Source organism: Lutra lutra, chromosome 15 (genome assembly GCF_902655055.1).
Source record: "Lutra lutra chromosome 15, mLutLut1.2, whole genome shotgun sequence".
Classification (NCBI taxonomy): Eukaryota; Metazoa; Chordata; class Mammalia; order Carnivora; family Mustelidae; genus Lutra; species Lutra lutra.
This window is the reverse complement of record NC_062292.1, coordinates 33,528,562-33,730,833: the sequence shown is the minus strand read 5'-3', so window position 1 is coordinate 33,730,833 and position 202,272 is coordinate 33,528,562. Positions and strand designations below refer to the sequence as shown.

Here is a 202,272-nt window from a genome sequence, read left to right as displayed (position 1 = left end):
TGCTGTAACCAGCTTTTAGCACAGTGCCTGGTTCAATAGATATTCACTGAACTAATGAAAATGATAAAGAATGAATGTCTATTGAACATAAGCTGTGACTGAGGGAGAGATTATATAAAAGCAATGGAAGACAGTTTCTGCTCTAGATTTACAGTCCAACCTCACTTACATAAGTGCAAAATCTTGTCTTCTTTGTGTCATCCCCAATATAGCTAGGGGACCTAGCATGCACTAGGAGTTAGCATTTTATCTGCATGGTAGAATCACTAACTCCCGTTCCTCAGTGTTGGTGATTATCCGGATCCTCAGAGTTACCAAAGAAGTTGTGAGTTGGGTAAATGGTTGAGTGTTTCAGGTACCTCAGTCAAAATCAAGGGGCCAGTTGTTGCTGTGTTCCAAGGTGGCCTGTGACTATTCATGACACCCACAGGTTCACAAATTTAAAATCTGTCAAAACATGTCTGGTCCCTACTTTTGTATAGCCTCAAATGTGTGTTCATAATGGGTAGATACAACTCACATTTCCAAGGGGGAAAACTAAGCTCAGGGTGGTGACAAGTTTTGTCAGGAATTTGTGTGAATGTGTGCACAAACATTTATGTGTTTACCATAGATATCTATGAGATGTAGGTAAAATATGTATAGTGCCAAAGATATGCCCCCCTAGAGAGAGAAAGTGAGAGTGAGGGAGGGAGAGCGAGACAGAGACTAAGAGAGAGAAACGGAAGCTGCTGTCCTTAGGATGCCTTTCTCCTGTTTGGTTTTTGCCAACTAGCTATCTCTTCACCACACAGAGAGATTTGAGGCGAATACTTGGCTGACTCAGGCAAAGCAAAACAAAACCTAAACAGACCTTCAGATCACCGAAATAAGGAGTCACTGAGTGGGAATCCCTGAACCCAGTCTTCAAGCGAGGAGACCTGTCCATGGTCCTGACCACATCTTTTCCACTACTCGCCTCCTTCGTCGACTACGGATGCTGCCAGCACCCGAGGAGCGGACGCCTCCGCCGTAGTCCAGGGCCCCGGGAAGCCCCGGCCGAGCAGGTCAGAGCCGCCCGCACATGCTCAGTGCGCCCTCTCTCAATCGCCGGTACCCCGGCTCCCCGGACTGGGCACCTGTTTTGAATCCCGGCGCGAGGCTCTGTGGGGGTGGCGAGGTGGGGGCGGGGCGGCGTCACGTGCTGGCGACAGCGGCGGCGGCCGGGGAAGGTTCCATTTCTTCCGCGGCCAGCAGTCGGGCGCACGGGGGACCCCTCCTCCGCCCCGCCCCAGCCCGCCCCGCCCTCGGCTCCCCTCCGGGCCGCGCAACCGGGCGTTTGCGGGGCCGGCCCCGCCCCTCTGGCTGGCGGACTCGGCGCGTCCTCCGCCCGCACGCCCGCTCGCCGCCCCCGCCATCCAGTTGGTGCGGTCCATGGCGAGCACATCATGGCGATTGAAGGTAAGTGGAGGCCGGCCGCGGTGTGGGAGGAGGGGGAACGCCCAGAGAGCCAGGTTCCCAGGCGCCCAGGAGGCCGTGGCGCGAGTGGGGCACTCGCCTGCGGGCGGGGAGCGGGCGGCGGAGGCGCAGGGGTCTCGACCGCGTCTCGGGAGACGGGTGGGCGGAGCGGCGCCGCGGCTCCGCCGGCTCGCTCGCTCCCGCCCCGGCGGTACTGTCGGCCTCAGCCCTTGCCCCGGCGCGGGGAGGAGCCGGTCCGCCTGACAGGTGCCGTGCCTGGCGGCACCGAGTGCAGCTCCGGTGCGGCCCTGCGAAGCCCGCGGGACGGGCCGGGGGACTTAGGGACTGCGGGGCGTTCCCTCTCCTCTGAGCTCCCTTCCCCGCACCTCTGCTCCCGCGGTACCCCCCTTGCTACCAAACTGGGAGTCCAGTTTTGCTGTCCCAGTCGTAACCCTTCTTAGTCCCTTCTCTGGAGCTGACGCTGGGTTGCACTCTCCGTCCTTACCCTTCTGTTTGCTGTTGTAGGGGGCCAGGAAATTTGAGATGAGGTTAATTTCCTCAAGCGTCCCTCCCCCCGCCCAGCACTCAAAACTGCTTTTTTTTTTTTCCCCCTAAGAGAAGTAGATACATCTGAAATAACAAACGCACACTTAGAATGTTATAGTGTCAACAATACTCAGTATTTTCAAGAAGTAGCTTAGTATTTACTGCCCAGCCAGAGAAGGTAGTTGGCATCAGAGTGTATTTTCCTCTTGTGCCAAAAACATCTATCTGGGATGAAGTATCTATATTTTGCTTTGTTTTTAAGGAGGATATTGTGAAAATTAACATCACACGTCTAGGATATTTATGTGAAAGACTGCAGCATCTTCCAGCCCCTGTGAGACTCTTAGCTTAACTCAGTGAAAGTAGTTTGTAATATTTACCTGTATGGGCGCACGTGTGTACAGATTCACATCATCTCGTACCTCTGGTATATCATCATTAGCTTAAATTTTATGTGTCTTCCTCCTAAGTAAAACTTTAAAGAGGACTTCCCCTCTTGATGACTGGCTAATCACCAGTAGCATGTATCTCTGGGGGTCCTTTTTGTCAGATGGTGTGGTCTTCAAAATAACTTGAGCTGTGTGTTTATTTTTATTTTGTTACCTTAAGGGATTGATTACCTGTTATATGCAAGACACACATTCAGACACATTTCAGATAACTGCTTTAGCTAACCTGGTGGAAAGCACTTGGGAGCAAGATCTACTTATAATCTTTGATATTCCTGTTATCCATAGTGGTACTTTCAAACTCTCTTCCTTACTGTGCTTTTAACTAGAGGTTAAAAATACAGAAACCATATCCACTGATTAATGTTTTGTATTTTATTTCTACAACCGATTTGTTGTAGTATTTCTTCATGATGTGGTAAAGCTAAAAAGTTTATGCAGAAAGTGAGGAAGAATTAGCCAGATAGCATCTGGATCTAGCCCTGTAACTTTTAATTTCTTGAAATATTTTTCATTTTTTTTTCTCTTTTTCTCAGTCCTCTCCTCCCTCTCTGCCCCGCGCAGTTAAATGGGATCATTTATGTCATTATGTCAGCCCGTGGCCCTGCTGATGATATGTGATCATTTATTTATGTCAACTGATGGCTTTTTGCTCTGCCTACTACTACTTACACGTTTAAAGAACAAGATTTTTGAAATTTTCTCATATTCTAGAGATTCTTCTGTGTTTCAGATATTCACATCAATAACGCAAGCATTCGTTGAAGTTTTCATTAATAAAAAGAAGTTGTATTATATGTTTTCTAGTTTGGTAAAGAGACTAAAGTTAATATTAGCATTTCAGATAAAGATATTGGATCAGGTTAATCTAACTGTGCTGTTTTTCACATATCAGAGCCCATTCTTTATACATACCATTCCCTGGCTGTGTTATGAAGTGAAATGAGCTCTGGATGAGGACTTAGTACTAGGCATATCTTAGAATTTTAGGGGCCCAAGGGGGCATCGCATTCAAACTTCTTCCCAGTGAAGTGGCTCATAAAGCATTCAGCCCCTTTCCCCTGTTAGTTCAGCAGCCTTATTAAGCACTAGCTGTATTTAGTGTTCTGTGCAATTCTGTGGGACCATAATGATGCCTAAGACCATACTCCTTCCCTCAAGGCGCACATGTTCTAGTAGGGGAGACCGATAATTTTAGCCGTTCAATTATAATATAGTGTGAACAACAAAAGATGAATCATCTTTTGTATAAAAACATTCAATGGCATATGAATTCAGTGAAAATCTGCCATTCAGTAACTTCTATCTACTTATCCTGGGTCTGCCTTCTGGAGCAATAAATTAGAAGTCCACTCTTCCCTGTGTGTATGACATCCCTTCTACCATTTGAAGACGGTGCTTGAACATTTTCTGTTGTAGACAAAATATCCAATTCTTCCTCTGGATGGTGTGTAGTTGTATGTTTTAAAGTTTGAAATATGGTAGTGAGCCATTTCATTCCAAATGTATTGTCGAGTAACATAGCCTTTTTGGAACTGCATGTTGGCTCAAGATGAAGTTGAAATCAACCAAAACCATGGAATCTCTTCCAGCTGGACTACTTTAAAATCAGGTGTCTTCAATCCCTTGCATAGCAGATCAATCAGAGCAAATCATTTGTATCTGTTAGGCATGTTCTCATCAGCTGTAGCCCAACATTTTACCCCCTGAGTTTAGATTTTTAAGTACTAAGGGTTACTTTTATTTCCTCCTCTATGTAAAACCCATATTTTACATAAAAGTAATCGTTCGTTTCCTCCTTTAATCAGACAGGTAACTGCTAATCAGGACTTCAGACAAATATAAGATGGTCGTGTTATCACATTGATCTAATCTAATTCCAGTTAGAGCTGAAGAAGTTAGCCTATCTTAGGTTAAGTTACAATTTTGAGAAAGCATTTTGGAATATTGAGTAGTTTACAGAGTACCCTAGAGGTCCAATGATAACCAGGTTGGGAATCATTGCTCTACCAAGCCTGTCAAGACCTATAGTTGACATCCAGTGTATTAACTCTTTTAATGTTGGCCTCCATCAATCAGACATTGTTAACCATTTCTTGTTTTCTTTTGTTTTGTTTTTGAAATTTTCTCCTCCTCTCTTGATTACCTACTTCTTAGTCTTCTTTTCATCTACATTGCCTAATGTTCTTTGTGTTTCCATTCTTAACCCTGTTCTCATCCTCTTTACATACTGCTGTTATTGCACACGTTGAGTAATCTTATAATCGCTTGTTTGTAATTTGTCTTCCCTGTCAATTCCTGGAGAGTAATGTTTTATTTTTTTACTCCTTATATTTTGTGCAGTATCTAAATATAGTATGTGCCCAACAAATATTTTTTGAATTGTTATAATGGAATTCTCTACATTAGCTACATTGATTGCATCCATTCCCCAGGTATATTTGACCAAAAACCTTCCATTCAGTAACTTCTATCTATCTGCTCACCTCAGTTCTGCTTTCTGGAGCCAATAAATTAAAAATGCAGTATTTTTTAAAAAAGATTTATTATTTTAGAGAGAGGGAAAGAGTGTGCGCACACATGGGGGGCGGTGGTCAGAGGGAGAGAGAAGATCTCAAGTGGAATCCCTGCCAAGCACAGAGCCTGACTCAGGGGCTCAATCTCACAACCCTGAGACCATGGCCTGAGCCAAAATCCAGAGTCAGACACTCAACCGACTGAGCCACCCTAGACCCCCAAATGTGTGCTATTAACACTTATAATGAGAACCAAGTGTTGTATGGAAGTGTTGAATCGCTGTATTATATACCCAAAACTAATATTACACTTTATGTTAACAAACTGAAATTTAAATAAAAACTGGAAAAAAATAAAAGTGCACTACGAATATAAGTACACAGAATTTTCGTAATTTTCAGACAGTAGCTAGATATCTTGTATGTTCCACAGAAATCCAAAGTATTTAGGTTGGGACATTCAGAGTGTCACAAACTGAAGTTGTCACCCCAGCCACCAAATCCAGTTTCTGTACTCCCCACTCCATGCAGATTTAGTGAGTGGTATTTTTAAATAACCAGGTATCTGAGCTAGAAATCTGGAAATCAGCCCTGTCTTAAACGCACTCCCCCTTGTTGATCAGTAAGTCCTGCCAAGTCTGCATCTCAATGATGCTTAGGGCTTCCACTTAAGTTTTTTCCCTCTCATTAATAGGCTTATATTAGTTTTCTAAGGTAATCTTGTTTTGTTAGCACTAGTTTTAGGGTTCCTTCCAACCCATTTTCTGAATTCTTGCTAGTTTTCTTTGTAAAATGCAAAACTAGCATTTAAATCCTCAGGATAGAGATCTTTAATGATCTGCTCTGTGCTTTTCCTTGATTCAGTCTGTGTCTTTCTGACCCTTCCGTAAGAACATCAGAACACTCTTTGCAAAACTTTCTTGCTGAAGTAAAAAGAATCCACCTTTATTGTTATTGTGCTGTATATTTGACTATTTAATCTCTCTGAGTAGTATTTTTTTAAAGTTGTAAAAGAAGACTATATTAGAAGGAATGTGTGTGTAAATACGTGTGTGTACATATTTTTATTCATAAAGGCATTTTGTAATTTATCACATACTTCCACATACGTATTTTTTTAATCAGTACAGTTCTGAGGTGCTCTTGAAGACTTGGGACTCTAAGATTTCCAAGGCAGAATTTGGACTTTTGAAATATTGAATTAAAAACCCAGTGCAAACTTATCCCATTCCTAGTGCTGAGGGAGAACATCACACTCCTTTCCTGCTTTCCCTGTTACTGTTGGAAAGAGATCATTGGGACGTAAGGGAGGATGATAGGATGAGAAAGGCTGGCCTGTCCACAGTCTGTGGTAGACAGAGGCGATTCATTGAACACTTTTTTTTTTTTTTTTGAGGATTTACAGTTCAGTTCAACCCATAATATCCCTAAAAAGGACATTTTGACTTTCAGCAGGAATAAAATTTCTAACGCTTTGCAGAGATTTTGCACAAAGTTAGGTAAGCAGTATATTTGTTCAGAGACCCCTCTGTAAGTACTTTGGAGGACTTTATCTACTTTTGGGTCATCTCCTAATTCGCTAAACAAAATTAGGAGAAAGGAGGGAACAGTAGAGAAACATTTGAACTAAGAAACATTTCGGTTTTTGTTGTTTTAGGTAATATTAGAATGTGACAATGCCTGCCATTGTAAAAAGCAAGAGAACCGCATGTTGACTTATTTCTTTGTTGAGTAATGCTGTTTGCATTATTGCTTTCTTTAAAGTGATTATAATGTTTGTCCATAGCATATGTGTAGTAGCGTAGTAGAGTGTCTTCCTGGATTTGATTTCCATTTAGCTGACTTCATTCTTTCCCCCCTCTCCTCAATCCTGCCTCGTTTATACCTAACATGAAAGGGCCTGCACAGGGAAAACCTCGGATCGAACAAACTGCTATCATTAAAACATTTGAAACTTTTGAGTAAGGTAATTATATGTATATTTGGTATGTCTGTGCAGTAAAATCTTATCTGAAACCTAACAATTTGGGATCCTTGATTTACCTTTTTTAAGGAGGAAATAGTGACAATACAGTAAACTCTCATCAGGAATTTATTTAAAAACAAACTTCTAGGATTCATATGTGCATTCAGAACATTTTCTTTCACACTTTAGAGCTGTAGTAGAATTGATATTCACAGTAATATTCTGAATCATCAGGAGACAGTATTTTAATGAAAAATTATCTTCAGTATTCTGAACTTACTAATGTAATAATGCATATTAATAGCTTTAACAAATTATCTGGTGCAGCAGTCAAAACAAAAGGTGTTCTCATTTAACTAGAAAATTAAATTAAGTAGAATACCTTTTTATGAGCATATATTTATTCAGAGTTTTAGGGTATTATCTTAATGAGCTTCTAAACAGTCCAAAACATAATTAACTCAAAAACCAAATTAAAAGTTGCTCAGAAGAAGGGAAATGGATTATGTTTATGAACAGTAAGTTTACTTTTATAAGATAAAATTTGCACCTTTTGGAAAAAGTTGTTGAATAAATTCATAGGAATTTATATGGATCAAAAGCTAATACCGTGTTTAGCACATGGTTTGCAGATTATAAAGTACTCTAAGATATTGTTATGAAAAGAGATATAATTGGTTATTCTGTGTGATGCCAGAGTGGTGGCAAGTATGTTTCTCAAAATTCAGGCTATTGTATAGGCATAGTATACATAAAATGAGCTTGTAAGAGTAAGTACAGAAAGGACTTATTCAGATTAACTCTAGTAATTACACAGCAACAACTAAAAAGTAAAGGAATTCTAATTTGGAAAGTTAACTCCCAGGTGACTGGAGGCCTAAAAGATTTTTTTTTTTTTTTTTTTTTTTTAAGAAAAATTCTCAAAAGGGGCACCTTGGTGGCTCAGTCAGTTAAATGTTGGCCTTTCAGCTCAGGTCATGTCCCAGAGTCCTGGGATCAAGCTCCGCATTGGGATTCCTGCTCAACAGGGAGTCTACTTCTCCCTCTCCTTCTGCCCCCCTGTTCATGCTCTCTCTCCCTCTCAAATACATAAAAACAAAACAAAACAAAACAAAAAAACAAAAAAAAAAAACTTAGAAAAAGAAAAATTCAAAAAGAGCACAAATTGAGGACTATAAGAAGATTGACTTTTATTTAGGAATATTTTCATAGGAGAGTGTTTGAAATTAACTGACAAGTAATACTGTAGAAGAGAAGAAAACATACACAATCTTTTCTGTCTCTAGGCATAAGTCCAAGTTTTCTTTGAATTTCATGTCTACTTGTGAGGAATGCAAAGGGAATTAACATTTTTTGGGTGCTCATCATGGGCCAGGCATCATCTATCCATCATCTTAGTCATGGAGAGCAGATGCATGGCGAAGCTTCTTCTCTTGACTACAGCAGACATCTGTTTTGTTAAAGTATCTTTTCCATATCTCTTCCCTACCCCATGTGGACTTGGTTTTAGCATTCCTCTCGACATTGCCTTCCACCCCCATTCCAGCAGCTGCTTTTCTTTTTTTTAATTTTTATTTATTTATTTTTTAATTTCTTTTCAGTGTTCCGGAATTCATTGTTTATGCACCACACCCAGTGCTCCATGCAGTACGTGCCCTCCTTAATATCCACTACCAGGCTCACCCAACCGTCCACCCCCTCTCCCCTCCAAAACCCTCAGTTTGTTTCTCAGAGTCCACAGTCTCTCATGGTTCATCTCCCCCTCCGATTTCCCCCAACTCACTTCTCTCCATCTCCCCATGTCCTCTGTGTTATTCCTTATGCTCCACAAGTAAGTGAAACCATATGATAATTGACTCTCTGTTTATTTATTTCACTCAGCATAATCTCTTCCAGTCCTGTTCATGTTGATACAAAAGTTGGGTATTCATCCTTTCTGATGGAGGCATAATACTCCATAGGATATATGGACATATTTTCCTTATCCATTCGTCCGTTGAAGGACATCTTGGCTCTTTCCACAGTCTGGCAACTGTGGCCATTGCTACTACGAACATTGGGGTACAGATGGCCCTTCTTTTAACTACATCTGTATCTTTGGGGTAAATACCCAGTAATGCAATTGCAGGGTCATAGGGTAGCTCTATTTTTAATTTCTTAAGGAATCTCCACATTGTTTTCCAAAGTGGCTGGCTACTTTTAATCCCTGAAACAGGTATACTAAAATGAAAGCTATTTTCCATCTGGGGTTACTATTATTACTACTCAAGTGAATTGAGCTACTTTTCTTTTTTCTTCTAAGTACAAGTTTCACAAAGAAAATACTAGGTGATACTGTCTTTAAAATTGAAGCTTGGGGGCGCCTGGGTGGCTCAGTTGGTTAACCATCTGATTTCAGCTCAGGTTATGATCTCAAGGTCCTGCTCAGCAGGAAGTTTGCTTGTCCCTCTCCCTATATACGTCTGTACCCTTACCCCATTGATGCCCTTGCTCTCTCTCTCTCTCAAATAAGTAAATAAAATCCTAAAAAGAATTGAAGACTGGCTCAGTTCAGAAACCATGATCTTTCCATAACACTCTGCTTTCAGAGATTATTCCAGGGTGTCTGGGTGGCTCAGTGGGTTAAAGCCTCTGCATTCTGCTTAAGTCATGATCCCAGAATCCCCACGTTGGGCTCCCTGCTGAGCTGGGAGGCTGCTTCCCTTCCTCTCTCTCTGCCTGCCTCTCTGCTTACCTTTGATCTCTGTCAAATAAATAAATAAAAATCTTTTTAAAAAATTGAGATTATTCCTTGAATGACTTAATTAGGGTCAAAACTGAAAGGTATCTAGAGATTAGTGACTGTGGTCTAAATGGGTTAAATTGATTGTGGGAGGAGAGTTGGCAACATTAATAGGAAACATTTACTATTCATGCCTATTATAGCATAGATGTCTGCTTAAGAATTAACTATAACAGAGTTATAAGTATAAGTGACACAATTTAATTTTTGACCACTTTAATGCATATGTTTCAGTGACATCTTTAGATAAGGTAGAATTTAAGGTTTTTTTTTTTTTAAGATTTATTTATTTTTTTAGAGAGACAGAGTATGAGTGGGGGGAAGGGGAAGAGAGAGAGACAGACAGACAAGACTGAGGGAAACAGACTCCCCACAGAGCTAGGACCCTGAAGCAGAGCTTGATCCCATAGCCCTGAGATCATGACCTGAACCGAAGTCATGAGTTGGGCGCTTAACCCACTGAGCTACCCACGTGCCCCAAATTTAAGGTATTTTTAAAGTAGCCTTGTGGTGTTTGAGAAGAAATTAATAGAGCCTGTAAATTGTAGTGATTTCATTTATTGGTCAAAATTTACATGGTAGAAAAAATAAAGTCAATTTTAAAAAGGACTCCTAGTTCCATTTTAAATAAACTAAGTCTTTAGGTTTTATTCCATTTTTGTATAATTGGGCATATTTTGTTGGGACTGTAACAACACTGGCCATTTCCTTTTGTAGGCATATGGAAAAGTACATACGTTATAAATCCCTATGACCAACCCCCCTCAACCCCTGCTTAAAAAGAAAGTCCTGTTTCCCAGGTACACTCTCGGTCATGTGCATCCATACACACATGCACACATTCGTAGCATGTCTGCGTGTGCCCACACACATTTATTTCCTCTTAAACTGTGTACTTAACGCCAATTGTAGAAGATTCTGCTGGTTTACATTATGCTCCTACATGGGTTTGCCTGAGGGAAAAGATGGTAACTGTGACTAAGCTTGTCATTTTCTATTTCTCATTTCCATGTTACTGAGATGATTATTTCAAGAGCAAGGCTGGTATTATCTCTAAGAATAGTTTTGAGAAACTGACTTTTATTTAAATTACCTTAAAGGATTAGAAAACTATTTTATAATTTTTACTTTTTTCATAAAATGAAGAAAAGTCTATTTTTAAATTCCTTACTATAACAGCCCTAGGGTCCTAATTATTTTTTCTGACAATAAACTAGTGATCCTGGGCAACTTAGTGTTTAGTGCCTCAGTTTGTTTATTCTAATGAACTAAACAACTTTATTTCCGACTTCTGATTGCTTTTTATATTCTGTCATTCTCTTATGGTCTCCCAAGTTTTCATTAGTGTTAATATGTTTGCAGTAAATTTGATGTGTGAAAAATTGTATTTATATAAGTGTTCATTTGAGGATGATTATTCATTTTAGTAGAAGACTTCGCTCTTTCTAAAGAGACTGACTAATTTATTACTTTAAATAATCATTCCCCTAAATTGGTTCAGCTACTGTGGAAACCAGTATGGTGGTTTCTTAAAAAATTAAAAATAGAACACCATAAGATGCAGCAGTCCCCCAGCTGGGTACATAGCTAAAAGAAATGAAAAAAATATATTGAAGAGATATCTGTGCTTCCATGTTTATTGCAGTGTTATTCACAACAGCCAAGACGCAAGCCAAGTGTCCGTCAGCGGAGGAATGGGTAGAAAGGTGGTATATGTATATACAATGGAATATTATTCAACCCTAAAAAGATGGAATTCCTGCCATTTGTGACAACATGGATGAACTTTGAGGGCATTATGCTAAGTGAAATAAGTCAGACATGAGTGACAGTATATGGTATCACTTAAATGTGGAATCTAAAAAAAGCTGAACTTGTAAAAACAGAGAGTGGAATGGTGATTACCAGGGTCTGGGGGATCTGGGGGAATTGGGAAAATGTTAAGAGTGAAAACTTGCAACCCGTAGATAAGTAAGTCCTGGCAAGCTAATGCGCAGTTCAGTGGTTATAGACAACGATACTATGTTATCAACTTAGAAGTTGCTAAGAGACTGGATCTTAATTGTGACATCACACACAAGAAATGATAATTATGTGATGCCGTAGAGGTGTTAGCTAAGGCTATGGTGGTAATCATATCGAGATATATAAATATCAAATCAACGTGTATACCTTAAACTTACACAGTGTTCAAGACAATTCTAACTCAATAAAAATGATCAATAATCATTTTTCTATGCATTTGATTTGCATATTTGTTATATACTTATATCAAACTATCACAGTGTGCGCTTTAAATATCTTACAATTTTATATGTTCAGCTATACCTCAATAAAGCTGAAATTTTAAAAAATAATAATTCCCCTGTGCATTATACTCTTAAAATCAGTAAGCCATTTTCTGAATTGCCACCATTTCTAAGTCAGGATATGCCTACCATGACTTGCCTTTTGTTTACAAATTTGACTCATTTGGAAACTTTTCAGACTTATTTTTAGAGATTTTAGAACAAGGCATGAAGTTTGTACAAAGTTCACTGTATCTCTGATTGAAAAATTATTTAAGCCTTTTGACTCCCAAACATATTCATTAAAACCTATACATTTAACATATAGAATGCATATTTTTTCCTTAACACTCTTAACTGGTCTCTGAAAGGATTGAGGACAAAAGGAATATTGATTTCAATGTCCAGTAATAAAGTTTATTTAACTTTCTGTGTTTTTTTTTTTGTACTTTTAAAAGGAAGGTTTTTTTCCTAAATTTCATTTTATTGCCTGGCATTTATTTTTTTAAGATTTTATTTATTTATTTGACAGAGAGTGGGCACAAGCAGGCAGAGTGGGAGGCAGAGGGAGAGGGAGAATCAGGCTCCCTGCTGAGCAGGGAGCCCAATGTGGGACTTGATCTTAGGACCCTGGGATCATGACCTGAGCCAAAGGCAGACTTTTAACCAACTGAGCCCCCCGGATGTCACTGCCTGGCATTTATTTATCCTTAATATTCCTTTTCATTTCAGTAATGATCGTGATTGTTCATGATTTCCACGTACATCATCAGAATCTCACTTGGTTAGAATTTTGCTAACAGATGCTAGGAAGAGTAGAGCTCGATCTCTTTTTTTCTAGTTATGTGATTTTTGTGCGTACTTTGACAAATTTGACAATTATAAATTGACTCTATAAATTTAAAAATATAGTAATTCCTTGACTTAGCTTTTTATTTATGAAGTTCTTTCATTTGATATAGATAAATTGAATACTTTTAAAAGTGGGAGTTAGGGGATGCCTGGGTGGCTCAGTTGGTTGGACGACTGCCTTCGGCTCAGGTCATGATCCTGGAGTCCCGGGATCGAGTCCCGCATCGGGCTCCCAGCTCCACGGGGAGTCTGCTTCTCTCTCTGACCTTCTCCTAGCTCATGCTCTCTCTCACTGTCTCTCTCTCAAATAAATAAATAAAATCTTAAAAAAAAAAAAAGTGGGAGTTAGCTTTCATGGTCATTTTGTAGTTTTGAGAAAAATCTTATATAATATTTTTATTGTTACTATTAATACTAAGCCTGCAAAAAACCGTGCACTTATATTTAAGATTATTAGTGTATGCCAAGACCTAACCAACTTACATTAAATATAGGGAAAGTCTAGATTTAATTACAGGCTTTAAAAAGTACAGTCTTACTAACATAAATTAAGTACATGAGGCAAACTGCGTTATACTACAAGTGTTATCTTCTGGAGAATAGGCCTTAAAGACCATATAAGAAATATTTTTATGTGGCCTCTGAAAACATCAGTGATGGCATTAGTGTATGTTATAGTTATGTTATTGTTAATTTTATGATTCTTCCAAATTTCTTGAAAATAGTTTCTTCTGTAATCTGGTAAATTTCCTCTTTCTGGTTTTTTATTAGGTTCTTCTTTTTTACTTTAATTTTTTTATTTTTTTTTCAGCATAACAGTATTCATTATTTTTGCACCACACCCAGTGCTCCATGCAATCCGTGCCCTCTACAATACCCACCACCTGGTGCCCCCAACCTCCCACCCCCCACCCCTTCAAAATTCTCAGATCGTTTTTCAGAGTCCATAGTCTCTCATGGTTCACCTCCCCTTCCAATTTCCCTCAACTCCCTTCTCCTCTCCATCTCCCCTTGTCCTCCATGCTATTTGTTATGCTCCACAAATAAGTGAAACCATATGATAATTGACTCTCTCTGCTTGACTTATTTCACTCAGCATAATCTCTTCCAGTCCCGTCCATGTTGCTACAAAACTTGGGGATTCATCCTTTCATTCTTTCTTTTTTTTTTTTTTTTTTACAGCTTTATAAACATATATTTTTATCCCCAGGGGTACAGGTCTGCGAATCGCCAGGTTTACACACTTCACAACACTCACCATAGCACATACCCTCCCCGATATCCATAACCCCACCCCCTCTCCCAACCCCCTCCCCCCATTAACCCTCAGTTTGTTTTGTGAGATTAAGAGTCACTTATGGTTTGTCTCCCTCCCAATCCCATCTTGTTTCATTTACTCTTCTCCTACCCCCTCGACCCCCCATGTTGCATCTCCTCTCCCTCATATCAGGGAGATCATATGATAGTTGTCTTTCTCCGATTGACTTATTTCGCTAAGCATGATACCCTCTAGTTCCATCCACGTCGTCGCAAATGGCAAGATTTCATTTCTTTTGATGGCTGCATAGTATTCCATTGTGTATATATACCACATCTTCTTTATCCATTCGTCTATAGATGGACATCTAGGTTCTTTCCATAGTTTGGCTATTGTAGACATTGCTGCTATAAACATTCGGGTGCACGTGCCCCTTCGGATCACTATGTTTGTATCTTTAGGGTAAATACCCAGCAGTGCAATTGCAGGGTCATAGGGTAGTTCTATTTTCAACATTTTGAGGAACCTCCATGCTGTTTTCCAGAGTGGTTGCACCAGCTTGCATTCCCACCAACAGTGTAGGAGGGTTCCCCTTTCTCCGCATCCTCGCCAGCATCTGTCATTTCCTGACTTGTTAATTTTAGCCATTCTGACTGGTGTGAGGTGATATCTCATGGTGGTTTTGATTTGTATTTCCCTGATGCCGAGTGATATGGAGCACTTTTTCATGTGTCTGTTGGCCATCTGGATGTCTTCTTTGCAGAAATGTCTGTTCATGTCCTCTGCCCATTTCTTGATTGGATTATTTGTTCTTTGGGTGTTGAGTTTGCTAAGTTCTTTATAGATTTTGGACACTAGCCCTTTATCCGATATGTCATTTGCAAATATCTTCTCCCATTCTGTCAGTTGTCTTTTGGTTTTTTTAACTGTTTCCTTTGCTGTGCAAAAGCTTTTGATCTTGATAAAATCCCCAAAGTTCATTTTTGCCCTTGCTTCCCTTGCCTTTGGTGATGTTCCTAGGAAGATGTTGCTGCGGCTGACGTCGAAGAGGTTGCTGCCTGTGTTCTCCTCGAGGATTTTGATGGATTCCTTTCTCACATTGAGATCCTTCATCCATTTTGAGTCTATTTTCGTGTGTGGTGTAAGGAAATGATCCAATTTCATTTTTCTGCATGTGGCTGTCCAATTTTCCCAACACCATTTATTGAAGAGGCTGTCTTTGTTCCATTGGACATTCTTTCCTGCTTTGTCGAAGATGAGTTGACCATAGAGTTGAGGGTCCATTTCTGGGCTCTCTATTCTGTTCCATTGATCTATGTGTCTGTTTTTGTGCCAGTACCATGCTGTCTTGATGATGACAGCTTTGTTTATTAGGTTCTTCTCAGTATTAAAGCTATATAGTGTATAGTTGTAGCTCATTCTTGCCCTTCAGCAAGTGATCAGTGGTTGCCCATTGGTAATATTCCAGTTAGTAAGGTCTCAGTACATTTACACGGAGGTTTGCTGAATGATGGTTATTTCATAATCATCGTTTTAGGTTAGGTATTTCTTCTTGCTAAGTCTATCTTCCTGATAACCAGTGATTAGTTTGTTGTGTTGATAATAATCACAAACCTGGCATTGTTACAACCAAGTTGGAATACAGATCTAACCTACTTTAGTGATAGAAATACTGTTTTATAGTTTTTTAGCTTGCTTCTCAGATGACCTACTTTTTTAAGTGGATATCATGGCTTTTACCTCTCATGTTACAGCTATAAGCTATTTCTATTTTTTATAAGTGTTATAAGATATACACTTAACTGTTCATAACTGTTCATAACCTGTAATGAGTAAGATTAAATTATTTAATATTTCTATTATGCAAAGTTTAAACATAATTCACAGCGTAATTATAAGGTCATGCATATATAGAACACTACAGAGTTTCATTTAGTTTGCATTCATATAAAACAGTGGCATTATGTTTCAGAGTGAAGGAAATGCCTATTTGTATAGAGACTAGTATTATTTTTATTTACTTTTTTCTTTTATGATAGAGTAATTTTTGTCATTGTGGTTAAATTTGTTTTTATCATCCTATTTATAAAGTGTTTTTTTACAGATTTATAAGAGTGGATATTCTTTTTTTCTTTTTTAAAGATTTTATAATTTGACAGAGAAAGAGACATTGAGAGAGGGAACACAAGCAGGGGGTGTGGAAGAGGGAGAAGCAGGGTTTCCACTAAACAGAGAGCCCAGTGTGGAGCTCAATCCCAGGACCCTGGAATCATGAGCTGAGCCAAAGGCAGACGCTTAACAACTGAGGCACCCAGGCGCCCCAAGAGTGGGTATTCTTTAGCTACCCAGGGAAAAGATTACATTTCATTTTATACCATATGAGTATATATGTGATAAAATATAAATAGGGCCTTTACAGGGTTGACCTTTCCATATTAACTTACCTGTGTATATTAAACCTCAGATACAAAAGTGGCTTCTCTCCTGCAGTGGTTCCTTCTAGATGATTTGAAGAGGTCCTTAGGAAATGGTGGTATGATATCTGCTCTTGAGAAGATTGCCATTAAAATAACAGGCTTGGCTTGGATGAAGTCTTTATTCCGAGACTTTATAAGATCTTAGTTTATGGGTTCAAGGAAATTCTGGACAGCAAGTTATCATATAGTTGAACTTAAGGAAGATTAGGAAACTCTTTCTCCTGAGATCATTGGTAAAAGCTAATTTATTTATTTATTTATTTTTTTTTTAAAAGATTTTTTTTTTAAAATTTATTTGACAGACAGATCACAAGTAGGCAGAGAGGCAGGCAGAGAGAGAGAGAGAGAGAGGAAGAGGAGGCAGGCTCCCTGCTGAGCAGAGAGCCCAATGTGGGACTCGATCCCAGGACCCTGGGATCATGACCTGAGCCGAAGGCAGAGGCTTTAACCACTGAGCCACCCAGGCACCCCGGTAAAAGCTAATTTAAAACAGTTCTTTATAATAGTCAAACTCACATTATTTCCTCTTTTTTAACTTCTAACAAATCTTTTTAACAGGTGGAGAAAGAACCTGTGGAGTACATGAACTTATTTGTATTCGAAAAGGTAAGTCAGTGCTCTGCATGGATATTTTGATACAAAACGAATATTTCACATCATATGTTAAATTTTAGTAAGATGGCAGGTAATTTGCACTTAGAATAAAATGTAATAAGTACTAATATTTCTTATTTGTATTATAGACTTAAGTATCCATAAAGTATGTATTGTTTATTATGTGGTTACTGAGAGTTGTTACTTTATATTTAGTTTTGTTGGGCTGATAAAGCCTGGTTTCTAGCATATTGGTTATTAGACATGGTGAAGAGGCACAGAATGGAGGGTTTGATTTTTGTTCCCTTTCAGAATCTGGAATCTGAGTGCATGCTGATCTCCCATTGACTTCTGTTCTATTACTGTACCCCATCAGAGAGATGTGAGGAATTGGTTGAAATTCAGATCGGGACCATGTCCAAAGACCACAGCATCCTTTGACACCAACAACTGTCTATGCTTCCTTAGAAGGAGCCACCTGGCAACCGGGTGGTTCAACAAGGTGGCCCCAGGAAAGGTAATTCAGTTATTAGGTGGGAGGCAAGGAATCAGATCTTCTCTAGATTTGCAATAATCAGGAGAACCTTGGGAGTCCCCACATTCACGAGTAACGAGAAATCGGTGAAATGGTGTGAAGAAAGGAAAAGATACGTCTGGGGAGGTCAGGGGAGGAAATCTTCATAAATTTAGTACTCTTTTCTCTTTTTAAACTTGGGAGACTTTGTTTTTCTTGCATCTCTCTTGAAAACTGACTTGGTCCTCCTGAGCGGCCAGCGAGCAGCAATTCTGTCCCCACTATTTCACCCTAAGGAGGTTTGAGGCAGCATCGTATTTGTGATACCTGTTGGTGGGCCAGGGAAATGTCAGCATATATTCAGTTAAGTCTTCAGCAGGTCTGAAAAGCTTCAGCTGCTTTAGAGTTGAAAAAATTTCTGATCCTTCTACGGTGAATTTGTGTGACCATTAATAACATGGTCATATTACAGTTTATATGTCACTACGTGTGACGGCTGTACATTTAAAAACACCCTGCTTCCTTGATTAAAGTGTTGTTTATATACCTTTCCTCTGGCAACATAGAGGAGAAAATTGAGGTCCATTTCCCAAAATCTCAAATTTTTTATTATGATTTTCATGCTATAATCATTGTCAATTGTTCTTCTTATCTAATATGGGGGGGACAGATGTATACATTGTTTTTTTCCTTGATGTAAACATTTTTAAAACTTCTATAATATGTTAATCTGGAATTACTAAAAATGTTTTAAATAATTTTACAGTTATTAGCTTTTCCCACCAAAACTTTTTAAAACACAGAATTTATTTGGTGGGATAGAAGACACTGTACAAATCACTTGGAATCAAAAGTTGTGAAAGCTGTGGTTAGGTGAATGAGAAGACAAGAGCAGAGACTGCTAGAATGGAAGACAGTAAATGTGCAGAGGCTCTTTTGTGGCTACGATGGGAACATAAAGCTACAGCAGAGAAAATAGTATAGACAGGGATCAGTGATGATCTGAACACACCTTTTTAGTATGGGTCTTCTTGTTGTTCTGTATTGCTGTCTTAATTCCAGTCCAGGTAGTTCACAGATAATGCTTTGCCCAGATTTCTATTAGTCCAGCCTTTTCACTTCTTTCTGCTTTTCTGTAGAATTTTAAATGTGTGATTAAAATTTTAAAAAATGATCATACTGTAGCCGTCTCGTGGAAAATTTCTGAATCTTTGTGTGTGCCCTCAGCATTTAGTTCAGTGTCCTCTTCTAGGGGATTGATGTTCCATAAGTATTTAAATATTTCAAAATTAATGCTCAAAGCTAAAGCTTTTGCATGGTAAGCTGGACTTTGATAGCTGAGAGCATTTGAAGGTTATATGAAGCCAAATAATTGTAATTAGTATCAGGGATTCTGGTAAAATGGCATCTCTGACGACATATCCGGCTTCTTTTTACCTGTTTGGCTGTTCCTTCTCTTTCTCCTTTCCTGGCTTCTCTCTTCTGTCAGAACTCAAATACTGGAATGTATCAGAGTTTGGTGCTGGACTTGCTTCATTTTTCCATCTTTTCCCTCTGTTTGGTTTTATTCAGTTCTCTCTTAAATGCCACACAAATTTGTAAATCCAGCTCTGAGCTGTCCTCGAGCTGCCTGTTCTTCTATCCTGTATTTACTTAATCTTTTTATCTGGATGTCTCCCGCAAACAACTTGGCATGTCTAAAATGCAAGTCTTGGTTTTCTCACATGAGCCTGTACCTTCCTCAGTCTTCCCCGTCTCCGCTAATAAAAAGCCCAGTCTATCCAGTTTCTCAAGTCCGACCTTAAGAGTAACTGTTATTTCACTCCTTCTGTCTTTCCATTTAATATATTAACCGGTTCTGCCACGTCTACCTTCAAAATAGATTTTGAAGCCATCCTCTTTTTTCCATCCTGCTGTTATCCTTGTAGCCTGCATTCCTGTCTTCTCTTGCCTACACAACTCTAATAATTTTCTAACTAGTTTCCCTACTTCCACAATTCTCTCCTTTAATATGTACCAGTGAGCCTTTTTTTTTTTTTAAATCCAGTGATCTTTCAAAATATGAATCAGGTTTACATGCATTAAATGTGTATCAGATTTTAAATATATGTCCACTCCTGTGAATTCCCATTATACCTGGAATAAAATCAAAAAGCCTTACCCTGGTCTATAAAGCCTTACATTGTAGCATCAACTCCAAGTCCAAAACATCATCTAAATATCATCTACTCCTCATCTAAAATCATTTATATTAGGTGTGGGTGAAACTCTGGGTATGACCCATCATGGGTCAAAATTCCTTTCCTATCTCTAGACCTGTGAAACTAGAAAACAAATTACCTGCTTTCCAGATACAGTGATGGAGGAGGCATGGGATAACAGAGACTTTTCCACCCCAAAAGGGAGGAAATGGAAGGAAGAAAGGAGTCACTGGTACTTAGCGATTTTAAAATTTGAAACTGGGAAAAAGCTCTCGGTTTCAAGGTCTGGGAATCACATTGTCTAGCTCTTGACCCTGAGGTCTGAAGCTCCAACCCTCTGGGTTTAAGACTCCACCCTTGGAGTCATCTTTCCTTTTTCATGAAAGGTAGTGTGTGTTTGCACCACTTTTCTGCCTCTAGGATTTTGGTAGTCCATCAGTCTTCTTGTATTTCGTCTTCTTGACCCTTTCAGTTCCAGCTGGCAGGGTTTATATATAATATTCTCAGAAACCCCGTGAGTCTTTTCTGTATGTCATCAGGATTTGTTCCGGTAGACAAGGTGCTTCTCCACAGGTCTTTCCTGGGTTATTCCACCTCTTTCTTTGGCTTTTGCTCAGATGAGGGTGGGAAAGACCCAAGAGTAGTAGGTTTAATCCCTTCAGAGAACTCTCTGTGTCACTGAGTTGTGTTCAGTTTGAGACACTGACAAAAAGTTGTCTAGCTATACCTTTGGCTCCAGAGCCTGCTTTCTTTACGTTGAATCCCTAATTTTAGCGTAATTCACAATCTGGATAGGCTGAAAATTTTCCAAATCATGAAGTCCTCCTGCCTTTTTACTTAAAAGTTTTTCCCTTGATTTATCTGTTTCCTCCCAAGGTTTACTAAAAACAGCATGAATAAACCCAGCCACCCTTTCAGCAGATTGCTTGGAAATCTCCTTAGCTAAATATCCAAGTTCACTGTAATTTCCATATAACTGTAGGACATAGTTTAGCCAGGCCCCCTGCCACTGGGTCACAAGGATCTCCTTTCTCGAGTTTCCAGCTTCCTGCTCTTCCTTTCTTTCTGACGTCTCACCAGCAGCACCTTTAAGTTTCTGTTTCCACAGTGATCCCTTTGCCTGTTTAGGTCTTGTAAATCTAAGACCTATATAAGGTTTTTTTCCTACCACGTGTTTCATTTTTCTCCCTCAGTCCTGACTAGCAGAATCATTAATACCTATGTTTCTCCTAAAAGGCAATAAATATTTCTCAAGGCACTTTAGGCTTCTTCTGTCATGCTCCCCAGAATTCTTCAGATTTCTCCCCAGTACCTAATTGCAAAGCCACTTCCCTATGTTAGGTATCTGTTACAGCAGCTCCCCACTTTCAGTTACTAAACTCTGTATTCGTTTACTACGGCTGTGGTAATAAATGACCACAGCTTTGCTGGCTTAAAACAACACAAGCTTATTCTCTTATAGTTCTGGAGACCAGAAGTCCAAAGTCCGTTTCACTGGGCTTAAGTTCAAGCTTTTCTTCAGGACGTTGGAGGGGAGGCTCTGCTTCCTTATCTTTTCCATCTAGAGGCCACCTGTGTTCTGTGGCTTGTGGTCCTTTCCTCCCATCTTCAAAGCCTGTCACTCCACAAACTCTGCTTCTGATGTTCTGTTTGTTTTTTTCTCCTACTCATTCTGACTGCCTCCCTCCCTCTTCTAAGAACTCTGGGGATTACATCAGGCCTACTAGTAGGATAATCCGCTGTAATCTTGCCATCTCAAGATCCTTAACACAACAAAATATGCAAAATCCCTCTTGCCATTTCGGGTGATACATACTGGCTCTGGGGATTGGGACATGACGTCTTTGAGAGGCCATTACTCAGCCTGACACACTTACATGGCTTGAGCCCTGCCCACTTCATGCTTTTTGTTTTATGCATACTATCTTTTACTCACTATGCCTCAGCCACATTGGTTTTATTTTTCTTCATTAAATGTCCAGGCTTGTTTCTGGCTAAAGATTTTATTACAGGCTATTTTCTCTGCCTGTAATACTCTCCCCTAGCAGCTCTTGGAATGACTGATTCAACTAATCCTTTAGGACTCATTCCAAGTGTTACTTTCTCAATCACACATTTCCTACTGACCATAGCTAAAGTAGCTCCTTCTATTCTTTAATCTTAATGCTATCATCCTATCCATTTAGAAACGTCTATCTTAATTGGCACTTATCACTTATATAGTTAATTACTGTTTTGCAGAAGAACTCTATGCCCCTCCATCAAATATAAGATCTAATTGGGTCGGAGCTTTGGTGGATTTGTTTACCGCAGTATTGCCAGTGTTGAGAATTACATAGGACATATGGTAGATATTTAATAAATGTTTGAATTAATGAATGAGTGAATTGGATTTAGCTGAATTAATTTTGAATAATTGTATTCGCTGTTTACCACTTAGGAGGCATTTATAGTACTCTCTCTATGCAAATACAATTCTAAATGTAATGATGGTGAAGATTTCTTTTTTCAGTAATGATTTAAACTAGATAATATAAAATTTTCTGCACTAAAACACCTAACAACACTGGAGAAAATATTAGCACATATACCTTTCAATTTTTTTTTTTTTTTAGATTTTATTTATTTATTTGAGACAGAGATCACAAGCAGGCAGAGAGGCAGGCAGAGAGAGAGGAGGAAGCAGGCTCTCCGCAGAGCAGAGAGCCCGATGCGGGGCTCGATCCCAGGACCCTGGGATCATGACCTGAGCCAAAGGCAGAGGCTTTAACTCATTGAGCCACCCAGGTGCCCCTCAATGTATTTTTAAGCCCAGAGAAAAGTTAGGGAACCCTCAGAGTTAAAAAATATGGAGGCTCATCAGGGAAGGACAAATCCAAACCATCTTGAGATAACATCCCACTCGCACTAGGATGGCTAAAATAAAAGGGACAATAACCAGTGTTGATGAAGAAGTGGAGAAACTGGAACCTCACACATTACTGGTGGGGTCATAAAGTGCTGCAGCCACTTTGCAAAACAGCTTGCCATTTCCTCAGCAAGTGAAACATAGAGTTACCATATGACCCAGAAGTTTTATTCCTAGGTATATAACCAAGAAAATTGAAAACTTATGTTCACACAAAAGCCTGTATTGTAATAGTCATAGCATTACTATTCATAATAACCAAAGTGGAGAAAACCTAAATGCCCATGAAGTGATGGCTGAATAAACAAAATGTGGTCTATCCACACAATGGAGTATTAGTCAGCAATAAAAAGGAATGAGGTATTGATACGAGATACAATATGGAGAAACTGTGAAAACGTTGCCTTTAGTGAAAGAAGGAAGACCTAAAAGGCCACATAATGTATGGTTCTATTTCTATGAAATGTCCAGAACCAGCAAATCTGTAGATTAGTGCTTTTCAGGAGCTGGGGGAAAGAGGGAATGGAGAGTGGCTGCTGATGGGTACAAAGTTTCTTTTTGGGATGATGAAAATGCTCTGAAATGAGACCGTGGTAATGGTCACACATCTCTGTGAATATACTAAAAACCACTGAATTACACTTTAAAGGATGGAATATTTGGTGAATGGTACGACAATAAAGCTGTTTTGTTGTTTTTTTTTTTAACCAAGAAGTAAAACTAGAGCTGTAGATTCACAGCCATAGACTTCTCATATGGTGGCCAGTATTCTAACATAAGATAGATACTGTGTGACTTATTAATCTACCCTTAGAAGGAGGCACATGGTATTACTTCTGCTCTGCTGTATTGGCACAAGCACTTGCAAGCCTGCTTAGGTTCAAAAGGAGGAGGTTCTTAATGGGAGTGGTACAAAGAATTTGTAACCATTAAAAAAAAAAGTCAGTATCCTATATGCTTATGTTAGAAGAGAACGAAATTTATGACACAGGCATTCAGGGTAAGAAGTTAGAACTATCTTCTCATAAGCTCAGAGTAAGTAGAAAGAAGGAAAGACTAAAGATAACAAAAAATTAATCAAATAGAAGCAAAGATACAATAAAGATAAACAGAACCAAAATGCCACTGCTTTGCAAAGTCTTATGAAATAGTTAGATCTCTAGTATCACTAATTAAAAACACAATATAGAAACCACAAGTAAATAATGTTAGCGTTGTAAAAGGGGTATAATTGCACTTATAAGTGAGCTTTCAAAAATCCTAAAAGCTTTAATGACTTCTTCTTATTTTTTTTTTATTTAATGACTTCTTGATAGTAAATTTGAAGTTGTAGATGAAATGGACAATTTCAGAGAAAAATAGAATTTAAACTGATAGTAAATTTTAATTGACTAATTAATTAATCGCAAGTGGTTTTTTTTTTTTTTAGGCAACTTGTCATTCAGTCTTCAAAGAAAAAATGACCCAACCTTATGAAAACTGTTCTAGAGACTAAAAGAAATGGAACATTATCCCAAATTACTTCATAAGACTGGAATATAACCTTGATAGTAATCCAGAGTAATACAGTCTGAGAGAGGGAAATATATGCTGATCTAACTTAGGAACATGGATATAAGAATTAGCAAAACAAATCCTGCAATGGTTTGAGGAAAACATACAAACGTATGACAAACTGAATCATTACAAGAATGTTGCATTAGAGTCTATTCAAAAGGTATACTATGTTGATCATGTGAGCATCTCAACAGAAGCATTTGATAAAATTTATCATTCATTTATAATATTAGCTCTTTTTTAAAAAAAACGTTTTATTTTTTTTAAAGATTTTATGTATTTACTTATTTGAGAGAGAGAGAGAGTGAGAGAGAGCATGAAGAGGGGAGAAGGTCAGAGGGAGAAGCAGACTCCCTGCAGAGCTAGGAGCCTGATGCAGGACTCGATCCCAGGACTCTGGGATCATGACCTGAGCTGAAGGGAGTCGCTTAACCAACTGAGCCACCCAAGCACCCTATAATAATAGCTCTTACACTAAGAATACAAAGAAACTTCTGTAACCTAAAAATGGTATCTGTCAAAAATAAGAAACTACTAAATGGTGAAATATTAGAAGCATGAATGTTGCTATTCAGCATCATATTGGACAGTTTAGCCAGTAGTAAGCCACAACAGAGAAATTCAAAAATAAATGGATAATGCTAATATTATTTATAGCTGATGTTGATTATCTACATAGAAAATCCAAGAGACTTTATAAACAAATTAATAGAACAAGGGAGTTCAGTAAATTTGATTAATGCAAGATCACTATGTAAAAATAAGGTAGATTTTTATATGTAATAGGCAACAAACAATTAGAAAATGCAATAAAAATCTCTTTTAGAGTATTGTGATATCCATAATATACCCAGGAACAAATTGAACAAAAGATGTGTATGACTTTTATGGAGAAAATGAAAAACCTTTATATACAGACAACAAAGAAAACATGTAAATGAAGAGATAAATAATTTTTATGAGTAGAGATATGCAGTATGTTTAAATTGGCAGTACTCCCCCAAATTAATCTATAAATTTAATAGAATTCTAATCTAAATACCAGCAAGAATTTTCAGGGAATGTGCAAGTTATTTCTTAAATGTATATGGCAGAGCAAACAGCAAAGAATAAGTAAGATAGCTTTTAAGTAAAGAAATGTAGTAGGGGGGTGGGTATGTATTAATTAAAATATTCATTTAGTTGCTTTATCAGAGATTAAGTGACTGAACAAGAAAGGTTTATTTCTCTCTTAAGGTAGAAGTCTAAGCTGATAGGCAGGATGGAGTTTGCTGATTCCACTTAATGAGTTTCTTCTGTCTTGCTCTGATACGCCTAGGATGTTGTCTTCCTTGGCATGTTGAAAGTTACCACGTCCACATTCCAGCTGCCGGAAAGGGAAATGGAGAAGGCAGCTCTTTTTAAGGCTGTGATCCAGAATTGCAAGCATGTGACTTCTACTTGCATGTCATTGGCCAGAATTTAGTTACATGGTCATACATGGCCAAGGGAAGCGGAGACCAGTTCTGCCAGGTGGCCGTTCACGCTGAATCCGGGAAGTTGAGTCCGTAACTAAACAGAAAGAATTGACATTGGGCGGCTGTTAGTCGTCTCTGCTTCAGGGATTTGCCCTGTTGATATCCAGAGCTTCTTGTAAAGTTACAGTAATTAAAATAGAACGGAATTGGGCCAGATACAGGGAAATAGTCTAATGAGACACGTTAAAGAGAACAGAAGCAGTCTCTTACACAGGGAAGCTTAGTTTACGTCAGAGGTGGTACCACAATTCAGTGGAATAAAGATGGACTACTTAGTAAATGATGCTGAGAAAATTGGTTATCCATGTGAAAAAAAGTAAAAGTGGGTCTGTGTTTCATGCTGTGAACTGAAATAGTGTTTGGATTAACTTTAAAACTTTTTTTTTTAAAGATTTTATTTATTTATTTGACAGAGAGAGATCACAAGTAGACAGAGAGGCAGGCAGAGAGAGGGAGGGAAGCAGGCTCCCTGCTGAGCAGAGAGCCCGATGCGGGACTCGATCCCAGGAGCCTGAGATCATGACCTGAGCCGAAGGCAGCGGCCTAACCCACTGAGCCACCCAGGAGCCCTAACTTTAAAACTTTTAAGAGAATATTTAAAATCACTCTGATGTCAATGTGGGAAACAAGTTTTCGAGGCACAGAAAGCACAGCCTCTGAAGGAAAAGATTGATAAATTTCAGCATTTTTGAATTTAAAACTTCTGTACAAGAAAAGCTACTAGAAGCAGGGTACACAGGACAAGTCACAAAATGGCAAGTGCTGTTTGCGTTGTGTACAGTCAGTGAAAGTTAGGGTCACAGTACATAATGACCCCCGCTGTATTCTTTTTTTTTTTTTTTAATATTTTATTTATTTGACAGAGAGATCACAAGCAGGCAGAGAAGTAGGCAGAGAGAGAGGGGGAAGCAGACTCCCTGCTGAGCAGAGAGCTGGATGGGGGGGCTGCATCCCAGGACCCTGAGATCATGACCTGAGCTGAAGACAGAGGCTTTAACTTACTGAGCCACCCAGCCCCCACCCCCCGCTCCGGTGTATTCTTAAAGTCTCCTGATGTATATGTGCACAGCCCCATTCAAGGTGCTGGGAGTAGAATAGGCAGAAATGGCTGCCCGCATGGAGCTTACCTTCTAGAGGAGGGAGACTGATGATAAATAAGGAGAGTGTTTGTAAGTAAAACATATACTGTACTAGAAAGTGATAAGTGATATGGAGAAAGATGAATCATGGAAAAGGAAATAGGGCTTGCAGCTTACCTCTTCAGCAGTTTAGGGTGGCAAGGGAAGACGTGTTTGAGAAAATGAAAATGAATAGTGATTGGAGTGAAGGGAGTAAGCCAGGCCAATCTATTAGGGAAGAACATTCCAGGAAGAAGGAACAAGTGTGAAGACCCTGAGGTGGGAATGATCTTGGCTGGCCTGAAGAACAGAAAGGTCAGTGGGTGGCTGGAGCAGAGTGACAGGGAAAGGAACAAAGGCAGACAAGTAATAGAAGACTAGATTGTATAGGGTCTTGCGAGTCCTGAAAGTGTTTTGACACTTTGTAAGTGAAATGGAAGCCATTGAAGGGTATTAATATATCTTGAATTATATTTCTCTTTCATTAAGTATGACAAATATCCAATATATAGAAAAGAGGTTAGAGTAGTTAACCCACATGGACTCCCCACCTAAATTCAAAAATTATATTCATTTTCTGTGTTTGCTTCAGTTATGTATACTTTTAACCTAGATTCTAGAATGTTTCAGTTAGCATTTGTTTATGTATAATATAGAAAGATATATAACATATATATTAAAAGGTATATGTAAACATATATAAAAAGTATATATAAGAACTATATGGTGTATAAATAAGAATTATGTATATTTCTCCTTTCTACAAAAGGTTCAATACTATATATGTTTTGTGTTTGCCTTTTTTTTCCTTTAAACTAATTATGTGCATCAGAGTGAAATTCAAATTAGAATGCGGGGATCTCTCGGTCTTTTTTTTTCCAGCTGCATTGTACTTCATTATGTGACCATACCATAAATCATTCAACTGATTGCTTGAAAATGGAAATAGCTTGTTTAAAATTTTTGCTATTAAAATAGTGTTACGTGAATAACTTGGTGCATGTGTTACTGCTTATTAGTGGCCTGTTTTTAGGTTTAGATTTAGATTTTAGATTTAGATTCTAAAAAGTGGGATTTCTGAGTCAAAGAGTAATTCTTACTTAATTGTACTACAAATTGCAGAAATCCTATCCTTATGCATTGTATTTGTTGACTTTGAGATACTTGTTTATTAAAGATATCAGGAAGGCAGCTTGTTGGTTACCCAAATTTGGAATTTAGGGGAAAGGTCAGGATAGGAGACATAAATTTAGGGGTATATAGTATTTAAAGCCATGAGATTATTTGAGATTACCCATGATGTGAGCTTAGGTAGAAAACAGAAGATGACTGACCAAGTATAACATTAATATGAATATAGACTTACATGTGAAAATTAAAGGATATTTATGTTGTACTTGTTGAACATGATTAGTAATTTATCTTAATGTTTTATCTTTGGAATTAATTTAAAAAGATAATAGTTTTCTTGCATTCTAGTAGGGATAATTGTTTGATTTTTGGATAATTGTTTGACTTTCTCACTTTCTCACTTAAAAGCATCTTGCAGGAATAAATGAATGTTCTCAGTTAATCTTAACATAGTGGTTCTTTTAGAGATTTTGACATTTGAGTAGGCAAAGTAAGAAGCTATATTCTATATAGGAAGAGAATATAATAGTATAGTTGAATACACCTTAAAGTTTTCTATTACACAAGGAATTTGTGTTAGTTTGCATTCGATCCACTTTTAAAGTCCGGACTCATGCAAAATTATGATGTATGTAATATGTGTCTTAATTATTTCTTTTCTTTAAAAGTGAGAGCCCTGATTTTTAAATCAAAGTAATACTTTTTACACAGTTACTAAGCTTTCCCCTAGCCCTTCTGTCCTTCGTACTAGTCCCACTCCACAGAGGCAAAAGACTTTCAGCCCTTGAGCTGTCTTTTTTTCCTGCTTACCTTGATATTCTAAATAACATTTCTCTGCTATTTCTTGATTTTGAAAATATTTGGACATCTGTTGTTTTTCTGCTATGGTAGGTAAAGAGTTTTAGCAGATCAGTGTAATGGTTAGGTATGTGGTTCTTGATTCAAGAATTGGGTTCTAATAATATCTTTCTACCACTGATTAACTTTGTGACCTTGGGCAGGTTACTGAACCCTTGTGTATGTCCCTGTTCTCATCTATAAAACAGGATAACAGTATTTTTTAAATTAACATATAATGTATTATTTGCCCCAGGGGTATAGGTCTGTGAATCATCGAGCTTACACATTTCACAGTACTCACCATAGCACATACCCTCCCCGATTTCCATAACCCAGCCACCTTATCCCTCCTCCCACCACCCCCCAGCAACCTTTAGTTTGTTTCCTGAGATTAAGAGTCTCTTACGGTTTGTCTCCCTCCCCAGTCCCATCTTGTTTCATTTTTTCCCTCCCTACCCCCACTACCTCCCGCCCTGCCTCTCAGATTCCTCATACAGGATAGCAGTATTGACTTCGTCAGAGAGAATGTGTACATTTGTTGACTAAAACTAAATTATAATAAAATTTAATCATTGTAATCATAACAAAAGTAATACAATATTACTTCATCTTCCTCATTCGTCTACATCATCCACATCCCTTTTCTCTAGTATAATTGTATTTGTTTTAAATCAGTTTTCAGAATTTACATTTTTATGATCAGTATTGTTTGCAGTAAAGCCTTGTTATATACCAATTCTATTTTCTTCTTTGTACAATTTTCACCTTTCTTCTTAAAATACCCTCTCTCTTGTCCACTTTTAGGCACCTACTTCATTAACCCATTTCTCATTAACCAATTTCAAATCCATGGGGATTTCTCTGTCATTCAGGTTTGATTTGTTATCACCCTTCCTCCCATGTTGACATATACCTCTTCTCTATCAGAGGTCATTGAAGTTTTTCTGCTTCCCTAGGAGCTAATTAGCCAGTGTATTACTTAGACTGCTGTTAGCTGCTATACCAAGCAAACTCCAAACAAATAATGACTTGAACAGGATAGAGGTTCATTTTTCACTTGTGTGAAGTCTAAATCAGGTATATCAAATGGCCACTTGGCACTCCTTTGAACTCCTTTGAGCCAGGGATCCAGGTTCCTTCTCTCTTGGGGCTGTGGCACCTTCATAGTGTGGTTTCAGAGGTTGCTGGATTCATCTGTGTCAGCAGAGGGTGGAGGAGAGGGACTGGGAAATGAGAATTGTGCCTCAGAGGTTGTTATGGGCTAAGCCTGGAAGCAGTGCACATTCCCTAGGACTCATATCCCGTGTCAGTAATTCAGTCATGGGGCTGCATCTGACTTCAGAACAGCCTGGGAGGTAGTAATGAGCCAGCGAAACTGAGAAGTACAGAAAGTACATTCTCTCATTTATCAGTTAATCTACCTTAGTGTATATTATATGTTCCTAGGCTTACATGTTCTGTTTATGTTAATGATAACCATCTGGAAAAATTCCCTCTAGATGTAGTTGTATAACCACAAGATGTGATTTCAGTGGAAGAATTTCAGGCTAAGTAGAAGAGGTTGATGTGGAAAGATAAGAGTAAAGTTTTTGCTGTATTTTGTTCTGGCCTGGAGGGATTGCGTATCCTCTGATTTTGTGATTCTCTTGTCTTGCTGTACTCTTCCATTTTCTTTTCCCCTTCGCTACCCAGTTGCCTGAAAGCCTTCTCTCTCTGCATTTTTTTCTCCTCCAGAACTATAAGATACAAAGACTGTCCCTTTAAATCATGCTTGCTCCTTTAACTCACATGCACTTCGAAGTTCTTTCCCTGTGCTATAATCTACTCAATTACTTACTTATTTTTTAATGTTTTCAGATTTAGGATAAACTTATCTTTCTGTCAGTAGTTTTAGATCAAGCTTTGTTCTCCTTGCTGTCTTCTTTTTTCTGTCTTCTCAGCAGTTTTTCTGTCTTCCTTGTGCTCACAACAAGACCTTTTAGTGGGGTTGGAGTGGGTGGGAGCATGAGAGATTATGCACTACAATTTGGTTAAATTTTGTATTTTTACTATCAGTTATTTTGAAGTTTCAGTGTTCTTTGTATTCAGGTTATTCTGAGGACATAAGGTTTTTTTTTGTCTTTGTTTTGTTTTTTAAAAAATTCTGTTACATTAGTCACCATACAGTACATCATTAGTTTTTGATGTAGTGTTCCATGATTCATTGTTTGCATATAACACCAGTGTTCTATGTAATCTGTGCCCTCCTTAATACCCATCACCAGGCTCACCCATCCCTCCACCCTCCTCCCTTCTAAAACTCTCCATTTGTTTCCCCAGAATCCATAGTCTCTCATGGCTTCAAAATAGGTTATTACGTAGATTACTTTTCCCTTCTTTTGCATAGTTTAGGGAGGAGAAATTAGGAGGTATGGACCAGGTGGCTTCCATTTTCTTTGGATACTCAGAAGTATCTATGGTGTTTTGATGAATAAAAGTGTAAATTTAGTCTGACTTCTAAATACATTCTTTGGTTTCTTTTCATTCTTTTCTTCCTCTCTTTTCTTTTCTCCTGTCTCTTTCTCTCTAACACTCTTTTAGACTTTTTGAAGGAAATTCTATATTATTTTAAAAGTTTAAAATATCGCCTTAAGACTTAAAGTTCATATTTAAATTATTGATCTATCTGGGATTAATTTTTTATGTGGTTGAAATAAGAACCCAGTTTCACTTTTTCTTTATGGATAACCAGTAGTTCCAATACAATTTACTAAATATTCCAAATATTTCTCACTGATTGGCAGTGCTACCTTTGTTATGTGTCAGGTTTCTATTTATGTATGGGTCTATTTCTCTGCTTCTTTTTTTTTTTTTTTTTTAAAGATTTTATTTATTTGACAGAGAGAAATCACAAGTAAGCAGAGAGGCAGGCAGAGAGAGAGGAGGAAGCAGGCTCCCCGCTGAGCAGTAAGCCCGATGTGGGGCTCGAACCCAGGACCTGGGATCATGACCTGAGCCGAAGGCAGCGGCTTAACCCACTGAGCCACCCAGGCGCCCCAACTGCTCCTTCTTTTTGTTCCATTAATCAACACTTACCTATTCCTTAACTGTACCTCCCTATTCTAAATGGAGCTTTTTTGATTCTGACTGTCTATTAGGGCAGATTCTCCTTCTTTTTCTTCTTCAGAGATGTCATGATTTTTTCTGGGCCTTTGTTTTTCTGTATAAATTTTAGAATCAGTTTGGTTTCTCAAAAAGATCTTTTGAAATTTTAATGGGATTTACGTTGAGTTTTTACATTAGTGTAGAGTTAATATTGCTATAGTACCAAAACTTCTTGTTCTTGAATATGGTGTATCTTTGTACTTGTTTAATGCTTTTCAATAACGTTTAAAGATTTTTCTCTATAAAGATATTGCATGTCTTTTATTAGATTTCTATATAAGATATATATTTTTTGCTATTGTAAATGAAATTCTATAGAGATCCAATTAATTTTTGTATATTGATTTACATCTAGCCATATTGCTGAATTATTTATTTATTTATTTATTATTATTATTATTTTTTAATTTATTTGACAGAGAGAGATCACAAGTGGGCAGAGAGGCAGGCAGAGAGAGAGAGAGAGGAGGAAGCAGGCTCCCTGCAGAGCAGAGAGCCCCATGTGGGACTCGATCCCAGGATCCTGAGATCATGACCTGAGCTGAAGGCAGAGGCTTAAGCACTGAGCCACCCAGGTGCCCCCGCTGAATTATTTAAATATTTCTATAGATATGCTGGGTTTTCTTTGTAGACAGTCATGTCATCTGCAAATAATGACATATTTACTCCTTTCCAGTTGTACTTTTTATTTCTTTGGCAGCTTCTAGGGAAAAACATAATAGAACTCAAAGGACACACTATAGTCCTCTTCCAAATGCTTGATTAAAGATGTTGTAAAAATTGATAATAACAAGTGTTGGTGAGGATATAAGAAAATACAAATTCTTATGTATTGTTGATGGAAATGTAGAATGGTGCAGGCCCTTTACAAAACAGTTTGACAGTTCTTAAAAAAGTTAAAAGTAGAATTACCAAATGACCCAGCAATTGTACTCCTAGGTGTATGTATATACAAGAGAATTGAAAACTTACGTTCATATAAAACTTTCATATGAATGTCCATAGCATCATTTTTCATAAGAACTAAAAAGCAGAAACAGTGCAAATAGCAATTAGCTGATGATTGGATTTAACAAAATGTGGTATATCTATATAATGGAATATTATCCATCATAAAAAGGATTGAAATATTTATACAGGCTACAACATGGACAGATCTCAAAAACATTATGCCAAGTGAAAGAAGCCAGACACAAAAGGCCATGTATTGTATGACTTGTTCCATATGAAATGTCCAGAATGGACAAATTCATAGAGACAAGGTAGGTTAGTGCTTGCCAGGGCTGGGAGCTGAAAAGAAGGGAGAGGTATTGCTCATGGGTATGGGGTTTTCTTGAGGAATGGTTAAAATGTTCTGGAATTAGGTAGTGGTAATGTTTGCACAATTCTGTTAATATACAAAATCCAATAATTGTGTACTTTAAAATGGTGAGTTTTATGGTATATGTATTTTATCTCAATTTTAAAAATACAGTGTAATTTTAGTCTTGGAAGCTACTCTTTTTACGCAAAAAATTTTATCATCTGAAATTCTGGTTCTTTGATGTGTATTACTTCAGATATTTTATGTCTTTATGAGCCCCTAATTAAAATAATGACATGCCTGTCATAGGTGAATATAGATGTGAATATGTGTTAATATGTCCAAGTCCTATTAACCTGGAAGGTGATGTCTAGTTTTATGATGCAGAACTCTCTGGGTGGTCCCGTATGTAGTATTTTCTATATATCGAAGATGTCTTTATGGCATTATTGAATTAAGTGTACAAAATCAACATATAATATCCTAGTAAAAATTACAGTCTGTTTGGGAAATTATAGGAAAAAATTATTGTAGTGGTTAGAGAATAGGAGATCAGTGGTAAACCTTTTTTTTCTTAACCTTTAAAAATGAAAATGCATTTATTGAGTCCGTAGAGAAGATGTGTAGATATGTGAATTTATTACCTGCATATTTTTTTGACTAGATGAAAATCATTTATTTAAACCAGTAAATTATGAATACCTGGTCATACTTGAAAAATTGTAGCAGAGATAGCTTACTAATCTTTTATCTTGTTTGAACCAGACTGTCTTGAAGCTATGTGGTCACCTGTCATTTCTTGTGTCACGCTCATTACTGGTCTAGGTGGCCTTCATGATTTCCTACAAGTACAACCATAAATAATAATTTAACCAATTAGCATCTTAGGGGGAGGAGTCATCACCTATCTTATATGTTCTTTGACAGAAGATTGTGCTTATTAGTGCTAGGTTTACAAATTATGGGCCTGGCTTACAAAACATCTTGAATCTGTTCAATTCTGATAGTTTCTTATCCTAATACAATTTTAAAGAGAGTGAAAGCCATAAGAAATTAGAATTTGGAGATGATAGCTAGAATGCTTATAGTTTAATAGAGCTAGTTGGGGAAGCTGAGCTTGGTGCTACTTTCCCCAGTTTATGACAATTAAAGGAGGGTTTCTGAATGTGTTACTTTTCTTCCTCTGAGGTGGGTGGCTGCTCTTGCTTTGTGTGCGTTGAATGATAATTCACTTGTTTTCGTCTTTTTTTTTTTTGCCTGTGGCCTCAGAGTCTCTCTTTCAGCTGGGAAGACAGATTTATTCTCTTTCTTTCTCTTCCGCCTTCAGTTCATCCTGTGGGATTTACCCTCTTTTGGTGGTGTTTTTTTTTTTTTTTTAATTTATTTTATTTTTAAGATTTTATTTATTTATTTGACAGACTGAGATCACAAGTAGGCAGAGAGGCAGGCAGAGAGAGAGGTGGAGGCAGGCTCCCCGCTGAGCAGAGCCTGACATGGGGCTCGATCCCAGGACCCTGGGATCATGACCTGAGCCGAAGGCAGAGGCTTAACCCACTGAGCCACCCAGGCGCCCCTTTTGGTGGTGTTTTTAGCATCTCTTTTTTGGGGGGGAACATGAGATAAGTATCTGATAATGTAAATGATAATTTTGTATATGTGCTGCCAAAGTGAGCACTAAATGATAATTTTGAATATAGAATTTGCACTCCCCCAAACTATGATATATATAAATACAGGGAGTGAACTATATTTTGCCTTTTGAGGGGCAGGTGTAGGGTAGGAATTTTTTGGTTAGTGATCAGACTTGACTTTCAAATCTTTTCTGGTTCTAACGATCCAGAGTAGAAAAATAATAAAGTACTTTTTCTTATTTCTGTTATTTGACAGAGCTAGTATTTATTTAGAATCAGGAAATTTGGCCGAAGTTTCCCAGTTTGCTCCATCTAGGTGGGGCAACTGAGTAAGTCACTAAATACTTGGAGTCTCAATTTCCTTATATATAAAGTGGAGATAGAATACTAATCTCACAAGAATTATGAAGACTGATGAAATCAAAGTATATGAAAGCCTTTGTAGCAAGTAAACTGGTATATACATATTATCTTACTGATAGAGGTAGGGACGCTGCTGGAATGTGTAGAGATGGGCTAGATATATTCTGTACAGATCTGGAAAGTATGTTCTGATTGTTCCTATTGCTTGTTCTGTCAGTGGTATGAGATTTAGGATTTGGGGTTTTAAGTTTTTGTTTTTTTTTTTTTTTTTTTTTAGGATTTTGAACATGTGAGATTTATTAGTGAGTTGTAACATGAGTCTTCCAAACTGTTCCAATAATTCATGTTTGATGTTAATGAATTGATGTTAATTCATGTTAATGAATGTTGGCATGTAAGCAGACCTCTATATTCAATTTCTATGCAAATCCAATAAAATTATTATTCTTTTATTGTTAGATCAACACTCAAATGTGAAATAACTAGAAATCATGTAAAAACCATAAATTTTTTCCTCAAATTTACTTTTGTTGTGATTACATAGTATGTTATAAATAATGTGCTCTTTTTCTAAGTATTTAATTTAGTTTGAATTTGTTTTTTAAAAATGCCTAGAGTTGTAATAGTTCTTCCCATTTATTCTGTGTGAGGTGAACTGAGGAGACCCTGGGCCCTAGGGCCACAATCCAACCCATCCCAAAGATGTCACCGAAGGTCCCTGGTCTAATCATGAGAAGAATTCAAGGACAGACACAGCATAGCGAAGGAGAGACACAAGTGGGGAACGTTTATTAAAGTGAAAGTACATTTTTGAGATGTGAGAATGGTGAGCTAGAGAGAGAGAGAGAGAGAGAGAAAACACATGCTGTGTGCCCTGGGGTTTGGGTTTCTATCTTTTAGTGACAGTTTTTATTAGGGGGTGGAATATTCATTACTTGAGGTGGGATTTTCTTGGAAGCAGGGTGCCTTGCCTTTTCTTCCTTATTTGGTGAGGGGTTTCCTGTCATGGCACCCACCATCTTGGACATGTCTGGTTTGATATGGCTTCTTGTGGAGTGCTGCTGGGACAGGCCTCTCAGACTTTCCTAATAGCTGGCCATGACTTCCTCTTTGCTAGCTGGCTTCCAGGTATCCTGTTAAACCTAACTTAACTGCCTGCTCTAATAATAACTATTTTCAGTTTTCCTTCTTAGGATAGCTATCTTTCCCTTTGACATATAGCTCAGTGACTTCTAGAAAGTGCTAGTAAGAGATAGTCTTGAACTGAGGAGACCAGATTTTTGTAGCTGCTCTGTTAGAATACATTTTAAGTGTTTTGTTTTTTTTGTTTCTGGCTCAAGAATTTTCAATTAGGTTGTGAATTTATAGAGCCTTGCTGGTAACAAAGAATAGGGCGTTTGCTACTATAATTACAATGACACTTTCATTTACAATTTAATAGAAGGTGGAAATCATGGCACTATATTTTCTTTGATTCATTCTCAGCTTCCTTGAACTTCTTAATGAGAGGTTTATGTGCACCCAGAGGGAAAAGAGCCTACCGCATTGACTGCATTGACTCATACTTGGTATTTTTAGTTTTGTATCCAAATTGAGGCTGCTGTACGTTAGTATCAGCATTAAGTAAGTAAGGCAGACCCTCAGTGTTGGAAGGGTGGCGTGTCTGAATTTCAGATGACAAAGGGAGAGAATACATTGTGAAGGTCACAGGAGTACAGGAACCTAGAGTAATCATCATAAAAATGGAGAGCAAAGTCCTGATGAAGACCATGGGAGAGCCAGTCCTATACCTCACCAAGTCCTACCTTCCTCTGAAATACTTCTGTCTACATTTTCTCTCTTCTCCCCTCATTTCTTTTTCTAAAGCCTATATTAGTTGGAGTCCTGTGAGTGTAAAACTGAAGTATTTGAAGAATGACATCTGTGGACCAACTTCTGAAAGCCAAAACCCATTTTAGTTCTTCCTAGCCTGTAAGCATTATTCAGCTGTGTTCTATGCTCTTTAATAACTGACACTGAGGAGGGAAAACAAATTCATTAATTTGGTGCCAGAACAGAAGGACCGGAATGTTTTTTGCTGCCCATTCCTTGGTGCAAGGGAAGTGGTCTGTTCATACTTTTGCTCAGAGTAGATGACTCACTGATCTGAAACGGAGATGTCTAGAGTCTCTGTAGCTGGGGTTTTTTTTTAATCTTTGAGAGAAGAGGATTAGGGATGGATTCCTGATGTCATTCTGACAGAATTGATGTCTTACATACATGGTGGAGGTTGGATATGTACTAATTAATTTAATTTTGGTTTAAATACTTGTTTTACTTAGTGAATTTCATGCATAAAAATATGTTATGGCTAGGTTCTTTTGATCAGTAGATTAAATTTTCTGGCTACGCGGGCCTACAACCATTTTCAAGAGGAGGGAAAATATCCACAGAGGACAGTTTCCATACATTGGCTAAAATATGCTTCCTCTTTTCTACCTTTCAATCCCAGAAGATAGATAACCATAGAGGAACTAAAGTAATGTTATCTAGTGATACGGCTTTGGTTTGGAGGTGATTTCCCTAAAGAATCCGTTGTTTAGTTCAGTTGTTCAGCTTAGTGTAAAATGTGAGTGGGCATCTTTGGTCCACTTAGAATTTATTTCAGTCTAACGTGTGAGGGAAGGCTCTAGCTTTACATTTATCTATAACTGATTAATCAGTTATGTAAATACCAGTTATTGAATAATTCATCCTTTCCTTGCTAATTTGAAGTACCACTGTTATTGTATACTATATTGTATATATGTGGGTCAGTTTCTGTATTTAGATTTTTTTCTTTCACTGATCTGTCTTTTCTGGAACAACTAGCACAGTGCTTTTGTTATTGTGGCTTTTGTTATCTGGTAGAAAAGGGCTTCTTGCGTTAATGTTTATTTAAAGCTTTTCCTGATTATTCTCCTATGTTTATTTTTCCAGATGAACTTTGGAATCACCTTGTCAAGTTTCCCCTCCCCCCATAACTTATGTTCCACTCCCGTCCCCTAAATTAATCCTAATGGGATTTGGTTAATTCTTATATACGTCTATCTTACTATATGTTGGCTAATTGAATTTAGATAAATGAAAAACATACATTTATCTTTCTGTTCTCTTGTATCTTTCAGTTCAGTTTTATAGGCATGCACATTTCTTACTAACTTCTACTTAACTGCATTATATATATATATATATATATATAGTAAATGGGGCCTTTTATTTCTATCTAGTCATTTTTTGCATATAAAAAAGATAATGTTGGGGAGGGTATGTGCTATGGTGAGTGCTGTGAAGTGTGTAAACCTGGCAATTCACAGACCTGTACCCCTGAGGATAAAAATACATTATATGTTTATAAAAAATAAAAAAATAATAATTAAAAAAAAGTAAATGATTTTTTAAAAGATTTTTTATTTCTTTATTTAACAGAGAGAGAAATCACAAGTAGGCAGAGAGGCAGGCAGAGAGAGAGGGGGAAACAGGCTCCCCGCTGAGCAGGGAGCCCAATGTTGGGTTTGATCCCAGGACCATGAGATCATGACCTGAGCCGAAGGCAGAGGCTTAACCACTGAGCCACCCAGGCACCCAAAAAGTTAATGATTTGCTTATTTATTTTGTAACTGGCCATGACTATGAATGAATGCATGGTTTGCTTAGGAAAATCAAACAGCATGGTATAGTGTTGATTTAATACTTTTTTGTGTTATAAGACATTGAGGGTCTGCAAGACCCACCTCTGTATTTGAAGATTTGCTAGGACTCATCGACTTAACATGTAGTTGTACTCATGGCTAAGATTTATCACAGCAGTGTAACAAAGATGGACAGTTGGATCATGAGGAAAGAAAGGACATGGGTGGAATTTGGGGGAATCGACGTGCAGCCTTCCTTATGAAGGACGTTCTTTGCACAGTAGAGAATGTGGGGCAACATCTGTGTGATGTTTCTTTTTGTCTGTTAAAAACTCCAGTGACTATTCAGAGCTCAAGGTTTTTATATGGGACTGGTCACATAGGCACCTTCTGCCTAGCTAGTAGCAAAATTACAGCCTCCCAGAAGGAAAGCAGAGGTTCAGCGTAAAACAGTGTCTACACAAATAGTTTTGGCACAGGGAACCATTCTTACCAGTTAATTGTGGATTGGAAGCACTCTGCGAGCCAGGTTCCGAAATGCCAACCAAGGGCCTGCCTTGCAACAGATCTTTCCAAGGATAGCAGTCCGAAACCTGCTATATTAGCTCTTTTCTATACAAAAAGTGCCAAAGAAGGGCATTATTTTGAAGAAAGCCATTTTGAGTTAATTTTTGTATGTGATGTACTAAGCAGATCAGAGATCACTTTTTCCATATGGATATCTAGTTGTTTCAGCATCATTTGTTGAAAAGACTTAACTTTCTCCATTGAAAATTCCTTTGTCCCTTTATAAAAAATCAACAGATCATATATTTATGGGCCTGTTTATGTATACTGTCTTGCTCTATTGATCTGTTTGTCTGCCTTGTTGCTGATACCAAACCATCTTGATTATTGTAGTTTATTATCACCCTTTTAAAAAATGGTTATGTAATTAATGTAGACCACAGTAGTTTCAGTTGTACAACTTAATGATTTGATAAATGTATATATTGTGAAGTGATAACTACAGTAAGTACCAGTTGGCCATCTATATGTCTTCTTTGAAGACATATCTATTCTGATCTGCCCATTTTTTAAAAAGTGGGTTGTAATTTGGGGGAGGGCTATTGAGTTGTATGAGTTCTTTATATATATATATATATATATATATAGTTTATGAACCGTTTATCAAATACATTGTTTGCAAATGTTTTGTTCCCATTTGGTAGGTTAACTTTTCATTTTGTTGATGGTTTCTTTTGCTATGCAGAAGCTTTTTAGTTTTATATAGTCCCGCTTATTTGTTTTTACCTTTTTTGCCTTTGCTTTTGGTGTCAGATCCAAAATATCCTTACCAAGACTGTTGTCAAGGAGATTACCACTTATGTTTTCTTCTAGGAGTTTCATGGTTTCAGATTTTATGTTCAAGTCTTCAATAGATTTTGAGTAGATTTTCATGTATGGTATGAGATAGTGGTCCAGTTTTATTGCATGTAGTTGTCAAATTTTTCCAACACTATTGAAGAGACTGTTCTTTCCCCCATTATATGTTCTTGCTTCATTATCATAAATTAATTGACTGTACACAGATGGGTTTATTTCTGGGCTCTCTGTTCTGTTCCACTCATTCGTGTGTCTTTTTATGCTTGTACCATACTGTTATATTATAGCTTTATAGTATAATTTGAAATCAGGAAGTGTAGTACTTCAAGCTTTGTTCTTTCTCAAGATTGCTTTGGCTATTTGGGCTCTTTTGTGATTCCATGCAAATTTAAGGATTATTTGTTCTAGCTCTGTGAAAAATGACATTGGAATTTTGATAAGGATTGCATTGAATCTGTAGATTGCTTGAGCAGTGTAGACATTTTAACGATATAATTCTTACATTACATTAGCATTGAGTATCTTTCCATTTAGTTGTGTCTATTATTGATCAGGTAGGATAAGTCCTCCAGTTTTGTTCTCCAGTTTAAAATTCTTTTGGTTATTCTAGGTCCTTTGCATTATATTATATTTTTAGTTTGTATAGAAAAGCCTCATGGCTTTTTGAACAGGGTTGTATTTAACTTGTAAATATGGGAAAAATTGATATCTTGATGATATTGAGTTGATCTGTGCATATATTTAGCTCTTTAATTTTTTCAGATAATTTTATAGTTTCTGATGTGTACATCTGACTGTATATTTTATTGGATTTATCCCAAAGTATACTATAATTTTTAATCCTTCTAAATAGAATTTTTTATGTTTTTAGCTGTTCATTGGGAATATATAAGAACAAAGCTGCTTTTTGCATATTGATCTTATATCCTACAATCTTGTTGACTTGTTTATTAGTTGTGGCAGCTTTTTTGAAAATTCTAAAGGAATTTCTGTGTAGATGATCATGTCAGTGAAGAAAAATCATTTTTTCTTCCTTTCCAATCTAGATGCCTTCTGTTTATTTTTCATGCCTTACTGTAATAAGTGGAACCTCTAGTGTAGTATTGAATAGAAGTGGTAAGAACAGGTCTTTGTGATTATTTGGCTTGGAATGCCAGATGATTGCATTCATTTCTTTCAACAGCTTTGGGAACAGATATCTTCGCTTTGTGTTTGGAAGGTTTTGGCCATTATTTCTTCAAATATTTTTTCTGTCCTTTTCTCTCTTCTTTGGGGATTCCTGTGATACATATGTTGGCACACTTGATAGTATCCCATAAATCTATCCCATAGAACAGGCCAAGGCTCTGTTGATTTTCATTCTTTTTTTCCTGCTCCTCAAAATGAGTAATTCCAGTTGTTTTGTCTTCATCTTCAAAATTACTGTTTGTTTTCTTTTAATAGTTTTAATCTCTTCTTTGACATTCTGTGTGTGTTCATACATTGTTCTGACTGTTTTTAGTTCTTCCCCATTGTTTCACTTAGCTAATTGAGCATATTCAAAACTGTTGATTTATCGTCTTTGACTAGTAATTCTTATCTCTGGGCTTCCTTAGAGGTAAATTCTACCAGAATATTTTTTCCTGTGAATGGACTATATTTTTGTTTTTTATTTTTTGTTGAGAACTGCATATTTTGAATACTGTAGTATGGTAGTGAAATCAAATTCTCCTGCTTTTGAGAGATTGCTGATTATTGCTTGGTAGGGCTGCAGTTGTCAATGTAGTGCCTTTCCCACACTATTTTTGAAAAGTCTGTATTCCTTTTTATGTGTGGTCACTGACATTTCTTTTCCATTATATGTGAAATCTGTAGTCAGCCAGTGACCTTACAGATTTTTCCTTATATGTCTGTACCTGAAATACCAAGCAAAACAAAGATGTGTGTCTCTTCATATCTTCTGATAACTGTTCCCAGGGAAGTTGCTGTAGCTTGAGGTCAAAACAAAGATAAGCATCTATTCTGGTCCTTCAGGGAATTGCTAAAATAACCAAAATGCATAAGCCCAACATTTTGGAGGACTCAGTCCTTCCTGGTAGCCTGAATACCAACCGGGTTCTCTCCCCACTAGCCTGAATACCAACCAGGTTCTCTCTCTACTGCCACAGCAGAGCTTAAGGTGGGGGATGATCGCTGGTTTTTTTCCCCACGTAAAAGTTGTTTGAGTGGAGGAACCAACTGTTGTAGCTTCCTAACTCCATCATTTTCTGTGAGATAACTCTTGATTATATACGAAAAAAATTTAGGTAACAAGACAAAAACTATATTTACCCACACATTTACAAATTTTCGGTGCTCTGTATTCCTTTTTTGTAGATCTAGGTTTCCATCTGGTATCATTTTCTTTCTGCTTGGAGGACTTCAACATATCTCATAGCAGGTTTGCTCCGTGACAAATTTTTTCAGCTTTTGTGTGTCTCACTTTTTTGTTTTGTTTTGTTTTATCCTTGTTTTTCAAAGATATTTTTACTAGTAAATTATCCTAGTTCACAGTTTTTTTCCTTCTTTAATACTCTCCAGATGGTGCTCCATTTTTTCCTAGCTTGTATTGTTTCTGAAGAATAATTTGTTACTGTTAATCGTATCTTTTTTCTTTGTATGTATTTTTTTTCCTGTTTGCTTTAAAGATTTTATCTTTATAACTGGTTTTAAGCAATTTGAGTATGATGTCCTTTTAGTAATTTTCTTTGTGTTTTTTTGTACTCAGTGTTCAATAAGCTTTTTGTTGGTAGTTTTAATTAAATTTGTGAACATTTTGACCATTATTTCTTCATATATTTTCTTTTTTTTTTTAATTTTAAAAAAATATTTTATTTGTTTATTTGACAGAGGGAGAGCACATAAGCCAGGGGAGCAGCAGAGGGAGAGGAGAAGCAGGCTTTCCACTGAGCAGGGAGCCTGATGCCAGGCTTGATCCCAGGACTCTGGGATCATGACCGGAGCAGACACTTAACTGATGGGGCCACCCAGGCACCTGTCTTCATATATTTTTCTGGATTCCTCTTTCTCTGCCCTCATTTTTCATGGACTCCAGTTATGTATTTGCCCACTTGAAGTCCCACAGTTTATTGATTTTCTCTCCTTTTTTTTTTAATCTTTTTTTCTCTGTTTTAATTCAACAACTTTTTATTGGTGTGTCTTTTACGTTGACTAACGTTTTCTTTTGCTATATTTAATCTGCTAATGATCTCTTCTGGTGTATTTTTATCTTGGAATTTGATTTAGGTTTTTTATTATCTTTATTTTTGAGAGAGAGAGGGGCAGAAGCAGAGGGAGAGGGAGAGAGAGAATCTCAAGAATCTCAGGCAGACTCTGTGCTGAGCGTGGAGCCCGACATAGGGCTTAATCTCACGACCCTGAGATCATGTCTTGAGCTGAAGTCAAGAGTTGGAACTCAACCAACTGAGCCACTCATATGCCCCTGGAATTAGGTTTTTAAAAATATGTTTCTGTGTTTCTTCTTCACATATGCAGTCTTCCCTCTAGCTTCTTGAACCCAGGGAATAGATCATAAAAATTGTTTGTATTCTTATCTACTAAGTCTGTCATCTTTCTGAGTCAATTTTGACTGATTTATCTTTCTCCTCTTTTTTTCCCCCTACTTCACATGCCTGACAATATTTTATTGACTGCCAGACATTGTGAAGTTTCCCTTATAGTGTTTTGGATATGTTTGTTTCTTTCTTGAGCTTTGTTCTGAGATAAGTTGTGACTTAGGAAAATATTGTTCATTTTGGTCTTACTCTTAAATGTACTTAGGTGGGACCCTACCTGCATTTACTGTAAGGTTAATTTTTCCTCTCTTCTGGGCAAGATCCTTTTTAGTACTCTAATCAGTGGCCCCATCATGTTTGAGATTTTAAATTTTGGTTATCGAGAATAAGCACTGTTTCTTGTCCTTGTGAGATGGGCCACAATCTCCTCTCTAATTTTCAGTGGGGGAACGGGGGAGGATTCTTTGCCCAGCTTCTGACAGTTTCCTCACATGGATGTCATGAGCAGTCCTTAGCTGTATGTATACTCGTAGGTGACTCAGTGTAGGTATCTGGAGTTCTCTCTCTCCTCACCTTTTTATTATCTGGATTTCAGCCATGCAAACTTCAGCCCCCCTAGCTTCTTTGTACTCCGGAGTTCAGCTCCTCAGCTCAGGGAGACCCCTGGGTACTGCTTGGGTTTCCTCTCCCTTTGCTGCAGCCTGGAAACTTTGTCTAGGCAGTAAGCTTGGAAAATAAAAATTTTTTTTTCTTCATCAGTGATCACTGTCCTTTCTTGCCTGTGTCTGGTATCCTGGTGCCATTGTTTTATATATTTTATCTAATGCTTGTTGTTCTAGGGTGGTAGGGTAAATCTTATTCCTGTTACTGTATTTTATTTCTTTTCTTTTTTTTTTTTTAAGATTTTTATTTATTTGACAGACAGATCACAAGTAGGCAGAGAGGCAGGCAGAGAGAGAGAGGAGGAGGAGGCAGGCTCCCTGCTGAGCAGAGAGCCCAATGTGAGGCTCGATCCTAGGACCCTGAGATCATGACCTGAGCCGAAGGCAGAGGCTTTAACCACTGAGCCACCCAGGCGCCCCCTTGTTACTGTATTTTAACTGGAAATGGAAAAAGGAATAATCAGAATGGGGTCACTTTTGGTATGTAAATAGATGATACAAAAATCTGGAGCAGAGGATTTTAGGGTAGAAACCAGGAATCTGCACTTTAAAGAGAGAAGAATTGAGATTCTGGATTAGAAAACAAGATATGATGATATATAGCTAAGAAGAAAAGGCAGAAATTTAATTATTAAGAAAAAGAAACTGGACAGTGTACATTTATGAATGAAAAGTCAAAAATTTATTAAGGTAGAAAATTAGCTTTATTTTAGATTTAGCTTAGAGGAAGACATTCTCTAGCCATCTGACATTTAACTTTTGAATAGTTGTCTTAGAACATTGTAGTTTGATTTCTGGGATGGGATTATTTAATTTAAATAATTACTAATTTTCCAGAAATGGTGATAAAAATGTAGTCGTTTATCTTTTTTTTTTTTCATTTTAAAGCTTAAATTTTAATCATGATAAAAGATAACATGTTCCTTATGTACTTAAAAGTCAAATATATTTTATAATATTTAAGCATCTGGGGAAAATTAGTTTAGTATACTAAACTATGTTAACTAGTAGATATATGGTGCCATCTAATGGCTAATATGAAAATCTGTTTAGTAAATAGCATAAAGCTTAGCAGTTTGTTTATATGCTAATTAAATTTAACACTGAAATCTTTGGTGCTTTAAATGTCCAGGGTACAATTTGATTTAAACACTAAGGTATAGTTTCATTTCAATTTATAGTATTTTTTAAATTCAACCATGTCATGTCTGATTTTCCTCCCATATAAAGGCCTATGTATAAATTTTGCATATTTTAAATTATGTTCAATATCAATTAAACTTATACATGTAAAACCAGTTATAACAAGCAAGTCAAGTTTACAAACCTTCCTACCTGCTATCTTTTTAAATTCTTGTTCACTCTTCCTGGTCCCACTGTGTCCTCACTAATTAATGCCTTACAGAACCTCACTTCTATTGTAGACAGAATTCACTTTTCCTCCCTCCCTCCCTCTTTTTTTTTTTCCTGTATTCTTTACAAAATACGTTCAGAACAGGAGAATGATTGATTAGATTGGCAGTCTTTAAGTTGTTCTCAGATTCTTAGATTTCTGTGGAGCCACTCTAGAGGCTGTTACGGAGGTGGCTTAGGCTAGAAAAGTTAGCACTGAAGTCCCTTGAAGTCCTGCACTGAGGAAGACTCCTCAACTCTGTTCAACCCAGTATTTCCTAAATATATTTCATAACAGACCCTTGTTTTCCTTTTAAAAAAAAGACACAGGTTACAATCATGTTGATCTTTCGCTCTTTACCCTTACTTAGGAATTGTTCTATATTTTCTTTTTAATAATAAAGAGATCTTTCATATATGTGTGTATATATACACACAGAGACATATGTAGATTTCTTTTTGATTTAACAAAACAAATTTTTGGGGGGGCGCCTGGGTGGCTCAGTTGGTTAAGTGGCTGCCTTCGGCTCGGGTCATGATCCCGGGGTCCTGGGATTGAGCCCCGTGTCAGGCTCCCTGCTCCGTGGAGAGCCTGCTTCTCCCTCTCCCTCTCCCTCTGCCTGCTGCTCTTCCTGCTTGTGCTCGCTCTCTGTCAAATAAATAAATAAAATCTTTAAAAAAAATTTTTGTTGTTTTTTTCTGGTAGTTTAAAAATGCTGTTCATTATCAAAAATTTAGAAAATGCAAAGAAGTATTTGGAAAGTGTATAAGACGCATAATTGTATCTCCCACAAGTGACAAATATTAATACCTAGAATATTAAACATAGTCTTTTTATATACATATATATAAGTAATTTGAACACAATAGGTATCACGTTCTGTTGTTTTTTATCTAGAGTTTACACCTATATGATATTACATATGACCATTATTATCGACCATTTGTCATTTTGTTTTATTGTTTATCTGATTTCTAATGATGGCATGGTTTTCTCTTATATGGGCACACTTTTTTTTTTATTAGCCAGTCTGCTGTTTCTGGAATTTTAAATGTATAAATTCTTGTGCTATTACTAATAGTGCTTCAATGAGTACAAAACTTCTATTATGTTTGTAATAGTTCTGATTATTTCCTTAGGGGGAAAACCATCTTTTATATATATAAAAGATGTGTGGAAATAGCCTATCTGGTAAAAGAATATCTTCATTTTTTAAGGTCTTTTTAAAAAATTTGTAACAGTTTACACTGATAATCAGATACACAACTTTTTTCATCACTTGATTAAAAAAAAACTTTGCGCATGGGGGGTTGAGGGGGTAGGAGAAGAGTAAATGAAACAAGATGGGATTGGGAGGGAGACAAACCATAAGTGACTCTTAATCTCACAAAACATACTGAGGGTTGATGGGGGGAGGGGGTTGGGAGAGGGGGTGGGGTTATGGATATTGGGGAGGGTATGTGCTATGGTGAGTGCTGTGAAGTGTGTAAACCTGGCGATTCGCAGACCTGTACCCCTGGGGATAAAAATATATGTTTATAAAGCTGTAAAAAAAAAAAAAAAAGAAAGAAAGAAAGGATGAATACCCAAGTTTTGTAGCAACATGGACGGGACTGGAAGAGATTATGCTGAGTGAAATAAGTCAAGCAGAGAGAGTCAATTATCATATGGTTTCACTTATTTGTGGAGCATAACAAATAGCATGGAGGACATGGGGAGTTAGGAGAAGGCAGTTGGCAGGGGAGAAGAAATTGGAAGGGGAGGTGAACCATGAGAGACTATGGACTCTGAAAAACGATCTGAGAATTTTGAAGGGGTGGGGGGGTGGGAGGTTGGGGGCACCAGGTGGTGGGTATTGTAGAGGGCACGGATTGCATGGAGCACTGGGTGTGGTGCAAAAATAACGAATACTGTTATGCTGAAAAAATTAAAAAATTAAAAAAAAACTTTGCGAAATTGGTATATTATTGTATATTGCATTTCTCAGATTACTGTGAGGTTGGATGTTATTCATGTTAAATAATGACTTAGAATTCTTTGGTAAGTGTCTGCAGGAAATTACTCATAGTTTTATTAATTTTCTTTATTTAAAAATATTAAGGATAGGTTAAGAGTGATAACTTTTTAAAAAGTATTTTTATTTATTTTTGTGAAAGAGAACGAGAATGAGCAGGATGGAGCATGAGTGGGGGGAGCAGCAGAGGGAGCGGGGAGAAGCAGGCTCTCCAATGAGCAGGGAGCCCCATGCAGGGCTCAGTCCCAGAGCTGAAGGCAGCCACTTAACTGACTGAGCCATCCAGGTACCCAAGAGTGATAACTTTTACAGGCCATATATTAATTTTAGCCCTTCTTTGTTGTTTAACTTGGAATTTTTTGTTATCTTTAGATACACGGAATTTTCATATTTATATGTAGGAGAAAACTATTAGTCATTTTTATTTAGTTTCTTTGCTTTATGTTTATAAATTTTACCTAAAATAAAATTCCATTTAACTTAACTTCTTTCAAATAGTAATACATATTTTTCTGGTTACAAAACAACTATATATTCACTACTAAATATTCGAGTAACAGAGATTAAGAAAAAATTAAAAATCACATGTAATTTCTATATCCAGAGGTGACAGTATTGTTTATTGAATAACCAGTAAATTTATGTTTTCTGTACTAATTTGAAATTTCTTCATCATATACAAACTTGCCGTGTATACTTGATTATACTTTTTACCTAGTCTATTTTGTTACTTTCATACTATTTAGTGTAGCAGTTTGGCAATATATTTTAATAACTGGTTCAGCAAAGCCTCTTTATATGTTTTAAACATTTTCTTTCTGTGTCTTACCATGTATTCTTATAAATAAACCCGTTATATCAGGACACTGGGGTAGCTCAGTTGGTTAAGTGGCCAGTACTCAAATTTGGTCCAGGTCATGATCTCAGGGATGTGGGGCTGAACCTTGCACTGAGTGAAGAGCCTGTTTGTCCTTCTGCCTCTGCTCCTCTCCCTGCTCGAGTGTGCACGTGCCATCTCTCTCAAATAAATAAATTCTTAAAAAGAAAAAACCTCTTATATTGATAAATACACTTTCATAGTGACCTGAATGACATTTTTTTTTAAAAGATTTTATTTATTTATTTGACAGAGATCACAAGCAGGCAGAGAGGCAGGCAGAGAGAGAGAAGGAAGCAGGCTCCCTGCTGAGCAGAGAGCCCGATGCGGGGCTCCATCCCAGGACCCTGAGATCATGACCTGAGTCGAAGGCAGCAGCTTAACCCACTGAGCCACCCAGGCGCCCCCTGAATGACATTTTTAATCCCTAGTAACCACTAATCTGTTTTCTAGCTCTATAATTTTATAATTTCAACATTTTATATAAGGAGAATTATACAGTATATGACCTTTTTAGACTGAATTTTTTCACTTAGCATAATGCCCTTAATATCCACCCAAGTTGTTGCATGTATCAATCATTTGTTCCTTTTTATTGCTGAGAGTGCTCCATGGTAGAGACATACCACGGTCTTTTAACCATTCACTTGTTGAAAGACATTTGTATGCTTTCTAGTTCGGGGTTACCACATATAAAGCTGCTATGAAAATTCTAGTACAGGTTTTTGTGTGGACATCGTGATGGTTAATTTTGTGTGTCAGTGTGGCTAGTCTGTGGTGCCCACTTGTTTTGTCAAACATATATATTGCTGTGAGGTATAAATGTGATTAATGTTGAAGTCATAGTCTTTTAAGCCACGCAAATTACCCTTCATAGTATGCATAGGCGGCACCTAACCCGTGGATGGCCTTAAGAGAAAAGACTGAGACCCAGCTGACAAGGAAGGAACGGTGCCTGCGGGCGTCCTCTGACTCAAGACTACAGTATCAACTCTTCCCTGGGTCTCCAGACTGCTGGCTTCTCTGGAAGATCTCATATTTGTCAGCCCCTATAGTCAAAATAAATCTCTCTATAAATATATCCTGTTGGTTCTGTTTCTCTGGAGAACCCTGACTAATACAGACTTTGTCACTGGAGTGGTTCTAGAGGAACAGAGTCTTAAGAATGATTTTTCTGAATTTGTTCTGGGGTTTCTCCAGTTCATTTCCTAATCTGATTTGATTTAAAGCTGTGGACTCTGTTTTCAGTAGTAAAGAGGGGATTGATAGTCCATGCGTGGCATGACGTGGCGACAGTGATATGCAAAATCTCACCATTGTATAATCAGATACTTTTAAGAGGTTCTAGGTGACCATTTATTTTGATACCTTGGAACATTTTTGTCAAACTAATGCATATAATGACATTGGCTTATTGCTCCTAAAATGAGCAAAGAAGGGGATGAATTTGGGGATTTGAGCTCCGAATTTAAGTACCACGTAAATTACCACAGAATTCCTATGTCTTCCCAGAAAGAGATCCCTATCTTTTGTAATCAGAGGTTGAGCTTGCTGAAAATCATATCCAAAGTCACATCCCGTCAGTAGGTGAATTACAGTGCAAATTGGATTCCCAACTTCATAGAATATCTGTTGAAATGAAGGCACCGATTGGCCAGGAATGGGATTCTGAAAATTAGAAGGGGGACATATGGGAAAATTTTGATGAGGTTGGGGCATTGAACTCCCACAGTCTACTTAGTCTTCTTTGTTAGTAAAAACAGCTATTGTACTTTGATCTAAGGAGATTAGCCATGCTTGGCCTGAAGAAACTGCAATGGCCTCCTCTTGAGGTGGTTGCATTTTGAGGCACTCCTCATTCTCCTTAGGGCCACCCCCACCATCCTGCTTTACCTCTAGACTTTTCACTAGAGTCAAGTCTCAGCAGGCCCCTAAAGATGAGATACAAAGTGTGACCCATGAGGAGATGCTCTTTAATCCAAAAAAACCCCTTATGACTTTTCTACTTAATATAGACAAATCTAGGGAATGCGTGTGGGAATGGATAGAAAGGTGTGAGATAATGGTGGAAGGAACATAAAGTTGAATCATGCTGAATTTTAAATCTTGCTGAAATTTTGATAGGAATTATAGTAAATCTGTCTATCTGCTTGGGAAAAATTGTTTTTTACTGTGTTGGATTTTCTAAATCACTAACATACTCTCTCCATTTATTTAGATTTTAAAATCTTTTGGCATCATTTTATATCCAAAATATCCAAAATACATATATATATATATATATATATATATATATATATATATATATATTTCGTTAGATTTTTTATTTGTAAGTAGTTCATATCCTTTGGAATGATTATAAGTGGCATTGTATTTTATTTTATTTATTTATTTTTTTTTTTTAAGATTTTACTTATTTATTTGACAGAGAGATCAGAAGCAGGCAGAGAGGCAGGCAGAGAGAGGAGGAAGCAGGCTCCCTGCTGAGCAGAGAGCCCGATTCGGGGCTCGATCCCAGGACTCTGAGATCATGACCTGAGCCGAAGGCAGTGGCTTAACCCACTGAGCCACCCAGGCGCCCCGGCATTGTATTTTAAATTTTGGTTTCCACATATTGATTGCTAGGAAATGGAAATATAACTGATTCTTCAGTGTTAGTCTTATATCCTGTGACTTTGTCAGACTCAACTATAGTTGTAGGTTTTGTTTTGTTTTGGTTTTCACTTGTTTTGGATTTTCTATGTAGAATAATCATGTCATCTACAAATAGGGACAGTTTTATTTTTTCCTTTCCAATATGTATTGGTAAATTCTATTTGCTTATGTTTTGTGAAAGAGTTCTGTGCCTCCATTCATAAGGGTTACTGACCTATAGTTTTCTTTTCTTTTTTTTTTTTTTTTAGATTTTATTTATTTATTTGACAGACAGAGATCACAAGTAGGCAGAGAGGCAGGCAGGGAGAGAGAGGGAAGTAGGCTCCTGGCAGAGCAGAGAGCCCGATGCGGGGCTCGATCCCAGGACCCTGGGATCATGACCTGAGCTGAAGGCAGAGGCTTTAACCCACTGAGCCACCCAGGCACCCTAGTTTTCTTTTTTTAACTGACTTTGTCTGGTTTGGTATTAGGGCAATCCTGGTATAAAATAAATTGAGAAATATTTTCTCCTCTTCTGTTTTCTGGAAAAAATTGTGTAGAACTGTGTTCATTCTTTAAATGTTTAGTGTTCTCCAATGAAACCTTTCTGGACTTGTAGATGTCTTTCTCAATAGCTTTTTAAATTATGAATCCATTTCTTTAGTAGTTGTAAATCTATTCAAATTATTTATTTTATAATAATGTGTAGTGTGTACTTTTTGAGGAATTGGCCCATTTCACCATGTTGTGAAGTTTATAAGGTTGTCTGTAACGTGCCTTTTATGTCTTAACGTCCTTTTGATGTCTGTAGGGTATATAGTAATATCCCTTTTCAGTCCCGATAATGGTAATTTGAGCCTTCTCTCATTTTCTTTGTCACTCTTGCTAATTATACTCTTTTATCCAATTAGAATTACACATTTATTTTACCCACTTGACTCTGAATGTATTTGAGTTTTCACCCCTTAATTTATAATATTTTGTGGGGTTCTTTTTGTCCAATTTTATTATCAGAATCATGCTAGCTTTGAAAAATAAATGAAGAAGCTTTTCATCTTGTGTCCTAGAACATATTAGAAAACTTTTTTAAAAATCCTTTTAGGCTGTTATTTTTATTTAAGGTGGTTTTTGATATTTAAACTGTATATTTTATTCTTATTTCATAGACATTTGGAAAAGTGTGTATTGGTCTTTAAAATCTTAAATATCTCTGATCACATCCTTGTTCTCCTGTATAGAATTCTGGGTTTGTTTGTTTTGTTTGTTTGTTTTTAGTATTTTGTATTTTTGAACAATATATTGGTTCAGGCAATGAGATCTGAGTTAACTAAGGCTTTGTTTGAATACTGACTGTGCCACTTACAACTCCATGAACTTGGGCAAATTATTCAGTCATCAAGTTTCAGTTTCTTTTTCGCAAGGATTGGGTTGTGAAAGTTGAGTAAAATGCAACCTGTAAAATACTTGGCATAGTGATCAGACTGAGCCATGAATTAATGTTAGCTTGATTAGATTTGTTAAGGTTTGTGTGTTTTCTTTAATCCCTTTTCCCCCTATACACAACAATAACTGCAAAAAAAAAAAAGTTCTTAGATTCTTCTATCGCTTTTACCTAATTTAATTAATTGATGCTTTTATCTTAATTGTTTCCTCCTCTTTCTTTAGGGCTTTTTTATACCATCTTTTCAAAACTTCTTTAATTGAATGCTTCATCATTTTCATCCTTTTCTGATTAAAAACAGCACTTAAGACTAGATTATGTTTTCATTCGCCTCCAAAAATGAAGTTTAATTGTTTAGGATATTTGTAAAATAAAGGAGATGGGATACCATACAAGATCAATGATTCTTCTTTTCACTGAAACTCAGGGAGACTAGAAATTAATGTTTTAAATTTGAGACATCCTAAGATCTCTACTTCAATTTTGAAAGTATGCTGTGCTAGCCAGCAGCTTTGCCATGTTCCTCATTTTAAAGTGAATACTTTTGGGTTGTAATGTATTATCATTCATTTTGTTTGCTATATATTTTCGGTAGATTCTCTGTGTCAACTTTGTCTTGATCTGTTTCTCCCTGCATTTCTGGATTTTTTTTAAAGGATTTTATTTATTTATTTGAGACAGAAAGATAAAGAGAGTGAGAAAGCATGAGCAGGGGGAGAGGCAGAGGAAGAGGGAGACTCTGAGTCCGGAGCCTGATGTGGGGCTTGATCCCAGGATGCTGGCTGGGATCATGACCTGAGCCAAAGGCAGACTTTTGTTTGTTTGTTTGTTTGTTTGTTTTGTTTTGTTTTTTAAAGATTTTATTCATTTATTTGACAGACAGAGATCACAAGTAGGCAGAGAGAAAGGAGGAAGCAGGCCCCCTGCTGAGCAGAGAGCCCAATGCGGGGCTCAATCCCAGGACCCTGGGATCATGACCTGAGCCGAAGGCAGAGGCTTTGACCCACTGAGCCACCCAGGTGTCCCCCAAAGGCAGGCATTTAACCATCTGAGCCACCCAGGTGCCCCTTGGATTTGGTTTTAATATTAATTGTTTACATTTATGTTCATAAACCTAGAGATCAACTCTTGCTGTAGTAATCTGACGTAACAATCCATCCCAAATCTCATGTAAAAATAACCATTTATTTTCACAGATGTGACAGCTCTCTGTCTTCTTATCTTTTCTGGAACTTATATTCTAGTTGGGGAAGAGAGATAATAAAGAAAGAGCAAAATTAAATTACTTGGTACTTTTGAAGGTTGATACAGAAAACAGATCGAGGAAAGGGAGAGGAGTGGGTGGTGATGGATTGTGTTTTTAAATAAGATGGACAAAGTTGCTTTCACTGAGAAGATAACATTTAAACAAAGACTAGGAGGAGATGAAAGAGTTCTCTATGTGAATAGCTTGGAAAATGCCATGCAGCCAGAGGTAACACCAGGGAAAAGCAAGCTGTCTCGCATTTGAGGAGTATTAAAGCATCCTGTGTGACTGGAGCAGGATGAACTAGCGGGGAGGTGGTAGGAAGTGAGGTCAGAAGAATAATAGGCAGGTCATGGAGGAAATGGGGAGCCATTCCAAAGTTATGATCAGAGGACAGTTAATTCTGAGTTTTGAAGGCTCAGTCTGGATCCTGTGTGAGACTAGACAAAGAAGGACAGGATGGGAAGTAGGCAGGCCAGTTAGGAGCTCTTGCAGAACTGAAAAGATTTATCAGGCATCACCATAACCTCTATAAACTGCCCCAAAGGACTATTCATTATGTTCTGTTTTTATTTGAAACATAATGGACATAAAAAATAGTATTTAAAGTATACACCTATGTAAAAAAGTAGAATGCTGCTGTCCTCTAGAAGTCCCAAGTAATCTTCCTGGTTACCACCCCCTCCCTGTCTGCTCCTGGGGAAGTCACTTCCTTTTTTCTTTATGCTTTTACTGCCTAAGTGTTCATCCTTGGAAGATCTAGTTAATTTCTCCTATTTTGAACCTTATATTGGAACCTTGCAGTATGTACTCTTCAGCCTCTTCTCAACCTCACATTTATGTGATTCATTTTGTTGCATGTAACTGGTTCATTCATTTTATGGCTGCATCATATTCTCATGTATGAATATATGGATTTTCCTCGCGTACAGTGGCATTACATCCCAGTAAACCCATCATAAGTTGAAAATATTGCAAGTCAAAATGCATTTAGTTACACTTAAACTACTGAACATAGCTCACCTAGCCGACCTTAAATATGCTCAGAACACTTCGGTTAGCCTATAGTTGGGCAGAATCATCTAACACAAAGCCTGTTTCATAGTGAAGTGCTGAATATCTCACACAACGTACTGAATCCTGTCCTGAAAGTCAGAAACAGCATGGTTGTATGGATACAAAATCGTGGTAAGTGAATCCGTTGTATACTCTTATGCTCGTATGCCACCCCCCAGCATCACAAGAGAGCGTTGTACGATTTATCACGAGACCAGAAAAGATCCAAATTCAGAATTCAAAGTGCAGTTTCTATTGAATGCCTGTCACCTTCATAGCATCATAAAGTTGAAAAATCGTAAGTTGAACCATTGTAGTCAGGGACGTCTGTACCATGATTCTTCTTTTTTGTTAATGTATTGTTACTCATCATCCCACTTTGTCTGAAAGCTTTCTAGTTGCTCCACTTTCCTGTGAATACTTGGTATGGACAGACTTAAATTTTGGTCATTTTGGAATAGTGGTATTGCATCATGGTTTAATTTTCATTATACTGGTTAATAACAAAGTCGAAGAACTTTGCATATGTCATTGGCCATTTGTATTTCATCCCTTGTGATAAGTCTGGTCAAGATTTTGTCTATTTTTTATTAATTATGTATGTATACTTACATATTTATATTTATTATTAATTTGTAGGAATTCTTTGTGTATTTTAGACATAAGCCATTTCCCCCTCATATGTGTTGCATATCCCATTCTTCAGCTTGCCTTTTCATAATACAATATTTATTGATGACCAGAAATTCTAAATTTTAATGCAGTTATGTTTATCAATATTTTCTTTTGTAGTTCTTTTTGTATCTTGTTTAATAAGAAATCCTTCTTTACCTTGGGATTATGAAGACAGGTCTTTGTACATTTTTCTAAAAGACTTATTAGCAAAAGCTTTTTGCATTAAGATCTTTATTCTACCTGGAATTGATTTGTATGTAAATTCATTTCCCCCTCATATTTGCAGCTCAGTGTATTGAAAAGATGATTTCTGTCCACTGTGGTGCAGCCATTTCCTCATACATCAGAATCCCTGTGTGCATGTATCTGTTTCTGACCTGTCTGTTCTGTACTCTAGGTCTGTTGTCTATCCCTGTACCACTACCACTTCATTTTAATTTTAGGTTCAAATTCTTGGTGTTTGATAAAGCATCACCAGATAGGTTTTTTGTTCTATGCTCACCTTGCAATTTTTCAGTTTCAGCTTTTTAGGTATTCTGATACCAGGAAGGTGAGAGTCCTAATTTGACATTCTATAAACATTCCTGTTATTCTCAAGAGTTTTGACAGTGTAAGTTCTAAAAGTTTGCTCATATATCCTATCCCCATTTGAATTTGGCTGCTGTGTACCAGAATCTGAAAGATTGATAGATTGTCTCTATGCCTATTTTGATCTTTTTCCTCATATAGGACCTCTAGCCCCTGATAAAAGACAGGCTTTTGACTTCTCTAAAAATGAGGACAAGATATTAGACAGTGAGCAGGATCCTGAAAAGTATGAGATTCGAATTAGCCAGGTCAAGTGAAGAGAGAAGGGGGGCAGAGAAGGGCAGTTCTATCAAGTATGTGGGGAAACGTGGAGTGAAAGAAGAGCCTGGGACGTATTGGAAGTATTATAACACTTTGTGTAAGTCAGTAATACTGTCTTAGAAATTACCATTCCTTGGGAGAAGATAGTGCAAACGACATAGCTGATAAAAGGTTAATATCCAAAATACATAAAGAACTTATCTAAATCAATACCCCCCAAACAAATAATCCAACCAAAAATGAGCAGAGTTGCCTGGGTGGCTCATTCAGTTGAGTGTCCAGCTCTTGGTTTTGGCTCAGGTTATGATCTCATGGGTTGTGGGATCGAGCTCCACTTCAGTCTCCCTGCTCAGAGATGCGTCTCATTGAAGATTCTCTCTTCTGCCGGTCCCCCACAGTCTCTCTGTCAAATAAATAAAAAAATATTTTAAATGAGCAGAAAACATGAACAGACCTTTCTCCAAAGAAGACATCCTGATGGCCAACAGGCACATGAAAAGATGTTCAACATCACTCCTCATCAGGGAATTGCAGATCAAAATGACAGTGAGATAGCACCTCACACCTGTCAAAAGGGCTAAAATAAAAAATGCAAGAGGTAAGTGTTGGCAAGGATGTGGAAAAAAGGAACCTTCTTGCACTCTTGGTGAGAACTGGTGCAGCCACTATGGAAGACAGTATGGAGGTTCCTCAAAAGTTAAAAATAGAGCTACCCTATAATCCAGCAATACCTCTACTGGGTATTTACCCCAAAACTACAAAAATACTAATTCAAAGGAATAAATGCACCTCTATGTTTTTGCAGCATTATTTACAGTAGCCCAAGTGTCCACCAGTAGATGAATGGATAAAGAAGAATGTATAAATATAGAATGTATAGAATGTATAAATAAAGAATGTATAAATATAGAATGGAATATTATTCAGCCATAAAAATAATGAAATCTTGCCATTTGAAACAACATGGATGAAACTAGAGAGTAATGCTAGGAGAAATACCCCAGTCAGAGGAAGACAAATACCATAGAATTTCACTCAATGTGTCATTTAAGAAATAAAACAAATGAACAGAGGGGAAAAAAACAGGCAAACCAAGAAACAGACTCTTCACTGTAGAGAACAAACTGATGGTTACAGGCAGGAAGGTGGGCAGGGGGATGGTTTAAATAGGTGCTGGGGATTAAGGAGCGCCCTTATGATAAGCAGTGAGTGATGTATGAAGTGTTGAGTCACTATATTATACACCTGAAACGAATATAGTACTCTATTTTAACCATACTGGAGTCAAAATAAAAAACTTTTTAAAAAAAATTTTGAGGGGCACCTGGGTGGCTCAGTGGGTTAAGCCACTGCCTTCGGCTCAGGTCATGATCTCAGAGTCCTGGGATCGAGCCCTACATCGGGCTCTTTGCTCAGCAGGGAGCCTGCTTCCTCCTCTCTCTCTGCCTGCCTCTCTGCCTGCTTGTGATCTCTCTCTCTGTCAAATAAATAAATAAAATCTTTAAAAAAAAAAAAAGAAAAGAAATTTTGATTAAAAAAATGTAATATAAAGGATAAATTTTTTAAAATTACCATTCCTGATTTGTAGGGAGTTATCAGCAGTTTATCTTGGACAGTTAGTAAAAGCTATTTTTAGTTTTTAACAGTGATTTTTCAAGGTCTCTGATTCTTTTAACTATAAAGACTATTTGCCTATAAAACATAGTAAGGAGTTACTACACTATTATATACCCCAGTCACTTTTATCTCTTGATCTTCCCACTAAAGATCGAGGGGGATAATGTGGCAAACTTCGTTAATAATTAACCGCAGTCATCCATTTAACTAAAAGATGTGACTTGTCCAAAGTAATATTCTAAAAAGTATCAAAGGTAATTAAAACCTCGTTCTCAGAAACATTCTCCTTCCTTTAGGAATATTTCACTGCTTTGAAACTAAAGGCTAAGTAGAATATAGTCTTTATGTGTTGAGAGGAGCAACAAAGATGGGAAATAATTTTCAAATGATTTTATAAGGTTCAACTGTTATGCACCTGAATTTGGAGAAGAATAAAGAGAAGAGGCTTAAATAAAAGAGGAAAGAATATGAGGCAGGAGGAGTTGATTCCCTCCTTTTAACCTAGTGGTCAGAATTATTAATAGACCTGACCTGGCCTTTTGGGCTTTGTTTGGGCTAGCAAAGACCTAAGACTTTATTTAGTTTAGACTCCCAGCAGCAGGTGTTCAAAATTGCAAAACGTTTAGTCATCTTCTAGAATATTCTGTGAAGTGAACCATATTGCATCTATATCCTATTGAGTTCTATGACATCCAAACTGGTTGCCCCCTAAAATTCAGTAAATATTGCCATATCCTTACAAATACCAGTTTTCTTTATTAATATATTTTCTTTTGTTAACTCAGTTTCTTGACAGATGTTTTTTTCTGTTTGTTTTCTACTGCCTTTTGATTTATTCCTTATTTGAAATAGTTTCCAAATCCACTGTGTACTTTTTCTTTTCAACTTTTCTGAGTTATTAGATCCACTTTAGTGTTTTTATACAATTATAATTATCATCTGTCCCCACTAATTTATTTCTGAGTTTTGAAAATTCTCAAAGTTTCTTTTTTAGTATCTTCACCACAGTAACCTCAGCCATTTGGGATTTAATTAAAATTATTTAAATTATTTAAAATAGGATCTTCTTAAGCAAATTGTTAATCTCAGTCCTATAAATTTTATACTCTTCTAGTCTTTCTTAATAACCTGTTTCAATTCTTAATCCTCACAGTGAAATAGTATTTCTATAATGAACTTTTTAGATTATCATGAGGGGTCACTTTCTTTTTTATAATTGTGGAGTTCTGCATCATATGGTCCAACTCACCTGTGTATACTAAATCCTTCCATAAACACGTTTTTGCCATTTCTTCTGCAGTATAAAGTAATTTCACTTTTGGCATAAGGCTTTTAATATACGTATAGTGAATTTAATTGTTCCTCTCTGGACCTTTTTAGTGTTCTCAGTTATATTTTGAAATTGGAGATCATACTGCTTTAATAGAAATCTGATAGCATAACAGAAAGCTTAATTTTCACCTGTTAGAAACATTTGTTCCTGACACATTTTATTGAGCCAGTATTTTCATTAACCTTTATCAGTGTTTGGCCCCTGCTAGGGTAGTAACTTGGAATTATCCATATTGATCTTCATTATGTTTTGATGTATTACTTCATTCATATATTGAGGTCCCTTGTGTATGTTTGTTTGAGTGAATTAGTAGCTGTGCCCAACCTAGTTCGTAGGACCTTCTACAAAATTAATGAACATATTCTCAGTTCCTTCATTCAGGTTAGGCAAAGGTATTAAGTAACACAGTTTTATAGAGTGATTCTCCTTAAGATGATTATGAGTCCCTGAGTTTGGAATATAATCTTGCATCCTTTTGTATATATTCATTCTGTCAACCTATTGAAACCATCACAGCTATTGGTTCTTCTCTGACTTCAAGTCGCTGTGCCAGAAAAAGAGAATATTTAGTTAGGGAGTGACTCAAATGGCCTCTTTGGCATTAGACCTGGTTACCAAAAAGGCAAATGTGATAACCCAGAAAAGTTGGCACAAAGCGAAAAACCAGGTCTAATGCCAATGCTTGCCTGAGAGAGAGCCTTGGACTTTCAAATCTTTCATCTAGAATCTAGATCCTACCAGTCAGTTTGTTGGTTAAACTGAAATTTCATTTTAGAGAAACTTGTGAGATTTATTTAAGGAAGCCAGACGCCACATGTGTTTTCCTTGTCTGCATGAGTCATTCTTTCACAGAAAGAAATTAACAAGTTATCTGACATATTTTGTTGAGACATACAGATTGCTCCTTAGTATCCTGTGTTTTGTAGATAATTGAAAGTATTTTGATAACTTGTGTTAATATTTTCTTATATAACTGTCATGGTTCTTATAAAACAATAGCTTTTGGCATTTAACCCACAGTCTATATCTCACTTGCTTGCATATTGATCTGATTTTTATAGAAGGAAGATTGTTTACTAAAGCATGCGAGTGTACTGCTACCTTTTCAATATATTCATAAGATCAATAAGTAATTTATTATGTTAGATTGTGATACAGTGCCATGAATTCTGTCACTTGAAATAGAAACATTACTGGAGCAAGTACAGGGAAAGCTTTATAACATTAATACAGGACATTATGTGTGTGTTTTTGTATTTACTAGTTTGTATATGAGACAGCCTGAAAGGTAGGCTCTAAGAAGACCTTTCTTCCAGCATGTTCAGTTGAGGCACCTAGCAAGTCAGGCTATCATCATTTCCCCCTTGGATTACTGCAGTTACTTTATAAACTGCCTCTTACTAGTCCTTCATTCCTGTCCTGACTTGTACACCAGAATGATCTCACATTTCCATGCTTGAAATATTTTGAGTCACCAGTGCCTTCAGGATAAAGTTCAGACTCCTTAACAATTTTTACAAGATCTCTCATGATTTTGCCCTTGCTTACTCTCCTGCTTTATTTATCTCTTGACTGCTTTATACCTTTTATTCTGTTCCCTTAGTTGTGTCATTATCTCTTGCCTCTGGGCCTTTTCACTATAAATACTCTTCCTCTTCCTCCCCCTCCCCCCTACTTTGCCCCCTTCCTCTTTCGTGTTCTAGATTCTTCATATTTCAGTTTAAGAGTCACTTATCCCAGGAAGTCTTCTCTTTTATCCCAAGTCAAGGTTGGGTGCCCCTTTGTACTTTATTAAGCCTCTAAGTTCAGGAACTACATTTTGTTTTATTCAGGCTTCATTCTTATTGGTTAGCATTAATTGAATAAATTAATATATAGTTAGTACTTCTCAGACTTTTCCCTGACAGAAGCGAGAACATCTGTCCCTCATGAATACACAAAGATCCTTGCTAAAAGCATGATGGTTTCTTAAAGTTCTGCATTTATTTTTTAAATTTCAGAAAATTTTATTTTGCTTTATTATCAATTTAATTATATATTTCCCTAAATCTCCAACTAAAATAGACACTACTAAAAGATGTGTCGATGTAGACATTTTATTTTTCAATTTCATCATTCCATTGCTTATCTTTTCTCTTTCTGGTTGGCAGGGTTTTTTCTTCAGCTCTATGATTAATGCGGATTTTGTTACAGGTGATTGGTAAATTTGCAGCACCACCTCTTATTTTTTGAAATATTTTAAGTTTAGGTTATCATCTACTTTAATGACTTGAAATTTGCATTTACAGCCCCTGAGGACCAAGACTCGGGCTGCTTCCTACTTGATTCTGCCCCAGCACTGCCATCCTTGTTCGGTGGCTGTTCAGTAACACTGTCTGCAGCCAAAAGTAGAAGAGTGTGTTAGAGCTCTTTCACAAAGCTTTTCGAGTAATTTTCTTTAAAATTTCAAATATCTTTGCTATCATAATATGTGATGTGTGTGTGTGTGTGTGTGTGTGTAAGGGTAGAGATCACTTTGAAAATGGAGCTCCACATTTTTTATTCAGTGTGCATTGAGAATGCAAGTTAAGGATTAAAGAACCCTTAACTTGCAAATTGCTGCGTGGAAGTAGGAGCACCATAGGATGTTGAGCCCTTACCACCACTAATTAAAGTGTGTTGGACCTGTTCAGTGGTAATAAAACATTCCTGTGGACTTTTGATTGCATACCAATGTATTCAGATATAGTAATCCGTGCCTTAAACTGTAGAGTGTTTTTGGAAAAGGCTGGTCTTCTCAAACTGGATCAATTTTAGGGTGAAGAAATATGTTTCTCTCTCTGTCAAATAAATAAATAAAATCTTAAAAAAAAAAAAAGGTAGCTTCGGACAGTTCTAGAGTATAGTAGAGAAGCAGGAGCCATCCAGTGGAGCACACAAACTGAGAAGAGCCACGTAGAAAAGCATAGGAAGCATTTTACCAGCATCACCCCATCTTCTAGTTCAGCAGAGCTCAACACCAGGAGGGATCTCATCCGCTGTGACCTCCCCTCAGAGGGGAAAAGAAGAGCAGGAAGACTTTAGCAGCTTTCACCACTGCTGGTGAGGAGCCTGGTAGTACTCGGCACTGTCATGGACTCCCTTGGTCTTTGCCACTGAGGACCTCCAAAATCTTTGCCAACACTGACCCCAGCTGATGAAGCTGCCTGGAATTTACCCCACTGTGTCCCCTTGGAGTAGTCACCTCTCTGTCTCTCTCCCAGCCCCCAAGAATAGAGCCAGCTCTTTGCTCCTAATGGAGTCACCGATGTCTCCTTCTCCCAACACCTCTCTCACTTCCCTGTCCTGGTGCTGGTGTGTTCATGTGCCATTCCACGTGTATGTGGACACGGGCGCTGTGGCTAATCTGCCAGAACCTGCACTGCACCCTAAGCATTGGCATTGCCATGTATGTGCTAGGCACACCCATGTCCTGGACACCAGTCCCACTGCTGTAGTCATGTGTGTCCCAGGGCCAAGAGATACCCTTGACAGCAGCCTTCCCCACTGGGGATAAGGACAGCAATATATGAAATTATCCAGGGAGAAGGAAAAAAAGGGTGAATAACGATGAAGAAAGTCTATAGGATTTATGAGACACCATCAAGGAAACAGAATATTCATTATGGGTGTTCCATATGGAGAAGGGTGGCAGGTGGAGGTGGTACAGAAAGCTTATTTAAAGAAATAAGGATTAAAAATGTTTACATTTGAGTAGGGAAATGGACATCCAGATTCATTAAGCTCAAATGTTCCCAAACAGGATCAACCCAAAGAAGACTACAGGGACACATTAGAATCAAAGTGTCAAAATTCAAGGACAAAGAACATTTTGCATTCAGGAGGAGAAAAGCAACTTGTCAGATAGATGAGCACTCTCTCCCCCCACTATAAGAATGATCATTAGATTTCTCAGCAGAAACTTTGCAGGCCAGGAGAGAGTGCAATGATATATTCAAAGAGCTTAAGGAAAAAAACTGCCAACAAAGAATACAATACCTGAAAAAGTTGTTCTTTAAAACTGAAGACAAGATGGGGCGCCTGGGTGGCTCAGTGGGTTAGGCCTCTGCCTTCGGCTCGGGTCATGATCCCAGGGTCCTGGGATCGAGCCCCACATCGGGGGGTCTCTGCTCAGCGGGGAGCCTGCTTCCCCCCCACCGCCTGCCTCTCTGCCTACTTGTGATCTCTGTCTGTCAAATAAATAAATTAAAAAAAAAGTTGAAGACAAGATAACGTTTTTCTTGGATGAACAAACCAAGAGAGTTTGTCATCACAAGATCTACTATATAAGAAATACTTTAGGGAGTCCCTCGAATTGAAACAAGAATTCACTAAAGTATCAACATAAAAATATATGAAAGCATAAATGAAAATTTTATTAATGGATACACCATATAAATAGCAAACTCTGACTTTAAGAACACAAATGGAAGTAAAAGTGTAGAGTTTTTGTATGCAATTGAAGTTAAATTGTTAACTTAAAATAGAGATTCTACTACATGATATTTTATGCTAACTTCAAGCTAACCACAAAGATAAAACCTGTAATAGATATGCAAAAAACAGAAAAAAATTAAAGCAAATTACTACAAAAATGATCAGAGAGCAAAGGAAGCCATTAAGAATGGAAGATAGGGGGGCACCTGGGTGGCTCAGTGGGTTAAAGCCTCTGCCTTCGGCTCAGGTCATGATCTCAGGGTCCTGGGATCGAGCCCCACATCGGGCTCTCTGCTCAGTGGAGATCCTGCTTCCTCCTCTCTCTCTCTCTCTCTCTACCTGCCTCTCTGCCTACATGTGATCTCTGTCGGTCAAATAAATAAATAAATAAAAATCTTTAAAAAAAAAAAAGAATGGAAGATAGGGACAAAATATCTGTGTGATCAAAAATAATAACAAAATCTCCATAGTAAATCTTCACTTGTCAATAATAATTTTTAAGGTAAATGGATTAGACTCACCAGTCAGAAGACATAGAGTGGCTGAGTGAATAAAAAGGCAAGATTTAGCAGTATGCTATTGACAAGCGATTCACTTTAGATTTAAACACACACAGAAGGTAAAGAGATGGAAAAATGTGTTTCATGCAAATGGTAAGCAAAAAAAAGCAGGAATGACTATACTTACACCAGACAAAATAGACTCTAAAACAGCCTCTCAACACAAATTTCATTATATAATGACAAAAGTGCCTGTTAAACAGAAAGAAATAATCATAAATATATACACACTTGTATATTGATAGTGGGAATGTAAATTGGTACAGACACTATGGAAAAACATGTGAATTTTCTTTACAAAATGAAAACTAAAACCACCTTTGATCCAGCAAACCCAACTCTGGTTATATATCCAAAGGAAACATGCCCAGGATCTCTAAAAGACATCAGCACTTCCATGTTCATGTCAGCCTTATTCATAATAGCCAAGGTGTGGAAACAGCCTAACCATCTATCAGCAGATGAACTGATAGAGGAAGTGTGGTATATATATATACCACATGGAATATTACTCAGTCTTAATAAAGAAAAAAAATCCTGCTATTTCTGACAAATATAGATAAACCTGAAGGACATTATGCTAAGTGAAACATTTCAAACAGAAAGACAAATACTGTATGATGTCACCTATATGTGACTCTAAAACAGTCAAGCTTATAGAAGCAGAGAATGGAATGGCAGTTGTCAAGGGCTGGTGGGTAGGAGGAGATGGGAAGATGTGGGTATAAAGTTTCAGTTGTACAAGATTAATCAGTTCTGGAGATCTAATGTACAACAATGTGACTAAAATTAATTGTACAAGGGATCTTGACATTGCTAAGAAAATAGATCTTAGGCATTCTTACAACAAAAAGGAAAAAAGATAACTATGTGAGATGATGGATGTATTAATTACCTTGATTGTAATTATTTTACAATCCATGTGTATATCAGATCATCAAGATATACGTTACACATATATAATTCTCCATCATTATACATCCATAAAGTTTGAAAAAAATATATAAGAACAAAAAAAATTCTTAAAGGGGAAAACTATTGACATAACATTAGAATATAGGAGGAAAGTGATGTCTCTCTAAGAGATTAGAAAGAAACCAATTTGCATTTATCAGAATTTAATGGCTTAGAATTAAAGCCTGTGGTAAGCATCTCTGAAACTTGTTTGACATCATAAATTGGCTTTACCTAGAAGATTCTTCTGCAGTTGGTGTTGACTTTTCAAAAATCTTATTTATAGTAGCTTAGCAATGAAGATCTTACTGAAAAGGAAGAGTGAAGAATCATTGGCAAAGTTTAGGACAGAAAGAAGTGACCCTCTATTTGCCTGTACCATTTATCACTCAGATAATTCTGGAGGAATTCATACACATTGAATGGAAATTTTGAGGACGTTAACCCTAATTTGTTGTTCAAAAGAATGACTCTGTTTTGCTCTATGCAGATTTGCCAGGAAAATAAGTTTGTCTTAAACTAAGCTTCATTGGAATTGTAATTTGAAGCCTCAATCAAGAGCATACTTTGAAGAAAAATAACTTCCAGAGAATGTTTGACAGAGTTTTTATTTAAGTATTTGGATTAAATATAAGTTTGTTAAGTGCATGTTAAGTATATTATCAAGTCCAAGTATGAGGCATATGGTTTAAATATGTTATGCATTTGGTTTCCATACTTAATAAACGTTTGGGATTTTTTCCCCCAGTTTTCTTATAGACTGATTTAGGATTTTTCACTGTTGTGATATTTGAATGAAATTTCAATTTATTACATGGTACTTATAGGAAATACTGTTTCAATCTATTGATGGTTTGACATTTGAAACAAGTTGGATATCATCTGTTTTATCAACCCCGTCAGGGGACTTTCTCCCAGAGGGCAGTTTTGTTTGTAAGATTTGGGGCACTGTCCCACATCACTGCCATCTGTGCCTTCCTCTCTTGTCCCTTGAAGTTACTCAGCAGTGAATTATGTCACTTATGAGTGAATGCTTTTTTTGTTTTTTTTTCTTACTGATTTTTTTAAATGAAATCTAAAGTTAATAATTATGTATCATTATATTCCTTTCTTGATTTATATATGTCATCTTTCCAGTTTTGTGTTATTTATAGCATAATATAAAAATTTCAGGGAAGGTTTTATTTGTGGAAGCAACTGAGCTATTATACAAGGAGATTTAAGCATATCAAATTAATCTTTTATTTTCCTACATTGTTTCTTAGAAATACTGATAAATTCTCTATTTAATGTGCAAACCAGATCAACACAAATTGTGGAATTTTCTGATTAAAGTATCAGAAAAAATATTCAGGACTTATTAAATAGTAAGCAAGTATTTCTTTTAAAACGAAAGTCGATTTCTTGTATAGTTCACGTTTTGTTCAAGAGATAGAATTACAACTATTAAATGAATTATTAAAGTCTCCATGACATGTAGTTAGAGGACTAGTGTTTCATACCAAGTAAGACAGATCAGCAATACAGACCTTATAATACAAATTGTAAGTGGTTCTCTTTAATTTTTCTTTTTTTAAAGAATTATAAGAAGCATGGGCTCTTTTTTATTTAATTTTGCATTTACAATATAATTAAAAGAATAGTTTGTAAAATTTAATTTACAGATATAAATCTAACATTTGTAATTAATTTGTTTTGATATAAAACTTTAAAGAAGAGCACAAATAACTTAATATTGAAAATACAAAAGCTCAATAAATAAATATCTCCCCTTGTATTTATGTTTATTTATATCCTAGTATTTTTCTCATAAAACTTATATAGAAAATGTTTTCTTTGTGACAAAATGGAAAGTAGAATTCCGTAATACATTCAGAGTCAAAATGGTTTTGCTCCTGCTTTTATTTTTTAAGATTATCATTTCATCATTTTCTTCCTATGAACAATTTATCTGTAGAAATTAAAATGAATTGTATTACTATTATTGAAACTTGAATTTTGACAAAAAGTGGTTTTTTTCATCTTTTGTAAATATATATGTTCATTTCTAAGTGTATAGTAAAGATAACTATAAAGCCAGTTAATTATATGTAACATAAGTAAGTAATCATTAATCTTGGACAAGCTAAACTTTTTGTATTTCCTGGTGAGACAGTATGTCTTTTTACTTTGCAGTATAATCTTTACATACTTCATATAGGGGGTCATCTAGCTCACAGAGACCATATAGAACTACATACAGACAGTGTATATTTTTAATGAGCATTACTAATGAATATCAATCTTATTCTACGGGATACATTTAGTTTTTAACTTTTCAAACATGGCATATAAGGATGTACCATTCATTTTGGTTTCTAAGCATACTTCTATAATTTTAGCTTATTTAGGAAAGTATCTTGAATAAAAAATTATTGTATTTATTGTATTTGTAATTTATATATTTACTTAGAGAAAGCTTGAATTAGTTGCTATTCTTTAACATATATAAAATCCAAATCATACAATGTTTTCTCTTAATGTTTATAGTGAGCTCTAGAACCTTGACCACGTAGCATTCCCTTTTATTTTATATTGCAGGTTGGCATACAAGGAAGCAGTATTGCTTGATGTATAAGAACACGGGCTCTGGAGTCAGAATATCTGGGTTCAAATCCAGGTTCTACTGTTTCCTATATTTGTGACTTTAGACAAGTTAATTAGTCTCTGGGCCTCAGTTTACTAAAGATTAAGGTGATGTGTAGTACTGACCTATTATAAAGTTGTTTTGACTATTAAGTTTTAAAATAAGAGGGATTACAGCAATGCCTGGCAAATAGGAAGCAATAGGGATTAGTGTTTGACATTTTGGCTCAAGAGTCATTGTGCCTGCCTTCAAATCAAGACTCTATCACTGAATAATAATATTAAGGTCTTGAAAATTCTGCTTAACTCTTTCTGAGCTTCAATTCCCATTATCTGTAAAATTGGGTTATAGTGAAGAATCAGCTGGATAATACTTGTAACTCCTAAGTGTAATGCTTAAAACAAGCAAAGAGAAAAAAAGAGAATGAGAGAGAGAGTTGAAACCAAGAAACAGACTCTTAACTATGGAGAACAGACTGATGCTTACCAGGGAGGTGGGTGGGGGTTGGGTGAAATCAGTGATGGACATTAAGGGGAACGTTTGCTGTGATGAGCACCGGGTGTTGTATGGAGATGTTGAATCACTGTATTGTACACCTGAAACTAATATTACAGTGTATGTTAACTAACTGGAATTTAAATGTTTTTTAAAAAGCCCTTAGCAAATAATAAGCACTCTTAAATATTTCATGTTGCTAATATTGTTATTGTTTGGTCTTGGTTTTATTGTTTATCACATGTGAATTTTACAAATTTGGATTATGGGAAAATAATGCATTAGTGTATTCCAAGTTATTGTTAACTCAAATTTGATTCGGCAAATTAAATTCTTCAAATGTGTGATATTAACCTAAACTAATTATCTGTTTGCTGTTACATAGATTTTGAAGCTCCTCCTTAAAAGGTAATATGCAGTTTGCACTAGCGTTTACTTGCTTGCAGCGGCTAATCTAGAATTGGGGGGAAGAGAAGGTTTATGTACAGATAATTTAATCATAATCCTAGGAATACCTGTGCAGACTGGCTTTGTAAGCAGATTCATAATATAAATAAGATTTTAGGCATAACTTCTTTTTTTAAAGATTTTTATTTGAGAGAGAGAGCATGAACAGTGGGGAGGGACAGAAGGAGAGGGAGGAAGCAGGCTCCCTGCTGAACATAGAGCCCGATGTGGGGCTCCATCCCGGGACCCTGAAATCATGACCTGAGCTGAAAGCAGAGGCTTTAACCCCCTGAGCCACCCAGGTGCCCCAGAACTCCTCCTACTCTAAATCAACAAACAAACTGAGGGTTCCTGGAGGGGTGAGGGATGAAGGGTTAGGTAACTGGGTGATACAATGAGCACTGGGTATTATATACAGCTGATGAATCACTGAACTCTACCTCTGAAACACATAATTCATTATATGTTAATTACTTGAATTTAAATTAAAAAAAAAAAAAAAGAACTCCTCTTGCATTGCCAGCAATCACTCCCTACTATATTCTAGTTTCCTGAATGTTTTAAGCAATAGAGCTCTGCAAACACAAAATCTTTAGGACGGTATTCAGGTTTCTTTGACATTTTGGATCTTGCTTTTATCTCCAGCATCAGGCCCTCTGGTATATTCCAGATCTTCCCTAACACACATTTATTCGTTTATTCATTTACAGATGTTTATATAATGTCAACTGTGCGTTGTGCTAGGTGCTTTGAGAACATGGAGGCCAATAAGACCCATTAGCACTTATAGAATGCCATGCGCACCGCTTTTATGTCTTTTACCGTCTCTTTCATCTGTCCCTTCACTGCTTGATAGAGTCTTACTAATCGTTCATGCTCTACTCAAGTGTTGCCTCCTTTCTGCAGCATTTGGAACTTCGTCAGGTAGTGTTTCTTTGTGTTCCAGGAATACTTTCTATTCCTGCCTCTATCATAGCACTTACTGTATTATCCTTGTTTATAGTTGACTCCCCACCATACCCCCAGTTAAATTTTCAAGTGGGAAGGAGGGAGATGAAAAGAGAAAGACAGAAATAAGGCCTGAGACATGAGATAGGAAGAGGCAAGAAGAGGAGAGAAGGAAGACAGAAGAAGCCATAGGAGTAGTGGTTAAAAGCACAGACCCTGTAGCCAGACACGGTTTTGAATCCTGACTCTTCCACTTATAAGCTGGGCACATAATTTAATATCTCCATATCACAATTTATAATGAGGATAATAGTCTAATTGTGAATATTTAAGAAGTTAATATACGTGAACTACTTAAAACAGTCACTGTATGTAACATATGGTATATGTATTTGTTGCTATTTTTATTAGCAATAGTTAGCTTTCTTAAGTGAGGTGAGCTATGTTTTCTCTCATTTAGTCTTCTAAGAGATAGGAGATTTTCAGATTGCATATTATCTATCCCTGTGTGTTCACTTAAATGCATCAGATTTTCAAGTGTATTTTGGACAAGGGCTAAAGGGGGAGCTCCTATACATATGTGTTTACAGTGTAACATTGAATATAAGTTGATTGAGCATTTTGCTTTTTTATACCAGGTCCTATCCTGCTTCTGACTTCTCTAGCTGTGAGAATTGCTGAAGATAATTCTTCTGTTTTCATTTTTGCTTCATCCTTCAGCCTTGATCCATAGCACTGTTTTTGGTAATATAGCTTGGATTTTTAAGTTAAAATACTGTTCTCTTTTCTGACGGTTCTCCAGCCTGAAAAATGAGACAGGGGTAAAGTCTGGGCATAACATCTTGTTTCTAGTAGCGTGATCGTTCATCAACCTGATATTTAGACTGGATTTCTACCATTCAGTCTCTCCCCTTTTCCCTTTACAATGTCACTCTGCTCTGTCCTGTATCACAATATTGTTGATCCAGCCTTGAATAGACTATATAATGTCCTAGAAGGTCTACACCTGGGGTGGCTGGCTTTCACAAATAATGAAAAGCTAGTAGATAAAAACAGTTATCATTGGGCTGGTTGGTGAGTTCATTTTAAACAAATGAGTTGTAGATGCTAATTGCTATGGCTTTTCTGTTCAAGGAAGAATCTTGGAGGAGATGACATTTTAGCTGCTACTTGAGCAGTGGGAGAAGAAAGAGTAGATTGTAGGTTGTAGAGGATATTTGAGGCTTAGGATTCGTTCTCACCTAATACCCGAGTATTAAATATAAGGCATTAGGCATAAAAAATTTAGTTCCTATTTAACTCCAAATGATTGATATAGTGACAAAGCAAAGACAGAAAGACAGATTGCTGAGAATTAGAGAAGTTGTAGATTTTTTTGTTGTTGTTCTCACTTTGCAGTCTCCATGTATGATTTCATGTATTCTCTTGAGATCAGATTCTCTTGAAAATCTGGTTTATTGTAACAAAGTTCTCTTGAGTTTCTGGAATATACAGTGATTTCCTGTCTTTGGACTTTTTTGCACTTGCCGTTCCTTCTGCCTGGGATAGTGTTAATTCTTGATAATTCTTAGATTATAATCATGGAGGCCATAATTTTTCAGAAAAACCTACTGGATCCTTCAACACTGGCTTAAGTGTTTCTGTGGCTCATAGTCCCTATTCTTCCCTACTCACAGCCTGTACCACACTGCGTTCTAGTGTTTCACCAGCCTGTTCATCAAAGGCAGGACCCGTGTATGTGATAATGCCTGGTGTGTGGCTGCTGGTCCAAAATATTTGTTGATTGAATGAATGAGTGGGATACGGTAGAGAGCAGACTCGGTCATTCAAGGCGACGGGAAGAAAATAAACAACAAAGACAAGGTGTATGGTAATGCATATAGCTGATTCGGAGGCAGTGAGTGGAACCATTTGATTAGAGTATAATACTAGAAAGAGAGGATGGAGCTTTGGATGCCAAGTTAAGAAGTCCAGAGTTTATTAAATAAAATGGGCCATTGAAGCTTTTAGAGATAAGAATAATAATATATGTTCTTAAAATTTGGTTGAATAAGATACGTGTGTGTGGGAAATAATTTTTTCTAATTCTTGTACTAAAATTTTTAATTTTAATACTCTTAAGTGGGCTAGGTTTGTAATTGTCTATTTTATAAACTCCTGTATTATAAGATTGCCCCAACAGAAATTATACAGAAAATTTTAGGTTTGAGTAAGTACTTCTGAGTGAATTGAACAGCTCATTAAACTGTGCCATTTGTTTTTCTTATAAACCTATGTAAACTATGACAATTAAAAAGTATAATTCAACTCAGGCAGTAATCTAACATATGTGTGGGGGTTTCCTTCTTCTTATCTGTAGCTTAAAGAAGAATAAATGCTTACAGCTGTGACTTTTTTTTCTCTAGTATCTCCAGAGGCAGTTGGATTTTTGTCAGCTGTTGGGGTGTTTATTATCTTGATGCTGCTCCTTTTTCTCTATATTAATAAGAAGTTCTGTTTTGAAAATGTTGGCGGGTTTCCAGATCTTGGTTCAGGATACAGTACAAGGAAGAACTCACAAGATAAAATTTGTAAGTATCATCACTGCTTTTCTTGTTTGTTCTTTTTATCTATACCATTCTGTTATTTTTTTAAACATATATTGTAAGGTTGGTTTTGACATACTATAAAGTAACATTCGAGCCACTTTTCTGTGAGAGTAAAAAAAAAATTATTGAGTAAATTATGTTCAATTATCTTTGTTATTCACGAATTGCTAATATATCACATAAAGATGAACTGCATGCTATCAGAAAACCACATTTTTATTTTTCATACATAAGGTATGCTTTTGAGCCTGTAGTATGAGTAGATATGCTTTAAGAAGGAAGTATCTTTCTGCTCTATATAGCTTAAATCTTACTGTCCAAGTAACTCTCTGAAGAGCTTTCCCCCATATTCCCATAGAAGGCTTTGAAAAGTATTCACCCTTTTTCTTTACCTCCTATCGAATTCTCAGCTGATGGATAATTTTATTGTTTGAAGAAAGTGGTTTGGAGAAAGTAGAGAAAGTGTACAGATAAAGTCTGGTTGTAAAAATTAGTGTTCCTTTCCCTCTGTTGGTACCATAGGCATTATATCACTTTTTGTCTCTTAAAACTACAAGAGACTAGAAGACATGAGGGCTGTAATCTTGTTCTTTCTTCCATGAAAATTATTCCGTGGAGTTAATTTTTTTATATTATGATAAAAGTTCTTTATTAGCTCTTTCCAAAGATTGGCTTATATAATTTGTAAAAATATATATTATATATATAAATGATAGCAGAAGCAAGCTGAGAATTATAAAGGCGAGGTGTTAATTTAGAACAGTATTTCAGAGCATTAGCAGAAAAACCTTGCTCTTCTTGTTTATGTTGAAGAGATCTTATTTTCTGGTATTTTTCTCTTGTTTTCTCTTATTTCTGGTAACTTAAAAAGTGATAACATTACCATTTATAAAAATCTATGGGTTATTGATTTACATCTGTAACTTCTGCATCAGGAAAGAGTAGTACTTTTGTGATTTTGTTTGAAGTTTTAGCATTTCTCATACTTTAGCTTCTTGATCATTTGTGTAGAGTTGAACTGGTTACAGGTATCTCTTTGGGCAGCCTCCAGGAATCCCCTTGTTCAGCTTTTCTGGTTTTTCTCTGGTCTAATAACCCCTTTACACCCTTAAAAATTATTGAAGACTCCAAAGAACCTTTGTTTATGTGAGTTATATCTATTGTTAAAGTACCATATTAGAAGTTAAAACTGAGAACATTTAAAATTATTCTTAACAATTTATCGGTCTTAAAAAAACCCTAATAACTTGTTGTGATGAGCACTGGGTGTTACATGTAAGTGATGGATCACTAAAATTCGACTCCTGAAACCAGTAGTACCCTATATGTTAACTAACCAGAATGTAAATAAGAACTTGGAACAGAAAAATCCACAGAAACCCCAATAAGCCTATTACATACATGTTAAAAATAAGTAACATTTTTTAACTTAAAAAACTATATATTTTTTTACACCCCCCCACCAAAAATGGTGAGAAGAGTGCCGTTGTTTTATATTTTCTACAAATCCCTTTAATGACTGACAAAGAAGAACCAGCTGTTATTCTCATGTCTGCTTCTGCATTCAATCTGCCATATAGCCTCTGGAAAACTCCAGTGTTCATTTATGAGCAAATGAAAGTAAAAAAGTTAAACATCCCCTCACTGTTACTATAAAAATAGTTTTGACCTTGAAGATCCTTTGGAAAGGTTTTGCGAACCTTCGTACTTTTTCTGAGCCTTTTTTTTTCCACTTATGAAATAAGAAGAATAATATTTACCTCCTAGAGTTACTGTGAGAACAGGTATGATACAACTTGTAAATCACAATGCCTTGCATCCAGTAGCCACTCGGCAGGTGACCCCCTGCTCTTTTTTCTATCCTGACCTCTGCACAGATTGCTCATTTTCCCTTTAATAGTTGTCTTAATTTGAAATGATATTGGTAGTTTGTTAGTAAGATAGGGCAGTTCCCCTACATAGACTATTAATAAATAAACCAAAAGTCCATAATAAAAATCCTTTTTATACTTCTTCTTGCAGGTATAGAATAAAAAACCAATAGTATTTGAGGGGAAAATACTGTTTTGCGGCTGGTATGATAGCTATGGAGAGGGAAAAAAATGTCATTACATGTAAGCCAAGTGGTTTGTTTTTTTTTTTTTTTTGGAAGAGTTTTTGCCTCGACGTATTTCTTTCAATGCATAACGCATTTACAGAAAGATTAAAAACCACAATGCAAAATAATAATATCAAGCTCATGAGTAACAACATTTAAGTACATTTTAAATTCAAATTCCTAAGCGGTTGATATTTTGAGAAGAGAAAATTCCATTATTGCATCTGTTAGGAATAAGGAATTAGAAAATGGCATTTTTCAAAACCTTCCAGCAGAATCTGCCTTCAGTGTCTTCTCTGGTGGACACAATCAGTAATGCTGTAGAAGATTTAACCACTGCTGTTGGGGAAGTCAGCTACGCTTTAACTGACTCAGTTGCTGAACAGGTAACAAGTATGATCAATGGCTTTCGCCCAGAAGAAGAAAGCTCTGCAGCAGCAGAAGCAGAAGTAGCAGAGACCCCTCAACAAGCAAGTACCAGGTCACCAGAACTCCCCAAAGACACTAACTGTCAGAAAACAGAGTCCAGTTTAGAGCACAGAGCGAATCGAATCAGTTGCTACAATACTTCAGTTTCACAAAAGCAAGATCACAGAATGAATGAAGAAAGAGGAGTCAAACATATTAATGACAGGCAACAGACTCTATCAAAATATCAAGAAAGCAAGAGTGCTGGTGGTGATTCTTTGTTGAAAGGTCCCCTGAGTGATGGTGGGATATCAGTTATCCAACAGAATGCAACGGCTGGATCGGCTTGTCAAGAACTTGAACATACTGACAGATGTAAAAAAATTGGATTGGGAATGCCCAATAAGGGTAAGAGTGACTTAAAAGAGGTAAGATATCAAGAAATGAAAGAAGATCATTTAAAGAAGGCTGAAAAACATATTAAAAGTAAAGGATCTAAAGGGAGTGAGTGGTCAGGAAAGGAGTGTTCTCCAAAAGATATTTTGGCAAGCAACAGACATAGCATACAGAAACCTCTTATGAAAGAAGGCACACATCCAGCACCATCAGCTGATTCTAAAGAGAAGTTACACGGAAAAACCAAAGAACAGGAAAGTCCAGCAATGTGCTACAAAATGAAAGGAGACATAAAAACAAAGAAAAATGAAGCCATTTCTGCCCACAAAGGAACAGCAAAGAGTAAAGATGAAAAGTATTCTAAGATAATACCAGGAAAAGGTGAGGTCTCCTAGTGTGGGTTTGAGTGATAAACTTTTCTCTTGATTTTTTAAATTAAGAACACATCCAAATTTCCAAACTTTCCTATACAAGTCTATCTAATTTAAGATTTTCTTGAATCCTCTTACCGGGAGACACTTTTAAGGTCATTTACTTTTTTTCTCACCATCAGTTTGAAAGCAGTCATGTTCTTTATACACTGCTAAGTAAAGTATTGGCCCTGGTCCCTGCATTATTTGGCCAATTTTTCAGTGGCCCTAATTTTTCTTCATGATTGTTTATTCAACAACCAGAAACCCCATAATTTTAAGTAGTGCACATTCTCTAGTTGGAGTGTATTTAGTGTGCTGTAGTTGAATTTTAAAATTTTCTATTTTTGTGACTAACACCTGAGACCTTTATACTATGTTGCCCTTGGAATCTATCCCAACAAGAATCTGTATCAAGTGTTTTTTATTTTTCCTTTAGAGCAATAGAAATTTATTTTATTTTATTCATTTATTTTTAAAGATTTTATTTATTCACTTGAGAGAGACAGAGAGAGCATGAGCAGAGGGAGGAGCAGAGGGAGAGGGACAAGCAGACTCCGTGCTGAGCTCAGAGCCCAATGAGGGGCTCCATCTCCTGACTCAGACCATGATCTGAACGGAAATCACAAGTCAGACAGATGCTCAACTGACTGAGCCACCCAGGCACCCCTAGAGTTTATTTTATTGAACAGCATGCTTCAGGATAGGTGTCTATTCATTTAGCCACATATTAAGAATTTTACATCAGTTCTGTATCTACAATGAGTATATGTGAACAATCTATTATTTTTCACGAGTTCTTTATGTAGAATTAAGATTCCAACTAATCATTTACAGTTTTTAACGGCAGGATTTGTGACAATTTTCAAAACATTGAGCCGACAGTTGGTTTCGCTGCAGAATGGCTTTTACTTCTGTTGATTACTTCCGGAAATCCTTTAGTCATTTCCGTCTGTTGCTGATCTGGTCACAAGGCCAAAAGTACACTGGCTTTTATTTAAAAATGTGTATATCTGACATTTTTCTATACATTTAGATTCTCATAAAAATAACAAAAATCTGAGTGACAATAGAAATGAGGAAGACTTTGAGTTCTGTGTGAATACATATATAATCAGGATCTGCTACTTATCAATTATATGAATGATTTTTAGATGATATCATAGAGGCTGGTCCAGAATGGATAGCCTAATTAAAAAGGAAAGCCAGTTTTTGGAAATATATACCTTTTGGAGTCTTTTCAGTTATCAAGTTCAGTAGTTTTGGGTGGCCTGGGTTTAGTTTAGTTAGCCTTATTAATTGAAGTAGCAAAAATAAAGTAGAATACATATGTTATTCAGAAAATAACAGAATAGACAGTAGTCATAAGTGCTACATACATAGCAGTATACAGTTAATTTTGTTTTGATTTGTTTTCATTCAGAAGCATGCTCGTCCCTAGAAAACCCAAGTATCTCAGGCATTATAGATTATAGTCCAGACTAAACGTAAACATATTTTGTTCTAGAAATCATTTGAAAATCATTTGACCTGTGGATTACTTCTTCATAGAGCTGAGCTGTAATGCTAATTAGTTAGTAGTAATATAGGTATTACTAGTACCTGTGTTCTAGGTTCATTCACAGAGCCTATATGGTATAGAAAGAGAAGGAAGAGTTCCCTTCCACATTTCTGAATGTAGGACTGCCGTAGGTAATATTTTGTAATAGGTGAAGTGGGATGGCAGAATTTCTAGTGAGCCCCCTCAGAGCTCTCCTGCTGCCAGAGACCACCACCGTGGTAGCCCACAAAGTGCTAAGCTCTCACCGGGGGGTCAGAGGGCCCAGGTTCTAGTCCAGATCTGCCGTCACCCCAGCGCCAACTAATGGCACTCTCTGCCATGATGGGAAAGTTCCAGGTATTCCTTGTGGTAACCACTAGCCACACGCACATACTAAGCACTTGAAATGGAGCCAGCAGCACTGGGGAAACTGGGTTTTAAATTATTTTGTTTTAAATCAGATAGCTGCGTGTGGCTGGTGGCTACATACTGGGTTGTGCAGAATAGGACACTGGTCGTAGTTTTACCTCCTCATGGCTTTTTCTTACTGAATTAAAAAGGAGGACCTACACTAGGGACGTCCAAGTTCCCTTCATTCTGACTCTAAACATACCATTTCTCTCCCATATTTTTAAATTACTTAGTCTGCGTCTCCCCACCTGAATTTCAGACCTTGATTCCTTTCTTGCAGATGATTTCAAGTGTTTATAAAGAAAATAATATCTCGACAGAACTAAGAAATTCTACCTGCTGTGGTCTCTTTATCTTTCCAGAGTTGTTTTATTATTCTGAGAAGGCTCATATTAGGCTAAATGAACTTCAACATAGTGCAGTTTCAAAATTTTTACTTTAAAAAAATGGTAGCAACTAGTTACTATTATACTAGTTAACTATTATTTTAAGAATTATACAAGTTTTATATGTCCTGAAAAATTTATTTGAAATTTAGTTATACTTATGTAAAATTTTCTTAGTAATTCTCCCTTTCACAGAAAATATGTGTGTATCCTTCCCCATATTTTTGTATGTGCCTATGAGCATCCACCACAAGTGTGTGTGTATATTGCATGTAGGGGTGTGTGTGTGTGTTTAAATGAGAACATAGTATGCCTTCTGTCTCATAACCTTCTCTTTTCCCGTAACGTAATGTTGTAGCTGCTGTTCCAGTGAGCACCTGTGAGTTCACCTCCTCATTTGTAGTGATTGCATACTCTGTCGCTGCCTGGATACATCACAGCGTTCTTAACTGAGGCCCAGCGATGGACGTTTAGATTATATTTTATTTTTGTTTTCTGCTATCTAGCACAGTGCAGTGAATTGTCTGAAATACATATCCTTGCTCACCTGTTTTTAATTATTTTCTTAGGCCAAATTCTTGGAAGGAATTGGTAAATTCCTAGAAATGAATCACAGACTGTGCAGATTTAAAGTTTGATGTGTATTGCCAGATTGCTCTCTAGAAGTGTACCAGTGATAGTTCTACCAGTAGTATATGTCTGCCCATTTCTCTGTTCTCCTAGAACTAAGCATTATCATTTTTGAAAATTTGGACCCAGATGATAACTAAAATGTCTCTAGTCACATTCTAGTTTGAATCAGGTACATATGTACTGGCGATACTTCTAAGTCTCTTTGTGTGCTACTGATCCTTTAAAAAATAATTGTGTGAGATAACAAGTTCTGTTATCTCCTTTATCTGTAACTTGGTTGGAAAATCCCTGTGATGAACATTTTTTTATAATTAGAATATATAAATTGATCTTTTTCTATTAAAAATATGAAAATCTAAAACTTTTGGGCTTCTTAAATGAAAAAATTATGTTTATTTAAAGTTGAAAATTCGCATTGGGTATGTATCTGTATATTCATGTGTATATGGATATATATGACATATATCTCTGTGTGTGTGTTTGTGTGTGTGTGTGTATCAAATTTGTCATACTTTATTGTATTAAAATTTCGATTTGTTCTCCTGTCATTCCAAATAGATAATTCCTACATGGACAAAGATGAGCACGGTTCGTCCTCTGAGAGTGAAGATGAGGCACTGGGTAAATATCACGAGGCCTTGTCCAGAACACACAATTCCAGACTACCATTGGCAGATTCGAGACAAAAGAACTATGCCTGGGAAACAAGACAAAAGTACAGTCCTCTGTCTGCGGAATATGATGGCTACAGTAGTGAAGCATCAATAGACGAAGGTAACACAGATTACTTATTTTATTTTTTTTAGATCACACACTATAGTATTAGATTATTTGTACCCCAAATTCTAGCCATCTGTGGCTGTGTGATAAACAAGAGATAAACAGAGTCACATTTCTATTAATATAATTTAGCAAAATTCAGATCTTTGGACGGAAGCCAAAACCCCAAACCCCTAAAAGTAAAACACCAAAAAATGTACATACCATAGTAATTCTGTTTCTCTTTACACAATGTAAGAGTGAGGTAGAAGATGGAAATATGATGTTCTCTCACTTTGGAATCAGTCTCCAAACACCTGGGATAGGAACTGGCAGAGTCTAGGTCTCTTATAGTGTTAAACTTGACTCTGGTGTGTCAGTGTATGCTTTTTCATTCAGTGTGGCCCCGAACAGAAGCCAGATACTTCATGGGGCACACAGCAGGAGGAATGGTGATCTGTTCTGTGGAGGAAGAAAGTGTCCAGGATGGATTGAGAGCTCATACTGTATTACACTTTGCTTTAAGGGTGACTCTAGGAATTTTTAAGGATAACTTTGTCTCTAATTGATCGTTGCTTCATGTACTGACATCGACTTAAAACTCAGCCTATATACAAGATACGTGTCCACTCTAACATGTTTTTACATCTTTCTATAAGGGAAATTAATTGCTATTAATTAAGGCATATTTATTTCCATGTTTTAGGTAGGTTGCTCACATGCTTGATAGAATGTATGAGTACTCCTAGTAATTATTATCTTTATACTCAGGTATGAAGAAGGAAGCAATATATCTTAGACAGCAATTTTTTATCACATCGAACACAAACTGTCCTTCACTTTATAGCCGTGGTTTGTGTTTAAGGGTCTTATAACTACTGATTACTTAAAGTCTTACCCTAGCTCATAGAGTTGTCAAAGGAGCTAAGTCATCTTCTTGTTTTTTTAATTTGGCTTAAGGCTAGCTGAGGTATGTACCTCCTTTTTATTTCTACTAGGACACAATTTATAATAAGAAATTAATCAAATACTGAGTAATTACTATATAGGAAACTTATTATGAGATGGTGGGGAAGAAATAAAAAATGTTAGACTCTACGCTCAAAAATACCTTTCTTTTTTTTTTTTTTTAAAGATTTTATTTATTTATTTGACAGAGAGAGATCACAAGTAGACAGAGAGGCAGGCAGAGAGAGAGAGAGAGAGAGAGAGAGAGGGAAGCAGGCTCCCTGCCGAGCAGAGAGCCCGATGCGGGACTGGATCCCAGGACCCTGAGATCATGACCTGAGCCGAAGGCAGCGGCTTAACCCACTGAGCCACCCAGGTGCCCCTCAAAAATATCTTTCTAATACTAGAGAAAATAAAACACGTGTTTACAAAGATAACCGAGTGATGTGAAGCAGTAAAACCAGTCTCCAGCCCATGTCCACCCCTTCCACCCGGCGTGTTAATAGTAGAGCTGCAAGAGAATGGGTTTTGAACCTGATCCTTGTTTACATTCTGGCTCTGGGACTTAACATACTGACTTAACGTATTAGCTACAAGCCTTGGGCAGGATAGTTAATGGTTTTCTGATTTGTTTCATTGTCTCTAGAATGTGGATCATACCTTCCTGATAGGGTTGTCATGAACATTACATGGTATACGTGGTAGTTTTTAGCAAAGTTCTGGCCCCTGTGGGCGAGTGACCAGTAAATGGTCACTGGGGCTAAGGGTGGTGGATACAGTGGTGGTGATGAGCGTGAGCGGCCGTGAACAAGGCCTGCACTTGTCATCTGTGACCCTGGACACTTTCCTTTTTGCAGCTTCGGTTTAGGGTTTTTATTTTTTCCTCCTCACTGCTTCTTCCCCCTCACTCCCTGCACTTCTGTGCTGTCTTGATTGCTTCCGCATGGTTCTGTTACTCAGCACGGCTCTGTAGTCTGGGAGAAGAGCAGTGAGGAGAGAAGCATAACCTCACTAGTTTTTTTTTTTTTTTCTTGCTCTAAGCTCTGGAACTGGGACCGATGTCCTGGAGTCACCTTCTCTTTTCATATTACCTATATATTTGGGACCCATCTCTACTTTCCTACTGTTTCTACTCTCTATTAATTGATAAAGCACCCAGGCTAGATTGACTTTAGGCATTCTGAAATTAGATTTATTTCATAAACATTTGTCGAAAGCTTTCCTGTGCCATACTAGATACTGTGGATGTAAAGATGGATAAAACAAGCTTGTTTCAAAGAATCCACAGGCTAGAGGAGGAAGACCATAGACAATATGTGTGATACAATATGGTAAGAGGTCTATTAGTTTCATGAACAAAGTGCTATAGACATTCAGAGATGGAGGTGGCTCTGTTGTTTGGGAGGTGGGGATATGGGGAAGTCTAATGTAGTCTTCACAGAGTAGGTAAACTGGACTTGAGTAAGAACTGTTTCAACAGCCATGGAATAGTGATTGCATGAAAGCAAATGAGAGTGTATTTTAGTGTCTTTAGCTTAGGATCTGTGTTTGGAGAATGGGTAGGTGATGGGTTTGAATACCATGTTCAGGAGTTTATTGTCTTATAGGAAATACAGAGTCCTGTAAGATTTTTAAACTGGATGATATGGCACTTTTAGAAATGTATTTAAGAAAGATTATTTAACTATTGTAACGGAAAATGAATTGAGGTACTAGAGGTAGAAAGGACCAGTTAGATAAACAATGATGAGATCTTCATTGGAAGTGAGTTTGGAGACACAGATTTCATAGATTTTAAGATGGTCTCAATATATCTTGAATGATTGAATGTGTGCAGTGAGTAAAGAATCAGGATTTTTAATTAGTTCAGAGTATTAGGGAAGTAAGTTTGTGTGGGAGGAGGTAATTCAGTCTCCATCATGCTGAATCAGAAATGTCTAGAACATCCAGATGGAGATGGATATCCTTGTTGTTAAAATGCTGTCATTGAGCTTTAGGATGGAGAGATAACCAAGTGATAATGTAAGAAAACAGTAGAATAGGAGAATAGTTTTGTATCATATGTTATTGCTTATTGAAAAGTCAAAGCTGCTTTGAGCTCAAAATAGATTCAGTGAAATGGGGTAAGAAAGGAGAATTTGATTGGAGGGGGAGACTGATTCAGAGTTCACGGTCTTAGGTAAAAGTAATTTCAAGTGATAGTAAATTCTTAACATGCCCCCTCACAAAGATGCAGAAGTACATATGAGATTCTTTTTTTTTAATTTTTTATTTTTTTATAAACATATAATGTATTTTTATCCCCAGGGGTACAGGTCTGTGAATCGCCAGGTTTACACACTTCACAGCATTCACCATAGCACATACCCTCCCCAATGTCCATAACCCCACCCCCCTCTCCCAAACCCCCTCCCCCCAGCAACCCTCAGTTTGTTTTGTGAGATTAAAAGTCACTTATGGTTTGTCTCCCTCCCAATCCCATCTTGTTCCATTCATTCTTCTCCTACCCCCTTAACCCCCCATGTTGCATCTCCGCTTCCTCTACATATGAGATTCTAATCATAGTGTTCACCTTCTCCTTCCAGCCCAACAGTGGTAACCCTCCTCGCATCTGTTTGGGAAGGGAAGGGATTTGGTGGTCTTTCCTCTGTATAGCTAACTCAGCAGAAATACTGCTCATTTCCTGGCTGGTTGCCTAAGAGGACTGCTGAGTTAGTTCTCTTGGTAGGATTTGGTTCACTTTCTTGAGGTACATGTAAAGGGATAGATACGGTAGGTTATGTTTCTCTTAACTGCTCTGACCTTTTATTGTGCATATTCTGCAAGTTTATAAGGATCAGAGTTAACTGAGGTGTAGGTTGAGGTAACTCTAAAGGGAACTACAAGGTAGAAAGAAAAATACTCTAAAATGTCCATTTTTTACATGACATACTATTACCTCATTAGTGCTGGTATAAGGAACCATTAGTTCATTTCTCAACACTGAATAATTCTAGTAGAGAAGCTTTGGAACACCCAGTGCTGGAAATATCTGTAAAATTAGAGAGGGTCAGGGAGGGCCTGGAGAGGCCTAGGAGAGAAAAATATAGAACTTTCTGACAGGGTAGTAAGAACTACCGTATTGAGCTCCTATTGCATACCTGACTGTTAGTTTCTGTACACACCATACTACTTAATCTTCACTGCAAATCATTGTGGTAGATAAGATTATCCCCATTTTACACAAGTGAGAAGAGATTTTAGATCAAGTAGGTAATTTTTAACCTAAGTCACATGGTAAGTTTTAAAAACTCTAGTCAAGTCCACTGCAAAATGAATGTGGTTTTAGCTTCTGTTAGGTCATCCCTGCTACTCTAGTATCCAAACAAGGTCTCTTTCATACATGATTAACCTCTTCAGTTGAACCCTTTAGAACAGTTTATCTATATAAAGCTGAAATACAGATACTCTAGAAAAAGTAAGAAATGTGATGACATATTTGTTATCATGTTTTCTCCTCTAGGTGGCCATATTAATCTTCCATTTTTTTGAATTACAGAAGGAAATGATATCTATAAGAAATTTTTCCAGGAAAAATAAACATTAAATAATATATCCAATTTCCTTTGTTCACAGTTTTAATTTTATCTTTGCTATGTTCTTAAAATTAAAGGCATTTTCTGATAATCCTATTTTATTTTTGAAAGGTTTCAGAGTTAAGTAGTAGGCTATGGCTATGTTGTTCAAGAGTTGATAACTTAGAACCTCTGAAATTCCATTCATGCATTTCTATGTTAGATAGGAGAAGCCTATTAAAGATGATTTTATAAGTAAAGAACAAATTTAGTGTAAAATTATTAGAATGTCTGTTATTTATGACTTTTCATTCTTAGTTCACCACAGAGATTACCAAGCTATATTTACATATTGTGGCATAGCTATAGAACTAGAACCATATGTTGTTATTTTAGGGTGAGTTAACTGAAAATGCTATTTAAAATAATTTCCAGCCCCACTTATTTCTTTGGGGTATGTGGCCCAGACATATACACACACCTGTCATTCTCTTTCTTATGGCTGCTTCACAAGCTTCATGCTGTTAATTTTGATGTTATATTAAAATTAGGAGCATTAAAACATATTGACTTGTACATTTTATTTAAATGTTACTTTTAAAATAATTTAATACTGAACAAATTATGTATACTTTAGGTGCATTTTAACTGCTTTATAAAGATTATTCTGTGAATTTTCACAATTTCTTTGTGAAGAAGGCAAATACAAAAAAATTCTGTCTGCATTTTCCAGATGCCTTTGTCACAGAAATGTTTAGTGTCTTAGAGCAGTGAAGGTCATATATATTACATGGTTTGTTCAGATTCTTGGTAAACTTTTTCTTTGATTTCAGGTTTTTGTTTATGTACATTTTTTCCTCTGAAGAGAGAGAGAGAGAGAGAGAGAGTCTGTGTGTGTGTGTGTGTGTGTGTGTGTGTGTGTGTGTGTGTGTGTGTAGCTTTATATAGGGCCAGTTTGAAGAGAAATTAATATTAAAGACTTCTCCATCTTTGTGTTTTGGAGGTCTTTCTATGTGATGAGATCAGTCGCTTGCAGTAGTGTAGAATTCTTATATAGTGCTACTTCTGCAGGCTGCCTGTGACCTATAAGGAGAGATGTCTTTGTGCAGTTCAGGTAAAGGTCCAGCCTGCTGTGTGTACAAGTTAGAAAAAGGTGTCACTGTCACTTTGAGCAGACACTGCATCACGGGCAGATAGCACCTATATAAGAAGAAAAGGTATCCCTTCCTCCTGTTGTAATGTTTGGCAACCCCCCAGGTAACTTTTTGCAGTGCACAAACTGCACAACCATACACAGGGCCCTGAGCACCTGTGTTTATACATTTCTAAACTTAAAATGGTAGAATTTCTGTGTTTTCTATGGTGAATCTATATTGATTGTTCACATTCCTTTTTTTTTTTGTCTGAGATATTTGTCTGGTAGTAGGTAGCTAAAATGATAGAAATTAAATGGTAGTCTTTAAAGATATCTTTGATTGATTACAAAACTGAAACCCAGAGACATGTGATTTTACTAAGATCATAAAATTCATTAATGGCAGAACTGAAGCTGTAAATGTTTGTAACCAGAGATCAGGTCAATGCTTTTAAAAAAGGATTATTCAGACAAAGAGAAAACCAACAACAACAAAAAAGAGAAACAGATTCATAAATATAAAAAAACAAAACTGTTGATTACCAGAAGGGAGGTGGGTAGTGAGATGGATGAAGTAGGTGACAAATGTGACTCACAGTTTGAGTTTTGAGAAGCAAAAGGAGAAGAGGCCTGAATGGATGCAGACTTTTATCAGGCAATGGGGATTGACGCTGACAGTTGAATTAAAAAGACAGGGATAGGAGTTACATATCATGGTATGTAGATACTCCTGCTTCATTCATGTTAAATAATTACTGAGCTGTTTGAAAAAGGTGAGTAGCAACTTAATTAACAGCCTTTGGTGAAATGAAATTGAGGTTCTGTTTTAATTTTAGAATTCTGAAAAATCCCTCCTGTAAGCAATCTCAATGTGGAGCTCTCATTTTGAGTCTTCCTGCCTGTGAGAAAATAAATTACATTAAAATCTCTGATGAAGGAGTCAAAAATTACCTACTGAAGCTGAGGGGTATTTTGATGCCTCAGTGTATCTTTTTCCTTTTGTTTGATAAAGATAAATATTTTCTTAGAAAATTTGGTTATTTTAAGTCTTTGAGGTTTTCAGTAATGCTGTCAACTACAACTAAGATAATTTAAATGGATTTTGAGAATTAGTATGGTAGTTATTTAAGGTCTAGATAGTTATGAAGTCCTTTGCCTTTTACAGTTTACACTATCTTTTACTCATTGTGCCTTGTTTTAGTAGATAAGGGAAGAACACAGTAAGGGAATTTGGTCACTGGTAACTTAGGAAATTCTTCTTTGAGTATGAATTTAATTAAGCATCAGCCATCCAGATAAAAAGTATTTACAAAATTTTTTATCTTTTAAAAAATTTTATAATGAATAGCTTTTTCAAGATGATAGATTAAAATATTTTTGAAGTTTGAAAATCTGTATTTTGAGTAACCTGGTAACAGGTGATTACAGTTCCATGAATAACATCAGCTGTAATATAATGAATGGTTATAGACTAAGCACTATTTTAAGCACTTTTTATAAATTAAGTCTTTTAACCTTCGCAATTACCCTAAGACACAGGTTTTGTTGGTGTCCCTATTTTCCTTAGAGGACACTGAAGCACAGTAAGGGTAAGTAACTTGTCTGGGCTTATAGAGCAAGTATGCAAGAGAGCCAGGATTCAAGTGTCAGAGCTAATGCACTGAACTTCTCCCCTGAAATACCTTGGATGATGTCCTGTGAGAAGATCTGCCTTTTTATGTAACTTTTATACCTAAACAAATTCTTTATTGCTGTTTTTAAAGTGTAAGTAATGCATGTTCATTATAGAAAAATAAGAAATTACACATGACAAAAAAGAATAACTACTCATATTTCCATCATGAGAATACCATTGCTTCTATTTTTTTGGCATCCTTTTATGGACATTTTTATTTGCATACGTATTTTTAAAATTAAAATGGGTTTCTTACATAGTGTTATAATCTGCTTTTGTTCCACTCAAAAATATCTTTTCTTGCCAACGTATGTACTTCACAACATCACATACACAAATTATACAATATATTATTACATGGGTATACATACTTATTCAGCAATTTTTAGTTACTGATATTTAGTCTGTTTCTGATTTTTTCCTATGGATAAGGTTGCTCTTAATAATATCTTAAAATAATTTCTTTCCTGCCACATTCTCTGACATTTTCTGTCTCTGATTCAAGATCCTGACTTGAATCTCAAAGGAGTTCTTTTCATTCTGTGCTTCTGTTTTTTGGGTTTTTTTTTTATTTGAGTTTTTTAAAGATTTTTTTATTTATATATTTGACAGAGAGACAGAAAGAAAGGGAACATAAGCAGGGGGAGTGGAGAGGGAGAGGGAGAAGCAGGCTTCCCGCTGAGCAGAGAGCCTGTTGTTGGGCTGGATCCCAACAACCTGGGATCATGACCTGAGCTGAAGGCAGACACTTAACAACTGAGGCACCAGGCTCCCCTGTGCTGCTGTTTTTAAGAAGAGGTCTGGATGTCATTTGTGCATGTTTGTGCTTTGTACTCTGTAAATAAGTCAAGGTGCTGTACATTTGTGAGGGCATTATATGGACTCAGGTAACATTAGAAATATTTAACAAGTGGTATGAACTTATACAAACTGACATATGAATAAAGAGTAAATAAATTGAATATATTTATTTGTTCTCTCACTAAATTAAAGTTCATCTATAATAAAACTAGTTACCGAAGGTTGTTAAGTTGTAGCAAAAACTATGAAATTATTCTAGTGATTTCAAAATCGTTTATTTTTAGAAATCATTGCCGTGATCTTTGGTTTGCTGCTAAGACTAACTACGTGATATGCTTTTCTGAGCTGTGATTTGACATTGGGAACTATTTCAAACTCATCCCATTATTTTTCCATTCAATTTGTAGTCATTAGTTGACTTGCAGTGACAATAACTAGAAACTTTCTCAAATAGTAATGATATTGTTCACAGTACAGAATCCTTTATCAGCTTCTGCTGAACTGACCAGTTAACATGAAAATGTTTTCTAACCTGCCATACTGACAGGTGTTTTTGTATATTCACTGTTTCTAGTAACATCAAATGCAAAAAATATAATTTATTAGAATTTCATATTTAATAAGTTTAGACTTAATGAGAGAAAGAAAAAAAGAGTGGTGAACTTGGGCTCTGTTGTTGAGCTGCCTGGGCTTGATTCCTGTCTATGCTAAAGTTTTCTTTTCTGGTAAATGGACATGATGATAATAAATATAATAACCAAAATAAGGTAATATTTATTTACAACAGTTCTATTCACTGAACAAATGATGGGTAAGATTAGCTGTCATTTTTATTGATAAAATTAATATTATTATGCTGACATTAGCTGGACGTTCAGTGATGAGTTTGTGAAACTCAGCACAGTATTAAAAAGGGGTTACCTGTCCAGGGCATCTTCCCAGTATCAGATCTCCGAGCTTCCGTGGTGTCCGTGCCGTTACGGGATTGCTTGTGGCATTGCAGAGCCAGTCCTATAGAGTCTGTGGTTACTAGAAGGAGCAACTTGAGGGGATGTAGATAGGCAGCAGGTAGCTACAGCCTGGGTAGACCAGATGGACATTGAGAATTTGTCTGCTGGGCTGCCATTGCCAAGGCTGTCTCCTTCTGAGGTGTCTGTGGGCACATGTAAGGATAGGGATTGAGCACTAGTGGGTGCTAGGGCAGCTTTTACCCACGGCTCCGGAAGGAGCCAGATAGGAGGTCTTCACTCAACCCTCTTCAGTCCTTGCGGTGTCCAGGAGGTGGGACTTGTGGTGGCTCATCGCCCGCCTCGAAGTTTCTAAACGAGGAAACTAAAACTATATTGGTACCATATGGCTGAATGTCAGTCCTAAGCTGATCACTGATTATGGTTAGGGCTGAATGTTAGCCCTCAGCTGATCAATGATTAATTGGTGAAGTAGGTGATGCCCTATAATTTACCAACAATTATTTCCTAGAGGAAGAGTGTATGGTGTGGTGGGGGGCAATGTGTGTGGAGGGGGGCCGGGGGGGGCGTGTATGCAATATATGCATGGCTCACATTTACTCTTCTATTGAGAGATGTCCAGCATATATTAAGTGGGGGAAAAAAAATCAAGGTGCAGAAAATTTTGTGTGCTATATAATTTTTAATCTAAAAAAGGGGAAATAAGTTTGTATTTGCTTATATTTAAAAACAGTGGAAGGGAAAACAACTTCTAAAAATAGTTATCTAGTTATCTGCGAGGGAAGGATGGAAGCAACTTCTCTGACAAACCTTATTTTACATAAATATAAAGAAATTTATATTGGAAACATACTTTCTAAAAACCAAAAGCACAGTGAAACAGAGGAGACTATGTATTGTTACCCTAACCATACAAAGAGAGATGTTTGTTTGTTTGTTTGTTTGTTTTCAGAAGGGGAAGTTGTGTTGATAGGAAGATGCTGTTACTACAATCCAAGCAGCACATCATACTTTTCTGAACTGCAGGAACAGCACTGGGAATAGAAGTAGGGAGATTGGAGACATATTTGGGAAGGAGCATCAATAAGTTTTGGGTTCAGAATGGGAGTAACAGAAAGTGAGAAATCTAGGATAAATTCCTGGAGTTTGGGATGATCAGTGAGGATAGTATGAGAAAGAGTAGGACAGGAATAAAGATTTTGTGGACACGTTCAGACAACTTTGAGATATCCGCTTAACGTAGCACATTGAGAGTTCACTGGATGAGTCTGATTCCTTAGGGAAAAAGTCCAGGCTGGAAATGTGATTTGGGGAATCATTTCTGTATATAGATGGTATTTAAAACCAGGGAGTCTTTTAGTTATGCTTGTTTATTATATATTCCCCTTCAAATCTGCCTGACACACCATTCCAGATTATTTGTTAGGATAATATTGTCAAGGTAAATTTCAGGAATGTGGACATGTAGCATTTTCTTTTTTAAATCTAATACTCTTTTTGTTTCGACCTCTCAATTTAAAGCATTTCTCCCTCCTCTGGGAACTATCTCGAAGTTCTAGGGCTGGACCCCCAGCAGCTCTGTCTATATTTCACAACCTTACTCTTGCTGCCGTGCTTGGTGGTTGCAGTGTTCTAAAGAAGTGCATAAACTTCTACTTTTGGGTCCTTGGAAGGGTCCTGTTAATGCCTTTTATGAGGCTTAGTTTTGTAATGATTTCTAGGATCATGTTCTGTATATCTTTGTATTTTCTTATATATTTATTTTCTTTGGCTTATGGTAGCTCTAGGTGGTTCCTGTTGCTAACTAATACAGAAGTGTTTGTAGCAGTCTTTGTGTTTTACTGTATGTATCTCTGTAAGGAATTTAGTTAGATTTTTTTAGATCCCTTAGAAAGTGTACCTCAGTTTTTTTCCCCATTTAAGCCATTGCTGGCTTCTGTCCTTTTGTGGAAATCTGTTGTTTGAGTGGTCTCTTAGTGAGTCAAGGCCTTAGGATTCTTTTGTTTCAGTTTTAAAACTTACCAGGGTGCTGCTTCTATCAAATGTGATGGACTTATTCTTTCTAGATCTGAAAGTATTGATATTAAAGATATCTTGCTGTTCAGACATGTTCATTCTAAGGAAGGATAAAAGTATCTTAAAACTTTTCCCCTTCCTTGGAATTTCCTGTAAATGATTCTCTAACTAATAGTGCATCTTCCTATTGAATATTTGTAATTTTTATGTATTAGATTTTAAAATAATAGCATTCAGTGCTACACACATTTAGCTGAAAGCTTCTAAAACAGTAAAAATTGTGGAAATTAATTTCATCAATGTAAATTAGTCTACAAAATATTTTACTAATGTATTATAAAACCTTGTCAAATGAAGATCTGTTTATTCAAAATAGGGCTAAATACAAAGTAAATGCTTTTCCCAAATTAATTAGATTTCTATAAAAAATATATGAGATGCTTTGAATGCAGTTAATTTGAAGTTCATTGACTTCAGAACCTTACATTTCAAATTAACACATTTTAAAATTTATAAGTTTAGTATACTTTAAGGGAGGACACATTCTGTGTGGGTACTTTTTTTTTTGCATTAAGATAAAATATACTTTAAAAACAGAATAATGCTACAAGCATTTTTGAAGGAATACTCTTCCCTCTGAGGTGAAGCCTTTGAATAAAGCTTACTCTGGCCATTTCCCATCTTTGAAGTCATAGTGAAGTTACATTAATAAACAAGAAGGGATTTTTACCAAATGAAACATGATTTCTCATCTTCTGATCTTTGGTTTAGAATAGAATTTGGATGAGACCTACCCTCTTAATGAAAATTTCTTCACGATCTCCTGTTATGGTCTTACGCCAAAAAAGGGGAAGGGGTGGGGGGCAAAAGGGAACTTCCAGAGGTGGTGGATATGTTTATTACTTTGCTAGTGGTAATGGTTTCATGATGTATACATATGTCCAAACTCACCAAATTGTATCCATTGGATATATGCATGTTTTAATGTATCAGTTACACCTCAAAGCTGTTTTAAAAATTTAAGATTAAAATAGTAGAATAGCATTTGTAGTTCCTTTTTATTACTGAGTTGTATTTCATTGAATAGATATACCATATATTCCCTATCCATTCATCCATGGATGAACATTAGCACATTTCCGGTTTTTGACTATTACAAACAGTGCTGCTATGAACATTCTCGTGCAAGTCTTTTATGGTAAGATCCTTTCATGTACATTATACTTTAATCTTTATAACATCTCTGTAACTTAGTTATATCATCCCCATTTTACTCTTTTAAAAAGATTTTACTTATTTTTTTATTTTAGAGAGAGAGTGAGCACACAAATGGGGGAAGAGGGGGAGGGAGAGAGACTCTCAAGCAGACTCTGTGCTGAGCATGGAGCCAGAGGTGGGGCTCGATCCCGAGACCTTGAGATCATGATCTGAACCAACGTCAAGAGTCAGACGCTTAACCAACTGAGCCACCCAGGCCCCCCATCCCCATTTTACTTTGGGCCCAGGATTCAGCCAGGCAGTATGATTCTAGATTCCCTGTTTTTAATCACTATATTTTCTACCTCTATAGTTAATCAATTAACATTTATTTTATATTACTGTGGCCTCATTATATTGATTGATATAGTTAAATGATGATTCTAACTAATTTAGATCCAACATTATACAGTCCTTTAAAACTAGAATTAAGGTAAATATGCTTTTTCGTTGGATTTATTAGGATTTGAAATTTTTGTGAAAAGAGTTAAAGTACTTTGCCATATTCATCCTCGTTTGCTTAGCACTGTCAAAGCATAGCACATAGAAAGGCATCCTGTGAGTGTGTATTGAGTTAACGTAGCCAAATAAAAATTTTAAAATGTTTGTATTTTTCTGTAGTCTAGCTTTAAGTATAATTTTTCTGCCTTTATTGTTTATTCACTTTTATTTCTATGTATCCTAATTTGACATTTTTAATGTAGATAATGTTTTCATTTGATTTCTGGTTAAATATACTGAGAATACCAAGGTGTTTGAAAATACAAACATAGATTGGCAAACTTAGGTTAACTATAGCTCAAGAACTGGGAATGCTAGTTACATATTATACAACACATGAACAACAAAGTGCTCACCTTTTTCACGGTAATGTTGTTTTGTAGGACTACAAAATGAGGATGCAGGATCCTCATTGTATCACACTAGAGGCCACATGATCTCAGTGTGTCTCCTTATTGGTGCTACTCACTTTGTTTGATTTAAATGGTGCGTTGTCCACTAGATTGCTTCATTTTAAAAGATCCTTTTCCACCTCTAATGAGTAAGTAATTTCTTGGTTGTACATTGATAGCGTGTGAATATCCTGTTCACCAACACCTAGTAGTTTTAGAATTCTTCGATGATTCTTGCCTAAATCAATTACTAAATATTTTTTATTAGCACTCATAGGTTATTTTTGTATTTATTGTTATAATTCATTCCTGTTATTTTTCATTTGGATGCTCAAAATGTTCCAAATTTGGCTCTTGCTCTTGACTCCTTTGTCTTTTTCTTTGCAAGTTTTTATTTAAATTCTAATTAGTTAACATACAGTGTTATATTAGTTTCAGGTGTGGAAATTAGTGATTCAACACTTCCATACATCACCCGGCACTCATCACAACAAGTACCCTCCTTAATCCCCATCACCTATTTAACCCATCCCCCTGCCCACCTGCCCTCTGATAACCATTGGTTCTCTATAGTTGAGAACTGTTTCTTGGTTTTCCTCTCTTTAAAAATTTTTTTTTCGTATTTGAGTATAGTTGACACACAATGTTACATTAGTTTCAAGTGTCCAACAAAATAATTCAGCTTCTCTATTAGACCTTATGCTATGCTCATCACAAATGAGGTGCTGTCACCACACAACACTGTTGTCTTGGATTCGCTATTGTAAGTAATGCTGCAGCAAACATAGGGGTGCACATATCTTTTTAGACTTAAATAGACATTTTTCCAAGGACAACATAGAGATGGCCAACAGACATATTGAAAAGATGTGCTCAACGTGACCCATGTATCTTTTTCAACATGCCCCCATCAGACCTTGAGCACTTTCTAACTTTAAATATTTTTTGGTAGAAGAAATTCTATTTTTCTGTTATATTTTCCTTGATTAGCCCAAGAATCAGTCATGTTTTTTAAGTAGACCTTGCTTTTTTTGTGAGGAGTGGTAATTTTTTTTTAGCTTATGTTTGAAATTTTAATTTGTTTGAACTTCCACAAAAGGTATCATGTCCTATATGTGCTTTTGCTTTTGTTTTGTTTTGTTTTTACTATGTTCAATTCAAGATCTAGATTACTTCTTACTATCAGCTGTCATTGCTTCTGGGCCTTCAGTGGATAGAGTTCATTCTGATACCACAATTTAGAATCCAACACCACAGAGTTCTCCTTTCCCCATTCTGAGGCTCTCCCCCAACGCATGGTAGGAACTGTGATTCCCAGCACCATTCATGCATTTATTCATTTGCTCAGTCCTGCGATACACACAAAATAGCTTAGGCGTTGCTACACACATACTACTTCTGACAATAAACCTATTAAATAAAATTCAGTTTTTACATTCTAATTATTCATACAGTATATCCCACTTAAGGGTATATAACTGTGCAAAAGTTACCTGGATTAATTCTTTTTATTTTCTTGATTGTGGTTATTTACCTATTTGGAATAAATGTAATTCAGTTTGTACTTTTTTGTTTCTGTGTTTTGTTTTACAAAAATAAGTGTGTGTGTTTTGTTATATCCCCTTTGGTGTTATATACAAGGTAGTATACTATGTATAAGTATGTATGTATGTATTATTCGTGTGTGTATGTTTTTTCTTTTGCATCTTAATTATCTTGGAAATCACTCCATGTGAGGTCATGGAGATCTTGTTTTGTATTTGCAGGTAAGGTATGCTTTCTTTTTCTTTTTTTTTTTTTTTTTTAAGATTTATTTATTTAGAGAGAGAAAGAGAGAGAGTTGGGGGTGGTGAGGGGCAGAGGAAGAGGCAGTGAGAATCCCAAGTGCCACCCAGGTGTCCCAAGATACATTCTTGAAAAGAGGAAATACCTTTCAGACTACTTTGTGTAGAATATTAATATTAAATTTCTTTAAAAGACTAGCTTTGCATTTGTTACTTTGTTTTCTTTGTACTTAATAGGATTGAGACTATTAACTCTCTCTTAGTTGTTTTTAGCAGATTATTTAACTTTCTTGTGGTCTGCTACATTTGTTAACGTTTGAATCCTTTTGCATTTATACAGCCAAATTTCTTGGTTTGTATTCTGAACTGAAAGTCAATTGGAGCATTGTTTCAGAGAAAGTGCTGACAATGATTTACTGAATTCTTTTCAAGCTCTTGCATGTTAAGTTATTCTTTAGGACCAATTTATTTGAATTCTGATTATAGAATTTTCAGTATATTCAGGCCCTTGGGTTCCCCTTCATGGTAAACTATTTGGAACCGATTATAGGTATTGAAAATTCTCTAAGCCCAGAAACAATGGCATTCTTAGGCAATTTAAGAAATATTAAAATGTTGACAGGCAGGAAGCATTATGAATGGTTAGAGATCCATTCAACAGATTCTTAATGTGAAATTAATGAGATGTTTTAATTAATTAAAAAATAGTTCCACTTGTCTATTTAAAGTTTATATATTTCCTTTTTTTTTTTTTTAAGATTAGTTATTTAGTTAGTTGACAGCATGAGAGAAAGTACAAGCAGGGGGAGCAGCAGAGGGGGAGAGAGAACCCACAGAGCAGGGAGCCTCACAGGACCTGAGCCAAAGGTGCCCCAGTGCCCATATTTCCCTTTTTAAAATTTTCAGTCCATGTGTTACCTTTGCTTTAGGTGCAACATTAAATGCCTTAGTCTCGTCTCTTCTCATTTTCTTACAATTTCCAGTATTACAGTTTTATACAATGTCAGTTACATGGCTGGAAATCTTCCTTTGTTTCTTTTCTTTTTTTTTTTTTTAAGATTTTATTTATTTAGTTGACAGAGATCACAAGCAGGCAGAGAGGCAGGCAGAGAGAGAGGAGGAAGCAGGCTCCCCGCTGAGCAGAGAGCCCGATGTGGGGCTCGATCCCAGGACCCTGAGATCATGACCTGAGCTGAAGGCAGAGGCTTAACCCACTGAGCCACCCAGGCGCCCCCCCTTTGTTTATTTTCATATAAATACATAGCTATGATCAAAAAGGGCCAAATTGGGGCACCTGGATGGCTCAGTGTGTTAAAGCCTCTGCCTTCGGCTCAGGTCCTGGGATCAAGCCCCACAGTGGGCTTTCTGCTCGGCGGGGAGCCTGCTTCCTCCTCTCTCTCTGCCTGCTTCTGTGCCTACTTGTGATCTCTGTCTGTCAAATAAATAAATAAAAATCTTTAAAAAGGGGGGGGCCAAATTACACCAAAATGGGGAAATTTGATATCCATACATACACTATAGAAAAAACATTTTTGGGCCGCCTGGGTGGCTCAGTCAGTAGAGTGTCCGACTCTCCGTTTCAGCTCAGGTTGTGATCTTTTGAGTTGTGGATCAAACCCTGTGTTGGCCTCTGTGCTCAGTGCAGAGTCTGCTTTAGATTCTCTCTCCCTCTCCCTCCCGCTCATTCTCTCTCTCTCAAATAAATAAATAAATAAATTCTTCAGAGAAAAATGTTTTCACTTAACTTTTTATGTTGATACATACAGGATATGATTATATGGTAGCAGACTCTTTTTTTGCTCTTTTACTACAATGAATTGCTAATTTATGCCACAGTGTTTTTTGGAACGCCAACTGTGCTGTGCATGGAGATGGGGAAAAAATAGCTTTTTAAGAGAAAATGAACTTATTTCTGTTGCGTCTGAGAAGCAGCAGGTGGTCATATGTGGCTGGAAGAGCCACTGTAATGAAACAAGAGACTGAGAAGGTAGGTTGATATAGATCATTTAGGTCTCAGCTGCTGGGCCAAGCCATTCAGACTTCTGTTTTGGCTCTGAAGAGCAATTAGAAGAGTTTTTGAAACGGGAGCATTACATGACCTGACATTTGTTCTAGGAAGAGAACACTGCAAAGTCTATGAAGAATGGATTAGACATGTGAAAAATGGGAAGTAGGACGCTAAGGCAACTGTTTAGGCAAGAAATGTTTGCTTGGTTCAGCAACAATAGAAATTTTGTCAAGTAGCTAATTGTAATAATTCCTAGCATGCATTAGGCAATTCTGTGGATGATGTCTATAGAATGAGTGCTTTGGTACCAGTCTCACTAAAATCTAAAGCCATTAACCATTATTCTAACCCTGGTCTTATCATCAGAGCACCTCTTAGGTTTTATGAAAGTAATTCATATAGGTAAGTGTATAACAAATCAGCAGGCTTCTCTTTTGGTTTATTTTCTCATTTTGGTATAGGACATATCTTCCAGTAGCTTCCAGAGAATTGTTACATTGAGGGCAAGCTTCTTGAAGTACTCTACTTATGAAAATATTTTTATGCCGACTTCCTAATTGATTGTTGGTTTGGCCAGGTACAGGATGCTAGTTTGAAAATCATTTTCCCTTAGCATTTTGAAGACATTGCTCTGTTGTCTTCCTACAGTTGCTGTAAGAAACCTGTGCCACTTTGGTTCTCAGTCATTCTTAGACGATTTATTTTCTCTGGAAATGTATGGGTATTCTTCTTCTTTTCTGTGTTGTAAAATTTTATAATGATATACTTTGGGCACAACTTTATTGTGAGCTACAGTCTCTGAAATCCTTCAGTTTTTCAGAAGAAGCCTCCCTCATCCTTTTTTTGGTAGGTGTGTGGTATAGACTGCCAGCATACTTGGAGCTAAGGAATAAAACATACCTGAGCATCTCACCATTCACCGTATAGATTTCCACTTAATTCTCTATTTTCAGTATGATGCCTCTCCTTCTTTTTTTCCTATGCCTGAGCTCCCTGAGAATGCTTGGATGCTTAGTATGAAGGATGCGATTTGGGGTCCAGCGTGTTGCTAATTGCTTATTATGCAGGCTTTCGTCCACCTTTTCTTGTTTTTTTTTTTTTTAGCAGACACACCTCACCCACCATCTTCCATAGTACCTGAGCCTTTCTGGAGCTCTGTGGAGTGAATTGGTTTGTTTCTTACCATATTCTGACTTAGTCACACAGTCAGGAAATGAACACCCTGTGGAAAAACTGAATTCAAATCGATCTTTAATTATTATCATCTGTGTGACAGAATTAACTATTCTGAGTTCCTCTTTGCAAATGCAAACCATAGCTAATAAAACCTACCTAAAAGAGTTATTGTAAGGGCTAGAAATTATGCATATCTTTGGATAGAATCATTCTGAGTAAATGTTAGCTATTAACATACCTGTATATATGAAAGATCTTTACATGTATAAAATTAAATCACATAGTTATGCATTGCTAATTATTTGGAAAGAGAGAGTTTGCAAACTTCGAACTACCTAAGAGCATTGTAACAGATGGCTTAATTGATATTTTATTAGTCAGATGGACAGAGTATCTCATTTTTTCCATATCAGAATGTTACTCTTATAAACAGAATGGTCTTCCATCCAAAAAGTTAATTCCAGTCACAGCTTTTGGTTGATAGCAGTTAAAATTTATTTATTTATTTTTAAAATATTTTATTTATTTATTTGACAGAGAGAGATCACAAGTAGGCAGAGAGGCAGGCAGAGAGAGAGGGAGAAGCAGGCTTCCCACCGAGCAGAGAGCCCGACATGGGGCTCGATCCCAGGACCCTGAGATCATGATCTGAGCCGGAAGCAGAGGCTTAACCCACTGAGCCACCCAGGCACCCCGATAGCAGTTAAAATTTATTTTTTTTAAAGATTTTATTTATTTATTTGACAGAGAGATCACAAGCAGGCAGAGAGGCAGGCAGAGAGAGAGGAGGAAGCAGGCTCCCCGCTGAGCAGAGAGCCCGATGCGGGGCTCGATCCCAGGACTCTGAGATCATGACCTGAGCCGAAGGCAGTGGCCCAACCCACTGAGCCACCCAGGCGCCCCAGCGGTTAAAATTTAAATTGAGCTCCCAGTGACCGTTGCCACTTCACCTCTGACAAACCTTTCAGAAACCACTTCTAAAAATGATGTCTCTCTTCATACAGAATATTTAAAAACACCATATAAATAAGATTTTCAGTGCTGTATTTTAAAAGTATTTGCTCTTTTGCCTAAGAATAACCTGTGTTTGGGTAAAAAGCTCCGTAGTTGTACAGGTAAAAGCAAAGTTTGCTTATTTTAAAATCATCTAAATATTGACATGTTAGGCCCAGAGCCTTATTTGCATGAAGTTTATGTTCTTTAAAGTACATTTGATGACATCTTTGTGTTACAAAAGTTGTACTGACAAACATTTCCGACATTTAGCCTTGTGAGGCTGATGTGTCTCAAGAGCTTGCAGTGAAACCGTGAGTAAAGGTATCTGTAGGGTATGATACTAGGTGAGAACTGGAACGACTGGAAGCTAGCTGAGACCCAGAGCATATGACAGCTCGAAACCCGTGCTCCATGAATGGGTCCTGTAGATCTTGGGTAGCAGTTTCCCTAGGAGTCAGACAAAATAAGGTGTGGGGAATAAAATGAGGAGAATAGAGACCCAGCTCCTTTTCTCTTTCTCTTCTTTTTTCTTCTTCCTTCTTCCTTCCTTTCTTTCGATTAAAATGCTCACTTTGATGTGGAGTCTAAAAAACAAACGAACAAACAAAACAGACTCTTCACTGTAGAGAACAAACTGACGGGTGCCAGAAGGGAGGGAGGTGAGGTGGTGTGTGAGATAGATGCAGGGGATTAAGAGGAAAAAAAGAGAAAAGTGCACACCACATTTTGTCTCCCACTCCAAGTTCTGCGAGCAGAAGCATACCTGGCACCCTTGGGAGTGAGTTACAGTGCTCGGTATGTAGCAAGCACTGTTTTAAGCTCTTCAGCTAATTCATTTAATCTTGTAACAGGTCAGTCAGCTGTGGATTGTTACTAACTCTCTTTTACAAAACTGACAGTATAGAGTTGAGATTTGAGTCTGACCTGGGAGGATAGAATTTGAAAATTCTACGAGCTTGAGATTCTTTACTAACAGAAAGTGACTGAGAGTGTGAATTCTGCCCTAAGGTCAAATCAAGGAGACCATGGGGAAATTCAGTTTCATACAATTTAAAAATAGAGATTAGAGTGAAAATGAAGCTGCTTTGCGTCCTAGTCCACGGAACTGAGAATGTTTAATAAACTGCTTATATAGTTAAAATCAATTGGATTTAGCTTTAGTATATTTAAAAATAACATACATAGTATATCATGAAAAATCAGCTGTATTAAGCTATAATTAGTGAAATACAGCATTAGAGTTCTATACAGCATATCGTATTCTTACTTTGTGAGTGAAACTGATGGTTCAGAGTTGATAAATTCACCCTTGCTTAACCTGTTGAGAGAAACTGCGTGCGTCTGTGTCTACGCCTATATAGCTAACCCAGACATTGACAAATTTCTTCATCATGTGAACCTGAAGAGAATCACATTAATATTAATGTTCAGATCTTAATAGTGTCAGCTTTACCTACTCATGGAGACTGTAATCTCTTGTATATCCCATTCCTTCCACTATTTCAGGGAGCTCTCAAGGGGGGCCATTCATCAGCTCGCAGATTCGGCCAGGTGCTCCCAACTGTTCTCCCTGCGCCAGTCTGCCACCTGAGACACCCTCTCAACATTGCTCCTAAGGACTGGGCAGCCTCTACCAGCGAGGCGCTAGGTTATGGCTGAGACGTGAAGCTCAGCGTGCTTTTGCAGGCGAGGAAAAATGAATTCGCCTCTGCTTTAGGCTTCATTTGGGGAATCCTGTGCCAGAGTTCTGGGCTCTGCAGTGTTCACAGAGTCCAGAGAGGCTTTCTTTCAGGTCATGCACCAGCATGTTGTCTTCTCAGAACGGGAGGGCGTGGCCGCCATAACTTGGCAGGGCGGATGCACTGACCAGCCATCACCGGCCCGTGAAGCTTCTCCTTTCTCTGACTTCAGGCCCTGCAGCCTAGAATGGCTTTCCAGGACAGATGTCTCCTTCCTTATCGAGAGTGCCAGGAGTGTTTTTGCTCCTTCAAAAATTGTGATTGTCTCATGTGCTTTATTCTCATATACCGGACATGCTTTCATGTAGTCTAGCTTGAGATGTTTTCCTGGGAGGCTTCTCACCCTGTATATAAATCACTATGGAAAAGCAAGGGATGTAGGTAGATCCATGGGGGTGTGTGTTTTGCTCCTTCAAAAATTGTGATTGTCTCATGTGCTTTATTCTCTTATATACCGGACATGCTTTCATGTAGTCTAGCTTGAGATGTTTTCCTGGGAGGCTTCTCACCCTGTATATAAATCACTATGGAAAAGCAAGGGATGTAGGTAGATCCATGGGGGTGTGTGGAGAGTGGGAGTTGAGGAAGCTGGGTGATAAGGGGTGGCATCTAATTTCATCTATGAGCTATACCTGAATCTCAGCTCTAGTCTAACTTTCGCCTCTGTTATATCTATATTACCATTAAAACTTTACTTGCACATTCATTACTTTTTTTTGCCTAAGTCTACTTCATATAAGTGGCTAGAGCCACCCCCATGTAGGGTCAAACAGGTCTGTACCCAGCAGCCCCATAAGTGGTAAACATGGCTTCTAATCTTACCCTTTTTTTCTAGACTCTTACTTTGGGCATGTCACAGGCTCTCTGTGCTTCCCTTTGCAGAAATGATAGACTTGGGCAGAATGGTCTAAGGCTCATTACAGATCTCGCATTTTGAGTTCGTATGTTCCTAAGTAGAACTGTTAAAAATTCATTTTATTGCCTTCATAATTTTTAGTATAATAAGTTATGAAAAATAATGTATGTATACAGTTTATAGTCTGTGATCATTCTTACAGTTCTTTTTTATTGGCTACTTTTCTAAAGCCTATCATTAGCCTCCATGTCAAATTAGTACAAAAATACTTTCTCTTTGAATCTTTGTGCTCTTTGAACTATTATGCTGCACCACCAATATTCCCCAAAGTAGGTTTGTAAATAAAGGAAGAAAACTGATCAAATAATTGACTTATCTTTGGAGAGCGTTAGAAATGTTACATGGTGATAATTGTGGGCAGGAACTATGGAAATTTAAAGGGACATATCCTGAGAAGAAGAGAAAAAATTCAGTCCATGGTTCATGCCAATATTATGACTGAACTTTTTATAGGGCAGTTTTTCATTAGCTATTGATATTATAATACTGAATTTCTGTAAATCCATTTCTTTTTTTTTTTTAAAGATTTTATTTATTTATTTGACAGAGAGAGATCACAAGTAGACAGAGAGGCAGGCAGAGAGAGAGAGAGAGAAGCAGGCTCTCCGCCGAGCAGAGAGCCCGATGCGGGACTCGATCCCAGGACCCTGAGATCATGACCTGAGCCGAAGGCAGTGGCTTAACCCACTGAGCCACCCAGGCGCCCTGTAAATCCATTTCCTTAGCATTAATTCGTAGTTGAATTACTATCAAACTTTTTTCTGCTACTTTCTTGCAGAATAGTTATTGGACTGATGTGACTAACGGTGTTATCTATAAGCTCCTAATTAAATTCAGGTCTTAATCAATGAAGACATCTTTGATTTATCCACTCTGTCTTCTGAACTTTTGTTTAAATTTTTCATCTCTACAAGAAAACTGAAAAGATATACTCTGTATACCTGAACTAGATTCTCTGTCTTCATTGGGAGGACTTCCATGCCTCTACCGTATTTCCCAAAGGTCTGCCATTTAATCTTTTTTTCATTATCTCAGATACCATTGAATCCTTTCTCTCTATCCCATTAATTTCATCCTTCATATTACTGCACCTTGACATTAATGGACTGTCATTGTAAAGGATATTATGTTTGGTACATCTGTGATATTGAATAGGACTAATATGAAATTTTCATAATTGAGTTGAGTTGCCTGAGTGCTGATGTCATTCATATCTGGAGGGTTTCTTTAACTGACGAGTCAAATCTGAAGCTTCCGAGAGGAAAAATTATCAAAATATATATATTTATTCATATTAGAATTTTAATCCAGATCAGTTATGTGTCACATTTCAAGTAATTGGTAAATACTTGTGTTTTTAGAAGCCTTAAAAGTAGACCTTTGTAGATAAGACCCACTATCTATCTTTTCTTATTTAAAAAAAAAAATCTAATCTCTACTGTAAAGGTAACAGAGACTAGAGTCTGGTATAGTAGATATTCAGGGCTCTATCTCAACATACTTAGCCAATAAACCTCAATTTACATTTGATAAACTCAAGCTTTTCGGACCTAAACCATTTCTAGACATATAACTAGTTATAGAAATTCAGTAGTGGAGTTTGCATTTAAGGAATTTAAATGAAACTAACTTTGCAGATATTAAAACTGTAATCTGAATGTAAGTGTAAAAACTTCCATTTCACAGTGTAACTTAGATCCTTGGTTTTGTAATTTTATGTACATTCTGGTTGTTGGCAAAACTTCATATAATCGATTGTTATTTGTGAGCTTTGTTATTTGAATCTTGTTGAGCTTGATCTCTTTCACTATTAGGAATTAATTTCCTAAGACTACTGTAGTTGCCTTATTTATTTTTTCAATTATCTCTTTTTTCAATAGCGTAAAAATCTATTATACAGTGGCTTTGCATTTTTGGCATTCCATTGCAGCAAGTATCAATTTGTCACATAAAAAGAAAAATTAGATATACTTTATTCATGTTAAAGTCACACCCTCGCTTTTTAAAGGCAGCCTTGACTTAGATTTGCAAGCCTGAGGATATTGATTTGAATTATGCATGACTGTCTGGTGTGCAGTTGCATTAGCCTGCTGGATGGATAATGTAAACATGTTCTGAATTTTAAGTACATGACAGTGTATGAGTGGCAGGTTAAAAATAGAACTAATAACCAAGTGCATATTTGGAAATTTGATTTTTACAGTGTAAAACTATACAGGGCTGATCTCTGCAAATGGTTGACTGCCAGTATAATAACTTGTTTTATATATTACAAATATAAAAGATGCTATCTAATAGGGTCACTAGGTCAGTGATGTTTTTTCTAATTTGTTGAACTTTTGACAGTAGAAAACAAACACACAGCAATGTGCAAGTGAATAAGGATTGCCTTTCACAGATTATGAGTTGACTGCTCAGGCATGCTGTTTCTTTTTTTAAGTAAGCGGCAAGCTTTTTGTTGCTAGTTACAGCACCCTACCATCAGCATGTCCATTTTGAATTCTAAAATTGCAGTGGGTACAACTAAACACTGTAGTTTACAAGTGACATTTGACATTCTAGTCTCATAAAATCCTGTACCTTTCACTCCCATGGAAATTGGGGGGGGGTCTGTCGATTAATTCTAAGGACAATCCATATCCTTGACCCCTGTATTTTATATCACATTTCTAAATATAAATTTTCTATGAAGCTGTAATAGCTCCTAAATCATGAAAAGAATAGTGCTGGAATTTGATATTCAGTGTTTGGTTTCTAAAGTTTACATGCTTATGTTACGTGTGTGTGTATCTGGATTTGTTTGTGACTATGACTCTTGGCAAATTTAACTCATTTTTCTTTTGCACTGAAATTATTTTTCTTACTAATTCATAAGAGATCGTGGATATTAAGAAAATTAGCCTTTTGGGGCACCTGGGTGGCTTAGTCGGTTAAGTGTCTGCCTTTGGCTCAGGTCATGATCCCAGGGTCCCAGGATCTAGCCCCAAGTCAGGTCCCCTGCTCAGCCAGGAGTCTGCTTCTCCTTCTCTCTCTGCCTTTCCCCCCGGCCCCCGCTCATGCTCTTTCTCTCTCTCTCTCATAAATAAATAAAATTAAAAAAAAAAAAAGAAAGAAAGAAAATTAGCCTTTCCTTTATGTTAAGAAATATTTTTGTTGTTGGTTTTTCCCTATTATTGATAGTGATTTTCCAACCCAGAATTTTAATATTATGTTGATTGAGATTTTTAAGTTTTTTAATTTATGGCTTCTGGATTTTATGTTATGTTTAGAAAGACCTTTCATATTTTAAGGTTTGCAAAATTTCCTCATGTTTTCATCAAGTGTTTTTGTGGTTTTATTTTTTTTACATGTAAGTCTTTGATCCAGCTGGGATTTATTTTGATGCAAGGACTGAAGTGGTAATTTAGCTTTCTTCTTTCAAATTACCAAATTTCATTTCCAAATTTATCACTTATTTACTGAAAAATGTAATATTTTAACCACCAATTTGACATACTGCTTTTATCAGATGCTGAATTACTTTCTGGATTTATGTCTATTTCTGAACTTTATTCTGTTTCAGTTACTTCCTCTGTTACAGTATCTAATGATATACTGTAACATCATTTTTTTTGTGAAATTTTTTGTGGTTATTCCTTTATATTAATTCTTCCAGATGAACTCTAGAAGAGTTTTCATCCTAGTTTGACTAGGGTCACATTGAACTTTTATCAAGGGTGTTTCTTAATTTCTTTTTTTTTTTTTAATGCACAGATCTTTTTTTTTTTTTAAGATTTTATTTATTTATTGGACAGAGAAAGAGAGGAAGGGAAGCAGGCTCCCCACCGAGCAGAGAGCCCGATGTGGGGCTCGATCCCTGAGAGCATGACCCAAGCCGAAGGCAGAGGCCCAACCCACTGAGCCACCCAGGCACCCCTCTTAATTTCTTTTTAACATTGACTTTAATTAGCAATGTGAAGTTTTTCAGTGCCCCTCCTTTGCATATCAAAATTTTTTATCTGTCATCTCTACTTTATATTTTAGGGGTCAAATCATTTTTCTTTGCCTTTGCTACTTTCTCCATTTGGCCTTAGCTGGGATGTTACCAGCAATCACTTATCTTTATTTATTGTGCAAGTTCATTCTTTCCATGATTACCTTCCTTCCTTTTTTTTTTTTTTGAGCAAGAGCACACTTGCACGTGTGATGGACAGGGGGTGCAGAGGAAAAGGAAGAGAGAGAATCTCAAGCAGGCACCACGGCCAGCACAGCCTGAGGACACAGGGCTTGACCTCTTGACCCCAAGACCGTGATCTGAACCAAAATCAAGAATGGGATGCCCAGCTGACTAAGCCACTCAGGTGCCCCTCCCTGCCTTTGATTCTTAAACATTCCTGGGTCTCCCTACATGAGCAGTGTCCATCCTTCTAATCTTTGTCTGTGTGGGTTTTTTGTTTTGTTTTGTTTTTAGTATTTGAGTTAACATCCTAATCTTTTGAGTTATCAGGTACTAGCACTCTCTTTGCCTTCCAAGTTCTCCTGGAGACTAGTTAACAACACCTGCATATCTTCACTGGTTCTTCCTTCAAGTCACTTGGGGCTGGCTTTCCACTCTCTCACTCTAGTGGGATTTTTTAAATTTAACTTTGTTATTGTGATAAAATGAACACAGCAGAAAATTTACCACATAGAAGTAGGACTTCATGTTAGTGGAATTATGGAATCATACAATTTTAGTCTTTTGTGTTGGTTTAGTTCACTTAGCCTAGTGTCTTTAAGATTCTTCCCTGTTGTATCACGTATCAGAATTTCATTCCTCTTGATACTCCACTCTGTGTATGTGTGTCTGTCTCTCTCTCTGTATATAGTACAGAGAGTATATAGGCAAATTATTATCCAGCAGCTTTGCTCATTATTTCTAATAATTTGTCTCTAGCTCTGGCTAGGAACACCTGTACAGTGTTGAATGCTAGTGACTGCTTCTTGTTCTTGTTTTTTTTTTTTTTTAAGATTTTATTTGTTTATTTGACAGAGATCACAAGTAGGCAGAGAGGCAGGCAGAGGAAGAGGAAGGGAAGCAGGCTCCCTTGCTGAGCAGAGAGCCCGACTCGGGGCTTGATCCCAGGACCCTGGGACCATGACCTGAGCCAAAGGCAGAGGCTTTAACCCACTGAGCCACTCAGGCGCCCCTCTTGTTCTTGTTTTAAAGGGAATGCTTCTAATGTTTTCCTCTTATGATGTTTGCTGTGAGCATTTGGAAGATATAATTTATTGAGTTAAGGAAATTTTCATCAGTTCCTAGTTTTTTAAGACTATTTTTTAGTCATCAGTTGATGTTTAACAATATCAGTTGCTCTTTCTGAACTTATCAGGTCACATGGTTTTTAAGTTTTGATCTGCTTGTTTTGTAAATTATATTAAAAAAAAAAACAAAACCTATGTTAAACCAACCTTGCATTCCTGCTGTTGAATCAAAGTTGCCATGCTATGTTTGGCTTACTCTTGTGTTTCCCTTGGGATTTTTACAGTTATGTTCCTGAAGGAGTTTACTGTAAAAATGTCCCTTCTCATATTGACCTTGTTTGAGTCCTAGAATCCAGGTTTTACTAAAATCATAAAATGAGTTTCAGATTTTTCCCTCTTTCTCATTTCTCTAGAAATGTTATATGAGATCGAGAGTATCTGTTCTCTAAATGTTTGGCCTAGCCAATTTGTAAAATCTGCCTGTACTGTAGAAGTTTTTTGTGGGTCGATTCTTACTCAGTACACAAATGTTATGCCAGTAATTGTGTTCCCTATTTCTTCTTGAGTCAGTTTTGGTAAATTCTATTTTCCCAGGAATTCTCTATTTTATAAGTTTTCAAGTCATGGTAATGAAGTTATTAATCATAATCTTTGCTGAATCTTGTTAGGGTTTGTTTCTCTTTTTTCCTAAGTTTTTTTTTTCAAGAAAGCTGGTTTGGGTTTTTATCAATATTCTTTATTGCATATATTTTTAAATCTCATTGGTTCTGTGTTATTTTATTTGTTTTCTTTGGACTTTTCCTTTCTTCAGCATCTTGAGTTATATAGGTTGTTATCTTTTTTGTGTTCTAACATGTACACTTAAGGATATACATTTCCTTTTATTGTTTTAACTATAGCACACATTTTAGTATATAGTATTTCCATTTCCATTTGTTTTTATAATTTTTCTAATTCCTATTGTGATTTTCAGTTATGCCCTGAAGTTTAAAAAATATCCAGACATGGTAAGATCATGGCTACTTTGTCAGCCTGGGTGCCCACTTCCCAGTGACTATAATGAGACTCCTCCTGCCAACAGGCAAAGGATATATAGCACGGGTGATGAATAAACCCCTGTTGTTTTAAGCTGCTAAATAAATAAATATTTAAAAATATCCAAACATATAGAAAATTTCTAGAGGTTTTCAGTTTAAAAACAAAAACAAAAAAAACCAAAAAACCTCTTCCTGTTCCTGAGTTCTAAATAATTATGTTGTGATCAGATAACAGATATTGACTCTTGTCATTTGTTAAAACTTGCTTTTTTTTTTTAAAGATTTTATTTATTTATTTGTCACATTGAGAAAGATCACAAGCAGGGGGAGTGGCAGGCAGAAGGAGAGGGAGAAGCAGGCTCCTCGTTGAGCAAGTGGCCCAATATAGGACTCGATCCCAGGATCCTGGGATCATGACCTGAGTGAAGGCAGACACTTAACTGACTCAGCCACCCAGGCATCCTAAGACTTGCTTTTTTGTAACTAATATATTTATTTAGGAGGAAGGGGAAGATTGTTCGTGTTGAGTGTGCCCATCAAAAGAATATGTATTTTTAAATTCTTAGTTTCAAGTTTGTATGAATGACCTTTAGTCAGCTTACTGTGTTCAGATCTGCTGTATCCTTCCTAAATACTTTTCTGCTTCACCTTTTATTCATGAGGAGAGATGTGTTAAGTCTGTCACCTGTGATTGTGGATTTTTCAGTGTTTTTCTCTTGGGATTCTGTCCATTTTTCTTTAATTATTTTAAAATTATATTTCAAGGGACTTACATGTTTACAAATGTATATATTATATTTCTGATACATCATCTCCTCTATCAATACATAGTATTAGCCCTCTTTATCCCTTTATTTTTATGCCTTTTGAGAAAAATCTCAAAATCTATTTCATTTGATTTAATACCCTCACCTACAGAGTTATTTCTGCTGATACTTGTCAAATATGTCTTTTTCTGTGCTTTAATATTCAGCCTTCCTACATTCATAGTTCTAAGTATATTTCTTAAACTTTAGTTCCCATGTATTTATTGTAGTATTTATTATAGTTATTCATATGTCTGAATTCATTTCTGCCATATTACTTTTCTATTCACTCCCCTTTTTCTATGCTGCTTTGTCTTCCTTTTTTTGCTTTTGTCTGACGGGACTTTTATAGAACGGCAGCAGCTCTTTTCTCCCATCTCCCATTGATTTCACAGGTGTTCAGAATGATTTGAAACAATCTAGCTGAATTCCTGGGCCAGATGAAATTAGGGTCCCCTACTCCTCCACCATCTTAACTCCTTTTTCTAATGGGGTTTTAAAGAGTGTAACGTAGTGTGCTGAAATTTTTGGTGGTCTTTTGCATTTGTTGACATCTGTGTCTCTAGAAATAGCCTCAGAAAAGGGTATATTTGTAAATGTTCTAAACAACTTTGGGAATTTAGCCACAATCATAGAAAACACTGTTCACATTAAAGTTGAAATTACTGATAAGATCTAGAATAGTATTAATGTAAAATGCTTGTAGAATGTAATGGTCACTTAGATTACTTGCTATAAACATCATATTTTCAGGAAGGAAAAATGTTTTTATTTTTTCCTGTTTTAATTTTTACAACAACTTCTCGTGCCCTTTTTTCCAAGTCCTTTTGCATTGTGCAATCACTATGCATTTAGGTGTTGAATCACAAACCAGATAGGATCTTGAGAGCTAGTAGTTATGTCTCAAGTATCAAAAGGTAAAACCAGAAAGGAGATTCTCTAGTTCCCTGTCATAGTTTGTTGCATCATTATTTAAAGAAGTATTGCCTTCTTTTATTCCAGTTCCAAAATGGAGCTGTTAAATATTGCAGATTCATAGTAGTTAAAATTGCAGGGATCTTTCTTTTATTGTCATTATTGTAGGGATCTTAATGATCTAACTCATTCTCTTCCTTTTATGAACATAGGCCTAGAGTTTGGGTGCTTAACTTAGCTTCTTCGTAGAAGATCATGGACTCAGACCCAGGTTTTCTCCCTCCCTCTTCAGTGTTTTCCTCCTTATCCCTGACATAAAAACTTCACAAATTAGGTTTTCTTCTGAGTGCCAGTAGCATTTTAGTACATTCCGTATTGCCTACTGCAGAATTGGTACTAAAATAAATACATGTTGTTTACCTTTTCCTGGGAGAGGAAAACAGGTAAACTTGGAATTGCTCTGTTTTAGGCAGTTTGCACTTCATTAACTTGGGCAAAAATGAGACACAATGAAATGAGATGGATGCTTTCAACAGAGGCCTACGTGTTATTTCCCCAAACCAGCCTTAGCAGAACATGGCTTTGGATCTGTTGCACTAATCATGACAGAAGCTGATTTAGGTGGATAAGTTTTCTCTGCTCAACTGAATTCAACAAGAATAGAGTATGTTTTCCACAGTCCTTAGTGATAAGGAAAACAGGTACTAAAAATTTCCTTTGTAAGAATTTCAGGGGCTCCTGGGTAGTTCAATGGGTTAAAGTCTCTGCCTTTGGCTCAGGTCATGATCCGAGGGTCCTGGGATTGAGCCCCGCATCAGGCTCTCTGCTCAGCCGGGAGTCTGCTTCTCCCTCTCTCTGCCTGCCTCTCTGCCTACTTGTGATCTCTCTCTTTGTGTCAAATAAATAAATAGAATCTTTAAAAAATAAATAAATAAAGATACTGCTTTAAAAAAAAAAAAAGAGTTTCAGAGATGTATTATTTTTCCCTCAGCTAATTTTGTTTTAAGTGAAGTAGTCCTATATCCTTTAACTGTTCTTATGGTTTCTATTTGGAAACTTTTTATAATCGTTCAGTAACTATAAAAGATTCTTTCCCTTTCTACAGATGGAGAAATTGAGGCATTGTGAGGTTTGACTTGGAACCTCTGTGTGGAATTCACTGTATCAGACTGAATGTGTAACTTATATGTAATGCTTGTAAATTCCAGAGCTTTCCCTTAGTAAGTCGTATATTCACATATTAGGCAAGAAAAACATTGTGTTTGCTTAATCTATATGATCTTTAAGTCACAAGTCTTTAGATAGAATAATATGCATTACCAGATTGAAGTTTTTTAATCATTAAAGTTAGAATAATTAAACATTCATTTAAAGGACATATCTGTCTACATTTAATAATGTAATTCTTGCGATTTATATTGTTTGAAGAGAATGCAACTTATGGCTTGTGTGTCTACATTTGTTTTAAAAAATAAAATTACATAACTCTGATAGGAAATCTGTCTCACCACTTCTTATATATTTATGCCATATTTTAAAATGTAAGTCACAAAAGGAGATGCTCAAAATATTTCTTGTTAGAAGTCATGTTTGATACTCAGTTCTTGATTTTTTAAAAAGATATTTAATAAAAGGTTTTAATTTATTAAGAAAAATGAGACTGCTACAATAAGCCAAAAGTACAGATAGAATGAGATGATTTCTGATATAGACTAAACAATTTTTACTGGTAATTTTGCCTGATAATTAAAAAAAAAAGGCATTCTATTCAATTTTGCAAAAATGTTTTTGTGAACAGCCAACAGTTCACCCTGGACATCCTATATGTTCTCATGATGACAACTTCTGACATTTTCTGTTATGGGTTGTATGATACAAGTGTCCCTATTATATATTGTCCTTAATATAATTAGGAGTTTTCATTACTGAGCCCAAGTTTATCGTGGGCTTTCAGGTTTTACTTTGGACCCTATGAATCACTGATGGACTGCTGTACTGATCTGTTTTAATATTTGTACCTTTTCTTTTATAACCTCTTATTTTTTACCCAGTGATTTGATGTCTACTCAGATTTTTTATTTTTATTTTTTATTTTTTTATTTTATTTTTTTTAAATATTTTATTTATTTATTTGACAGAGATCACAAGTAGGCAGAGAGGCAGGCAGAGAGAGAGAGAGGAGGAGGAAGCAGGCTCCCTGAGGAGCAGAGAGCCCGATGTGGGGCTCAATCCCAGAACCCTGGGATCATGACCTGAGCTGAAGGCAAAGGCTTTAACCCACTGAGCCACCCAGGTGCCCCAACTCAGATTTTTTTTTTTTTAAGATTTTATTTATTTATTTGACAGATAGAGATAGGCTGAGATGCAGGCAGAGAGAGAGAGAGGAGGAAGCAGGCTCCCCGCTGAGCAGAGAGCCCGATGCGGGGCTCGATCCCAGGACCCTGGGATCATGACCCGAGCCGAAGGCAGAGGCTTTAACCCACTGAGCCACCCAGGCGCCCAACTCAGATTTTTTACATAAGTTGCTGGTCAGCTGCTTTGTTTAAATATATATATGTATTTTTTTTCTAAAAAGCACAAATACTAGTACAATTAGAAATTCAACAATTAGAAATTCATGGTGTCTAGATGGCTTGATTCCTGCCATGTCAGTTTTCTTGTGTTTGATGAGACACATAAAGCAGTTGTGGGAGAATGCTTGTCACTGGTATCCATGGTAACCCCAAAGATACTTTGGAACTCAGATGGATAGAGTAAGGCACAGTAATAGGTCTCATTATAAGGGCAAAATACATAAAAGGTTCAGGCATATGCTTTTAATTAGTTTCCAAAAATAGCTAGGACTGGAAAGGATGCCATGAAATAATATAATAATATTTTTCATTGTTAGAAATAATATGGGCAGCATATGAAATTTAATGCTTTGCTTTAAAGTAAGGGAGATGTGCACTCCAAATACTCACAGTAGTGTAGTTTCTCAATCATAATTTGGACAAGGGAGGGCGCATTGATAAAAGGGAGGATTAGTTTCATATTGATTCAAATGTTGAATTTGTTTATTGCTCTTAATTCTTATTCCAACAAGACCCATTAGGCTTTTCTTTATAGATTCTAATGGGCCTAGGAACCATACTCTTTCTATACAGTGTGTAATCCATGCATTTTTATGTTAAAACGCAAATAAGACAGTAGCCAAAATTCTTACTGTTCAGGTATATTAAATTTTCAGTCTTTTTTGAAGCATATTAATTTGAATGAGTTAAAACAGGATTCAGGGGAAGTAGACTAGAATAATTATTTTCTCTAAGAGAATTATGATGGATAAAAGATTAATAACTCTTTTAAGACAAAATTCTTTAAAGATTTTCTTTTGAATTGCAATCTGTAAAGAATAATCTTGTATTGCATTGCAATTCAACACATTATTTCTTCCTGTTGCTATAGAAACTAATTCTGGTGCAGCTGTGATTGCTAATCAAAATTCTAACATTATACAACCTTTTTCCCCTTAGTGCTTCATTTTATTTTTAGTTACAAAATAATAAATTTCAATGATGAGTTCATAACAATGGTCAAAACATTAATGCAAAGATTTTTAAAAATTTAAGTCCTTTTCTGAGAAAACAAAGAGGTATTCTTATTGTATAGTTTCAATATGAGTAACAAGAAAACAAAGCCTTTTTGCTGAATTACAAAGGTCTATAATTGCTATATTACATCAACATTGTGAAGCACTTAACAGCTTCATAATCCTAAATTGCTACTATTTCAACCATCTATTTTTGAAATGTCTGGTTACTGGTGTGATAAAAATGAAAAAATAAAAAGTTCTAAGAATGCCTGAAGTCTTTTAAAACAAAATGGGAATGAAAACTGCCTTATTGTTTTATCCTCAAAGAATTAAGATCACATCCCCAGTTTATGTCATAAGTAAAAGCTACTTAGTTGTTCTCATTCTTGTCTTTATTAGTATATAACCACCACCCCACCCCCAACCTCACCAAACTGCGCTGCTAATAACATCATCCAGTGTAAATCTGTATATTTTACAGGCCAGAACTGAATTACATTTTTTGTCTTTCTAAGAATATTGGTTCTTTTCCATTTCATAAAACAAATATAAAAACGTCTCACCAAATTATTCATAGCAAAAAATGTAATATATAATCTCAACAGGGCTTAAGCTGATTCTAAAATTAAATCTTTGGTATGTGTTATAATATCAATTACAGTATATTATTTGCATATATAGCACTTACAGAATTATATTTTCTGATTCAATACATCAGATAAAACAAATAAAGCTTATAAAATATATTATTTCAGATTATTGTTTGGTTTAAATTAAAACTCATGTGAAAAAGCTAATGGGGAATGAAGCAGATATGATTTAATAAGATTTAATAAGACACTTGTATTAATTTTTTAACATACTTTTTTACTCATTTACTGATGTGCATATTTTGTGTGATTAACAGGAGCATATAAAATTATAAAAGTATATAAATGTGGGAGACTTGAGAAGGTACCAGATATCGAAAATTTGAATGTGGAAATAAAGCTGGCTAAATTTTATTGCATTTCTTGCATCTCTGATGTAGCCATAAACCCCTGGCTATCTATATCCCTCAAAAATAATGGGGAATTCATTCCTTAAGCATGAGAATTCTTTAATTTAAATGGAAACCTTTCTGATTTGTGTTTTATACTTCGTTTAGTGAAATCTTTAATGATAATTTTAGGGTCACAACTATTTACTGATTACTAGGTCAATCCAAAGTAAAAGCTGTAAATTAAAATGTTCAAATCTAATAAAGATGGCATGGAGTATATATATCGCTAAATGACATGAGATGAGCAGTAATCCTATATCTTGCTTTTTGAAAAATCCTTGTTTGGTTACTTTTTATTATTCCCTCTTTTTTATAAGGTTAGAGTAAGGTGACATAATGTTCTGTACAGTTCAGCAGAGTAGAGTTCCTGCGAAATTTATCTGCAAACATATTTAGAAGTCCTGTTGCTTTTTCTTAAGAATACTAAAAAAATGAAATATATCTAGGTCTAATTCATTTACCCTTTCTGATTCTCACCTACCCTGCTGGGTTCTTACATTAATCACACACTTAAACATCTCAGTTAATTTTCAAAAAGTCCCAATGACATTGGTGCTAATATATCTAATTATTCCTAACTTACAGATGATGAAATAAAGGCAACAGAAATGTAAATAAATTTCCCATAGTCACAAATCTAGTAAATGGCAAAAGTAGAATTAGAATCTGGCAGACTAAATCCACACTCTTAAGTATTTTTTTTTTGGCAGACTAAACCCACATTCTTAAGTATTTTTGTTTTTGTTTTTTATTTTTTTTCTACGTTCTTAAGTATTAAGTAATGTTAACTTTTGTATAGACTATAGATTATTTGATTGACTACTTTAGGTAAGTCATAAAAATAGAATCATACAGTATTCTTTCTTTTTGGTTTATTTCATTTAGCATAATGTCTTCAAGATCTGTTCATTCTGTAGTATATGTTAGAATTTCATTTGTTTTTATGGCTGAATAAATATAATTTATTGTACGCATTACCAGATTTTTTTCAAAGATTTTATTTAGGGGCGCCTGGGTGGCTCAGTGGGTTAAAGCCTCTGCCTTCAGCCCAGGTCATGATCCCAGGGTCCTGGGATTGAGCCCCACATCAGGCTTTCTGCTCAGCATCAAGCCTGCTTCCCCCCCCCCCTCCGCCTGCCTTTCTGCCTACTTGTGATCTCTCTCTGTCAAATAAATAAATAAAATCTTTAAAAAAAAAGATTTTATTTATTTGAGAGAGTGCACTTGCACACAGGAGAGGAGCAGAAGGAGCACACAGGAGAGGAGCAGAAGGAGAGGGAGAAGGAGACTCCCTGCTGAGCAGAGAGCCTGATGCAGGGCTCAATCCCAGGACACGGGGATCATGACCTGAGCCAAAGGCAGATACTTGACCCACTGAACCACCCAGGTACCCCTGTATCACTAGATTTTTATGGTTTTAAAGCAATATATATATAACACACACATAAATACATGGTAGACACTGTATGTAGCCATATAGTTTGTTACCATATGGTTTTTTACAGAAAGTCTGTCAGTCCCTAATTTAGGTAATTACATTAAATGTGCATGGTTTAAATATGCCCATTAAAAGGTATAGGTTGTGAGATGAAAAAAAAATTTTAAAGCATGACTACATATAAAAGTAAGATCCATGTATATGGAAACCTAATTTAAATATAAAGGCATAGATAATTTAAAAGTTAAAGGATAGAAGGGTGCCTGGGTGGCTCAGTCAGTTGAGCTTCTTACTTTTGATTCCAGCTCAAGTCACGATCTCACAGTGAGATTTAGCCCCACGTTGGGGATTGATTGCTTGAGATTCTCTCCTTTTCCTCTGCTCCTCCCCCCCCAATAAATAAATAAAATCTTTTTTTGTGTGTGAAAAGATAGACAAAAATGATATACTATACAAACACAAATTTAGAGAAAGCTGAGATGCCTATATTTATATTAGACAAGGAAGATTATAGGGCAAGTATTATGGGGATAAAGAAGAACATTTTCACAATAATGAGTCAACTCATCAAGAAGATAGAACAATCCTAGGGCATCTAGGTGGCTCAGTTGCTTGAGCATCTGCCTTTGGCTCAGGTCATGATCCCAGAGTCCTGGGATTGAGTCCCACATCAGGCTCCTTGGCCAGAAGCTTGCTTCTTCCTCTGCCTGCTGTTCCTCCTGTTGTATACTCGTGTGGGCGTGCTCTCTCTCTCTCCCCCTCTCTGAGAGATAAATAAAATCTTAAAAAAATAAAAATAAAAAGAAGAAGAAGAAGACCTAATAATCCTAAATAACAGATTCAACAAAATTGAAGCAAAGGAGCCAGGCATTTATAATTAAATTTAGAGATTTCCAGTAATTCTCTCGGTAACAAATAAAAGTAGAAAGAAAATCAGTAAGGAGGCGGAAAGAAGACTTGAACAGCAGAATCTACCAATTTTTAACTGACCTTGATAGAACATTCCACTCAATGGTAGCAAAATGCACTTTTTTTCCCCCAAGATTTTATACATGTATTTGGTAGAGAGAGCGCAAGCAGGGGAAACTGCAGGCAGAGGGATAGGGAGAAGTAGGCTCCCCACTAAACAGGGAGCCTGATGTGGGGTTGATCCCAGGATCCTGAGATCATGACCTGAGCTGAAGGCAGATGCTTAACTGACCAAGCCACCCAGGTTCCCCACAATTTATACTCTTTTTAAGTGTGCCTATATATTTTCTAAGAAATGCCATATTAAAACATTTTAAAAACTTATAAATATGGGTCAAATAAGCAATCATAAGGAAAATTAGACAGCATTTTGAGCTGAATGAAAGTGAAATTACCATATATCAATATGATTCAGCTGGCAGTACTTAGGCAGAAATTTGTAACATTAATTGCTAATAGTAGAAAGAGAAAAAAGTTGAAAATCAGTCATGTAACTTTTTCCTATAAGAAATTAGGAAATTTAAAGAACAACTAAACATAAGGGAAATAATAAAGTAAGAGTGGAAAACAAATAGGTATATGAACAAACAAAAGAGAAAATCAATGAAGCCAAAAGCTTGTTTTTGAAAAAACTCAATCAAATTTATAAGTCTCTACCCATATTGACCAGGAAAAAAAGGAAAGACAAATAATCAACATCAAGAATGAAATAGGGGGTGCCTGGATGGCTCAGTCAGTAAGCGTCTGCCTTCAGCTCAGGTCATAATCCCAGGGTCCTAGCATCGAGTCCCACATTGGGCTCCCAGCTCTGTGGGAAGCCTGCTTCTCCCACTCCCACTCCCACTGTTTGTGTTCCCTTCCCTTGCTCACCGTGTCTCTCTCTGTCAAATAAAATCTTAAAAAAAAAAAAAATGAATGAAATAGGTACATTATTGCAGATCCTTCAGATGTTATAAGGACTATAAAGAAATATTATGAACAACTTTATGCCAATAAGTTTAACCTAGTTAAATAGACACAAACCAAATCTTCCTCAAGAAGAGAGAGAACTTCAGTTGCCCTATATTTACAGTTAAAAACTCTTGTGAAGAAAACTCTGGGCCCAGCTACCTTCATCAATGAATTCTACTAAACATTTTTAAAAAGAAATATATTAACAATTCAACACAAACTCTTCCAGATAATAAGAAAAGGAGTTAACACTTCCCAAGTTCTTGTGAGTTCAGAATTACCATGATAGCAAAAACTGGCAAAGGAATTATAAAGAGAAAAAGGTCAATGTTGCTCATATGCAGAATCTTCTAAGGATACCAACAAGTTAAATCTAGCAGTAAAAAAAGAATAACTTATCATTACCAAGTAGGGTTCATCTTAGGAATAGAGATTTAGTTTAATATTGGAGGATCAATCATTACATTTCTCCACATAACAGAATAAAGTAGAAGGTCACATAATCCTTCCCTACACTTGAGGAGAAATATTTGACAAAACTCAATTTCCATTCATGACAAAGTTCTAGCAAACTTTCTAAATCTCTGATTACAGACTTTAACAAAACATAACAAAAATTTTTAAAATCCCATAAGGCTAACACCTTAGTGGTGAAATTTTGAATGCTTTTTTTTTTTTTTAAATCCACTATATGGCAAAGATTCCCTTTCTCATTACTGTTTTATTGGTGTTTTATTCCAGGTGTTTTATTACTGTTTTTTTGGTGTTTTATTCCAGGGTCTAGCTGTGCAATAAGGCAAGAAAAAAAAAATCATAGAGATTGGAAAAGAAGAAACCAAACTATCTTTGTTTGCAGATGACATGACTATGTAGAAATTTCTAAAACCTATGAAGAATTTTTAAGATACCAGATCAATATAAAAACATCTAGTTTCTGTTTACTAGCAAAAGTAATTGGAAAATACATTTTAAGAAATTATCATTTATGGTGGTATCATTAAACAAGTCTTAGGAATAAGAATAATAAGCAATGTCTTTACTCTGTAAACTACAAAACTTGAGATAATTTAAAGAAGACTTAAATGTATTGGTGTATCAATTGGTGTATCATTGACTCAATGTTGTTAAGATGTTGGTTCTTCCCAAATTTATCTAAAGATTGAATATGATCCCAGGTAAAATTCCAGTTCTTTCTTTCTTTTCTCTCTCTCTCTCTTTTTTTTTTTTTTTAAAGATTTTATTTATTTATTTGACAGACAGAGATCACAAGTAGGCAGAGAGGCAGGCAGAGAGAGAGGAAGGGAAGCAGGCTCCCTGCTGAGCAGAAAGCCCGATGCAGGACTCGATCCCAGGACCCTGAGATCATGACCTGAGCCGAAGGCAGCGGCTTAACCCACTGAGCCACCCAGGCGCCCTCTCTCTCTCTTTTTTTGTATCCTATGAAAAGCTAAAATATTTATGGAAATGAAATTGGCAGAGTCAAAAAAGTTGTGGAAAAGCATAGCAAAATAAAAGGAGAAAAACAAGACAAGATGAAATCAGGGAGGGAGACAAAACTTAAGAGACTCTTAATCTTAGGAAACAGACTGAGGGTTGCTGGACGTGGGTGTGAGGGTGTTGGGGTAATTGGGTGATGGGCATTAAGGAGGGCATGTGACGTAATGAACACTGGCTTTATATAAGACTGATGAATCACTAACTCTTCCTCTAAAACTAATAGTACACTATGTTAATTAATTGAATTTAAATTTTAAAAAGTATAAGGCAAAACATGTCAGAATAAAGTATTACAGAGGTTAAAAAAAGACAAAAACAAAAAGAGGATTTATACTATCTGCTTTCAAGATTTAGTGTAAAACTACAGTCATCAAGAAAGTGTGGTATTGGCACAAGGCTAAACATGTAGGTTAGTGAAAGAAGGGAGAGTCCATATGTAAAGAGACCCACACACATGGCAATTATTTTCAGCAAGGTGCCCAGTGAATTCAGTGAGGAAAAATAGCTTTCAGTCAGTGGTGCTGGAATAACTGGAAATCCATAGAGAAAAATCAGTGCCAAGTGTTGCCTCACACCATACACAAAAATTAATCCCACGTGGATTGTAAACCTATGTGTAAAAGCTGAAACTATATAATTATGAGAAGACCTAGAAAATCTTTGTGACTTTGGGGTAGGCAAAGATTTTCTCAATAGGAATCAGAAGGCATGAATCATAAAAGAAAACTGAAATGATTATGACTACCTTAAAGTAAAAACGCTCTTCAAAAGACACTATTAAAAAAATGAAAAGGCAAGCCATAGACAGGAAAAAGATATATTTTATAAAGGGCTGTATCTAGATTACACAGAGAACTCTGATGAGTCAATTCCAAGAAATGAACAACCTAAAAATGTGCACATTTTCGGACATATGCGTCCCTGGAGAAGATTTATGAATGGCAAATAAATGCATGAAGATATGCTCAAATCGTTACTCATTTGGGGAATGGAAACTAAAACCACCATAATATATAGCACTACACAGCCAGAAACATGGTTAAAACTTAAAAGACTAGCAATACCAAATATTGGTGAATGTAGAATAAATGGAACTCTCATATCCTGCAAGTTTGAATGCAAAATTGTACAGCCTCCTGGAAAATAGTCTGAAAGGATAAATTGTATCCCTACAGTAGAAAACAGTTGCTTCAGATGTTTTGTCCAGTTTTGTAGTTGTTTACGGGAGGAAGACTGACCAAATACCAGTTAATCCCTCATGCATGAAAACAGAATTGCTTGATATGATTTTCAATCATTCATTAGCATTAAATATTTTCTGTAGGTAAAATTGAATGGCACTGAAAACAAAGATAAAATGGGAAACAAAAGTATTGATTGAAATTGACATCATAATCTTGGGGCATGCTTTCAAAATTCATCTAGGAGTCTAATTTATCAAGACTGTTGCCTTTTTCAATTTGGGAAAGAATTAGACTTAAAATACATGAGGTTAAATTTTAGAAGTTATGGTATTTTCTGAATATTTGTGTTTTAAGTTGTATTGGGGATGTGAATGTGTCAGGCCCCAGAGCCATTCCGGGTGAGACCAGTCTGCCAGTCTCTGCTCTCAAGTCCTTGCATCCAGCCAGACCATCGGCAACCCAGTCATTGAGATCAACTCTTACTCTAAGCAAAGTTGAAAATCAAACAGGCTACTAAGAATTCTGTCCACTGAGAAGATTTTCTTTCCGTATCATTTTTCAGGGCCTCCTCTGAAAGGATTATAATATCAGAGCATTCCACTTCTAATGGTTTTGGCATATCACTAGACATAATGTTTTAATTCTCTGTTAACCTTCAGTAGTCCTACTGTACTCACATGGCAATGCACGCAGATTAAGCAAAATACAGCAGGCATACCTCTACTACCTGCCTGTGCCTTCAGAGCTTACTTGGTCCTCATCCACTATCTGTTGGTTTCCCTTGATGGCGGAGTGCCGCTTGATACTCCCAACTTTATAGCTAGATGAGCACATGCTATCTCCTTCCTACGGGGCAGTTTGGATCAGTTAGCTACCTGGTGTCCCTTGATCCTCCAGTTAGTTTCTGGTTGATATTAAGAGTAGGCCAGGAGTTGTTTCTCAAAAATCAACAAAACACTTCTCATTTCACTTCAACTGACTATGATCTTTAACAAAACCTAAGAATCAAGAAATGGGAGACCATGAATTGATTTTCTACTCAGAAAACAGGTGTACTGGGTAAGATTGTACTGGTAGAAAGCAGCTATATGTGAAATATAGTTTGATTCAGAAATTATTTCAAACCACCAGAAAAATAAGGTGAGAAAGATTAATAAAGAGTTTTAAGGCATGGTACAAAAATAATCTGAACACTATCTTGTAATAAAATGTGTTTGGAGGTACAAAAAATCATAATTTAAAAATTCTGTTCGGGTCCCCTGCCCATTTTTTAATTGGATTGGTTGTTTTTTTCATGCTGAGTTCTCTTAAGTTCTTTGTATATTTTGGCTATTAACCTCTTACTGGATAGGTCATTAGCAAATATCTTCTCCCGTTCAGTAGGTTGCCTTTTTGTTGACGGTTTCCTTTGCTGCACACTAGGTTTTCATTTTTGTGTAATCCCATTAGTTTAATTTTGCCTTCTTTTTTTTTTTTTGCCTAAAGAGACATATCTAGAAAAATGTTTCTGTGACTGATCTCAAAGAAATTGCTGCCTATGCTTTCTTCTAGGAGTTTTTTATGGTTTTAAGTCTCACATTTAGGTTTTAGATTTTCTGTTGTTTGTTTTTGGGTTGGTTTTTTTTTTTTTTACCCATTTTAAGTTTATTTCTGTATGGTACAAGGAAGTGGTCCAGTTTCATTCTTTTGCATGTAGGTGTCCAGTTTTCCCAGCACCATTTGTCGAGGAGACTGTCTTCTCCCTGTTTTATATTCTTGCCTCTTTTGTTGTAGATTAATCAACTGTGTAAGTGTAGCTTATTTCTGGGCTCTCTGTTCTGTTCCATTTATCTATATGTCTGTTTTTGTGCCAGTACCATACTATAGCTTTGTAGTATATCTTGAAATCTGGAATTATGCTACCTTTAACTTTGTTCTTCTTTCTCAAGATTGCTTTGGCTATCCAGGGTCTTTTGGGTTTAGTGTTATTCCAGTTATATGACAAAAATGTTGGTATATTGATTAGGGATTGCATTAAATATGTAGATTGCTATGATGGCATAAATACCAATTATATATGAATATTGTGCTTAATATACACTGAATACTATAGCACTTCAAAGAGGTTACTATCTAGTGGGGAATATAGAGAAAATATAAGTGGTTGATAAAGATGTGCTCCTCCTTACATACAAGGGAAGTGCAAATTAAAACAAGATACCAACTTTTACCCATCAGATTGGCAATAAGATTTAAAATCTTGGAAGCAAAAATGTCAGCAAAGATATGGCCAAAAAAAAAAAAAAAAAATCTCGAGTCCTCCAATGCAATTCCACCATCAGGGCTTCTTAATAGTTTTTTAAGTGTCATCACCTACCACAGGCATTTGAAGACCATTTGGTTTGCTTAGTCTTTAAAGGTCAAGTATAAAGCTTACCATACCATATATTCCATACCATGGATCATCTGTTGTTCTGGGTGCCACTCAAAGCTGAAAAGCTTTTTATTTTACCTTGTAGATGGCTCAAAGCTGCATACTCAGATATGGAATGTGCTGCTTTCAGAGTGTAAGAAGGCCAGCCAAACTTCTTGTCTCCTTCTTAGTGGAACACAGACAAAGGGTAGGAAATTCTCTTTGACATTGGGAGGAATATTCCATCATACTCCTGTATTCTCAGGAACTTGATGGAAGAGGCAAGCCCTTGTATTATCATCAGATTGAGTTCTCAGTCCTGTCACACATGTACATTTTACCAAGGCACTTCAATCCCTCAACTCTTCTACTCTCTGGGTCCTAATAGCTTGCTGTCATTCGGAGGAGGATCAAGGGCATGTAGCCTGGAATGTTGAGGCAGCCAGGGTCTCTGCAGAGCAGATTGTGGCATAGAACAAGAATATTTTATTATATTTCCCTGAAGCTGGGAAGTAGCAGTATTGCTTTGGCAGGTGAAAACAACATGTTCCTTTTGTTCTCTCTGGATTGTTACAAAGGAAAAAGCATTTGCTGCGTAAAAGCTACATATCAAATACCAAGGCTGTTTTAATTTGCTTAATAAGGAGACTCCATCTGGAGTGGCAACTCCAGTTAAAGTCATCTTCTAATTAGAAGTTTATGATAATCTGCCATCATTTTTCAAGCTTATTAATTTACTCAGTGACCAAACTAGTGAAGACATTCACTAAACTTGCAATTCTCAAGTCTCTGGTGGTAGACTAATCTCTCCTGTTCTCTTGGGATGACTTGTTGCTAGAGAAAGGAAACTAGTGGTTTCTAGCAGTCCCTTCCTACACCATATAGGCATTGCTTAGAAAGCTGAAGTGTGGATTCTGCCAATTGCTAAGAGTATATATTCTAATTATAAGCCCCTAAGCTGGAAAAATAACAGCAAAGTGATTTCCTCAATTTATTCTTAGGTATTTGATGTTATCTGGTGCAATTGTATGTGGGATTGTTTTTAAATGTCACTTTTTAGTTTTCCATTCATGTGTGTAGAAATTCAATTGATCTTTTTAGCATTGATAACCATATTCAATGACCTCACTTAATTTGCTTACCAACGCTAATAGATCATCTCTAAAGTATTGGGGGATTTCTATATCTCAGTCATCATCTGAGAGTATTAACAGTTTTGCTTCTTTTTTTCCAGTTCTTTCACATCTTTTTCTCACCTTATTGCAATGGCTAGAACTTCTGGTACATCGTTGAATAGAAGTGGTGATAAATAGGCATCCTTGTCTCATTCCCGATACCAGACATAAAGCTTTCAACATTTCACCATTAAATATTATGTTTGCTGCAGGACTTTCAAAGATACTCTTTATGGGATAAAGGAATTTGCCTTTTATCCCTCATTTGCACAGAGCAGAGATTTTATGAATAATGAATTTTGTCAGATTTTTTTTCAAATGCTTTTTAAAAATTGATTACAGTTATCACATTACTTTTTACCTTTAATTCTTTTTTTTTTAAAGATTTTTATTTATTTATTTGACAGAGAGAGATCACAAGCAGGCAGAGAGGCAGGCAGAGAGAGAGGAGGAAGCAGGCTCCCCGCTGAGCAGAGAGCCCGATGCGGGGCTCGATCCCAGGACCCTGAGATCATGACCTGAGCCGAAGGCAGCGGCTTAACCCACTGAGCCACCCAGGCGCCCCCCTTTAATTCTTTTAATGCAGTAAATTAGATAAAGTTTCTAATAGTAAATCCATCTTGCATTTGTACAGTACCTTTATATTCCTAGTGTAAACCTAAGTTGGTTATGATGTAGTTCTCTAAGACTCTGGGTTTCATTTGCTAATATTTTGTGTTGAATTTTTGTAGCTATGTTCACAAGAGGGATTGGCTTATTCTTTTCTTGTAAGATATTTTATCAGGCTCTGGTAGCAAGTTTATGCTGGCTTCATAAGACAATTTTACAAGTGTTCCCTCTTTTTTTTTTATTATCTAAAATATTTCGTATGAAATTGGTGATTTTTCTTCCTTAAATGGTAAATTTCCCTGGGCTTTTCTTTGTTAAGAAAGTTTTAAAATAGGAGTTCAATTTCTGTAATAGATAATAAGATTATATAATTTTCCTGTTTCTTGGCTCTGTTTAGGTTTTATTTCTTTAGGAATTTGTATTATATGATTTTCAAATTTTCAAGAGAGATGACAATGTCTTTTTTATGGGGAATTTTTTAAGCATCCACAAAATTAACAAAAGTTGTAAAAACAGTACCCAAAAATAGTGCAAAAAATAGTACAAAATCCTTTTACCTCCTCAAGCTATTTCAGAGTAAGTGGCCCTGCTGACCTGATGCTTCATCACCCCTAAATACTTTAGTATTTTCTACAAACAAGAATATTCTCTCACATAACCACAATACAACCATCAGAATAAAGACATGAACGTTGGTTCATTATTGCCATCTCATCCTCAGAATCCATTCATGGTCAACAGCTGTCCAGATAATGTCCATCATAGCAAAAGGATCTAGTTCAAGATCATGTGTTGTCCTGTCTCTTTTAGTCTCTTTTTAGTCTCCTTCAGGCTAGACCAGTTTTTCAGTCATTTCTTTTTGAAGACTACAGGGCAGTTAATTTTTAGAATATGTGCATTTGTCTGATATTTCTCATGACTAGATTCAGGTCATGCACCTTGAACTGGAGGACCAAGGAGGTGTTGCTTGTTCCTCTCATCGCATGCTACCAGGTGATGCACACTTCGATTTGTCATGTTATGTTACTCACTTTGATCTCTTCATTAAGGAAGTATGCACTCTTCTTTTTTAAAAGATTTTATTTTTTTATTTGACAGAGAGAGCATAAGTAGAGAGTCAGGCAGAGAGTCGGGGGGAAGCAGGCTCCCTGCTGAGCAGAGAGCCCGATGCAGGGCTCGATCCCAGGACCCTGAGATCATGACCTGAGCCGAAGGCAGAGGCTTAACCCACTGAGCCACCCAGGCGCCCCAGGAAGTATGCACTCTTAGTAATAAAGTACTTTGTAACTATGTACATAATCTGTTCCTCAGAGGTCTTTCAGTTTATTCATGTATTTATCTATGTCTAGATGGACTGAAGTTTTCCTTTTTTTCCTCAATGTGTTAGAATCAGTTACTTCAACTATTTATTTTGTAGCTCAAATTCTGGGATTTGTTCAGTGCAGACCCCATCAGGCTGGCCTCTTTGTCTTTTTGGCATGCCCCCCTCATTCTTTGAATACATTCTTATTCTCAGCTTCTTTCCTAGTCCTGAAATTTGCTGTTTCTTCACGGAGTTCTGGTTCCTTTTAGTGAAGAGTAAATTTAGAAACCAAGATCTGGGCACTAAGGGGTACACTGCTACTGAGGTGGTGTTCCCTTTTTTTTTTAAATGGTAGTGCCCCAGGGTTTATTAAACCGTTCCTTAGTATAAGCACTGGGGCTTGCCCATGGTGTTCTCAATGTATAAAGCCTGGACATTCTACCAGTTCTCCTTAGACAATGACACCAGAAAATTTACAGTTAAGTGGATGTTGTACATGAGCTAATCATCTGTCATCCTCACACAGCCAGTGGTCACTGCCAGACCCAGCACATTCTTCCTCAGGAATTTGATGGTAGACTTCACTTCATCCACTATGGCCACCATGTTGTCATTGGGTCAGCAAGGAAAGGAACTTGCCAGCCTTATTCAGGCCTGGGCCCAAGATTCATGGGATCTGCTTGATCAGAGATTCTGAATCCAAAAAGGCATCCTACTTCTTGGCCAGCCCCTAGCCAAGCCAAACAGGGTTTGAACTCACGACCCTGAGATCAGTATTTGGACGCTTAACCAACTGAGCCACCCAGCAGCCCCTATTGAGGTGTTGCTCTTAAATCCTCTCAGTGGACAGAGCTAGGATAGTTAGGAATGGGTGTGTGTATGTGTGTATGCATATTACATGCATATTTATGTTATAATTTACTTGCTATTTAAAAACTGAGCTCACACTGATATCCTCAATTCTAATCCGAGACCACAGTTTTAGATTTTCCCGTTTCCATATTTGTAACTTCCTTTTCCAACACAGAGAGAGAAAGAAACCTTGCTTCCATTAAACTTAACATATTTATCATTCAATTAATCGCCTCCTCTTCCTATTTGGGCTCTGCTATCCCCTATAGACTTTCCTACTTGTGGATGTCCTCATGACGCCAAGAACATGGGTTCTGACACTCCATTGCAGCTTGCCATCCACACTGGATGTCCTTACCACCCTGCCAAAGCTCTTACTTCCTGCTTGGGGTCAGATACATTCCAGAACTTCCCCTTTTCTCCACACAGTTGCATTCCTCACCCACCTGGGCTCTAAAACCGCACTCCAGGTTGCCCCTACATGCGGAGACCTTCCCCATCTGGTTTTCTTGTGTCCGGCAACTGTTCTCATACACTTCACAGGTGCACCCCCATGTGGGTTCCCTCTTCAGCCTTCCCGGGCTTCAACAAGCCACACCAGTACCCCCTCCATGGCTCTGATCCTTCTCAGGCTTTGACTCCCCTTTCCCTCATTATAGACATACTGCTCACCCTCTTTGGACTTTGTTGCCCCATGCCAGCTGCCCCACTATGGGGAACCTTCTTATCCTGACTCTGGCTCTCCGTGCTGGGCATTTCTCACCCAGCTTGGGCTTCAGCATGCTGTTTAGGGGTGTCCCATGGATGGGTGCGCCCTTTACCCTCTGTGACCTCTGACACCTCACGCTGGGCTGTCCCTATATGGACATGGATGCCCTTCTTGTCTCTCTTGGGCTCCCAAATAGTATGCTGGGCTTCTCCCATGGGTAGACGTCCTCATCCCACCCAGGCTCTGACATAAGCCACTACCAGTGCATCCTGCTGCCTCCTTCAACCCTGCTGATTAGCTTTAGGACTGAAATTTCCAAAAAAGGAAAGGATGAAAGAAAAGCTTGCTATCTTTTTAATGTCTGAAGGGTTTGAAATGATGTCCTCCTTTGTGTTCCTGATATTAATAATTTATACCGTTTCTCTTTTTCTTCCTAACTAGTCTCTTCCAGCAATTTATCACTTTTATTAGTGTTCTCAATGAATTATATTTTGGTTTACTAAATGCTGTCTTTTGTGTGTATATTTTTTGTTTTATTTCTGCTTTTTATTATTTCATTCTTTCTCCTTTCTTTGAGTTAACTTGTTTTTTTGTTTTTTTAAGTTTTTAACTTCTCAAAGTGAGTAATTAGGTCCTTGTTTTTGGCCTCACTCCCTTTCCTTCCCCAACACATGCACTAAGGCCTGTAAATTTCCTTCTAAGTATTTGGCTTTAGCCACATTCCACAAGTATTTATACAGATTTTTTTTTAAGATTTTATTTACTTATTTATTTATTGAGAGAGAAAGAGAACACAAGCAGGAGGAAGCGGGAGAGAGAGAAACAGATTTCCCACTGAGCAGGGAGCCCGACTTGGGGCTCAATCCCAGGACCCTGAGATCATGACCTGAACCAAAGGCAGATGCTTAACTGATTGAACCACCCAGCTACTCCCAGATTATTTTTATTATCCTCATTTTCAGTACACTTTCTAATTTCTATTGTGATTTCTTCTTTGACCCATGAATTATTTAGAAGTGTGTTTTGATTTCTGATTGCTTTATCTATATTTCTATAGTTTTTTAGTTAGATTTTTATTTCCAATTTCTAGTTTAATTTCACTGTGGTCAGAAAATACCTTCTTTATGCTTCCTGTTTTGTGAAATGTGTTGTGCCTTAACTTACTATATGGTATGTGATTAGTTTTGGCAGATTTCTACAGACACTTGAAAACTGAATTCTGCAAATGTAGAATGTTTACCACTTTTTAGAGCTGAGGTTCTCAAACTTAGAAAACCAGTCTCAAATACGTTAAAAATTCCAGGTCACATTCCAGATATGCATGCATCCTGTGTTTTTGTAAGGTGGAAACATACTTTGTCTTCTTTTATGGGTACTGCGCAATATGCAGATGGTAACATGCTTCAGATGTTTCCATGCACGACTCCTTTTATGGGTCTGTCATTCCCACAAAGTAGGGTATGGAATTAGGTTGTAAAATGAGGGAAAAAGTAATAGTAGGTTATCCTCACTTTGGCATTTGATAGTTCAACCAGAAATTTCCCCTTAAAGTTGGATGTTTACAGTGTAATTTAACAACTGTGGTATAAATTCTTATTTTATAAAACAGTTGTATTAAAAATTTTCCAATATCCATTAAATTTTAGCCAACTTTTAGTTTTACTGTGCATATGATATGAAGTAATTGCCAGTTAGAGAAAGAAGATATTGTTGCAAAAGAGTGAAAAAGGAAAAATCTTCGTTAACTGCATTTTTTTAAAGATTTTATTTATTTATTTGACAGGCAGAGATTACAAGTAGGCAGAGAGGCAGGCAGAGACAGAGGGAGGAGGAAACAGGCTCCCTGCTGAGCAGCAAGCCCGAGATGCGGGGCTCAATCCCAGGACCGGGAGACCATGACCTGAGCCGAAGGCAGAGGCTTTAACCCACTGAGCCACCCAGGCGCCCCATAACTGCATTTTTTTTTTTTTAAGATTTAATTAATTTATTTGACACAGAGAGAGAGAGAGATCACAAGCAGGCAGAGAGGCAGGCAGAGAGAGTGGGGGGGAAGCAGGCTCCCTGCCGAGCAGAGAGCCTGATGTGGGGCTTGATCCCACGACTCTGGGATCATGACCTGAGCCAAAGGCAGAGGCTTAACCCACTGAGCCACCCAGGCGCCCCTGCATTTTTTTTTTTTTAATGAAATTCCTATTCTAGATACATTTGAGTGTTCTTCACTTTGTAAAGTAAAATGCATAAGTAAAGTGAAAAGTGAAACACACGATATTTTTATTTTCAAAACTTGAAGGATTTATATAATATCTTATAATTATAGAAGTATATAAATAATACAAAAGTTTACATGTTATAAACTTATGTGTTTATATAATTATAGACTGTTATATAAATATATAATAAAGATAAGTTATATATATTTATTATTAATATATAGTATGTATTATAAAATATATGTATATAATTTATTTATCCTGATATGTATATTCCAAAATTCACAGTTATAAAATTGTTTCTCGGGGCGCCTGGGTGGCTCAGTGGGTTAAAGCCTCTGCTTTCGGGTCAAGTCATGATCCCGGGGCCCTGGGATCAAGCCCCACATCAGGCTCTCTGCTTGGCAGGGAGCCTGCTTCTCTTCCTCTCTCTCTGCCTGCCTCTCTGCCTACTTGTGATCTCTGTCTGTCAAATAAGTAAATAAAATCTTTAAAAAAAATAAAAAATAAAATTGTTTCTCTCAAATCCAGAAACACTAGTGAGGTCTGCTCATGGAACCTACTTAGTAGCAAATATCACTAAATGTCTTTTGGGTAACTTACGCCTTGGTTCTGGAGCATGTCTACACAGAGGCTTAACAAGAGCCAGGTGACTGGAGCTCAGCTGTGTAAATAGATCCTGGTTGGCTGGCAGCTAAACAGGGACCTGATTTAAAAGGAGACTAAAGGAAGTAACGTCTAAGATTATTACCAGACAGAAGTTAGAGTATGTTGGTCACATGACAAGGATTAATACAGGGAAACCACTTAAAGAAGAAAGAGCCACAGAGAGAGAAGATACTTTAATAGAGATGACAATTGAAATCAGTGAAGGATAAGGAGGGCAAGGACTTGATTGTGTTGGTTTTTCTAGCCAATGTCCTTTATCTTCCTTCTTCCTGGACCCTGTTTTCTTTAGATGTATATTCTTTGGGTTTGTTTCTTTGTTTTGGTTTCATGTAATATGTATTTGTATACATAAGCTTTTAAAAGGAAAGTGTTTAGTCTTCTTTTCTTTTTCCAGTTTTGCTGAGATATAATTGATGTATGACATTCTATTAGTCCAAGGTATTTTTTTTTATTTTAGTCCAAGGTATTAGCACAACATAACATGTGATAGATACACTTATTGCAGAATGACTGCCCAGTAAGTTTAGTTAACATCGGTAACCTCACATAGCTACACATTTTTTTTCTTCCAGTAAGAACTTCAAAGATCTTCTATTGCTGTCACCATGCTGTACATTTTTCTAGGACTTACTTATAACTGGAAAGCACCTTCATGCATTTCCTTTACCACCTCCATCGCCACATCTAGCAATGACCAATCTGTTCTCTGTATCTATGAGTTCAGATTTTGTAGATTCCACATATGTGACATACAGTTATTTTTCTCTCTCTTCTGACTTACTTCACTTGCCCTCAGGGTTCATCTGTGTTGTCACAAATGAATGGCAGGGTTTTCTTCTTTTGTTGTGGCTGAATAATAGTTCTCTGTGTGTGTGTGTGTGTGTGTGTGTGTGTGTGTGTGTGTGTTTCTTTATCCATTTTTCCATTGATGGACACATAGGTTGTTTGCATGTTTTGACAATGATAACTAATACTTCAGTGAACATGGGGTGCAGGTATCTTTTTGAGATAGTGATTTCATCTTCAGATAAATACCCAGCAGTAGAATTGCTCAATTGTATGGTAGTTCTATTTTTAATTTTTTGAGGAGTCTCTATACCGTTTTTAAACTGGCTTTATTAGTTTACATTCCCACCAACAGTACACAAGGGTTACATTTTCTCCCCATCCTCGCCAGCATTTGTTATTGTCTTTTTGATATTAAGCATTCTAACAGGTGTGAAATACCTCATTGTGCTTTTGATTTGCATTCCCCTGATGATCAGTGATATTGACCTCCTTTTCAATCTGTTGGCCATTTGGATGCCTTGTTTGAAAAAGTGTGTTTAGTTCCTCAGCCCATTTTTTAATCAGATTGTCATTTTGCGGTTAAGTTGGAGGAGTTATTTATATATTTTGAGTATTAACCCTTATTGGATATATTATGTGTAAATATTTTCTCCCATTCCATAGGTTGTCTATAATTTTTTGATGGCTTTTTATGCAGAAGCTTTTTATTTTGATATAGTCCCACTTGCTTAATTTTCCTTTTGTTGCCTTTGCTTCTGACATTATCAAGACCAGTGTGAAGGGGCTTCTTCCCTATGTTTTCACTTAAGATTTATAGTTTCAAGCTTTATGTTCAAGTCTTTAATCCATTTTGAGTTGGTTTTTTGTTTAAGATGTAAGATAGTGATTCAGTTTCATTAGTTTGCATGTGACTGTCCAATTTTCTCATCCATTTATTAAAGAGATTATCCTCTCCCTGTTGTGTATTTTTCGCTCTTTTGTAATAGATCAATTGGCAATATATGTGTTCATTTCTGGGCTCGCTATTCTGTTGATCCATGTATCTGTTTTTATGCCAATGCCATACCATTTTGACTACCATAGGTTTGTAATATAATTTGAGATCAGGAAGCATGATATCTCCAGCTCTTGTTTTCCTTTTTCAAGATTGCTCTGGCTTTTGGAGTCTTCTGTGGTTCCATACAAAGTTTTGAACTGTTTTTTCTATTTCTATGAAAAAAATGCCAGTGGAATTTTGATAGAGTTCACTTTGAATCTGTAGATTGCTCTGAGTAGCATTTAAATTTTAACAATATTATTTTTGCCAATCCATGTTGCATAAAATATCTTTCCATTTACTTTTGTCTTTTTCAATTTCTTTCATCACTGTTTTATAGTTCTTAGTGTACTATGCAGATAGATCTTTCATCTCCTTGGTTAAATTTATTCCTATGTATTTGTTCTTTTTTGATGCAGGTGTAAATGGTGTTTTAAAAAATTTCTTTCCTGATAGTTTGTCATTAGTATATAGAAATGTAACTGATTTTTTTATATTGATTTGTATCCTACAACTTTACTGAATTCATTTATTAGTCCTAACAGTTTTTTGGTGGAGTCTTTAAGCTCTTTTTATATATAATATCATGTCATCTGGAAATAGAGACAGTTTTACTTCTTCTTTTCCAACTTGGATGCCTTTTATTTCTTTTCTTGCGTAATTGCTCTGGCTCAGATTTCCACGTGGTAAGAGTCAGCATCCTTGTCTTGTTCCTTATCTTAGAGGAGAAACTTTCAGCTTTTCACTGTTGAATATACTGTTAACTCTGGGTTTGTTGTATATGGCCTTTATTATGTTGACTAATATATTCTTTCTACCCAGTTTCTTGAGTTTTTGTCATGAATGGATGTTGAATTTTGTCAAATGCTTTTTCTACATCTACTTTGATGATCATATGATTTTTATCCTCTATATTGTTAATGTGTTGTATTGCATCACTTGATTTGCAGATGTTGAACCACCCTTGAATCCCTGGAATAGTTTGCAATTGATCACATTGTATGTTCATGTATTGTTGAATTTGGTTTGTTACTTTGTTAAAAAATTTGTATCTATATTTATTAAGGATATTGGCCAGTAGTTTTCTTGTAGTGTCCTTGTCTGGATTTGGTATCAAAGTAATGCTGTCCTGGTAAAATGAGTTGGGAAGTGTTCCTCATCTTCTGTTTTTTGTAAAAGTTTGAGAAGAGTTAGTATTAATTCTTTAAGTTTTGGCAGAGTTCACCAGTGAAGCCATCCGGCCTAGGACATCATTTTTGAGAGGTTATTGATTACTGGTTTAATCTCTTTACTAGTTATTGGTCTGTTCAGATTTTCTATTTCTTCACGATTCAGTCTTGCTGGCTAGTATGTTTCTAGAATTTATCTTTTTCTTCTATGTTGTCCAGTTTGTTATATAATTGTTCATAGTAATCTCATATGATCTTTTATATCTGTGGTACCAGTTGTAATGTCTCCGTCTTCGTATCTAATTTTATTCATTTTAGCACTTTCTCTTTTCTTCTTGATGAGTGGCATCTACTCTCTTCCATGCAGATATGGACATTGAACCCAACACCATCCCCAGCTTCACTTTGATGGCTTCTGATTAAGTCAATTGTGGTAATCCCATCGCCCCCCTTAAGAGATGGTTTGAGGAATAGATATGTACCCAGTTCTCTCCAGTGTGACCTGTGAGATAATAATACGCTGAGCATTCAGTCTGAGGTCTGGGAAAGACGACCTCTCTTTAAAAAACAAAGTTAAAGGAAAAGATGGTATGCTGACTCCTAAAACCACTACACTGAGAAATTTTTTTTATTAACATATAATTATTAGTTGCTTCAGGAGTACAGGTCTGTGAATCATCAGTCTTACACAATTCACAGCACTCACCATAGCACACACCCTATCCTTCCCTCCACAAGCCCCCAGCAGCCCTCTTTGTTTCCTGAGATTGAGTCTATTATGGTTTGTCTCCCTCCCCAGTCCCATCTTGTTTCATTTTTTTCCCCTCCCTACTCCCCATGACTCCCCATGACTCCCCACCCTACTTCTCAAATTCCTCATATCAGATCTTGTGATAATTGTTTTTCTCTGATTGACTTACTTCACTTAGCAAAAAACCAGAAACAAAAACAACGAAATCTCACCATTTGCAACAACATGGATAGAACTAGAGAGTATTCTACATTGAGAAATTTTTTTTTCAAAGATTTTATTTATTTATTTGACAGAGAGAGATCACAAGTAGACAGAGAGGCAGGCAGAGAGAGAGAGAAAGGGAAGCAGGCTCCCTGCTGAGCAGAGAGCCCGATTCGGGACTGGATCCCAGGACCCTGAGATCATGACCTGAGCCGAAGGCAGCGGCTTAACCCACTGAGCCACCCAGGTGCCCCTACATTGAGAAATTTTTAATTGACTTCATGTTACAGCAAATGTTAGGTATTACCATTTAATTTATAATTCAATGGCCGATTAAATATACATTTTTAATGAGGGGAGGATATTGGTTAAGTAATTTTTAAAGTGTCAATAGAGAATATATTTGGAAACAGAAAATCCAGCTGTCAGTGTTTTGTAACCTAGAGGAATTTGTCTGATGCTTCAGAAGTTTGGAGATAGCTACTTAGTGATATTTCAGTTGCCCAGATACTCTCCATTTTTCTGCTTCCTTATCCTTAGCTTTCATTGTCAGGCTTGTTACTTCACGATTACAAGATGGCTGCGGCAGCTCCCGGCCAGAGGAAAGAGAGAGGACAAAAAGTGCGTGCCACTTGAGTCTGCCTGCTTTTATCAGGAAAACCAAAGGTTTCCTGGAACCCCCTCTCTGAAATCTGGGATATTCATTTGGTACTAAGTGCAGTGTATCAATTTAATCTATCTTCCCTTCTCAAATTTAGCTTCATGTATGTTAATTCAGTAACCTCTTTATTTTTGGTTTATGTTTTATAAACTAAAGTTGGTATGTTAGACTCACGAGGTAAGACATTTAGTTTTCTTTTTCTAAAATTAGGGCTTCTGAGCAAATATGTAAATTTGTGCTAAGTTCATGCAAATTAATATTTCTCATTTGAACCAGGCATTGTGATAATTTTTAAATGAGCTTTGTATTTCTTATGTAAAGTTTTACTGTCTTAGGAAGAACAGAAGACCTATTGAGCATTTGAACTAAACTCCATTATAAGAATTATAATACAAAACACCTTTTTTCAGGGCCGCTTTTAAGAACAGAGAGCCACAGTCCATTAAAAGAAAAAATGAGCAGTGTTTAAATTTAATACCTGATAGTGCATTCAGGATTTATCTTCAGAGACTTAGGTACTCTTAAATTGTAAACTTAACTCTATTTTTTTACATCCCCCTCCTCCCTCCATCTCTATCCTGTTCACAGACCTATTTATTCCTAACTCCTGAAACAGATCATTGAGGTAAAAATTGAAAGGATAATTTAAGTCTGAAAGAAAATGTGGTTTCAGGTTCCTTGCTGGAGGTAGAGACGCCTGCTGTAGACAAGGTGGGGCCGTGTACTTTAGGAGGGATGCAGGGTGCCTGGGGCGGGGAAAGGCCAGCCAGCTGATTGCAGAGACCCGCTGGAACGCAGCGTTCTGTCTCTGCTCATCCGTGAGGATTAGGCCAGGATTCACACTGCACCTCATTTTAGGATTCTGGATCTCAGGTGGATGTGGAGGAATAGTTTCTCACACGGCAGAACTGAATCCTACTTTAAGTCCATCTCAGTAGCTGAAGAAAATAAATGAGGTTTTTATCTTCATGGTACCTCCTGTACTTGTACCCAGTGTGGCTGGAGAGGCCACACATCATAGGGGAGCAGGCAAAACTTGCATATGCTTCCAGATTGTTGTGAAAGAAAGAACTCAGTAAGTAGGCTAGTTGCTAGTATTTCTCGCTCTCCCATCTTTATGGTCTATAACAGCATTTTTCTGCGTATGTGACTTTTATTTTTCCCAATCTTACGGTGCAGGGGGAGAGGAGTGGGAAACCAGGCTGTTTTATTTCTGCGTCTCTCCATTAGGGAAGGAAGCTCACGAGTGAATCTACTAGTTACATTGCCACAAATTTCTTAATCCAGTTTTTTTAAAGTTATTTACAGTAATTGTGGACTGTACTGCATGTTGAGGCTAATTGGAAACAGTGACCAGATTCTTAATCATTGTCAGGAAACTGCATTCAGAGAATGAGAAGAACGCCCCCACTGGATGAATTGCAGCCACCACCGTATCAGGATGACAGTGGTTCTCCCCATCTCTCGTGTACGCCCTCAGAAATTGGGGACAGTAAATGTGAATTTTCCCACTGCAGCAACAGTCCAAGATGCTCATATAACAAGTGCCCAAGTGAAGGAAGCACAGGTCATGAACTAGAAAGTTTTCCTAATAAAGGATATGAAGAAGATGTTCCCAGTGACAGCACTGCAGTCCTGAGCCCGGAAGTAAGTAACACAGCACCTAGAGCTTTTTACGTGGATGTTATTGGGGGATGATAATAACCCTGTGCTTCTCCTCTCAGTAAAAGGTTTTATCACTGTCCTGTCCTTGGTGACTTACAGTGCCATTGTTATCCTTGATCTCGTCTTTATCTGGCAGACTTAGCAGGACTGTCCCAATCATTCTCCACGCACCACCCTCCGTTTTCTCCAAAAGGAGGACGGGTAGCTAAAAATGAGAGCAATTCACAAGCTACTGAAACATACAATCTTCCCCCGGTTTCAGCCTCAAGAGAGGTCTTTTTTATTTTCACATTTTTAACAAAACATTCTGGAATTACTTATCTGTTTCTTTCATCTTGAGGTTCCTATTTATGTGCTTTTTATTTTTAAAATTCTTTTATTTAGGATATTTTTACTTTAGGGAGATTGTTCATTCGTGTTTTATAGGTTTTTCAAAAATAATGTTTTTGCATTTTCAATTCATGGGATATGGAAGAGATAAGTAATGCTCAGCTTTACTAATGAAACTTGAATGCATGGCGACATTTGTTCAGAGTCGTTGGTTACATTTTATTTCCTATTTTGAAGCAAAAATGTGAAAATGACAACAAAAATTGGTATGTTGAACTTTTGAAGTCTCTATGTTCTAAAAAGGATTTGTTTTAATGTCCCTTTTATGATGAAAACGGAAAGGTAATTTAAAGGTTTCCATTAGGTAATACGTACTTTTACGGTTTTTTTTCCTCTCACATTGCAGGTTTTTACAACTTTTGTCCCAGACAACATTTCATAATACTGCAGTGTGTCAGTGTTCTTACTGGGTGAATTTTCATCCTCTGCTAAAATTAAATAATGAAAGTAAAGCTATGAACAGAATTCCCTTAATTTTACGTTTTTCTTATACAATTTCTAAAAACACATTTTATCTGTTATTACTTTTCTACTATCTTGTATTCTAATATAGTATCTAACTTAGAAGAAAATTTTCATTGGTATTTTAAGTTTAATACAACCAGGAGTCCATGATTTTCTACACAGAATCCTGCCCTGTGCCCTGTGCCTGAACTTATTTGAGACCCCTGTTCCGTAGGCTTGCTCACCCAAGAGACAGCCAACAGGCTGGCAGGGAAGCCTGGGTCATGGAATTACCCACAACGATAGCTGGCAACGAGTATGCCAGAGATTTTGCTATAAGCTTTACAGTCAGCGTATTTTCCATTAGTAACCTCATCTTCAGGAAGTTATTCCCATTTTACAAATGAAGACCTTGAGACTCAGAGAGGGAAGCAGTTTGCCTGCCTATCAGCACCTCCCAGATGATGGAGCTATCATCCAAACCCAGGTTGGCCTGACTCACACACAGGGCTCTTACCGACCATATCCTGCTGCCCCTCTTGACCTAAATCGTTGTGTGGGAAATTCCTTTGATGCTTTGGTACCCTCCCAGTGCACCACCAGGCAATTCGGAGGACTCATGGACCAAATTCAGATGCTCAGATTACGTGTGTTTTATTTTTTTTTTATGTTAATTTAGTTCTCCTAGTGAAGTATATTATTTCCTTTAACTAAAGTATTTATTCATTTCCAGTGTCATCTTATTACTGCAGATTATTCCTACTGTCACTTCCAGATTACGTGTGTTTTAATCTATTTCACATAGAAAGTAAGAAGTAAGAGGAGCAAGATGAGCTAGGTAAACACACTTAGGATGTCTGTAGGTACAGGTGACAGGAACACACTGTGTGAGCCTTGATTTAGGGCATGCCCATACGTCCCTGTCGCTCTTTATGCCCCATCAGTGTTCCCAGTGTTCCCTTTATATGGTGCAGCAATAAGGGCAACAGTTGAGTTTTGTTGTTTTTTTTTTTAGGTAATCTGTACCCCTAGCGCGGAGCAGGTACTCACGAACCCCCAGATCAAGAGCCACATGCTCTACCAGCTGAGCCAGCCAGGCACCCCAAGAGTCGAGATTTGAACGGGGGTGCCAAGGGCCCAAAACTTTGTTTTCTGGAAGAGATTCAGGGACAAGTACTCCTGGTCATCAGTGAAACTTGCCAGTTTAGCCTTTTTATACGCACTTTGATCTAAGGAGCACACGGTTGATACAGCTGTTACTAGCTCAGAGGTGACGTCATCATAGCTTAGGCTTTGCATGCCTTTCTCAAGATAGTACTCATATTTTTTATTTATTATGTCTCTTTTTGGCATATATTCCATGTTATTAACTTAGTTACTATCTGTAGTTACTGTATCTTCTGAATTTTGCCTCTCAAGTTACTTCCTGATTCATTATTTATAGTTAATACAGCCTTTGCATTTTGCCCATATTTCAGAAGCCGCCAGCTTGCTCTCTGTTAACACTGATGAGTCTCTTGTATGCTGCTTGTTTTTGTTCCTCTATAGCAGAATTGAATATATTCAAACAAAACAGCAAGTGCACATTATATCAGTATCTAGATGCTTTTATAGCTCCTGTTAGTATAAAGCCCAATCTTGTGTTTTTTCAAGTTTATTTTGCTTCCTACTGTTCCTTTGATAGATATTATTTATCAAATAGAAAATTCTTACTTTCCTTTGGTTTATCCAGAATATAGCTATGTTAGAGCTCATTCACATACATGACTGAACTGAGATAGGACTGAGGGTTCTGGAAAGTTCCCTGACAAGGAGGTCACAAATTCTATTGACAACTTATTGCTAGCTCGCAATGGTTCAAAACTTTAATTCAGACTCCTTGAAAGGAAGAATTATTTTCTAGCTGCCTGTTACAGAACACAAAAAGTAGTTTTTATCTGTAAAGGTCCGCCTTTTAGCCCTCTCTGGAACCTTATGAAATTTCTTACTTCCTTGAATATCCTAGCTATTATGATACTATTTTAGAAAGTATTTCTTTGAAAAATCAAAACCATGTAATTAATCATCTTTGATTGCCAATTATGATGTGGCATACATTAAAACATTTTGCTCTAAGCTGTCAGTTTTTTTGACAGTAAGAATATGTTTACCCTGATTTCATCATATTCCATTTTTAAAAAACCTGAATTCTTCTTTAAGAGTTTGTTGCCTCTCCCCAAGTATTGTTCTTCACTGGTTATCTTTCTTTTCATACATAGTACCAAGCAGGTCACCATAGGTAGACATGTCAGATTTTATGTAAAAGACCTGAGTGTTTTTGGTTCTCTACAGCACCGACACACACACCCAAAGTATGGCCAGGCTCATAGTATAACAGTTAGGTATGTGTTAAGCTGCTGTAATAAGAGACCAATACAGTGGCTAAAAACCACCAAAGATTGTCTTTCATTTAAAGACAATTCAGGGTGAGTAGGTGACTTTGTTCTACAATACCATTCAGGGGTTCAGGGTTCTGATGTCCCTGTTGTTGGTTTTTGTCACTTTGCCGTCCCCTGATGTACTGTGCTAGTCCGCAAAGTCCAGGCACACATACTACGTGTGTATCTGCTTGTGGGAAGACTAAGAGAGTGAAGGGCAAGTAATATGTAAACCTGATCTGGAAGTTTCAGGCATAACTTCTGTTTGCTCCCCCATTGACGAAGGCCGAGTCTCATCAGCGTATCTGCCATAAGGCAAGTTTTTGAAATACGGGCTCTTGCCATTCAGTGTTTTTCTGCCTAAAACTTAGGCGGTTCTTCTCAGAAATGGAAAAAGGGAAGATTGGGACTAGTAGTAGTGACTGCTACCATAGGCACTAAGGACAAGTTCAGAAACAGAAAAATGTAAAATTGGTCCACGTTTCAAAATTAAAGACATTTAAGATTTATTAAGATACTTGATGGGGCAAAGTGGTATAGTTAAAAGGTCAGAGACCTGGGTTTGGCACTGTTGGTAACTAGCTGACACTCGTGGTACATTCCAGAGAGTTAGACTGGCAGGAATTTGAGACAGCTCCAGGTAGAATGGGTATAATTTCTTTCAATCTCATAATCAAAATGTATAGTTTCAGCCCTTCTTGAACTTTTGAAGTATGTAGTCAGCAATTTTCAATAGTAATTGACATTAGGAAGTAATACATAGTTTTAAATTCAGATTAGAAGTTAAAGTGTAAAAAGTATGTGTGTGTGTTATGGAGAAGTGGTGTTTGGCTGTAGTTATTTTTGAGGCCTTTGGATTTATCCTTTCGTATTTCACATTTTCATTGATTTCCAATCCTTAATATGTTTGTTTACGTTCTATTACAGATGTGGACGTTTTAGAACAAACTGAAAATGGGACCATATTTTTCGATGGCGTTACACTCATATTTATGTTCTCTCTCTCACCAGCCTCATATGGAGCTGGCAGTTATGTTGTTTTTAATGTTGGAAATAAAATGTAGTAGTTTCCTACAAAAGGAAGAGAGATACACATTGAAATATATATTTTCAATTCTCATCATAAAGACATAGATCCAACTTTCTTAAAATTGGAGGATACTAAATTCTTTGTCTTTGTTCTACTAAGTTTTTGAGTTAAAGCTACCACTTTTACTGTCCTGGCCCTGTAGAGTAGCTTTTGATTGTAGTTGACTGTTAATTACTATTTCTTTCTTTCTGACAGCAAATCAAGACAGTTTCCACATCATCTTCCTAAAGAAATGTCAGGTATTTATTTACATGGTAGTTTAAATAATAGAGCTAAAAACTGAAAACATTTAAATTTGCTTTTCTCAGGATATGTCAGCTCAAGGATCATCTTCACAGCTTCCTAAACCTTTTGATCCTGAGCCAGAAGCTAAATATGGCACACTGGATGTGACTTTTGACTATGACTCCCAAGAACAGAAGCTTCTGGTAACAGTGACAGCTGTCACAGATATCCCAACATATAACAGGACAGGTGGCAACTCATGGCAAGTACACCTTGTTCTTCTACCTATAAAGAAACAGAGAGCAAAAACCAGCATCCAGAGAGGACCATGCCCTGTCTTCACAGAAACATTCAAATTTAACCATGTTGAATCTGAGATGATTGGAAATTATGCTGTTCGGTTTAGACTGTATGGTGTACATCGCATGAAAAAAGAAAAGATTGTGGGGGAAAAGATTTTTTATTTAACAAAATTGAATCTTCAAGGGAAAATGTCATTACCTGTGATATTGGAACCTTCTTACAATCATTCTGTGAGTATCTGATCAAATAGCCTGAATACGATTTATGTCGTGGTATGTAACATCCATAATTTTTAAAATCCATGATCAACCCAACAACTTTTTCAATTTTTTTTATGTAATAATCATACCTTTACAAAATTTCTAAGCCCCGGATAGGTAGGTATAATTTTTTCTCATTCTATAAAAGTTGCCCTTGAAGATTATATGTGATTCATTTTATGTATTTTATCCTTCACAGAGTCTGGTCCAGAACGAATTACATGTTCGTTCTTGTTAAATATTTATTAGATGATTGATTATGACATCAAAGTGAACTCCTTGCAGAATTTATTGTTTTCTTTCCAGGTTAAAACTAAGTGATACAGCAAGATCTAGCCCCATATCTTACTTACTATACTGCAGAAATTATTTGTTTTTTTAGACTATGTACTACTGCCGAGCTCATGACTGATTATCTTTCCAGAGCTCCTATGAAATTATTTTTAAAGGTTCAAAAGAAGACCTGGCCTTGTTATACTCTGCGCCCTTTTTAAAAAAAGATTTTGCCGTATCTCTGGGAGAATACTTAAGTTTGGTCTATGAGGTGTTCTCCCTTTTCTTTTCTTTATTTTTTTTTTCCCTCCAGGTTCTCATCACCTACAGCTCTCTCTCTCTGTCTCTCCATATTTGTAACTAACCTCCCACAAGACATTGCAGAGCACAGGAGAGCTGAACTACTTTAAACTGGGAAGATACATTATGCCACATAGTTATTTAGATAATGAGAAACATCTGTGATAGGCTATAAGTGTAAATTATGAATTATATTTATTCCTCCCTGTGTTATATTGAATTAAGAGCATTTTTATAATACAAATACAGAGATTTTAGAATGGATGTGTGTCCTTAAATGAAAGTGTATTTTAGAGTTTTTTAAGCTTTAAAGCACAAGTCCAGAATCAGAGCCTCACTGAATTTATACCAGACAACATTTGATCTTATAGGATACTCATTCACAATATTTGTTTTTTTTTTTCACTATCCACTTTTAGCTAGATTATTTTAAAACCAAAAGGTGATAATAAATATGATATATCCCTGCTGGTTTATAGGACAATATTTAGCCTTTATTGATAACTTGTTATAACTTTAAATTGCAGAATTACCATTTTGGGGAAATGTCCTTTTTAAAAATATAATATCAGTTTATCAGAGAAGAGAAAAACGAAAGTCCAGGCAATATTCCAGAGGGGAAAAAGATAATTTTTTTTTTTTTTTATAAAATTGAATAGTCTGCAGTTCTTAATAGGATTTTAAACTTTCTCATGATTTGGTCTGAGTGATGACTAGTTAATCTGTGGAAAATACATTCTTTTAGAGAAATACCTGATTTAAATTAGAAGAGAATGACTATATCATCATGAGGTATGTATTTTGTGTTTATTTACTTCAAATTATCTGTTCCCAATTCTATATTAATTATATTCATTTCACAAAGGCAATGAAGCCATAGAAAATAATATGGTTTTATCTGTGTTCAAACTTAATTATTTCTGTACATTACATGTATTAGCTTATGGTCATCAATTCTGTGTTTCTGACAACCAGTACAATAAATTTGAGGCGTGCTCACCAAAAAACATGCCGGACAAATAGCTTCTAAGACATAACATTTAAATCTGAATAAAACTATCCATCTTCTGCTCTTGGAGAATTTTTTTCTCTACATTGTCACACTTTTCAAATTTAATGCCTGTATTTAATTGTTCTTCTCTTTTGTCTCCTTTCCTGTTGAAAAACATGAGTTCTTTCTACTAACTAGTTGTGGTTATAACCTTGGATAAATGATCTAATCTCTTTAGGCATCAGGTTTCTCATTAGTAAAATGAGGGCATTAAACCAAATGTCCCATCTATCTCTGATACTGCAATTCTACTAATTCATATTGGGAAAGATGTTAGGTAAGAACAGAAACAGGTGGATTTCAGATGAGTTTTGTGTGCTAAATGTGTTGTGTTTTGTTCAGGCACTGATTATGTTTTCTTACTCTTCCCTATCTTCAACCATCTTCTAATGTCTGAGAAAGCCCCAACTACTAGTCCCACCCCCTACAGGTAAGCTAAAAAGTTCTTTCCCAGTCTGACTGGTAGCTAGAGCAGGAGCCATGCTCCCTGGGCTCTGCGACTCTGACTCATTTCCAGGAAACCTCAGGGCAGACTGAGCAGAGAAGCAGGTGCTGCACTCCCCTCATGCCTGCATGAGGCTGATGTTGGAGGAATCTGGTCCTCAGGGTCAGTAGTAATTCCCAAACAGCTCTGCGGGTGCAGAAGCAGTATTGGTGCTAGACAGCGGCAGTTGCAGGAGAGAAAAGACCTCGGCACGTAAGTGTCCAATGGGGGCGGCAGCAGGATGTCCTCACCAGGCCAGTCCTGCAGGATGGTTTTCGGTTTTGTTCTTCAGAAGCTTCCCCATAAGCCTGTTCTCTAGTCGTCCCGATTCCTTTAGGACATTGCTATTCCACTGAGACTTAGCTGCCAGTGATTTCAAACAGAACCCTGACTGAAAAATGTTGAAATAGCCATACGGTGTATTGTTTACTTGTTTAAGTGATCTCTTAGGCCATACTCAACAGCTGGAGTGTTGGCAGTTACCCTTCCTACCGTGGTGTATCCTTCTTATAACTGGAATGTTTCTCTTATGCTCAGCGGCGTGCAGATGGCACTCTTCCCCAGGGGAGAACCCCAGTCACCCTCTTACCTGCATTTTTGGCACCGCATTACTACCGTGTGTAACAGTCGCCTGCAGCAGCCTCTCCTCCTTTCCTCAGTCCAGTCGTATTTCTCATTCAGCCTCCCAGCTTTCTTTTTTTTTTTTTTTTTTTAGATTTTATTTATTTATTTGAGAGAGAGACAGTGAGAAAGAGCATGAGCGAGGAGAAGGTCAGAGGGAGAAGCAGACTCCCCATGGAGCTGGGAGCCCGATGTGGGACTCGATCCCGGGACCCTGGGATCATGACCTGAGCCGAAGGCAGTCGTCCAACCAACTGAGCCACCCAGGCATCCCCCAGATTTCTTAACAATAATCTTCACTCTGTCTCTCACAAACATTCGCAATCCTTCCTTGCACAGACAGTATTTAGTTAGCGTAATGTACACAGGGTAACTGGCTAGAAAATGGGGGGCTCCAGTCCCACAACTGCAAAGCACTGCATTCAGCTAACATCTCGAAGGAGCTTAGAGGTAGATTCTCAGCCAGAGCCTTCAGGTAAGAATAGCCCAGCCCAGCCGAAACTTCGATTTCAGTCTTGAGACACACAGAAAACATGAGGAAACTGAAGTTGTAAGGCTAGAGCTACTTACTAGGTGCTTTTTGACCCTGAGGCATTTCAGGTGTGACGGTGTAACCAGGAGAAGTCTACAGAGGTTGATGTATCCTCAGGGAAGAGTTGGATTTGGGTTGAAGTAAGATGTTGGGGTTCAGAGAAGAAACTAAGGTTCCGGAGGAGTTTATCATAGATCAGGAGGACCAGAAGGCATAGTGAAAAAATTCAGAAAAGGAGGAGTGTGATGGCAGTTTGTGGTAGTGAAGAAATACAGAGAAGAACAGAATGGGTGTTAAAGCAAGAGACCTGGCCAATGTCATGAGGGATTTGCCTTCATTTAGATTGTTCTAAAATGTCAGTCCCAATTATAATTTGAATCTACTTAAATCTCAGATGTTAAAGTCTAATTTAAATCTCCTCTTTATAGAAATTTGTTAGACTGTTTCTAATACAAATTTAAATTAGTTGATCTTATCTGTCTCTGTAGACCAAGTAGCGAGTACTGGTTATTGCTGTGTGAATGTTGGTTGGATGGGTGGGCGAGTGGGTGCATGTGGTACATATTATTTCTCAGTTATTGCCTCTGGTGCTTGTTTCTGCGGCTAGTCATACATTTTCTTGTTATTGAACTTGTTCTATGTCTTCCTTCTAGATTTTAAATACTTCGAGAATAGAGTCTGTTTGACTTAAATGGTTTTAGTTATACTTATTTTTTATAGAACCTAGAATATAGGTGTTCAGTGAATACTTGTTAAATTGATTGCATTAACATATTCAGGTAAACCTGATAGTTCTGAAATTCTTACTGAGATCCATACTCGGGTAAGTATCAATATCCTTAAAATAGCCCTGTTAGGAATCTTTTATGACCTAGAATCCAATAATCATGATCTTAGAGTAATTAAGTAGGAACACATCACAATGTATTACTTCTAAATAATAATCAACAAAGGACATATATGTTCATATAATTCCCCATTCAAGAGTTTAATGCCACAGTCTTGTAGAGTGATCAGCCTTCCTCATGACTTACTGAAATGAAGATCTTCTTTTAGATACCTGCACTTTCAATCTGTAATTCCTAAAATTTCCTGTATCTCAAAAATAGCCTATCTTTTTTTTGTTACTAGACTGAATTAATTTAGTTTGATATTTATACTGTGACTTTTATTTTTAAGACAGGTAAATTATTGCTTATACTCTGTAATTGAAATGTGTGTCCCTCTAAGAATCATACTTTAGTCTGTATTATTAGCAAATGTCTTTTAAAACTTGGCTTCTCCTGTTTTCATATTCACTACGTTCACATACTACCTTGTCAGAAATTTACATTTTCTCAATGTAGATTACACTTCTTCATCCTAAAGCAATTTAAAGTAGATACTTCATGATAAACTAATGATCACTGTTAACAGTTACTACGTGAAGGAGAAAGCTGCATGTGTGCAATTCAGGTCCCTAGACGATAACACTTACACGATTCATGGCTCACTTTAGTATAAAACTAAATAGTTACAGACCTATTTAGAGACAGTTATTCAAAGTAGTTGAGCATATATTATCAGTGGAGAGGAATAACTCTAGTCTCACATGAAGAATTGTTAACAGGTAAATCTTTCAGTGAAAGAAGTGAAATTAGAGCCTAAAAGGAAGCTTTTTGTTTAAACCAGATTCTTACTTTATATAAGACTAAAAAGAAGTCAAGTTTAAATCCTATGTCTCAAGAAATTTTGAACATGCAGGAAAATTGAGTGGGAAAAACTGAAATCTCAGTGGTTAAACTATTTGTTCTGTATATTGAATATAGGGAATAAAGAACATCAATTCAATTGGGATTCATTTCATTGTACCATCCAAGACTAAACTATAAACCACTGGACCAATATGTACTTCATTCTTGTTTCGTGTTTGTTAGTTGTTTGTTTTTTTAAATAAGCCAGAAAATTAAAGAATAAGCTTTAGGTACATGTATTATATTCCTTTCTCCTATATTTTATTTTATGCAATTAACTTTTCCAAGATACTGATTTCAATTATTTGTAATACTAATGAGAGAAATTAACAAATGCTTTATGGAAAGACGGTACTATTTGATCAATTTAGAGTGGCATGAGGATTATGACAGATAAATTTAGGTTCAAGAGGGCAGCATATTCTATAATTAAGAACATTCTAAAGTGCATTAGCAAGAAGGAGTAATATAATGTACTTTACAGAAACATCATGGAAAGATACTTAACATTCAAGTTATAAATATTGACCGCTATTTTTAAAAATAATTCTTTTGGGGTGCCCGGGTGGCTCAGTGGATTAAAGCCTCTGCCTTTGGCTCAGGTCATGATCCCAGGGTCCTGGGATCGAGACCCACTTCGGGCTCTCTGCTTAGCAGGGAGCCTTCTTCCCTCTCTCTCTCTCTGCCTGCCTCTCTGCCTACTTGTGATCTCTGTCAAATAAACAAATAAATAAATAAATAAATCTTTTTTAAAAAAATAATTCTTTTGGAGGGTCTAGGTAGTAGACATCCTGAATACGTACTTTCTTCATTAATGCCAGCTGAGATTTCCATGTACTTCCTTCCCTTTAAAGGTGCACTTTAGTACATTATGATGAGGAAGTCCCTTTTTTCTGGGTTGTTGAACAGTAAAAGTAGAGTTGTATCCACTATGCTTATTGTTTATGTGGTAGGAGGCTGGTAAGTAACGAACAGTAACATTGAATGAGGTTGTTCTTGGGACCTACCACTTACAGACAAAAGAAATAGCCAACAGAAGCAGCCTTTAATTTTTTCTTAGTTATTTTCTCCCATCATGTTCCTGTTACATAGCAGGAGCCAGAAAAAATCTCCACTTGACAGTTACATTTTACTTACTTCTATTCAGAGCAAAGAATAATTCTGGTCCAAAAAAAATGATAGTACATGATAAGCCTGAATATCAGTTCCTGATACTGTTTCTATTAGGCATATATTTTTAAGTGATTTCTATCACTAAAAATGAGCATGGTCGTCCTGCACATGCCGCGTATGCTTACTCATTACTGAAAGCTCCTGTTTAAGTGAACTGCATATTTCTAAGTGTTGAGCATGCAGAGATACTCTTGAGAAAAATCTAATTCTCCCTAGTGTACATTCATGTTAGCACCGGGGATATGACGGGAGTATGTGACCTGACTGCTTCACAAAGTTAGGATGAGTAAATGAGTGAGCTACATGAAAACTCTGTAGACTAGAAATATTAGTTGTTAACTTGAAATGAAATGGATTATCCTTAATTTGAATCATTCTGCCATTATTTACTGTTTTTTAAAGATACACTCATGGTGCCTGGGTGGCTCCATCAGTTGAGCGCCTGACTCTTGATTTCAGCTCCAGTTGTGATCTCAGGGTCATGAGATCAAGTCCCACCTTGGTCTCCACGCAGTGGGGAGTTTGCTTCTCCCTCTGCCCCTCCCATTCACACTTGCTCACTCACTCTTTAAAAAAAGGTACTCTCTTGTCTTAAAAAAAAAATGTCTTAAGATTCCTTTATCTAGTCTTAGATCTACAATTTTTTATATAGGCTATATCTTACCTGTTTACAGTGGTCTTTTCGTAGTCTGTCACTTTGGGCAACGATGACCAGAATAGTACTGCTCACATTTTTTCTGGCAGTAAAAGCTGATAGAGTTGACAGGAAGTGAAAACTGAATAAGGTTGGTACACACAGTTTTTGAATTATCTCATGTTGTATCATCAACGTATATAATTTATATAATCAAAATAATATATCTCCTAATATTTCCTTATTCTACAATTAAAAATAAAGTGAACCTTTTAAACTTTAATTTGGTTCATTTTTCAAGGAATAAGATCTGGTTCATGGAAAATAGCATGTATTATTATAAGTACTTTTTTCATATTAACTTAATTTGGTGATGGGATATATTTTACTTTGAAATGAAAGCTGGCATTGTCCCTTGCGCTGTAATCACATTATAAAGAATGTTTCTTTATAGTAACTCGTTTGTGATTTGTCATAAAAGATTAAAGAATTACCAGATAATAGAAATCTACAGTTTTAAGGTCAGAATTTTTAGGCATTCATGGCCAAGTTTCTGTTTGCCTTTGGGTGGGAGGTTGGGAGCATGGAGGCTGTGCGGTCACATCTTGGTTTCCCACTTCTTCCTGACTTGTGTTCTTGGGGGAATACTCAGCCACTCTAGACCTCATGTATTCATTCATAAACGGGGATAGTAACAGTAAAGCTGCCTCAGAAAATGTTTGTGAGAATTAAAGGAGATAATCCACGTAAAGAATTTAAAACATCATCTAGCATATAGGAACTTGACACTGTTAACTAATTTGGTTTGTTTGGTCTTATTCATGTGCGGATAAATTTACTGTTTTAATTCAGTAGCAATCTTCATTAGGTGCCAGTCCATAAGAAAAAATTATTGCAGTGTGTTTTTCAAATTTCAAAATAAGAAGGAACATTAGCAATCTGGAAAAGAGGAAAGTAAAAGTGCTTTTTTTTTTTTTTTTTTTTTTTTAAAAAGGGAGCACGTGCATAAGCTTGGGGACAGAGAATCTCAAACAGGCTCCACACTCAGTGCGGAGCCAAGACAGGGCTCCAGCTCAGGACCCTGAGATCATGACCCGAGCCAAAATCGAGTAGGACACTTCACCACCCAGGCACCCCAAAGTAAAATTCCTTTAATCCAATGGTATAAAAAGTGTTTAACCATACAAATACCTAGTAAAGGAACTTTTTTGGGAACTAAATATAACTCAGCCCTTGCATGTTTTTAAGATACAACTTTTTCGAAATATATTTTGAGTGATTATTTAAAAGTCTGAATTATAAATATTCTTTCAGTCAGTGCAGTTTTACTGTTTTCAGTCACGTGGGGGGAATTAATTGTATGTCGTCAGTGAAATATCACCAGCAGTTGCTACTGGGTTACTCTGAGTTGGCCTGCCTTGAAAGCTGTAATGGCTCGTAAACATCAGAGGTTCCTTTTTCATTGTGCTGTGTGTCTGCCGGAGCCCGGCTGGGGCTCTGTTCTGTGCTGGCGTCACTCTGGGATCCAGATGGCTGGAGGAGGTTCTTTCTGAAACGTTGCTGGTTGTCAGAGGATGTAGCAAACGAATCCCTGTTCCTTCAGGTTTCTGCCCCAAATTAACACATGCCACCTCCACTGACATTTCAGTGTCTAAAGCAGCAGTCGGCAACCTTTCTGTAAAGTGCTCAAGGGCTCATTTGTTTTAAGAGGCTGCAAATGGTCTCCATTGCATGGTCTCTTTCTCTCTCTCTTTTTTGAGAACACTTTTTTTTAAAAATAGAAGCGAGGGGCAGTGAATAATAGTGAACAATATTTCATACAAAGAATTGCTAAGATGTCAATATTATCTGTAGATTTACAGTTATAATTGCATATCAGTAGCTTATAAGTCAAGTTCTGCATTTAAGTATAAAAATTTGCTGTCTTGGGACAAACATTCTCTTTTAAGTCTTATTTAAGTAATAAATTTGTAAAGTCTTTCCTAAATACTTGACCAGTTATCACAATTTTTTAAAAAAGATTTTATTTATTTGAGAGAGAGAATGAGAGAGAAAGCATGAGAAGGGAAGGTCAGAGGGAGAAGCAGACCCCTTGCTGAGCAGGGAGCCCGATGTGGGACTTGATCCTGATGCTCCAGGATCATGACCTGAGCCAAAGGGAGTCGCTCAACCAACTGAGCCACCCAAATACCCCAGTTATCACTATTTTTGATTCCAGTTTCTTAATTTATGAAAATACTATTGAACTTGGGGCACCTGGGTAGCTCAGTCAGTTGAGCATTGGAATCTTGATTTCAGCTCAGGTCATGATCTCAGTATTGTGGGATCCAGTCCAATGTGGGGAGTCTGCTTCTGCCCCTCCCTCCTGCTCGCATGGGTGCACACACGTGCATGCGCGCTCTCCCCCCTCTCTCAAACAAATAAATCTTTAAAAAATATTATTGAACTCAAAAAAGCTTATATATATGGCAAGTCTTAGTACATATTAAACCAGTTCGCCTAAACCGGCAGTATCAGGAGGAAATGCAAGGAATGGTTTGTTTATTCCTAAAGATAGTGGATTAACTGCATATGTTTATTTCTTCTTCTTCCTGTAATCTCCAATGATAGTACTTTGGTTAAAGAAATAAATACACACACATTGACATTTGTACCCACGAGCTCAAAGAGGGCATCAGCAGCTGTGAGAGCTGAGGCTCTGGAAGGCAGTGTGGGTGGAGGGTGGCTACCGCTTCAGCAGAGCAGAGGAGAGTAGGGAAGGGCTCACAGAAGGCAGGAACTGCTGTGATCCACAGAACCAAACACACAGAACCAAACACTCTGACAACAGAGGATGGCGTGAGTCTGGTGGCTAAAGATGAGAGTCACTGTAAGTCTGTAAATTCCCTTCTGGCCTGAAGAACAGTCAGGCTTGTGACTGTATCTGGGCAGTAACTATCATAGGTTGCTTCTCTGGAAAAACTCAAGGATTCCAAGCTAAGACCCTAACCTCATAGTGATGTTTAGGAGTTCCCCAAGGAAATTGCCTGGTCCCCATCTAATCACATGAATGCCAATCGGCGAGCAAACTGTGTTTAAACGTACGGAGTTTTTGATCAGCTTTTGAGTGACGCATTTTTAAATAGGAGCAGGCAAAGCTCTACAGGAGACACTAGTACCTGAATAGTATTATCATTGCCCTATAGAATCTATCTTATGTCCACATCTTACTCTTTCCTGTTAGTTCCTGGGTAGATGTAGGACTAAAATGAGTCCTTGCCAAGTTTTGAAACATCTGATAAGATTTAACAAGAAACTAACCATATCATTAAGAAAACTCTACTGTAAGACTTATTAATAGCATAAAATACTTCTCCAAAACTATCTGCTCAAATTGCAACCAATTAAACTATTAAAATTCACATTTAACAAATGTGAATTTTTAACAAATGTGAATTTTAATGAAATTAAAATTTAATAAATAAAATTCACATTTATTACATTTAATACACATGGTTTTATTGAAAATACTTGTAATTGTATTTTTATAAGCTATTTTGAAATAAGCCTGAATAGGAAGAAATGGTTATACACACTAGTAAGTGTAAACTTTCATTGCCTTTGGCTTTTTTCAAAACTTTATATTTCAGATCTATTATAAAATAATAAAATTATTGATCCCCTTGATTCATTAGAAGCTTGACATATTTTCAGAACAGAAAAAGATGGAAAATGTCTTAAAGGGGATTAAAGTCATTACGGCCGTAAGAAAAATTATTTTACAAAAAAAATTCATTATATGTAACCTTAGAACATTATAGATTAGATTGTCTTTGAATTCAGTTTTTTTTTTAAACATTTTATTTATTTGAGAGAAGAGAGAGACAGTGAGAGAGAGCATGAGCAAGGAGAAGGTCAGAGGGAGAAGCAGACTCCCCGTGGAGCTGGGAGCCTGATGCGGGACTCGATCCTGGGACTCCAGGATCATGACCTGAGCTGAAGGCAGTCGCTTAACCAACTGAGCCACCCAGGCGCCCTGAATTCAATTTTATTTAAAGTTTGTCATGGCATGGAAGACATTAGAAGTAAATTTTCAGAAATAGGCAAATTCAACACTTCCTGCGCCTCACTGGTCTTTTAGGAACATGAATTTGGGAAAATATGCCATGTGGCCTATTAACAGCCCTCAAGGCCATCTTTATAATGCAGTCCCACCTAGACCATCCTGAAATCACACTGTAAAATGGAAATAGTATGAAAAAATGGTACGCTTCGTGATAAAGTGAAATAAAAAACACTGCTATTTCTATAGCTCTTAACATTTCATTTCCTAGGAACTGCTTTGAATGCTCTGTGAGGATATGAACAAAAAACAGTAATAACATCGTGTGAAATAACTCAGGTAACTGGAGAATTCACTGTGAAGTTGCATTAAAGACTCTCGGAAAGATCCTTCTATATTCACATTATAATGAACATATAAATCATACCTTGCTGTTTCATGTGTCACTGAATTATTTGTAACATTCAGCATTAGAATCAGAACCAATCTTCAGATAGTCTGTTTTGTGGCATAAGAGAATCGTTACTACCATTTTAAAGTTTAAGAGAGGAAATTTGAAACATGAAGGTGTTCATAAATTTAAACTGAAATCATCATTTACTAATGCTGTGGTGCTAGTATCTCTAAGATTTTAATTTGTATAAAGCAGTTACACAGTACCTGAGACTTAGTGCGCACTCAGTAATTGTTAGTTGTATTAATGTGATCATAGGTCTCATCACTCCCCTACTGCTGCCATTGCCACTTCTACTTTACCTTTTACCTGTTTTTTCCATAAGAATAGAGTAGTTTAATTTGGTTTCCTGTTGATGAGAAGCCGCAGTTCATTACTTCCACAATCCATTTTGTCCCTGTTAACATTATACACAGATGATTTTTTTTTAATTCTCCTTTTGACATGGATAGTTGTGCTAATACAGAAGTAGAACTTGTTATAAAATATGAAAGAAATGTAAATTTTTGAAGTTCTCACTTTACATTAGTACCATATAAACCAAAGCAAAATAGCTTTCATGGTCTACACCACTTTCTCATCGAGGCAAGATGTATGAAATACTCTATTCTCTTTTTGAGTATTATTACTCTATTAGTATATGTGTATATATGTATTCATATATGTACATATTTACATCTCTGTTTATCGAAAGCCATGTGTTCATACTGGGATCACCAGTTCCAGTCCACATCCCAGGGTTCATTCTGATCTGTAACTACCTTCTTTGACCGTGAGAAGCCTGGCTCCCTTCCTCAATGCATAGACCTATTTGATCAGTCCCTTTGTATGTCACCTGGCTTCTACTGCAGACATCTGCTGCTCCATTCTCATACTCTTATCCCAGACTCCAAATCCTTGGGTCTATTTGCTCCTCCTGGTTAGAAGTCGTCACTGTGCTTGACCTCTGACACCCAGTCTGCCCAACCCCACCCCTGATTCTGGGACACCTGGCTTACTCTGCTAGGGCTAGACACCCCATACTGGACCACCTTTCTGTGAAAGTAGCCTCCTCGCCCTATTTAGGATCTAATATCTCAGACTGACTCATGTCTCTGCATGGATGCCCTCATCTTGCTGAGGCTCCGAGAGTCCATTCTTTGTTACCCTTCAGTGCTTCAGCAGGATGTCCTCCTTACCTGTGTGGGGAGGAGCACTCTTACAACCCAGCCTAGGCCAAATGGCCTCTTCTTTCTGTGCTGGATCTGGTAGCCCCCACCAGGCTGCCCAGCCAGGATCCCTCTCACTGCTTCGTTATGTTCTGCAGGTACGCAGTCCTCATCTTGTCCAGGCTGACATGCCATTCGTCCATGATGAAGCCCTCCTCATCTTGCTTGGATATGAAAGATTTTTGTAAATAAATGATCACTTGACAGTCCCTTAGTGATAATGATGGTGTTAGCAACTAACTTATATTGGCCAGTAATATATCACATATGGCCATTCGGTATGTCACAAATGATTGAGATATTTATCTTTTCCCAGTGTCTGTAAAATGGCCGCCAGGTATAAAAATCAGAGTATTGCAACTAGGTATAATTTCTGACCTTCTGAGATTAGAGACCGAGAAACCAGTTGAGTCATGGAACTATCCATGGACCAGCAATTTCCTGGCCTCTCTCTTGGATTCTTGTTAGCTGGCTTGAATCTTATTCTCTGTTACAGATCTAACTATGCCTGTTACCTGTTGCTGAGATTTTTGTCTTTTTTTTCCCAGAGTTGTTGGGATGTAATTGGCATAACATGTAAGTGTAAGACATACATCGTGATGATATGATATACACATGCAAATAGTGCAAAATGCTTACCACAGTAAAGTTAGTTAGCACTTTTTTTTAACTTCATGTACTTGCAGTCTTGTTGGTGCTATGGTGAGATCATTACAGCTCTACTCCTCCAGCAGCTTTCAAGTATACCATAAGCTGTAGTCACCATGGTGTGCCTCAGGTCCCTGAAACGCATTCATTTTATAACTGAAAGTTTGTATACTCTTTGACCAACATTTCATCATTTCCTACACCTCTCCATCCCTGGCAACCACCATCCTACTGTCCTGTTTCCATGAATTCAATGTTTTTCGGCTCTATGTGTGAGATTACACAGATACATGTGTATATGAGGTATGCCTGTATCCAGTTTTCCTGTAACCATTTATTAAAGAGACTGCCTTTCCTTCATTGAGTATTCTTGGCTCCCTCATCAAATATTAGCTAATTATAGGTGTTTGGGTCTATTTCTGGGTTTTCAGTTCTGTTCCTCTGGTCTGTTTGTTTTTATGCCGCTACCATACTGTTTTAATGATTATAGCTTTATAGTATAGCTTGAAATCAGGAAGTGTGAAGGCTTCTGTTTTTCTCAGGATTTCTTTGGCTATTTGGGGTTTTATGGTTCCATATAAATTTTAGGAGTGTTTATGGTTCCATATAAATTTTATGGTTTATAGTTCCATATAAATTTTAGGACTGTTTAAAATGCCATTGGAATCTCGATAGGATTGCATTGAATCCATAGATGGCTTTTGGTAGTATCAGTATTCTAATAATAACATTCTAATTCAACATTCTAATAGTAACATTCTTTCCATTCATATTATTCATATACATGTTACTCATATAACATTATTCCCATTCAATACAAGATACATTTCCATTTTTTTGTCTTTGATTTCTTACATCCATGTTGTGTAGTTTTTAGATTAGAGATCTTTCACCTCCTCGGTTAATTTTATTTATTTATTTTTAAAGATTTTATTCATTTGTTTGACAGAGAGAGACACAGCGAGAAATGGAGCACAAGCAGGGGGAGTGCGAGAGGGAGAACTAGACTCCTTGATGAGCAGGGAGCCCGATGCGGGACTCATCCCAGGACCCTGAGATCGTGACCTGAGCTGAAGGCAGACACTTAACCAACTGAGCCACCCAAGCACCCCTAAAAAACTGTATGTTATTTCAAAGAAAGATACTTAAAATAGAAGTTTCCTGTTAACCGTGAAGGGGCTGAGAATTTGACCTACTTCTAGCTGACAAATTACCCGCCACAGTGTAATGGGTGCTGTCAGTGGAGGACTTGATTATCCTTGACATGGTGGCAACATTTGCATCAATAGTCTGCATCGCTTCCCCCACCCCCAGGTGCACAGGGGCTGTGCAGACAGACCCAGATGGCCACCTGCCAGTGAGATCAGAGGGGGAGCCTCCGCTCCGCATGCGCATCTGGGAGTCCATTTTCGTTTCTTGGTGGTGCTCTGCAACACCTATCCCCTAGCACAGAGCCCAGCAATTTCTTTCTGTAAAGGGCTAAAAAGTAAATATTTTAGGCTTAGCCAGTGACATAGGATCTCTGTCATATTACTCCTCCTCTTTTTTTTTTTTTAACAACTTTAAAAAATGTGAAGTCTATCCTTAGCTTCCAAACCATAGAAAAACAGGCCACAGACCAGCTCTGGCCCACAAGCTGTACTTTACCAACTTTTCCTGTAAGGCATTGTTAGTACAGTTGTTCAAAGCTGGATCTCCATTGCTTCCAGGTACCGAGTGATGAGAAAGAGCAAAGGAGAACAGAAAGGAGGCTTGCCCAATGTCTTAAGGTTCAGGCCTGTGTCTTTTCTGCTTACATTCCATTTTCAGTCACGGGTCCATACCTGACTCGAAAAGAAGCTGAAAGCGTGGAAGCCTTGCACCAAAAGGAAGTGGAAAATAGATTTTTATAGACAATTAGCTGTCCTGTCACAACTAGAAAGAAGAATAGCAAAAAAGGAAGGGAGGGAGGAAGAGAGAGAGAGAAAGGAAGAAAAGAGAGAAAGAGAAGAAGGAAGAAAAGAAGGGAGGGAGAAAGAAAAGAAAATGGAGGGAGGGAGGTATCACAGAAGCCAGGATTGGGTCTCAAACAGAAAGTAATTAGCTGTATTGAATGTGTCTACATGGTTAACTAAGATGATGCTCACCTCGGTTAAATTGAACATGAAGGTCTCACTAATTGATCTTCATGAGACTCGTGTTGGTGGAGCAGTGGGAGCATAATGAGTTCAGGAATGAGTGGGAACTGAGTATATGATGCTAATGTAGTCAAACTCTGTAACCACGTCTGACACTGAGTAGGGAAAAGATAGAAGAGAAAGAGGGAAAGAGAATAGAGTATCTGGAAGAAGGTTTGAGATCTAAAAAAAAAAATTTTTTTTAAATATGAGGGAGACTTAAGCATGTTTAAATATGGATGAGAAGAATCCAGTAAAGAGAGATATTTAGGATATGAGAGAAATAGAGAGACATGCAGTATTTTTTTAAGAAAGTTTGAGGACATAGATTCCAGACATGGGGAAATTGGTCTGAAATAGAGATACTCTGTCGTACAACAATGGTGAGAAAGAAGCAGAGGATTTAGGTATAAGAACATTTGTAGCTCTTTCAGAAGAAAATTAAGGTAGATTATACAGGGTGTGTGTGTGTATGTGTTCGTTTGTGTGTGTGTGTATGGCAAAAATAAGGAGAAAGGAAATGTGGTCAGGTGATTTTAGAACAGAAGATTTATAATCATTGAGAAAATGGGGAAATAAATTTATTAGAGAAACATAACAAGATTATATATATAACCAGATGCTGGCCCAGACAAGGTTACAGTCCACTCCATTGAGTGATCATCTCCCCAGTACAATGAAGGAGTTGTCAAGGTCATCCAAGGTTAGCATTTTGCTATCTAGTCAAGTATGTTGAACAGGTAGATAAACAAGGAAGTTTAAGGCATGAGAATGATTGAAATGAATCTTGGGCTGTAAAGTTAATGAAGGAGGAAGTGAGGACAGAAAGGGGCTGATGAAAATATGGTGTCAGGATTCTGGAGTCCAGTCACAGCGACATTGTGAGAGTAGCTGAGTGATCAGATCACATGGATAACAGCTTGTACTTAATTAAGCACCTGGAATTTTTACTTCCTAGTTTTGGTGAAGACCTAACCACAGCCTCCGATGATGCTAAGTCCCAAGAAGTAATGAGACCGGAAGGAAGAAATCAGGGATGAAAAAAAAGTCAAATACCTTAGTGCCCAGGGGTCATTCCTGTAGAAACTGAATGCACTGGAAGTCAGAGGTTGGAGTGAAAGGGCAGTCTGTGAGCCTGGGGAAAATCTTCAGCAAACGAGCAGGCCTCACTAGACTTTTGCTACTTAAAAACAAGGGGGAAAGAATGGCGCAGTCAGAGGGGAGGAGCTTCAGATGAGACACGTACACAAGTGCTTCAGGAATTCCGGAACTACTTCAGAATTGTATAAAAATAAATTTGTGTTGAGGCGCCGAGTGGCTCAGTCGGTTGAGTGTGGGACTCTTGGTTTTGGCTCGGGTGCGATCTCGGTCCCGAGCCCTGCATCAGGCTCCGTGCTCAGCAGGGAGTTCACTTGGGATTCTCTCTCCCCCTCAGCCTCTCCTCTCCCTAAGCTAGTGTGTCCTCTCTTTTTCTTTAAAATAAATAAACCTTCAAAAATAAATAAAATTTGTGTCAATGTTATGGGCAGGCTTGAGGCGACTTTATCCTTTTCCATGATTTTTACCAGCCCCCACTGAAAGCCATCTCAAATAACAGGAACTCTGAGGAGGAGGCTGTGGACCCCACATTTGAGAGGGAAATGCACAGGACACAGCCTGCAGCCACTGTGTTTGCTTTCTTGATGAGCTCTTTGTGCCCCCCTACCAACGTCTCCGTCCCCATCTCACCAGTGCTCGTCCAACAATTGCTCTTCATCTTCTCCAGTAGAATTGTTGGAACCTCACTACTCTTACAAATTGTGGAGGAGATGGGGCACCTGGATGGCTCCGTCATTAAGCATCTGTCTTTGGCTCAGGTCATGATCTCAGGGTCCTGGGATTGAGCCGCGCATCAGACTCCCTGCTCCAGGGGAAGCCTGCTTCTTCCCTCTTCCACTCCTCTCTCACTGTCTCTCTCTCTCTCTGTCAAGTAAATAAATAAAATCTTCAAAAAAATATTAAAATTTAAAAATTGTGGGGGAAAAAATTACTAGAATAAAGGCAGATACAGAGACTCTTGAAAACCAGAATGGAGAATTTAGACTTGGTAGTAAGAGGTGACAATCGTACTAAGAATCCTGAGTTCAGAATCCTGAGCGTGAATTCATTTTCTGTAGGATAACTGGATATAGAAGTTTGGGATATTAAATATTTAGCCTGACTTTTCCAATCCTTCAGATAAGCATAATTAGGTAAATAGGTGGATTTGAACCATATTCTATAGAAACACTTTTTGGATTCTGGAAACATTTGCTTCAGATTTCTTTATGAAAGTGAGGCCACCTTGGTGGCTCAGTCAGTTGAGCATCCAACTTTTGGTTTTGACTCAGGTCATGATCTCAGGGTCCTGAGATCGAGCCCAACGTGGGGCTCTGTGCTCAGTGGAGAGTCTGCTTCATCCTCTCCCTCTCCCTCTGCCCCTCCCCCTGCTCATGTGTGCACATGCGCATGCTTTCTCTCCCTCTTTAAAATAAATAAATATCTTACAAACAAATTTCCTTTTAAAATGAGAATATAATTCGAGATTCTAAAAATCAGTGCAAATATGTGTTACCTACTCAGTTTTAATCCAGTGGACATTATTAACATGTTAACCACACTATGTGCTTTTTCTTCCCTATAGATTCCACTAATAAAGCTCGTATCTATCTCTATTTGAAATTCTTGTAATTCTGTCCTTGCTTAGGAATATTAGAGCTTGGTATTGATATATTGCTTAATTTGGTCCAATCCATGTCTACCCATAACAATTTTACTAAGTTGATGTATTACAGTCAATAATAGTCAGTGCTTTTGTTATGACCTAGTTATCAGGTAGTTTTAATGATCTGTGCAAATTTAGGGTAATCATTCTTAAAGATTCCATTAGTGACAGAACTTGAGAAGTTTCTTTAATTTTCCACAACTTTATCTTTCCATTTTCTTGGTCAGTTTAATGAATTAATATTCTGAAATTGCAAGGCACAGTAATTCACAATTTATGTGGACTTTATTATTATTGTACATAAAATGAAACACAAACACTGGGTGCCAACCTAATCCATGACTGCACTGTGGCCCACATTACTGTCAAATTTTGTTTTAATCCAAATGGCCTATTGTAAATTAGAGCTAGATAATAAGTGCATTCCAATATAATGCTACACGTATCTGTTTCACATGTTTGAACTTGGAGTAAGATTTTATTTTTTTCAAAGAGTACTGTTAGATTTTTGAAAACCACTAGATTCAGTTTCTTTGAGGCTCTTTCTAAAATTATTTCATGCTGATATATGGAGCCCTTAAATAATTTTTCATAACAACTGTATTGAAATATAATTCATATACCAAGAAATTCCCCTTGTAAAGACTTTTCATTTATTTAGGTTGTCTTTAATTTCTTTCAGAAAATGTTTTGCTGCTTTCAGTGTGTAAGTCTTGCACTTCTTTTGTTATATTTATTCCTAAGAATTTTATTCTTCCTGATGCTATTGTGAATGGAATTGTTTCTTAATTTTGTTTTCAGATTATTCATTTACATATACACTTTATGTGTTTAGAATATTCAGAGATGTGTAACATCATCACTATCTAATTCTAAACCATTCTTAAGAGCTAGAAAAAAACTCTATATCCATTAAAAATCACAGCCCTTTGCAACCACTAATCTGCCTTCTGTCTTTATGGGGTTTTGCCTTTTCTGGACATTTTATATGAATAGAATCATATAATATATGGTCTCTTGTGTCTGGCTTTTCTCACTTTAACGAGATGTTTTCAAAGTTTTTTGAAAACATGTTTGATGTTTCAGCATGTATCCACACTTCTTACTTTTTTAGGGTTAATAATGTTACTCCATTTTATGAATAGACACCATTTTGTTTATCCATTCATCAGTCGATAGATATCTGAGCTGTTTGCATTCTTGACTATTATGAATAATGGTGCAGTGAACATTTGTGTATAAGTTATTGTGTGAACATACGTTTTCATTTCTCTTGAGTATATACCTAGTTCTGGAATTGCTGGCAGTTCTATGCTTAACATTTTTAAGAAACTGCCAGTTTTTCAAAGTGGCTGCACTGTTCTACTATCCCACCAACAATGTGTGAGAGTTCCAATTTCTCCAGAATCCTCTCTTTAACACTTCTTGCTATGTATGTAGTAAGTGTGTGTGTGTGTGTATACACACACACACACATATATACATATATATTATATATATGTATTTATATGTATTATATATATGTGTGTGTGTGTATATATATATATATACACACCATCCTAGTAGGTGTAAAGCGGTATCTCACTGTGGTTTTGGTTTTTATGTCCCTAGTTACTGATGATGTTGAGCATCTTTTCATGTGCTTATTGGCCATTTGTACCTCTTCTTTGGAGAAATTTCATTAAAATCCTTTGTCCATTTTTAAATTGGCTTATTCGTCTCTTCATTATTGAGATGGAAGAATTCTTTATATATCCTAAGAAACAAGCCATTTATCAGAAAAATGATTTGAAAATATTTTCTCCCATTCTCTGTGCTGTCCTTTTACTTTCTTGATGATATCCAGTGAAGCAAAAGTTTTTAATTTTCAGGAAGTCCAATTTATTTGTCCTTTTGTTGTATGTGCTTTTAGTGCCTTATCTATGAAACCATTGCATAATCCAAGGTCACAAAGATTTACTTCTATGTTTTCTTTTAAGGATTTTATAGTTTTAGGTTTTAAATTTTGGTCTATGATCCATTTTTAGTTCATTATGTTAAATGACGTAAGGTAGGAGTTCTAATTAATTCTTTTGCCTCTGAGATATCCAGGTTTCCCAATACCATTTGTTGCAAAGATTATTCTTTTTCCATTTATTTGTGTTGGTGTTCTTCAAAAAAAAATTTACCACAAAAGTAAATTTTTATTTCTGAATTCTCATTTATATTCCACTGATCTATATGTCTGTCCTCTGCCAGTACCACACTGTCTTGATTGCTGTAGCTTTGTACTAAGTTTAAAATTAGAAATGTGAGTCCTTCCAAGTTTGCTCTTCTTTTTCAAGATTGTTTTAGCTATAAGTCCCTTGTTACACATGAGTTTTAGAATTGGCATCTCTATTTATGCAAAAAATATCATTGGATTTTTGATAGGGATTGCACTGAATCTGTTGATTGCTCTGGGAAGTATTACCATCTTGTAATGTTAATAAACCTTCCAAGGGGTGCCTGGCTGGCTCAGTCAGTTGAGCATTTGATTCTTGATCTTAGGGTTGTGAGTTTAAGTCCCAGGCTGGGTGTATACTTCAAAAATAAGTGAATGGATATATGAATGAATGAATGGTGGAGTTCATAATTTAAAAAATAATAATACAAAAATAAACCTTCCCGTACATTAATAGGAAAAGGCTTTTCATTTATTTAGGTTGTCTTTAATTTCTTTCAAAAAATGTTTTGTTGCTTTCAGTGTGCTTATTGGCCATTTGTACCTCTTCTTTGGAGAAATTTCATTAAAATCCTTTGTCCATTTTTAAATTGGCTTATTCGTCTCTTCATTATTGAGATGGAAGAATTCTTTATATATCCTAAGAAACAAGCCATTTATCAGAAAAATGATTTGAAAATATTTTCTCCCATTCTCTGTGCTGTCCTTTTACTTTCTTGATGATATCCAGTGAAGCAAAAGTTTTTAATTTTCAGGAAGTCCAATTTATTTGTCCTTTTGTTGTATGTGCTTTTAGTGCCTTATCTATGAAACCTAAGAAGTCTTACACTTCTTTTGTTAAATTTATTCCTAAGAATTTTATTTTGCTGATGCTATTGTGAATGGAATTCTTAATTTTTTTTCACATTATTCATTGCTAGTATATAAAAGTACAGTGGATTTTTGTGTATTGATCCCATATCTGCAGCCATGCCTAATGCATTCATTAGTTCTAGTAGGGTTTATTGTGGGTTTTTTGCTGTGTGTTAGGATTTACTATATTCAAACCATGCCATCTATGAATAGAGATAATTTTTCTTTTTTTTTTTCCAATATGAATGCCTTGACCAAGACTCTCACATTGAACAAATTTTAATCAGGCTTCTCTGAGCCCTCTTTTCGGCCAGCCTTCAACTTGACGCTGGTCCTATCTTTGACCAGCCCAGCACAATCCAGTGTTGGCAGAGAACCCTGCTTATTTTACTGTGAATCCCCCCACCTTTCGTATCTGGTCAAGTTTCTCATCCCCACCTTGGTGTAATAACCTTCAGTAGAAATGCTATTAAAAGTCAGTCTAGCAAGAAATTTCCCATCCTTGTGGTCTCTGGAGATTTTCACTCTGTTCATTGGCTATACATCCCTACTTGGCTCTGCTGTATTTGGAATTGAGCCTGAACTTCCTCCCCAGTTGCAGTAGTCTTGACACCTGTGGTGGCAGTCTTGAACTTTAGTATACTTCATTGTATTGCACTGCACTTAATTTTGCTTTGCAGATAATGCATTTCTTACAAATTGAAGGTTTGTGGCAACCCTCTGGCAAGCAAGTCTCTTGGCACCATTTTTTCAACAGCATTTGCTCACTTTATGACTCTGTGTCACATTTTGGTAATTCTCACCGTATTTCAAACTTTCTCATTATTATCGTATTTGTTATGGCGATCTGTAACCAGTGACCTCTGATGTTACTACTGTAATTATTTTGGAGTGCTACAACCCACACCCATATAAGACCACAAACCTAATTGATAAATTTTGTGTGTGTTCCAACTGCGTCCCCAACCTGCGGTTGCCCCATCTCTCCCTCTCCTCAGCCTTCCCATTCCCTGCAACACAACAGTATTGAAATTAGGCCAGTTCCTAACCCTACACTGACCTTTCAGTGTTCAAGTGAAAGAAAGAGTTGCACATCTCTCATTTTTTTTTTTTTAATTTAAATTTTAGGTAGTTAATGCAATATTGGTTGCATGACTCTCCTTTTAACTCAAAAGCTAGAAAGGAGCAGACGCAGTGAGGAAGGCATGTCAAAAGCTGGGAGCTTAGGCCTCTTGCGCTGAATAGCCAAGTTGTGAATTCAAAAGAAAAGTTCTCGAAATGGAAAGTGCTGCTCCAGTGAATACATGAATAGTACGGAAGGGAAACGGCCTTGTTGCTGACAGGGAGAAAGTTTTTAGTGGCCGGGAAAGAAGACCAAAGCAGCTACAACATTCCCTTAAGCCAAAGCCTCATCTACAGCTAAACCCTAATTCTCCTCAAGTCTGTGGAAGCCAAGAGAGGTAAGGGAACTGTGGAAGCAAAGTCTGAAGCCAGCAGAGATTGATTCAGGAGGTTTAAGGAAAGAGGTTGCCTCCAGAACAGAGAAGTGCAAGGTGAGGCAGCGAGAGCTGATCTAGAAACTGCAGCCACTTGGCCAGATCCAGCCAAGAGAATTCGTGAAGTTAACGCCACTGCACAACAGATTTTTAAGGTCCATGAGACAGCCTTGTCCTAGCCTTGTCATAGCTAGAAAGGAGAAGTCAGTGCCTGACTTCGAAGCTTCCAATAACAGGCTGACTCTCTAGGAGCTAATGCAGCTGAAACCACTGCTTGCTCACCATTCTGAAAACTCAGGGGCCCTTCAGAACGATGCTGAGTCTACTCTGCTAGTGCTGGATAAATGGAACAACGAAGCCTGGATGACAGCACATCTGTTTACAATGGTTTACTGAATATTTTAAGCCCGCTGTTGAGACCTACTGCTCGGGGAAAAAGATTATTTTCCAAAATACTACTGTTCATTCACAGGGCACCGGGTTACTCAAGGGCTCTGATGGAGATGTCCAGTGAGATTAATCTTGTTTTCATCCCTGCAGACACAGCATCCATTCTGCAGCCCATGGATCAAGGAATAATTTCGACTTCAGGCCTTATTATTTCAGAAATACATGTCATTAATCTTTGGCTGTCACGGAGAATGATTTCTCTGATGGATCAGGGCAGAGTAAATTTAAAACCTGGAAAGGAGTCATCATTCTAGGTGCCATTAAGAACACTTGTGATTCATGGGAAGAGGTCAAAATAGCAACATTAAGGGGAGTTTGGAAGAAGTTGATTCTAACCCTCATGGATGACTGTGGAGGAAGTAACTGCAGATGGGAATGGCAAGAGAACTAGACTTAGGAGTAGAGCCAGAAGCTGTGAGTGAGTGGCTGCGATCTCACGATAAACCTTGAAAGGATGGGGAGCAGCTTCTTATGGAGGAGGAAAGAAAGTGGTTTCTTGGAATCTGCTCCTGGTGAAGATGCTGTGAAGATTGTTGAAATGGCAACCAAGGATTGAGAATATTACATAAATGCAGTTGATAAAACAGCAACAGAGTTTCCGAGGATTGCCATCCAATTTTGAAAGCAGTTCTACTGTGGGTAAAATGCTGTCAAACAGCATCACATGCTACAGAGAAATCAGTCATGAAAGGAAGAGTCATAAAATTATGCTGCAAACTTCATTGCTTCATTATCTTATTTTAAGAAATTGCCAGAGCTGCCCCTGCCTTTGACAGCCACCACCCGGTCACTCAGCAGGCATCAACATCAAGGCGAGACCCTCCACCAGAAAAAGATTGCCACTCTTTGAAAGCTCAGATGATGGTTAGTATATTTTAGCAATAAAGTATTATTTTAGTCACATACATTGTTTTCTTAGAAATAATGCTATATAGCACACTTAATGCTTAGAAATAATGCTATATAGCACACTTAATGGACTACAGTATAGGGTAAATATAACTTTTACATGCATTAGGAAGCCAGAAAATTCATTTGACTTACTTTACTGTAAGTCAATAGTCTGGAACCGAACCCATAGTATCTCTAAGGTATACTTTTACATACAGGCTTCCTTGCTCTATTAACAGGTGTCAGAATAATTTTTAACAGCATTTGTTTCTTTTTCTTACTAATTGTTCTGACTAGATACTCCAATACAATATTGAATTGAAGTGCTGAGAACAGACATTTTTTTTTAAGATTTTATTTATTTATTTGACAGAGAGAGAGATCACAAGTAGGCAGAGAGAGAGAGGGAAGCAGGCTCCCCGTAGAGCAGAGAGCCTGATGTGGGCCTTGATCCCAGGACCCTGAGATCATGATCTGAGCCGAAGGCAGAGGCTTAACCTACTGAGCCACCCAGGCCCCGAGAAAGGTATTTTTATCTTATTCTTGCTCTTAGGGGGAAGCATTCAATCTTTTGACCACTAGGTCTGATGTTAGCTATAGAGTTTTCATATATGCCCTTTATCAAATGAGAAAGTTCCCTGTATTCCTAGTTTGTTGAGTGTTTTTATCATGAAAGTGTGTTGGGTTTTTCAGATGCTTGTTCTACATTTATGGAGATGATCATGTGGCTTTGTCCTTTATATTATGACATTTTACATTGGCTGATTTTCATATGTTAAGCCAACTTTACATTCCTAGAATAAATTTCACTTAATGATGATGTATAATCCTTTTTATATACTGCCAGATTTGGTCTTCTCGTATTTTATTGAGGACTTTTGTGATATCATAAGAGATCTAGACCTGTAGTTTTCTTGTGATGTCTGTTCCTGGCTCTGGTATTACTGGTCTCAAGGAATGAACTGGGGAGTGTTACCTCTTCTTCTATTATCTGACAAACATTTTCAGCACTTCACAGTGTGTCAGTTTACGAAGGCTGCCTACACCAAAATATCACAAGCATGGTGCCATGAAACAACAGAACTTTATTCTCTCAGAGTTCTGGAGGCTGTTCTGGAAGTTCAAGTCGAAGATGTTGGCAGGGTTGGTTCCTTCTGAGGACTCTGAGGGAGAATTTGTTCCATGCTCCTCTCCTGGTTTCTGATCATGGCCACCCTCCTTAGCATTCCTGGGCCTGAAATAATTGCTTTAGTCCAGTCTCCTCCTCTGTCTTCACACGGTGTTCTCTGTGTGTGGCTTTGTGTCTCTGTTTCTCTTAGAAGGACACCAGTCATATTGGATTATGGATCTACCTTATTGCAGTATGACCTCATCTTAACTTACATCTTAGTAAATCTTCAGAGACCCTGTTTCCAGATAACTTTACATTTATAAGTAAAAGGCATTAAGGTTTGCCCATATCTATAGGGGCATTCAGTCAGCTGCAGATAGAATTTACCAGTGAAGGGATCTAGGCCTGGGCTTTCCTTGGAAGGAAGTTACTTTACTTTGACAAGCCTTTACCTTTTTTAGGTGTATTCATATTTTCTATTTCTTCTTCAGTCCATGTTAGTAGTTTATGTCTGTCTAGGAATTTTTCCATTTTGTTTAGATTACCTAACTTGTTGAGTTGTAGGTAATACTCTCTTAAAATCTTTTTTGCTTCTGGAAGTCAGTAGTGATGACCCCTCTTTTATACCTTTTTTTAGTATTTTGAGTGCTCTTTTTCCTTGGTCATTCTAGGTAGGGGCTTGTCAGTTTTGTTGATCTCTTCAAAGAATAACTTTTTGGTTTTGTTGGTTCTCTCTGTTATTTTTTCTAGTCTTTCTATGCCCATCTTTATGATTCCCTTCCTTTTCCTTGCTTTGAGTTTAGTTCCCTCGTTTCTAGTTTCTTAAGGTAGAAAGTTATATTATTGATTACAGGTATTTCTCCTTTTTAAATATAGACATTTACTGATATAAATTTCCCTTTACAGTAGCTTTCACTTCATCCCATATGATTCAGTATGGTGTGTTTTTGTATTTATGTAAATTTTTCTCATTTCTCTTGTGATTTCATCTTTGGCCTATTGATTATTTAGGATTATGTTGTTTAAGTTGCACATATTGGTGAATTCAAATTTTGTTTATGTTAATGATTTCTAATTTGATTCCTTCGTGGTTCAGGAACATAATTTATATGATTTTAGGGCTTTTTGAAAATTTATTGAGACTTGGTTTTTGTCTAAAAACTGTTCGATCCATAAAGAATTGTTCCACGTGCACTTGAAAAGAATGTTCATTCTGTTGGTTAGAGTGTCCCATAGATATCTTTTGGATATTGTTGCTTTATATTGTTCAAGTCTTACATTTCGTTTTTGATTTTTCTGTCTAGTTCTATGCAGTATTGAAAACGAGGTGTTGAAGTCTCCAAACACTATTGTTGAATTGTCTGTTTTTCTTCTTAATCCTAATCAGGTTTTGCTTCGTATATTTGGGGTTGTGTTTTTGGATGTATATATGATTTATATCTTCTTGACAGATTGACTCTTTTATTACTATAAAGTGTTTTTTGTCTCTAGTATTAATTTTTGTCTTATAGTCTCTTTGTCTGACATTGGTAGAGCCACACCAGCTCCCTTTTGGTTTCTGTTTGCATGGTAGGTCTTTTTTAGTCATTTTACTTTCTTTTTTTTTTTTAAGATTTTATTTATTTGACAGACAGAGATCACAAGTAGGCAGAGAGGCAGGCAAAGAGAGAGGAAGGGAAGCAGGCTCCCCACTGAGCAGAGAGCCCAGCACAGGGCTCAATCCCAGGACTCTGGGATCATGACCTGAGCCAAAGGCAGAGGCTTTAACCCACTGAGCCACCCAGGGGCCCCAGTCATTTTACTTTCAATCTATTTGGATCTTTGGATCTAACATGTGACTTTTGTAGACAGCATATAATTGGGTCATGTTTTTTTAAACCATTTTGCTAACCCCTCCCTTTTGATTGGTCTATTTAGTCTATATCGGTATAATTGCTGATTAATAAAACAGCCATTTTACTATTTATTTTCTATATATCATGCCTTTTTTATTTTTCTATTTCTCTATTTTTAATTTCTTTTATGTTAAATAGTTATTTTCTAATATACCGTTTAATTGCTTTGTTTCTTTGACTCTCTTTTTTAAGTTCTTAGTGGTTTACCTGGAGATAAAAATTAACATTTTAACTTAAAATAAGTATAAAATTTGTTGATAGATTTATAATATATAAAGGTATAATTTATATGACAATAATAGCATAAAGGAGGGAGGAAGGGAATGGAACTATTTATTAAGGTTTTTATATACTATTGAAATTGATATTAATCTGAACCAGATTATACTTATTCTTTATTTCATGTCTTTTAAATAAGATATTGAAGAAAAGAGCTAATGAGTTATATTACTATTACTACTATATTAATATTACTATTACTACTGTAACAAATTGCTACAAACTTAAAACAACAAAAATTTATTATCCTACAGTTCCAGAGGTCAGAATTCCAAAATTTATAGGAAGGGCTGTTTTTTCTGGAAGTACCAAAGAAAGATCTTTCTGTCTTCATTCATTCATTCATTTTTCTAGCTTTTACAGGCCATCTGCATTTCTTCATGGGATTCCTCCTCCATTTTCAAAGCCGGCAACATAGTGTCTTCACATTTCTTCCTCTTTCTTGGCCTCCTCCTCTCCTACCTCCCTCTAAGGACGTCGTGATTATTTGGGGCCTATTCAGATAATCCAGGATACTGTCCTTATGTTAGATTCCTTAACCCCATCTAAAGTCACCTTTGTAATATAAGGTAAAATATTCATAGGTTCTGGAGATTAGAATATGGACCTCTTTGTTGGGGGCATTATTCACCCTACCACAATTTTACAAACTAAAATACATTTATACTCTCTTCTATATTTACCTATGTAGTTACCTTTGCTAATTCTCTTTGTTTCTTCGTGTGGTTTGAGTTGTTGTTTTTTATTTTATTTTTTTTTTTAAAGATTTTATTTATTTATTTGACAGAGATCACAAGTAGACGGAGAGGCAGGCAGAGAGAGAGAGAGAGAGAGGGAAGCAGGCTCCCTGCTGAGCAGAGAGCCCGATGCGGGACTCGATCCCAGGACCCTGGGATCATGACCTGAGCCGAAGGCAGCGGCTTAACCCACTGAGCCACCCAGGCGCCCCGAGTTGTTGTTTTTTAAACATGAGTGTGCATGAGTTTTTGTGGGGAGAGGGGGAGAGACAAAGAAAGAGGGAGGGCCACTGAGGTCTGTTCAGTTAGATTAGTGGTCAGCTAATGATTGGACCAAGATTTCCTTAAATGCCTTGTGTAAATCTCCCAGCCATTGTCAAGATTTCCTTAAATGCCTGTATAATATCGCCTAGCATTTGTGTGTTTGGCACGCCTTCAGTGCTCCAGCAGCAAATCTACGATTGTGCCTTAACTGTCACTTCTTGCATGCACTGAGCCTCATGGTCAGCTCGAGGTGAGTTTAGGACCTTCCCAAGTCTTTCCTGGGCATGTGCATAGCCTTACATATGTGTACGGACTTTTGATTCCTGGGAGTGTTTGAAGCTTATCATAGCCCCCTATGAACTTCTCATTCCCAAGATTTTTGTTCCAGTTTTTTCATCAGCCATTTGTTAGCCCCAACTAGTACTGCTTTCTCAGTTCACTGTGATTTTAAGCAGTTGCCACTAATTGTTTCCACAAATTTCCTTAGGATACAGTGGTATTGAACACATATATCAAGCTCTGAGTAAGGTCAAATCAAAACAAAGCTTGAGAATGGAGCTTTTCAGGGACTTGTCAGACAAGTCGAGTAATACTAGTTCCCTGGGAATCAGGATTTGGGGAAGCTCCAAACCTTTTCTTATTCCTCCACTGTCTGTTCAGCTGCTGTTTTGCACAGCTAACACAGGGTTGTGAGACTGTCGGTTTTCAAGGCCACCATGGAACTGGGGAGTGGAAGATGGGAATAGGGTAAATTAAAAATGCCACAAAGCTTCTTGTTCTTACTGGTATTCAGCCATTTCTCTTGCACAAACAGTCCTTGGTGTTGCAAGCCTTTGGTTACCAAGGAGTTCTGAAAAAGTTGATTTTTGACAATTTTTACCAGTATTCTTTTTGCCTTTATAAAGGAACAGATTGTCAGACGTCCTTACTTCACCATTCTGCCTTTACCTGTTTCGAGAAGAGTTGTATCACCATCAAAACCAATTTTATTGAAGTCTGGTTTATTAGTGTCTGATGTCTTTTCCTCTGGTATGGAAATTGGTGACACAGAGTGTGGTAAGCTGCCTTAAAATGGTCATCCAATTAAGTAAGACCTAAGAACATTACAGAGGAGAGTTTTAAGGCCAAAGTTCAAAGACTCAAAAGTAAGTAACGCATTGAGTGGACAAGGTGGTTGACCTAACTGAATGTAGAAAATTTGTTATCTGTCTGCTTTCTCCCCATCCTTTGCACCCCTCACTTCCCACTCCATATATCCATGGCAGATTGCATAGATCATGGAGTACAGAAAACATTAACATGGGGAGAGCTAACTAAGATGCTGTTGCATTATAGAAATAAAGTTGTCATAGTGATCTATTTTCAAAGCACTTATATGTTAGCTCATGTAATCTTATTATTACTGGATAGAATATGAAAAGGAGTCTCTATTTTATAATGAAGAAAAATGAGAATCTCAATAGGTAAGTTACCAAACATCTTCAAGCTAACAGCAGGTAACATTGCTCTTAGCTCTTTTGATTTCTTGTCAAGTACTCTTTGCACTACTAGGTGATAAGCCTCTATTAGAGGAGCTTTTGTAGTAAGGATGAGCCAATTATGAGATGATTTCTGCAGGAAAAATCACCAGGATGTGTCTGGTTGGATATGTGAGATTAAAAGAAAGAAGATGCCCAGGGTTTCTGGCATAGAGTAGTGTAAATTTAGTACTTTGGAACTAGTCAGAAGACGAATGCTACTCTAGTATGAGGAAATGAAGATCAAGTTGCTGTTCATTCAGTGAAAGAATCAGGGAAATAATTATTGAAGATTTAAATTAGGCCAAAATGTATATATTTTGCTAATTTTCCACAAGGCGTCAGTAGCACTTAAAACAATAACAATTATAATGGTTATTTGGAATGGGATCTCTACATTTGTTAAAGATTACCCAGTTAGGAGTATATTATTATATTTATTTGTTCCCACCATGAGATTGTTTGTACTTCAGTATCTTGACAGACTTCATATATTATTTAAAGCTATATTTAATATTTTACCATCTGCATTATTATAGTCTTCTAGCCTACCTTAGGGTTACTTAACTATTATTATAAAGTATAAATTTTGATTTCCCCAAAAGTCTCAAAGTATGTTGGAGAAACCAAGTCAGCAGGGGGCAGCACCGTCTTACAGTGTTTAAAATTTGGTCATTTGAATGGACCATTCACAAACAGAAGGATAGAAAGATAGCGTTCTTTGTGGTTTTCAGGTTTTTCAAGCATTCACACCCTTTATTTCAAATGAAATATTATTTGTAACCCCAAATATATAAAGCAGAAAATAATGATACTTTACTAAAAGAAATCTAATTTTATAATATGTACTTACAATATCAAACACTAAAAATCATGAAGCTGTTTTAATAAGCAAAAATTTTAGACAAAAATTTTTAAGGTAGTACTAGTTCCATCTTCCTTTTACACATAAGGAAATTGAGTCTCAAGCAAATTGTAAAACATGTCCACAGTCACACAGATGGCAGAATATCAGGGAGAAGCCCAACCGTCTTATTCCAGAGCACCCATACCTACAGTTACACAACTGCTGATGATACGTTTTAGTCTTCCCTCTGCTCTGAATCCACTTTAGTTCCTTTTTTCAGATTACACCATGTAGAGAAGAGTTCGATTCACATAGATAAGGATTTGGAAATGATTCTCCCTTTCTAAAGAGCTGACTCTGCAATCTCGGATACTTCTCAGTTAAACAGAAATGGTCAGTCCAAAATACAGTGTTGAGTGAAACCTGCAGTCCAGATACAAGCCTGGTTCTCTTGTATGTTACCAAGCGGGAGAACTACTAAGGAAGTAGACAGTTATTTCATGTCTTTTAGGCAAACTAAAGCTTGGAGATGGTGAAGTCTGTATCCAGAAGTCACAGACCCTTAACTGACTGACCCTGATTGCCTCTAAAGTTTCCTTTCCTTACCAGCCCATTGTACTGCCTCTTTATGTTAATACTCATTTATGTGCATCTGCTGTTATTTTTTTTCCTTGGGGGGTGAGGAGAGACCAAAGGAGAGGAAGAGAGAATCTTAAGCAGGCTCCACTCCCCACAGGGAGCCCGCCGCAGGGCTCAATCTCGGAACCCTGAGATCGTGACCTGAGCCGAAATCCAGAGTTGGACATTCAACTGACTGAGCAACCCAGGCGCTCCTGTTGTTTTCATTTTTAAATAGATAAAACTATATTTTAAAAGTGAAATTTAAGAAATTCCACTAACCACAGTTGGAAAACCAGGAGCCTGTGGTTAATAGAATACAATCCCAAACTTAGAAGACATTTAGAAACAATTTGGAGCTGTTATTTTCTAATTATCATTCTATTTAGTCTTCCAGTAGTTAAGAAATATATCTATTTCTATTAAAAACATAGATTTGAATCCTCTCATCTAAAACAAAGTAAAAGGAACATTTAACACTTTCGGGGTACACTAATTCACACAGGAATAACTATAATTCTAGCACTCTGTAAGTTTAGTGACCAGTTTTTAAAAGCTCACACCTCCCCCCAGATATATACATGAGGGTATTTCTGCAGTACAGTCTTTCCTACCTTAGCAACCCGATATGTGTTGCCAGTGACTCAAACATCTCAGAGGAAGAAAGCTTTTGCATGGTGCACCTGGGTGGCTCGGTTGGTTAAGCATCCAACTTGTGATTTCGGCTCAGGTCAGGATCTCAGAGTTGTGAGACTGAGTCTAGCATTGGGCTGTGTGCTCAGCAGTGAGTCTGCTCCTTTCTCTTCTTCCCTCCCTCTTCTCCTGCCCCTCCCTCCCGCCCCTACTTGCGTGCTTCCTCTCTCTCTCTCTCTGAAATAAATAATAAAATCGTAAAAAAAAAAAAAAAAAAAAAAAAAAAAAAAAGCTGTTGCAATTTTCAGCCGTGTGATAGACCCTAAGAAGACAGGGAAGTCAGCTACATTCATTGCGAAGCAAAAGTCATAGTTCTTAATATATGACTGATCTGTTAGGGTACAAAAATCTTATGTGATTACTGCTACTATAACATGTTTCCAGATCTCTAAGATCAATTATTATAAATCAGATTTTTTTTAAAGTCTCATGTTTTGCTTCAAGGTGAAAAATTGCAAATTTTTGCTGAAGTTGTAAAATATACACAAAGACAGCCCGTGAGTTGGCTCTCAAGGAGAGGCTTGACTATCAATAGTGCAACAAAATAAATCCTGCCGTCAGCCCAGGCACTCAGGCCTGCCACGTGTTTGGCCTTCGGTTATTTTTCTAAGACACAGGCCTAAGCCTGCTACTCCCCACTTCAAAATGCCTCTCCCACTTCCCACTGCTTAGAGGCAGGTCTGGTTTTTCTGGCCACCACGTTTCATGTCTTTCACAATTTATTCTTTCATTCAGCAGTATTTATTAAATGCCTGCTGAGTGATATTTAGGGACATACAAAGATGAATAAAACAAAGGTTCTGCCCTCAAGGGACTTATAGTCTGGCAGGAGAGACAGACAAAACAAAGGTTACAGTGCAGTATGACAAGTCTCTGATAGAAATGGTGCTCAGTGAGTAAATTTGGCCTCAGCCCTCCTTTCTAGCTACATTTTTACTCCTTTCCCGACATACGCCAGCCATACCAGATCAACTGACATTTACCAAACCTGTTCTCTGCATTCCGGCCTTAGCTCACACTCCGTCTGACATGCCATTCCTCATGCCTGTTGAAATCCCTTCAGGGCCAACTTCAAATGTCTCTTCTCAGGAATATAGTTTCTGATTTCCCCGAGTTAATCGTATCCACCTATATTCTCCCATAAAGCCTCTCAAGGCATTTTTTTATAGTCTGCCTTGAAATCAGTTAATCTCTTTCCTAGTACAGTGCCTTGAACAGAACAAGCAGTCAATAAACATTTATACTGTGTTTCCTTTAAGAGGAGAAAACAGTATACACTGTATATAATTATTTTTGCAACTAGCCTGAAGTCCGGTCACAAATAAATCAGGATTGTAAGATGAATATGAGTGATTCTGAAAATCATTAAACAAACTGAGAATAGAAATATTAGGTCTGATGGTGGTATGGGCACTGTTGGTTTTCTGCCAATATGCTATCTCTATTACTTTTTACTTCTTTCCTTAAATGATGTCCTGTTTTGTTTAGATAGCCAAACCTAGGCCATATAGAATTCCTACAGAAAAACGGGGCGCCTGGGTGGCTCAGTGGGTTAAAGCCTCTGCCTTCGGCTCAGGTCATGATCCCAGGGGCCTGGGATCGAGCCCCACATCGGGCTCTCTGCTCAGCAGGGAGCCTGCAAAAAAAAAAAAAAAAAAGAATTCCTACAGAAAAAAAAAAATACCCCCTGAAGATTAACTCACATTTAAAAAATATAAATGGAAAGAAATGATCCACCATGAATGATAGTCCGTAGACCCCAGAGGTAGGTATATTGGCATCTCTAGGACATAAACTAATAGAACACTGTGAAAGAGAGTATAAAATACATGCACTTTAAATGAGTAAAGAGCTAAAAGAAGTAATAGAAACCACAAGGAAAGAATAAGACAATATGGGAAAAGGAGGCAGATTTAAATAATGACCATATGGAACTTCCAGAATGAAAAATAGAGTCATTAAAAATAGAATCAATGAAAAATATGAATAAGAGGGTAAGGAAAATGGAGGGTGGGATGAAAATGTGAAATATATTTTCTTAAAAGAACTGCAGAATGAGAGACTACAGAAAATGAGAGGCAGTGTTTGAAATACTTGGATCATCAGATTGAGAAAACACATGGCCTAGACAGGGTTATCAAAATGAATGCACACCTATAAAATTTACAGTAAGAGGACAAAACCCCAAGACAAAATGATGGATGTAACCACAGAGAAAATGAAAGGGAACAATAGTTCAGCTAACAGAAGGCTTCTCAACAGTGCTAAAGACCAGAAGGCCCTGGTATAGTAACTTTAAGGTGCCGAGGTAAATGAACTACCAGCTTAAAATATAATTGCCACCTAACTTATCTCTTAGCGGAGAGGCCAAACTCCAGATATTTTCAGGCAAAGGCCAAGAGAGTTTGCCACTCATAGATCATTGCTGGGATAATCGCTAAAGCATATACGTTGAACGTTGAATTCAAGGGAAGAAATAAGACGGAAGAACTGATGGTGAGCCAAGAGATTGTTAAACACTTAGAAAATTGAAATAAGCAGAGATAGATAAGCAGGAAAATACAAGTAAGGATATGGCAGATTTGAGTAATACTTATCAAGTCTGAGTTATATACGAGACCTCTACTTAATAAATGTAAGCATATGTAGAACTGTTACAAATGTCAACCATATACCAGGCCACAAAGGAAGTCTCCACAAATATCAAAGAATCAATATCATATAAACTTCTTTGACCACACTGCAATGAAATTAGAAATTCATTCAACATATATCTATCACATATGTACTTTGCCAGATACTGTTCTAGTGATTTGGTGTACATTAATGAAAAACAGAAATAAATTTTGACCTGCATGGAACTTAATTAATTGTGGGAGAGGAGGAAAGAGAGAGACAATAAGCATAATAAATAAATATAATAAGTATACAGTATACGAGATGGTTATGAGTATTATGGGGAAAAAAAAGAAACAGGATGAGCAGAATCAAGAGCGCTAGTGGGAAAGGATAAGTGTAATTTTTTTAAAAGTTTTAATTGAAATTCCAGTTAGAAACATACAGTGTAATAATACTTTCAGGTGTACAGTATAGTGATACAACACTTCCATACAATACCCAGTGCTCATGACAGCAAGTGCCCCCCTGAACCCCCATCACCTGCCCATTCCCCCACCCATCTCCCTTCTGGTAACCATCGGTTTGTTCTCTGTAGTTAAGAGTCTGTTTCTTTATTTGCCTCTCTCTCTCTTTTTCCCTTTTACTCATTTGTTTTGTATCTAACATTCCACACATGAGTGAAACCACATATTTGTCTTTCTCTGAATGACTTATTTTACATAGCGTAATACTCTCTACCTCTATCCATGTCATTGCAGATGGCAACATTTCATTCTTTTTTATGGCTGAGTAAAATCCATTTTACACACACACAAACGCACACGCACACACACACGTACATATACATGACATCTTTATCCATTCATCAGTCAATGGACACTTGAGCTGTTTCCATAACTTGGCTATTGTAGATAATGCTGTTATAAACATAGGGATGCAATATCCTTTTGAATTAGAATTCCTGTATTTGTTTGTTAAATACATAGTAGTGCAAATGCTGGATTGTAGGGTAGTTCTATTTTTAACTTTTTGAGGCACTTCCATACTGTTTTCCAAAGTGGCTGCACCTGTTTGCGTTCCCGCCAACAGTGCAAGAGGGTTTTCCTTTCTCCACATCATCGCCAACACTTGTTATTTCTTGTGTTGTTGATTTTAGCCATTCTGACAGGAGTGAGATGATATCTCATTGTAGTGTTGATTTGCAGTTCCCTGATGATGAGCATCTTTTCATGTATCTGTTGGCCATCTATATGTCCTCTTTGGAATAATGTCTGTTCATGTCCTCTGCCTACTTTTAATTGAAGTTTTTTCTTTGGGATTTTTGGTGTTGGTTTTTGTAAGTTTTTTAAATATGTTTTGGATACTAACCCTTTATCGTATACATCATTTACAAATATCTTCTTCCATACCACAGGTTGCCTTTTTTAGTTTTGTCGATTGTTTCCTTTGCTGTGCAGAAGCTTTTATTTTAATGAAGTCCTAGTAATTTATTTTTTATTTTGTTTCCCTTGTCTCAGGAGACCTGCCTAGAAAGCAGTTGCTTTCTAGTTGTGTTCTCTTCTAGGATTTTGATGGCTTCTCATTTAGATCTTTCATCCATTTTTTTTCTCATCCATTTTGAACTTATTTTTTGTATGGTGTTAGAAAGTAGTCCGGTTTCATTCTTTTGCATGTTGTTGTCTAGTTTCCTGACACCATTTGCTGAAGAGACATTCCCATTGGATATTCTTTTCTGTTTTATCATAGATTAATTGACCATATATAATTGTGGGTTCGTTTCTGGGTTTTCTATTCTGTTCTGTTGATCTATGTGTCTGTTTTTGTGCCAGTACCATACTATTTTGATTACGACAGCTTTGTAATATCACTTGAAGTCTGGAAATGTTATGCATCCAGCTTTTTCTTTTCTTTTCTTCAAGGTTGCTTTGGCTATTCTGGGTTTTTTGTGGGTCCATACAAAATTTAAGATTGTTGGTTCTGTTCTGTGAAAATTGCTTTTGGTATTTTGATAAGAATTGGGATAAATAAGACAGTAAACAACATGTGTTGGAGAGGATGTGGAGAAAGGGGAACCCTCTTACACTGTTGGTGGGAATGCAAGTTGGTGCAGCCACTTTGGAAAACAGTGTGGAGATTCCTTAAGAAATTAAAATTAGAGCTTCCCTGTGACCCTGCAATTGCGCTATTGGGTATTTACCCCAAAGATACAGATGTAGTGAAAAGAAGGGCCATCTGTAACCCAATGTTCATAGCAGCAATGGCCACAGTCACCAAACTGGAAAGAATCAAGATGCCCTTCAACGGATGAATGGATAAGGAAGATGTGGTCCATATATACTATGGAGTATTATGCCTCCATCAGAAAGGATGAATATCCAACTTTTGTGTCAACATGGATGGGACTGGAAGAGATTATGCTGAGTGAAATAAGTCAAATAGAGAGAGTCAATTATCATATGGTTTCACTTATTTGTGGAGCATAAGGAATGACACAGAGGACATGGGGAGATGGAGAGGAGAAGGGACTTGGGGGAAATTGGAGGGGGAGACGAATCATGAGACACTGTGGACTCTGAAAAACAATCTGAGGGTTTTGGAGGGGCGGGGGTGGGAGGTTGGGTGAGCCTGGTGGTGGGTATGATGGAGGGCACGTATTGCATGGAGCACTGGGTGTGATGCATAAACAATGAATTCTGGAACACTGAAAAGGAATTTAAAAAACAAATAAAAATGTTTTAAAAATAAGAAATTTAAAAAAGAATTGGGTTAAATATGTACATTGCTTTTGGTAGTGTAGACATTTTAACAATATTTGTTACTCCAGTCCATGAGCATGTCTTTCCATTTCTCTGTGTCATCTTCAATTTCTTTCATCAGTGTTTTATACTTTTCAGAGTACAGAATACACCTTTGGTTAGGTTTATTCCTAGGTATCTTACTGTTTTCGGAGCAATAATAAATGGGATTGATTCCTTAATTTCTTTTTCTGCTGCTTCATTATTGGTGTATAGAAATGTAACAGATTTCTGTACATTGATTTTGTATCCTGCAACTTTACTGAATTTGTTTATCAGTTCTAGCAGTTTTTTGGTGAAGTCTTTCAGGTTTCCAATATATGGTATCAAGTCATCTGCAAGTAGTAAGTTTTATTTCTTCCTTACTGATTAAATGCCTTTTATTTCTTTTTGTTGTCTGATTGCAATGGGTAGGATTTCCAGTACTATGTTGAATAAAAGTAGTGAGAATGGACATCCTATCCTGTTTCTGACCAGACAGGAAAAGCTCTTTTTCCCCATTGAGGGTGATATAAGCTGTGGGTTTTTCATAGGTGGCCTTTATTATATTGAGGTACCTCCCTGAAAAGCTCCTTTGCTGAGGGTTTTTTATCATGAATGGATGTTGTATTTTGTCAAGTGCTTTTTCTGAGTATATTGAAATGATCATATAGTTCTTATCCTTTCTTTTATTTATTTGATGTATCATGTTCATTCATTTGCAAATATTGAACCACTCTTGCAACCCAGGAATAAATCCCACTTGATCATGGTGAATAAATTTTTTAATGTATTGTTGGATTCAGTTTGCTAATATTTTCTTTTTTTTAATTATTTTTATTAACATATAATGTATTATTTGCCCCAGAGGTACAGGTCTGTGAATCAGCAGGCTTACACATTTAACGCACTCACTGCAGCACATAGCCTCCCCGATGTCCCTAACCCAGCCACCCTATCCCTACCCCCTACCCTCCACCAACCCTCAGTTTGTTTTGTGAGATTAAGGGTCTCTTACGGTTTGTCTCCCTCCCGATCCCATCTTTCTTGAGAATTTTTGCTTCTGTGTTCATCAGGGATATTGGCCTGTCATTCTCTTTTTTAGTAGTGTCTTTATCTGCTTTTGGTATCAGGGTGATGCTGTCCTTATAGAATTAATTTGGAAGTTTTCCTTCCTTTTCTGTTGTTTTAGAATAGTTTGAGAAAAATGGGTATTAACTCTTCTTTAAATGTTTGGTAGAATTTGCCTGTGAGGCCATCTGGTCCTGGATTTTTGTTTATTGGAGCTTTTGATTACTGATTCATTCCTTTGCTCGTTATCAGTCTCTTCAAGTTTTCTATATGTTTCTAGGAATTTATCTGTTTCTTCTAGGTTGTCAAATTTGTTGGCATATAGTTTTCCATAATATTCTCATAATTGTATTTCTGTGGTGTTGGATGTTATTTCTTCTCTGTTGTTTGTGATTTTGTTTATTTGGGTCCTTTTCTTTTCTTCTTGATAAGTCTGGCTAGAGGTTTATCAATTTTATTCATTTTTTTTTTAAAGAACCAGCTCCTGGTTTCAAAGATCTGTTCTATTGTTTCTTTTTTTTTTCTTTTTTCTTTTTTTTTCTCTTTTGTTTCTTTTTTGTTCCTTTTTTGTTTTCTTTCTTTCTTTCTTTCTTTCTTTCTTTCTTTCTTTCTTTCTTTCTTTCTTTCTTTCTTTCTTTCTTTCTTCTTTCTTTCTTTTTTTTCCTTAGAGAGCACAAGTAGGCAGAGCAGTGGCAGGGAGAGGGAGAAGTAGACTCCTCACTGAGCAGGGAGCCCAATGCGGGGCTCGATCCCAAGACCTTGGGATCATCACCTGAGCTGAAGGCAGCTGCTTAACCGACTGAGCCACCCTAGGCAGCCCTATTGTTTCTTTATCATTTATATCTGCTCTAATCTTTATTATTTCCTTCCTTCTCAATCAAGAATTAGGCACTTAACTGACTGAGCCACTCAGGTGCCCCTTGTGGAAATTTTAAAATCATAAGGAGAATAACTCTAGGAAAACAAACTTGAAAACTTTTTGGAATGAGCAATTTTCTTGAAAAATGCAAATTCCTAAGAACTGATTTAGGGATCATAGAAAACATGAAAAGACTTAATATCATTAAGAAATTCAATCAGTAGTCAGAAAGATTCTCATTTAAAAAAAAAAAAAAAGATGGTTGAACTTCAGAGGCAAGTTTTACCCAACTCCAATGCACAAATAACTCTCCCAGAATAATGCCTATTTGATGAAAAACATATATGTGTATGTATATATGTATATGATTACATATGTATATGTGCATAAGTATATATATTTTTGTTGAATTCAACTTAACAATGTCTAATTTGAGATTTCTGCATATATGTTTATAAGTGAGATTGGCTTATAATTTTATGTTCTTCTTGTCTAGTTGGTGTCAAAATTATACAAGTCTCAAAGAGAAGCTGAGTACTTTTCCTTTGCACCCTTTGAAGTAGTGTATATGGCATAGGAGTTACTAGAGAGCATGAGAAAAATCTATGAACTTCAGAAGCCAGTCTTACAAACGTATATACAGGAATCTCAAATTAAATATGTTCTTATTGAACACAGCAAGAAAAATAACATTCATTTATGTGCATACATGTATATACCTATATATAGGAACATCTTAATCGAAACAGTTTTGTGTGACCATTTCTACATGATATTGTAGTGCAATATTGATAATATAAAATATTTTGTTTCTATTTGTTTTACAATTAATTTTTCCTTATATCTTAAGCTTATCAGTGCAGTAAGTTTTCAGTGTTAATATAAAAAAAAAACTTTGTGAAAGAGAAAGCGAGAGTTTACTACTTTTTCTTTCACTCTCCATTACCCAACGTGAATGGCAGAGCTGTGCTCCTGGAGCGGACTAACCATCCCTTCCACTGAGCTGTCTTTCCCTCCTCCCTGGCTCTTACGAGGCTGATGGCTGCAGAGCCAACCCGGCAAAGACCATGAGGGAAGTAGTCACAGCACAAGAGCAGCCCCACAAGCAGCCCCTCAGTAATGTGGGTGGTTGTCCTCACAGAGGGCCACGCGACCTAGCATCCATACCTTCCCCTTGTAGCCACAGTTTCCAGATTTTGCTTGGGAGACCAAGCTGCCCCTGTGCTTCTGATGAGGTGACTTTATCCCAAAGCCCCGGAATTAAATCTCATGGGTCCTAACTCATAAATTCTGGAGTTTTGCTTGAAGGGGTCAGCATGCTGTCTCCCTCTTTCCTACGACACTCAGAACTCCTGAAAACAATCTGGCAACTAGGAGGGAAGAGTCTACCTGAGAATAAAGCCAAATTTGGGAAACACTCCTGCAAAATGGACAAGGAAAACTCATTTCTAGAGACCTGGGTTAAGATGTGGGTCGGTGAGTCCCTGAGGCTCCTCCTTACTCTCTGTTGGTTACAGAAGCCAGTGCACTCCCTTGAGCTGCTTAAGCTAGTGAAAGCCGGAGGTTCTGGCACAGGCAACGGAAAGGATCCCACTTCCAACACTACTTGAAATGTAAGCTCTCCACCCATCCCCAGCTCTCTTATTAGTTATCCTTTGGGGTCACTCAGTAGCTCTACCCCTACTCAGACACAGATTGCTTCTCCTTCACCCTGGACTGGGGTCGGAGTGGGGCACGATTTGGAGCAGTTATGCTGTTCTTGCTTTCTCTTCCCTGAAATGGCCTCTGGTTATCTCTTCCTTCCCTAGCTGGTAGCAATTGAGACCTTGGGGCTGGGAAGGGGCCCCGAGGAAAGGAAGTGATGACACCATTGTGGCAGTTCCAACACCGCAGCAGGTGACCTCCCTCTTGTCACACTGCAGCACCCTCTGTGTCCTCGTCGTCCTTTTCCAGGAAAGTGTAAAAAGCATTTCATGTGTAAATTGCATTAAAAACCAGAGAATATCTTCCAGCCACGGTGAAAATAAATTCAACAAACTATTCAAATTTATAGTAATTATCATTGCACAGCTCAGCAGTTCCACCTTAAAAATACTGACTCTAAGTGGTTACAAGTAAGGTAGAATCAATTTAGTATTAATAAAAAGCCCAGTACATTTCCTTAATAGGAATTATGTCGTATTTTTAATCTTACAGGTTTTTTTCCTCTCTATTTGCAAGTTCCCACCACCAAATTTTAACCTATTAGTACAATTAAGGACATGGAGTGGGTGTCATAACCACAAAGTCTGCTTATGGTAAACATTATATAGAGTTTACTCATTTCTCTGAAAAATTCAATAGACTTCTTCTACTTTCACGGAATTGCTTCTAATCCTCCATCCTAGGGCAGAGGACTCAGGAGAGAGGAGAGGAAATATTAAAAGAAAAAAGAAAAAAAAGACTATGTTAGATGGAAAGAAGATACACTTTTACTTTGGGAAGCCTGTGGGACTATTCCTTTAAGTAGACCTAATTACGATTGGGATTTGTTTGACTTTGGGTTAATCACCTGCAGTTACTGCAACCTAGGCAAGCCCCAGTTACAAATTAATGATGGGTTCTGCAGAGAGAGGAGACATTCCCAAGTATACACCAAATGGATCAGCATGCCCTGAGGAACAGTCAGAGGAAAGACGCCACTGGGGTATCTAGAATCTGTATTTAATTTGCCTTTCCTGCCGTTAATCTATTTCTATAGTTATTCCACACTGTTTCTGTTGTGCTCTCCTATCTCCTTGGAATGCCACACCCATGCCAGCCTCGGAGGGGCGTTACACCAGTGCTGTGGGAAGGACAAGAGCTGGGCACTTTTTCTAAGGGGCCAGAGAAATTCACAATGAATTCCTTTAGACAATAGTGGTTTCGTATTTCGTGTTTTTTTGTGTTTTGTTTTTCTCTTAAACACTACTATATTTCATCAGGGCTTCCTGAAATAGAATGTGATCATGAAGGATTGTATCACTCTTGCTTTTTTGTTGGGCTCAGAAACAAGGACATTTTTTGCAGCAGTGAAGTGAGGACATAAGTTGGCTGTTTTCCTCAGAAGCAAGAAGGGTCTTTCCCAGGACTTTCTTGGTACATCGCTTTGTGGCTCAAAACTGGCAATATGACCTCTGTGTCAATAAGAAAATATTAAGATTCCCGTGTTATTATCTGATAGTAGGTTAATGTGAAAAATACTATATTATGAAAAATGTATTCCACAATATCCTAACAGATGCTGCTAGTATAATAGCCTAATGTAGCAAATGCACCAAATGTGCCTGAGCATGTTTTTGACACTATTTTCATAAGTGATGATATATCCTAATTGAAACTTACTAAAATTATGTTTTCTCCTCCAACTGTCATGAAAACATACCAAACTATGTGTTTTGTGTACCCATGATTTAGGAATATAAGATGTATATTCCTTTTGGCTTTCTCCTCTGTGATTTAGAATTAGATCTGAAAATACGAGATTTTGTCTCTCTGAATACTAGTCCAGGGGATTAATTCTGTTCCCAGGTATACATTAATTATCCTTAATCACTTACAAAGCCAACCGTAAATGCAAAGATTTGTAGAAAACATTTTTAGACTTTTTTTAAATTTGAAAAATCTACATCTAAAATGTTTTAAATCTAAAAATGCATTATAGAAGATAGTGTCATCTTTTTTTTAAACTCGTGGAGATAATTCCCTTAGGAATCTCCAGAGAAAGTTCTAAATATTTCTTTTTATCACCATACATTAATTTGTGCATATATTGTATCCTAGTATTAGGTAATCCCTTCAGTAAGCCTTTTATCTTTTGAGATCCAACACACATTAGAAAAGTATGCAAAACAGGGGCACCTGGGTGGCTGTTTGTTAAGCATCTGCTCAGATCATAATCCTGGGGTCCTGGGATCAAGTCTCACATCTGGCTCCCAGCTCAACAGGCCGTCTGCTTCTCCCTCTCCCTAGGTCACTTCCCCTGCTTGTGCCTGCTCTCTCTCTCAAATAAATAAATAAAATATAAAAAAAAAAAAAAAGAAAAAGTATGAAAAACAAAAAAAGTACAACCCATGTAACCACAATCCAGGTCAAGAAATAAAATGTTACCAATACCCCCAGACACCCCATCATGCCCTTCCCAATCACTGTACCTTCTCTCCCCACCCCTAGAGTTAACCACAATTTTGACTTTTACATCGATCCCTTTCTTGCTTGATTTACAGTTTTACCACCTATTCATGCATTTGAAATACTGTGGTTTAGTTCTCTCTGGTCTTTGGGTTTTAGCTTGGGGTTTTTCTGTGGTTGCTTTCTTTGAAATTGACATAAATGGAGTTAATACAGCCGAGTGTCATTTTAGGTTCAACGTTTTTCGCTCAAGTCATGTCTGTAAATGTAGTTCTAATTAGTTTTCATTGCTGTGGAGTGTGTATAGTATCACTGCTGTATTATATGATCTCACCCAAAATTATTTATCCATTCTCCTCTCTGGGGCTCTTGGGAACAAAGCTGCTATGGACATTCTTTTGTATGTCTTTTGATAAACATTGCACATATTTCTGATAGGTATATACTGGTCATAAGGTATGTGTATTTTTTTTTACATTTTTAACATTTTTGAAAACCATATTGCTTTAGCACTGGAGGGCCCATGCACGTTCCCATTGCTCTGTGTCCTAGCCACATGATTGTTTGAGCCTGTCTGTTGTGTAAGGATACCTACATACCTGCATTTCCATTTCTCTCATTACTAATAAAGTTGAACAACATTTCATATATTTATTGGATATTCTGTAAAGTTGCTGGTTCAAGGGTCTGGCACTTTTTATATTGTGTTGTCTTTTTCTTATTTGATTTCTAAGTGTTCTTTACATATTCTGGATTTGAGCTGATTGCAGTATATGTGTTGTAGGCCTCTCTCACACCCAGTTGTTTGCCTTTTCACCATCCTAAAGATTCTGCTGAATCTCAGAAATTCTTAATTTTAATGTTTTCAGATTCACCAAGCTTTTCTTTTCTTTTTAAGATTTTATTTATTTATTTGACAGACAGAGATCACAAGTAGACAGAGAGGCAGGCAGAGAGAAAGGGGGAAGCAGGCTCCCCACTGAAGAGAGAGCCCGATGTAGGGCTTGATCCCAGGATGCTGGGATCATGACCTGAGCCGAAGGCAGAGGCTTTAACCCAGTGAGTCACCCAGGTACCCCACCAAGGTTTCCTTTATGATTAATACTTTTCTGTCTCTTTTAGAAAGTCTTTCCCTACCCTAAGATCATGAATATAATTCCCAGTGTTAACCTATGAATTTATCATTTTGCTTTTTATATTTAAATTCAGAATTGACTTTTGGTATGTTTTGAGGTAAGGGGTTGATTTTCATTTATTTCTGGATGGACAACCAATTGTCTTACCATTATTCATTAAAAAGATGATCCTTTCCCCACTGCTTTGTGGTTCCACCCTTGTTGTAAATTAAGTGTCTGTTACACCTAGGTTAATTTGTGGACTTTCTATTCTGTTAGTGTATTTTACGTTGTTTCTGTCACATTGTCTTAAATAATGTAACTTTGTGATAAATTTTGATACTAAGTAGAACAGGGCATTCTATTGTGTTTTTTTTTATTTCATTTTATTTTATTGTGGTAACATTGAACATGATATCTATTCTTTAACAAATGTCTAAGTGTAAAATACAATATTATTAATTACAGGCACACACTGTACAGCAGATCTCTAGAACTTATTCATCTTATATAACTGTAACCATATACTCCTTGAACAGCAACTCCCCATTTTCCCCTACCCCCACCCTTTGGCAGCCAACATTCTCTCTCTGCTTCTGGGAGTGTGGCTATTTTAGACATCTCATATAAGTGGAATCATGCAGTATTTGTCTGTGCCTGGCTTATTTCACTCAGCATCACGTCTTCCAGGTTCAACCATGTTGTCACATATGGCAGGATTTCCTTCTTTTTTAAGGCTGAATAGTACTGCGTTGTATGTATAGACCACGAGCACTTCGGGATTAGCCTGTCAGGCTCCACAGAGAAACCCTTTGAGATTTCGACTGTTACTGCATTTAATCCTTGGACCAGTTTGGAGAGAATGTTACAAAATTGGGCTTTCTGATACATTTACCATAGTATATCTGTGTAGCACTTCTCAGTTTACCCCTATTCATAGTTTTCTATGTAGAGACCTCAGGTATCATTTGTACATTTATTCCTAGATATTTGATATCTTATGCTCTAATAAATGCTAATTTAATTTTTTTTTTTTTTTCAGTTTTTATTTTAAGTTGGCTCCACACCCAGCACGGGGCTTGAACTCATGACCCTGAGACCTGGAATCGTACACTCTATCAACTAAGCCAGCCAGACACCCCTAAATGCTGTTTTTGAATAAATTTTATTTTCAGATTTATTGCTGATGTATAGCAATGTATGGACTTAAAAGTTTTACCTTTGTATGCAATTGTAATTCATCTGAGGACTTGTTTAGATTTCTTTTGTACCTAATTACATAACCCACACATAAGTACAGTTTTATCCCTTCCCTTCCAAATCATTATATATTTTATTTTATTTTATTTTATTGCATTGCATTGCATTGCATTGCATTGCATTGCATTTAGTAAGGCTAGGACTTTCACTAGCTGGAATTGCCACTGCAGTATTGATTAGAAGTAGTAATGGTTGGCACCATTTGTCACATCCCCAATTTCAAAGGGGAAACATTCAAAAAAATTTCTTTTAAGTATGATGTTACACATTGCTAGATTTGGTTTGCCAGTCATTTAATTTAGTGTTTTAAATCGAAGCTCATGAGTAAGAAAATTCTGTAATTTTATTTATAATGTCGTCAGGCTTTGGCTATTTTTTAAAGTACACTGGAGAGTGTTTCCTCTTTCCCTACTATCTGGAAGAGTGTTCATAAAACTAGCAGTATTCATTAGAATTCACTAGTGAAGGGGTGCCTGGGTGGCGCAGGGGGTTAGAATTCACCAGTGAAGCCTTCTAGCTGAAGTTTTTGGGTTTTATATTTTGTTTGTTTTGGAAAGGTTTTTAATTATGAATTAAATGTGTTGGAAGAAAGTTGTTTTTACTATCCTTTTATGTTTTTGTGGTCTATAGCATACGTAGTGATGTCTCCTTTTTCATTCCTGATATTTGTTACTCATGCCTTCTCTTCTCTTCTTAAATTGGACTCTCTAACATTTATCTATTTTTATTACTCTTTTCAGATAGTTTGTTTTCATTATCATTTACTTACCATGAGTTTCCAAATATATAGGGATTGTTTTCTTTACTAGAAGCTAGTTTTTATTTCTAGCTGATTAAAAGACCTATTCTGAATGATTTCTGCCATTTGAAAATCTTTGCTATTTGCTTTATTTTTGTGAATAGTTTTATGAAATACCACTATGTGCTTTAGAAGATGTGTATTTCATAGTTGTGGGGTATGGTGCTCTACATATTACCACTAAGTCAGTTTTGCTTATTGTGATATTCGAATCTTCTACATATTTACTGTATTTATTTGTCTGGTCTGTTACAGAAAGAAAGTATGCTAAAGTCATCCCCCCATTAGTCAACTAATGGTTGTAGATTTGCCTGTTTCTCTTTCTGGTTCTGGCAATTTCTACTTTCTATATTTTGAGTCCATGTTACTAAATACATGGAAATTCGGAGGTATTTTATCTTCCTGGTAAATTGAAAGTTCAAACTGAGTTTACCTCTTCGTCTCTAGTAATGATTATTGCCTTAAAGCTAAACTTGACTGGTATTATTGTAGCTACAATTTTCTTTTGGTTATTATTTGCATGATAAATAATATCCCATCCTTTTCAACTTTCTGTTTCTCAGTGTTCTACACCTGACTTATAAATAACAGAGAGTTTTGTTTATTTAACCAGAGTTTACCAATCTTCATCATTAAAAGCACAGTGAAGACATTTACACTTATTGTAATTGAGTCTGAGTCCACGTCAGTCTTTAAAGGTTATTAAGTCTTTAAACAACAATTTTCCACATTCCAAAAATAGCTCATTAACACCTATGAGTTTAAGAAATTTATCCTCTCTGATTCATATACAAGTGTGTAGGGATTTATGAAATCTTCTCTTATCCTATTATTTCTTTGACTGCTGTATAATGAAAAGAGATCCAGGGACTAAAATACACTAAGAACAACATATCTAATTTAGCACTTTGGGAATTTTGCCTGCAGCTATTGTCTTTATTGTGATTTACCTAATTCCAATAACACAGCATTAACAATGTATCTCTTAATATATCACTTTTACAAAATACTATAAAGACTTCATTCTTGATTGCAGGGCTGTGATTCTCAAATGAGTGTGTCAGAAATGTCCTGTAGTGAAAGTACATCCTCATGTCAGTCTCTTGAACATGGCTCCGTTCCAGAAATTCTCATTGGCCTGCTTTATAATGCCACCACTGGAAGACTATCAGCTGAAGTGATAAAAGGCAGCCACTTCAAAAATTTGGCAGCAAACAGACCACCCAGTGAGTGAAAAAAAAATTTTTTTTTAATGCTTATGTTTTCTGCACTTATGGGACTCTCAGTGTTAGGGGCCTCAATCCTATCATTTAGTCTGAACCGATCAAAATGAAATGGTATAATCATCAGCTAATCTGTTTCATGTTTTCTATTTCCAGTCATTTGGGAAGTAGAAAAATTTGAAATTCAAAGTATTAATTGTAAGGTGACAAGACTTTTAATTTTTCATAGTATCTGCCGAATAAATTATCCCTATCATAGCCATTATCTTCCAATGGTAGAAAAAGTTACAGGATTTTTTAAAGTTAGTCCAATTCCACAGATATGGTCAGGAATATGTAGAGCTATTGGTATCAACAGAAGAATGATGTGGTGTTTTCAGTCTGCATGCAGTACTATAAACTAATGCAGTAATTCTGTAGTTTTTCTCTTTTCTCCGTTAAGAATTTAAGAAGAAACTGTTTCTTCACATTTTTTCTCCTTTAATATTATAAATTAGTACTGCCAACAGAGTCCTTTCTTAAATGGCTTGGCTTTGCCTTTACCAGGACAAACAAAATAAGGAATAGTTTGATATTTCCCCTAGGTGCAAGGAGAGGAAAGCAAGATGGTGTACCTGTGCCCTGGTCTATATCCCTGTCACTCCTCCCTCCTTATCCCTCTTCCTGCTCCTGAGGATGGAGGCAATTATGGGAGTGCACAGAGATTGTCCCTCAGTAGATCTCCAAAACAGTTTGTCAATATCTGTGGAAATAAGTTGGGAACATAATAGATTCTTTATACTTCTCTGAAATTAAGGCTGTTAATGCCCTAAGCTCAAAATTTGAAAGGAAATCTTGAATAGTAATGGCCACCTTAAGTTTGTTCAAAGATTTCTCACAGAATATTTTACTCCGAGTCTCAAATAATTATTGGAGGGGAAACTTTTTCCTCCCTTGAGTTAAATTAATTCATTTATCTCCAGATGTCCTCCACATTGTCTTTTTAATTCAAGTGAAAAGTCACAAAAATATATTTGGTTTTCCCTAAGTAATAATGGAAACCTTGCTTCTTACAGGTATTATGAAATGTATCTATTCCTGAATTAAAAATCAGAAGGCCAAAATTATGTGTATTTTTCTACCCTTGGATGAGTAACCTAACTCCCCTGAGTCTGTTTCCTTGTATGTAAAGTTGAGGTTGTGTCTGTCACAGGGTAACTGTGAGACTCCAATCAGGCAAAGGTGCATAAAAGAAGGATGGAATTATTATTGTCCCCTTTCTCCTTTCAGAAGGAAGAATTCAGAGGGAGGAAAGAAGCAATTACTAGAATAAACAGCTTTGGAAGTGGGACCTTGGTTCTCTTTATTGATACATACTTAGAATGCAAACTCAAATGGTCTGGGAAGTTACTTAAATGAACAGACTTGGCAGGTGAAAGATAAAGAGAATGAGGCAGTGACAAATGCAGGCATGCATACCCTGCCTCAAGACACTCAGATTCGAAACTTCTGAACACTGTAATGGATAAACAAAATATCATGTGGGGTCACATCCCGCCAGCAGCTCTCAGCTTGCCATTCTGCTTTAGCTAACAGTTTAATTTTTGAACAAATATTTAACTTGAGATGCTAAAAGCTAGCAGAATGGAACGATATGCTTGCCTTTCTGTCCTTGCTCGTAACCACTCTGACAGAAACAGAGAAACCGGAACTAAAATGAAGAGAGGGGGGTGGAGGCAGGGTGGATAATAAACGGGTTGAGAGATTAGCATTCGCAGCTTAGAGTAGGTGTTTTCAGGTTAAAGAGCAAGTTGGAGAAATTACCATTATTTCAGAATCAGATCTTCAGTATCAGGGTGACTAATGGTGTTCGCTGGGAGGCAGCTAATAGGTAAATATAAGCTAACATTAAAATTAATTGTATGAAGTGGAGTATTTATAAAGTAAAATAGAATACAGTTTTATCAGTCTGTCTTATACTGTATATGTTATATAAGATTGTGACCCTTCATATATGCCTAATTCTAGGCTTTGAACTGTGTTATCAACTGAAAAATCCAAAGAAACCATGGGAACATTCAAGAGCAAAAATTTTGATAGTCCTATTTTGTTTTGTTTAACTTAATTTTTTATATTACATTGAAAGCAATAGAAGCATTTGAAATATTTAATATTGCATGGATAGACTTCAAAACTTAGCATAATAGTAGTTCTATAATGACTTTTATTCAGTCTTTTATATAGTCTAATAATTTGCATGATTCTATGTTCAATGTGCTTTAGACCAAGAGGATATCATTATAAAGATGTTCCCCCTTTAAAAGAGTGTAATTTTTGTTTAAGATTACACAATGACCTTAAAAATTCGCATTCCATGAAATTTACCCAACAACCCTTTTGTTCAACCCCTCTACCTGAATTAAAATGCTAAAGTTTTGTGTTCTTCCAACTCCAGTGAACAGTGTTTCCTTTTTAATTTTAACCTTTGACCCTCTTTCACCCAACAATTGACATCTGGTCATTATTTCTTTTACTGCTTTCCACCCCCTGTTGTCAGATGGACTGTTCTGTTGTCTAAAACACTTGATAGGTGGACAGGTTTATATAATCCGAGGTGAGTTCCTGTAGAGGCTAATTGGATGTTGTCTTTTCATGCAAAAACAAAATACCCTAAAACTTGCCAGCAGTGAAGCTGTCCACCATGTTGGTTTCCAAAAAAAATGCACATTTATTATCTGTGGTAGTTTAAATAAAACTAACTTAGAATTTATCTCTGATTATGGATGATGGTATTCAGAGTATGTAAAAATAAGCAAAACTTTTTAAATTAAAGGTTTTATTTTTCATGTACTATATTTTGATTCATACAATAGATATTTCATAAGAAATATTATGATTTTTCATTAAAATTAATTGAAATTTTAATATGAAGTACACATGATGGATCACCGTGCTGAAGATCATTTGCATGAGTCTAAAGAACCTGAAAACACAGATGTTTGAAGAGAGGGTTTATCTCTAAAATAATCAGGCAATGAACTGTTATGTTTCACTTTGTACACTAATCATCACATCAATTTTTTTTGTAATTCATGAAAACAGTTAAGAATACCATACTTTAAATTTCACATTAAATTCTGCCAAAAAAGAATCCTGTAGTATTTATTTTAACGATCCAAAAAGCACATTAAATGTATTCTTGCATGAAACCAGGAGAAAGTTTTACTTGATTTGCTAAACTTTGAGCCCTTAATGCATTTGGCTTCATTTTGGCCCTTTCAGATGTTTTTAAAATATATTTAAAAACCACATCCATGCAGAGATTTTTTTGACATTTCATCCTAAGCTGTTTTGATGTCATCTTTGCATTCTTGTCTTCTTTTCCTCTTTACCATTTGCCTTCATTTCTATTTGTTTGTTTATTCTTTTTCTCTGAAAACACAGTGGAATGCTTTACAGTGTTGTGGCTAATTGAGCTTGCTAAGTGTTTATTAATGCTATGATGTCCTGCTTAGTGAAGCTAATTGGGGATGGGGTTGGGCAGGGGTGGTAGTGGGAGGTCAAGGATTGGGGGTGGGAGGGTGTGGAGGAAGGATTATGAGGTATACCTTTAAATTCTAACTATGACGTAGAAATAGTGAGGTTGAGATGTTATGACCCACAAAAGATTTGCATTCTCTGTCCTTGTCACATTTTATAAGCATCTACATTAAAATGGAATTCATTGAATTTCCATTAAACGTGGTATACACCATATCCTTATAAAGACTCAGTGTTCTCAGCAGATGTCACAAGAAAGGTGTTTTGAGTTTGTTTCAAATGATATCTGTGGTATGTTGTTCTTTTTTTCCTGTAGATACGTATGTCAAATTAACTCTCCTGAATTCCATGGGTCAAGAGATGTCCAAATGCAAGACTTCCATCCGCAGAGGGCAGCCTAATCCAGTATACAAGGAAACTTTTGTTTTTCAAGTGGCCCTATTTCAACTTTCTGATGTGACACTCATACTGTCTGTGTATAACAAACGCAGCATGAAAAGGAAAGAGATGATAGGCTGGATTTCTTTAGGTCTCAACAGCTCTGGAGAAGAGGAGCTCAATCACTGGACTGAAATGAAAGAGTCGAAAGGACAGCAAGTGTGTAGATGGCATGCGTTACTAGAGTCATGATGAATAGGATAACTGAGCAATTACAATCCGAGGCAGCATTATCTCTGATTGCAGCATTGCTATTTTTACCTAGTCACCATTAGAAGAGCTGTTCTCTGAAGCGTCATCCTCACCATTCTACCCGAATGCTTTAAGGTCTGTGGAAAGAGCATCTAACACTGACATCAATGAAGAAACGATGTGTCTCTGGTAGAGCTTCTTGGGGAAATGAGACACTTGCATCATCATTGTTAACAGTCCTCCAGAGCTTTAAGAATGTGCTTTTGGTTTGAAGTTAAGTTTACTTTAGCAAAAGAGTCAGTAATTTCGTGGAAAAAAAAAAAACAACTGTGATTTTTTTTTTCTTTAAATCAGAATTTTTAGTCGCAACACTTTTAGGATTACCCTAAATGTTAACTAGGAAACACATATTTTGACTGGCTCATCCCTAGTGTTGGAAATGTTTCTTAATCTGAAAAAGTACATGTCCAGCTCAATCATGAGGCACATCTAATGGTAAAGGGTTTCAATTACATAGAAAATCGTTTTATTTCAGATATTTTCCCTTTGTGCACTTAGTTTCATTGTGCCTCAGTTCTTCTCAATGGCACTCAATCTCAAGTGCAAGCAAGTGTTCATTTTCATAAAGGAATTTTTTTAATATTTATTTTTTAAAAAAAGCTCATTTCTTCATTTGCCTCTGCTTTCGCCTGATCCAAAGAGACCCAGTCACTGGACTGGTCCCTTGCAAGTCTTTTAGACAGGTTGTACTGTAGAACCACGTAACTTTCTGTTGAAAGCACTTCCTGTATTCTTGTATTCCAATGTAGGAAGCTAATAGAGCAGGACTTTACTTTAAAATTTATTTCAACAATTGACTCTTTAAAATTGTAGTAATGTAAAGATACATTTTTTACCAACTAAAAAAATATAATAGATAAGCTGTTGAAAATTGAAAACAGCTCAAGTTAAAGAAAATGTTAATTATCTGCTCTGAGAATGGAGTGACCAACACTGCATAAAGCAGGTAGCGTTCTGATAAGAAACTGTTCTCTCTAAATCTTCTTCAGTCTTACTTCAATTTGTACTTGTGATCTAAAGACTCTCCAGTTCTCAGTTTGAATCAAAACATCACGTTAAAAACAGTTCTGAGATTCCTTATGAAATTTCTAGTGACCTGTGACTAGATTTTATGAAACTTACAGATCCGTTCTTCAACGTGACGTCATCCTGTGCCTTTCATGTAAGTTACATTTGCTCATACAGCTTGAAAGTTGTATTTGCAATATTAGGCCTTCGATTTTTATAAATGTAAAGATTCCTCAGAACAGTGTCACAAGATCTTTATTTCCTCTGAAGTATGTAAAAGTTGTATAATGTGCTAATTTTTTTAAATGGCAAGGCATTTTCATTTGTTGTTTTTATATTTAGGAACTCTTATTAATCAGGAATATTATAAGCTGTTTTCTTTTTAATTTTGCTTCTTACCCAGTATATAATTTTATGCATATACTTTATTAAATAGAATGTTTTATATATATGAAAAATTCTTTCTTCTCTTTCTAATTTCTAATTAAACTAGACAAAAACATACTATTTACCAGTTACTAAAAAGCAGCATACCATTATTCCTAGTCCCAACTAAGCACTATATATTATTGTAAGCAAGGACTTGTTATTACCATGATAACAAAACCATGCATAGACATTATTACTTCGGCTTGGCTCTACTGAAAGGCCTTAAAAGAAATCCAAAAAGACCGTGAACTAATATTTTTTAGTTTAAAAAATGGCAGCTCTATGCACTCATATACACGAATTATAAGATAACCTACAGATGCTATATTGGGTGACATGAGGTTTAAGAACATATGTTACAGAGTTACATGAAAGAGAAAAACCCATTCTTTTATTGTTACACAAATGAGCTTTTTCCAAGGTTTTTTTATAAATTAGTTAAGTTATAAAGCTAGAATGTGCATCAAATAGTGAAATATCTCATATACATTATTTTCAGCAACAGTATGGAAAGAGATTTGAAGGTGGGTTGTAGACATTAGTGAGAAATTGGATTTAAGCATTTGAGGCAAGGGTCTTTACTGGCTTTGAAACAACTGACTGCATTGCTAAGAACTGGGATCTTCCTAATGGAAAGAGTTAGTCTTATTCATAGCTGTAACAAAGCCTAATCAATAGTCACATCATGAGACCAATGTAGTGCTTTCTCCTTCGGTGATGAAAAGACCTAACTCGCTGTTATGTGCTAAATCTGGCTTTCTTCAGACTCTGCCCAGAACTGTGTGTGTTTTGGTCTATCATTATGAGGTTATCTGGTATAGATATCAAATCCAATATGGCTTAAAAATTAATCAACAGATTTAAAGGTTTTCAAGAAGGACCCTACTTGGGTCCACCCCAGCTGCCAAGTTCTCAATGATAATGAATTTATGTGTATGTGTATCTGTATACACACCCATGCCTACGCGCGCACACACACGTAAAGGTGAAGGTGCCCTGGCTTTTTCAGATAACTAGAGAACCATTTATCAAGTTTATGGATTATTTTTCTCCTGTTTATATTTGGTTTTGGGTGTTATTTGCTACCATTCTCCTCCACACACAGCAAAATATGTATCTTTTTATCTTGTGGATTGACACAACTTAGAGTAATTACTCCCCAAAATTTGTCTATTCTTTTAGAAAAAGATTAAATAGGTCTCGAGAGACCCGCTTCACTCTACTGAATCCAATGTACAAGATAGTACTACTGCTCTTTTGTGTGCTTAAATTTGCATGAAATCATAAAGGCAAAATCCTGTATCTCAGCAATTTGCAGCGAATAGGGGCCCACCGGTGGGCAGCAGGTGCTGTCTCAGAAACTCGAGAAAGACAGCCCACTTCCTTGTTCTTCTCTTAAAGTCCCCTAAGTTTTATAATAAAATAAAATAGTCCGAATATAGCGATTGACTGGCATTCATGGGAGCTCCTGAGCCTGGAATTACAGGCTTTATCTGTCTCCCAAATGAGCCGCAAAATGTAGTTGTTTATTACTGCCCAGGAAACAACGTGTATTTCAAATCAGAAAAGAATTTGTTTAGTAAAATATCATCTTACCTTTCAGAAGCTTTCTTCTATACTCTCGTGTCTTCTGTACTGTCCACATTTCGTGTGAAATCCATTTATTTGTCTTCTTACTATGCATTCTGTGAATTCTCTGTAATGTATTTAGTGACAAAAATAATCCATCAAACTACAATTTTAAAAAGGAAAAACCAGGAAAATATTGAAGCTACCTTGATTAGTACACACATGTTTAAGTGTAGGGCCTGGTAGGGTGGTTTCATCCAGCCTCATGCAAATCAATGCCCAGGGCTACATGATAAATCATTTTCTTGATATACCATCATTATTTTCATTTACTTAGCAAGTGAATCAGAAGCATAATCAATGATTGCAAGGTAAGACAGCATCCGAAGGATAAGAGGTCATAGAATTGAGGGTGTTAAGACGAATATGGAGACCAAATGAGATCACAGCTTTTCAAGTGAACTGAGAGGCTATTTGAAGTTTCAGATGAAGTAAGAAAAGTAATCACCAACAAATTTTTTTCCTGACATAAAAAGAAATAACACAAATCCACTGGTCTAACATTGCCATTTGCCTACATGGACTAGATGGCTGATTCGTAGAGATTTTTCTCATCGATGGTCATTACATTATTTCACACTGATTGTTACCATCCAGAAGTTTTTACTTCTTGTTTTTCTCCATTCACCACCCCCCAGTTCACCCTGCACTCCAGCCTACACTGGAGGTAGCCATCATTATCCCCACCAGCCAAACTCAATATTGAGCAGAAAGTTAAATACACAATAAAACAGTTTTTAAATTAACTTCTAAAACATCATCTGTGCCCACAAAAAATGTATAATAGTAATGATGGTATAATTTATTAAGGTCTACCATAATAATTTATTATTTTGATTCTCACAATAACGCTATGAAGCAAATAATCTTTACAAATTTTATGGATGAAGAAACTACAGCATAGGGGTTAAGCAGACTTGTCTAAGGTCATCCAGTAAGTAAATAGTAGAACTAAGATTAGAACCTAGGTATAAATTACTCTAACACCTATACTACACACATTGCAATTGTACCTGTCTGTAGCAGTTGCAAGAAAAACAGGACAACATTGTTATTTATCAGTAATTCCACCCACTTTAATGGGATGGCAGAACTAGAAAAAGAGAAAGAAAAATCAGAGCTTGGGAAAGAGAAACAAGACAAAGAAGAAAATAAGATCAGAGATCTCCCTTCCTCCCTGCCCCAGGATACAAGTGGTACTTCTGTGTAATACTCTGTAGATGACTTTTGATTTCCAGAGACTTGGAGACTAATTTACTCTACAAATTTAGCCTATACTTACATTCTGAAAATATGCTAAACAATTTATTCTGCTCCCTGTCTACAACTTTTGGGAATCCAAGGTATTTTAATTGTATCTGATCACCTTTCTATGAAGGACATATCTTGTATCCTTTAACAGGTATCTTGTCCCTTTCAGTGGTGAGAGAAATGACCCTGTCTTCCTCTGTGCTCTCCTTGTAATTTATGTTTCTTACATACCTTTTATTAAGGTTTAACTGGATTACATGTATTTCTTTTTTCCTTAATAGCAGTAAATGCCTCGTCTTGCTATCTTTATGTACCCTTACTCATAGTAGGCATATAACAAGTACAGAATCAAATTAAATTTCTTATAGAAGAAGTCAATAATACTGTTATATAGATCCTAATTTTATGACTCTTATGTAATGCATGGATTTATTTATTCCTTTATTTTATATATTTATAAGGGTACCTACCATGTGTCATGTATTGTTCCAAGTGCTACAGACGCGGAGGTAGTGTATGAGAGAGACAAAGTCTTTCTGCTCTCATGGAGCTTGCATTCTAAGGTAGGAAGACGCCAAAGAAAGATAGGCATTTAGTAGAGTACAACTTGGGATCAGAACAACCTTCCTGGAGAAGGTTACTATTGAGTTGGATCTTAAAGAACAGACACAAGGAATATATTTTCAAAATTTGAAGCAAAGGTAGTATGTCCCAAACTATGGTGTTTAAGAATTATTTCGAGAACTTAATTTGTATTCCAAAACCCCGCCTCCAGAGATGTTTGTTTCATTTGGTCTGGAGTGGAGTCCACAAATCTACATTTTATTAAGCTTTCCAGGAGATTCTGTGTGAGATACCCCGGTATAGAATATTGAGCTCAATACTGATAGCATTGTTTCAGTGTCCATAGATTAAATTTATAAGAGTGATAAATAAGAGTGAGATTATGACTGGCATTAGTGCTATTGATCTTTTATTTGTGCTTTCTTAAAAAGGAAAATGTTAAAAAAATTAAAAGTGATATTTAATTATGAGTTCCTGTATATTCTCATCCAACATAACATTTTCAGTGTTCCCTGGTATAATAAATACTGTTATGTTGGTCTTATGATTCCTGAAAATTGCTTTGGTTTATGGCTCACATAGCCCCCTGTAAGCTGTCCTTACAGTGATAAATAGGAGTCAGAGAGAGAGTCTGAGGAGCTATTCGCTGAGTGTCTGTCTGTCTGTATTCTCAGTGGAGTTGGGCTGCCCTGTAGGTAAGTTTGTAGTGACAGCTGCGGATGGTGGCATTTTCCATTCCTGTTATAGTAAGTTTGTTGCCTTTGGGCATCGTGGTCTGTGGCTTCTCTGTCTTCACACTCATCACATGAACTTCATTCTTGGCTTCCTCACTAGCCACATGTTCCTATCCCCTCTTCTCTGGTCTCTATTTCCTTGCTTCTTTCTGCCCTAAGGATCTTTTATTTCAAAGAGCAAATTAATACAGCAGGCTCAGGCCTTCCTCTTTCTCTAAGAATAAATATTCTTATTTAATGTGTGGAGTTCATCGGGGTTTCCGTCTCCCCTCATTTAAAATGTAGACATACGTCCTCTCATGGAATACTTCGCATTGATAGATTTTACATTTGGAAACATCTTTCTCCCCCCGACAAAGATCTGTGATTAACCCACTGAAAAAGGTGGTTATTTGAATACTGGGAGTGATCTGGTGTGGAACTGGCTATTTTGGAACAACTGCTGCTATATCGTTGTGTTTGGTCTGGTTATAACCCGAGACCTGGTTGATGCAAGTTTAATGTGAAAGTGTGTGATGGACTGGGATTATGAGCCCCATATCAAAAAGGAGTCTTGCTTGCTCTTTTTTGTCCCTATGTAGACAGATACGTTTCTCTTTACAATCCTTCCTTCTCTCTTCCTCCTTGCCCTTTTGCCCATTTGCATCCATGCACACTCACACCAAATACCAGAGTTCATCAAAGCCGAATGATATCTATTGAAAAGTGAGACCCCGACTTTTTTTCCCCCCTTCATCACATGGACCAGTGGGAGGACCAGTGGGGTTTTCCCCACCACTAGAGGGAGCAAAGCATGGTCCTCGTTACTCACTGGAGGTCTTGGTCACTCTGGTGATCATCATTGTGCTTCCCTCCACTACTGGGAATGTTGTGTGGGTTGGGAGCGGAGAAGGAAACGAGTGTGAATCTAACGAAAGTTTGGCATAATTTTATTATAGAATCTCAACCCTTAGCACATAAAATTTCCTAAATAACTGCAAACAAAGTCACCACTGTGGCAGTCGTTTTGCAAGATATTTGATATTATTTCCATGTCAGTTTGTCAGTCTGTATCTTCCATTGTCCTATTAGTTTACTTTCCTTCTTCACCTTTTTCTTTATTATTCTAATTAGTATTTGATGTTTGAGCTTGTCTCTTAAATATTCAAGACTGCTTTAAAAAGAACACCCTTACTACCTTTCTGTTTATTCCTTTAACATGTGATCTCCCACCTGACACATTGTTTTTAAAAATGAATACCCAATAGATGAACTATAACACTCCATTATACACTGAAAAAATAATTTTCTGAAGTTTGTTTCTATATTCAGATATTGCTAGAATGCTTATTTCCATAAATCTAAGGAGATAATATTATTTTTTTCTTAAAATTTTTATTTAAATTCTAGCTAGTTAACATCCAGTGCAGTTAATATTAAATGCAACTATTTTGCTTAATGAGAAAGTAGGAATTTCCCCACATCACTGAGACTTGATTGTCTTGCCTCACATCTGGCTGGAGGGGGGTGGTTGTGAGCCTCTTACCAGCCCTTCATCTGTCAGTTTCTGAGTGTGCTCACCTCTTCTGCACGTATGTTTCCAGTAACAACCAAACCTTTTCTACCCTGGGGGTAGGTCCTCCGCAGTGATCCTTTTCCTAACCTTCACTAAGGCGGATGGGAGTACTTACATGAGCACCAATAGGAAGAAAGAACCCCGAAAGCCTAACGGAACAGTATCTTAGAGCCCTGGCATGGGACCGTAACCCAAATACCTACAGGTGATTCTAGTAATAACGGAGTAGAAACCAACTTCCCAGAAGTGAGATTTTAGGACGTTACGTTCTATCCTAAATTCCCTCCTTTTGGGTATCTTCTCCCTCTCACTTATACATCCTTCCTTCCTTTCTTTCTTTCTTTCTTTCTTTCTTTCTTTCTTTCTTTCTTTCTTTCTTTCTTTCTTTCTTAATTTTGTGAGGAAGTCTTAAAAAGCAATGGTTTTTAAAATATCAGATGTTGACCTAACTGGGCAGGATTTCAGAAAAGGGAAACTGAAGTAAAGACCATAGAGTCATAGGAAGGCTTGTTGGGAAGGAGGGGGCAGATGGCGTTTGTTTTTTTTTGGGGCGGTCCTTCTGGACAAATACTGAGAACATTTACAACATTCTGTGATTATGTCACATTTGTTTTGTGAGGGGAAACCAGGGTAGCTTTTGCCTATAAATCAGCTCGCTTAGTACTTAAGTATATTTAAACAATTACTTGAAGCTCAGCTAGAATATAATGGTGACACTTCTAACAGTATTTTGCAATTATAAATATTACTTTAAATTTACTTGAGAAAGTTTCCAGTAGTAGCTTGCATTATAAAATTAATTTATAATGTTTCTGCATAATTTTAATTAGATGATTTCTGTTTTTGTGGTGAAAATATAGTGGCAACAATTTTGAGGAATCTTTAAAACTGTAGTAGAGAGGACAGCCAGACTTTGGCTGGGTTTTTATTAGAATTTTGAAACAAGAAAGTGTTATCAATGTTCCTTTTCAGTTCAGTTAGTCTTGATAAAGAACCAATTATTGTATGAGCTTTAAGGTTCTTGATAAATGTTAAGATCTATTCTTTTTCTAAAACTCATGATGCTCACCACTGCTCAATATTCTTGCATTGTGTTTTATTTCTCAAAATAATGTAATTTTTATGGAAAACCCAATTAGTGGAATCTTATGTTGAATATCCCCTTACTTTGCTTTTTTCCTTTCTTCCTATTTTCTTCTTTCTTTTCTTTTCTTTTTTTTTTTTTTTTTTGGAGGCAAAGAGACTTCCTTAATAGTATAGTTTCTACAGAGCTTTCTTACTTATTTTTCTAATAATGGATATAACAGTGTGATGAAGTTTAAATGCTCTGTGAGCAAAACTCTGTTAAACAACCTGAAGAAAATGCACTGCTGATTAACACTTCCCTTGGTCTTCAATTGTCTCCAACATATTTTCTAGTGACTCTACACCATTAATGGATCTTAT

General features: G+C 36.8%; 1 protein-coding gene across 3 annotated transcripts; it reads left to right on the top strand.

Annotated features, from left to right (window-relative positions):
* The first annotated feature begins 1,039 nt into the window (after positions 1-1,039).
* On the top strand, positions 1,040-194,245 carry SYT14 (synaptotagmin 14). Of its 3 annotated transcripts, XM_047705248.1 has the most exons (9): positions 1,040-1,440; positions 17,130-17,177; positions 72,628-72,792; positions 79,651-79,866; positions 136,255-136,526; positions 141,194-141,643; positions 189,261-189,450; positions 191,984-192,040; positions 193,283-194,245. In XM_047705248.1, the coding sequence occupies exons 1-9, from the start codon at positions 1,428-1,430 to the stop codon at positions 193,594-193,596; spliced, it is 1,725 nt and encodes a 574-aa protein (XP_047561204.1). In that variant the 5' UTR covers positions 1,040-1,427; the 3' UTR covers positions 193,597-194,245. The 3 variants fall into 3 exon arrangements, with proteins under 3 accessions (XP_047561204.1, XP_047561205.1, XP_047561206.1); XM_047705249.1 differs by lacking the exon at positions 191,984-192,040 and having other exon boundaries at positions 1,042-1,440; XM_047705250.1 differs by lacking the exons at positions 1,040-1,440; positions 17,130-17,177; positions 72,628-72,792; positions 191,984-192,040 and adding an exon at positions 75,157-76,093.
* Positions 194,246-202,272: the final 8,027 nt, after the last annotated feature.

Excerpts from the sequence above, each read along its gene's own strand:
- SYT14 (XM_047705250.1), top strand. The coding sequence starts at position 75,157 with ATGGCATTTTTCAAAACCTTCCAGCAGAATCTGCCTTCAGTGTCTTCT. Across the intron at positions 76,094-79,650 it reads TAAGATAATACCAGGAAAAG|ATAATTCCTACATGGACAAA; the intron begins GTGAGGTCTCCT and ends CATTCCAAATAG. Across the intron at positions 141,644-189,260 it reads AACCTTCTTACAATCATTCT|GGCTGTGATTCTCAAATGAG; the intron begins GTGAGTATCTGA and ends TCTTGATTGCAG.